The sequence below is a fragment of the Haemaphysalis longicornis genome, unplaced genomic scaffold, assembly GCF_048455015.1.
Source record: "Haemaphysalis longicornis isolate Haplotype H1 unplaced genomic scaffold, Haemaphysalis longicornis Haplotype H1 scaffold_1, whole genome shotgun sequence".
In the NCBI taxonomy this organism is placed as follows: Eukaryota; Metazoa; Arthropoda; class Arachnida; order Ixodida; family Ixodidae; genus Haemaphysalis; species Haemaphysalis longicornis.
This window is the reverse complement of record NW_027526203.1, coordinates 18669592-18915177: the sequence shown is the minus strand read 5'-3', so window position 1 is coordinate 18915177 and position 245586 is coordinate 18669592. Positions and strand designations below refer to the sequence as shown.

The 245586-nt window shown below is 48.0% G+C and overlaps 1 protein-coding gene across 1 annotated transcript; it reads left to right on the top strand.

The window, feature by feature from the left end:
• The first annotated feature begins 29551 nt into the window (after window positions 1–29551).
• On the top strand, window positions 29552–170681 carry LOC144175402 (peroxiredoxin-6-like). Its single transcript, XM_077704486.1, has 6 exons — window positions 29552–29637; window positions 38802–38958; window positions 134944–135087; window positions 137451–137524; window positions 149070–149142; window positions 170012–170681. Exons 1-6 carry the CDS (start codon window positions 29552–29554, stop codon window positions 170144–170146), a joined length of 669 nt encoding a protein of 222 aa, XP_077560612.1. The 3' UTR covers window positions 170147–170681.
• Window positions 170682–245586: the final 74905 nt, after the last annotated feature.

Sequence of the window (245586 nt, the reverse complement as noted above, 5' to 3'; positions counted from 1 at the left end):
GAAGCAAATTATTAACTTTCCTTTAGAGGTGACGCCTTGCGCGATTCATTTTATTTTACATCAATACTGCAGTGTAATGAACTTCCACGTATGATTGCATTAACTGTTTATAGTGACGATTTTCCGCGCGCTTTGTAGAATTATTTTGTTATTTTGTCTCATATTTAATGCTTAGTGTTATGTATATTCCTTCTCTAATGCATGCAAAGGCAAGCAGGCATCAAATAAATAAATAAATAAATAAATAAAACAATGAATAAATAAATGAATAAAAAAGAATAAATAAATAAATAAATAAATAAATAAATAAATAAATAAATAAATAAATAAAAACTTCCAGAGGCGCAAGTTCGCCTCCGACGGGTTGAGAACCCTACGTATTCAACCTTGAACAATAAAATAGCTATTGCCCAATTCGTTGCAGTATGCAAGGTTTCCTGTGTGCATGCTACCATTGCTATGTTATTGGTTTGAAACAAATTATGTAACTCTAACTTTACGCCTTTCCTTGCGTGAACACATAGGGATACAACTGCAGCCACCTGAAGCAGGGCGTCATTCGCAATGCGTCTAGAATTTTTTGAACGTAGTATGACATTAGAAGAAAATTAAGTTCTTTCGGACTATTAGGTCGTGTGGACGTATACTCATGAAAACAACATTAAAATAGATTGAAAATGAAAGTACCTGTTAGCTCCTTCTTAGGATCAGCACTGCGCAAGGTCATCAGAAAAGTTGATCGAGTAAAAAATGTCTTTGCAAGAAAAATGGGCAAAAACTGGACATACTTTTTGTGAAGGAGTTATGTTAAATGCTCCTGAGTGTTTTGTTGAGAGCCAAAACGCTTCGTAAAGGTATTCACGCCGGTTTTATATACATCAAAATTGGTCAAGCAACTGTTATAAAAATAGTTTATGTAGTCATAGTATGAAAGTGTTCCGGAATATTGCTTTAAAAGAAATTGGCTAAAAGCGGCGCAATATATCTGTCTGAATTTCAACCCACTAAAGTATACGCCCTCCGCCGCCGCCCCCCCCCCCCCCTTCTCTTTCCCCGTTTATTACAGGTAAGCCACCCCATAGAGGATATCAGGACCTGGACAATACATCTATTCAAGCTCTACAAAAAACTGAATATTTTCTGTGTTCGGCAATAAAGGAGGCACAGCAATTAAAGGAACGACAATTTGTGAGCACTGTTTAATAAATGAATTTTGCTGTCAACTGAGCCTGGTAATTAAGCAAGGCTGCGCTGAAAGCTTGACGGCTGGTGGTTGCGCGCGAGCTCACTTTGATGTGGCTGCATTGGACCCAAAATGCTGGGTTTGTGCTGCTTCTGCACTGCGCGAATGAGTCATCTGCTTGCTCGACATGCAGTGACCGGCCTCAGTACAGTTAACGTACTGTGGCTGAACTCCAATGCCCGTAGCACGGCCGTATTTCCGGTAGCTTTAGTCCGGCTGGAGTCCGACGACCGCATCTCGGCTGTCCTCCGGTGGCCGTACTTCGGCCGTACACGGGTGGCTTTGGAACGGCCGGAGCTCTACGGCTGCAATCTGGCCGTATGACTGTAAGCCGGTCGACTGGCCGACGGACACTGGCCGTTGGACAGCCATGGGAGTACGGCCGTATACGGCCAAAAGGCCCACATTTAGACATGGGCCGAGCATGGCTGCCGGAAAACAGCCGGACAGAAAATCACCGGCCAAAGTACACCGGCCTGTTTTAGGCAGAACAGTCCTGTGCTGCCTGGGAATACATAGGTGGTATTTGCAGCTCTGTTTTAATTTAAAACTACGCTCATCTTCCCGCGAGGGAACCCCGATGTGATCGACGCATCAGGGGGGAGCGTTTGCACTGACGCAGGTATTGGATTGCGTCAGTCCACTCGCTGAAGGGACTGTCGCTTCCATAACGTCTTCATCGGAAGATCTTGCATGGAGATATCGTCAAGCAAAGTCAAATCAAGTGCGAGAGCGAGCGCTGGATTGATCCGGCGCCGTGCGCTCCCCCGCTTATATTCCCGCTTTTGAAAGGAGAGGAGCGGGGGGGAGAGTGTGCACACATGCGCGCACCCGGAGCGGCGAAGCGCACACGCGCAGCTGTTGTTATGATAATGAGACGGAGTGAGAGTGCGCACGCATGCGCGCACCCAGAGCAGCGAAGTGCACACGCGCAACTGTTGTTATGATAATGAGACGAAGTGAGAGTGTTGCGCACAGCTGTCAGAGAGGAGAACGGAGGAGAGTTGCACATGTGCAGTGAGCGTGCGGACAACGCCACGGCAATGACAACGCCGATGGAGGGACATGCCCGCGAGTAAGAAATGCGTCGCATCTAAAAGCAGGACTCCTTGATTTTTGCAATATGAAACACCAAATACGCCTTGACAACGTATTGACCCAAGACACAAAAAGCGCTTGCAGCGCCCCCTTTTAGCGGCACTCTAACAATTGGGACAGTAGAAAAAGTGCTAGTAGATGGCACGCGAGGAGTCAAATGGGGCAAAAGTGAATTGACTTGGGCAAGCCTCCAACGTGCTTATCCTGGGAGGACCGAGACGGGTGGGTAACAGCCTGAGAGGTTGGCGGGAAAAAGGGGCGTTTACATTTGTGGGCTGCAGAGTATATGGTCTTTCGGCATTTGCAGTGAAGCTTGTAGATCGGCGACCAATATGTGTTTTTTGCGATTGGGGTTATTTTGGGGTTTACAGGTTCATTGCCCCTGTGATTTGTATCACTTTGGACGCAACTTCTCCGCTTAGGTGGGATTTTAGGGTTAAAATTGTCTTTACCTGGCGAGCGCATTAGAGGGACATTGTGTGCGAATACCTTCCGGGATTCAAAAAGGGCAGCGACTGTGCGTTTCATGCATCAGAAGTTTCAGTGGGGCAATGCTTACTCGTGGCACTACAGCTGGCCATTCTAGTGAAACGCGAAAATTGGTGGCGCTATTACCCGCAGAAACGCTTCCAGTGTAGGCGTGAAAACGCGTCCGACCCCCGTATTTGAGCGGGATGCCTAGTTCGTTGGCTGGATTTTGTCATCTACTACTATAGAACGACTGCGGGCTTCTACCGCCGGAGCTGGTGTCGGTTCTCAGACCAGCCCCTTAACGCTACCACCACATTCCCAGGCAGCACAGGACTGTTCGGCCTAAAACAGGCTGGTGCACTTTGGCCGGTGATTTTCTGTCCGGCCGTTTTCCGGCAGCCATGTTCAGCCGATGTCCAAATGTGGGCCTTTTGGCCGTATACGGCCGTACTCCCATGGCTGTCCAACGGCCAGTGTCCGTTGGCCAGTCGACCGGCTTACGGTCATACGGCCAGATTCCAGCCGTAGGGCTCCGGCCATTCCAAAGCAACCCGTGTACGGCCGAAGTACGGCCGCCGGAGGACAGCCGAGATGCGGTCGCCGGACTCCAGCCGGACTAAAACTACCGGAAATACGGCTGTGCTACGGGCATTGGAGTTCAGCCACAGTACGTTAACTGCACTGAGGCCGGTCACTGCATGTAGCGCAAGCAGATGACTCATTCGCGCAGTGCAGAAGCAGCACAAACCCAGCATTTTGGGTCCAATGCAGCCACATCAAAGTGAGCTCGCGCGCAACCACCAGTCGTCAAGCTTTCAGCGCAGCCTTGCTTAATTACCAGCCTCAGTTGACAGCAAAATTCATTTATTAAGCAGTGCTCACAAATTGTGGTTCCTTTAATTGCTGTGCCTCTTTTACTGCCGAACACAGAAAATATTCAGTTCTTTCTAGAGCTTAAATAGATGTATTGTCCAGGTCCTGATATCCTCTGTGGGGCGGCTTACCTGTAATGAACGGGGAAAGAGGAGGGGGGGGGGCGGCAGAGGGCACATACTTTAGTGGGTTGAATTTCAGAGAGATAAATTCCGCCGCTTTTAGCCAATTTCTTTCAGCGCAATATTCCGGAACACTTTCATGCTATGACTACATAAAATATTTTTATAACAGTTGCTTGACCAATTTTGATGTATATAAAACCGGCGTGAATGCCTTTAAGAAGCGTTTTGGTTCTCAACAAAACACTCAGGAAGATTAATTATAACTCCTTCACAAAAAAAGTATGTCCAGTTTTGCCCATTTTTCTTGCAAAGACATTTTCTACTCGATCAACTTTTCTGATGATCTTGCGCAGGGCTGATCCTAAAAAGGAGCGAACAGGTACTTTCATTTTCAATCTATTTCAATGTTGTTTTCATGAGTATACGTCCACACCACTTAATAGTCCAAAAGAACTTAATTTTCTTCTAATGTCACACTACGTTAAAAAATTCTAGACGCGTTGCGAATGACGCCCTGCTTCAGGTGGCTGCTGTTGTATCCCTCTGTGTTCACGCAAGGAAAGGCGTAAAATTAGAGTTACATATATTGTTTCAAACCAATAACATAGCAATGGTAGCATGCATGCAGGAAACCTTGCACACTGCAACCAATAGGGCAATAAATATTTTATTGGTCAAGGTTGAATGCCTAGGGTTCTCAACCTGTCGGAGGCAAACTTGCGCCTCTGGAAGTTTATTTATTTATTTATTTATTTATTTATTTATTTATTTATTTATTTATTTATTTATTTATTTATTTATTTGTTTGTTTATTTATTTATTCGTTTATTTATTTATTTTCATTCATTTATTTATTCATTGTTTTATTTATTTATTTATTTATTTGATGCCTGCTTGCCTTTGCACGCATTACAGAAGGGAGATACATAACACTAAGCATTAAATATGAGACAAAATAACAAAATAATTTTACAAAGCGCGCTGAAAATCGTCAATGTAAACAGTTATTCAATCATACGTGAAAGATAATTACACTGCAGTATTGATGTAAAATAAAATGAGTCGCGCAAGGCGTCACGTTTAAAGGAAAGTTAATAATTTGCTTTAAGCTAGCGGTCCCACTTTGCGATGTGTAGAACGGAGCTTGGACATACTTCTCCCCTTCTACTCCAGTTTTGGAATGATAGATATTACGAAAAAAGTTCAACCTGTGGTTTTGTCTGTGATCTTTCACGTCCTGCCATTTCAGTTTACTTTTACTTTCTCTCATGCTAAGTTGAGCGTGCCAATTACCTAATACGAATCCCACTGACATATTCTGTATGTTTCGGAGCGTATCAATCAGCTCTTTGGTGTAGGGATTTACGAAAACCCATGCGTACTCCAACATTGAGCGCACATGAGTAAAATACGGTTGTTCTTTTCAGTAGATGGAGGTTCACTGAAATTTTGTCTCAGAAAGCCAAAAATATATGCAGCCATAACTTTTATGGTGTGAGCCTGCCTATTTAACCTCTAACAACTCCCTAAATAAACTCCTAGGTATTTTATTCCTCGGCCGTTGTCACAGCAGCATAATTTACGGTGTACGTATTCAATTGGAATGAAGGTTTTGTTGTAAAGGTGCCGTTAACACACTGTTTAACATCCAAAAACTTTTTTGAATCAGCACACCAGGATGTTATTAAATTCGAATAAAGCTGCAGGTATACGGAATCACGTTCATTCGCTATAGTCCAGTAAACTACACAGTACTCTTGAACAAAGCTATAGGGCCAAGAGTAATAACAATGCGAAAACCGATTCATTCAGTTCATAGGATGAAATGTACTACGCAGAAGGTGATATGGAACACCATCATTTGCTGTTTTGCAGTCCAAGAATATACAGTCAACCACTTTAAAGGGGCACTGACACAAAAATTTTGCATCTTGTTTTTTTTGTTGCGATAAGTAGCTAGTGACCTACTTATAACCTGTAGAAACCTCATTTGCTTCAGCGTGCGACGGTTGTTTAATTAGAGGCATTTTCAATGCGGCCAGTCGCAGTTTCGGTTTCAGCGAGTGCCGCGAAACGATGGATTTTGTGGATTTTGTGTGAACAAAGCTGACCACGTGACCGTCGGAGGGATATCACAGAGCAGAGCCGCCATAGCACTGTCGAATCCGCATCGACGGCAGTTTCTGCGAATGCCCCCACGTACTGATCTCGTGAGGCGCTTAATTAAAAAGCGACCGTGGATGTGACGCAGGCGCTGCGAGTGCAAATGCTACCGCGGCTAAAGAACGACGCGCGACGCTCGAGACGGTGGGTGGCAAGGCGCGCGCTGGGAGCAGCCGGCCGGTCTGCCTACAGGTCCGCCTACAGATGTGTTCGGCTCAGCACTGCGGCGGATATTCGAGTGCCGCTCTCGTAATCGGTGCAGATGACAATTTTTAATGCAACCAGCCATCGCATCATTAACTCCTTTCTCATGTAAGCCACCATGGTTGGGACTTGGGGACAATTTCGTGCAGCGGTAACAAGCTATCACTCGAGGTACTTGCGCCGGCCTGGGCCACTTCGCGGCCGTGGCTGCCGCCTGCACAGCGACCGTGCGGCTAGATCAGTGAGCTTTTCGTGCCTCCGGCGCGTTTTCGCATCCAATGGTAATAAACAGTAATAGAAACAGAGTGCCTGGAATCGCTGTAGAACTTTGGTCGCGGCCAGCTGCCCGATTAGCTGACGAAATCACGGCGCCTCCGCCGCCAACGATCGTGTCGTTCGTTCTCGAGAGCAGAAGCTCCGCCCTCCGGCCCTCCGATTGGAGCGGCGAGCCAGGCGAGCCGGCAAAAAACGCCGGTAGTGCGGAAGCGGCAAACACAAACTCGTGACGTGTTGGATGTTGTTTATTTACAATTGCGCCTGCTCGGTTGCGTTTCGCACACTTCAAAATTGATTTTAAATATGTTCTAGGCTGTATTCGCCGCTGATATTTTGCAGATGATGTATATGTGTTCCCACCAATCTATCTCCGAAGTTATCTCGCCTTCAAAATTTTGTGTCAGTGCCCCTTTAAGCTTATCTATTGCAAGAGCCAAACCATGCGTGAACTGAACAATCAGCGTTGAGCAAGAAAATCCTGACAAAATCCGTGTTTGCTAGGATGCCGGCGATTATGTTTAACCAAATGAGTAATATCCCAAGAGTAGCAACGCTCACCTTCAAACATCGGAACTTAATTAACGGCTAGGCTTCGTCAGTGACAAGGCTCTGTTGTTATCGCAAATTTAAAATAATTTTTTTTCTAAATAGGCAGTCGTAAAATACCATGTAGTAACATAGTGCAGAGCATGAAGTTGATCCTACCAAGCACGAGCGAGTCTCTTCTACGTTTATCACCAACAACATAGTGCAACATTGCTTGTCGCAAATTAAGTGTAAGCAGAATAACTTGCACTTTTGCTCGCACTTGCCTTTCTTTGGTGGGGAGTCCTTGACATGGTGGCGGTTTAGCTCCTGCGTGGTGGCCGCTTGCTCGACGCCCTTGAAGGCCAGTTATTTTGGTGAACCATCTCCATCTCGGATCGGACATCTCTGCCGGGTCGATGTCTCCACTGCTCTCCATTTCTTGAGGGGGCGAATAGCCTCGAGCTGATGCGTAGACGAAGCCGGCGGCATAGCCGTGGTAGCGGCGATGAATGGCGAGGATTAGCTCACCCGTCGGTGTGGCACAGTCTTCATGTGGCAATAAATGACATTTCGGTGGCCTAAAAGGTTCCCGGCTAATGTCCAGTGAGTCCTGGCACCTTGCCCGTTCACCAAGAACACTCATTACTGTTTGACAAACGATGTTCGTTCATTTAAAACGTAGAAACACGGAGCGGATGAAAAACGCGTCCCCGTTGTTCGGCTCCCTAACGGCTTTTTCTCCCCCCAGGAAAAAACCGTTCGGTCTCCTTCCAAACACGTCTTTGCATGAATTCTCGGCGCCCAGGCACGTGCCGTTGTTCGGCTGTATGCCGTTTGCCGAAAAAATGACGTATAACAAGATACCATACGTAGGCCGGCCTCCTCTTGAACACCGGTTGCCAAATATTCTGTGGCCATTCGCTTGCCGTAATTCGGCCGAGGACAGCTAACCGAATCAAACGCGTATATTCTGGGGCCGTACATCGGCCGATATCCTTCATAACACTGGTTTCCCGAAGAAAACGAATAATCTACCGCCTGACGCGCGGTTCACCGTTGAAACAACGAATGCACGGCAGCCGCGCTCCGGCCGGTCTCCTTTCGAACACTAACTGCCGCAAGAATACGCATATTCTGTGGCCGGTCGCTTGCCGTGCTTCGGCCGATTACCGCTTCCCGAAGAAAAAACGGATGCCCTAAGGCCGTACTTCGGCCGTTCTCTTTCTCAACATCGGTAGCCGTAAGAGAACGGAATATCTGGCAGCCGGTTAGCTGCCGTTGTGCGTCCGGACACGGGCGGACGGAAAAATACCGAAGTGCTGGTTGCCGAATGTTGGCCGTTCAACGCATGATCAGTGGCTACCAGAACCTGGATGCTGGCCGGACATTCCAGAAAGCGGCCATAGACGGGCCGGTCTTGGGGCACACTTTCTGTGCCGTCTGGGTTAGTATTCCTGAAGACTGCAGGCAACGTATTTATTTAGGTGTTTTATTCCTGAAAGGTAGCTGCCTTCACCCAGTCACGCTAATAGTGTTTATCGTGCGCGTCTCCCCTTATATTCTTTAGAGTTCAAAAATTCTCAGGACGTCTATGATGAGTATTTACAGCTGTCTTTGCAAGAGGCCTTCCAGTTGTACCCTCTGCTGAAGCATTGCGCTACCGAGGTGGCGAGTTTGACTTTTGTACGGGGACAACGCTTTTCTGAAGAATACAAGTATCAAAAGCGCTATGTGTATGCGAATATTAGGCAAAATCCAAATACCCGCATGTAGTCAAAAATCAAGTTGTCTAGCATAAAATTAACAAAGCTCAGCATAGTTTCTAGACTTGGAGATTTTAGTTTGAAGTCCACTCATCCATCGATTACCGAACGCCGGTAGTTCAATAAGCAGATGTGTCTGCCCTTGTCCTGCAATAAAACCTTCACGGCTACTGCGGAGGAGAGTTGCCCATTTGGCTCTGCAACATTTCTGTGCCTGTGCACTTAACAAGTTCTTTGTTTTAGGTGCGTGGGTGGGAGAGGGGTTGAGGAAAGAGGTAAAAACAAAAAACCCCGTGAATAAACAAACAAGCGAAGTTGCTTGTGATCGTTACAGAAGCCATGGGTCGTTAGCCACAGGGATGAACAATTTGCGATGCACTCTACAAACTGTTCACGGAGTGAAATTGGGGTAGGGAATAGAGCATTAGAGACGTTGTGTGTTTGCTTCCGATTTGCCTCATCGACTGCAGCGCGCATCAGCCAGGACAGATCGACCATGTTGCTTCATAGTAGGGTAAAACAACCTAGTGCACTATTCCAAAAATGAACGAAGATACCCTGAAATTTTGATCAATGTCACCTTGCAAATGATTGTTCACCTTATGACGTATTTGTAGTTTCGCTGCTACATATCTGATGTGGGTCCATTCAATCCGTTTTTGCTACTTTTACTTGTTGTACCTATCGATTCTGCGTTTGATACAGCAACGTACTGATGTAGTTCAGTCTTGGAAGAGCAGTCATATCCTGCCGCGTTAATTTTATTCATTTAGTTGTTGCAAGTGCGTAGTGACTTGCATCCACAAGTCAACAAACATTTCGCTTTATCCAAACTCATTTCACAGGCTGTCCGGCGTTACGCATGTTGTTTTTAAACGGTGTCGAACGGACAGAAATATGTGCATCAAAGCCTCGTTACTGAAACCAAGTAATAAAAAAATTTTAAAGTTGTAACCTGCATGTGCGCTACATGCAACGCAACCCACTTATCTAAAGTGGGCTTCCAGTACACAGAAAAACAAACCCTGGTTTACGCGTGAGGTTAAGCTTGTACTCAAAAAGAAAGCCAGTATCTTTAATTAAAAGATAGGTCAGCAAAGGAACGAAGACATTTTCAGCAGCCTCGAAAAAATTACTAGCGAGATTAGGATGAAAACAAGGTGGGCCAAACAGAAATTGTATTCTCCCTTAATTAAGCGAAAACCTTAAACGCAGTCCTAAGGAAGTGTCGAAGTTGGAAAAGCAAAGTGGCAAGGAGGAAGAAACTGTTCTTTTGTGTTTTACGATCAAGGTTTCATAACTATGACGTCGGTAAAGCTAATCACTTCAACAAATATTTCCACTCAGTTTTTTCTGCACCCATGATTGGTATACCTATTACAGCATGTTCTCAGTGCCATCCGCCGGCAATTCCAGATATAAATGTAGCATATAATGAAGTATTAGAGCTTTTTGAAGCACTGAAACCTCATTCTGCCCCCGGTTCTGACGTGATACCTTGTTTAGTTTTGAAACACTGCGCAGCCATGGTGTCGAAATTTCTTGCCGTGATATTCAGATTATCTATGTTTTCACGCCAGTTGCTATTAAAATGTAAATCTGTTAACGTCGTACCTATTTATAACAACAGACCCCGTTAGCAGGCGCCCCAACTACCGACCCATACCGTTGATGAACGTGGGCTGCAAATCCTTCAGCATATTATCTACTTGAATATATTTCATCATTTGCATGTAAGTAATTTCTTTATGAACTGCCAACAACGTTTCAGAGCAGGGCGTTTATGCTCAACCCCATTAGTAGAAATCTGCCATGACATTGCTTCTTCATTTGATTCATGTACTCAAGTAGATTAAATATTTTTGGATTTCCGAAAGGCTTTTGATGTAGTGTCTCGCTCTCATTTGCTTCCTAAGTTATCTTATCTTAGTCTTCCTGAAAACGTGCTTGGGTGGGTGCACACGTCTTTTTTCTGATCTTTCTCTAAAGGTTCTTATTAGCGTCTTCGAATCCAAGCTCATTCCCTTCACATCAAGTGTCCCACAGGAGTAATTGGTCCCTGTTGTTATTAATTTTTCGGTAATGTTATTGGTTCAAACGTTTCATCTCAACTACGGCTATGCGCTGATTAGTGTGTATAATATAGGGACATCAACAATCCAAATGACGCTGCTAAATTACAGTCGTGCCTTAACGCCATTGTTAACTGGTGTGATAAGTGGAACATGCAACTAAACGTCTCTAAATGCAACCGCGTGCGTTTCGGCCGAAAACGCTTCGTACCGAAGCTACTGACTATATAACGTTGGTGAGAATTGAAATTTCATACCATGTAAATACATGGGCCTCACATTCTCTTCCAACCTGAGCTGGACCCAAACACACTCAAATTATTGCAGTGAAGCCTGGCCGTGTACTCAATTTTATTAGGAGAAATTTCAATCATGCGCCGCAGGATGTAAAGGAGACTTTTTATATAACTGATGTGCGCCCCATAATACAATATTCTGCTACACGGGATCCGGACCCCAAGGTACTCCTTAACCAACTAGAATAGATCAAAAGCCGTACTGCCCGCATTGTCACTGGTGTGTTCGGCAAGATTACCAGTATTTCTGCAATAAAAAGGAACTGTCATGGAACTGTTTACCAACCAGTGTTTTGGAATGGGCTTCCCCATTCCATTCCAATTCCATTTCGAGGAATTAGAACTTTTCTTGATTTCATTCTTTTTAATTCCTCGGAATCACAGAAGTTAGCTCATTCCCATTCCTGGAATTGACAGGAAGTTCAATTCCTTTCCTTTAATTCCTTAACGTAAAAACTACCTCAGGTGCTCTATCGAGTTGGAGAGGAACGCAACATGAATCTGATGTTATCATACGGGTAGAACACTGCAAAAGTATGCAAAATGTATCGCTTGTCACCGAAGTTTAGAGGTGGTAGCAGGTTGGTTACACATCTCGTGCAGAACTACCCAATGCAAAAAATTAGCGCCCCTTCCTAACGAAAGCAGAGAGAAGCACGAAAGTTAAAAGTGCGTCCAACTTTCTCTGACAGTGCGTCTAACCGATCGTCAAATCTTCAGACACCCAAACCGCAAGCGAACAACGAACCCAAGCAACGATTTTTCGTGCACTAAGTAAACGCAGCTACGAACGACCTAAATTCACACCGTTACGTGGTTTATGAGATAAGGGATTACTATTGTACTCCTTCATGATCGACGCATGTGTTGTCTTATTTAGAACCGTTCGTTTATGCGATTTTCAAGTTAGTATTTTGACACAATGCAAGCACAGTTTCTGAGCGAGAGCGAGAGGGAGACTAAATCTGTGGCCCCCGGTTTCACGCACGCGCCGTGTGTGCAGAGACCTTGTCAGAGCTTTTCGGTCGCGCAACCAGTCTAAAGGGTAATGAATTAAGTTTTCCGACCGAGTGCGATCTACCTCACTAAAAAAGCTGTAGCTTTAAAAAGGGGCAGTGTCACACTGCTCCTTTTTGCATAATAAGAACAGGGATCCGACTACTTATTATAGTATCCGCATGTTAGCATGTTTTAACGGTTTGCTCTTGCGGGACACGAGGTGAAGCAGCTATTACGTTTATGTCAGCTTTTTCCGTTTTCTTGCACAGACTCTGCCCTGCTATCTTGCTATGTGCATTGCGTGCCGTCATACCAGCGTAATTAGTATGCTGTGGATAACTGATTGATTGTAAGGTTTAACGCGCCGACGCAACGCAGGCGATGAGGCGCGCCGTAGTGGAGGGCTCCGTATTAATTTTGACCACCCGGGGATCTTTAACGTGCCTCGAAATCTCGTACACACGGGCGTTCTTGCTTTTCGACTCAAGTAGAAAAGCGGCCGCTGCGGCCGGGAATCGAACCCGCGACCTCGTACTCAACAGCGCAACGCTGCTGTGGATAACTCACTGTCATGTCGCGTGGAGATTGCTCACATGTACACGCTTTCAAAGTGCTTACTTGAATGATTTCAAGTGAGTTTACAGCCTTGAGCACTAATGCTACTGTACCAACGCGAGAGACGGGAGGGCACAGAACACCGTTATCAGTTCTTGCAATCACCGTACGAAAGTCGCGACCGCTTCCACGTTCACCCCCACTGCGCTTGTTTATTGTCCTTGAATTACCTCAGACCAATGCGCTCAAAACGGGACATTATTTATGACCCCCTCATTTAAAGGGAGCGAACCACACCGTGACGGGAGCCCTGTCAAAATACAGAAGACTAGTCAGGTAGTTTGTGTCCATGAAAGCGGAACCAATATGCACGAGGACCTGATCAAAATTTTGAAATGAGATCTTCCTACCTAAATAGTGGCGATGCTCCAACTTTCAAGCCGACGACTAAGGCTTCAGTAATCAGGTATGTTTGTATACCCCAGGCGTAAAGGGCACGTGCACAGAAGGACAACAACCAAACCATGAATACGTTTGGCACGACTGGAGGAGTGGGCCGCACATTGCTTTTGAAGCAAACCACGGTGTCGCACTCCTGAGAGCTGGCTAAGCACTCGCAAATAGGGGCGCTATTGGAGCCGCAACTATTGCAAACAAACGCCTTTTGGCAGCTGTGTGTTCTGCATTGCTTTACAGCACGAGGACGCGGGTTCGATTTTTGGCCGTGGTGGCCGCTTTTCTGCTGCAGGCGAAAAGCAAAAACGCACGCGTATGTACGAGATTTCGGAACACGTTGAAGATCCCCAGGTGGTCGAAATTAATCCGGAGACCTCCGCTACGGCGCGCCTCATCGCCTGCGTTGCGTCGGCGCGTTAAACATGACCATGAATGAATGAATGAATGAATCAATAAAAGCATTGTCTAAAAATATCTAGTGTAATGGTATATCCCAGCTGCCCACTACCAGAGCTTGGAGGTAGAAAGCTCAGTAACATATCCGAAGCCCGCTTCTTACGCTCACATTGGCTGGTACCGGGCACGGAAATTCATCACCCACAATTTTTTTCTGCCTTTATTTTGATTTGCTGGAGCCCCGGGGCCCCATTTCAACACACAGACAGACGGTCGACAATTTCGCCCGTATTCCCGCTACATGCCTACCAGGTCGGCTTGCAAGCTGCAATGCTACTCACTTCGCGCTGGGTACGGAGGGTGGAAGGAGAACGCCAAGCAGACTCGCTGTTTCATGTTTCATACGCGAACGCTTTGTATTGTTAGCTCCAGGATTCCGCAGCATCAGCTTGTGGTGAGAAACACCGCGGCTTGTGCTTCTGGATGCTATTCCCCGCCTAATGGCCTGGCAACAGTGCACCTGCCATTGAGACGCCGGTCTGCCATTGGCGCCACGAAGTATTGTAAACAGAAAGCTATGCCTCAAAAAGCCTTCCGAAGCTCGAAGAGCCGACCTAGCGGAGCCACCGGCCATGCGCGCTAGCGCTATAGTGCCTAAAATATACTTCTAGGCACTATACTTGCGCGACTCGCAAGTTCATTTTCAAACGCGCTGAAGCAGGCTGCGCGGATTCAGTTTCTTTAGATGCCGGGTATGCGTTCTCGTTTTCGTCGCCGCTGCTCCCTTTGAGATATACCAACGCAGTCGTCGCCACAGACTACTTAAGTAGCCAGAAGGCTCCAGTGATAGTAACACCGTCGTCTGAAAATCACCATTCCATTCCCATTCCATTCCGGGCGAAAGGAGCCTAATTCCATTCCCATTCCATTCCTCCAAGCGCTGTCCTCATTCCATTCCCATTCCATTCCGGCATCTCGAAAATGTGGAATGAATCCGGAGTCATTCCGATTCCGGAATGGTAACTCCGCAACACTGTAATACCAACTCGTCTTACAGTATGTCGCATGTTATTCCTCAATCAAATAGCCAACGATAAAGCCAGTATTAACCACCGCATTTAAAAAGGCCGCTTACTTTTCAAAAAGGACAGACAATAGCAAAAACAACATAGGAATTCATTGCCGCCCCTCGTTCTTTTAATAGTCTTTTTTCCCGCGAAAAAATGGCGATAGGAGTAGGCTGCCGTATAATGTCTTGTGTGCATTCGTGCCACATTACACACCGCTCTAACGCGTTACCTTTTAGCGACATGGAACGCAGTATTACTTGAATTGCTGTGAACGTGTTCCTGATTTTAAAGCTAAGCTTTACTGTTCCCACTCATGGCGTCTGTAACGCGAAAAAGCCCTGTAGGAAAGCCCACTTTCTGTGACGATGAGCGGAATGATCGTGGGTGAAGTGAAAGAAAAAAAAACCCTACAGTGGCCGCAATCGACCCTGGATCCCTAGCATTATGAAGTCGGCGCCTCCATTGCTGCACTTCGCCATGGTGGAAACTCGATTGATTGATTGTAGTGTTTAACGCGCCGACGCAACGCAGGCGATGAGGCGCGCCGTAGTGAGGGCTCCGGATTAATTTTGACCCCCTGGGGATCTGTAACGTGCGCCGAAATCTCGTACACACGGGCGTTTTTGCTTTTCGCCTCAATCAGAAAAGCGACTACCGCGGCCGGGAATCGAACCCGTGACCTCGTGCTCACCAGCGCAACGCCTTAGCCACTGAGCCACCGCGGCGGGTGGAAACTTACTCGAAACGTTGATGACAGCCAAAGAATCCGTCACGGGAAAGCCTCGTGTTCGACCATCGTCGTCGTTAGGCGAAGTGGTGCATGATTTTTTTTTTTTTTGGCTGTTGTAGCTTTTATGAGTACTTGGCACTGCTTCGTATTGCAATGTTTTTATGACCCGGCGACTGGTTTTATATAATGTCCCTATTTTTTTATCTTTCTCTTCGATACATTCTTTTTCTGTTGTTCATTTGTCTTCCTTATCGTTTGGTGTTGTACAATGCTCTTGACTGCACTGTTTTAAGAAATGTATGTGTCGATATTTTATACTTGTATATTTTTGCCTTAGCGCGAGATTGCTGCTTCCATTTTTGGACTGTACACGTTCTTCTATGTATCTCCTACAAAAATGCCCTCTGGGCGAATGAAGTAATCTGAACAAATGATAAAGAAATAAAAATGGTGCCTTTCAAAGATGACATGAATTGCTGAGACCAAATTTCTCGGGCCGTTCCTAATAATGTTTTTACGAGATAGCAAACCGTGAGTTAAACGGTTGCCTTGCGAGCTACAAGTGGGCCTATTGTCGCTCATGCGAACTGGTTCTACGGAATTCTAGGCAAGGCTAGACTCGCGTAGTGATACAACACCCACTAATTCTTCGAATGGCTTGTTTTTTGTTGCTTTGTTTTGGTTTTCGAGCAGGTTTCCATTCTCTGTGTCTTGGGTTTTAGCCCACCAGCGTTATTAGGCTCATTTTTCCATTTCCCCGTGCCTGCTAGCCATCCGCTTTCAGCCGTGCTCATCAAGCGTCCGCGGCAATACGTCACCGATGGTAACAGGAAACTACAACAGAGGCAGCCATATACGAGGGCTTGTTGGAATCTGGAATGCCGAGCAGGGGCAATTAGACTCTGAAAGGAGGACAACGATGCTACGGCGGAGGCAAAAATAAGATACGTGATCTGAGCAGGCACCGCACCTGCGCAGTGCAGTTAGTTGGTGAGCAGACACGATGGTACCTCGTGCCGCAACTTAGGCCACCACCAAAATGCCTCTCTGACGGCCGAAAACAAAACCAGCTATGGGGCCACGATACCAGTGACGCCGTACATACACAGACGCGCGTGCATGGAGGCACCTAAATGCTGTCGCGAACATTGTGTCACCTAGCCTACAAAGTTCGCCCAAGATTAACGCCAGCCTTTCAAAAACCAAGAAAATTCGATATTGTAACCAGGAACGAAATAAAATGTGTCCGAACCCGAATCATAACCGAATATATGCGGCGTCTAATTACGCGAAATTAAAATGTTTCGCGGTTGTGTCACCGCCACAAGTTCTGTCCGTGAAACGATGAATGGCGCCATGGGACAAATAAAAATAAACCCATAAAATTGGGCCAGCATGAAATCCCTGAAAGAATTCACGTACGTTTCCTCGACATGGCCCCGCAGAGAACAGGCGGAGCTCGTCTGACAATCGCCAAAAGTAAAGGAAATCTTTGAACCCTTTTGCCCAACCAGTAAACCGCCCGTACAGGGTAAGTGCAGGAATGACAGAAAATATGATTAAATTTGTGCAGGCAGTGATCATAGATAGAACAGATATCGTACAGCCTGCAGTACCACAAACTACTTACCCGCACTGACGACGGCCCTTAACCTTCCTAGTTTTGGAATCACCGCAACGGCTTTTATATTGTTCCTTATAACACCAGTGAAGAAATCGGAAGGTCTTTCTCCTAGCACAAATAGGGTGTCTGGGAAAAACAAAGTGGGGACCGGTCCTCCTAAAAATGAGTACATCTCCTGAAAAAAGAAGGCGGGACGCCCCATTGGATGCGTCACTGATCAAGCGAATTTCCATAAAAGCCGTCACCCTACTGAAAAACCTACATTCAACCTAGCCGTGGACAGGTGATAATTCATAATCACATTTCCAAATCCACGAAAACAACAGTATAGCCTGACGCCGGGACGTTGGAAACTACAAGGCAGCAATTTTCGCATTGGAGTACTGTGGACACTGTGATTGAATTGCCTTGATTGAATTGAATCGACACTGTGATTGAATTGCCTTCATGTGCACATGAATTAAATAATCTTCGCGATCCCTCTAGCGCTTGAGAAATATTTTCCAATCCACAATGAATAAAGTTCGCATATACATTCACACGTGGACACACGGGTCTGGAATGGACCGACGCAGCCGACCAAAATCCGCTCGAGCTCGCATTCCGTAGTCCCTGTTGACCACGACTAGTATTACTTAACCCTCGGAAAAATATAGAACACGTCTTCTCATCCTGCGCGTGCGAACACTATCATTCCCCGTGCGCCACGGGTATCTCATCGCTTAAGAATCGCAAACCCTGGTCAGGGTAAATCCAACACATCGATCCATAAATGCAGATGGGCGAAGTTTTTTTGTCAGGAAATGTCGGAGATGGACCTAAAACTATGCTACATGCGGCCAAACACCCACTCTCTACTGCAAAATCTGGTCATAGCGAAGGATATGCTCAAAGGGTGAACAATTCCAACATTACATATTCAACTTATATCGACACATGAAAAGCGACCCTGACCAGGTTGTCATTGCAAGCTCAGCGTGAGCTGATTATGGGGTCCTGCAATTCAGGCTTAACGCATCGGTTCTCCAGCTCTTTATCCCCTTCTCCCGAATTGTCAATAAATCTTACTACACAGACATTTCCCTTTCTCTCTCTCCTACTCTCTCGCTGTCTTGTTAATGAAAAACTCAAATTTCAGTCAGGTCAGCACAATAAACACGTTTAAACTTTGACACTGTCGCTTTTTCTCCCAAATTGACCGACATCCCACAGCCGCAACTTTTCAGCCATTATCTTAAATGACGCAATACTAGATGGCGTCTGAGTTTCCTGCGCCGCCGTGATTAAAACCCTTGCGGCTACCCTAGCTCTCGTCTTTGAAATTCACTACTTGTAAAGCAGAAATGTTAAATGCAACAACTCTGTTAGAAAACGTTTACTCGATGCCGTGGTAACGCATGGGCGCCACACATCTCAAGGCCTAAACGCAGATGTCATCTGCAACTTTTTTTCCTCGCTTGGTTTTTGTCATTTGATGTTAAAAAATGATATTTTTTCGAACCATGCCTCCTAATTTGTTTAATTATGTGTTTCGTTTCCAGCGCCTGGCTGCGCCCGGCTGTTCGAAGCGAAGCGCGTGTTTCCTTCCGTTTCATTTGTATGCCGCACAAGGTATCTTATTTGGTAGGGAGAATGTCTCCCCATGTCGTCATTAAGTAGATTGCTGTATGATCGCGAGGGTTTCTGATGTAATTTGATTGTTCTGGAAAGAATATCGATGGGATATGAATTCCCGCAGGAAAAATCCCGACGATCGCCTGTGCACGTCACTCGCTCGACTGCTGCTTCGAAGCTTGTGTATTCTGTTTAGGTTTCTTGCGGAGACTAAGTTCGCTCCTATAGACCTTGTTGACTGAATTAAAGTCGATTGTTTTTGGCTTCGTGACAATATTGTTTGCCTCGTAAGTCCTATAGCAGATGGCAAAGAAAAAATCATGAGAGCAACAATATCTAGCCGAGGGTACAAATCTCCCGTGTATTCAATACCCACGGGCTTCCTAAAGAACTTTGTGATTTCATTTTCGCCCGTTGCTTATGTATTGCATTTCCCTTTTCTACTTCGGTTCTCCAACTATGTGGCCGCAACTACTGCTGTATAGTTGCACCCCAATATATTGCCGTTAGAGGAAAAAATATGTCCTGTCCACAAATATGCCGAATATTACTTTGTAACAGCCGCCGAAACTATAGATTCGAGTGTATAGTCGCCGGGTGTATAGTTGCACTCCAATATATTGCCGTTAGAGGAAATAAGATGTCCTGTCCACAAATATGCCAAATATTACTTTGTAACACCCGCGAACTTGTGACTTTCAAGATTCTCGACACACGAGTGAGTCATGTCTTCACGACATTTCATCACGACATTTTTGCATAAACAAAAAACAACGCTCGCGAGTCGACGCGATTGTCTTAAACACCAGCAGACCACCACGATATTTTGGGGTAGCATCTTAGAGTAAACAAAGACCCAGGTAAACTATGCTTATCACGTATAATTCCCTCACTCTGCCGTTCTCGAGTTGTACTTTTTCTGCGCAGCTAGCAGACGAGACCGTCGCCTTGTTGCGTTGCGGGGCGGCAGACAAGGAGGGCAAAAGAGAGACAATTTACGCTACAATCGTATGTACGAGATGACGGTGTTTTCAGGGGCGTGCCCGCGCCGGCAATGCCGCCTTCCGAGCACCATGCCTGCTCCTCAGTCTGGCCGCTTATCGCAGTGTCAAAGCTGGAAACCATTCCAACAGTAGAATTATATGCTTAACGCCGGCTGAGAAGACACTCAAAGGCAAACCGCCAGCTTCATAACTGACTGCAACGGCCAACTCAAGGGGCCACTGACATGTGGATCTGCAATGGATACGCAACGCATCTGTTCAAAGGATCGGATATGCTCAATAAAGTCGCTAATCAGCCGTGAGTTTCCGGCGGCCGTGAGACTCTGAGTCTCTGAGTGGCTATCTGGAATGCGGGTGGGTAGATTTTCGTCGCAGCCACATCGTAATTGGGGAATCACACCAGAACTTCTGAAGGCATTGTTACCACTTTTGGCCAATCCCTTTGCGTGGGTATGAGACCAACCGGAAAATGATTCAGAAGTATGTGCTGAGAAACTACAAATCTGCGTCATGGAACGGCCACTGTTAGAGCTAACACAGAGTGTATGGCCGCGTAGGGCTCCTGAACGCGTAGAGCCGGATTCGCGCACATGCTCTGCGCGAATCCGTGCAATAGGCGGAGATAGCTGCGCGTCGTCTGCTATATGGTTCTTACCGCTATTTCGCACGCGCTATTGTGGGAAAGCACTGCAGCCATGATGATGATGATGATGATGGTTGGTGTTTAATGGCGCAACGCCGACGAGGGCAAAGAGTGCCAGAGAAGTCATTTAATGAAAAGAAGTGATTACCACAAAAGGTAGGTATAAAACGTGCAAACTATACATAGTAGATCAATAAAGATAATGATGATGGCTGGTGTATAGGGCCAGATTTGATTATGCGTGATAGGAAATGAGGTTTAAAAACTTGACATCTGACAAATACTTAAAAAGGCGTTTCACAGAAACCATGCCATCGTCACCCAGAAGCAACGATGGGTGTAGGGGAATATGTTGTCTGTAGAGTTCTCTGAAGTGTTTGTGTCGTGTTGTGTCAAGTCCCTTGCATTGTATGAGTATGTGGACTACGGATAGGCCCTCCCCACACCTGCTACACAGGGGTCTTGGAGATCCCGTGAGCAGGTGCGAGTGCGTTACATGCGTATGGCCTATCCGTAGCCTAGCTAAGGTAACTTCAATGTGCCTGTTGTGTGAGTCAGTAGTGTATTGTCCCAAGTGTGGTTTTATGACGTGTAGTTTGTTGTCTGTCTGTTCGCTCCAGTCTGCTTGCCAAGTTTTACGGAGTTGCTGTCTTATGTGTGGCCTGAGGTCTGTGTAAGGTAGTGTTGTTATATTTACTGTGTTTCGGAGTGCAGCATGGGCGGCCATTTCATCCGCCAGTTCATTTCCGCCGATGCCAGAGTGGCCTAGCACCCAACACACAGTCACCTGAAGGTTTGAAGAATACACCAGCATAATTGATTTGAAGACAAGGTTGACTACATGGTTTTGCGATGACTTTCCGGATGTTAATGCACGGACGACGCTCAGCGAATCTGTATAGATGATGGATTTAGGAATATTATGTTCAACTATGTGATTTACAGCCAGAAATATGCCATATGCTTCTGCCGAAAAAATACTTGTCTTTGCATTCATGGTTCTACCTCCTTCAAAATTGGGTCCATCAGCAGCACAAGACACCGCAGTGAACGTTTTGGAAGCATCACTGAAAAACTCTGCACCCCTGTATTTATCCTGCAGATACATGAAATGCTGCTGAATCGCAATTCTTGGTGCCCTGCTCTTATCAAGATGCGTAAAAGACAGGTCACAGAGCACAGGGCGCAGATTCCATGGTGGTATAAAATCAGTGATGGGTGTCTTGTGAATGTCTAAAAAGGGTACCTCATGCTCAGTGGCTTCGTCTCTTACTCTAAGTGAAAAAGGCAGAGAGATGGATGGACGATTTAAGAACAGTTGTTGTGAGGATGTGTTATTAATGGTGGAATTAAAATGGTGGTTAGTCAGGGCCATGATTTTCGAGGCATACAACAAATCCATGTAAATCCTCTGGTGATATAGGGACCATTTATCACACTCGGCGTAGAGGCTCTCGACTGGGCTAGTGCGAAAAGCACCACATGCAAGGCGAAGATCCAGATGCAGCACTGGGTCGAGCATTTTCAGTGCCGTTTTTGTGGCAGACCCATAAATGACGCTGCCATAGTCCAATCGGGACCCCACTAGGCTGGTAAAAATGCGTAAGAGGAGTTGCTTATCCGTTCCATAGGACTGATGTGACAAGATTTTAAGAACGTTGAGAGCCGTTAGACATTTATGTTTCAATTGCTTAATGTGAGGGATCAATGTAAGTTTTTCATCCAACACCACTCCTAAAAACTTGTGTTCCTTCCTCACAGGAAGCGAAACGCTATTAAGTGTAATGTCTGGGTCCGCATGGATCCCACGCTTCCTGGAGAAGACAACACAGGTGCTTTTTTCTGGATTAAGTTTAAACCCATTCTTTTCTGCCCAGCTGGCAAGTTTTTTGACAGCCAGCTGGACTTGACGCTCACAGATGGACATATTGCTTGATTTAAAAGATACCTGGACGTCATCTACATACATAGAACAAGAAATTTTACGTGGCAATGCCTTCCCAAGGGAGTTCATTTTAACTATGAAACGAGTGCAGCTTAAAACTGCACTTTGCGGAACGCCGTTTTCTTGTACATGAACCCTTGAGAGTGCGCTACCAACTCTCACACGAAAAGTTCTTTGGGACAGATAACTAACAAGAATGTTCATCATGTTCCCTGAGACACCAAATGACTTCAGGTCACTGAGGATCCCGTAGCGCCAGGCGGTGTCATATGCCTTCTCAAGGTCAAAAAACACCGTTGTGCAAAACTGTTTGTGAATGAAAGCGTCCTTTATGTATGTTTCAAGGGCGACAAGTTGGTCATTTGTAGATCGCCCCGCCCTGAAGCCTGCCTGGCAGCCCTCGAGAAGACCGTTGTACTCAAGAAAGTACACAAGTCTCCTGTTTATCATCTTCTCGAGGAGCTTGCACAGGCAGCTTGTAAGGGCGATGGGCCGATAGCTAGCGGGAGAGGAAGGGTCCTTCCCTTCCTTCAGGAAAGCCACTACTATGGCCTCCCTCCAAGAGCGAGGAATGTGCCCCGAAAGCCATATGTTATTGTATAGATGTAGAAGTGTTTCAAGGGTGTTTGAGTGTAGGTGTTGTATCATGGTGTATGTGATTTTGTCTGCACCTGGAGCTGAAGGCTTACATGTTGCCAGGGCTGACTTCAGCTCATGAATTGAAAAAAGAGAATTGTAAGAAGTGTGCGACTTGTTGCTATCACGCAGTGATTTCTTCTCCGCAGACGTTTTGTGCTTCATGAAAGTGTTTGTGTAGTGTGCTGAGCTGGACACGTGTTCAAAGTGTTGTGCAAGTGTGTTGGCCTGGTCTTCGAGTGTGTCCCCTGTTGTGCTAACCAGGGGCAGGCTGTGTGTCTGTTGTCTTTTCAGCTTGCGTATATGTGTCCAGACTTTGTGTGTGTCCGTGTATGAATTAATGGATGTCAAGAAGGTTCGCCAACTCTCTCGTTTTGCCTCACAGCGCACACGTTTTCCCATCGCCTTTGCCCTTTTGAACAAGAGGAGGTTTCCCGACGTGGGGTACCGACGAAGGATACCCCACGCCTTGTTCTGGGCCTCCCGCGCCCGCCTACAGTCATCATTCCACCACGGCCTCCGCTGGTTGCGCGGGACACCACAGGCGTGGGGAATGGACTTATCGGCGGCGTCGAGGATGTGCGCCGTGAGTAGTTGGCAAGCTTCTTCAACGTGTAGGTGTCTAATGGTTGTGTGGTGTAGTTTGGATGTCTCTGTAAATGTACTCCAGTTTGCTCTGGCTTCATTGAACCTGTTAAGGGAAGGTGAACTGTTCGGGCCTTTACCTATGTATGTTAATGTGGTTGGGAAGTGGTCACTACCATATGGGTTAGTGCCAACATCCCACTCAAGAGATGGAAAGAGAACTGCGGAACCAATAGCCAAGTCGAGGTGTGAATATGTGTTGTGTCCTATATTATGGTATGTAGGCTTGTTTTTATTGAATAGGCATGCTCCTGAGGATGTTAGAAATTTTTCTATAAGGCGACCTCGGGCATCTGGGCGCGAAGAGCCCCAGAGTACATTGTGTGCATTGAGGTCGCCTAAAAGGACAAATGGTGCAGGTAGCTGATCTACAAGGCCCTCGAAATCCGAGCTCGAGAGCTGGAAATCAGGGGGGATGTAAACGGAGCATAGTGTTATTAGCCTATTGAAGATTATTGTACGAATGGCAACAGCCTCAAGGACTGTCTGTAATTGGATAGTGTGACACGCCAGGGACTTTCGGGCAATGATGGCCACACCACCGGAAGATGTAGCACCACCGTCCCTGTCCTTCCTAATTACCAGGTAAATATTCAAAAAGTTTGTATGTTTGGAATTTAAATGTGTTTCTTGTATACACATGACACTTGGCTGATTGGAGTGCAGTATTTCGTACACATCGTCAAGATTTTTAAGGAGGCCTCTACAGTTTTATTGAATTATGTTTTCTCTTCCCATTATTTAGTGCGAGAGCTACTGGAGTGTGTATGTTTATGTGTCGTCTTTCGGGGCTGTGACTCTCGTCTTTTTGGGCTTGTCGGGAGGCTTTGGCGTCGGTACACGTTTCTTGCGGTGCACCGCAGACAAGAACGGTCCGACATCCGTTTCGTCGTCTGATGTCCTCGGAGTACCTGACTGATCAGGCCCCTTGGACCGCGCACACGTTTGGGCGCACTTTGACTGACCCACAACCACCGAGGGTTTAAGGAATGCCTCGGATGGCTCAGGGGGTGCGGTGGGGGTGGGAGCTGCCGCTGGTTCCTCCGTCTCCATCGCGTCTGCGCCCTCGCCTGTGGTTTGGGATGCTGGAGCGGAAGTGGAGGATGCAGCATCGCTCCCAGCAGAAGTGGTTGCCCCCACAGCCGCTGCTTGCTCAGCGAGTGCTGTGGAGGCGGGTTGGGCTGCCTGAGGCAACCCAGGGGGGGGGGGGGCGGGGGCGGGACCAAGTCCGACTCGCGGTACTGGGTCCCTGCCCAAACCAGACGCCGCTCCGCCCCCCGGCGAGCTGCGTCGGCGTACCTCCCCAGGGTGAAAGAGGCGACCCTCTTCCGCGCCTCTGGGTAGGTGATGTTCTCTGTCACTTTCACGTTGATTATTTACTTTTCGAGATGAAATTTCTTGCACTTCCTGGAGTAGGCCGCATGTGGGTCCCTGCAGTTTGCGCAAGTGAGGTTATCAGAGTTGCAATTGTCGGTGGGGTGGTCCTACGCTGCGCATTTCGCACAGGTTGTTTTGCCGCGGCAAGAGGTTGTGCTGTGCCCGAACCGCTGGCACTTCGAGCAGCGGCACGGGTTCGGTATGTACGGGCGAATAGAGCATCGGATGTAGCCTGCATTTATGTATTGCGGAAGTGTCGATCGGTCGAAGGTCAGGATAATGTGCTTGGTGGGGATAATCTTATCGTCCCTGCGCATCGTGATGCGGCGCACGGCTGTGACGCCCTGGTCTTTTAAACCTTCAAGAAGGTCGGAATCTGTTTCTGAAAAGAGATCAGACTCTGAAATGAAACCCTGGGAGCTGTTCAGGCTCCGGTGGGGCGTGATCCTGATGTCCAGGTCATGGATGCGAGTTTGGGCAAGAAGTGTGCGGGATTGTTTTTCAGTGTTGAGTTCGACAGGGATTTCTCCTGTCCTGAGCTTTTTGGCTTCATACTTTTCACCTAATGTGCTTTGCAGAAATTTCGAGACAAGGAATACCGACAGTGAAGCGACGTGTCTCGTTGGGTCAGCTGATTCGATCACAAGAAAACGAGAATAGTTATTCCCGTTTGTTGAAGAGACAGTTGCTGACAGAGGTGGGAATGAAACTTCGGTGCGGCCCCTTTTCGGGGGCCGATCACGTCTGGGGGGGTTTAGAAAATGCCATATATCATAGTATAGAAGCAGGGGACGGGGGTACTTTCTTCTTTGACTTTACCCTGATGGTCAAAGAGGTCCCGGAGCTCCCTGCCTGGTAAACAGACAGGGAACCCATCCGCCGGAGCTTGACCTGGGCTCCGACGGCCACCGTTCGTGGTTTCTAACCCTCCACCTATAAACACATCGCCACGGTTGGATCGAGCTTATGTTTGGGGGCTCGGGGTCCGCGGTATCGCCAGTACCGTCACCAAGATTGCTCAAGGTGCCCCGTGCGGGGAGCACTGCAGCCATGGCACGCTGTTGATGTATTGTAAGAATTCTTCTAATTGATCTTCTTTTGTAATTGATCTTCTAGTCACTCTGAAGCATGTATTTACCAAATCAACATTCTTTGTAGTGCGATTTTTTTGCAAGGATAAAAATTCTGAAAACGCCCTCTGTAACGAAAAGGACCCTCCCGAAGTCGAAGGCTTATTTAATATTTTCTGTGTGCACCAGTACGTGCTTTCATAACTTTGTTAGAATACGTCTTGTTAGAGTACCGTGGCTAGATTGTTTGTGTAATTATGCCGCACGTGTCCAAGTGGGAGGAACCGTTCCAGGCGAGGCGCAGCTATATCTCCGCCTCTGGCACTGACTGCGCATGGACAGCACGATTCTTGCGGCGCCGTTCGTAGCGTTTCGCCGCGCTTTCTTGTTACTTCGAACAGCGGCCACGCTTGTATGTGCACGACACGCACGCTAAGTAGCAGTAAACTATTGCCAGAGTAATCCAGAATTGTTTCAAATAAAAGCCTACAAAGACCTAAGCGCCCCTCGGATGCCTTAATCTCTGTGGCGTTGGCTTAGGGTCGAGGTTAATTAACTGCGTGCTGCCGCGCATGCCTGGATTGGATTCCCGTTAATACCACTGAGTACACTTGCAATCCCCATTGGTCATTCTCCTTGAGTGGCTATGAGACGCGTCCATAGAGAATTCAGATCTATATATACTGCGAAACTAAAAATCTACATGATGGCAATTTCGTGGTACCAGTATAATACACATGCAATGCAGGAGTAATGTACCGCACAGGGAAACGAGGGGGCTTTGGGATTCCAAGCCCCTAAGCGTGCTCTAGTGCACCTCGAAAGCTGTGTTTCGGGTGGCGTAGGTGTCGAGCAGTGCCTAACCGGCTTGTCTGTCAACGCCCGACCTTGGGTGCGCTTCCCAATACGGCATCTGTTCTCTTTTTCTGTTTAGTCGAAGGCGGGTGCAATTATGGGACCATACATTGGTCACAACTTCGGATTTCTGGCCTCATGAACCATGTATTGATTTCGGTTTAATGATAGTGCGAACGCCACAACTGTAAGAAGATATTCAGTTCTGTTCCTTTGCAGAACTGCCGCCGAGTTATGGTATTCGGATAGTGCCCCCCAGCAGTCGTAGTCATACGATTTATCAACCTATCTACGGGCTGTGACAACCGCCTGACACGAACGGTCTCCATTGCTGGACACGTACAAGCACAGTACATAAGCGTTCGTCTACGACATGCCAGGTTGACAAGTGGAACATGTCCATTATTGGAGCGCAGTGAGGCGCCAGGTACCAGTGACTGAACGTGTGAAGTCCACCGCGTCTGAACAGTTCCGGAGAGGAGGTTTCGTCGCCTAAAAATACACGGAAATAGACGGGGAAATAAGGCGCATGTGACCGGTTGGGGCGGATTTTTTGTTTTAAATAAGCTAAAGGAAAAATAAATGCATCGGATATTGGGTGTACTAGGGCAACCTCTGAGTCTTCTCATCCCCTTGCCACAGACGTATTGCAAGTGAGGCGTGGCAGAGCAATTCCTGTACGTACGAACGAATTTTCCCTGGATCTAGGAGCATACTGCAGTCTGCGCAAGAGGATAAATCATAGAGCCTTCAACATCATCCATTCGACAGTTTTTCAAGAGTCATGCAGACCAAATAGAGCTCCAATTTTGAAATAACATGCTTGAAAACTAACTCCAGTCTTTTCCACTCGCGACGACCCTTTTTTAACCACAATATAGATAGGACACTTAAACACTTTTCAATTGCACGCAGCAGGGCGATAGCAGCGATGTAATAGGCACATACAAAAACTTTTATTGTGTTAACAGCACATTAGCCCTCAAACAGTGCAATAAAACGAAAGTAGGGGCAAAACTACAATCGCATATTCAGGTTTCGTGGGTGCGTCAATGATACTGTTCTTTCTTCAAAAAAGAACACTAGCTATGTCTGCAGCAAGCATATGACGGAATGTACTTATTGTGGTTTTCCTAGAGATTCGATGACGCAAGTTTCGGTTTCGGCTAGCAGCGACAATATGCGTGGAGTCCGACATTGCACTCGGTCGTGCATTCTGCCTATCTCAAGACTAGGCAGAATACCGCGCTTGTGCCACGCTGTCGGCTGCTGAATGGGTCGGATAAGCTTTTAAGCCCCGAATAGCGTGAACAAGTATCATACGGCTTACAGCCAAATGACGAGCCGATAGAGGTGTACGCAGTGGCTGAACCCCCTCCTCGTCTTAGGGGACGCTGAACTGCGAGGCGTTTCGCCCGCACTTTCACAGCTTGCCTGGATATCGTCTCTGTGTCGTAAGAAGCACGTTCACACTAGCCGGGATACAGTCGGCTGATACATCACTGCGCCTGCAAGATGTTGGTGTCTGCGAGATGTCACATACCGCTGACGAGCGGTATATGCCAAGGCGGCGAAAACGCCCCACGCGTCAGTGTCTGCCTGCACGCAGCCTGCATGCCGCTGGTTCAGCCTGCGGAAAGTTGCAGGTATCGCAGAACTATAACGCATCTATATGGCGTCATTATACTTTTTCCGTATTTGTTCTTCTTCTTAATGGACTAGTCGTGGAGGCACCAGAGAGTCTTGGACATTTTCCCCATCTCGCCAATCCAAAATGTAATATGTTTAATATTAATATTAAATTTATGACTATATTTTGTGCCCCCCTCTAGCAACATGTGAATGTGGAAGCGAGTGCAGCGATTTGTTTCGTTTGATTGATCGGAACGTCATACGGCCCGCGACAAACGCATGGCTTTCGAGTGATACCATCAATACAGTACCAATATTTTCTTAACAATAAAAGACCGAGCATATTTTCTGTGGTAGACACTAATTTTTTTACAAGACAGCTCACCTCTAAAAACCTTCTGGGACGCTTAAGACATGTAAAGGTCCTAGTTTTAGTAACAAAACTAACCTTCTGTCGTAACATATCAAGCTAGACCCCTGATACACCCGTATTCTGAATCTATATAAATATAGTAGTGCACAGAAATAGTGTCCACGCTTCATTCACACTCTGAAGGCTGTTTAAAACCTTGTAGCGCGGACTTGGCGTGGACTGTAGAAGTGGAAGGCGAAAATCACCGCCTCTTATTGCGAGCTGAGACATTGTATAGCTTTAGATGTACTTTTAAGATCAGGCAGGACTGTGTAATCATGGTCTTTTTGGTTAATGACTGTCTAAAAATGGTGAGGTTTATGCATTATCTTTGTCTATGCCTTATTTTATTTTAAATATTTTGTACCCCTTCTCCCCTAACCAAACACTGCTCTTGCTCGTTGAAAAAAAAAGCCTCTTGTGCCCGCAAAGACAAACGTTTTGAATGCGTGATTATATTTTCAGGAGTTTCTTTTGCACACGCGATCTCGTTCAGTTGTGCTTGGAAGTGACCTCTCGCAACAACCGTCCGTTGTCGATCGGAAGAGTAAACACCGTCTAAATACAGCGGTTAGCGAGCCGGAACGTCTCCGTGGGCGGAGCGCCGAGGCTAGCGATTGGCCCATGCCTGGTGCACGAGAAGATCCCTCACTGCAACAAAAGAGTGAGCCCTCATTAGCTGGCATCATTTTCAGGCAAGGGCCAAGCATCGCCTATATAGCCGCTTGCAGGGTTCTCTGCCGGCACACGCTTGCTCCGCTGAAGGCCGCCTGAACATGGTAAACCTTGGGGACATGTTTCCCAATTTCACCGTTGAGACCACAATGGGTACATTGGTCCTGCACGATTTCTTCAATGACAGGTAAGTCCCGCTGTCAGACCTAGAATTTTGATTTCCCAGGTTCTGATTGACTTTATTCACAGCTTGCCTACTACATTCCTTTGTTTTTGTTTTCGTGAACCGGCCAACTTCGAAATATTTTTTCCGGAGCTTCAGCCCACTTTTAACTTCAAACCCGTGTAATTTGTTTCCTTGTTATGGTGCATAGTAAAGTCAAATATTCAACAACGTGTGCCACAAGGTTCGCAATTGAGTTGCATTTTTTTTGTCACAGCATTCACAGCATTCTGTCACAGCATTCTGTAAGGCATAGGAACTTTTACTTTCAAGACTTAATCCATCTACTCAGACGATGTCCTTTTCAGTTTAAAATAATGCACCCTCTCTTTGTGTAAAGGACCAACAGGCTTACGAGCTAACAAACTCCCATTATTTTATCCTGGAAGCACTGCCAGAACATGAGCTACAGCATAATGAGGTTCCCCGCCTCGAAAAAGCAGAACGCGAAATTTCAGGGTGTTCTGCGGCATGGGAAACATATTCCATTTCTTACATCAAACATGTGCGAACGGAAAGAATAAAGAACATAACATTCGGGAAGCCTTTATCCATCATAATTACGCTTGTACTTATTTCATCTTTTTAGCAGTTGAAAGCTATACTTCCTAGATCTTGTAACAGTTAAGGTAGGTTCCCCCGGGTGACCAAGATAGTACATGGTGCGTTTCAAAACGGCTCTGAAGTTGTTGGATCCAGTCCTGCATCCAGAACTTCAATCTACAGGTGGAGCTATCCGGAGGAGCCTTACATAGCGCTTGTATTTGTAATGCAATCACTGAGGCTTAGAAATGCAGCGCACCATCACAGCTTTGACTTATGCTGTCGAGGTAACATCAACGGCCGGCAATCTTTGTAACCACATCATCAAAAACACACCAGCCACTAAAATATTTTAAAATCAGCCTTCAATTTCTGCGCCGTTTTTTTACGAGGGCAAGCGCAATCTGAGTTACATCCGGTTTCCTGTAGCGACACTGACAGAGCTCCAATCACTCACCCCACTGTTCATAGATGCCCTTAAGCTCCTAAACGACGTCTACATCCATTGGTTTCATTCGTCGGAGATGGTCGAACCTATTCGCTCTCACAAATGGGGCGTACTGGTCTATCATGAGTACATCTTCTGGTTTAGGCATGTTCTACTTGCGCAAGTAAAACAAGGAATACTGTGTTACTCTGAGGTCGTAAAGTTACTTCTAGTGTAATTTTTGGTGCAAACCCGGAAGTTTCTTTCCAATAACCGCTTTGGTAATTCGGCCCTTAAAGCACTTCTGATCTACGCCGCTTAGACGTGGGGCAATGATAATTTCATAGTGGCGTCACCGTCTTCTCGCCGTCCGGAGTAAATGTCTCTGCAGTGCAAGAAACAAAACCTGAGCAATTCTCATTCTTTGCTAGATTATTATCTGCGTAGAGGCGATTAGCACTGCACTGATGGTGGTGGCTATGTACTGGGTGACGTAAACCCTACCTGACCACAGGAGGTAGCTACTGCTGTGCCTCCAGTGATCAACAAGGGGTTAAATTTTCTTATTTTCTCTGGCTGGTCTTGGTGGCGGGAAGTGTGAGAAGCCATCCCTTTTGCTTTGGACAACCTGACAGTGGTTGACGGCCTCGACGCAGATGACGTTGCTTCTGGCCTCCTGAGCTTCCTTTTTCAGTGGTATCGCAAGCTGGGTTCCGGGAACAGCTGAAAACTACCCCTTCAAAAATCACAGAAAGAAAGCATTACCAAGAAGATAACCACATAGAAATAAAGGTAAATGAAACTAGCGGGAGCACAGCAATACACAATACATTAAACATGGACAACCAGGTAGAAAGGGATGCAGAAGCGATTGACGTGTGTTTGGTCGCCACCCCTAAGGGAGTACTTTCTTTCAAATGATCTGGTCGTGGCACTGCAGTGACCAAATAAGAAACCTAGAATATGGCGAAAACCTGCCGAAGGTAGGAAGACACACACCCTACACGTATTATAACCACATGTGTCTATACATACATACTTGCATACATACATACATACATACATACATACATACATACATACATACATACATACATACACACACACATACATACATACATACATACATACATACATACATACATACATACATACACACATACATACATACATACATACATACATACATACATACATACATACATACATACATACATACATACATACATACATACATACATAATCCTTTCAGTAATCTGCCGAGAGTAGTCAAAATTTTAGTGCTTCCGTTTCAAAGTCATGACACGCAGTTTGATTCAAACCAGTAACTACTGAAATTTATATTTTACTCAGTAAAATTTCTTGTTGAGTTCTACATCGAGAGGCCACACAAGAGACTGGTTCAGACGTACCGCGAAGCTGGTGGGCCTGACAGGAATGGTAATTGAGATAAAAGAGCCGGCATTTCGAGTGATGTTCTCAGGCGAAGTAGCATAAACTTCCCGAGCCCTTCTTCCCAACACGCAGCTGTAGAAGTGACCCCACAGTTCCGTGATGTTCGCCTGGTTCGATGCGACAATTGCTTTTGACGTTTCACTGTGGATTACCCGGGTAAATCTGGTGAGGGCTAAACTGCTTGGAGTCTTGACAAAAGTGAACTACTTAAAAGGTCCTGAGCAGTACAGCAAAGTAAATATTGGACAATAGAGACAAGTGCAGTATGCTTTATGAAATCAAAGGCCCGGGAAGATTCTGTCATAGTGGTGCACAGCACTTTATAGTCTAAGCGTGGTGAAATAAAGTTTGACCTCTTCGTACGCGTGATAATCTGTGCGCCTTTGGTTCCCATGACAAGCAGCTCACGTGGAACATGGCACTGAACCGACGCACGAACGCAAGAAGCACGGCCTGGAGCGCGGGTGGGCGACCACATGAGGGGCACCGAATTACCTAGCTGTACACGGACGACGGTGCGCTTTCACTGAGCACTCTTCTTTATTTTTACGATTAAGCTTCTACATAGTCAGGTAACTCTCCCCTTATAGTTTATTTCCTCTATTATAAAAGTAGATAGCGTGAGGGTCAGCCCCTGGTGAGTGAGCGCCTACGGCATCGAGTGGTTGACCCCGACTATACGCCTTACTGACTATGACTGCGATCACCCCTTACCATTAGCGAATCTCTCCAGGACTGGTCAGTGTGAGTGGACACTTACACTCACCACTAATTACTACAGCCGCCATTCGCACTCGTGAATGCGCCATTTCTCCACATCATATATTCTTGCCACTTTAGAAAATATGATTAGTCTGCTTTGCCTCCTGCAATTAAAGCATAATGGGCGGAAAAAATTATGAGGCATACATTTGAACCAGCGAAGTATATTTCTTTCGCTTTTAGTTGGAGGTGTATCAGGGTATGCTGAAAAAGTAGAAGAACAAGGGCAGGGGGAAAGGGACTATGTCCATGGCACAACCGGCTCGCCTGTCATGCTGTTTGCTTGGACTTCGCGACACTTGCCAATTTGTTGCATCTAATTGAATCAATCCACGCCATATCCGCCAGTTACCCTGGTAGTATCACATGTGGGCGTAAGCATGGGCCTGACGAACATCCTTGTAAAGCACGAGACACATGGGCGACTGGTGCATGGTATTCGCATGGGACTGGTCGTTACGAGGGTCGCCACGACTAGCCGTACGCGTGAATTTGAGACAAATGCTCCAAAGTGCTCTTGAAATGCGTCGTCGGCGTCGCTCCACCAACTGTTTTTTCCCCATGGTTGCCTCCCTGTTTAGTCGTACTCCGGCGGATTTAGACATGTGCAAGAGAAATGCGAGCAGGAAAATGAAACATTTATCAACTTGAAGTAAAAATTAATAGCGCTATTACGTTATACATTGCGTTTATATGTTCAGTAAATCGATGTGGACATGGTTAGCACCGACGATTCAGCTCGTCCATGCTGTTCGTACCGCTGGCAACATGTGCCCACGGCGGAGAGTGCGCGGGTCGGCGGACACCGCGCGAGCGCGCACTGCACTATTAGCTTCAAAATAATTGGAACTGCCACTAGCGCCTCCTTGGGGATTTGAAAGAAACTGTCAGAGTGACGTCATTATGACGAAACCTTCGGGCTCTCACTGGCTGCGGCGGCACGATGATAGCACCGACAGTACCATTGCATATGGCTCGCCAGTCGTACGTCGTGAGCCTCCTCCGGCGAGCGTACGACGCCAAAGCCGGTCCTAGCGATTAGTTGTAACGATCAATCACATCCCAATCGCATGCCGTCGTCGTGCATGTGCCTCGCGCTTAATGGTTAATACCTTTACAAGGCTGCTCATCAAGCCATTTACCTAGATGCCGTTTGGTGAAGTTAGTCTCAAGAATTCTCTGCGTGGTTCCACTTCTACACAATTCCAACCGGCTTTCTGGTCTCCCGTGAAAGCTAGAAAAGAAAGTATGTTGCTGAGGGGACAAAACTTGAATAAAGCAATGCTTTTTCTCGCAAGTAGCACGTGTAATGTGTGTTGGAAAAGGGCTTCTCAATGCTGCTACCTGCATCAGCTCATTTGCAAGGCATGGTAATAAATGTCGGTGTTTTGTCTGTTTGTGAGGAGCGCTACGCAGACAAGAATACCGGATATCTCTATGGAATGATCCGACACCTTCAGTGCACCTTGGCGTGAAAACCGCTCGCCCGCATGTTTTGAAGAACGTTTAAAGCTGCACAATGAACAGCAGCAAGAACCTAGCAGCGACGAACATCTGTCATCGCATGCCGCTCACTCCATGAAGGCAAGGGTTTGTTCGTGGCATACAATGGCATTCAAGTAATTTTACTGCCTACCCTTCGTACTATTATCTTCTCGGGTGCACTTTTAAACCACTACAACTTAGAAGTCGAATTCAGGCTCTACGCCTGAAGCTGAACATGCCCACAAGGCTCGGATTACAAAATCAAACCTACCTTCACAAAAATATTCTTTTTGTCACCCGCATCAGAAAAACGGCTAGTGTGGCCTGAGGATGAACTCAAAATCTCCTGCTCAGGAGCATATAACATTTTTCACATAGCCATTGCACTGGGTCACTACTACCTTGTCATGCCCCTATTCGGTACTAACGGTGGCAGGGTGTTCCAACGAGTGATGGGAGAGGTGTGTCCGGTCGACATATTAAATTTTGAAAAAAATTTTATACCATTTGCGCCCAGGTGAAAACATAGCTGGAATAAGTTTAATGAAACAAATGTTTTGCCTAGCCGAAAAAATTACGAAAGCCGGGTCGGGTGCCACGTGCGTTGGACGAGTCGCGAGAATTTCGAAACTTTTACGGCTGTAAAACACGAACGATTCCAGCTGTTACCGCAGAAGGTTTTCTGGGGAGACTTGCATACTCTCTACTGAGTTCGCATACTTATTTTGTATTTCCCAGTGAACTTCTTTTAATTAAAAAATTAGGAAGTTTACACTTTTTTAAAAAATTCCAAAATGTCGGGCCCTGTTTCTTTGCACGTAGACAAGTTCGGGAGTTTAATGTCTTACCTAAGTGTTGTTTCTATCCTTGCCCATTCTTCCTTCCAATTTTACTTTATTCACAAAAAGTGGTTGCATTTCAGGTCAGTTGAACAATTTGGTCTACTTTAAAAGAAGATACAAAAAAAGGCCATCTTCGATTTTTTGCACAAATTGAAGCCAACGTTGTCCCCTATCACAGGCTTGAAACCACGTTGCCCTATTTTTGTGACTCTGTATTTACAAAGCACTATGACCTTGTAGCAGTATTGCGGGGCTGTACTATAGTGGTCTGTAGCAAACTTGTGATATACAATTTAACGCGAGCAATGGCCGGTGCAATTTATAAAATCATGAAATGAAAATGGAGGTAGCCATGCTTTCTTGAAATTAAGCTTTAATGAAGTACACACTCCCTGAATATTATGTAAAAGCAATGGGTCTGAAGTGGATTATTGGTGGCTTATTCTACTTGTGCGTAACCACACTAATACAAAACCGGCCTAAACCAGCCTTTTTAAGAAACCTGAACATAAAATGATTAAGAAAATAATTGCATTTGGTAAAAAACAACACTCGTGAGAACGGATAAAAAACTGCTGAATTAATCGAGGCATTTTCTTTGCCAGATCAAAAACTCACGCTCGCTTCATACTGCGGTCCTTGCACCCGATATACCACCGCGTTTTTACTTCAACCTTGAGTCTACAGCCACTTTAGGTTCTGTGTGGCCCCTTACGCCGGTGCAAGGGTTCTTAGCCCCGAAAAAGCCATGTAGTCTTAGCAGGTGACAGCGGTTTTATAGGCACGTTCCGCTGATCTTTGTCGTACAAGGCGCAGCGCCATTTTTCATATCCTTGAGGTTCAGGGCGCTATTTCTATTGTGAAAGATATCCTGGTCATCATGACCTTAGTTCATAGCATTCAATTTACGTAAGCGTCGCCGCCTTGACTGAGATACCAACAGCCATGAAAATCACGAATTGAAATAACGGGTACACACATACTGAAGCATCTTGGAAATACTATAAGAAAAGGCAAGATGAACGAACAGTTTAAGCGGTGGAAGTGACAATACATCAGCCGCTGATATTGTAGCCGACCAATCAGGTTGTAGGTAATGAAAAAGGCTAGGAGGAATTGATGCATTCATAACGGCTGCCCTTCTTTACGCCTTGTCTCAGCGACAGTCCCGTAGACAGTTGGAACAGCACGCTGCAGGCTATGGGTGATAACGGGTCCAGAAACACCTCTCCTTTTTCCGTGCCCTAGCGTCCACAACAGACAAGTTTATTCGAAAAGTTCTGCGCTCATAGCGTCCTCTCTCTGGTGCAAGGTGCCAATACGAGTCTCAGGCGTCAAATGCATGCTCAAGTTCATCGACCGTCGTGCCGAGGTCGGGGCTTCAGTTACGACCTCATGCGCTGCAATCAGACCCACTATGTTTTTTTTTATGAAAACATTTATAATGTCCTCTTTCTCTCGCCTGGCGAAAGAATTCCAACCACGTTGTTTCCATTTGGCGGTGGCTTAAAGGGGATATTTCTGAACTCTGAGCAAACTTCTCCAGCTTCTAAACAGCGAAGTTAGCAGGAGCAAACAATTCCTCGGATGCCGACATATCTAAACAATCAACACACAGTTCTCTGAAGTCACGTAACCTACTCTAGAACGAGAACACTACATTCGTACCTCAGTAGTGGCAGCTTCATTTAAAGACAGACTACTTCAACACGACCGTTCCTTTGAGAGGTGAAACAAAGCAGGTAGAACAGCGGTGCCCAACATTGTTGCTTTCCACCGGAAGATGTTTCCCAGGCGCTTCAAGCCGGACTTGAACATCATGAAATTGCGCAGACTCAACACAGACAAAAGAAGAAACCAGACAGATGAGAGCGGTTTCGTCTGTCTAATTTTTTACTTGTGTCCGTGTCAAGTCACAAGTTGTTCAAGAACTACTTCCCACTAGTCCAGCTTTCTATCTTATAAAGCTGGACTGCGTTATAACATAGTAGTCTCTTCCCAGGAATCTAGAGGTCATTAATCGACTTTTCCTGCTCGGCAACCCACAAAAAACCGTGAGAAGTGCATTAAAAGATGTATTCAGAAAATGTGAGTGCCCTAGCTTGATACATGCACTTAGAAGGCATTTCTAAAACGTATTAAAATGTATACTTTATTCACGGGTAATTTCAAGAAAGCGTAGTCACCTCCGTTTTACTGTCATGATTTGTTAGCTGCACCGGCCATTTCTCGCGTTACATTGGTGTCGCACGTTTGCTACAGACCACTCTAGTACATCCCCGCAATACTGATGCAAGGTCGTATTTAGTGCTTTGTAGCTACAAAATAACGAAAATACTACAACACGTTTTCAAGCCTGTCATCGAGAACAATCTTCGATTCAATTTGTGACACTTCAAAGAAATTCGAATATCGCCTTTTTTTGATGTCGGGTTTCAAAGCAGACCGAAATGCGAGACTTACCTTCAGTTCTGCGCATTTTTCATAATGAACGTCTTTCTCTACATAAACTAAATTTAGCATAAAGAATACAAAACGATGAAAAAAAACACTTAAAGAATGGCCCTCCCTTACTTGCCTAGATGCGGAGAAACAGGGCCGGACATTTTGGCAATTTTCGAAAAAAAAATGGGAAATTTGTAATTTTTATTTACAAAGAATGTTACTTGAAAATATAAATAAAGGTACCCAAACCTATTGGGTAGTATGGAAGTCTCCGCAGAAAAAACCCTGCGCCAACAGCTGCAATGGTTTTGTTTTGCAGCCGTAGCTTTGAATTCTGCGCTAGTCGTCCAACGCACCTACAAATTTTTTTCTGCAAGGAATTTTTTTTTTATTTTTTCAGAAAAATTCAGATGTTTTCCTCTAGTCACAAAGGGCGGCGTATAAAATTTCCGTCAAAAATAAGATATCGACGGGACACCGCTCTCCCATCTCTCGTCAAAGTGCTGAAAGTAAAATATGACAATATCAACTTGTACATTGAAGAATTATCACTAGAAGGAAACTCGTTTCAGGTCGTGGATGTTCCAGATCTCTTGGGAATCGGATATGGGCTCGTCAATATATGCGTGTCATGACTGGAAACCACGGCACTCAATGACTGCTGGGAAAGCGCAACTCCATCGCTGAACAGCATTTAGGTGGTCATGTCGGCTAATAGGTGCATCGCAGGGTCGGTTCAAAAAAGAGGCAACTACGTGATAGAAAAAACGACAGACCGGGCTGAGGCGCCCTTATCTAGTTGTAGTGTGCCTCTGTCCTGACCGCTATTTTATCCTGACGTAGACGCCTGGCACTTAAACCAATCCTGGCATTGCTAAATTATAGCGGGAAAACAAGGAGAATTAAAGAGCACTTGCACGTAAATGCTACAGTAACAAATCTAGGGTTATTGCTCTGACCTGCGCTGTGTGACCGCCTCCCGAAACTACTGTCACGGCAATTCCACTACACGAAAGTTTAACCCCCCCCCACCCCCGAAATAAATGCTCGTTGCGTGTACGGGGCCGCAATAAAACAAGCCCTAACTTATGCAACCACAGAGTTTTTCAGTACCTTGCACAAACGATTAAACTTCTCAAGGCGTACACCAAGTGGCATCTCTTTCGCAGCTGGGGTATCCTGTTCTCGCACCCGTCAGACTTCACGCCGGTGTGCACTACCGAGCTGGGCGCCATGGCCAAGATATTCCCCGACTTTGAGAAGAACAACATCAAGGTTATCGCTCTTTCGTGCAACTCGCTCGAGTCACACAAGCTGTGGATCAAGGTAAGAGTCCGTGGCTTCGATGCTGACCTTTCGTTGAGAATATTTGATTTTTTTAACTTCCCTTCTTTCAAAAGGGAAAGTTCGACAATTTTGCGGGTTTCGAGACATTACGTGAGTTCGATTACTGCAATGTTCTCAGGAAATGGTTCAGTAATCTATAGCATACCTTTGCGTTGGGGTTTAACAGATCTTTAATCAGTGAATTGTTTCGCAGCATTTGCGAGCTTTGAAATACCACAGTGAAAATCACTCAGACCGAGTACAAGAAGTCGTTGTGTGCGCCGCTCCGACCATTTACAAAGAGTTACTGAAGTGAATTCGTCAGTCTTACTTGCGGCTGCACTGGGCACCAAAACCACTTGATGCATCAGGCAGGTTTAGAATATGGGGAACCCAGTGTTGGGGGTACAGGTGTAAGTTTCCATAAAATTTTCAGGGGCATGAAAAAAGCAATTCTTTCTCGTGTTTTTTTCTCAGAAAATATGAAAATTGAAAAGAAGACGATTCTGCAAAGATCTTCAAAATATTCGACATACTTCTTACGGCGGAAGCTCTAGATGTCTCATCAAACGCGAACAGTAGCCGTAGTAGCTGGCGACTGCATTACTGAAACCAAATAAAGGGTGCTGTGAAAAAAAATAAGTAAATGAAATATACATAAAAACGTATTTGGTTTCGAATGGGATTTTAAGCCGCGTCGCCAAGAGCTGCAGCCAAGTGTGGTGACTACAGCGCTAACACTGTGGCGTGCCTGGATAGAACAATAACTATCCGGATGCGTGCCGCAAGAAAGGTGAACGAGACGGCACGGGAAACGCGATTCAGCCTTGAAGAAGTTTTCGATGATCACGTTCAAATCAATTAAATGACTAAAGTGTCCGATGAACTTATTCGTTTACACGGAAAAGAATATAATTGTTTCATGCTGTATCACAAAAGTCCCATCACAGCTTCCGCTCTCAAAATCTGCGCACGACTTCACGTCAAGTCATTGATTTCAGAAACCGTTTCCCTCACGGCCGATTGGTCGCATCACAACAAATTTCCCAGGAGCAATGTTTTTTTTAACGTTACCGTGGTTGAAAAAGAAAAGCTGTTTTCTTCCTAATGTCTTCTCTTTAATTTTCTACCACTGACATCTCTACCACGGGGCCCCCAGGAAGTGGGAGGAACGCAAACGCAACTCGCTCGCGCGTGACGAGTTTTCAATAAGTGTCCTCCCCAGCAACATGCAGCCTGGATTGGGTTGCTGTGATGCAGGGAACTTTAGGCTTAGCGTCCCGGCAGATATTTCATTGCTGCTTTCGCTAACATTACAGAAGCTGCACGCAGTTTTTCGCCACACTATTGTCTCCTTAATTCCTCGCATTTGTAATTTCGTTTTCGCCGTGCTTGCCATTTGGCGATCGGTGGCAAGATGTCTGCTGCGGCCTTTCTTGATTCTTGCGTGTCGGCAGCGCCATCTGTCGGCTGCTCGCAACACAGCGAGTGCACGGGCAGTGGCTAGGTCGCTCAGCACTGCCCGCGTCCGGTAAGGGTGGCGAAGCTGTAGGCATAGCCCTACGGAAGATTTGTTCGCCGTCTTGACAATCACCGCAGATAACAATCACTCGTGCAATTTTCACCACGCTATCAGCCACTTTGTCGCATGTGTAACCCCTTTTTTACCGATTAGTTTGATTCTGGCAAGCGGCGACAAGCGGTAGCTGCCGCGGTATGTGCCGGTTCGAGCCGCATCGTGAGCCAGGTTGGCAGGTACGGCCGCTGTGAGTGCGCAGTGCTTCCGCGTGCAGAAAACGCTTGATTATTTCGTACTTCATTTCTCTCTCGCGAATGACGAGAAAAATCTACAAGCTTAGCTGAGCCATCGTCGCGGCCCAATCAACGTGAAAACGAGCCGCCTCTTTCGCTTCAGCCGTAGTCACGTAGATCTCTCTGACTACGAGAAGGACGCTAGCAATGCAAGCCCCTTTGGGGCCAGTCCTGGGGCGCCCGCTATTTCTGCAAAATAGCAAGCGGATTCAATGCAAACCTAAAACCTCGAGGACGGCTAGACCTGCGAATGTGTGGTATTGCGCCCCAAGCTCGTTGGGGAACCCAGAACGATGGGGCTGCCTATTATTACCTGTCTATTATATCACTTTTTAACCGAAGTCTGGAGCCTTATGTTAGAGCACTAGGAAAGTCTTGAACCCTCTGTTGTTCGCGATCGCCTTACTAACTACCGCAATGAAGTCACACTATGTAGTTTGCACTGCTATTTCAGACTACCACAATGCTTGCCCATTTTATGGGCAATAGCTATAGCCCGTACGTTCACGCGCAGGTTGTACAGGTTAGTCATGCTAACCATTTAACTCCGGGCTTCCTTGTATGTCGTCATATTTTGGTTAATGGGTCTTATTCTATAGGATTATGGAACAGGATCCCGTTCAGACGGGGCCCCGTTCGTACGGGGGCCTGTTCAGACGGGGGCCAGTTCAGACGGGTATCCTGTAAAGAGAAGACCCCTTTTCAGCTGAACCTGTATGACTGACCCGTTAAAGACACGTATGAGTAGTCTCAACAACAGGTATACAGGTTTTGCTTGCCTTGCATTAGCACTGTATGACTGACCGGTTAAAAACCCGTTATAAGTTGTCTCATCAACAGGTAGACAGTTTTTATTGTCTTGCAGTCGACAGCAATCTTATTAATGTGCTCATGTTTTCAGGAATAACACTAGCCTGAGAGCAGTTTAATGTCATCGAGAAAGACAACATGCTTGTCCTTTGATTTTCCTCTAATGTGGACAACCATGGGAGGTAGAGTTAAGCTTTTTATAGTCTGTTAGTGCCATCATGTTCATTGAATCCATCATGACGAGGAGAAGAGGTCAACCATGCCTGAAGAAGAAAATATCGTATAGTTAGTGTCATCTTTAGGTTTCCATTACATACTACAATTGAATATCATTAATTTGAACTCGCCTAATTAAAACTTCCGGTTTATTCGAGCTGACGCTGCAGTCTCAATGAAGTTATGTGTATTTCAATGGCTGAAAACGTACGGTAATTCAAAATCGCAAGCATCTGCGACGATTCAAACATGCCGCGCTGTGAAAATGCCTCCAATCTGGTGACGATTTTCTATGTTGCTGGGGCATGGCCGGGCTAGACTCTCCTCCCTCACCTCCCAGGAGAGAGTCCCGTGTGGCCGTGACTTTTCCATTCCGGTGGCTCTTCCGTTTCCGTCTCCCGTAACCAATCAGCACGAACCAACCCATCAACCAATCCCGTTTTTACCCCTAGCTTTCTCGCCTGGCTGCGGAAAAAAAAGCATTTGCAGAAAAAAGCCACGGCAGCAGAGAGGCATCATTCTTTGTGCGTGTTTGTGCAGTGAGCTTTGTTCAGAGTGCGCACGTCACATTGTTACGTGGGCAAGCCGGGGCACATATTGCCCACCAAAGGACCTGACAACGAAGACGAAAATTCTGGACAAAGCTGACAGAGGTGTTCTCACCGAGATTGAGGTCACAAAGAAATACGACATAACAAAGACCACCCCATCAACTTGCTTAGAGAATAGGGAGTCTATCAGAGCTGGACATAAAAATCAGAAAGTCCAGCTATCCCAAAAGCGGATGTGGACATTAGTTTATCCCCAACTTGAAGACGCCCTTCTTATTTGGATAAAGCACGTTACTAGCCGTAACCTTCCACTGAGCGGGCTGATCATTTCAGCCAAAGCAAAGAGTTCACAAACAAGATGACCACCAAAGAATTCATGGCGCCAATCGGGTGGCTGTTGCATTTCAAGGAATACCACGGGCTGACTTCGAAGACGGTTTGTGGCGAGAAAGCGGACGTAGGCGCAGCCGCATTCGAATAGTGCCTTTCTGACAGACCGAAGGATCGCCTTGCTTCGGACCCGCTTGATGATGTCTTTTACGTCGATGAAACAATGCAGTATTACGAACTGCTCCCCAAAAGACAATCAATTTTCAAGGCAACTATTGCGCCGGCAGCAAGCAAAGTAAGGAGAGGCTCTCGGTGATGGTGTTCGCAAATGCGAAGGGCACGGATTGGTTGCCGGTAATCAGCAAATCGGCCAAGTCTCACTGTTTTAAAGGCTTCAAGACCTTGCGCGTAGATTACATTGCTAAGAAGAAGTCGTTCGTGAATGAATGAACACTTTTTGAGACTGGGTGCGTACTGTGGGAAAAACTTTTGGCACTACATGCTGGCACGTTCTCCTCTTCATCGACAACCGCACGGCTCACTGCAACGTCAAAAGGCCTATGTGTTATTCGGTTGGTTTTCCTACCAGAAAACAACAGCTGTGCTCGAGCCCATGGATATGGGCATCATTGAAAATTTGAAAAGTCTTTAGAGGCAGTATATCGTGGAATGTATGGTGTTGTGCCCTTGACAGTGAGAAAGCATATGCCGCCCACCTCCTCGGTGGTATACAAATCCTTGCCACCGCATGGTTCTCCATTAAGCCAGACGCCATCAGCAATTGCTTCCCGCGATGTGGTTTCAGCAAACCAGCGGCCAGTAGTGATGCAGATCATGCCAATGATCAAGCGGTGCAGACTTTCTAGGATGATAACTTTATGTCCGAAAAGGGCGGGAGTGTTCTTCCGCACTGCGTGGCCTTCCAGAGTAATGTGAATGTGGACGTAGGTGTACAAAACTGTGGTGTCGTCACGAACGCCGATATTAACAGGCTGCGTGCCCTCAATAGGGTATGTCTCAGGACACTTCTGATCTCAGTGTCGATGACTCTGACACCAGCGACGAAGTGCGCCTTCCCCCGTAGACTGCACCAAGTTTAACTGAAGTAGCATGGGCGCTGGACTTCCCCGCGCACTTCTCTTTCCAGCAAAATCCAAACGCTGGTTTGGAACTTGTTACGAAGCTTCAAGCGATGTTCATCGATTCACTGCGGGAAAAACGAGACGTGTGCAGACGCGCATAACCGTTTTGTTTCCTAGTGATGTGTATGTTGTTGTTTGGAACGAAAATACGCACGAATACACCTTGAAGTACTTCCCACTTGTGTGTTGGCGTATTTCACATGTGCCCCTGCAGGTAAGTTCTCAGTGCAATAAATTTAGTTAATTCAAACTTCTTTATATTAGAAAAACATTTTGGGTCCCTTCGTGTTCGATTTAATGAGATTTGACTGTATATACATTCATTCCGAAACACTGATACTGCTCCACTTACAGCTCAGTGCTTGCACTTTGGCGGATGTCATTGCCTCTTTGGTCACACTTCTGTAGCCTGATGTTTTGACAATGCAGAGGCAGGGCAGTGCCATCAGTCTCTGGCGCCATAGGTCGGTGCCCACCAAAGGCGCCATGCCCTTTTTTGAAAAACTGAGCCACGGAATTACACTCCAGGGGCCTCCACTCATTTGCTCGAAAGGACAGTCCAGTGCTGAAGTGTACCTGCGTACGAAAAGAACACGACTGCAGAAATTTACTGACTACCAAAGGACTAAGAACACAAAAGAAATACTCATGTACCATAAAGCAATGCACAAGAGTTATAAAACTTTGCATAGACACAATAGAATTTCAGCAATTGGTATATAGGAAACAACAGTTTTTTTTATTTTTTGCCAACCTATGGAATGGCAATTAAATGTTTTTTGAGAAGGCAGTAAAAATGAACTTGATCAGGGATGGCACGAAATAAGAGAAGAAGAAGAGAATATGGCACATGGCACCGACATAAGTGCGACATCAAGAAGTTTTTCTGCCCGGAACTTGAATGCCAGCAAAAAAATGCTACAAGTCTGTATGAACTTTGGGGACTGACTTAAAAAGGTCATGAAGAGATTTTGTAAGATTTATGTTGTATGGAATTCAAAATTGTGGACTTTTGACATGCAAACTATTGCTATTTTATAGCCACTTCATTCTACAGTATCCGCAATTAAGTAAAGAAATGTAGTTATTCTTTCCAGGGGTTTATTTTCTCAAGTCGTGAAACGATATCGTGTTAACAAGCCAGTCATAGATGTCTCATCAGCTCAAAATGTCGGCGTTGAGCAGGCTTTTCAGATTTATTGTGGTGAAGCAGCGTGCAAAAACCAGGACCGAACTATACTTCATCAGAGTGATTTCTTGGGCGAGTTGGTCATTCATCGTGTAAGTAAGCGCGAAATGAACAAGGACGAACGAAGTGAACGGCGCTCGAAGTGAGCGCCGTGTTTGGTTTACTTCGTTCGTCCTTGTTCATTTCGCGATTACTTACACACACAGGACAGAACGAAAAGGACAACAGCACGTGCGCTGACTATCAACTGAAATGTTTATTAAACATTGAAAAGGTATATAAGAGCGTGTGCGACCATACCAATCTTGACGTATATCTCACGTGTGTACAGAACAACCACCCATTCAACACCTGCCCAGATAGGCCACTTCGCAGTCCAGTAGCGATATTTGCGGGCACTAATATATTCTTCTGGATTCTTTTTCATATAAAAGCCTTCAGCTGTCTGTCCTGCTTTTTTCACGCTGTTTCACCACTATGAGTCTGTACCAACTGGCTCCGTTTTCAACACTTTTGAGGCTTTTCAGATACTGCCACAACATGGCGCCATGACAAAATTCGCACGCAGCTGACTGAGCAATGTCTGACCTCTGACACGACTGGCCAACATGGCCGAACTCCCAATACAAACCCTTCCATACCTGGGCAAGCTGCAGAATCACAAGTAACCACGCTGAACGTAAATTGAATATTTGTAAACTTTTTTCCTATTTTGTTCTAGCGTAACTGTCATCCTCATAGTCCACATTCTTACATCTAGCTCACGTAGCCCCTTATGTGAGTGAAGCGAACATGAACTTCCTGACCTGGTGATATAAATTACCGAGAGCTTAAAACTGGAACTCACTGCATGAAGAAGTATACTGAACAAACTTAAAGTACATAGTTTATTTAGTTGGAAGGTAAGATGAACCCATCTTTTATTAGCCAAGTGCAATATTATCAAACAAGAAACAGTGATACGGTACGTCAAAAAGCTTCACCTACATGCATTTGATTGTTTAGCTGGAACAAATAAAGTGAACAACGTTGCTTAGCTGAATATGCTTGCCCATGACTTACTCCAAAGCATTCAACAGTAAGCTACAGGTTATAAAAGCTGGACTGGAGTGCAGGGCTATAAATACAAACCAGTTTTTGTGCCATATTTTTCACATGCGCACGCTTTTTCTGCCGGTAGGTGAGTGACTGAGGTATCTGACTCCAAAAGAGCCTGGCATGCAAACAGCAAGTTTGAATCACAAGTACAGAAAGATTTTTTTGTTCGAGAGGCTCCGTGGCACTTGATACGAGAACGGTAACATACCGAAAAGGGTGCAACGAAAAAATGCAAGCTCGAGCGGGAAACTGCATGCAAACAGCCAGTAGGTCCGCGTGCTAATACAACTAAAGCGCAACTTCCAAAGCGCTGGCAACACTGGTTCCGTAGGTAGAAAACTGTTCATAATCAATACAGGCTGCGTCATTTTTTCAAAATGCGGCTTACAGCTTTGCGAAGCAATATATGCAAAGTGTTTAACTTCTGGATGCTCTTAACATGATGTCGCTGCTCGTTGCACCTTTGTGTTTGCTCGGAGGGTGCACGTTTTGTGTGTGTTTAGAGTATACCCCCTTGGTATTACCTATAGGTTGTTTGTGATGATGTGGATAGCAAAACTGGGCATCAAGGCAGGCTACAACCTCACACATGGCCAAAGTTAGGAATTTCCACAATTTTTATAATTCCTTGCAAGACAACAACTGCTCGCAGCTGACTTGCATGTCTGTTTAGTTTTGGGATGGAAAGAAATTGCAGCCACAGCCCCTTGACCCTGCACTGTAAGTCACAAAGTGTGACTCTTACAATTGAGGGTGCAAAAAAAGCGGAGGTCGCGATACCATAATTCAGTGCACTGCACGGGCCCGGGCTGGCCCGAAAGTCCGGGCCCGACCCGGTCCGCGGGCCTGGCCGGGCCACCCGAAGTCGATTTTCGGCGGGCCCAGGCCGGGATTGGGCTCAAAGGCGTGGGCCTGGTCCGGGCTCGGGCTCGACGCCCTGGGCCCGGGCTGGGCTCGGGCTTGAATTCATAGGCCCGGCCCCTAATAGGTCCGACGCGAAGTGTACACAAGAGACTTGAAATGGGTATTCTGAGTTTATTTTTACACGATTCATGATGTTAGTTCTACGAATTGTTTTAAAAAGGTGTTTAGCTAGGTGCGATAGTCACTATACTGTTTTTTAATGACATTTTAAGTACTACATAAAGATTTTAAATTTTCGTGTATAGCATACCAAAGACACGATTGCAAAGAATGCCCTAGCGGGGAAGGAATTAATTCAGACGACCTGGAGCTGCGTACCTATGTCAATGTACATGTGTGTTTTAGATGTCACCCCAATCGAAATACGGCTGCCCTGTCGGGAATCAAACTCACGTGCTAGACGAAAGAACACCGCTTAAAAACCACTGCAGGAAAAATATTTCAACGTACGTACATACTCGTCCATTCAAATGCGGAGCGAAAAATTTGAGCAATACCAGCTTGTGGCTGATATTGCCATACGTGATACGTGAGGTGTCCATGAGTCTGATCGTCAATGGTGATGGTGTCTCTCCGACTCTCTCGTGAAGGAATACAAGCTTTCACACCCATGCGGCGTGAACTGCAGACGGTGTAAGGTAAAGTACTTTTATACCTTTATTTTTTGCGTTTCAGTTCATGACGTGCTTGTACAGACTACATGCTCCGTCTGATTGCCCGCTACGAAGACACTGAACCAAATATTATAATCAATTTTTCTTCACCGTGTAATTAAAAGCGGGCCTGGTCACACACACGCGGGCTCTCCCTAGGCTCAAAAATAAATGACCGGGCCGGGCCAGGCCTGGACTTGCGACGACGGGCCCGGACTTGCGACGACGGGCCCGGGACGGGCCCGGGAGGCCTCGCTTATAAATGCCCGGGCCCGGGCCGGGCCCGGGCTAGGCGTTACGGGCCCGGGTCGGGTTCAGGCTTCACAAAGCGGGCTCGGGCAGGACTCGGTGCTTGAAATCAGGCTCGTGCAGTGCTGTACTATTCACACAAAAAATATTGCAAAATTATGTGTATTCTGGAAAAACAGTTTATTTTGGGCTAGTTACTCACATGTGAATCATTTAAAATCATGCAAGAAAAAACAAATTTTACAAGTGAATATTAATTTGATCGCTCATGAAAGAAGCCAGGAGAAAAAAATTCCAAGAACTGTATGTAAAACCAAAAAAGAAACAATATTTTAGAGCAATATCACCTCATGTAGCACACGAGCCTGACGTGGCCACAGCTCCAACTAGGTGCCGTCCCGCAGGCTCCGCTAAGTTACTGGCAGCCAGGCTGCAAATGTTGAGGCACAATGAGCACACATAAAAATCTTAACAAGTCCGGCAATTTAGCCACCTGTATCAAGGAAATGCACACGCTGTTAAAATACTGAAGTTTTTTTGAGTGACTGGTTTTCATGCAGATGAAAAGCATAAGTCCTGGCATTGTAACTGTTTTGGTCGCTCGAGGAGACCTCAGCTAAAGAAAATTACAATGAGTGGGGCTAAAAGGAAAGCACAAGAGACAATGGCAGAAAACTGAGGGGGCATAGTTGAGCAACATAACTACCTGTCAGGTGATGGGATATTCTTCGGTGAGAGGTAACAAATAGGCTGAGAAAAACACAGGAGCATGAACTGACAAGCTTGCATTGACTGGGCAAACCAAGCCATGAACACCTGTCCCCTTCTGTTGGGAGATTTTGTTGCATATTAGCATGACGCTTTTCACGACAAAGATTTAACAGCACACAGTAGAGTAGGAAAAGCTATTACGAGTATCACGAACGCGTGGTTAGGGGCCACTTTCCTCTGTCAGCATTCCCAGAATTTTAGTTCATTTTCCTTATCGATTAAACCAAAAGCAAAAACAAAGCACTATTATACTGTACAGCTAAACTCATTTTGTGCTGTAGTCAAATATTGTGGCTTCTCCAAGTGCACTGTGCTTCCTCACAACCAGGAGATAGCATCTACTTTACTTATCCTCAGGTGAATAATCTGAAAGGGTGTGATTACAGGCAATAAAATGTTTGTGCACTGCAGTGTAGGATGTTTAATAAAACAACTATACAGTATCGGCTATTACAGTCGAGAAAATTCTCAGCCGTATTGTATTACGGCAGATACCACAACAAACCCCATTTTCAGACCTTGTCAGACAAGCCAACACAAGCATGGCACCCTTAGGGGAAATGTATGCAGCTACGTGCATACTGTAGCGATATTTATAACCAGCTACTGCAATTGGATTCCGTTTGTGCATCTGTCTGGCATTAGGCAACCCTGTGATGCCTCTTTATGAATGTCACAGAGGAAGCTGTTCGAATTGCTTTTATTTTTTATTTTTACGCTGAAATATTTACTACTACTACTCAGTGCTCGAACATAGACAAATCTGGTGGTTGTTTTTTTTTTTCTTTTTCTAGGTGCGTGCTCTTAGAGGTGACCTAGCAGGCATCAAAAGCCATAAACGTGTGCACGTTTGTGCACAATTCCAGATTTGCATTTTTTTCAGACACATCTTTAAAAAACTACTTGTCTCTGGTTTTTCCCGTTTACGACGTTTTTGAGAATTTTGCCTCTGGTGCACAGAAGCTTTCAATTGACGGTGGAATCATGGCCTTAGAAACTCTCGCTAGAGTTCCAGTCACAGCTAAAAGGTCGGCGACTCAGTGGCTTTTACTGTGCACCATATAGAGAGTGCAATTGGCAGTTGACTCAATACAGCTCATTCAGAGGCCTTCACAACACCTGTGTAGCCTATCGTACTGCTGTTAGCACTTGCTTCAGTGATACTGCTTTAAAAAAGTACCTCTACGAAGAATCCTTCAACTTCAAGATGTGTTTGCTACTAAAGAGCAAGAGAACCAAGTGGCAGCAACCAGGCTTTCAGAAGATGTCTGCGTGATGTGACGTAAACAAAGGAGCTCCAAATTTTCCTGCAATATTTTGAGGAAGAGTTCAAGGACATATGTTTGTGATAACTTCAAGACTCCCTCCCAGTATTTATAAAGGAGCAATGTATGAACCAATGGCCCCTCAAGTCTAAAATAATTGAGGTCAAGGCTCTTCAAATAACCTTTGGTTGCAACAATCCCCACTTCCCTTTAAGACCAGCACAAGCTGCATAAGCAACTTTGTGTAACGCGAGGTATTTTTGACCATCACATGCATCAAATAAAATGTCTTTTGCGAGGCACATTGTGTCATACCTTTTACATCCATAAGATAGAATTGGCATCAAATTATCTTTTGGATGCATGTGAAGTAAGAATACCGGCACGTTAAAATCAGAGGCATTTTAGAAATCTGCAAATATGGTGACATATGGTGCAGTACATTGACAACAGAACATCGCATCTAAAACAGACAAACCAATGTAAAAAAACAGCACCAATTTTGAATAGCAGCTAGGTCGAGAAAAGTAGTATGCATTCACAAAAAAACAGTACAGCAAGTGGGGGCCCGCTATAAGAACACTGGGCTTTTGACCTTGCAGTGGCGCTATTTGTGTGGCAACGCCGACACCATTTGTGCGTTTGTATTCTGCCGCACGAACAGCGCATTTGCTGGGGTGAAACGTGGTTTGCGGCATGGTGTGGGTGATGTTTTTTCTACGTGATTCTTGGACTTCGGGAATTCCTTGTCATTAGTAGCCAGCATTTCTGTCACTTTGAAATTCCAGACTGCGCTGTTCCCTTTACAACCGCAGACCCGAAGCAAACCGCACAACGAAAGCAAGCGCATCGGTTTTTTTTTCTGTTTCGAAGTGAAGGCTTGAAGATGGTATGACTTCATGCGAGGAATTAAAAAAAAAACTATCCATGACGGGGCTAATCAGTACCGAATGTGTTGTGCCTGTTTTACTTCTGTTGGGGACAATGCATCCTTGAAGCTTTCACCTCCCACTTCGTCACAAGCTGGAAACATTATGTACTGCTTGTAATGGTCATTAATTAAATTAGCCGGTGAACGTTATGGATGAGATGAACCCGACTAGTCCCCCAGCTTCAACCTTGGCTACTTCGAGTGTTTTGAGGTGGCTGCGCGTACATTCAATTCCACTTGTCAGGTAATTGTATAATTGTGGACATCCAGTTTCTTTGTCGCGTTCGACTGTTCTCTAATAACCAAGCATGGTCAGTGATAACATACTAAACCTTGACGTCGGACTACATGGGTACACAGTTTGACTAACTCCAAAGGAGTACAGAGACGAAGATGTATGAACTGACAATTTATAGTGAGCGCTCTTCTTAGTCTCTTGTCTCTGTGCTGTTTTTGAAGTAGTCAAAGCGTTTCCATGATCTTGTTCGGCTTATAATTTCTGTGTTGTGCCACAGGTGTTATGCTGTGTTATGCCACAGGTGGAATCTGTGTAATTGATGGCGCATTTATTTTATCCCGTATATACTCCGCGATCCTTTCCACCCACGCCCTTTGTATAAGACTGTCACGCATTCAACATGTCAGAGCACCTCGCCACGTCAGACTCCTCGAAAAGCATGCAGTAGGCTTGGGTGGTAAGGTAAAACCATAGCCTTGTCTCACGCCACCACCCCAAAATATCGTCGGAGCCCTCAGTGGAGAAATTTTTTTCACTCGAGCCGTGGTTGTTTGTTGCAAAGCAAAAAATAAGGAAATCAGCACACGGGGATGACACCAAGCAGCACAAAGAGGATTGTGTTCCGCACCTGTCGAACCGTACAAATGGAGTTACCGCCACCGTGCAGGTACTGCCGCAATGCGGTAGTAGGTCTATTCCTCTACGGCAGACACAGTGGTCTCGCATGAGGAATGAAATGAGCTCAACGAATCAGGAGCATTGCGTTCCAGCTTCATTCCATCCCTTAGTGACAAGTACTGACTGCAGCCACACGCACACAACAGACTCTGCGACGAAAACATCAGCAATGCATTTAGCTGAACAACCCAGTCCCTGCCTTCTCTATCTGATAAATTAACTCTAAATAAACAAAGGACACACTGGCACACGCATACTAAAAAGTATGTGCATGTTTATCGTTATTTTATAGCCAGCATATTTTGCTTGAATAAGGCACTCTTCTACTGAAGGAACACAGACTTATTTCTATACCCATCGTATGGCTTTGAACCAAACGTCACTGCCTGTGCTTCAGACCAGCAGGAGTCCCGGCCAGACAGACTGCTCACATGCAGGATGGCCGTGCTCGATGGTGTCGTCCCACTGCCTGCCAAACCGCTTCCGCTCATTGACCAGCCAGACTCACTATTAGTGATCCTGAATAATCAGTGAGCGGAAGCGGTTTAACCGTTGGGTAAACATCAAGCACGCTGCTCTTATACAAGCTCCTGATATTAACTCTATAGCCATAAACGACGGCTGCCACTATGAGACGATTAGACGGCTACCGAATGGCCGCTTGCCGACCTTAAGGGAGCCATGAAGAGAAAATACAACTTTGTTTGATTTGAAAGAACTAGGATTCAATTTCTCACACAGTTCTATTAGAGCCACAAAAGATGTTTTTTTAAAGAAAAAAGCAAGAATTAATTAAAAACTTCCAAATTTTGCGCCACAGTGACGTGTAATGAGCAAAACTGACCTCATACGGGCGAACAATAAAACATATTTTCAGTGCGCTAAGTGCACGTTAGCATTCAACTGATGCGGTCAAATGGAACTAGAGACACCATTACAGACGCCCAGTCATGTGTCGTCGCGACAGGTCAGTTAGGCGGCTGCCAATCGCACAAACAAGGTTCCGTGACGTCATAGAAAAGTTGCGGGACATTGGCTAGGGGGTCGCGACTGCTTCACACGTTTTCTTTATATCTCCGTTATTAGTTTGAAGATTGTGATTATATTGGTATCATTGTTACCGGGACTAAGCAGTCTTTCTAATAAACCGAACTTGTATTTTGTCTTCATGGCTCCTTTAAGATCCTTCAAGTTATGGTCATATTTTGTTGCGGTACTCTTTGCACCACGTAAACAAGAAAACATGTGCTGAAACAGCTTGCATTCTCACAAACTACGCGTCTCTAACTTAAAACTGGCCGCATTTCAAATGAACAGCATCCTAGAAATTATGTACTTGCTCCCTTCAGGCTACCGCGAAATGAGACAATGCAATATGCTTCCCTTTCATTGTGTACGTTCCCCCTCGGTACCTCCTAGAGCAAAGTTTCACGTTGTACACACAACACAACAAGACGTTACTTAAACTGCGAGCAAAATAACGTCGAAGGAGTATCGCTGGCTAGCAACGCTGCGGCGCTAAGTGCGTACCTCGGCAAAGTTGGCGCGGCTAACTCAAACTCACTCACAATTTTTTTTTCGAATCACCACTCACTCAAACTCGGAATCAATGTTGAGCAGCACATCTACGCTCACTCAAACGCAAACTCACATTGAGCGCAAAACTCAGAACTCACTCGGACTCAAAACTTAAAATGTACTCAGAACTGAAAATGTACTCAAACTCAAAATGGACTCAAAACTCATATGTACTCAGAACTAAAAATGTACTAAAAATTCAATACGTACTCAAACTCAAAATGTACTCAAACTCAAAATGTACTCAGAACTCAAAATGGACTCAAACTGAAAATGTACTCAGAACTCAAAATGTACTCAGAACTCAAAATGTACTCAACACTCAATATGTACTCAGAACTCAAAATGGACTCAAACTTAAAATGTACTCAGAACTCAAAATGGACTCAAAACTCATATGAACACAGAACTCAAAATGTACTCAAAACTCAATATATACTCAAACTTTGGTCAACATGTACTCAAACTCAAAATGTACTCAAAACGCAAAATGGACTTAAACTCAAAATGTACTCAGAACTCACAATGGACTCAAAACTCAAAACGAATTCAGAACTCAACATGGGCTGAGAACTCAAAATGAATACAGAACTCAAATGGCCTCACAACTCTCTCGTGCTAAGAATTTACTGTGGCTCAGATGGACTCTGATTTCATTAGCATTCAGTGTTGTCAAATTCACGCGTAGTAAAAATATTACGGGTGCAAATTCATGAGCTCAAACTCTTGCATTCGGCACAACATGACACCGTAGCTCCTGTGAGGTCAGAAACAATTTTAGATGCAGATTTAATACAGCTATACCTGCTGCCCATGATGACTAGCGCTGTTTGCAAGCAATTGTACGTATATATTGGATACAAAACTCTTGATGCAGGCTTCGTGTTCGTGTTTATGACAGAGGCGCCCCAGACTCGTTGGTGTGCTGGGTCCCTGGTTCGAAACAAGCAACATTGGGCGAAGGGATGTGCGCTCACTGCTCCGTTCATTTATGTCGAAGCTGTTTAGGGTTACGGTTCCGTGCATTCTTGCTCTGCATCCTGAAAAACGCCTTGCGTCAAAGTGAACTGTCCCCGCGAATCTCTGAAGCGCGATGTGTTCATGGATATGCCTTTGCTTTTTTAATGCGCAGCATTCTTTGCCGAGTACCGCCCTCTCCCTACCCCCACCAGGATCGTGTAACGCCCTGCATTTACACAAAAATGCAGATATCACGGAAGTTCAATCTGTAATAATTAAAAAAGCGTAAATGTAGACAGGTGATCAAACTAAATGCTAAAAAACTAAAAAATAAGAAGAAAAATATCGAAAATGGCAAAACGTTTAACACAGGAGTCATGGATAGTCTCAGATTGGGTTAAAATTCAGAGACATGTGGCGCTAAAGAATGTGGGGTATCAAATTGAGGGTCTCGAGGAGGGAAATCACGTGGGGCAAACAGAAAAGTGCCTCGTGGTTTGCTGACGCACTTGTGTTAGTTTTTCTTAGCATTTGCTATGTGGGTTGAGCTCTCATAGCTCGGCTCAGCACCACGCTATCGTTGTAAGCAATTACCGCCACCGTACCCAGCCGTTAATTTCCAGCATGCACGCGTGTGCGTGTGCGAGTGTGAGTGCGTTTGCGAGTGCGTTTGCGTGCGTGTGCGTGCGTGTGTGCGCGCGTGTGCGTGTGCGTGTGCGTGCGTGCGTGCGCGCGTGTTCGTGCGTGCGTGTGTGTGTGTGTGCGTGCGTGTGCGTGTGTGTGCGTGTGTGCGTTTGCGCGTGCATGTGTGTGTGTGTGCGTGCGCGTGTGCGTGTGTGCGTGCGTGTGCGTGTGCGCGCGTGTGTGTGTGTGTGTGTGTGTGTGTGTGTGTGTGTGTGTGTGTGTGTGTGTGTGTGTGTGTGTGTGTGTGTGTGTGTGTGTACGTCAGTCATCTGTTCTTTCATTGTGTTTGATATGTAGTCGTTGGAGAACTGCAGAGCCCGGGTTAATTCTTTTCCTTTACATGATCATCATGTGCTAGTTTTGATATCTTGCGCTGATTTCTCATTGTAATAAAATCAGTTCGAACGCACACACAAACTGCGCTTGCTTATTTTTCTGAAATCTTTTCTTTCTGTCGCAATGTCTGTTTATGTCTTGGTGGCTCTGTCGCCTCTCTATTTTCTACACTCTAGCAAGGAGTTATTGTCTCACATGTAATTGGCCAATTCTGGATTCGAGGGCACGTTGGTACACTGTGGGAAGGAAATTACGGACACAAAACGCGGCCGCAAGGATTATTCATAAACAAATGTGAAAATCGCCTTTCTGATCAGCTGATTCCCCTGTTACCTATGGTCGTCCACAATTTCCACAACACGATATGTGTCGAGGGATTAGCTTGTTTGTTGGGACACGGGGAAAGGGGGGAAGTAACGTTTGATTGGCAGTTATTAGCAGAGAGTTTTTGTGTCTGGCGATTTAAGTTCAAGAGCTTGGCGTGGCTTTTATTTTTACCCCCTGCCATCCTCCCTCGATGATTCAGCAATTAGACGCCAATATTTTTATTACTATCTACCGAATTGATGGACATCTCTGGACAAGCCTTGGCATGTATATAGCGCAAATGCGCAAATGCTTTACGGGTTGGCAAGGGATTTCGGTTAAACCCGACCCAAAAATTAAAGAAAGATATCTTTTGCTATATCCTCATAGCTATAATCAGAAAGCATTTTTATATTTGTCTCACGTGATTCCCCTCGACGAGACCTTTAATTTGATACCCCACACACCCTAGCAGGATCATATGGAATTCATACCAGTTAAACTAACCATGACTCTCATGACTGTAACCAGGACGCATTATTTATATGTCTGACGTGATTCCCCAAACTGAAACCTTCAATTTGACACTCCACATAGTTTAGCGGCCTCACCTTGAATTTAACCTAATCTATGGCTAATAATTACTATCTCAGGATTAGAACCACGAAGCCTTTTTTTATTTGTACCGCGTGATTTCCCTCGTCAAGACCGTAAATTTGATACCCTACACGCCCTAGGGGTCACTTCGAATTTTAACCCAATATAAGACTCGCCATGAATATATTATGGTTATAACCAGGAAGAATTTTTGTATTTCTCACACGTGATTCCGCTCATCAATACCATTAATTTGATACCCATCACATCCTCGCGGAATCAATTTGAATGTTAAACCATTCAATGACTGACCATTACTATCTCAAGTTATAGGCATACCGCATTTTCGTCCCACGTGATTTTCCTCATCGGAACCGTCGATTTGATGCCCCGCACACCCAGTGATGTTGTGAATTTTAACCTAATTTATGACCCACCTTGAGTATGTCATGATAATAATCAGGAAGCACGTGATCACCCTCATCGAGACCTTTCATTTGATACGCCACACGCCCTAGCGCAATGAACTTAAATTTTAACCGAATCTATGACTAACCATGACTACGTCATTATTAGACCATAACTCATTTTGTCCCGAATGATTCCCCACATCGAGACCTTGAATTTCATTCCCCAGATGCCCTCGCAGCGTCATTTTGAATTTTACCCCAATCTATCACTCATTATGACTGCCTGATGACTACAATCAGGAAGCATTTTTTTATTTACCCCGCGTGATTCCGTTAATCGGGACCTTTCATTTGATACCTTACACGCCTTAGCGTCATCAGTTTGACATTCTGCCCAATCTAATCCGGTCATTATTCTGTTTAAAGAAGCGTCGCCCAGTCAATTCAGCTAATTCATTTGAAACAGCAGAAGGGACAGCCCCCGCCCCCTTTTCCCCCTGGCTCTCTCCTCTTCCTTTGTGACCCCTAGTATATCAAGCCGTTAACAGTAGCAGGCGAACAAGCAAGCGCCGCAGTGTGCTTTCCTACCACCCTTTCCCACCCTCTTAGTGGATCCATCAGGAGGAAAAGTTAAGACAACCCTTTTTCATGACCTCACCAGTCAATTAATACTCACGCGCCAGCCGCGAAAACTTGGTATACAGCAAGTGCTTAGTGTCATGATAATTCAACAAGAAAGAAAAAAAATCAGACACCCCCTCCCTCCCAACCGATCACGCGGATCGCGAATGGTGCCATACCCGCAGGTAACCTGAATTCTGAGCCCACAGCGACGCATGAAACTTAACAGCCAACCATAGCCGCCTGCTAGGCTACTCATATGTACTCAAACTCAAAATGGACTCAAAACTCATATGTACTCAGAACTCAAAATGTACTCAAATCTCAATATGTACTCAAACTCAAAATGTACTCAGAACTCAAAATGGACTCCAACTCAAAATGTACTCAGAACTGAAAATGGACTCAAACTCAAAATGTACTCAGAACTCAAAATAGACTCAAACTCAAAATGTACTCAGAACTCCAAATGGACTCAAACTCAAAATGTACTCAGAACTCCAAATGGACTCAAACTCAAAATGTACTCAGAACTCGAAATGACTCACAACTCAAAATGAACTCAAACTCAAAATGTACTCATAACTCAGAATGGACTCAGAATTCACTAGGTCTCAGGCGTACTCAATCGGACTCAAACTCAGCCGGGCTCGCTCGGCTTAAACTATCTCAAGCTCAAACTAACCATGCCACACTAGCCTCGCGCTCACTCAAACTCACGCGTGAGTTTGAGTCCAAATGAGTCTGAGTGAGTGGACTCATGAGTGAGTTCGCCGACCTCTGGCTAAGTGATCGAAGCAAGGAGCAACGACTGAATGCGTAGTCGAGCAAACACTGCATAAAATAAAAGGAAAAAGCGGCAGGTCGATCACTCCGGGACAGCATCAAGTAATTACTCAGTAAACCCCGCACGGGGCACCTTGAGTATTCATGGTGACGGTGAGCAGCGACACCGCGGACCCCGAGTTCCCAACATAAGCCGTGTCCAACCGTGGCGACGTGTTTAAAGGTGAAGGGTAGAAGCCGTAAACGTGGGCCGTCGGAGCCTTGGTCAAGCTCCGGCCGATGGGCTCCCTGTCTGTCTACCAGGCAGGGAGCTCCGGGACCTCTTTGACTACCAGGGTAAGGTCAAAGGAGAAAGTACCCCCGTCTCCCTGCTTTTTTCTATGCCATATGGATAATTCAAAACCCCCCGCCAAACTTGATCGGCCCCCGAAAAGGGGCCGCACCGAAGTTTCTTTTCCATCCCTACCAACCATCAACACTCCGAAACCTGACAACTATCCTCGGTTTTTGGTCCTTGAATCAGTAGATAAATCGAAACCCGTCTCCTCCCAGTCTGTATTCCTTGTCTCCAAGTTCCTTGAAGGAATCATTGGCAAATCTTTCGAGGCAAAAAAACTACGAACAGGCGAAGTACTAGTTGAAGTAAAAACTCAGCAGCAGTCCGCAATCCTCCTGAAACAAACCCGCATGGCAGATCTGGAGATCAAGGTCACACCCCACCGCAGCCTCAACAGCTTTCAGGGTGTGATCTCTGAGGCAGATCTCATTTCTGAAACCTATGCCGACCTTTTGGAAGGCTTAAGGGATCAGGGCGTCACGGCTGTAAAGCGCATATTCATACGCCGCGATGACAAACAAATAGCCACTAAACACATTATCCTGACTTTCGATAGATCCATCCTTCCAGAATCTATAAATGCCGGGTATATACATTGCAATGTCCGCCCGTACATCCCGAACCCACGGCGCTGTTTCAAGTGCCAACGGTTCGGGCATGGCACAAACTCTTGCCGTGGCCGACTTACCTGCGCTAAGTGCGGTCAGCATGACCATCCCTCAGAAAATTGTGAATCCGAAACCTTCAACTGTGCCAACTGCCAGGGATCCCATGCAGCGTACTCGCGAAAATGTGAAAAGTTTAAGCAGGAGAAACAGATAATTAATGTCAAGGTAACAGAGAACATCACCTTCCCAGAGGCGCGGAAGAGGTTCGCCTCTTTCCATCTGGGGAGGTACGCCGACGCAGCTCGCCGGGGGGCGGAGCGGCGTCTTGTTTCGGCGGGGACCCAGTACCGCGAGTCGGACTTGGTCCCGCCGCCGCCCCCCCCTGGGTTGCCTCAGGCAGCCCAACCCGCCTCCGCACCGCTCGCTGAGCCAGCAGCGGCTGTGGTCGCAACCACGTCTGGTGGAAGCGATGCTACATCCTCCACTTCCACTTCAGCGTCCCAAACCACAGGCGAGGGCGCAGAGGAGATGGACTTGGGGGAGCCAGCAGCAGCTCCCACCACCACCGCACCGCCTGCGCCATCCGAGGCGTTCCTGAATCCCTCGGTGGTTGCGGGCAAGGAAAAGCGCACCCCAAAGGGTTCGCGGTCCAAGGAGCCTGATCCCTCAGGCACTCCGAGGACATCCGAGGATGAAATGGACGTCGGTCCGTTCTTGTCTGCGGTGCACCGCAAGGAACGCGTCCCGACGCCAAAGCCTCCCGACAAGCCAAAAAAGACGAGAATCACAGCCCCGAAAGACGACACATAAACAACACAGTCCAGTAGCTCCGAACACTTCATAATGGGAAGAGAGAACATAGTACAATGGAACTGCAGAGGCCTCTTTAAAAATCTTGACGATGTAAATGAAATACTGCATGCTAATCAGCCAAGTGCAATGTGTGTTCAGGAAACACATTTGAATTCTAAACACACAAATTTCTTGAATAGTTACCTGGTATACAGAAAGGACAGGGATGGCTACACACACTCTTCTGGGGGTGTGGCCATAATCGCCTGGAAATCTTTAGCATGCCACCCTGTCACTTTGAACACCATCCTTGAGGCTGTAGCAATACGCTTAATAATATTTAATAGGTTGATAACTGTATGCTCCATATACATTCCTCCTGATGTTGCACTTTTAAGCTCTGACTTCGAGGCGCTGGTAGACCAGCTGCCCGAACCATACATCCTTACAGGCGACCTTAATGCTCACAACTCTCTTTGGGGCTCTTCCAGAACGGATGCCCGAGGTCGCCTGATAGAGAAATTCCTTACATCTTCTGGAGCATGCCTTTTCAACAGTAAACAGCCTACATAGCATAACATAGGACACAACACATACTCATGTCTTGACTTGGCGATTGGCTCAGCAGTTCTCTTTCCTCTCCTCGAGTGGGGTGTGGGCACTGACCCATACGGTAGTGACCACTTCCCCACCTCACTTACATACATAGGCAAAGGCCCATGCAGTCCATCTTCCCATAATAGGTTCAATGAAGCACGAGCTAACTGGAATACATTTACACAGACATCCAAACTACACCACACATCCATAGGACACCTACACGTCCAAGAAGCTACCCAACTGCTCACGGCGCACATCCTCGACGCCGCCGAAAAGTCCATTCCCCACGCCTCTGGTGCCCCGCGCAACCAGCGGAGGCCGTGGTGGAATGAGGACTGTAGGCGGGCGCGAGAGGCCCAGAACAAGGCGTGGGGTGTCCTTCGTCGGTACCCCACGTCGGGTAACCTCATTTTGTTCAAACGGGCCAAGGCGTTAGGAAAACGTGTGCGCCGTGAGGCAAAACGAGAGAGTTGGCGTTCCTTCATAACATCAATAAACTCATACAGACACACGGAAAGTATGGACAAGAATACGGAAACTCAAAGGACAACAAACACACAGCCTGCCTCTGGTCAGCACAACAGGGGACACACTCGAAGACCAGGCTGACACCCTCGCACAACACTTCCAACACGTGTCCAGTTCAGCACACTACACAAACACTTTCATGAAACACAAACAAACAGCCGAAAAGAAACCTATACTAGATAACAATAGGTCAACATCTTCTTATAACTCAGAGTTTTCACTGCATGAGCTGAGGGCTGCTTTGAGCACGTGTAAACCCTCAGCTCCAGGCCAAGACAACATCACATACACAATGATACAACACCTGCACGCAGACACTCTTCTAACACTCTTACACCTATATAACAAGATATGGCTTTCGGGGCACATTCCAAACTCTTGGAAGAAGGCTATAGTTGTTGCTTTTCTGAAAGAGGGAAAGGACCCGTCGTCCCCCTCAAGCTACCGTCCTATAGCCCTGACGAGCTGCCTGTGCAAGCTCTTCGAGAAGATGGTAAATCGCAGGCTCGTGTACTTCCTCGAGTACAACGGTCTTCTCGAGGGCTGCCAGGCAGGCTTTAGGGTGGGGCGATCGACGAACGATCAACTGGTTGCTCTTGATTCGTACATCACGGATGCCTTCGCGCATAAGCAGTACTGTTTAACTGTCTTTTTCGACCTCGAGAAGGCCTACGACACCGCTTGGCGCTACGGGATCCTCAGTGACCTGAAGTCATTCGGTGTCTCGGGTAACATGTTAAACACTCTTGTCAGTTACCTGTCAGAAAGAACGTTTCGAGTGAGAGTCGGTGGTGCACTCTCAAGGGTTCACGTGCAAGAAAATGCCGTGCCACAGGGTGGCGTGTTGAGCTGCACTATCTTCATAGTAAAAATGAACTCTCTTGGTAAGGCACTGCCACCCACAATCTCTTATTCCATGTATGTAGATGACGTCCAGATATCCTATAAATCATGTAATATGTCAGTCTGCGAACGTCAAGTGCAGCTTGGTGTCAAGAAACTTGCCAGCTGGGCAGACAACAATGGGTTTAAATTGAATCCTGCAAAAAGCTCCTGCGTTGTGTTCAACAGGAAGCGTGGGGTCCATCCGGACCCAGACATTACTCTTAATGGCGTGTCGCTTCCTGTGAACAAGGAGCACAAGTTCTTGGGTGTGGTGTTTGATCACAAACTCACATTCATTCCCCACATCAAGGAACTTAAAAATAAATGTCTCAAAACAATGAATATACTTAAGGTTCTCTCACACCAATCCTATGGTTCCGACAAAGAACTCTTGCTTCGCTTCTATACTGCTTTGGTTGGGTCTCGTTTGGACTATGGCAGTGTGGTATATGGGTCGGCGACTAAGACAGCCTTGCGAATTCTTGACCCAGTGCTACACTTGGGCCTTCGTCTTTCGTCGGGTGCTTTTCGCACTAGTCCTGCTGAGAGTCTTTATGTCGAATGTAATAAGTGGAGCCTTGAGAACCAACGAACATACATGGACTTGCTTTATGCTTTTAAAATTTCATCGCTGAATAATCATGCTTTTTATCCTGTCTTTAATGATACATCAACATCTCTGCTCTTTGTAAATCGCCCATCCGTTCCTCTGCCCTTCTCACTTAGAGTGAGAGAGCGAGCCTCAGATCTCAGTGCTTCGTTTTTAGACGTGTACAGGTCATCCTTTTCTAACAGTTTACCGCCTTGGCAAGTTCGCCCTGTGTCGTGCGACCTTTCTTTTATGAGACTTGATAAAAATCGTGTACCACGAGCTGCAATACTGCAGCACTTTCTGTCTTTGCAGTTTAAATACACATGTGCGGAATTTTATAGTGACGCTTCTAAAACCTCCCCTATGGTGTCGTGCGCTGCTCATGGTCCAAATTTTAATGCAGCCAGAACCATGAACGTGCACACAACAGTTTTTTCAGCAGAAGCGTATGGAATTTTACTGATTGTACGACACATTCTTGAAAATCAAATTCCCAATTCCATCATCTATACAGATTCTTTGAGTGTTGTTCGCGCACTGTCATCGCATACACCCCCCAAAAACCACATAGTTAATCTTGTATTTAACACTATCATGTCCGTGTATGCACAAAAGCATAAGCTGGTCCTCTGCTGGGTCCCAAGACATGCAGGGATCGCTGGGAATGAGTTGGCAGACGAGAGGGCCGCTGCTGCTGCACTCAGGAACACTGTAGACATTACAGCGATACCCTACACAGACCTCAAGCCACACATAAGACAACACCTGCGCAGAACATGGCAAACACACTGGGACGAGCAGACAGACAACAAACTACATTTAATAAAGCCACACTTGGGACGGTACACAGCTGACTCACACAACAGACACACGGAAGTCGCCTTGGGTAGGCTGCGGATAGGGCACACCCATGCGACGCACTCGTATCTGCTGACGGGATCTTCTAGACCCCAGTGCAGCAGGGGTATAGAAGCCCTATCCGTAGTGCACATTCTAATCACACGCAAGGCACTTCACACAACACGACACAAACACTTCAGAGAACTCTACAGACAACATATCCCACTACATCCATCATTGTTTCTAGGTGACGATGCCTGTGTTTCTGTGAAACGCGTGTTTGAGTATTTGTCAGATGTTAAGTTTTTAAATCTCATCTCCTATCACGCATAATCAAATCTGGCCCTATACACCAGTCATCACCATCATCTTTATTGATCTTAATATGTCCAGTTTACACGTTTTATACCTACCTTTTGTGGTAATCACTTCTTTTCATTAAATAACTTCTCTGGCGCTCTTTGCCCTCGTCGGCCTTGCGCCATTAAACACAAACCATCATCATCAATTACTCAGTAAAAATGGATACGTACTATTATGAGCAGTATGAAAGGGAACACAGGAACGCGTAGAAAACACCCTCAGACCCATCTGTGAGTGATACGCAGCGGCCGCCGTCGGAAACAAAGTGGAAAGGGGGACGCTGTTTTAACAACTGTCCGCATTCCCGCTGTGCAACTTATCGGCTGTACGACGATGCCACATTATCTGCGAAAGGACGTAGGCTGCTGCTTTGTATAAATGCCAGCTTCGTGGGGGTGCCAACAGTTAGTGGAAGAGCGCCGTCCTTTCCATCTTTGGTTTTCACAGCACCATCCGCGTATTACTCCGAGGCTGTTTCGAGGTTGTTTGCCACGCGTTCCTATGTACCCTTTTATATTCGTCATAATAGTACCTGAAAGTTTGAAAACAAGAAACCAACAAACTTTACCGCGGGCCGTTGCAACTACAAGCGCGGAAAGATAAAAATAAAGAGGGACAGCAAGACCCAGGGTTGCGAGGTGAGGCTGCAGCAGCCGCCGTCGTAGCTAACCGCAAGAGGTGACAAAACGGCTAACTGTTTATTACAACTATCCGTAAAAAACATGCAAATTTCGTACTAATAAATCATTGTCAAATTGTACAATTAACATTTTTACTCAAAGCTTTCAGGCTGAATTTTTCACGCTTTGTCCAGAGTACCACTGGACGTCATTATAACAGCAGCCTACAACGATGTCCGTCCGATTTCCTTATGTTGCGCAACGTCACGTCTGCGAGTTTTCCGCAACGTTTTTTTAGCTATAAAGAAGTCACGACTATTCCACCCTGAGAGTGTGGATGACCAGCGAATCTGTAAAGTCGTTGTCACTCATTTACGGTGAACACAACAGCAATTCAGGTTCGCTGCAAGATCGATTTGGCCAGATTGGTGTGGCATCGCAAGACAATTACCCTACGAAAATGCCATATATGGCCACGTCAGGAATTGACATATGTGGCCATATATGGGTGTGCCATATAGGGCCATATATGGCTTTATATGCCAAATTTATGACTTGGCCATATATGGGTGATGCCATATATAGATGTGTGCCATATATGGCCTTATATGCCCAATTCGTGACGTGGCCTTATATGGGTAAGCCATTTATGGTGGCCTAATATTATATATGGCTATATACGGATTGAGCTTATGACCACGTGGATGGCATATCTAATGAACTTCAGTTAACAGCAGCAATTATTGTGGCACCCCAAAATGCTGACAAACACTTCATCACATACCTTCCACATTTTATTAGAAAAACTGCTGCGCGTCCAGGCGACTTAAGGTGGCGGCAGGTTGCTTTGTTGTGGTGACGGGTCAGTGGCTGCATTCTTCTTGGCCACCTTGGCCGCCTTGGATGGAAGCACAAGTTTCTATCTGCATTTATTTAGATTTACCTCTTGTATTTAGCTGTGGCTTTCCTAAACCCTGCAAATGAAATAAAACAAATAGAATTATGGGTAGCGAATGTTTATGCTCTTTTTTCATTAATCCTGGATATAAATTCCGTAAAAATTACTGTCACCAACTCAAGAGGGCCTGAATCAATTTCTTCCCCTTGGAAATACTTTTATTCTGCCTTACACTCTTCACAACAGGATACAGAGCAAAATTGTTATTGATGATGCTGAATGGTAATTTGTTGCAATTTTGTCACTATAGTTCATGTTAAAACCGTCATGCAACTTTTATCAAATCAATTTTTCGTGTTTAAATCGAGAACTCCTAATTTGGACTATTCAGCATGAGGTTTAAAGAACTGCCCTTCAGCTAATCACTTCGTCAAATGTAACTGCAAATTGCAGCCCACAGAGCATTTTTTCTGCTTATGTAGATAAGAAAAAAGCAGCCCAAAATGGCATCAATTCCTGCATGGCGAGGTGTCTGCTGGATGGTTGGAATGTGCAAACACTTGGCTTTTAAACCCTTTCTGGAGAATGTAACCAGGCAAAAAAGCACCTCATTATTCCACCCCACGTAGTGCTAACACCGAAAACAACAAATAGAACTCATCAACAAATTCATCAACAAAATTCACCAGGAGAGCCTGCTCATGCAAGGGGCACATTTCTCGGGCAGATTTGACATGGCGGTAGTGCTACTAAGATTTCATTACCATGCATTTATAATCACGGAATTTTCTTTAAAGTATAAGTGAAAGCCCTGTGGATATTATTTCGTTATGATGTGTAAGCTATATTTAAATGCCCAGTGGAGTACAAATGAACGACGCTATAACGAGCGCTAATATAGCGAATTATCAGCTGTAGCGAACTTAATACGAACTTTGACTCGTCACGCTTCAATTCAGATGCACATTCTTTTTATAACAAAACTGAAACATTAAGCCCTGTGCTTTATCGGCTGTAATGAAGCAATATCTGGCTAGCACCGGGCTGAAAACTCGGAAGCTAGCATATAAAAGCAAAATAAACAATTTTTAAGATAACACATTATTTTGAAGAAACTTGAAAAAAACTCCCGATGTCCAAAACAGCACAAGTAGAAAATGCCCTTCCGTGCGAGGACACTGGCAAAAACTTCATCCTAATCCGAGCTGTGAAAAGCCACCAGATAAAGACCGCATCCTTCAAATAAATACGAACGCAAACCTGTTTTGCCAAACAAGCGATGCTCTTGTTTTTTCACGTTCTCAAGTTCCGCATTAAGACATTTACTTTCGCTGCCCGATTGAGTGATAAAAAAATGCGTTATCTTCCTTGACGTAACTAATGCAGCAGTCAGCCGCGCGATAAAGCGGTTTCAGGGAGAGCGCCCACTAAGCGCACAGACTGCGAGGGCACGTCAGCCTCCCAACAAAGCCCTGTGCATGCACTTGGAGGAGCGCGCTCCCGTGTTGATTGATTGTAGGGTTTAACGCGCCGACGCAACGCAGGCGATGAGGCGCGCCGTAGTGGAGGGCTCCGGAATAATTTTGACCACTTGGGGATCTTTAACGCGCGCCGAAATCTCGTACACATGGGCGTTTTTAATGCATTCCTTAGTCGAGCCATGTCAGGCGCCGTGCGGCGTCCACGCGCCTGCAGGTGTTATCTCTCCGCTCTCACCCCCTCTCCCATAGCAACAGCTGCGAGCGCGCGCGCTCCTCCTCTCCCTAGCTGGTGCGGGCGGATCAGCGGCGAGTGAATGGAGAGGAAGAGCGTGCTCGGGCGTGTGAGGGCGCGGTGAACTCCCGCGTGTGTGGGAGAGTGTAGGCGAAGGTAGGCGCGGTGCTTCGGTGCTTCTCCTCTCGACGCTCGCCCCATTGTCCCGTTCGCTCGGTCGCAAGTATATATAAATGGAATGTCTGCCGGCAACGGTACCTCGAGCAAGAAGTGTAATACAATCCAGTTCGAGAATTAAACCTCTCGCTGGAGTACATGCGCACCAAGTACTCTATGCTGTGTGCCTCAACCGCCTCCGAACTCTGCCCCACCACCATTCACCGCAGTTGCAGTGATCTAGTCTTTACCCGAAACTGTGACGCCCGCATGCTTCTCGAAGACCATTTGAGTACAACGACAACACAAACAGGTGTTAAATAAATGGTTACGCTACAAATCACCGTCTCCTCATTAAATATAAATTCCGCGCACTCTCGCGCAAAAGAAATGCATTCGCATTTCCTCACGATTCCCTTCGGGGAGGTGGGGTGAATTTTTCGCTTTTCGCCTCCATCAGGAAAGCGGCCGCCGCGGCCGGGAATCGAAGCGCTCCCGTGTTTACTGACACAAAGCATTCGACTGTACCTCCGCCGAACTAGTAGCCCGCACTAAGGTTCTGACAAATAGATGCAGCAAAAGGCGGTAAAACAGGGAAACACTGAGTGTCCAGGTTAACAGCTCTGAAGAAAACTAAGCGTCAACCCTTGCAACTTTTGGAAACGCAATTAGCTACAACCTCAACACGTATGTACGCGTACAACAAATTACCGAGAAGAAGCCCTAACGTTATTGCGATTTTCTTCAGCGGAAAAGGGGATGGAGAGGGTGAGCTGTAAACAGCGCTTCTATTAAAACAAGTAGGGTTGCCGCGGCAACTTTTCGAGAGAATTCAGAAGCGTAAAGCATCGCGTGATAGAACGCTTCATACGCGCCACCCAGTTTAAGGGAGTCTCGAACCAAACGCCGGTTCCACTGGTTCTAATGTGTTTATACCGATCGAGACTCGGACATCAGTTGTTTGGGTACACTTGTTGTACCCGCGATAGCGAAAGCCACTGGCTTGATCTGTATGCGTGGCTACACGGGTAATATCCACATCCGCGAAGTGAAGTTCGCATACCTATAGAAAAAATATTACCTCCAATAAGCAAAGCCTTCCGCTCTTGACATACAAAGTGCGGCTTGGGAGCCAGCTACACGTGCACGTGTATCCTCTTGAAATGAGAGCGCAATTCTACACCAAAATGAGAAACAAACTTACCCTGGAATTCTCGGTGGCTGTGAGGCATTCTCGCGGCATCGCGTGTATCCATGCATGCCTCAGTCTTTCTTCCCTCGGGAACTTGAACACGTGTACCTTCGTGTAGTCGCCGCGGCATCGTCGTACACAGCATTTGCACGGCATCTCCGCGTACTTCCTTTGACATCGCCAAAATTTGCAGACGCGGAGACACTCACAGAAACACGCAAAAAAGGAGCGACTCGACGGCGAAGAGACACACGTGGAAAAAGACACGCCGGGGAATGCCGAATGTGCGGGACCGTAGGGGCACCCTGCAGCCGGACGTGTGACTCCGAGAGGTCACAAAGGGGTGATCGCCTCCGCGGGGCGATCACTGAGGCGAAGGGCGAAGAACTAAGGCTTTCTCTCTTTCCAATCGTTGTACGTATACAAACCCACCGCGAGCTGTCGAAAGAGAAAATGAAAAACGTGCAAGGCTAGACAGCATAGCCGCTCCCCAAGCCGAAAGCTGAGGGGTGCCCCTTTGTTTATTTTGCCCGAGACGCCTTCCAAGAATGGTGGACCGGCCGCCGGCGTATGCTCAGATCGCTGCTAGGAAAAGGTTTATTTTCTTTCAAGATGCCATGCGCTGTAGGGCTGTTCGAATGATCTGAATCACGCGCCACGCACGTCTTGCTTTAGCGACCGCGACATTTGGTAGGCGCAGCAGGCGGCTCCGCTTCGGCACTGTGCTCTAGCTATCACTAACCTATCGAGTTGCGTCACTGTATAGCGTCCTCGATAAACATGCACCAGGGTTGCTCCCAAAACCGGCGGGGTGCACAGTGCCCCGCGACGGTGCGCACCGGCACGGGCCATTATAGGAGGACAAACTGAGTGGTTCTACCCAAATGCCATCTCGTTGGCTATGAAAGCAATTCATAAATGCTTTCACAATGGCAATAAAGTAGCGTAATATGACACAGCGCTCCTAAAAAGGGATGTTTATTGAGAGGCAATGATTGTATGGACAAAAAACCATATCTTTCTCAAACTGGAAAAAAAAATCACGATAGCAGAAGAGTTTTAGGCGAGAGTGTGATTTGTGAACATTCTCTTTGTCTACTGAATGTAATTTTAAACGTTCTCGCGAGAGCTCTCCGATTAATAAACAGGTTTCAAGCTTTCAAATGCCACCGCTACTTATTTTTTATACTGAAAATGTATTTTTTCTCTTAACTAATTAAGGCTGTTAACTGCGAAATGTTTTTCACAGCAAACATAACGAGCTATTGGACGATGCTGTACATAAATGCTGTGTTGAAAAAGAAAGAATAAAAACTGTTTGTTGTGCTGCTGTATATGACAAAAAAGAACGAAGGCAGCTGCATTAAATATAATTGCAGTTTTGAAAAATGCAAGGAAAGATCTCTGTATAGTGAAAAAAACTATCAGCATCCTACCTAGGCAAATAAAGAGAACGTGTGTTCGGGGAATTTATAATGAAAGGGAATTCATATTCCTGTGACTGGTAATCAAATATAGTATGTGCATATACAGGGTGTCCCAGCTATCATGTGCGAAGATTTAAAAAGAGAGCAATGGCGTAACTCGAAGAAAACGTAGTGCATAATGTTTGCAGTACTGTGAAAAAGGGGGCAGCATTGTTAGTTAATGAGAATTAACTAATTAATTGTAATTAATTATTTAACTCGAGAAGTACTGTCCTTATCACTGAAGTGTCAATGAGGCACTTGTAAGTACCCACGGGGGGCATCTAAATGCGGTATTTTCAGCGCGAAATTATTGCGTGCAAATTTATTCTGACTGATAAAGAAAACCCGCGAAATATGAAAAATACCAGGTGACGGCGCCTCTGCTCGCATTAGCGCGCATCATAAAGACCTCAAAGAGGCTGCCTCTAAGGTAGCCAGAATGAAATAAACAAAGAAAGGAAGAAGAAATATCCACCGAGTTTGTGCTTTATCTGCACGTGCCCCGCGAATCTCCCTGTTGCTGCTCCTTCCGTGCATGCCATTGTCAAGGTGATGCGCTGTCTCTACGGGTGGGTGACAGGCGAAGAATTTGCTTCAATCAGCTTATTCGGGGAGTCTGCTTTACAATGCGTGTGGAAGCGCTGTCACAGGGTCTTTTTGATATATCACGGGTTTTCTTTATCAGTCAGAATAAATTAGTACGCAATTAGTTCGTCGCTGAAAATACCGCAGTTAGACGCCCCTCGTTAGTACCTACAATTGCCTTATTGGCACTTCAGAGATTAGAACAGTAATTATCGAGCTAGATAATAATTACAATGAATTAGTTAAGCATCATTAACAAAAAAATACTCTCCGCTTCTCTACAGTACTGCAGATATTACGCACTAGGTTTTTTTCGAGTAACACCATTGCTCTTTTTTTAAATCTTGGTGCATGATAGCTGGAACACCCTGAATATTGTCTTGTCACTGTGTGAATCAATTGTATATATAAGTAAGGGGACGCATATTTGGCTGCATTTCGTGCAATACATAAATCTGATGGTGTCGTATAAGTGTTGTTCATGCCATATAAAGAAGCATCTAGCGCCATATATGGTGGAACAAGGCGCCATATATGAGTTAGTCGGGCCATATACGGCTGTACTTGGTGCCATTTATGGGTTAGGTGGGCTATATATGGCTGTAATTGGAGCCATATATGGCTTGGGCGCGCCATATATGGCTCTACGTGGGGCCATATAAGGCCATATTTGACGCCATATATGGGCTGACCACGCCATATATGGCCCTATTTGCCGCCATATATGGCAAGTTGTAGCCATATATGAACAAATATATCAATATATATGGCAGCATATAATTTATGCATGGGCCATATATGGCACTTTCGTAAGGGTTTAAACATCTCAAACATAAAACGCGTAACCACTCTCTTCCGGTCCCGTTGTTATCGCCGACTGCAACCATCCGATAACAACGGGACCATCCGAGTGCGACCATCCGAGGTAGGGCCATCCGATCTAAAGCCCAGGAGAACTCCTGGGCTTTAGAGGACTTCTACGCATTTCCGCAGGATTCTGATGCGAGGACTCCCACGCATTTCCGCAGGATTCTGATGCGACAGCAGCAATACCTGGGACTCCGTGCTTCCGCCACGCGCTCTGAAAGGACTTCATCTTACCGTTCCACACGATTGGCTTCGCGATCCGCCTTCGCTTTCAAATTGTTTGGATCCATCTACCACGTAATGCGCTCCGTTTCAATTTTAACATTTGAGCAAGCAGATGCTTATCGCCAACAGCAAAAAAAATTTGATGTCTACTGATAATCTGTCCAAAACTGTGTAAGCTAAATTGTGGCCTTAATCGGCTTTGTAGCTTCTGCTGGTTCTCACGATCATTTACTATTCTGGCAATAGTCGATTAGCAGCATGGGCAGTTTTCTTCGTGGTAAATGTAGCACCTTAATCCTCCAAAATAATCTTTGGACTAGCTTACTTAGGGTCATGTTTTGATATAGGTGTGTGGACATACTTTAGATTAAAAGGGTCGCATTTTACCATTCAAAGTAATTTATGACAAAAAAGTATCCTTTGTATGATTAATCTAAAGTTTTCATTACGTTTCCTTGCAATTAACTGGTAAAAGTTTTTTATGTTTGCTTGTAATTTATTGGTATAAAAATATTTAAATCTGCGACTGTTAATTTTTCATGTCAAAGTCAAATGTTTTAGTTATAATAATTTCCTCTAATTAGGTAAAATATTCGTTTATGGTTCTCTCTTCATTGGGGTACATCAGATTTCAGCCTTCAAATGCTAACTCTTTACGCCAAAAATCAAATTGGCATTGCATGCCCTTGTATTAGAATTTTAATGTGTAATGCACTTTTGGTAATAAGTTAGTAAGTCTTCTCTTTTTTAATTGTAACACTTAGGTATTGGAAGCCTGTGCAGAGGTAGTACATCATTGCCTGCTTTGATGCAAGCCAGTCGCTCTTAATCTCCCTTCTCTTTAGCTGCCCCAGAGTTTCACAATACGGCACCACTTGCAGTTGTGTTTTCCCGAAATGCAGTCCGACATAGAACAGAAGCGCCCAATGGCGGCCCTGTATGAGTTCAAACGGGTCTGCTCTGACCCCTGTATGGCCGCCTAGCTAGACCCGTTCGCGGTCGAACAGGTCTGGTTTGCACATGTATACGGGGCCAAATAGGGCCCGGTTAGTCCTGTATGATCGACAGACAGGGCATGTTTGATCTTGTATAATTCTCAAATGGGTCTGGTTTGAACCCGTTGAACCTGTACGGCCGTCAGATAGGTCCGGTACGAACCCGTTTGATGTTGAACAGTATTTTTCAATATGGGTGCCTGTCGCGTCCGCATTCTCCTTCTCTGTTGACACCCTTTTCTGGGCTAGGAAAGATGCCTCAGTTATCCCAGCCCCAACTTGTTTAACTTTTCACTCTGAATAACAATGATAACGTAAGGCTGCCAAACTGTGTACCAGATGGTGTGGAAGGAATGACACTTATATAGGCGCTTCCATTGGTAAATTGGTTGCATGAATTGAGAAAAAACGAACGTATCCTAAGTAGTGTAGATTTTAATTATATGTTAAAATAAACAACGTGCCGACGCACTTCAGTGTGCAGGAGGTCGCGGTAGGGGGTCTAAGTAATCTCTCACCGCAACTACGGCAGATATAACTCAGGTTAAGCGACACTTCTCAAAGCATGAACACTACTTTATTTTCTCAGTCTGTGACATCAATCACATATTTATTATGACAGGAATATGTGCCGATTTCACGTGCAGGGAATAAATATCATGATAATAAAAAGACAAACTAAAGATGTCTGCATGTCGTAAAGTATTTAGCACTAGGAGTGATCGTGGTCATGTTACATTCTGAAAAATACAAACACATATACCAGTGCAGTGAAACTAGTATTGTCACACTACAGCCACAATGCAGCCGTACGTAAGAGTAGCCGCATATTAATCACTGTACATGAAAAATGTTCCCTCAAGAACTTAAGTAGTATAGCCTAGCCAAACTAACAAATACAATCACTGAAATCTCCAACCTACAGAACCCCAGTGCTAACTCAAATGGCAGCCTGGAACAAAATACACGAAAAAAAGTAGCCGGAGTCCTACTTCCTTCCTGCATTGTACCAAGGAGCCATACGCCATCGAAGCACCCACGCTGGATTCGGGTATTCCCGACGTAAATTTAGACACTACGCCTTTTCAGTGTCACTGAAATCTATCAAAACAAAAAAGAAATGCATCGCTAAATTTCTTAAGTGGCGATTCGACTTTGTAATGTAGCGCCTTCTCGCAGTGCATCAGAAATTATATTTGGAACGCGGGTTTGGCGACGGCTCAGGGTATATCGTGCTGCACTTCCAGGTTTCGCCATGAGTTCATTCGCAAGGTACTTTTTTTAAACTACAAAGGAATACACGAGAACTGTTACTGGGTCATACTGTCAGCGGTGCCGATAGCCACGCTGCGAAACAATAGCATCAATTTCGGCAATGTCTGCATCAGGAGTGTAAGGGTTGCAGGCGCCAGCGACGCTGCAAAGTCGAAAGCGTGGGAAGCGGCGATTCCCTGAAGGGCGCCTGAAGGGCTTTCTGGCAGCCAGCCTGTCAACAGCAGGCGGCCTTTGGATCATGCCGCCTGCGGGGAGACGAATTGCCTTGAGCCTCAGCTGTGCTGTGGCGTTGTTTTGAGCGGCGAGTCGCAAAGCACAGTACGAGCGTGGGAAACCGCGTGTCGGATGCTCGATGAGCTTTTGCGTGGACGCGGTGGCGGTCGCTTCGGGGGCCGCCTGCGCGCGCGTTTAGCCAGAGGGACGGTTGTAAAACAAAGTGGCCCGACGCGCTTCTGATAACGGGGAGCAAGGGGCTGTCAACCGTGCTTTGTCGGCGGCCGATTGGGGCCGTGGTTGGGTCTTTGTTGGCCCGCGCGCACACTAAGGAGGTGCGAAGATGTTTCGTTGGGAATGCGACGCCGCGGGGTCCGCGCGCCCCATATGGTTTCTGCCGAGGATCGCCCGTCAATGGCGGGGAGCCTCGAGAGGCGCGCTGCGTGCGTTAAGAGAAACGGATACGGGTCACCCCGCGTTTGTTTTCTCGGTCCAGCTTTGGACAAGGCTTATACGCGTAAAGTGCGGGCGTGGGAACGGGCAGGGGAGGCGGCGTGCGTAGAAGCTTGCCCCGGGCGCTTGCACGTGTTTCCTCGGATGTTTGAGTGTTTGTTGTATTTGCGTGGTTCGCTTTTGATCTCTTCCTTGTTTTTCCTGGTGGGAGAGAGTGACCAGCGTTTGAGGGTTGCGGGGGGCGTTGCCTACCGTGGTTTAGGCCCGGATTTACTAATCCATCCTATCAGGTGCCCAGGAGATACCGATTGGCCTGTGTATCGGGGGTGGGGCCTAAGTAACCCATTAAAACCACAAGACGCGAGGTCTCGGGGTCGAATCCTCAAGGTTTTAATGTGCTATGCACGGCCGGCGTATTGCCGGGCTAGCCAGGTCAGGCTAGGGAGGATCTCACCACTTGGGTAGTTTTAGGCCAGGGTCCGTCACTGACGGGGGTGCCGCGTGCACAAAGTCTTAGCTGACCTAGAATCCCATTTTATTTCTTACTTTGTTAACTCTATCTTCAGTTTGTCAATATTCTATATATATCTTGTGTGTAAATATACAGTTTTGAAAACCCTCCATCAACCATCATCGTCGTGCCATCAAGTGCCGCCACCATCAGGCACCAGCGCAGATCATCATCTTCAACAACAACGAAAGAACCTAACATCATTTACTAGGAGTATCGATCTCGTATCACTAGCGAATAGCCTCCCCGCTCTCGATAAAATTCCAGCGCTACGCCGCGTTTACTCGGCGGCGCTATCACACTGCCGCGCTAATAACAAAGGCCGAAAGAGCGAGCGGGTACTTCTTAAAGTTCCCTCAACAGCAGCACGCGCCTCCTTCCTTCAATGGTTCTCAAGTGGGAAGCATTAGCATTTCAAGCGTATTTTGCCCTGGATGATGAGCTTGAAGAAAACGTATACACTTTAGGAAAGCCAAAAAGAATTCATTAATTATACTCCAAGTAACGTTCGGTGCTCAAATGTCGATTGCACGTCGCGCCAGAGCGCTTTCGCCGGAGGATCGGTTTTCAATTGCAAGCTGACTGCGCAGCGAGCATTCCGGAGGCCACGTGCTGTAAATAACGCGATGCAGGTGCGGTGCCGTATTACAATCGGTCAGGCGCATTGTAAACGCTTCCCCCGCACAGCTTTTTTTCGCGTGCAATCCAAAAATGAAAAAAAAAAATGACCATGCGAAACGCAACTGGTATTTCAGCTTTTTTGCCCACGTACAACAATGCGATACAAGCTGGTTTGTCCACGCGACGGATAAATTAGTTGAATGAATGAAACTTTATGAATGAATGATTGAAACGATACGGGTGGCTTGGTAGCCTAGTTGGGGAAGAGGGAAGAAGGGAAAGGGAGTGGGGTGGCCGTCAGAGTCGTCCGGTGAGGTCTGACGCTCGCAGGAACTCCCACAGGGAAAGGATCGTGCTCGCGGCGTCCAAGTGAGGGGGCGGGGTTGTCCATTCCTCCAATGAGGTAACGCCGGCGCAGTTAAATTTCGCCTCTCCATCTTCTTGGCGAACTGATGGAGGCGAAATAGGGATGTTCTTTTGATGCGCGAGCCGAGAGGACCATCTCGACTCGCTCCGATGACCGACGACCGATGCTTGGAGCGGGTGAGGGATGAGGACTGCCTTCCTTGCTGGATATTAGGTTTATTTACATTATTTACATGACTCCAAGTTTACATCACGTCAGAGTGACGGTTACATTGTCACTCTGACTGCAGCAGCCTGTTCGGCCGAGATCTATGCTGAGCTAGATCTGTCGACTGCGCCAGTTAAATTTCGCCTCTCCATCTTCTTGGCGAACTGATGGAGACGAAATATTGATGTTCTTTTGATGCGCGAGCCGAGAGGACGATCTCGACTCGCTCCGATGACCGACGACCGATGCTTGGAGCGGATGAGGGATGAGGACTGCCTTCCTTGCTAGATATTAGGTTTATTTACATTATTTACAAAACTCCAACTTTACATCAGGTCAGAGTGACGGTTACATTGTCACTCTGACCGCAGCAGCCTGGTCGGTCGAGAGGGGATCTAGTTTAGTATAGATCTCGGCCGAACAGGCTGCTGCGGTCAGAGTGACAATGTAACCGTCACTCTGACCTGATGTAAAGTTGGAGTTTTGTAAATAATGTAAATAAACCTAATATCTAGCAAGGAAGGCAGTCCTCATCCCTCACCCGCTCCAAGCATCGGTCGTCGGTCATCGGAGCGAGTCGAGATCGTCCTCTCGGCTCGCGCATCAAAAGAACATCATTATTTCGTCTCCATCAGTTCGCCAAGAAGATGGAGAGGCGAAATTTAACTGGCGCCCTTGTGCCTGTGCCTCAGCGGTGAAAGGCCCGGGCAGTCCCGCAGTAGGTGCCTTAACGTTGGAGAGGCACCGGTATTGCATGCTCAGCACGTTGCAGTGGCTGCCTGGTCACCCTCCTCGTTCTGATCGGTGATGTCCGCCTGTGGGTCACCGCCACGAGTTCTTTTGGATGCAGCGTGTGCTCGCCACTTTGCCAGAACATCTTCCGTAAGGGCAGCACCTGTCCTAGCCTTGTAGATTAGCACTTCCGCGCCGCGCGGAAGCCCTTTGGGAAGTGCGTGGGGATTGTGCGGCACCTTCGCCCTCAGTTCTCGTTTGGCTTGCACCTTTACCCGCTCGCGTTCCTCGTCCGGGTCAAAGAGCAGCGGAGCCTGAAGGACTACGTCAAGAGGGGACGAGCGGAAACGTACCAGCTCGCTCGCCGCGTCATGGGCGGCGCCCTTTCCGATGCTGCCCGCATGCCCTGAAACCCAGTCCACTCGCACCGTCACGCCGTAGAGCTCGCGAAGGGTTGCGCAAGCGACTTTAACGTTGTGCGCTAAGGTGCCTGCTCTAGGTGTCTTCGTCAGATGTTTGAGGGCGTCCAATGAGTCGGCAAAAACGGCGAAGGTTTGTCCTCGCACAGAAAATGGGCTGGTCCTTGCACATTCAGTCAACTTCTCTAGTGCATAAAGGATGGTGTCGGGCGCTTCGACGCACTAACTGGCGCGGGCCGTGGGACGAGCAGTGCACAAATGAAACGCACGTGTCGCGCGCCGCCTTGAAACGCCGTGCATTCCGAGGAAGGTCGCGCCTGCTCACAGCGGATGCCCTAATGGCCACCACATGGGGTTGGACCCCCACGAAGGACTCGCTTTTCCCTCTTCCCTGGCCCCCATCGGCAGGGCGGAGGGAGGTTGAAGACGGGAGACGCGGTCCAGGCGCAGGAGAGCTCGGTCTGTCGTCTTCGGACTGTTCCGCGAACTCCGGAACAGTACTCCGCGCGAGTACTGTTTTTTAATCGCCCGCTGGGCTGTAAATAAATGTACAGTTTTGTATCGGATCCCCTGAGTTTGTCGGTTGAGGATACCAGGGGTCAGATCCTCAGCGCTGCTGCGACTTGGAGGAGAAGCCCCGGGGAAAAGAACATCAACGAAGATAACTGGCGCAGTCGGCAGGATCTTCAACAGCGACGACTCAGCCTGCCGGCGGGCGAGACGGGCCCCTCGACGGACGGAGCACGCGGAGAAATTGCGGTCTGCTGTACGAGACCGGCAGGAGCAGCGAGCTCGCGACCAAGGAGGAGAAGCGGCTCGACCGGCGCTCAGCGAACATCTCAACGGAGACCGAGGCAATGACTGCGGCCTGCTGAGCGGCAGAGAAGCAGCTTGACCAGCGGTCAGTGGAGGCATCAGCAGCCCACTGAACGAGGAGCGGCAGGAGCAGCCAGCTGTCGGCAGGCGAGAAGTCGGCGGGCCATTGTTTGGTGGACACCTCGGCAGAAGGAGCCGCGCATAAATGGATACCCCATCTGCACCGGTGCGGCGTCTCTACAGGCACAGGGCTATGCAGGTCAGTGCCTCACTTGATGCTGTCTGCGGTTCACCATGACATCTAGCGGCTAACTAGGTGTAGCCGTGAGATAATGATGAGGATTAGTAAGCGTGCATGAACGTTGCAGGGACAGCAAGCATTGCAATGTCGTTCGCTGAGCAGAAGGCGCTATTGCAGGCGAAATTGAGAATCGCTGAGGCAGAGTTAGCAGCGGAACGTTCGAAGAGTGAACGTTTCAAGAGAGCTAACAAAGTTCCTGCCTTACCGATTGCTGAACGAGTAATGTTTAGCACTGATGGAGAGAGTGGACCGGGGTGCGCCCGTACGCCGAAAGATGTGCTGGGTGGAACCCATTCACTGGGCGTGCATGAGCGTCCTGTTTCGCGGGATTCGGCACGATCAGAATCTCGCGGGAAAGGCGAAGAGAGGATAGTGGCGCGCGTTCCTTCGCGGGCGCTCAGATTTCCTGCAACTGCGGAGCAGGATAGTGAAGCATCCCGCCTAGAAAACTTCACCGAAATGAAGATGGAGGTGAAGGAAGATGTTACGCGCGAGGCTGCATTGGGAAATGACAGGCAGTCAAAGGTGAATGAGAGTGTGCGCATGCCCGTGAAAAAGCTGATAGCCAGAGAAACAGCCTCAACTGCGTCGCGTGTTCGCGTTCATGTGGCCGATGGGCCCTTCTCTATTCCTTGCGTCACACAGCGGTGTGTGGTAGAGAACGGCGCTTCGTGCGCGAACGGTGATTCAGTGGCGGCCGAACGCAAGGGTTCGCACAGAAAGGAGCGGAAGAACTATGCAGTTCTCAGATCGGCCGTTCTGAAGGGGCTGGGGCTGGCTTCAGGTGAGCGTGTGCCCGTCGTCGCATCGTGCGGAGACGAGAACATTCTGGGAGCGTGGGCGAGCGGCCCGTTGCTTTGCAGAATGCAGCAGAACGGGAATTGCGCGAGGATGCAGTTGGTGTCACGCGCACTGCATCTTGTGTTTCTCGAGATACCCAGATGTCATGTCGCGAAAATGTGATTGCCATGGGAAACTCGAGTGAATTTACAGAGGGAAGTGTAAATAAGGGTACGGCTGCTTATATAATGCAGCCGCAAGCAGTTGCAGGTAAGACTGCAAGCATAGCTGAAGAGGCAGCCAATGTCAGCGTTAATGTGGCCACGAAGCAGCCCTCTGCTGCTTACGCTGACCAGCGGTGCGCAGTGGAGCACGGCGCTTGGAGCGCAGAAGCGGCCGAACCCGAGGGTTCGCCTAGAAAGCGGCGAAAGCGTCAGTCAGCTTCACCTCAGTACAGAGTGGCTTCAGCGCACGGTGACGAGCCAGCAGCGGTCCCTCCAGAGCGAGAAAGCTAGGAGGAGAAGGGTTCCTGTTACTGTTGTGCGACAGGGTGCGCCGCGTGGCAAGGGCGTTTTCGGACGACGACGGCCGGTGCGTACCGCTTTCTAAAGGCAGATCGCTCTGAATGAGCTAGATAAGGATTGTGCATATTTTGCCATGGTGAACTGCAGCCAGTGTCAAGAGGCACTGACCGTGCTGATTGACGTCGCCAATTGAAAGAACGATGGAGCACGCGCGAAAAGTGTGTGTGGTGTGTGTGTGTTTCGTGTGTGAAACATCCCTGAAGTTATGTTTCACAGTGGCGGTGGAGGTGCCGGGCGCTTCGACGCACCAACTGGCGCGGGCCGTGGGACGAGCAGTGCACAAATGAAACGCACGTGTCGCGCGCCGCCTTGAAACGCCGTGCATTCCGAGGAAGGTCGCGCCTGCTCACAGCGGATGCCCTAATGGCCACCACATGGGGTTGGACCCCCACGAAGGACTCGCTTTTCCCTCTTCCCTGGCCCCCATCGGCAGGGCGGAGGGAGGTTGAAGACGGGAGACGCGGTCCGGGCGCAGGAGAGCTGGGTCCGTCGTCTTCGGACTCCGCGCGAGTACTGTTTTTAATCGCCCGCCGGGCTGTAAATAACTGTACAGTTCTGGATCGGATCCGCTGAGTTTGTCGGTTGAGGATACCCGGGGTCAGATCCTCAGCGCTGCTGCGACTTGGAGGAGAAGCCCCGGGGAAAAGAACATCAACGAAGATAACTGATGGCCTGCAGTTCAAGTGACCTCACAGGTTGCTCTTGGCAGTATTGAAACGCCTGCGCGTCCCGCTGCTGTCCTCGGACTTCAGCGACCGCTCCCCGGAAGGTATCTGGATCCTAGGTGGCGTCCATGAAGATGGCGTTGTCCTGGAAGTCAACCCTCTCAGCAAGGGCGGTTGGTTGGGCTATGTGATCCTCTTGCGGGCGTCAGCGCGTGACTGGCTTCGTGACACGAACCTGGACGTTGTCCCAGGGAGCGATCGCGCGGAGAACTTCTATCTGTTCACCCAGCTGTTCCCCGTCCAGCTCTAGAAGGGACTGGCCCGCGCGCGTGTAGAGACGTCGGCGATCATGTCCTGCCTTGCATTTTGCGATGATGTCTCTGAGCGGCGGGATGCTATAGTAGCGGTGCAGCTACTCGACAAGGGCATGGCGGGGCAGGCCCGTTATCACCCGAAGGCATTCCCGGTGTAGTCTTTCCAGCTTGTCGTATTGCGAATTTGTCAGGTCAAAACACACAGCTCCGTAGCAAGCTTTTGACGTTAGTACTGCCATTGTGAGGGTACGAGCTGTGCGTGTGATGGCTCCTCCAGATTTGTGGGCTATGCTTCTTACAAGATGCAGAAGCTGTTTCCACTTAGGCTCTAGCTGCCGTAGCCACGTTGGCGCACCTCCGCTTTCGTGTAACGGGATTCCAAGAATCTTGATGTGCCGGTCAGGAGCTCTCTTGGGTGTCTGGCCGGCGAGGCAGAACTTGACCTTTTCGCTTTCAGCCGTGGAGCCACCCAGGAGAATATATTTTGTTTTTTTCCGGAGAAACTTCAATTCCCGTGCTGTTCAAGTAGTTGGATAAAGTACTGAGGGCGTCTTGCATAGCGTTGGCTGCGTCTTCTGTTGTTCTGAGAGGGTCACCGTGCTCCGTCCACAGCGTCACATCCTCGGCGTACATGGTGAGGCGCACACCATAAATTCGCCGCAGGCGTGTAGCCAGCCCTCGCATCACCAGGTTAAATAGCGTGGGCGAACGTCTGGCTCCCTGGGGTTTGGGAATGGGGCTTACCACGGAGTGCTTCCATTCAGCAGGAATTTCGCATGACAGACACACCTTGTTAATTTCTTCAAGTAGCTGCATTTTCCCGTGTTCGTTAACGTTGCGCAGCATCTGCAAGGTGATGCCATCCTTTCCTGGTGCGCTCTTGGCGTTGACGAATTCGAGAGCCATCACTAATTGCCTTGTTAAAGGCAACTCAATATTTTTGTCGGAAGTAGGTGCTGGGCGTTGATAAATTCTGGGGTCTGGTGGCACTGCTGGCTGTGGGAAGAGCGTCTCTGCTGCCTTTTTTTCTAAGTCGGACGCGGAGTCGCCGGTCGCCAGCCTGACGTTTTTGACGGTGTACCCAGTCTTGCGGTTGCCTGACATGGCCTTGTAAGTCTGCCAGAGCTTTCGACCGCCAGTCCGTTCATTGCAAGAGGCGCAGTGGTTGTGCCACCGTTCCAGAGAGAGCTTTTTGGCGTTCGTGCTTGTGTGGTCTTATTGCGCACCTTGACAAGGTTGACATGCCGTTTCCCCTGTCGATGTAAACGTGGTGCAGCCGGCTACGGGTGTCCCAAAGGCTGAGAAGGTGCTTGTAGGGTGTAGGAAGATGTTCATCCACATCAATCTCTCTAGTGGCTTCCCGAGCAGCTCTGCAAAGCTTCTGAAGAAACGGGACATTTTCTTCGTAAGCGTCAAAGCCGGAACGAATCGGTAGCTGCGGTCATCCGTTTTTTTCCGCCCTGTGGCTCGTACTTCAACTTCAATCCAGATCGGATAATGGTCGCTACCCATTCCGTAGGGACCGCACCTCCAGTCCTTTACAAGCCTGGCCGTTGTCTAAGTCAAATCTGGTATAGTGCCGCGCTGCCTGGAGTGAAGTGCATGACGAGTAGGGTAGTCTGGGTCCTTGGCCAAGGTACGCCCTGCCGCTTCAGCCTCTTCGTAAAGTCGGCGCCACCTCTGGGATTTCTTGTCGTATCCCCAACTCTTGTGTCGAGCGTTGAATTCTCCCCCGGCCAGAAATCTATCTTTGGGGTACCGATGTCGGAGTTCGCGTAGCCAAGCGACATTTGCAGTCTCTAACTTGCCCTTTCTGTAGCAGCTGCTTTCGGGACGTAGGTAGGCAGACAACAGGATGGTGTGGCGACCGCCAAGCTCACATCACACGGCAACCACCTCTTGTATTCTGTTGCAGTACTTCCCAGTGTCGAGTTTGACGTGCGGAACATCTCTACGTATGAAGATTGCCGCCTGTGCTTCGACTACCTCGTCAGGCTGCTGACCTTGCTTCTTCTTGTTTGTGTGTGCACAATAGTAGGTTGAAAATGCCCTCCGTATCCCTGGATGCATGGATTAGTACCTCTTGTCTCCTGTAGTAGAAGGGCCGCCGGTTGCCCTACGTGTCTGAAAAGGGCTCCAAGCTCGGCAGCGCAGGACTTGAGTGACCGGCAATTCCACTGCAGGACTTCTGGCGTCCGCGCAGTCGGTTTATTCTGGCTTATGATGGGCTGGCTGGCCATGCTGTAATAGCACGGCTGTCACTTGGGCCTGCAGTTTTTGAAGGATTTCTCTGAGTTGATTTATCTCCTCCTGCTGTGACTGGTGCATTTCCGTCCACTTCTGCGTAGCTTGATTTGTTTGAATAGCTTGTGTTTGTGCTTGCGCTTGCAATCGCATGGACTGTGCCCTTGTTTCTTGAAGGAATTGTGTGACCCACGGAGGACCTTCGTTTGATAGGGGAGGTGCTTGCTGTGACTGTTGCTCTTGTAGAGTAGTCGTCTGCTGAGCAGTAGTTATTGCAGTTGTACACTTGCCTGCTGCCTTCTGTTTTTGTTGCGCGTCTGGAGGAGTGGCTACAAGGGCTCTCTTGGGCGATGGGGACTGCCTCGACTTCGCCTTGTCAATGCGCGCCCTTTCCTCCTTCCATTATTTCAGTCGGTGCTGAAGAACCAGTTTTTGCTCCTTTCGCGAATAGAGCTGTTCCTGGAACCTTGTACGAGTCACGTCTATGGAGCGCTGAATTTCCGAAAGCTGTTTCTCGAGGCGCGCCAGAGTGTTCTCGAAATCCCTAGTGCTGACTTCTGTTTCATTGTCCAGTTGCTTCAGCTCACTCTCGATTTCTTCCTTGCAACGCGAAATGAAGCCAGATGATCCCGGCTTGCTGGCTGATAGTTGGACTCCGGAAGCTACTGTGGCGTATGACAATGCATCGGTTTGAGGCAGCGACTGATTGACACTGGGCTCTGAGAACTTGCTTTTTGCTAGACGTTGCGAGCGGCCGCCTTGCGGTTTTCGGTTGGCGCTTGTGCCGTTTAGTGAGTCGGTTTCCATGCTTGCAGACGGTGCGAAAACCTTTCGCCGTCGACTTTTGCTGCGTGACTGACTTTCCTGCGTCGCTTCCTTGACTTTCTTATTGAAAAGCCTACGCGCTGGGCAGTTTTTCTCGGTTCCCAGATGACCATCCTTCCCGCAGTTGGCGCAGTGTTTTTTGTCTTTGTCTGGAGGTTCCTCGTGGGAGGAGCCGCACTGCGAACACACTGCCTTCTGCTTTGGGCACACATCCTACTTGTGCCCTGGTCCGTGACAACAAAAACACGCCACGGATCGCGACTCGCACGGGCTCACTCATTTCAGAAAATCCCAGTATTTCACGTACCGGGGTGGATGACGCGACAAAAACGTGATCAACACCGCCCCTTTGTTTCCCATGGGACGGACTTGCAGCACCTGGACGGTCTCACAGTTCAAAGCTTCAACCAACGTCTCTGATGTTTTGCCTGGAGTGCAGTCGTATATGACGCCACGCGACATTCCATGACTTGGAACCTGGTGTACAGTGACGGGAAATGATAGGTTCGATGGAATGTCTAACGCACTTAGTCTAAGTACTGCCGGCGCCTGCTTCTTTTCGCAGGTATACACAGTAAGGGTGTTATACTCCTTGTTAAACGCAGAAGTTGGTGCTTCGCTAACTGCTGGTTGTGCGCAAGGGCACACATAGCCCGTCTAACTTCCTGAGGGTTGAGAGATGTGATACTACATCGCTCCTTGGGACGCATTGACAACACGAAAGTGCCGAGTTCGTTGCGCTCAGTGGCTCTTGCCGATTTTGCGGACATCCCGCTGCGCTGCAGCGCTGCTTTTCGTTTGGCGCGAGTAGTTGCGTGCTCCCAAAGTCCGTCCCCTTCAGCGCCATGTTCCGGGTCTCGGCTGCACCAGTCGGCCTGGAAACTTGCCGCTTTGCGTGATGTGGCTTCACCTGCGTCATCGGATTCCGTTCGCCGTCGCTTGCTGTCATTCTGCTGTCTGCGGTCAGTTCTAGTTCTCGTAGTTAGGTCGTCAGCGGCCGCTACAGATGGTTTGCGTCGCATGCGTAGCTCCCCTTCCGTCGTCAGTGCGCCGTCCAGCGCAATCTCCATGAGCTCCGCCGGCTCCGCTTCACCGGGTGGCACAGCGGGCGGGTATGACGTGAGTTTTCCTGATGAAATCGCAGGCGTAGAGTTGCCAGTTCCAGCGATAGATGGCGACGCCATCCCACCTCTGGCGGCCAAGCCCCCGCTGCTGTCGTTAGGGTTAGCCTTGGTTCGGTCACACTACAGGGAGGATTTTAGAGAAGCAAAGGTCTAGCTTTTCCTGTAGTGCCACAATACGCGTAGGGGCGGCGTCGTGAACTACCGAGGACGCCCGCTTGGTGGCGCTTTAAACAAGGCTTTGTAAACATGGCGGATGCTTTTTGCACAGGCCGCTTGAGCTCCTTAATAACATGGCTGCCCTCGCACCGCGGCCGCCGGCTCGCTGCTCCTGCTGGCTCCTGGCATTACTGGCTGGCACGCTGGCCGCGTATTTACTTGCGCCGCACTAGGGAAGTGATGTTACGCCAGGTGACCAGATGGCCTCGACTGGCACAGACCACAGTGAGCAGCAAGTGAGAACAAATCGTTTATTGACATCCGCAAGTTTACAGAGGCCAGGACATCGTTTCATTTCGATCGCTGCAATTGTGCGTCGCTTTCGTGACATTTTTTTTGTCATAACAACTCGTTCACTTGCGCTAAGATTTCGAAGGAAGGGCACGCATTGCTTCTAATATTCTGCTGCCCGTATCTTTTTTTTTCTTTTTCGACGTCGCAACAAGTTACGAAGGACACAGACGCTTGGAAATTCTCTCGGATTAAAGCGATAGTTATTGCGAACTGCATCGCTTACTGCGAACATATCTACATTTGAACGTAGCAATAGAACTAAAATCGGTGAGCGAGTGTTTGAGGCACGGCGTTTTTTAAAGCAAAGCTTTCTACCTCTACCCCCCAAGGGTTCTTTCGCGACCGTTGGTGTCACCAGAAAACTCCAGCGAACAAATAAAAGAATTTACTGGTACCGCCGGGAATCGAACCTGGAACTAATAGACTAACAAAGCGAGAGCCCGTTGTCTTACCGATTTAGCTACGAGCCCACGCGAAGACAGGGAAGACAGGTGGTGTACTCACCAAGTACATCTACGGGTTTACCCCCTGCGGTCTCGCTGAATGCCACGTGAAAGCGTCACGCGACCACTCACGCCCGTCTAGCGGCCCTGTGCGCACCTTGCTCATGTGCTAAGGGTTACAAAAATTAAAGGACATTCCCACCAATGCATGGCATTTCATTTCTAGTACGCCAATGTGCTAACGCCTGTGGCTTCAGTGTTCACGTAAAAAATCACAGCTCCTTGTCGTCCACCCTCACGCCAAATCAAGGAATACATTCAAATACTCCTTGATGGCCAGACCATCACTCCAAGCCCCAGCATCAAGATCCTGGGCCTACATCTCGAGGCTAACACCAAGAGTGACGTCTCCTTGCATCGCCTCAAAAACAGCATTAATCAAATCATACACATGATCAGGCGAATTGCCACCAAGAAGCGAGGCCTAAAGGAATCCGGTACCTTTCGATTAATTGAAGATTTTGTCCTCTCGAGAGTCACTTACGTCAACCCCATGTCTTCTTCTCGACAAGGAAGACATAGAGATGCTTTATATAATGATTAGAAAGGCGGTCGAGCAGGCCATTGGTCTTCTCATGAGTATGTCCACACAGAAGCTGCTTAGCACGGGACTCCACAACACGGTGGAAGAGCTGATAGAAGGCCATCTTTGAAAGCAGAAGATCCGACTCAGAACTGCGGTGGGTAACCGCATGCTTCACCAGATTGGCTGGGCAGCCCAGAATGTCACTCCGCTTGACGTACTCCCAGACTCTTGGCGACTAAAACTAAAGATACTCCCTTTGCTTAGAAATATGAACCCCTCACATGACGAGGGTCACCGAAAAGCACGGGCTCAAGCGCTAAACACCACCCTCGGTGGGGATCACGCAGTTATCTACACAGACGCCTGCAAATATCGAGGGCAGCAATACGCAATCATCGTGGCTACCTCCAGAACCAACCTCCTTGCGTGTACCTCGCTTAGGACCCAAGAAATGACGGCAGCGGAAGAGGCAGCCGTCACTTTGGCTCTCACTCAACCAGGGGTTCGGAGGGTAGTCACCGATTTACAGCAAACCTACTGGAATTACTAGTCGGGTTGGGTGTGCTGACCTGCACTGCGCGTGCTAAAAAACCACTCCCCAAACGGTTCCATTCAGTTCATCTGGACACCCCCTCACGCTTCAATGGAGGGCAACAAATACGCCCACCCAACAAGCCTGCGCTTTTACCGTAATCCCGTGCTATGGAGCTGCGCGAGGACAGTCACCCGCTTGTCACGTTCAGGGAGATAACCCAGCATTATCGCCTTCTGAGACAGACCGTACCTTCGCCTTACCCTGACCTTTCCAGAGAACAACAAACTACCCTACGACTCATACAATCCGGGCTCCTTCCCTCAGCCTACGCGTCTTCACTTAATGCATCCGAATCGCTACGACGCTGAATGTAAATTTTGCTCAGAAGTAGGAACACTCCGCCCCGTAATCGGGGTGTGCGACTTTAGCCCTGAGCACCATCCTCTCTTTCCGTCAACTACCCAACAAGAGCAATGGGAGATGCTGCTGTCTAGCCCTTTTCTACCTACCCAGCTTCAGCGGGTGGAAGGAACACAGGCCGCGCGGACTGCATATGGGCCCCACAGAAGAAGGTATCACTCCCCAGGGCTGCACTCTGGGCCGTTCAGAAATCTGAACAGAAGTATTTCTTCCTCCTCCCCCTCCTTCTCTGCCGCAAATCTCGTCGCCTCCGTCCGCGGCGTATAGACGGAGAAGTCAGATCGTCTAACACCGGGTTGGAGCTTACTTTAATTTTATAAAAAAGTTTCCACTCTTGTGCTACACCAATACAACTCAACCAAACACCGTTCATGCATCATGCATTGCTTTAACCTTACCAAGAATATGTCTTTGAAGTAATAAATGTTGTGGTTAAGTGCATTTCACTTCTCTCTGGTTTTACTATTCGTAGAGCGATGTGAGTGAATTAAAGTGACGTGGTAATCGTTATGGGCGCCGTTTACAGCTTTGCTTTCCAACCACATTCACGGGGTGGATTGTGGTTGGAAAGCAAACTCTTTTGGGGGGTGCGACAGGCCCCAAGCACGCGCTAAGCAGCATCACAAGTTGAAAGAAAAAGAAAAAAAAACACCTACGGCGTTAAAAATATTTATCTGACTTTCTTTACCAACACTGAAAATTTTAAAAGTACTCCGGTATGCTCTGTTGCGGGAAAATTGCTAAGTAGTTAATTGCTAACTAGTTTAATTAGAGTAATGCCTTTTGCATTCCCCATTATTATACCTGATGCTGGCATAAACAGTAGCTTTACTGTTTAACTGTAGTACGTACATAACGTTGGTATCAGCTGTTTATTACGCTCTAGGTTGGTTACGAATCATGCGCGGTAATTAATACTGATGAATGAGATATTTCACTTGCTGATGACATATAGAATGTAATTAAACACGCTCGGTCTAAATAATTTTATCTTCATATTCACACAGTAAAAATGCGACATAAAATTTAATTTCCATAAGCAAGAGAGGATAAATATGATTTCAGAACCCAGCTGCACAATAACGTATTACGCACCCTGTGTTGACTCGCACTTGCACGTCGAAGAGCCACATTGTTAGTTCCATTACCCTGATTAACACCGTTTGCTGCACGTTGAATTTCACCTCGTTAATCGTGTATTCTTTTTGTTCTCGTCGTCTTATTTTTTTGTACGCGTTGCAACGCTGACTATACTTCGGCCAAGAGCCCCCCCCCCCCCTCTCCCTTATGTAATGACCTTTCAGGTGTAAATAAACGAACTGAAATGTTGAATTTTGCCAATAATAATGTGGATGGCCTGATACTGTATTGACAGTAAAATTTTAAAAGCACTTTTTATGCTTCAGTGATTGAAAAATGTGAAAAAACCATGCACATCAGTAAGCAAGACTTACAAATATGATTTGACACTGCAATGCTTATACTGCACTGCACAGCTCGGTACACGACTTAAAGTTCTTAGTCTCTTTGTAGGTTGAACCAATAGTATCTATTTATTTATTATATTTATTTATTTATTATACCCTCAAGGCCCGAAGGCATTACAGAGGGGAGTGGGTAATACAGAAATACGGTGAGTGAAATTAGAGGCAATATAAAGCACAAAACATTTCCTAATTATACAATGCTATCTAGGTAACAAAGCAAATAAGTACAGTGAACAGTAATTAGAGGCAGGTAAGCACAAAAACATTCCTAGTATACAATGTTAGCTAAGGTGTTTTTGAACAATACCGGATTTTGTATACAGGCACTGGTATCGGGAAGGTGGTTCCAGTCTGTGGCTGTCCGGGGGAAAAATGACTGTGAGAAAGCGTTAGTCCGTGCATGGGGTATCCTGACTTTATTTGAGTGGTCTAAACGAGCAGAAATGTAATGAGGCGCTTCAACGAATTCACTGCGTAGTTGGGGGTGATAGAATATTTTATAGAAAAGACACAGACGAATAACTTTACGACGAGACGCTAGAGATGGTAGGTTAAGCCGCAATTTCATGTGTGTGACACTGGAGGTACGGTTATAATCGGATAGTATGTAACGGGCCGCGTTATTCTGAACTAATTCTACTTTTTGAGTCAGGTTAACTTGGCTTGAATCCCAGAGTGATGCCGCATATTCAAGCTTCGGCCGAACCAGCGTCTTGTAAAGTAGTAGTTTTAGTGAAGAAGGTGCTCTTGAAAAATTACGCCGAAGGTATCCTAATGCCCGGTTAGCGTTGTTGACGACATAATCCGTGTGAATGTTCCATGTAAGGTCAGCTGAAAGGTGAACACCTAGGTATTTGTAACATGACACATTTTCTAGAAGGGAGTTATTAATAGAGTACGAAGGTAGCTCTTGAGGAGTTCGGGACACACGCATGTACTTGCACTTGTTAGTGTTTAGCTCCATGCACCAGATTTTACACCAAGATGTTACAGCGTTTAGATCTGCTTGTAATGTTTTGACGTCGTTGTCAGAGATTATTTGTCGATAAATTACACAATCATCGGCGAACAAATTAATGTGGGAAGAAACGCGAGACGGTAAATCGTTAATATAAATTAGGAAAAGAAGAGGACCCAATACCGAGCCCTGGGGAACACCTGAGTGAACGCCGCTGCGCTCGGAGTCATAATTGTTAGCTGAAACGAACTGGGAGCGGTTAGCAAGGAAAACTTCTAGCCATATTAGTAGCTTGTCATCTAGGTTAAGCGAGCGCAGTTTATGTATGAGTAATTTGTGAGAAACTTTATCGAAAGCTTTAGAAAAGTCTAAAAAAATACAATCAGAAACGGAGTAGTTGTCGAGGCTGAGGTTAAGCTTATGTGTAAAGGATATTAGCTGTGTTTCACATGAATAGGTCTTTCGAAAGCCATGCTGCGATTTAGAGAAAAATGAATTTGACTCCAGGAATTTACTGAGATTCGAAAAGAGGATGTGCTCGAGGATTTTACATGGAATGCTGGTTAGTGAAATGGGCCTGTAATTGAGCGGGGAATGTTTGTTACCGGACTTATGTAGGGGGACCACCTTCCCGATTTTGAATTGAGCAGGAAGGGCACTTTCGTCGAGGGTTTGCTGGAAAATTTTTGTTAGTATAATTGAGGAGTAGGTACATGTGTTAATTAAAAATTTTGGACATATTTCGTCACAACACTATCTACTATCTTCCATTCCTTACAATTTACAACAAGACCTGCCTCCGCGCACAATTTTTGGGAATGACATCATGGTGCATTGATTGAATAGTTTTCACCAACTTGTGCAACAATTTGCAGTCGGTGGCTACATGACAAATTGTGCCCTTGAGGGAACTGGGATTTTCACACGCTTACTAACTGAGTGTAGCAGTGGCCTCTCTTGTTATATTCGATACAAAACGACCTTGCGAGGTATTCGCAGGCAACCCATCCAACTCGCTAAAGCAATCTGCCCTTGAGGTACAAAGCACCACACCTCCTCTTTCTTCACTTTTGCCACAAGCTTATCCCTGTTTCTAGATGACCCGGGCTACTACATCTCCAGACCTCCAAGACAAACTCTGACCCCTCACATTTCTTTGTGTACAAAGGTTTAAAGGCCACCTGCAAGGTCCACACAGCGCTATTAACAAAGGAGGCACCTACTCGATCACCAGAGCATAGAATCATAGTGTCTATCAGAAATGAGCTGCTCCAATAAAGTTTACTTCCTCTCAGCTTCTTGCACGAACTTGCTTTAGGCTGATAGCAGGAGCTGTACAGTTGGTTCTACACCAATTTTTTGTGCGAAGTGTTGTAAATGTGCAGAGAAAGTGAAGTACTCTTGAGCAGCAGTGAAAGGGATTGGAAGAAAGTAAACTAGAACCCGCATTTGCTTTCTTACATTTGCCAATGTGTACGCATCGTGATTTATTAATAAACGTTGAATTTCGGGGCTACAGTGAGCTTAGTGGCTAGCTACGTAACAATATCACATCGCACATTTTGATGCGTCTCAATATTTGCAGTATATCGAATACTCGCCCGAAGTCAAATATTTTTAGATACCGAATATCGTGCTCTTCAATTGAACAACTATTCCATTCATACTCATAAATATGCACATCACATGTATGAACGCATTGATATATGCTGACCTTCTTTTTAACATTTGGTGAAAATACCTGGCACTTCGTAAAATTTATCTACAGGCAACATAATACATTTGCTCGTGCTGAGAACTTGATCTGGTCGCCTATCGGTGTGTGCTTCTTTGTTCTTTGGTTGTATCCGCAAAAGACAAGGAATAAATGAAAAATGTAAATTAAATTAGAAGAACGAATAGTTAAGAGAATAATTAAACACAAATTCAGAGAAACAAATATAAGTGGAAGTTAAATATACATAAACACACCAGTCGGGCGCATGGCTGTCATATCAGGCAAGCACGAAGAGTTGAAACGGCCTGCCAGTCCTTGGTGCAGTTGTTGCGTGCGCCGACAATGTTGAAGGTTCAGCCAGAATGTCTAAATGAACACCGACCTCTGAAAAAAAAAATAACGCAGTATTTTTGAATTCACGCGTATTAACCATGACGCAAGCTTCAGCTGTCACAAGGCATGCTAATATAACCTAACTCGCATTACCACGTCTCAAAGAAGGCTAACTTTAGTTGTAGCACAGCGCTGTTGACTATATGCTCACTATAAGCAAAACTATGCTCACTATAAGCAAAAAGGCAACGGTTAGGTAAAGCTCGGGGGAATTACTATCTTTTGGTAGCCTCAAAAGTTCCATCCGAAATAATGCCACACCTTTTGAGGCAAATGCACCCACACCTTTTCGGCTTCTAGATAGTCACAAATGTTCGAGAAGGGCCAGGACAGTTGAGAGTACTAAGACAATATTCCAGCGGAAGTCATGCACAAATGAGGTATTGACGACGACAACGGTTTTGTTTGCACCGTCTTTCTAGCGGAGTGCATAACACTCACATTCTGTGGGAAGAATCAAATATTCTGGCCTCGACAGCTGTCTTCGGATGCAGAATTTCCCACATTTGTCACTCCACAAGCACTCAATTCCTGTGTTTTGCCAGTCCGCTCAACAACTGATGGACGCAAAAGCACATAACAGCAATAACAGTCACGAAAGCTGTGCTCCGCGCACATAGAAACGGTGGGCCATTGCAGCGGTTTCTATTGTGGTTGCGAATTGAGAAGCGAGGTGGTGCACCAGTCGGCTGTTCGTAAAAACTTGCGTACATTTTTGCTCAACGGATGCTTGATGCGTAACCAGTTAATAGTATTTTTAAACAAAACATTGTTAGCGAACTTTTTTTGCTTTCTGAGTCACGGAATGAATCTTTTGTATTCTCTACCAAAAGTAACCTGTCGGTTGCGCTGTCTAGTGGACTTGATGGTCGAAAACTGCGCTGTAGGTTGGTCACGTAGGGCGTCGATTTTTACGCCGCCTATAGGGAAACCAGGGAACGTCCAAGCTTGAGAGGCCTGGTTCGGTCATGTACGCTCGAAAGGAAAGTGGCGTAGGATGCCCAACGAGTGCGCAAAAAAGAGCGAAATTTTCCTCGCGTGTGCGGAAGGTCAGTTTCCAGGATTGTAGAAAGGCACAGCAATGTCCGAGGACGGCAACAATGAAGTAAGGCTTTACTCTGAAGCACGAAATAAACGTGATCTTTCGCTCTCGCGCGACATTGACACACAAGCCAAGAACTACACTAGACGGTTGCACCGGAATTACCAGCTCCGGGTTTGGCGCGCTAGCACTGGTCGGCGACTTTGGCTAGTTTCGGTTTCCGAAATTGTGGTGATCCTAGCGGCACGGTGCTGCGGCGTGGCCCTTCCCTTTCCCTCAGCGTTTCTTTCTTTCCACACCGTCAACGCTTCCTTGCCTCGTCACGCATGCGCAACAGCTAAACGGCGTCAATATTTTTTTTTTTCGTTCTCTCGGCGCGCACGGCGGGCCAGTTTGGTGCGTGCGTGAGCGAGCCGGCGTGCGAAGGGCGGGTTGCCTAAACGCCTCCACGGGCTGAAAGTTTCGCTGCATTATAAAATACATTCGAATGTATTCTAAATATGGGGTAGCGGAAGAAGGAGCGTTACCGCTCCTGCGCAGCTCTGTGGTGCAGCAACACAGGGCGGTAAATTTCGGCCAAGTTTCTCGCCTTCTCCAAAGACGACAGGTAAGCATTAGCTTTGTACAAGTTATAGTGAATTCCTTAAAAGCCGACCGATTGCACTCTTCTGTTTTCAAAATAATTCGCGCATGTAACGTGAAGTTAATGAGACATGTCACTCGTCTTGGAGTGGAAACTAATGTGCAAATGCAGAAGTAAACGGGTCTTTGGCACGCACACTCTTGCTCGCCAGATCAATTTGTGGTGGCATTGCCGTCTTTTGATTGCCTTAGTAACTTCTGGAATGTCGATTCAGTATACTTATCAAGGTATTTTTTGTTCTTTCGTGCAGCAGGTATGAGTCTGGATTTGGGCCCCAAGTCGACAACGGTTTGCGACTTCATTGGACGTTTCCTCCGGTGACTCTCCTCAATCCATCCAATGTCATCACGACGCACCTGCTCACAAAGAAGGCAAGCTCAACTGTACGCGGTTCTTGCCTTTCACGGCGTACCTACTACCACAGCGATTGGTGGCATGGAGGTGCTGCGCCCTAAGCATTTTTTTCCTCCGCCGTCTTGCTCCAAAACGTATACTTGCGGCGAAACTACTGCCAAGCGTTGCTTCAGTGCTCCGAAAAACCTGGCGTAACACCGCGGTGTTCAATGCAAGTCGATTTTCACATAAAGCAGTGGAAGGCCGAACCGAAATACATGCGTTGTCTGCAGCCGCCATTGCAAGCGTTTCGCTCATTAAAAAATAAAAACTAAAACCAAGTAGCATTGCCGGCTTTGCTGTTCAATCTAAATTGCGCGCCCGCGCCTTGTCATCTTATCGCGAGTGAGTTTGGTGTTCCATAGTTCTGAAGTTGAATGGTCATGCCGTATCGGACAGGATGAGATAAGAGGCGCTGCCCGAGCTAGAGGGCAGCTTGTAACAACCTGGCCGATATCTGTGGCTTACAATATAGGAAAGCTTCTATTTCTGGGTGTCTTCTCCCCCCGCCTTCCCTCCCACTCGCGGTAAGCAGACTGTTCATTCACGCGCCATTAAAAGAAAAGATGGGTGCGTTCGATTTATGTTCTGTGTTCTACGACGTGCACATGGTTGCGCATTGTTTTTGTGCGTAGATACAATCCAGCAATGAGTGTCTACAGTGCGGTCATTGTGTTGCAACAGTTTTTTATGGCTGCATTTTGTTGGTGTGAACACGATTTCTCCGAAGTGTATCCAGGTTAATGGGCTGTTCAACGCTTTCTTTCAGAGTTTGCGTTAACTCACCCGGAAGGCAGGGCTTGAAGCATACGTGCGCGTGCTTTCGTTTAACATATATGTTCCCAACTATTGTGTCTCTGAACTGAAATTAATTTTTTTAATGTCTAAGGAACATTCCTGTCTCGAGGTGAGCCCAAGAAATATGTATACACTGAGTGGAACTTTCAAGTTATTTTCTTCTCCCGCCGAGGTGTGCGCGAAAAAAAAAATCTGTGTAGGGACTAGAACTTTCGGAGTTCTTCTTTCGTAATCAAGTATTGTGTACCTAAATGTGTATTCATGGCTGTTACTTTTGCGCAACTTTAGACGGAGGCAGATACAAAAAGGACCTGTATCTGTCTCCGTCCAAAGTTGCGCAAAAGTTACAGCCATGAATTCAGAATACCAACTAGCCCACCTAACCATGTTATTGTAAATGTGTATGTAGCACGTTTTTTTTCCTATTGTACAATATTGTATGCCTAAATTTGCATATGTCATATTTTTGCTTAGTCTTATAGTGTGTACAAAAAATGTATGTGAAATATATGATTGTAGTATATGTGTTTTCATGACTTCGAATCAAAGACGTCCTCATATGAATTTTTAATAAACGCAAAGCAAACAGAATGTTTGTGTAACACTCCAATTAATATCGCCACAAAGACAACAATTAGACACCAAAAAACATACTATCACCTACATGTTTTCTTCGTTCAATTATTAAACACGTTACTTCACACATAACAAACGACGGGCAGCGGCTATTTGGAGACATCGCCGCCGCTCGTCCAACTTTCGCGCCTAGTGCCACTGCCGAGCGGCCCATGAGACAGCGACCGGCGGCAGGCGCGAAAGTTGGGCCAGCGTCGGTTTCAGGGGCTGGCCCGGGCTGGCTGCCGCGGGAAAAATGACGTCAGCAGCGTCCGGGACGTCACCAACCTCCTTTCTCCCCTCGCCACTCGTTGCCATGACGATAAATGCAACGTTTTTCAGACGCCACGTACTACTAGGGGAAAATTTGGCGCTGTTGTTGCGAATTACGCGGGACCACGGTGGATGCTAAAGAGGCCGCCCCGTGGCGCTAGTATCTTCTCACAGTTCATGAGACGCCGCCGTTATCTGTAATTCGTAATCACTGCGGTAGGGAAAGCCTTTGCCCCCCGAAGATAAGTGTTCGCTCGCCAGCCGCGACGCTATCAGTTGAACGATATCAGGTGCCCGAAATATCAACAAAAAATTCCAGCACAGTACATTCGCCTCCACAGTTCACCTCACTCTCGCTTACTTTGCTTCCCTAAAAGGCCGCCTTCCAGCTTTTAACCGCCCTTTCAAAAAAAATCGCGCCAATCCACCCCGTGAATGTGGTTGGAAAGCAAAGCTGTAAACGGCGCCCATAACGATTACCACGTCGCTTTAATTCACTCACATCGCTCTACGAATAGTAAATCCAGAGAGAAGTGAAATGCACTTAACCACAACATTTATTACTTCAAAGACATATTCTTGGTAAGGTTAAAGCAATGCATGATGCATGAACGGTGTTTGGTTAAGTTGTATTGGTGTAGCACAAGAGTGGAAACTTTGTTATAAAATTAAAGTAAGCTCCAACCCGGTGTTAGACGATCTGACTTCTCCGTCTATACGCCGCGGACGGAGGCGACGAGATTTGCGGCAGAGAAGGAGGGGGAGGAGGAAGAAATACTTCTGTTCAGATTTCTGAACGGCCCAGAGTGCAGCCCTGGGGAGTGATTCCTTCTTCTGTGGGGCCCATATGCAGTCCGCGCGGCCTGTGTTCCTTCCACCCGCTGAAGCTGGGTAGGTAGAAAAGGGCTAGACAGCAGCATCTCCCATTGCTCTTGTTGGGTAGTTGACGGAAAGAGAGGATGGTGCTCAGGGCTAAAGTCGCACACCCCGATTACGGGGCGGAGTGTTCCTACTTCTGAGCAAAATTTACATTCAGCGTCGTAGCGATTCGGATGCATTAAGTGAAGAGGCGTGGCTGTGGGAAGGAGCCCGGATTGTATGAGTCGTAGGGTAGTTTGTTGTTCTCTGGAAAGGTCAGGGTAAGGCGAAGGTACGGTCTGTCTCAGAAGGCGATAATGCTGGGTTATCTCCCTGAACGTGACAAGCGGGTGACTGTCCTCGTGCAGCTCCATAGCACGGGATTACGGTAAAAGCGCAGGCTTGTTGGGTGGGCGTATTTGTTGCCCTCCATTGAAGCGTGAGGGGGTGTCCAGATGAACTGAATGGAACCGTTTGGGGAGTGGTTTTTTAGCACGCGCAGTGCAGGTCAGCACACCCAACCCGACTAGTAATTCCAGTAGGTTTGCTGTAAATCGGTGACTACCCTCCGAACCCCTGGTTGAGTGAGAGCCAAAGTGACGGCTGCCTCTTCCGCTGCCGTCATTTCTTGGGTCCTAAGCGAGGTACACGCAAGGAGGTTGGTTCTGGAGGTAGCCACGATGATTGCGTATTGCTGCCCTCGATGATTGCGTATTGCTGCGTATTGAGCCCGTGCTTTTCGGTGACCCTCGTCATGTGAGGGGTTCATATTTCTAAGCAAAGGGAGCATCTTTAGTTTTAGTCGCCAAGAGTCTGGGAGTACGTCAAGCGGAGTGACATTCTGGGCTGCCCAGCCAATCTGGTGAAGCATGCGGTTACCCACCGCAGTTCTGAGTCGGACCTTCTGCTTTTAAAGATGGCCTTCTATAAGCTCTTCCACCGTGTTGTGGAGTCCCGTGCTAAGCAGCCTCTGTGGGGACATACTCATGAGAAGACCAATGGCCTGCTCGACCGCCTTTCTAATCATTATATAAAGCATCTCTACGTATTCCTTGTCGAGAAGAAGACATGGGGTTGACGTAAGTGACTCTCGAGAGGACAAAATCTTCAATTAATCGAAAGGTACCGGATTCCTTTAGGCCTCGCTTCTTGGTGGCAATTCGCCTGATCATGTGTATGATTTGATTAATGCGGTTTTTGAGGCGATTCAAGGAGACGTCACTCTTGGTGTTAGCCTCGAGATGTAGGCCCAGGATCTTGATGCTGGGGCTTGGAGTGATGGTCTGGCCATCAAGGAGTATTTGAATGTATTCCTTGATTTGGCGTGAGGGTGGACGACAAGGAGCTGTGATTTTTTACGTGAACACTGAAGCCACAGGCGTTAGCACATTGGTGTACTAGAAATGAAATGCCATGCATTGGTGTGAATGTCCTTTAATTTTTGTAACCCTTAGCACATGAGCAAGGTGCGCACAGGGCCGCTAGACAGGCGTGAGTGGTCGCGTGACGCTTTCACGTGGCATTCAGCGAGACCGCAGGGGGTAAACCCGTAGATGTACTTGGTGAGTACACCACCTGTCTTCCCTGTCTTGGCGTGGGCTCGTAGCTAAATCGGTAAGACAACGGGCTCTCGCTTTGTTAGTCTATTAGTTCCAGGTACGATTCCCGGCGGTGCCAGTAAATTTTTTTATTTGTTCGCTGGAGTTTTCTGGTGACACCAACGGTCGCGAAAGAACCCTTGGGGGGTAGAGGTAGAAAGCTTTGCTTTAAAAAGAAACTACGTTAGGCTTAAGCTAGTTCTGCACCGCGACAGCGACGCCAAAGAAGCCGATAGCGCGGTCGTAAAGTGAAACTTACTCGTGAATATTTGAATGGTACATACCTTGCAAAAAATTCCCCCGCATTTCCCCGAGGGGGAGAATGTGAAAGTGCGAATGCACGGTTGTCGGCCCGCTTGCGGCGCTTGCGCTCGGCCCCCGCAGCCCACCGCCTCGCCGCCTTGTCTTCCATCTCTTCCATCGGGTTTGTAGTATCACGTGTACACCACGCAGTTATCAAGCCGCTATAACGCCGCTGAGTCGCCAACGCACGCCGCTGACGACGTAGTTTGAATGCGTTAAAGATATAAGGCGCGTTACTCACACTGATATCAACGTGGCGTCCGTGGCTTAGTCGGTAGAGCGTCGCGCTGCGGCCGCAAAGTCCTCGGATCGAAACCTGGCGCCGGATGCTGTTTCTTTTTTAAATAAAGAGGAGCACTGCGGACGCCGCCGCCGCCGCCGCCGGCGGTGGATGGTTTGAGGTCGCTTATAAAGTGCAATGCACTTAAAAAGGTCCTGTGAAGCGTAAAATCCATACAACACCGGGGTTGCAGACGCAGTCTTTCTTACTCGAAAATACGGACGGATCGTAGACCGTAGATCGCATGGGCGATGCTTGGATTCGAAGTGGCAGGATGATAAGCGCGCGTGCGCGGCGCGATAAAGTGTCGTATTCCGCGCTGCGTGCGAGTGTCAGGGGGCGATGTGCGTACGCGGAGTGGTGAAGGGCAATAAAAATCCGAGAAGTTATCGAGACCTCTCACCAGCCGTAATGTGTGCGACACCTGCGTTAGAAACATTCGGATATTCCTCGTGAATGGACGTCTTTCCCCACACATATGGGATGTTGTTACGTAAATAGAACATTTTTAGTGGAACGGTACAGTTCCTGTTTCTTCGATGCAACTGCAAATTGGGTGTGATGTTGGCGAACAGTAAATGTTCTATTGCCGTTTCCACGTAAATTGATGGAATTTTCCAACAGTGTACCACAGAGCGCGCAGTTAAAGGGACACTGAAGTGATTTGTAAACATTCCGGGATTACGAGCGCAAATTGTAGTGCGAAGTCCCTAGGACCTGTTTCGACCACTCTGAGTGCGTTTACGCGAATATATTTAGTAGAAAAATCAATTCAAAAATGCTGTCCTTCTCTCTGCACCCTCGCCCATTTTCTATGGCGTTTTCGTGGGACGTCAGGAAGAGATGAGCTGGCTATTGGCTGCGCTACTGCACGGCTCGCCGACCATCCGATAGAGTCAGTTAGCCCAGCGTTTCGTCCGCCGGCCGACGACGGGTCGTCGCAATTCGTTCGCTCAGTTGAAACAAAGCCGGGACACGTTTGTGAATGGAGGAATGTACCTTTCTTTACTTTGTTAGTTTGTACGCTATATCTAGCTCCAAGTCAAGGTCACTTCACACAAGCGCTGCACAAGCGCACATGCGACGCTTCGCTGACTGGTACGCCAGTAGGAAAATATAAGGCCACTTGAAGGCGGGAGAAGAGTCAGCGAAGTCAATATAGGTACTAAGGAAATAAAATCAACTGATACTTTTGCCGTACAGTGCAAAACTAGGGTGCAGGAAGCACTTTTTTGCGCTGGGCGAACAAGCAGAGCGGTCAGCAGCATGACTACGCATCTGCGAACACTTTTCCGTCTAAGAAATGCAATTGATAGACGAGAGATATTGTGGAAACTCGGGGGATGCTTACTGCACGTGCGCAATACGACAAATAGTCACCTAAGCTACTTGAAATGCTAAAACTAAATAAAAGTGTAAACGTATTATACATTATATACGTAATATTTCCGATGTTAACAAAGCTCGCCCGTGGCCTGGCGAAAGCTTAAGCTTTCGACCGTGTATGTCATGAAATACTGTTTGAAATACTGCAGCATGTTAAGTTAGGGTCGATAATTAAAGACGGTGTTAAAATGGCCTACAGTAATTGTAATACTAGAATAATTGTTAATAAGGAATTAACAGATAGAATACACGTTCAGTCCTCAGTGAAGCAAGGGTGTCCACTGAGCCCGCTACTTCTTGCCCTTTATATAGAACCTTTGTGTGCAAAGATAATTCCAATACTAGCATACCTGGTTTTTGCCTGCAGGCATGCGAAGTAAAGCTCTTGGCATACGCTGACGAACTTGCTTTTTTCTGTTTAGACAAAGAAAGTGTGAGTAAGGCGCACGCATGACGCAACGCTTTTGTGATGTAACGGGTGGTCAATTAAACGTCAACAAAACTGTCGGGCTGTGGTATGGTGAATGGGAGGAGGGACCTGCTGTTTATGAAAACGTCCAGTGGTTCACAACGCCGTCGAAGTATTTGGGGGTACCATTGGATCGGTATCGCGAAAATACGGCGTACCGGGGCGATAGGGCGCATGAAATGTGTGCACAGACAGAAAAAGGGGGTGGTAAAAAATTGTTTATTTTTGCGCGTGCAACTGTATGCAACCTGTTTCTGGTGGCCAAGGTTTTGGTATACAATGCAGGTTTTATCGTGTTCCCGGATGAATGTGAAAAGTTCCATCGCCTGTTTGCAGTTTTTGTTTGGCAGTCGGTTTTCGAGAGAACAAGCCGCAGCGATTTGTTCCGCAGACTGGGTGATGGTGGTCTGGCGTTACCACACGTTTTTGTGAAACAGCTTGTGTCAAGGTTTTTCTTTTCAATGGACCAGACAGACCCTTTCCTTCGGACTTATTTGCAAATGTCACTAGCGACGGCCCTACCAAATTTTGTTGTTTCATCTACTGACTATGTAAGGCACAGTGGTAGCGGTTTTCTGCGGTAAGTAGTCGCATCTTTCCGTTTTGTCATGGCAAGGTTTTCGATGGAATACCTGTCCAATGTTTCCCGTAAGCGTCTTTCTAACTGAATCCCTGTTCCCCGAACCAATCTACCGATCCAGATACCAGGACAGCACCGGCCGCGACGTTTTAAAAAGGGTCAAAAAATGGCAGTGCGAGGGGCTGCAAAGACGTTTTTCTTTAAGCTCGACACAGACAACCTTCTGGTACTGACATGGGAAGAGCGAAGGGGGCTGTTTTTGCCGTGGGGTTCAGACTGCTTTTTGTGCAAATAAACCACAAATGTGGAGCACGTTTTCTGGATTGCTGGGACGCAGTCTTTTTCTGGGACGTCATTCAAATAACTATAAAAAAGTTTTGCCACTAACAGCCGAAGGTATTAGATCCCTTTCAGTAAACACAGACAGTATTCCACACGGCCTGCTCTTTCTTTTACGTTTGCACGCAATATGGCGTAGCAGAATGGACGTTTGTCACAATTCAGTTGACGCGTGGTCTATAAATAGTTATCTTGTTGAAGACGACTGTAGTCTTCAAAAAGTGGTGTATAATGATGATTGTAATCATGTAGTTTTGTGTTTGTTAATGAGCTTAGTGTAATGAAAGTGCAGCAACATGTCAGCGCCAGCTAAAAGTTTGGCGGAGGTTTACTGTCCTCAACCTGAAAGGTTGATTTTGTAATGTGTGTGTTGTTGACAAAATATGCAATAAAGAAGAAAAAATCGCCCGTGGCCGAGTGGTCTAGAGCGCCAGGTATGCTATTGCAAATGTTTTGAAAGTGACGGGTTCGAATCCCCGAGGGCACATTCCTTTTTTTTTTTTGTAAGTTGACTTTTTCGTTTTCCCCTGATGTTCTCTGTACTGAGTTCACCTTTTTTGGGCCGTAACGTTCACAGCTCCACGAACTAGTTCACAGAACGCGCGCTTGCTGACACTGGCGCGCTAGCGAGTTCTCGTTGCCGTACTGTTGCCATAAGCACCGACTGCTTGCGGGCACTGGGCACAGGCCAGAATCAACAGACCCTTGACCTGGTGCGAACACGCTTTTACGATACAGGCATGAGTGAGGCAAGCTCTAAATATGGGGGAAAAGCGCATGACATTTGAGCGTCTGCGGGGACGCGGAGGGCGTTCATCCACTGCGTAGGCATCGGCTAGTGATTGCTACGATTCCAAGCCATCCTCGGAGGATTATCTTATGCATTTTACAGCCGACAACATGGCAGAAGCCCGGTACGGGATTACTGAGATATCGAGAATGACCATCCAATGATGCCGTTGGATGTCAAGCATGTTGTTTTACAGAACCGAAACCAAAACTTGTTTGAATGCTAACCTTGGACATCGTCCAATCGCGGTGCGTCTCCTGCCTTCATCACAGCCTTTAGTTGGTGCGGCCGCCGCAAACCACGCATGGTAGTTTTTCTTCTTTCGCGCTTACCGACTTGTCAACCGGATCAATGACGACAAGTGTGCTAATTTGAGCCAGTTTACACAGTGCAAGCAAAAAAATTCCCCCGCATTTCCCCGAAGGGGAGTATGAGTAAGTGCGAAGCACGGGGTGATGCTATGAGGGGGAGTTTGTTGAAGTTTGGTGGCATTTTGCCCGTTAGTTACATTAACACCCCCTCGTGATCACGTTCGGCTTAACACGCCTCGTTTGTCCCTCTGCGGAAATCTTGGTGAATTAACGTGTATGTTCGAGAGATGTTCGAGAGGGAATGTAATCACGCACACACACACACACGCAAAGTAAAGTGAAACGACAGTATTTATTTCAGCATCCGCTGACGACGTAGTTTGAATGCGTTAAAGATATAAGGCGCGTTACTAACACTTATATCAGCGTCGCGTCCACAGAAAAGGAAACATTGGCTAGTGGACCTCCTGAATGAAAAAAAAATAGATGTGGCCTTTTTACAGGAAACCAAAATTGCCTCTCGAGAGGACGCTCAAAATTTTGTACGATTTTTCGGCCACCAGTTTTGGTGTTTTTACACCCTCACACCCACCCGAACGGGTGGCACCGCAATTCTAATCCGGAAACACGAATTCTTAACAGTAATCGAGTGCGAGCTGGCGAAGGACTGACGCTTTTGCTCCGTCGACATCCTGGTGGGAGGGGAGCTTACACGCTTTGTGTGCGTCTATGCGCCTAATGATACGCAGGCGCGGACCGACTTCTTCTCTTCTATTCGGGACATCCTAGTGGTTCCGGGCCGTGTTGTCCTAGCGGGTGACTTTAACTGCGTTGTAAACGCCAGCGACAGAGCAGGTGCTAAGGGTGTAGTGGATGCGTCGGCGCGGATTTTGAAAGCGGTCCTTGGAGAGGGCGACCTGGCCGACGTGGCCCTTCAGCGTGGGTGGTCAACCACCCGCTTCACTAGATGGCGAGGCACGTCACAGGCCCGCCTCGACCGTGTTTACTTGACGGGGGACGCGTTGCCATTAGTGATCGATTACGCCGTCACTCCTGTCGCGTTCTCGGACCATGGCTTGGTGACATGTACCATCCGAGCTAAGCGTGAAATCAGAAAAAAAGCCGGCAGCCGTTGGCTGATGAACTCCACGGTCCTCGAACACGCGTCCTTCGTCGATCGCGTAAGAGGTGAAATTGAAACAATGAGCACTGCGCCCATTGATGGAGCTGCGTGGGAGCGCTTCAAACAGCATGTCAAAGATGCAGCAATCACAGTCGGGCGACAGGAGGCGAGAGACAGAAGGGCGAAAGTAAATCGACTGGTGGAGTGCCTGCGCTCCCTCGTAGAAGCGGACGAGGAGAGGCCGGGGAATTCTCTGAAGACATCCGTAACGTGAAAGACGACATCCGCGCTGAGCTCGAAAAACGGTATTGGGGGGCTCTTGTGCGGAGCAGGGAGGAACGAGTGGAGTCCGAGGCACAGCCATCGAAGCTTTTCGGCGCCTTCGAACGAGCAAAGACCGCCACTAAAAGGATTCCCGAGGTGAACCACGCCGGTGGTCTTGCTAGTGGGAGCGAGGAGGTGGAGATGGCCTTCAGTGAATACTACGCAAGGCTGTTTTCCCCGCACGCTCATCTTGAGGCTCCTCCACCGGAAGTCACAGGCGCGCTGCCAGCGGTTGCAGGGGACATAAAGGCCACAATAAACGAACCCATATCGGTAGAAGAGGTCAAGCGCGCGATCAAGAAACTCTCAAAGAATAAGTCACCGGGGCCTGACGGCATAATCTCGGAATTCTATCAGGTGTTTCGTGAAGAGATCAGCCCGGTATTGGCGGCGGTCTTTGAAAACATCAAAAGCACAAAACTGCTACCACCCTCCATGCGGAGTAGTAACTTAATACTCATTCCCAAAAAAACCTACCATAACATGCCACCCAACGTGAAAGACTTCAGGCCTATCAGTCTTCTTTCCACCGACTATAAAATCCTAGCCCGCATCCTGGCCCAACGCCTCGAGACAGCCCTCAGTAGTGTTGTGGGTCCTCACCAGACATGCGGGTTTAAGGGACGCTCCATCAACACCAACCTGCACCGCATGCGGACCATCTGTGAGGTGGCGGAATCAGGCATTCACCCCTTAGCTGTCCTACAACTCGACCTTAAAAAGGCCTTCGACCAGGTTGACCACGCCTTCCTGTTCACGCTCCTCGGTCAATGTGGGGTAGGGGATACAATGGTCGAGTGGATAAAAATCTGCTACACCGCCATCACCACCAGCATCATCATAAACGGGGAGGTGGGGGCGCCCATCGACATCGGAAGGTCAGTCAGGCAGGGCTGTCCTATGTCCCCGATCCTTTTCGCATTGTATATTGAACCACTTTGCAGGATGGCAATAGCGTCCAAGTCAACCAAAGGCTTGGTTCTCGGCGACGAAGAGCTCAAGGTGTTGGCCTATGCGGACGATGTTGCGTTTGTGTGCTCCTCGAGAGTGCAGGCAGGGGAGGTCGTCGCACTGGCTGAGGCATTTTGTCGATTCTCGGGGGCCCAACTCAATCTTTTGAAGTCAGAGGGCGCATGGCTAGGGGAATGGCCCACCAAACCACAACAACTGTACGGAGTTCGATGGAGGGAGGCCATCACCCGCTACCTCGGGGTAAACCTAGAAAACCGCACAGCCACCGCCCCCAGGTGGCAGACGAAACTGGCAGCTGCTGGAAGGAACTTGGAACCCTGGAGAGCGCGACATATTGCCCTCTTCTCTAGGGCACATGTCTGCAACGCCGTGGTATACCCAGCCATCTTGTACGCGGCCCGAGTCTCGACCATTGACGCAGGCTCAGTGGCCAAGTTACATCGGTTGTTCGCCGTTTTTGTCTGGCGATCCACGTATGAGCCCATGCGCCGCACCAACGTTTTCTGGAACGCTGAAGCCGGGGGGCTTGGGCTCGTTAATGTAGAGCTTAAACTAACCGTGCAACGATTTTTGTACTTCCGAGATCACCGAGATGACTTTTTCCAAGCGGCAGTGCAAAATGTAGGCGCGTTGCACCTCGCCCCTTGGCTCGCAACAACAGCGGAGCTCCTACGTGGTGCCCGTGCAACAGGTTTTTACAGAGAAGTGGCGGGGGCGGTGGCCTTCTTACAGGAGCGCTCCTCGTGGGAATACCTCTGCTCAGTGAAACCAAGGAAGCTGTATTGTGATCTCGTAGAGCAGACCCTCCCACCGCCCATGTACCGCCTGCCACCCCTTGGTCGGCCGAAAAGTGACGTCCTGCGGCGAGTACGGAAGATCCCTATCCCGACCGGCTCGAAGGACTTTTTCTTCCGCTTTCACACGTGTATACTGCCTACAAAGGCAAGACAGGAGGAACGCGGTTTTTTTTTTGCCGGGAGGGGCCAACTGTCTGCTGTGCGGAGGGAGGGAAACGGCCGAGCACGTATTCATGGACTGTAACACGGCGTTCTACTTCTGGGATGAGCTGCAGTGCTCCTTCAACACGCGCTGGACAATCACTTAGACAAATCTTAAGTTCCTAGACGCGGCCTCGGAACGCCCGCTACTTCGCGACTGTGTCCACGTAATAGGGCTCCACTCGCTATGGAGGGCGAGAGTCGACGCCGTCGAATGTACTGAACGCCCCCGACCGGCATGGCGACACTTCGTCCAAAAGGCACAATGGGCAATTGCCGCCCTCGACGGGGATGAGGCAGACTCCGAGCTACGCGACGCACTGGATCAGGGAACGCGAGCACTCATGGATTTCAAGTCACAACAGCAGAGGAGGTGGGACGCAATTTGAGGGCTAGTCCCGGGGAACACTGGTGCCCAGTTATACCAAGAAATGGCTTTACCCAAGAGCTCTATTTTCTCCCTTCCCTCTATCCCGTTCACTTCAAACTTCGTGCAATGACACAGTAGCCCTGTTGGCAATCTCTCTTGCTCAAGTTTCACAAACGCTCTGTGACTTCGCGGGCAATACTCCCCGATTGGCTTACAGTTACTTGGCAAAGCATCCTGACCCTCTCTTCGCATGATAGCCGAATGCCTCACTTTTATGTTTATGTGAAGCCATGTTCTGATGTGCTCGGAAACCACTGTAATCACTGCATACGGCTCTGTATATATCTGTAAATAAAATGATTGTTACCAAAAAAAAAAGTCGTGTCCGTGGCTTAGTCGGTAGAGCGTCGCGCTGCGGCCGCAAAGTCCTCGGATCGAAACCTGGCGCCGGATGCTTTTTTTTTTTGTTTTTTATATAGTGTAGTGGCCTGGCTGGCGCGCCGAGAGAGGGTGTTGCGAGCTGGAGAGTAGTAAAGGGGCTTTAGGAGAGTAGGCGAGGGGGGAGAGGAGGCGCTATGCGAGCGCCCTCACGCGTCGGAAATCCGGCGCCGTTGCTAGGCACTCTAGCTAGCTCCGTTGCTAGGCTGCGGACGGAGGACGGCGGTGGAAGCAGGAGTAGGCCCGACTAAGAAGTGCTTCGCACTTAAAACGGGAGCTTGACAAAGTCACTTCCGTGTCCCTTTAAGGGAAATACAAAAAACAATTAAAAAAGTTGAAACACGTATCTTCCATTCGCATGGCAGTGCTCCTACAATTGCTTGCAATGATTCTTTTCACTAGTTGTAGCGCGGGGAAAGCATGATCCGCCTTTCAGTGTGGCGTTCCGCATGGCTGGGCCACTTCGATGTTCACCTAGAAAGCCGAAACACTTTTATTTTTTTAACTCCAGCTTAACGTTCCAGTCACAGTGCGCTGGAACACAAATATTCCGCAGCCCTGAATGACTCGCCCATACGCTCAGTATATGCACCATCCAACTACTCCATCGACTAAACTTTGCAATCGACGAGAATTACAATATCAGGAGTTCTTGCTTTTACAAACAAGTTTTTAAGTAGTCGAAGTGAAACAAAACAGCTGCGAAATTTGCATCATGTACCACTTGCGTAGATGTGTTTTATGGTAAAGTAGAGGTTACTTGCAATGTACTATGTAACGTGGAAATCGATAATTGACCAACAAGATAAAAAAATTACTGTGTAGTTACTACACAGTTTATTACATGTTTAATCCTATCAAAATTGGGCCAGAAAGGAAGAAAGATGGCCCACACTGACGCATACCGCTAGGGAACAACAGCAGCCGCTCAAAACGTCTCGAAAGAAGGAAATAATATTCTTTCATGCTGCTAGGAAACGCAGAACCACGAGGAAAGAGGATAGCTGCAGCTGCAGTATTCGGGGGCGTATAAGCATGCTGCTATGATTCAGCGCGTTCCGTCCGCGCGTGATAAAAGTTTGGTGTAGTGCGGTGAATATCTTGCGTGTTGCAGAAAAACCCGCCCTCCTCAAAGAAGTTGCGTTAAACCGGAGCGCCGTCTGCAGCGCGGATCTTCGTTGGCAATGATTCACGCCCCCCGGGCAGTTGCAAAATCCGGAACAAACTGGTTCTGGCGGCAGCGTGTTGTGACCCGACGTGGCGACCGGCCTCATCACGCTGAGATATCCTTTCCCGCCTCTGTCAGTCTCAACGTGCGCCTTTCAGAAGAGCGAGGGAGGAGGTTGAGATGTGTTTTTACTTGGATCGAACCATGCGAACCACTTTGGAAGGCTGAGAGCCGTTGATGCATCTGTGCATAAAGCCCGCACTTTCGGCGACCCGTGTGAGACCGATTCGGGGCGTTGCCCTGCTCGAGTCATTCTGTTAAAAGATCGCCAGCAAGGGTGCTGCTCCTGTGTCGTCGTTGTTCATCTCTCGCCACGCAGTTTTGACGTCGGCTGTTTGTCGTCAATACCAAGGCAGCTCTCCTGCTCGCACCCGCCGCGGTGGCTCAGTGGCTGAGGCGGTGCGCTGCTGAGGACAAGGTCGCGGGTTCGATTCCCGGCCGCGGAGGCCGCTTTTCTGATGGAGGCGAAAAGCAAAAACGCCCGTGTGTACGAGATTTCGGCGCACGTTAAAGATCCCCAGGTGGTCAAAATTAATCCGGAGCCCTCCACTACGGCGCGCCTCATCGCCTGCGTTGCGTCGGTGCGTTAAACCACTACAATCAAATCAATCAATCTCCTGCTCGCCGCTCGTTCACCGAGCTGCAACTATACGCCGTAGGCGACAAAGCAAGGTACGGGGACGCCTTCGCCAATGTAACAAAGCGCACCACTGACCTGGCACAGAGGCGCAGCAGCTACAATTTCGCGCATTGCGAAATTGGGAGGAGCACTCGGCGTTGTTCAGTTGTGCATAAATGCTATCGCATTCATAAATCCTAAAAAAATGCTTGGGTGTCCCAGGGTCTTTTTCTGTAGTTTGGCCTTTCTGTGTCTTTCTTATTAAACACGTAATTAAAGCAGCGATTAAAATTACATTTCAGAAGTATCACCAATTACTCACACGGAAGCTTCCCTATCGCAAATAATGCCCACCTGCGACCATAACATAACTGCTCAAAACTAAATTTCTGCGATGTAGTGACTAGGTTTGGAACTTAACTAAGCAAAGCTTCCCTTTTCCTCCTAAGCAGATCCCCAAAAGGAATGCTAGTTGGGACATCACACTAAAATTATGGAACCAGTTCGAGACCAGAGTTTTAGTATTGCAACAAATAAATTTGTTAATGGAAAAAACGAATTTACAGTCATGGACAAATGAAAAGCGAACACAAAAATATCATCTAGAACGCGCGAAATCGAAGACAATGAATAATGGATATTACATAATGTTGCAATTACGGTATATTTGTGAAGTCGCGTTTACAAACTTTTCTGCTGCCATGAAGTGTGCGACAACTCGACTGGCATGTGATGAAATTGCGCTGTTTCTGTGTTCCCGTTCATATTTGCCGGTTCGCCTTTCATTTCTCCGTGACAGTAAATGACTAACACTGGGGCCTCGATCTCCTCCCTGCGAGCATGAAACGCTGCTATTTCCCCTTCCCCCTCCAGCATCTACATACAAAGCGCAATTTGTTATAACTGCAAACAGGATGTTAGCATGTTCAACGCGCGCCGTGAGAACGAACGTTGTGACTGGGTTCTCTGCTTGTGAGACGACGGAAACACGCAGCTATCACACTGCATAACTAACCAAAAGCTGAAACTAAAAGCTGCCTTCAACCTTGCAGCTTACGTGCCAGTGCAGACATTCTTTTGTTTTCAGTTTGCTGATTCACTGCAATCGCTACTCGGTAGCGACTGCACGTTGACCTAGTTGTCGTCATTTCTACGCGCTGACAGAGTGGTGCAGGAAATATTCTTCTATTCAGGCAAAAATCTCCCTTCCCCAATAATAAAAAAGATGTCAAAATTATAGTTGCGAAGACCAGTGTAGTGCTTAGTTTATTATGAACGCAGATATTTATGTATTTAAAGAATTTCTCGCTCGATGCTCCTAGAGTAGGGAACGGAAGATAGTGAGACTCCGTTGACGCTGCTTTCGCTCCGCAGCCAACTTTGCTAAAACGCCAAGTTGAACCGCGGCTCGCCAAGTCCCTTTTCCGATGCGGCGGTTGCACGCCATCTGGACGGGCCCTTTACCCTACTCACCGTTTGGGGGAATGGTAAAATGGGGAGCTCAGCCAGGACGGCGCGCTGCCCACTTCCTTTCTTGGAAGGCATGAAAATAACGGCGACGAAATACGATGACGGTGGACCACAATGAAGTGACAGTGAGCAAATGCTGCTGCTAAAGCGAGCAAGCCTGACCACAGGACGGTTACAGCGCTAAGCTCGGAGGGCAATATGTTTAAGGACGTGCGAGAAACGGCGCGTGGCGGGATTCTTAAGCTGAAGCAAAGCGTGCGCATCGGGCCGACCACCGAGTTCGCGAGGGACAAATGCTTCGGCATTCTTAAAGATCGGCCAATGCATTTTCGATTATTTTGTTCTTTATGAAACACTAGTATTTGCATTTTACGCGGCCTATTAGGTGCGGTAGTCAAGGGTTACTATCGGACGGTAATCGGTCGAATACAGAGACCTCGCTAGCCATTATAGTTCCGGCAATGAAAAGATACCTGTGGTTCGTGCAAATCTGCATGCGGACGTGGTTTGTTTGAGAATTTCGTTATGGGATCACCAAGAAATTCTCAGCTCTGTAGTTTTATCTGTTTTTGTGCGACACAGCTGAACTTTGTAGCCCCTCAGGGTCGTCAACGTGCTTTTATTCCTGCGATTTGCTGTGTATCTGATTATGAAGAGCAATGCGATACTTTGGAGCTACGTCAATGTTCCAAATTAATCTTAAAGAGTTTTTGTTGTGAGGTCAGTTTTTAATAGTTTGTAAATTCTCGATAATGTAACTAGTGATAAAAAGTGGATATCTCGATATTTGCTAATATTTATCTGAAATTGTTCTACGCTGTCTCAAATAACGTCCGCTGGCACTAAAATAAAACTGCACGAAGGGTAGTATGTGTTACTGTAACAGCTTTAGTTTAGAATTTGATTAGGGTGCAAAGAAATCAAGTGTTCCGTTAAAGCTCAAATCATAACACTAAAAACAAACTCGAAGAAAACGTTTTACCGTTACAGTCCAGGACTGAACTTCATCCAAATCCGTATGTCACGCAAAGTGCGGTTTTATCAGCCCCAGTGAATGCCTAATTATAAGTACGGCTGTTGTTACGATTCAGCGTGCCGCTACCCTGTGCGCGCGTGCTGCGTGTAGTGCGGGGAAGCACCCTGAGCTGGGCGGTAGAGCCCGCCTTCCTCGAACATGTTACGGCAAGCCCGAGAGCGTGCCAGCCACGCGGACTTCTGCTGGCGGCCACTCAAGCCACGGCAGTTGCAAAATACAAAACAAATTGTTCTAGCGTGGACATGCAGAGACATGCATCTGTGAGCGGGCCGAGAGCTCCTGTCTCCTCTCTGACTCAACGTGTACCGTCGTCCACGAGACTGGGAAAGTGTGTTCGTGTGTGTCTGTACTGTGTTCGAGCCGTGTATAAAGTTGTTGGACCAATGACGCTTCGGGTTATAAATAGGCGTTCCCTCCGAGAGCGTTTTTAACAGCGAAGTTGTAGAGCAAATCGTGTGTGTATGGTGTCGGCAGTTGAAAATACCAAGAATGTTGTTGTGGTTGTTCTTGTTCCTGGCGATTTGGCTCATACCCACGTGGGGGATTGGCCAGGAATCGGGCGTGAGAAGGGCTAATGCGCCCGCTTAAAACACCGGAAACTAATTAACATCTCTATTTATACGCAGAAAGAGAAAAAATGGAATTGGATGAAAGTTATCGGTGGATTTTTGATTAGAACAACTGAGCTTTTTGGACCGGAAAAACAACATGCCAGAATCAACGCTAACAGGGCAGGCGCCTGGTCTCCGAAACGTATGCATGAATGGCTGCAGCCACCCCTCGGTGACAATATCCCAGTGATGTGGCCCCAAAAGATAGTATTACGGGCATGGAAATGGGCAGGCCAATTCGTCGTAATCGCGTGGCAAGATGACGTTGCCTCATCATTGAAAAACCGCGGCAATGCAATAGAAAGTGCCAAAAGTCTCCTGATCACCGCAGACAGCACATCGGGAGGAGGAGGCTAGACCAGCCCGGTGCATATAAAAGTTGAGTTGGGGGACTCGACATCTGAAGGTAGTCAATGTGACCTCGCATTGTCGAGATTCACAAAAACGGTATTCCAATTATGTTTTAAATGGACATAATCTTCAAAAATAGTGATGATTCCTTCCTGCACTCCTGCTAGGCGTTGGTAGGTACGAAACCTTGCTCCTGCTACAATGAAGGGAATAGGGCATAGGTCAACTGGAGGGCCATCTAAAGACGATCGCGCCAAGGAATCCGCCTGTTCATTAAGCTGTAACCCTTTGTGACCTGGAACCCAAATGAGTCAGATGTCCCGCAAATGGGAAGGCACAAGGAAGTTGAATGTACGAATAAGAGCGGAATTTTCGGGATGGAGACAGAGCAGAACAAACCGATAAGGAGTCAGTAATTACTGCTACGTTAAAGTGCTGCGGAGGTACGTCTTTTAAGGCCAGAACTATCGCTAAGAATTCGGCTTGAAATATTGGTGTGAAGTCAGGTAGACGCAGCGAGACTGACCAGTTAAGGTGTGGACTAAAAATTTCCACACCTGCTCGCTTTTCACGCTGGGATGCATCTGTTGCAACTATTGCATAATTCTTAAAGCTTGCCAAATTGTCGTGGAGTATTCCTGTTAAAAATCGCGAAGTAAGCATTTTAGCGTTGTTGGGGAAAATATTATGGAACGTTAAAGGCGCAGGAGGAACCTCACAGGGCATTGTCAGTACTGTGGGAATATTTATACTCAATGGTAAGAGTAACGTCTGGGCATAAACACACTGTGGTCGAATGTATCGAGACCACCAAGAGCTGAAAAAGAGTGCTGGCTGAGCAACCATCAATGAAAAATATCTGCTCTGTGGAAATTCAAAAATTCTCATAACCGTCAGTGCTGTTAGTAGCCGAAACCGAGACTCCAGGCGCGGAATGCTGGCCTCAAAATGCAAGATGTTATTGGCCACGCACCTTGGGAGGCCGAAGCACAATCTCAGTGCACGAATCGCGGAGCGCTCGTGCACGCGTGCGATCAGCGCACGTTCATCAAGTTAAGCATACCCACTTAGAGAAATTGTCCAATACCGGTCAAAAAAAAAAAAAGAAAACTGCAGCGTTCACCGCATGTCCGTCAGGCTAAGCATACCCACTTAGGGAGATTGGCCGATATTTTCCCCCAAAAAAAACTCCAGCGTTCACCGCGTGCCTCGAGCGCACGTTCGTGAAACCAAGCACACCTGCTTAGCGCACTGATTGGCAATCATTGGCGACAAAAAGAAAAAACTCCAGCTGTTGTAGAAGCATGCAACAAATTGTCGCCACATTTTGTTGAAAGTTCTGACGTTAAGAAAGCTGAATGTTCTCTTGATGTTTAGTTTGTACAGCAATGAACATGATTGCGCTTTTTATTCCAAGTTTCTTAGTTCCAATGCCTTTATTTGCAGTGTATCTTTTGTTCCCCTTTCTGTAATCACCCTGAAGTGAGAGTTGACAGCATAAAAAAAAATAAATAAATAAATAAATAAATAAATAAGCAGAAAAACGGGTCATCTCCACTAACGTAAAATCTAGGGAGGGGTAAGGAATACAGTGCATGAGTGAAGTCTCTCTCTTGCCACACGGCGCGTGCTGATATACGTGGCCCCAATTACAAAGACAGAGGAGAAGTGAAATTATAAACGGATAACTGCAAATTTTAAACTTAAATGGAGTACGGAGTGAAATAGGAGCAAGCAAGCAAGCGCGAATGAAGAAAAGGTCGCGGGTTCGATTCCCGGCCGCGGTGGCCGCTTTTCTGATGGAGGCGAAAAGCAAAAACGCCCGTGTGTTCGATATTTCAGCGCACGTTAAAGATCCCCAGGTGGTCAAAATTAATCCGGAGCCCTCCACTACAGCGCGCCTCATCGCCTGCGTTGCGTCGGCGCGTTAAACCCTACAATCAATCAATCAATGAAGAAAAATCTCGGGCCATCTCCACTAACGTGAAAACTGGGGAGGGGTGAGGCATGCATGGTATAAGTGTATTCTTGGTGCCTTGGCGTTTTTGCCAACGGAGATGAAACTCCTGGGGGTGGAGGTATACAGCTTTGCAGCAAAAGTGTCGTGTCTTTGAAGCACGAAGTGTTCTAACGCGAGGAGTAAACGAGTGTCCCGGTTTGTCAGCACCGAGACTACATGAGGCGATTATTACTGCGACGACGACAGGAGACGCCAACAGCCCCAGCCCCCAAGTGGCTTCGGCTGTAAAACAAGGGTCCCGGTGTGTTCATTTAGTACGTGTTCTTGTCCATGGAGATGAAACGGTCCAGCGCGAGACGTCTGAAAACAAGTGTCCCAGTGTTTTAGCCCCATGACCACGTGAGAATACGATGACGAACGAGAACAATGACATGAGACGCCGAAAGCCCGAGCCCCTACGGGGATTCGCCCCTAACAAACAAAGAAGCGAATATAACGAAAGCGTAAGAAAGGCCCCGTGTCCCAACACAGAGTACAAAACATGCAACGGTCTTCAGGAACCAGTCAAGCTGCCTAGATCAGCTTTTAGCCCTTAAGAACCGTCCACATTTTCTGGAAAAATAAAGATTGATTGATTGATTGATTGATTGATTGATTGATTGATTGATTGATTGATTGATTGATTGATTGATTGATTGATTGATTGATTGATTGATTGATTGATTGATTGAGTGTATATATGTTTGGGTTAGCGTGTGCTTCAAACAATCGAACCCCGCCGGTACGAGGAAAGTCAAGCGGACAAGAGCGCCGGCTACCCAACTGAGAGGGCTAACTGTAGATTGCAAATAAATTCTGCGCCTCTGCTGTGCTCGCGGTGTTCAGCGGCACTATGTCGTTGCGAAGTAAGTAATGTTACTTATCAATGTCGTCGAATATAGGATTTCTTGTTACACCAATAGCCTCTACTGTCGTCCAGCAAACGGAACCTTCGCAGGGGAATCTCCATTCAAAATAATATTTTAGTTTTAAATGCATGTGGGCGAGACAGGGGAATATACTCGAGGAGCGTATACCTGTACCACTTTTTTTCCCACATTACATTTCTATCCATATGCATATTATGGACAGGAATCACCAAATATGTGAGCTCTTCAGTGTGAGCAACGCGAACACAGACATGCACACACATACTCCCGCCCATAGAGTTTCTTACAATATAACTAGAGGGGAAACTGGCGCTGCGATCGTACGCCTCAATGGGCGTGATGGGTAGTTCTGGTAGAGTGTACTAGAAGTTTTAGAGTGGCCCGACCGGCGGCACGGAGCGGTGCTCCTTTCGCGCAGAAAATAGCGGCGGCGCTGTAGTCACCGACAACTGAAAGTGGCGGCTGGCCGCGCGCACGGCCGCGCGCCCGGCCGTATTGTCGGTCGGCGGCCTAGAAACGCTGCTGCTGTACGCGCGAAGCGCTTCAAGCTTGTTCTGAGGGAGGTCCGACTGCTTAAATATACTGTAGGTGCAGTGGAGTGTGGGTAGCGAAATGAGAAATAAAGGCTGCGGCGCATTTTTCGTTAATTGTGCGCTTTCCGATCGAAAACAACTAAAAACTTACGGTTTTATCGATCTTTCCGTGCAGTATTCGTAGCGGATTGTAAATTAAGTAATTGCAGAGACATTTTCGCTATGACAACTTCCCTAATAAAAATATTTAGCGTGAAATGGCCTAATATGAACGAGTTCATGTTTGCTTTATGATCCTACATGTCCTTGTTATGCTGCTAGATAGACATAATTTGTTCACACAAATGAAATGAAAAAATATGAGGCCTGGAATGATGGCTTTTCAGAAGATTTTGTTTTATTGTGGTGTAATTTGCGTGAGCTATTATTATAGCCGCGAGCAGTGGTCCACTTGTAAAAATTAAGGATCAGCGTGGTGTTAATGAATGCTGTCGCCTGACCCAGCAGAAAATGCGAAAGCAAGCGAAAAATTCTTTTAACTAAAGGGTTATCTTAGCTGTTAGCCCAGCTGTCCCCAAAACCTTGTTTTTTTGGCAACTATTTCCCCAACATTCTATTTTTCGTCCCACCTTTAACCTGGTTCAGTGATTGATTGATTGATTGATTGATTGATTGATTGATTGATTGATTGATTGATTGATTGATTGATTGATTGATTGATTGATTGATTGATTGTGGGGTTTAACGCACCGACGCTGCACAGGCGAGGAGCCGCTCTGTATAGGAGGGCTCCAGGTTAATTTTTTCGACCACCTGAAGATCTTTAACTTGTGCCGAAATCTCGAGCCCAAGGGGGTTCCGCTTTTCTCCTCCATCAGAAAAGCCGCCGCCGCAGCCGGGAATCGAAGCCGCGTCCTTGAGCTCAACAGCGTAACTTAGCTAAGAAAGGAGTCGAATCAAAGAAACAGAAAGAAACAGAAGTACGCGCTGTGCAAAACCGATCTCCCCGTTACCGGAATGCTGTCGGTCGCTTACATCGTTTTGAGATAGGTACTTGTGGACAACGCAGCTGATCATGCGGACGACAAGGAGCCTCCAGAAAGTGCCTACAACGGAAGAAACACCAAACATGCAACGCCTGCTTCACAACAAGATAGAAAGTAACGGTGGCGACCAACAACCGAGGTGATGCATTGAGCAGGTTGAGAACGCTTTTTTTTTTGGGATGAAGATGCGAACGCTTAGTTCTTGGTTCACTTAGTTATTTTTTTTGCAATATTAAAAATTGTTTTCCCCGTGAATTATTTTCCCTTTATTAGGAAAGCACCCATTTGCAGTGGAGCTAAGGAGCACCAGCTGTTATTTCAGTGACCTTGTCACAAATTTTTGGCATTCCACATATCTTAAAATTTTCAGACAATTTTACTAATTTGAGTTAACGGGAGCTGTATATAATGAGCGTATTCAGTATAAGCATTATTAAATGGGAAAGTATCGTTGGGTGGAAGGCGTCGATAATTTTAGGTTGGGTTGTACTAGTTTATTTAAACTTTTCACAAGCGGAATTACAACGTACGGCGTTTACTCTCTAAATTAGCTGCCCAAAGGCGTGGATTCAATTTCCTGCCACGGCAACCGCTTTTCTGATGGAAAAGAAAAGCTAGAAACGGCCGTGTGTTCAAGATTTCGGCGCGGGATAGAGATTCCCGCGTGGTCAAAATTAATCCTTAACCCTCCACAACGACGCCCCTCATCGCCTGTGTAGCGTCATCGCGTTAAACCTCATAATCAATCAATAAATCAGCTGCCCAGGCGCCAAAAACCGCAGCGAGCAGCGCAAATCTTGCTGCGCGCAGGCTAGGAGCTGAGGCCGGGAAGCGGCGGCTGTTCAGTGGTTGAGGACAGCAGCGCCGCCGCTATACCGGTTTATTTTCTGCGCGAAAGTCGACCTGGCGGAGCAATGGGAGAGGCCGCTGCTCGGGCCACTCTAAAACTTCTAGTACACTCTAGTTCTGGATTCGGATTGGCGCTCGATGGCTTGTGGAACTTGCTATGGATTGCAGGCAGTTTTGTTTTCGTTTTGGATTTACATGAACGCATTTGCCTATGCGGGGTGTTGGGAGGAGCGATCAAAAATACGTTTCTCCTTGAACTGCATGCCTCGGGTGCACTGACGCCGCCCTGAGTGAAATGTTTGATAACGAGAGTTGCGAATTCGGTGGGTTGTCGATTCATTGCCGCACAGCGAGCACGAAAACACAAATGACGGTGCTTTGTGCGGCGAAGTTGTCTGCGAATTAGGAGTTGCGGCGCTGCTCATTCCGCAGAGCAATGTATTGTAAAAGCTGACGACGGTTGCGAATCGATTGGAACAGCCACACCTTTCGTGTGAGCGCCGGCTCTTACGGTGTAGAACAGCAGCACCGGCGGCTGATAGGAACGCAGCTTGACGAATGTCACTATATAACTTCTCCAAAGGTGATCGGTTTCTTTTTTCTGATGAGCACAAAACTTTTCTTGCTATTACAAACCACCAGCGCCGAACCTTTTACAAGAAGTTTTTAAAGAAGTCCGCGTCCTGCTGTAGTTGGCAAAAAATGGCAAACCTGCTCCGCAAACCTCCTCGACTCCGCGTCTGCTTTTAAAGCAAAGCTTTCTACCTCTACCCCCCAAGGGTTCTTTCGCGACCGTTGGTGTCACCAGAAAACTCCAGCGAACAAATAAAACAATTTACCGGCACCGCCGGGAATCGAACCTGGAACTAATAGACTAACAAAGCGAGAGCCCGCTGTCTTACCGATTCAGCTACGAGCCCACGCGAACACGGGAAGATAAATAGTGTACTAACCAAGCACATCTACGGGTTTACCCCCTGCCTTCTCGCTGAATGCCACGTGAAAGCGTCACACGACCACTCACGCCCGTCTAGCGGCGCTGTGCGCACCTTGCTCATGTGCTAAGAGTTACAAAAATTAAAGGAAGCTCACACCAATCCATGGTATCTCATTTTTAGTACGCCAATGTGCTAAAGCCTGTGACCTCCAGTGTTCACGTAACAAATCACAGCTCCTTGTCGTCCGCCCTCACGCCAAATCAAGGAATACATTCAAATACTCCTTGACGACCAGGCCATCACTCCACACCCCAGCATCAAGATCCTGGGCCTACATTTCCAGGCCAACACCAAGAGTGACGTCTCCTTGCAGCGCCTCAAAAACAGCATTAATCTAATCATACACATGATCAGGCGAGTTGCCACCAAGAAGCGAGCCCTAAAAGAATCCGGTACCTTTCGATTAATTGAAGCTTTTGTCCTCTCGAGAGTTACTTACGACAAACCCCTATCTCCTTCTCGACGAGGAAGACATAGAGATGCTTTACATAATGATTACAAAGGCGGTTCAGCAGGCCATTGGTCTTCTAATGAGTGCGTCCACACTGAGGCTGCTTAGCGCGGGCTCCACAACACGGTGGAAGAGCTGATAAAAGGCCATCTTTCTAACCAGAAGGTCCGACTCAGAACTGCGGTGGGTAACCGCATGCTTCACCAGATTGGCTGGGCAGCCCAAAATGTCACTTTGCTTGACGTACTCCCAGACTCTTGGCGACTAAAACTAAAGATGCTTTCTTTGCTTAGAAATACGAACCCCTCACATGACAAAGGGTCAACGAAAAGCACGGGCTCAAGCGCTAAAAAGCACCCTCGGTGGGGCTCATGCAGTCATCTACACAGACGCCTCCAAACATCGAGGGCAGCAATACGCCATCATCGTGGCTACCTCCAGAACCAACCTCCTTGCGTGTACCTCGCTTAGGACCCAACAAATGACGGCAGCAGAAGAGGCAGCCATCACCTTGGCTCTTACTCAACCAGGGGTTCGGAGGGTAGTCACCGATTCCCAGCAAGCCTACTGGAATTACCAGTCGGGTTGGGTGTCCTGACCTGCACTGTGCGTGCTAAAAAACCACTCCCCAAACGGTTCCATTCAGCTCATCTGGACACCGCCTCACGCTTCAATGGAGGGCAACAAATACGCCCACCCAACAAGCCTGCGCTTTTACCTCCCGTGCTATGGAGCTGCACGAGGACAGTCACCCGCTTGTCACGTCCAGGGAGATAATCCAGCATTATCGCCTTCTGAGACAGACCGTACCTTCGCCTTACCCTGACCTTTCCCGAGAACAAACTACCCTACGGCTCATACAATCCGGGCTCCTTCCCACAGCCTACGCGTCTTCACGTAATGCATCCGAATCGCTACGATGCTGAATGTAAATTTTTCTCAGAAGTAGGAATACTCCGCCCCGTAATCGGGGTGTGCGACTTTAGCCCTGAGCACCCTCCTCTCTTTCCGTCAACTACCCAACAAGAGCAATGGGAGATGCTGCTGTCCAGGCCCTCTCTACCTACCCAGCTTCAGCGGGTGGACAGAACACAGGCCGCGCGGACTGCATATGGGCCCCACAGAAGAAGGAATCACTCCCCAAGGCTGCACTCTGGGCCCTTCAGAAATCTGAACAGAAGTATTTCTTCCTCCTCCTTCTCAGCCGCAAGTCTCGTCGCCTCCGTCCACGGCGCAGAGACGGAGAAGTCAGATCGTCTAACACCGGGTTAGAGCTTACTTTGATTTTATAAAAAAAAGTTTCCACTCTTGCTACACCAATACAACTCAATCAAACGCCGTTCATGCATCATGCATTGATTTAACCTTACCAACAATATCTCTTTGAAGTAATAAATGGTGTGGTTAAGTGCATTTCACTTCTCTCTGGTTTTACTATTTGTAAACCGATGTGAGTGATTTTAAGTGACGTCGCATGAGTAATCGTTATGGGTGCAGTTTACAGCTTTGCTTTCCAACCACATTCACGGGGTGGATTGGCCCGATTTTTTCTACTAATGGCAAGTTGATCGCCGGAAGAGACCGGACTCGTCGGGGATGGGCTGGTGAACATGTCGCAAAACAATCGGGAACATCGAGCTCATTTTGCTTCTGTCAACACCATATCCTAGAGTACCCGCGCAGCTTTGTACTACCCGGAAGTACTGCCTGGAAGCCGCTTGCGCAGCGCCCCCTGGGTAGCGCAGGAGGCCTATAGGAAATCAGGGGGAAGGGCGGATTCGCTTACCTCTCTTTATGTTGGCGCCGATGGCCCAAGGCCATAGTGTTCGGCCTTCAGGATGGCCAAAGAAACGTGCTCTAATTGTCTAACAGCGGAGGCACGCTCCGCCAGTGGGCGTCGCCGCACTCGTGTGCCCGTTTACGCGTGCAGAGTTGTACGGAAGGCGCTTGGGGAAAGCGCGCGACTTGGGCATGCGTCACGCTGTAGACGTCTGCGCTTGCACAGTGCATTGCGCAAGGATTCCGCCATGGCGAGGCCGAGTCGGATGCAGTCGTCACGAGATCGAGTGGGCCCGTTCATTTGCCGCCGTACAATGTACGCATGTGGGCGTGGGTGTTTCATTGTTCTCTGTTTTGTAGGTATGTATGTACGGCAAGTGTTTTAGGTGACTTTATACAGCGTATTTTGAATCAAACTATTAGTGCCAAAGCTATCTCGCCATTACGTCCTAGAGTACTTAAGTATGGTACACTGAATCACTACCATGTCTTTATTGCGGTTTCATTCGCCATTATATTAGTGAATTGGACATAATTACAAATCTACCGCGTTCAACTTATCCTGAAGTTGCTGTGAGACTGGAAATGTCTAAGAGGTTTGTGCGTGTGGGTGTGTGCGTGTATGTGTGTGTCTGTGTGTATGTGTGTGTGTGTGCGTGTGTGTGTGTGCGTGTACGGGCGAGTTATACTCAAGGTAACTCAAATTGTGCGAACAAATATATTTGAGTTAAGTTGAGTTTCGAGTATAGCAAAACTAAAACCAGAAACAACAAACACCAGCTGGCTCGAGTCTCGCTTGTCGAGTATGTACTATAGTTTTTCGACACTTGCCAAAATGCTGTATCTGCGTTCCATCTAATATTTGGTTCTGTCAATTTAAAATGGCTTTATGACGCGCATTACTGTATCGTTTGGCAGCTGTGAGCCGGTAACATCTACTGAACTTGGAATGTGGTTTATTTTTACTGCACTTATTATTTTCACTAACTCGCGTCACCTTAGTAAGATGCATTTCGCTTGGTTGCCTCTGGCATTTGGCAGCGAGGGGTGCATTTTTCAGTGTCTTCATGCTCCTGATTAGCCTCTCATCTCTTCCGCTGGACCCCTCCTTGATGCGAGGCGAATGCAGAAAGTTGTTTAGGCCCAGCTCTTATGCCCTTGGACTTGCTGGTGAGCGACGTCGTCGGCGAGCGAACAAGGCGTACGGGGAGCACAGAGAAGGATAAAGGGAGCGATCAAAGATTACCGCGAGTAACTAATGAATGTGTCAGTGAAGAGGGTAAAAGAAGTAAGGGAGCAATGTATAAAGGGGTAGGGAAGCGGAAGAGGAGAGTATGTCGAAAGAGTGAAGCTTTAGGACAGCGGTGTAGTGAAGAGCGTGATGGCGAAAGAGTACAGATTAACACAGAATGTCGAGCGAGACGTACTCCACAGCGGTGACCTGCAAAAGAATGGCGTCAGATCTGCCCGCGACGACTGCTGTGTAAAGCTCTCACATATCATGCACGCGCTGCCTCCCCTGATCTATCGATAACCGAGAAAGTCGCGCCCCACTTAATAGATTTGCTACATTCCGCGCAAACCAGAGCCTGTGCCAGTCACGCTGCTCACAGCGTGCTCTAGTAATCATAATATAATATAGTCTCAGCCAGATTTCTTACTCTCAACAGAGGGCGACGCAACAAGTTGCTTTGCTTCTAAACGAGCTTCCCGAACAGACGACCACGCGGTTAGCGCCACAATCCAGATGGGCGCGCCTCTGAAACTGAAGCAAAACCACAACGATGAGAGGACCGTTTCCCAAATTCCTTGCTTTGGTTCATTGCAAAATGAAAACAACTTAATTGCAGCAATTAAATTTCGCATTTTGGAGTATTGTTATCGTTGGTTAATTTTCCATCTGTACTAGTGAGAATATATGTTGGGTTTTGATCTTTTTATCTCCTCGGTGATTTCCGAAATCGGGACCCAATAGTAACACCGTTGCGCACCCTTCTGTCACGGCGATACGCTTGGATGTGCTTAGGGCTCCCTATGAATGTATTTTGTCTCCAAATGCCTTGCACTGCGTTTGCAGTGGCGCGTTAAAGTTTATTTTATACTGTAGCATCCTTCACGCCGACTGCCTTTCAACATGTCTGGCTTTAACGGGGAAAGTTTCTGGAAGTGGTAAACTTGCTTGATGAAATAAAGCGAGAAAACACTGGGATAACGAAGAAAGAATGCGACAAGGTTTAGTTCAATGAACTTGAGTTGCAAGTAGTGCCCCGTCCTGCCTGATTCTTTCGTCCCTGTTCCCGTATTTTCGGGCATTCTGGCTGTCACAATCCCGCCTCTCACCTCCTTTCACTCTAACGCATTGCCATGCAGCTGGTAAGCGGGAAAGGCGACGCGATGTGGCCGCGTGTGCGGATTCCGACTTGGGATGCCCCTCATTACTGCTGATCCCCTCTTCAGCCTATATATCTTCAGGCGACCCACACCGTGAGACGACCATGACCGTCAACTGAAACTTTATGAGACGCCATATAGAGCGACACCATACCCTTGTGAGGAAGTAAGCACAACCGAATTTGTTACAATAGTGCTAGTGCTGAGCCAGCTAAAGGCAACCAGTGTTTCCAGACGCCTACATCTAAGAAAGAAGCTGAAGTACAGTGTTTCTAAATACTCCCCCTGTAATGACCTTCGGATAATTCTAAAGTAGATTCTATGGCGTATAACAGCTGAATCGGCCTTCTGGGGATGGTTCCACTTGATAGGGCACCATAATTGTTCTACTTCGTCAATCCCGCCCGACCAGCACATCGTCCACCACTCCCGTTTCACGCAGCTCGTCTTGGTAGATGATGCTCATGAACTAACACAATAGTTCTTTACTTCAATGTACTGGATGTACTTGGCACGCCAAAATGCGAAGTCCGCTATGAATTTTGAACATGAATTTTGAACATGAACATGAATTGTGACCACCTGGGGATCTTTATCGTGCGGCGAAATCTCGTACAAACGGGCGTTTTTGCTTTTCGCCTTCATCAGAAAAGCGGCCGCCGTGCCCGGGAATTGAACCCGCGACCCTAGACCAGACCAACTGGAAGGTAAGCAAAACGCTTTCCCACAAGAATATAGGAGGGGGTCAGAGGTTCTGGTTCGTCCGAGTCCGCCTACACGTAGGTTAGTGGTCTTAAGTTTATGACGGCTCGGATTTCGGTCAAAACCGTAGTGAGCTCCTTGAAATTGCATAAGCTGTTGCGCAACCCCTTCTGGAGAGATGCATTTACGCACCGGGCCATCCTTTCCCGGAACCCCACCCCTCACCAGGAGGTGCTTTCGACGACGAATTTCCAGTGAATCTGATGACCCGGGAAATAGTTCTGGACCTCTTCTCCACGGACTGTTTCCCTCAGTCATTTCAAATCTTTCGAAGCTCGCTGGGTCGTTTTTGCGTTGTCCGAAAAGATGGTTCGACAAACTCCTCGTCTTGCTATGAACCTTTTGAATGTCAGCAGAAATCTGGAAGTAGTCATGTTACCAAATAGCTCCCAGTGCAAAACACGTGTAACCCCACACGTGAAAACCAGTATGGATGACGTCTTGTTCTTGCCTTGATTCTTTGTATTCAATGTTCCGGCGAAGTCAAGACCAGTCACTGCAAAACGGTGGGGGCTTGGGTCCTCTGTCACATGGTAAATGAGCTATTGGTTCTCTGGCAGTGAGGCAGTTAAAACGTTTGCACGTGAAGCATGTCTTCAATGCCTTTTTTACACTTTGTCTTCCTTGAACCGCGCAGTACTGTCCCCTTAGCTCCGTGAGCGTTTCAAGTGCGGCAGCTTGTAGAAGTCAGCGATGGGTGGCGCAGACCTCTAGCTCGGTGATATTACGGTCCGCAGGGAGAACGATCGGCGGCTTCGTGCTGTAGCAGAGGGCAAAGTGGTCAAGACGTGCTCCGAACCTAATATTCCGTCTTGGTCGCAGTAGACGTGCAGGTCACGCAGATGAGAGTTGCTTGCCAAACGGGTTGACCTTTGAATACATTGCAGCTCTTGGGGGAAGGCCTCGGGCTGCTCGTGCACTAGCACAAGCGTCCAAGCTCGCGCGGTCTCGTCTGTTGCTAGATGTCCCATGTGCTTCTTGTTTCGGTTTCTTGAGTCATGCGAGAAACCCTGCACCCACGCGACAACTCAAACAGGCTTAAAAAGGGAGCTGCACTGCTTCATTGGCAAGACCGTTTCTTCTACTGTTACGTTCGTTATCAGCGTGAACTGGTCTTATTTCTTTCTCTGTCTCTCTCACATCGGCATCTTCATGTCTTGGCAAGGATTTGGGTTGTTCAGCAAGTCATCTCTGTCAATTCCACAAGACTGTTTTCCTTGAGGGCCCTAGGGCTAACTCCTCTCGTCAACAAATCAGCTGAATTGGCTACTGCAGGGCAATGATTCCATGTATGCTCATCAGTTCGCTGTTGTATCTCCAGCACTCAATTAGCCACAAAGGGCTTCTAGAGTGGCGCTCACCCTCACCCCGTGTGTAATGTAACGTGGGAGTCTGCCCACATATGCAATCACGCTTCTGATAGGATCAAAGATTTGGACAAATATGCCTTCAAATATGCCTTCATTCACAAAGACAAATATGCCTTCATTCTGGCACCCACCAGCATTCCCATCAATTCGAGTCTTAGAAACGAACGCTTCTTGAATGGCGCTACACGTGACTTCTATAAGGCCTGAAGGATGAAGGGTTTTGTATGGCTATTTCGATCCAAGAAGTCCAGAGGGGATTTAAGCAGGAGGACAAGCAATTTTGGCCCTTGTTCAACACGAGTCCCAAGACGTGTGAGCAGCTGGCCGTGGGACATTCAGCTTGGCTGTCGGCACATTCTGTACCATCACTGTCTACAAGTGTCTTGAAATTCATGCTCCACGTTCGTGGCGTCATCCTCGCAAGATTCATGACTTGGAGTGCTTGACGATGGGAGTATTCTGCTTCTTGTTAAAGGAGCCATGAAGAGAAAATGCAAGTTGGTTTTATTCGAAAGATTTCGTGTTTTATAGTGCCCCCAGCGCTTGTCCGGATACAAACGGTGCTTTATTCACTGAGAAATTAAACAATTTCGGTTAAAATTTTGATTTTCCCGCTCAATCGTGCGTTTTCGTGGTCCCAAGTGACATCACGGGAACCGACCGCTCTGCAGCCTAGAGTACCTTCATTCACGCATCCGCCGTACAGGGTAGAGACACGTAACGCTGGCGCCGCCATGTTCGGTTGCTCGCTCGCCGCCGAAGCAAGTCATTGTGTCAAAACCGCGCTAAAATTTTCGCCGCAATGCGGTTTACTGAAGAAGTTTGAATCATATTGTCTGTTTCGCGTTGCTAGGTCTCGTGGGAAACGAAAAGAATAACGCGTTTAGCCCGTTGGCCCAATTGCGGCGGCACGGGACCGTTCAAAGGTTGTCTCCACCCTGTAGCGGCGTTGGTTTGTTCCAGTGTTTCTTTACGTTCCGTTACCTAGATGGCGCCACCATACCGTGGCACGCGTTTGGTTTGTTTTTGCCCGCATTTAAACCTGGCTTGTTTTTGTTCTGGGAGAAAATATTCGTTCCCTGAAACAGTGCTCGCTCGACAAATGGGGTCACGTAAGACACCGTTGCTTGCGTCAATCGGCCAGTGTCGTCTGAGACCATGGAGTCTGAGACCATAGAGATTCTGAGACAACCCCAAGCCCCATAGTGCTGTGCAGCTAAACCAAAGCATGCTGTTCGCAGTACGAATAGCAGAACGCATCAGTACTTCTATGTTTACATGTGCTTTCGTAACTTCCACCGTTTGTCCCATCATTCCTATTGCTTTGTAAAGAATGTGCCCTAAATTTAAGCGCAAATCGCTCGTTCGTCTAGTTTGTAAGCTCTACCTAATTTGCGTCTGCTTCTGCCAGCCTCCGCCAATCGCAGAGCTTAGCCCATGTGACATCACAGGTTCTGTTGCGGGAAATGAGCTGGTGGGTCGCATGACCATTCCCGTTTTTCCCAATTATGTAGCTTATTTGAGCGAAGTTTACGTTAAAAGTGGTGTCAGTATGATTCTAACGAGACAATCTTTTGAATGAACCAAACTTGTGTTTTCTCTTCATGGCTCCTTTAAGACTGCGTTCCAGTGATTATATCATCCACGTAGAAGCTTTCCGCATTCCTTTTTTTGTCTCGGGATGAACGTCCGCCTTTGACAAGTGATGACGTAAGTGGCAACGAGAATAAACGGGCTCCTTGTCGCTCCAAAAGACACCCTCGTCATTCTCCAGACCTCCATCAGTGGGTTTGGGGCATCCTTCGTTGGCATATGCTTATACCAAAAGAATCGCTGAGCATCGCGCTCCTCAGGGCACGCCAAAATCTGCCGGAACGCCTTTTCAGTGGTAGCCACGAGGACGACGGAATGAATCCTGAAGTTCAGCAGCACATTCAGGAGCTCCGGATTGAAGCTGGATCCTACCTCCAGACTCTCATTTAGGGATGTACACTCTGCATCACTGGATGAAGTATCAAACATGACTAATTTTTGTTGTAAGGGCATCAGGCTTGAAGTCTGTTCGAGGCGGCATGTAGTATATTCGGTGTTGGGGCTTGAGGTTAGTTTCTAAAGTAACTCGTTCCGGAAATCCTTGCTGAAGGTGCGGACATATCGCCTCATCGTACGTAATCATCATTCGTTCATCATTCACCAGCTTCTTAGTAAGGTTGACCAAACACTTCTTTGCTACAGCTTCATTGTCGGCTATTTGGACGTTCACCTGCTTTCAGGGCAGTCCTTCCTCGTACCGTCCGCTAACGACCTTGGTGGATGACGCAGATTTTTTGACAACATCGTTTTCTTCGTTTTGTTGGGCGAATGGCTCGGCAATGTCCGTACTCTCGAGCTCTCAATACGACCTGAGCACGGCGTAGAAGCTGTGCGTTTCTCCACACACCTGGGTCAGGAGAACCGCAGCAGTCGAACAGCAGGCCGTTGAGCTCCTCTTGGGAGGAATCGATCCCTGAAGTGTCCATCCAAACTCAGTATTGATTGCGACTAGAGCTCCCTGCAGTTTCTGCATGAAACCAGACAGGAGAGTCCAGTAATAGCTCCAATCAGAATGTAGATTTAAGTCCTCGTCAATTCGGCTTGGGGCATGGTGACATCCGCCAGTTCTCTTATCTTCGCCTTGGCTTCATGAACGGCAAGCTCTGGAAGAATCAAATTATCAGTGTTGATCTTTGGCATTTCTAGAGCTTCGACCGAATCCTCCCTTCGGTTGTATTGGCTCCTGAGCCAAATTCGCACTTGCTTGCGTTTTTCCTTGATGATGTTTACTGCCCCTGCAAAGGCGTATATCGATGCGTCTTCTTCACCAGGAACACGCAACTGCTGTTCGCGAGAAAATTCTTTGGTCACTGACTACCTCCATCAAACTGGAGAAGGGCTAGTCTGCTTTGCTAATGTCCTCCTGCCCAGACTTGAGCTGTTTGGACAAGCACTGACGGTGCCGTGTCGTTTTTCTTGCTCATTGCAGAGCGCAGCTCTATTTCTGTGTTGTTCCTTTTCGTCCGCCGACGGTCACACATTTTAGTCAAGTGCGATCTGCCAAAATTCTTGCAGTCGAGGCTTTTGTTGTTGCACTTCTTCGAAGTATAGCGCAGCGGAAGCATCTACTGGAATCACGGAGGGTACGCTTTCTTCCAGAGAAAGTGGTGCTAGACATTCCTTTATTGTGTAGTTCTTCGCAGCGCAGAATGCGCATGGATCAATGTGCCACGACCCAGACCCTATTCCGGGAAACAGGGAAGCCGCCGACGCTTCCGAACTTTTCGTCTTTTCATTTTCGGAACGAGGTTTCGTACTGGGATTTTTGTGTTCTTGTCGACCAACGTGCCATGCTTTTTTTGTACTTTCCACTTCGATTTTGAAGAAATCAAGCAAGCTCTCTATGCGCAAGCCGTTGTCTTCCTAGTCTGCGGAACGACACCTGTGATATTCGACGACAAGTTTGCTTGGCAAAATAGGCAGCAGCGAGGAGCTAAGCATCGCTCCGTAGCTTTCGGTCTTCAATTTGTTTATATAACGACACTTGTTGTAACCACATCTTTTATTAATATTTTACTAAATTTTACAGGAAAACACTGTCTTCTTGAAATTGAACAGTAATTATCATGCGCACGCCCCCTACGTTGTATACCGTCAGGGTACACTCCTCATACACCCGTGCGGGGTGAGAGCTCGTCAAGCTATCCACTGCAGTCTATTCTCTTGCCCCGTCATGTCTTGTAAAGAACATAAAACAAAATTCTATTCTATTCTATTTGACTCCAGGTACCCGCATACCTAAGATCTCACAAAAAGGGACAACACGCTTATCGACTGGATGTTCTTTCCATTAACAACACAAGGTACTACACCCACACTAGACACACTCTCGTAATGGCAGGAAGAGCTACACAGCAGTGTCGCAAAAGCCCACACAATCGTAAAATCAGACCCACATCTTCCGCCAATAAAACTCGCGCCTATCCAACCTAACCCATGGTAAGGACAGCCTCAAAAACAGACTGACCTTCCACAAACAAAGCCGATGCCTACGCAGAAAAAAGTAGTGGACGTTAATCTGGAGGTAGAAAATCTGGCTTCCAGGTTGGTATTTAAAAACAGGAATTCGGTATGTGATTCCCTAAATCACAATTTCGGCCTCAAAGGCCTTGATGATATCTGACGTCCTCTTTTCTATCTTACATAGACCAAATCTGCCCACTAACAAATTATGGTTCCTTTGATACACAACTACCCGGTAGCACGACAGGCCCTGACCATATATTTACAAAAGTACGTACCACAAGGGGAGGCTAACGCCCCTTTAGAGGCACCTGTTACAGAAGCCGAGGTCAAGGCGGCCATTTATAAACCAAGCACAAGATCGGCCTATGGCACTGACCACAGTACTAATAAGATTCCCCGACAGTTTCACGACGCATACATCTGTGGCATCACGGTCCTTTTTAATGAATGTTTGAGTCTGGGAAACCGCCCACCCCGATCATGTCAGACCAATCTCTATAATATTCTGCCTAGGGAAACTACTAGAGCATGCTGTTTTGACCTTTCCTGTTTAACCTCTTCATGAGGCATTGGCCGACCTTTAGGACATGGCCTACCTACATCAGTCCATTTATGCAGATGGCATCACCCGGAGGGTGGCTAGAGGCTCCGACGGCCAAATCAAGGAAGCACTGCAACGAGCAACCCCCACCGTTCAGGAGTATGCAGCCATGCGCCGCTGATCGTGTTCCCCCAAATGTCGGAGCTTGATGTTTACAAACCACGTCATAAAAACGAACCGATGTTGAAACTAACCACACAATATTGCCAGCATTCCCAAAGTTCAGTCGATCAAGGTCTTTGGCCTCCGCCTAATCTATAATGACAGGCATGCTGATACAATCAGGGAGATCGAGAAGAGGGTCTATCAAACCACCCGGCTCATCTCAAGGTTGTGACAAGGCACAAAACATCAAGTAGTCCAACCACTGATTAGTTATTGATTGAAGGTTTTAACGTGCCGACGAAGCGCAGGCGATGAGGTGCGCCGTAGTGGAGGGCTGCGGATTATTTTTAACCACCTGTGGATCTTTAACGTGCGCCGAAATCTCATACACACGAGCGTTCGTTTTCCCTTTTCGCCTCCATCAGAAAAGCGGCCGCCGCGGCCGGAAATCAAACCCGCGTCCTCGTGCTCAGCAGCACAACGCCTTAGTCACTTAGTTACCGCGGCGGGTAAGGAGTCCAACCATATCAAGATGGGGCACGCTTTCGTTATTCGACGTGTCACATATGCATTGCCTTTCCTTACCCTGCCGAAGTCGGGGTAAGAAAGGGTTAGTAGCCTCATACGTAGGGCACACAAGTGAGCGGTCGGTATACTTCAACAGCGCACACATCAACTACGAACCTACTGCATCTCGGGAGACACAATACAGTCAAACTTCGATATAACGAACACGGGTATATCGAATTATTGCCCATATCGAACAATTTCTATATCACGCGAAAAATGACATCCATTTTTAATTTTTTATTTCGAACTGGGACGGACATGAAATGGGTATATCGAACTCCACCACCCCAGACTGTCCAGACCGCTCGCGCTCTGTTGACAGGCGGCGAGCTATCCCGCAGTACCCTCGAGGATAGCGGTGGCGCGATGGGCGTTCCCGACTGCTGCGCATCGGTTGCACCGAAGCGTAATTGTACGGTGCAAAAGAAGAATGCGAGCTGGAAGAAACCTGGGGCCAGCTGGAGCGCTTTGTTGGTGCTGAGCCACGAAGCATGTGCATTGATGACCTTGTTGGCGGTGACGACAGCACCGGAACGACGGCGGAGTTGACGGATATGGAGATTCTAGCGCAGGTTATTACTAAGCGCACAAACTAAGACGCTGCCGAGGTTGTACCCGCGAGCGCTGATAGTGCCCCGCTCCCGACTTCGACCGAGGCTTTGGCGGTTTTGGCCCTACCGCACCGCTACTGCAGCGCTATAGAAGGCACCGGCCTGTCGCTTGTGGAACGTATGGACTTACGTTGAGAAAGTCGTGTATAACACGCCAGGCTACCCTGCTGCAGTACTTTAAGCCAAAAGAATAAATACTTTGAAGCACCACGTGAGTATTTACTGCACAATTCGTTAATTTATTGACTTTTACCAGTTTATGACGCGTTCTTTACGTGATTTTATATATCGAATTCTGCTTATATCGAACTATTTCGCGGGCACCGCGCTGTTCGATATATCGAGGATTCACTACCCTCTCCGAACTTATGGAAGCACAGTGAACTACAGCTAGAGCACAGCTAGAGGGACTCTCTCGCTGCTCTGCCGGTCGCATCTCTGCCCGACCTCGTAACATGACGCATTTTTCATATACAGAGCGGAAGTTTTGTGTCCGAACGTTGGGGCTGCAAGAACAGTAACAAACGTCAACCATGTTGTGGAAAGCGTGCATTAATAAATAAGCGCCGCAGCAAGGATAAAACTTTGCGTTCCCATGACACTGCTCTGAAACCGACCACAATACTTGTGAATGTATCAGCAAAATCGAGCCTGTTTACTTCCACGAGGAGACGGCTGCGGTTGTATTCCACATACATAGTGTACGCCAGCCGCTTAACTGGCGCATTTTTAATAGCGGTGTCGTTCCCGCGAATGCCGCACACAGTACGTCTCCTGACCTTTGTCTATGCTCCCAAGAATTCATGGTACGCTAAATGTTTGAAAATCCAGTTACCACGCATTATGTGAAAAAGCAATGCTTACTTGCGCTGCAATTGCATGATTTTAGGGCCGCATGCCACTTTTCAAGCTTGATTTTCACTGTACAAAGCAGCCTTTTTTCGGAAAAAGATAGTTTTCCGCCATTCCTAAAGCGCGTTTACATGAATGCGACATAGCGTATCGCATTGTTTCGTCGAATCGGGCGAATTCGACGCGTTTGCGTTTACATGTATGCGCATTGAAGACTATCGCCACCCTGTGTCATATCTGGGAGTGGTGGGGTCGCATTTCCGGCATTACCAGTTTCCGGTAGCCGACAAGTTGCTTGTGTTCGTTTTGGCGTCTGTTGCGGCTGAAGCGAAACCAGCGGGTCATTCCCCGGTCCACCCGATCAAATACGACGATCGCTGAGCTAAATGTGTAGATTCGGCGCGTCGGGAAACGGATACCGCAGGCAATCCTGGAGCGTTTACGTGTTCTCGGTAACGCTCCGCGCACACGCCGGCCGCAGGGGCTCGGCCAGCTTGTCGCCACTCTTCCAAATCAACCTGACCACGAAAAAGATATTCCACATGCGAGAAAGTAGATGCTAGTTGGGTGAAAAATTGATCTAGAGATTATCAGCAGTAGTTTTAAAAGCGGCCATTAGATACCTGCCGCGATGCTTAGCCTATGCTCAACGGCCGCGGAGGTTCGAGACCCGGCACCGCGGCGCGCGGTGCGGCGAGAGGCCGAAAGATGGCACTACCTGCGCCGAAGAATCAAGACAGGCCACGGCAGATGTCTTGTACACCGATCGCCCAAACGGCAGTTATCGCGGAAATAAAGTTCCACATACGAGAAGGGGGTGGTAATGTGGCGAAAAGTCGTGTCAAGGATCGTCATCCGCAGTTGTACACACAGCGGCGATCAAATAGCCGCCACGATGCTAAGCCTAAAATTCCCAACACCCGAGCCGAGCCGAGAAATGCGATGCGACTGCCGCTACATGGGTTCGGGAAGTCGCATTTGCATTCTCGATCTACCCTGGTCTAGCGCATTGGATGCGATGCGTCTTCCAAGCGAATTGTCCTACTTACATGCGATGCGATGCGGTATGGTAATGCGACAAATCCAATGCGATACGCTACTGTCGCATTGATGTAAACGCGCTTCTAGAGGGATCTGCACACAGCCGCACGCAGCCCTCTCGCATCATAACGGGGCGGCCACACTGCCGCGAAGGCCGCGGAGGCGGAATGTGCACTTTCAAGAGTCGACACCACCCTAAGCGGTGTCGTGCGCATCGGGGCTGAATGACTGCAGTACCCACCTCATTGAATCTCACCGGACTTGTCCCTGACGTTCTTTTTAAAGACGATAGTCTTTCTTGGGCTACTTAAACCCAGAAATTTTGGTCTGTCTGTATGTCTGTCTGCCTGTCTGTCTTTTTGACCGTCTGTCTGTCTGAAACTCGATTCAGCCACCCGGCAAAAGTGAAATGTTTGCTGTTCAATAGTCTTATATACTCACAGCCCAATGTAAACGTTTAAGCCAGGTTTATATGTTCATACTTGTGAACTTTGTTGAACAAGAACAAGACATTACGGAAATATAAGACAGTAAATTAGTACAGAGGGGATATATACAGTGTTCCTTTATTAAAAAATTCCTGGATGCTTGGTATTTCGATAGCAGATGATTTTCTACATCTACTGCAGCAAACCGCCGCCTCCTGACGGCATACAAGAAATCACGCGGAAACCGCAAAGAAAGGTTCCACTAGCTAGGTTTCACGTTCTGCTTGGAACGCACGTGGAGCATGGCAACGCGGTTCTATAAACCTTGAAGTCGGCCGCCTCGATTTACGCGCGTCTCCGCCGTACTGCAGCGCTGGCATCGAGGAACCCCGCCTGTAGCAGTGGAACGCGGTAAATTCAAATCGCCTTGAGAAACCCTTTAGTGTGTTTACCTTGGGATGAGCCCGACGGAAAGAAACAGCATGAGAGGTGAGCGGAAAAGCGTAGGGGAGCATTTCCTTGGCAAATGTCTGCAAAGACTATCGTCTTTTGACGAGATTTGCAACGAAAGGAGCAGATACGCAGCCAATTTTTTTTTTGGTTGAGACTAGTCGTTTCGCGAAACGTTGGGTATGACTTGAGAAACAGGGTCACGTAAGCGGCAGTGTAGCTTATGCCAGTTGGCACCAAAACCGGTGGCCCGTGTCGTGTCATGCAAGCCCAAAGCACCCGATGGTTAAGCAGCTCGGCCAGCACAGTGCCGTGCAGAGTTCTCCTAATTTTAGGTGTTCGTTTGCAACTTCTATTCCTGACTCTACCATATTTACTGCTATAAAAATAATTTTCGCTAAATTGAAGCACAAATAGCTCATTCTACTGGCATATAATCGCTGTTTAATTAGAGTTGAATTTTGTCGGTCTGAGCAAATCGCGACAAGCAGCCCATAATACGTCATAAGTTCGCTGCCGGAAAGTATCTGGTGAGTGGCATGCCTATGCTCGGTTTTCTTAATTACATAGCAAAATTTTACTGAAGTTTACGTTTTTTGCTTCTTTTTAAACCATATATCGTACAGTCACTCCTTTGGCGACATCATGACAGAGAACTTAAAGATGAGCACAATTATAAAATACAACTTCGGTGTCACGAAAACATTTTTGAAAGAGGGATGAGCAGTAAACACAGCCATTGTTAGTTTTCACAGCCAGATTTCATAAGCCCTCCTCCTCCCAAACTGCCACCAAGCGTTTTCTTATTCTCAAAATTTCAATGCATTTCGTGGTAAATGCCGAAACACTCCTACGAAGCTGTACTGTGATTCTTGCACCAGGCCACCGTATGGAACCTACACCGCCAGAAAAACAAAACATGATTCCTGATTGTACGGTGCACATGGGCCAGGACAATTCACTCTTTCGAGTAATGGTTCCAAACGGGCCGCCCCCACCTCCCGCACATCATTACACCACAACATTCTTTGGACACCCGCTTTGCACCCCGGGATACGAAGGAAATGTGCTCCCACGCGCAGGACATCATCGCGTTCAACGACCTGCGCATGACCGAGTTGCCATTCCCGATCATCTCGGACGAGAAGCGCGAACTGGCCGTGCAGCTGGGTATGCTGGACCCCATCGACAAGGACAGCGAGGGAATACCGCTCACCTGCAGGGCGGTGCGTAGCGGCCGTATACCTCCCACGTTCAGTGTCTGGCCGCCTAGTGGCTGCAACTGCCCGATAAAAAGGACAGTTACCATCGGTAGCTTGACGGCTCTACATGAGCAGTCAACAAGAGGTGCTGTCGTTGCCGACGTTACAGAATGGCGTCAGTAAACGAAGCTTTGCGTATGGTCCTAGGGTGTGCATACGAGACTTAAAGGGACACGGAAGTGAATTTGTCAAGCTCCTGTTTTTTGCTTGTACTGCGAGACTGGCTAAAATAAGCAGACTTTTCATCGTTTCTCCGGGTGATCAGGCGTTTCTTTTATTTTATAAAGCCTGGAAGAAAAATTATCCTGCGTTGTTTGGGGCTGCCACACCAACTAACAACAGTTACGTCAATAAAAGGTGCTACGTGATTGGACTATGTCCAGTGCTAGAATACAAAAAAGTTTCGGTTCTGTCAAACAACATGCTTGGCATCCGACGTTATCGTTGGATATGCATTATCGATATCTCAGTAATCGCCATACCGTACTTCTGCCATGTTGTCGGTGGTACAATGCGTCATATAAGCCTACCAACACGGCTTGGAATCGTGGCAAACCCTAGCCGAGGTGTACGCACCAAATGAACGGCCTCCGCGTCACCGCGCAGCTCATATGCGATGCGCTTTTCCCTCTCTTTGAAGCTTGCCCGGCTCATGCCTGTATCGTAAAAATCGTGCTCCCACCAGTCCAAGGGTCGACTGATTTGGGACTGTGTCCACTGCCGGCAGGCAGTCAGTGCATATAACAACAGCACGCCAAGTAGAACTCGCTAGCGAGGCAGTGTCAGTCTGCGCGCGTTCTGCGAACTCGCTCTTGGAGCAATGAACGTGACAGAGCAAAAACGGTGCATAGAGTATAGAAAACATTGGCCAAAAACGAAGAAATCAACTTAAAAAAACATGCATTTTCGGACATTCCAACTTGCGGCTTGAAAAATGACATAATAAGGCTTCAGAATCCTCGGCCATGAGCCAGTGCTGCCATGGTGGAAAATATAAAGCATGTATTGTATACCAAGTTTGTCTTTTTCTTTGGTTTTAGCGTTTAAAGCAGCTTAGATGACTATATCTTGTATCGAACATGTGCAGTAAGCGTCCCAATTCCCACAACATCTTATGTCTGGCGACTGCATTCCTTACCCAAAAAAAACGTTCGTAGATGAGTGGTCGTGCTGCTGACCGCTGTGCTTGTTCACCCAGTGTACAAAAGTGCTTTCTCAACCCTGGTTTTACGCTTTCTGGTAAACGTTTTGGTTTATTTTATTTCTTTAGTATTTATATTGACTTCGAAGACTATTCCCGCCTTTAATTGGCCTTAGATATTTCTACTAGCGTACCACTCAGCGAAGAGTCGCTTGTGTGGAGCTACTTGGATTTAAAGCTTCATACAGTCTACAAACTAACAAACTAAAAGCAGATTCTTCCAGGCGGAAATTTTATCGTGGCTTAGTTTCAATTGAGCGAACGAAGTGCGACGACCCTCTGGCAGCCGGCCGACTATACGCTGGGCCGACTGATTCTGTCGGGGGTTCGGCGAGCCGGCCAGTAGCGCAGTCAATCCAAGCCATCTTGTCGTCATGCAAAATCCTCGAAATCGGCAAGGAGGATGCAGACAGGAAGGCATCGTTATCGAATTGATTTTTCTATTGAATAAAGTCGCGTAAACGCAGCGAGTGTGGTCGTAACATGACCTAGACTCCAGACTACAATTCGTGCTAGTAATCCCGGAAGTTTTTACAAATCCCTTCAGTGTCCCTTTAATGGGGTACTTTCTGTCAGCGTTAACGAGCCTGGAGGGGCCGCAGGAAAATACTTCGAGAAGCATCTTCCTGCTATCATGCACGTATTGGGGTTTCTGGGGCCTGTGTAGACGTTTCGTCTGTGTTTGTGGCAGCAGTTATCGTAGTCTGGAAGGTCTTGCCTCGTCCGAAGAAAACGTCTGCTGCAAATACTGCACTTTGCTTGTCTGCTTATAGACAGGCACGATGCCGGTAAGACGGCACACCTGTTTAAGGCTTATTAAAAAAAATAAACCGAGTGAGAAGGTACACTTTCGCATTAATCAAATGAGGTCACTCTGAACTAGCCAAACAGTACATTTTCGAATGAATCAGGCAAAGCTCACACTAAGGCAACGTAATAGCTTTTTCTGTTTTTCTCGTGATCATTGTGCTTTCATTTCATGTCCAGAATCGGAAATTTCTCTTACGACCGCGAAATCTTAAAAGCAGCCGCCACACCCGTAGCGATCTTTTGTATGTTCCGTGAAACCCTCTAGTCTCTCATGCTGCTCTGCAGTCCGCCTTTATTAATTTCTTCTCTTTCAAAGGTGTTTATCATCGGACCTGACAAGAAATTGAAGCTCTCCATGCTGTACCCAGCGACCTCTGGACGGAACTTTCCGTAAGTCGTCCTGTTTTGAGGCTGACTAGGTTTGCTACGCCAAAAACACCTTCAAAATAAGACACCAAGAGTTAATGCTTACGTGCATTTTTGGAAGGTACTAGGGAAAACTGCTTGTGGTTGGCCGCTGTTCATTTCCTTCTACATTTGAGGCTCACCTGAATCCGGTGTGTAGCGCTTCATTTGTCGAGTCCGTCATTCTTCCTGCAAGCTCTTATCCCGAATGTTTGTTAAAATTCTGAATTTCCTCGTCCGTCAGTCATGCTTGATGATCGTGTCTCAGAATCCAGAAGAAAGGCTCATCAAAAAAATTACGCTCGGCAAAGATTCGCTGATTTCTAAAGGAATTCAAGTGAATTCCTGCCATTTTTTCGCGAACCCGGTGAAAAGCTAACAGGGTCCCACATCAGCCCAACTACCCATAAATGCAGTGCCAGCGGCAGTATAGTATCTGTTTTTTCTTGGCCGCTATACTCGCTATGCGCTGATGAATACCAACCAGCAATTTAAGCCTCTCGGCAGAGAAAGCACATTCGTGGGAACGTTGCTTTGACTAGCGTAGGCTGAATTTAAAATATATTGCCATTTTGGAAATGCGTTCTAGCAATCATAGTCCCTGTGCGTTTTGAACCAATTTTTTAAAAAACACTGTCTCTACAAACTCAATTGAAATGGCTGTGAAGTCAAAGGGTATTTGCTTTCGCAATTGAATTGAAATGCTCCGCTAATTGCACAGAATGCTCCGCTCCGCTAATTGTACCACTAAATGCTCCGCTAATTGTACCACAGAAGAAGACTCCAGATTATTTTCCACGACGTGAAGTTCTACCTATTTAAAACCTTTTCAATAAGATGAATGCGAGTCGCCGCCCTGTACCGGTAAAAGTACCGCTTTGTTACGCACTGTAGCAAACGACGCGCTTCGAATGCTTTTGCCAGCAGCATCGCTTGATACTATCCTGGGTGCCGCCTAGAACCAAGCTTTCTTGCTCGCACGGCATTCTCTGTCAGCGTAACCCCTATTTAGAGGCCTGACAAAACTACACAATGATGCTTCCACGCAAAGTGAATTCTTTGTTGTGCGGCCGTCTTTCCCTCGGGAACCTCGATTGGCAGGCGTCACACAATAGAAAGGGCGCATTTGGCATTCACGAAAACATCAGGCGCACAGTCCGAACTGGTTCTGCAGTACCCCACTACAGCCAGCTCCGTATACCAGTTTGAGAGGCGGCGTAACCTCAGAGTTACAGTTTGAACAGCAGACTTGATGGTCGAGCCTTTTTGTAAGGCTGCTGAAGCTATCGTGTCACGCAGGGGTGGGAATAGGTTCTCATAACCTCCGGCTGCCTGCCAGAAACCACAGAATCTAATAGAGGGCGCAGTGGTCTCGCAGGAGCGGGTTACTCGCCCTCCCGCAGGGAAAGGGACGGGGGAGCCTCCCGCCGCTAACGTACGTTTGGCTGCCAAGTACCTTCCCGCGAACCGTTAGAATTGCCCGGAATCGGCTCTGCGGCATCAGGCGAGTGCCCGCTGACGTTTGAGCCGGCACAAGAGAATTACAGCTCCTCTATTTTAGCAGTGTGACACAGGGTGTAACTGGGTTTAATATTTTAAATAAGTATTAAGAACTTTTTCATTCATCAGCATCAGCAGCAGCAGCATCATTTATTGTACCGTTAAGGGCCCCTTGCGAGGTATTACATCAGATGTAGGGGCAAAACAAAAATACAGACATAACAAGAATACAGAGAGTATTTCAGACAATGGAGACATGCATACATGTAAAGAAAGTAAAGATGTACATGCCTGTGAACTTTTTGCGTGGTGAAAGGTGTTTTCAAGTGTTTTTCTCGGTTTTAGCTGCGATTGACTATGCCATAATTTTCAGATTTAGAAGCCGAGTAAAAGTCCGGAAGAGAGAGAGAGAGAATCAACTTTACTGAGCTCGAAGATTCGATGGTGCGTGCAGGCACCAGACAGGGTGGTTCCTTATTCACGGGACCCATATTTCTCCAGCAACCCCTGGCCCCTGGCCGTCAGTGAGAGCTGAGTTGACAGGGCGGGGCTGGACAACAAGGTCTTCCATAGCTCGGGGGGTTCGGGATTGGGGGTGTTGGGGGGAAGAGGGGGGGAGTTCTTGAGGTCTTTGCACTCGACTATGATGTGTGCCAGAGTGCCTCTTTCCGTTTTGCAGAAAAGGCACAGTGTGGCCTGCACCGCCGGGTATATTCGGTGCAACAGAACGGGATGCGCTAGCGATCCCGCCAGCGTGCGCCGCAGGATCGTTTGCTGTTGCCTAGTTAACTTCGCGTGCGGTTCGGGAAGTTTGCACCTTGCGTTTCTGTACACCTCAGCAATGTCTTTAAAGCTCGTCACAGGATACGGTATCTCAGCCGGCTCCTCCTCGGCCCGGTTGGACAGTTCTCTGGCGTGGTAGTCGGCGAGGGTGTTGCCTTCCACCTTCGAGTGAGCCGGCACCCACACGAGCTCGATGGCTTGTCACGGAGGCTTGTGTTTGGAGATAATTGGTCGCGCCGCGGGAGAGATCACTCCCCTTCGGAAGCTTCCGTAGGCTGACTTCGAATCTGTGACCACGGTGTCCACGCTCTGTTGCACGTGTGGGAGTGCCATGGCTGCTTTTTCTACAACGGCTGAGTCTGCCGTCCTCAGCGAAGCACTGACGATCACCTTGTCGATGGACTTGGCTACCGCCGTTGTTCGGTCGACGTATTTTCTGAGCGAGGCGTCCGCAAAGAGTGCCCTAGGGTTCTCCTCCAGCTGTCAGAGGGCCAGGGCCTTAGCTCGCGCGGTCCGCCTCCCTTCGTCCTTCCCCGGTTGCATGTTCCTGGGTGGTGGCATGGTTTGAAGATCCTCTTTCCACTGCACGGAAAGGGCCACCTTGTTTGGCAGTGGTTCTATCTGCCATCATATTTTCCGTAGGACGACCCGCCCGTGTTCATTTTCGCTTAGCCGTACCCTTTGGTTGGACAGGTGAGCCTCGACCAGCTCCTCCATCGTGTTGTGGGTGCCCATGTCCAATAGTTTCTGCATGGGCAAGTAGATCGGCAGGCCCGTTGCCTGCTTGGTTGCTTTACGCGGCATCCTGTTCAGGTTGTCTCTGTTTGCCTTCATTAGCTGGAGGTACGGGGCAGAGTAGGTCACCCTCGACACGACGAACGCCCGCACTAGGCGCATTGCGTCGTCTTTCTTTAGTCCTCTGTTACGGTTAGAGACCCTTCGGATAATGCTTATATCTGTGCCGAGGTGTTCTTGATCTTCGTGATGGCCGCGTACGCTCATCCGTCGCTTTTCAGCAGCATATCCAGGATTCGCATCTGTTGCGTCGGTTTAATGGCCGTGTCGTCGATGGTAATGGTCACGCTCGGCAGCAGTTCCGTCTTGGGTCGTTCCGGCTGAACCATGAGTCGCTCCGACTTCTGGGGAGTGCAGCTCAGCCCGCAGGTATTCGCATATTCGTGTACGGTCGTTGCTTCCCTCTGCAAGGGTTCCTCCGCCCAGGCATCGGACCTGGCTCGGTTCGTCCACACCGTAATATCGTCGGCGTTCAGCGCGTTGTCCACGCCTTTGATTTGATTGAGTAGATTTGCTTGAGTAGATACGCCGTGGCGCGTTCCCCGTCGCCTTCTTGACGATGAGTTCTTGCAGTTGAATCAGGACGTCCAGGGTGCCCAGGTGTTGTCTGAACCCATACATGGGCTCGGGCATTTGGTTTGTTTCTTCCAGGTGTTTTCGAAGCCTGCGAAGGACCACACGTTCCATCACCTTCCCCACGCAGGACGGAATGGAGATGGACCGCATGTTGTCAATCGTCAGCGCTTTGCCGGGTTGCGGGATGAATCGAACATCGGCCTTTTCCCATTCTTTCGGCAGCCGCGAGCTCTGCCAGGTTTTGTTGATGTGCCCCTGGAGGCTGCGGGCCGCTGCTTCGCTCATGTTTCCAAGAACTTGTACGTGATCGCGTCCCTGCCGGGGGCGCTCTTTCTGTTGTTTTCGTTAATGGCCGACCAGAATTCCGTCATGGTGAAGGGTCTGTACAGCTCTTCGTTTTCGGGGCCTCTGTACCTCTCGGGCGTCGGGTACTGGCCTCGCTCCGTGCTGAGGTATTTTGCCTTCAGGTCTTCCATCGGCCTGCGGCCGTCCCCCTTGTACGTGTTGAGGACCTTTGTGAGGTTGCGGTTGGTTGCGGTCTTGCTGTTCAGCGGGTCGATTAGGTGCCTGAGTAAGCACCACGTCTTCCGTGCCGATAGCTTACCCTGCAAGCCATCGCAAGTTCTCAGCCAGTTCTCTCGGCATAGCTTGGCCGCGTACTCGGCGATCTATTTGTTAAGGACTGCGATACGTTTGACCAGCTTCTTGTTGTGTCGTTGGCGCTTCCACCTTCGCATTAGCGAGTGCCGGGCCGACCACATGGGAGCCAGCCTGGCACCCCCGATAGGTGCCTGCGGCTCCGTCGTCATTATTTCTTGCGTGAACTTCTTGAGGGCCTTTTTATGATCTCTTGCCCATTCGGCTTACGTTTTCATTCTGTCGGCTTCCTCACCGTTCTCCGAAGCCTCGTCTATTTCCCGCGTCTATTTTCGCATCTTGTCCCAGTCCGTTACGCGTGCCGTCCCAAGCATGGCGCTGTATTGGGGTCCCTTGATGGTAATGCCGATTACGCTGTAGTCGGAGCCCAGGTGCACGTCTTCGTTTCTCCAGGCCACGCCCAGTGCCCCGATATCCACGACAGTTCCGGAGTTGTGTGCCTGTTAGCACTGTTGCCCCTTCTGATGGACACCGCCGGCTCATTTAACAGGACCATCTCATGGTTTTCCATTGTGTTGGCTAGCGCTTTGCCCCTGTTCGATCGGTACTTATATCCCCACATTGTGTGAGGGGCGTTGAAGTCGCCGAGGATCAGGAGCAGGTTAACTGCCCCAGGCCATTCTACACTGCAAGATGCGCAAACATGCAACACGGGCCAGTTGATTCACCGATACGCCGACTCAACGCAGGCGATGAGGCGCGCCGTAGTGGAGGGCTCCCAATTAATTTTGACCGCCTGGAGATCTTTAACGTGCGCCGAAATCTCGCACACACGGGCGTTTCCGCTTTTCGCCTCCATCAGAAACGCGGCCGCCGCTGCCGGGAATCGAGCCCGCGTCCTTGGGCTCGTGTGACGTTCGTCATGTGACCTTCCTCAAAGGGGCGCCCCATGGAGGAAAGGGTGGCCCAGGGGTGTTGTGGGTGACCGTTATTTCATACTCCGTCGCTCCAACGCCCCTTCTCACTTCTGTCACGTGACCATTAAATTCGCGACGTCAGAACCAAAAGTCACGTGAGATTCACCCGAAACAAAACGAAGGATATGGGTGTTTGCGCCGTCTGCGCTACGCTAGCTTCGGAATTTATTTGACGCCCCATTTTTTCCCCCCTAACGTCGATGCTATCAGCGTGTCACGTTGGCATGGCCGGTTACTTAAACAAAGTAAGTGCAGCGTCAATCTGCGAACGCTCGGCATCGCGTGTGCTCTACGGAGTCACCCCACAAGTGGAGTCGTCGTGCTGAACCCTCGTCCGTGAAATGGCTACCGATCCATCTACTGAAGAATCGAGGACGAAGTCTGCCACCACTAGTTCTACACTCCCTATCCTCAACGTCATGTTGCCATAAGCAAAAACATGCAACAATGTGCCAGAGATACCACACGAACAAATGCCCTGCTGTGATGTGGCGAATACAGTGAGGAGAAGATGATGGTGTGCATCGGGGCGTAGAGCTCGACGTACTACCATAGCAAGATGGAGAGTGGGGCGAGTTGGCATTGCGACATGGTTTAGAAACAAGGTGATAATACAAGAACACACAGATCACAACACAGGAACACCGCACAACGATCATCAGACAAGATAATACAAGAACACAAGGATCCTCGCTCGTGCTGTCTGGTTCGTTTCTTTGCGTTCAAAGTCTAGTGCTTTTCTTTTCATTGTGTTCAAGATTCTCTTCGTAGATAGTACACACAGTAATAACACCACACAAAGTTCACCACAGAAAGAACACAGAGAGCAGCGCTCGCCCTGTCGGGTTCTTTTCTTTATGTTCTTGTATTACCGCGCTGTTTCTAAACCATGTACAGTAGGCCAAATCTTTAACTAGCGTTCTGGAGCGGCGACTTTTCATGCGTCAGTGGCGTATGACGGGAGCCAAGTTCCAAACTGGTCGAGTGGCAAACAGGTTGAAGCCATCTTACAAACAGGCCCATCGACTGCTAGGCGGTTCTTTCCTAAGAGCGTCACAAGACTGAAAAATCGCCGCTTGCGCACGCTAGTTAAAGTTTTGGCCGACTGCACTACCAATTAAGCTTGTCATTGCAATGATGGTCAATGCAATGATTGCAATGAGGTTTTGTCTAGTGCAAGGTGTGTTGTGGCATATCTACCGATCACTCTTTGCTATGTCGCTTCATTTACGTCGGCGTATACCATGGCTAAGGGCGATGCTCGCACGAGCAGCGATTGTTGCAGGCAACCGTTGCAAGCAATGCGCGGTTGCGCTAGTCAGTTACTATCGCTTTGGCGTTAGGTTAGCTGCCGAGGTTTTCTTTCTCAACGTAGCTGCTACTCGCGTAATATTGCACGATAAAAACCGCGGTAATCGCAGGGCCGTGATTGAACGTAATTATTTGTGTGTGGTATGTACGACTGGTGCACGCAATTCGCATGCGACTGATCGTTACGATTGATCGTTAGAACCTGTTTTGGCGTCGTTCGCTAGTCGGAGGAGGCTCACGACGTGCGACTGGCAAGCCAGATGCAGTCGTGCCATCGTTGCGATCGTCGTGAGGCCACAGCCAATGAGAGCCCGCTGAGCCCCAACCGCCCGCAACCCATGGAGGAAAAAAATCTTGAATGCCGGAACCACCTTTCGGTGCTCGGATTATTTCAGGTGTTGGGAACTTCAGGCTCAGCGTCCTGGCGGATATTTGTTCGCCGCTATCTGTGAAACTTCGAATCACAATCCGTAACACAACTTTTTACCACACCATCAACCCCTTTATCGAATGAGGAACTTTATTTCAGCTATAACTCCCGTTTGAGCGATCTGTGACCAAGACATCTGCGTAGCCTGTTTCGATGCTTCCGCGAAGGTATCGCCATCTCTCGGCCGCTCGGCGCACCGCGCGCCGCGGCGACAGGTCAGCGTAGGCTTGCATCGCGGCAGATATCTGATCGCTGCTTTTAAAATAAAACCTGACAACAATCCCTAGCACAATTTTTCACCACACTAACTAGGTTCCTACTGTCTCGCATGTGGAACTTCTTTTTAGCGACCAGATTGATTCAGAAGAGCAGCGACAAGAGGTTGCTACCGTGATCTGCGCCGGTTCGAGCCGCTGAGTGTGCCTAGGTGGCAGGCGCGGCCGGCGTGTGCGCGGACTCTTTCCGAAGGTAGAAAACTCTTCACGATTGCCTGCTTTGTTAATTTCTTGCGAACGACGCGCGGAATCTATAAATTCAGCTCAGCGATCCTCGTAGTTGACCATGGAGCAAAAACAGTGGGCGGAGCGACGCCGACGACGCATCGCATGCGCGCGTCGGGCCATGTGTCTCAAATTCACGCGTACGACTAGTCGTGGCGACAGTAGTAAAGATTACTCGCATGCGATTCGCATGCACCAATCGTCCATGTGTCTCGCGCTTAGAGGGCCTCCGTTCTTGCTTATTGCATACGCACAACGATTGAAATTGTTTTATGAAACTGTCAAGTTCAACCTTTCAACTCCCGAAAGATTACACACCCAAAAACCTATTTACATAGTTACCTCAAATTGGAAATTTCATGTCAGTACTCCTTTAAAGAGCCGTTATTCTTCACGACGGGCGAGAAAGCTAAGGACAAGGCAGCTTTAGACACAAATGCCTTCGTAACACCACTCTTAACTCACCAACCACAAAAAAAACACTAAACACAAAGACTTTGTTTTAGGTCCCTATAAAATGGTTATTACCTTGTTCATAATTTTTTGTAATGAAAACTGAAACAGGTCCGATCGGTGCCAGAGAAAGGTACCCAGGGTTTGTTTTCATTCATGTCGTGTGCAGTTAGGATGCAGTAGTTTTTAGTGGTATTATACAAAAGCAGGGGTAGCAATGTGGAGTGAAATGTGCGATTGTTAGCGTATGATTGTTGTGATTTATTGAGTACAGGAATCATCACCGCAGCTGCAACACCTTACGAAACAAAAAACTGAGGCAGTGCTGTTCCCTAACTCACCGTGCTTGTGACGTCAGCTCGTGAAATGAGACCAACATTAGTAAAACGTTCCTGGAAGAAACGGTGAAGATAAACTGTCTGCAATTCTTTTTCCCTCGATATTAACCTTTTTCGGCAAGAAATTGATTGCAATAAAGTTTTTGCCCCAACAGCCTTCTATCGCTTTAACTTTTTGTGTGGATCATGCCGCTAACCCTTTCCCCAACAGATGTTAACTTTGGATGGCTGATGTTAGCCTCAACTGTACCTTATGTCCCAATTTTAAAGTGGAGTTGTGCAGACCTTTAGAGGGCGCTTTTAAGACGGAATGAGTGCGAACGAAACGAAAAACAAGGAAGGAACATAAGAACGGACGCTGGTCTAAAAGCTCATGTCAGCCATGTTGGAAAAATTACGTAGCTATAGCTTTAGCCATAACAAACATTCTGGCTCCCGCTTGCATGACAAGATGCTCCCGCTGCGGTACAACTAACCTGCAGTTGATATTAGAAAGTGTTCAGTATTTCAGTATCTTTCAGCAGGCTATGCTACCAAAAAAGATACTCTGGAACCTACCAGCTGCAGCGAGTTCGTAAATCGTTTCATTAAACCTTCCCGAGGAAAAAGAGCTAGCACGGTGCCAAATGTGAAGACTATGCAAGGTTTTTCATGTGACAAAAGTTTAGTTTCATCTGTACGCATCAAGTTGACTGAATTCCTGAACCATGCTGGGTCTCTACAGTGAAATTTTACCATGGATTGTCCACGGGAATTCTGAACATCCTGTACGCAACAGGAACACATGCGGGACATAAATCCATATTGGGTCTTGGGGAGTTCCTGGCCAGTCCAGGTCTAATAATCGAAAAACCACGCTGGTCTCGCATAACGACGTCAGTTGAGCACTTTCTGGCTTCAAGTTTTTTCGCGTCCCTCATCCCTCTTTTTCTCTTCCCCCACAGGTTGCTTTTTAGCTTAATAAAAAGGAGAAAAAAAGGCGTTGACAAGATAGTGAGCAAAGGGGTAGAAATGAAAGCAAAGAAAAGGACATTGAGGAGTAATGATAGCGGAAACGGGTGGAGTATACGCCGTGCATGCAGCTGTCACTCACACAGGTCAACAATCATTATCCTACCTTTACGGCACACACTGCCATGTACGGTATTGGTCCCACAGTGGATGATCAGCACCCTCCTCAGCCATAGGTCGGCCGGTCGAGACTGCAAGTGTGCGATACAAGCTTCCTCGTCCCAGAAACTGTGCACGGCAGATTGATCAGGAAAATAGAGGACAGAGTTTTGTGAGCTAAGGAGTGCAACAGGTCCCGAAGGCAGTTACTTCGCCGAAGCTACGCCGTCTGTATAATCATTGCCTACCGCGTGAGCGAAAAATGGCCAAACAGCCACTACCCCGCTGCTCTCTTCTACCTTTTCCCGCTCCGTAGCCTCCCTGCGTGTTTTAATGTTCGTTGGCCAGCGCCGCTTCTCGGAAATTATGTAAAATAGTTGACAGTTTGTTTAGCGTGCCCTACGAGGCGCTCGAACGCCTTCTTGTATTTTACCATGCCTCTGTCCTGATCTGCGGCTGTTTAAACCGCCTTTGCCAGAAACACAAAATCACTTGTGCCGCCGCAGGCTTACGCCGGCTTTGCGCGCTCACCTACTTGGATCATGGGCCCCAAAAGTTTCTTAGTGGGGCAGACCCCGTCTGTTCCTCCGCATTTTGGCCTTGTTTTGCCCACGCTGCTCGCACTCCGCATCCGTACGCACTTTTAAAATTGAGGACTGTACTGTAGAAGCGCCCGGACAGTGTGGCTGGACCTCAGCTGCTTACCTTTTTGTTTTATATAATCTTCTGAAATTCAGAAGCACGTGATATTTTTGGAAAGTAATAGTAGAAGTGAGCACCTGAACAGAAAGTGTGTAAGTAATTTTTTTATTCCCTAAATCCTCGAGGGAAAAAAAAATGTCAGTAAAATATATCTGTACCATCAGAAAATATTGTTTTAGGGGCGAAGCTCCTCTTGCTCGGGCCCGGTCCCGGCCGTCCACGGCACATTAATGATGATTGTGGCAGGATCCCCCTAAGGATTGGCCAACCAAAGATTGGCCGAAGAGGACAAAACGTTCAACGCGTTTGTTGCTACCCGACATGGAGGAGAGGAAGAAGAGGTTGTTCGTCACCTGCGACCTCACGACACGTACCGGGGATACGCGACACAAGACGCTTTGCAGAAGGCGATGGCCAAGGTGGCTGAAATGTCACACAGCGAATTCGCCAACTTATCCATGGAGATTCTCGTCGTCCCGAACAACCCCACATAATCACCACAAACATCGACGTCATCGACAGGCTTGTCAACGGAGCGGTGGAAAGCTTGGGGTGTCGAGTCTTTATATGATGTGTGGGCGAATGTTTCATGGTTTTACCGATAAGCATTTTAGCTTCGCCCCTCTCATCATCATTCACTTCGTGGAGATGGCGGGATTTTTTTCTGTTCGCTGTTTGTCTACGCGACAATTAATGTTCTTAGACTATTTGAGTCCCCCCTTCATCAGTTATCGTTCGAAAGAAATGCAGCAAGTATGAAGCGAGGGACTCGTTGAACGAGATCCCGAGTGCGCTGTAGAAGTAGATCCCCGTCGCGGCTAAGATGTGAAAGAAACGTCTCTTGAAACCCTACAGGCAAGCTGACAGACACACGTTGTAGAAGTGCGTGCAGCATTGGACACTCGCGAGCAGTGACGTAAGGCGGGATATCTGCCGGTGCACGCCACATAGCGAATAAGTGTCTGAACTAAGTGTCTCTACCATTCCCATTGAAAAGCGCGCGACGCGTTAAGCAATGTTTATACAGGCGGCGTTGGCCGAAGCGACCGTAGCGCAAAAGAGCACGGTTTCGATTTTTTTCGTGGGAATCTTTCGGGTCACTTGACTTTTGGTCCTGAAGTAATGACTCACGTTACAAATGAGAGAGGAGGCTTGGGAACTATGGGGTGTGAAATGCAGCTCCTCCGCGGCCCAGCCGCTCTTCGTTTTCCCTCGCCTTCTGAAAGTGAACAAATGGGGCGGTAGTAGAGGACGCCCGGGTTCGTATAAAAGTATTATCCTTGGCGCACACACAAAAAAAAGGCACGGGCAGATGCAGCGAGGGGCAAGCGCTGCTTGTCTGAATCTCTATGCATCTTTTTTTGTCCGCAAAGGAACGTAGTTACGGAATACCACCCAACCTGATCCCAAAGGATTTTTAGCGCATTTAAATGTTCGTCGTTTTTTTTTTTTTTGCAGAGAACTATTTCGAGCTGTGGCTTCCTTGAAACTTACACAAGAAAAAAAGGTCGCCACACCAGCCAACTGGATGGTAAGAAATATAAGACATCCTCACCACTACCACCACCACCACCACCACCACCACCATCATCATCATCATCATCATCATCATCATCCTATTTACTATGCAACGTTAGGGTTTTCTAACTTTGAAGTCTCAAACATTGGCTGTCCTCATCGAAAGGTGTGCTGTATTGTGTGCCCGTGCTTTTGAGAAACTTCGTTTTTTCACTCAAACGGTAGGCCAACTAATGCGTAATGCGTAAAAAACGACACGTGGGTTCTCATTCAGAAGAAAGGGTGCAGATGACTGCGAAATTGCGAACATCCTGAATATTGGTCTTTTCCTCCAGAAAAATACTAATCTCAGCTCAATGCAATTTTCGTGGCGCCAAATTTTGAACACTGCACCGTTGCTTGCCCGAGCGCCGTATACGACCAGTATGGCGGATTGGAAAGTGTCTAAAGAACATTGGGATTAAGCTGTTGCTAAAAATAAAAACACAAAATAGCTATAAATACGGCGCTGTACACGTTAAAACTGATTACAACCATAAAGTTTTGTAACGGCGTAATTTGGTAGAATGCTTGCCGCTACGGTAGCATGCTTTCGCAGGGAAAAAGTCGAGGCGTTGAAGAGGTTTTAGAGTTGACTGATTTAATTTATGGTACCATTGATGACATTTAGCACATAAGAATCAGAACGAATACACTTGTTACATAAATGAGAAAAACAGTCACTAGATTAAGAGTACTTAGCGGGACATGCTGACTGGATCTAGATCTCCCGGCGGGAGGGCACGACGACGGGCGGCAGAGTTTCTGAAGTGAGTCCTGGTGCAGGTCGCCCGCCTCCCTCAATAGCCCGGGAAGCCGCGTTATATACGCTGCAAGCGGTCCGGTGGGGGACGTATTGGGGGAAAAAGTGCATCCTGGAGCGTGCGGACGCAATGGAACAAGGCTTTCTGCAGACAATCGGGGAGACGCCTCTTAGCTCCAATCAGCCATGTTCCCGCAAAAGTGAAAAGGAAAAATCAAACACAGAAGACACAAAACTCGAAGGCGCCCGTTTCTGGCAAAAGAATTACTGTGAAGAATAAAGTAAAGGTATACAAACTCGAAAGGGAAAAAGACAGGCGGTCGTTTGAACGAGAACGAGGGTCCTGAGCACAGAGCGGCCCGTGTAGACGCACTGGGGGGTCGGAGACGCCACTGCGGCGGGCGCGGTAACCTTACCCTCGCAACAGCCGTGTCCCCGGTCGCTCAGCGCGTAGACACACTCGCCGGTCCGTTTCTCGAAAAAAGGGGGCCAGGGCCTAGTCGCGTCCGAAGCGCTTTCACACAAAACACTTGGGAGGAAGAGCCTCAGCGGCGGGAACAGAACTCAAAACCAACCGACAACACGAACAGACCTCTGCTTCGCGACAGTATTGTTAAGAATAGTTTATTATTATTACTTTTTTTCTTCCTCAAAATTATTCACGGCATAGTGTCTTGTGAGCTGCTACAACATGTCCCTGCCTTCACGTGCCTGCACTGACGTGCCTCAAAAGTTGACCAGGAAACATGATACCTTTTGCAATCCTAAATGTCTGCGTATCTTGTGCTCTATGTTCCGACTGCAATGTAAATACAATCGCTACTCGGTTTACCTGGATATATTAATCCATTGTCATACTATGTTTCGGAAACATCTGTGATTTAGTATTGGTGTAACTGTCGACTTTACTTATTAACGCGATAGCGTTATTCGGCTCATTTTTCGATTCCGCCGTGGCTCCTAGCCGTCCGCTATCAGCAGTGTTCATCAGGCGTCAACGGAAATACGTCACCGCTGCCACTCGGAAGCTACGACTGAGGCAGCAAGATTCGAGGGCTCCGCCGAACCTTTATTGCGCCGCTACGGCAGCATAAGCTTGCAAAGGAGGACAATGATACAACGACGGATACGAAAGAAAAGACACGCGTTTTCACCAAGTGCCGCGCCTGCGCGGTTAAGTTTGTTCCGTGCCCAGTCGGTGTAACTTGCTCGGCAGACATGGTCTGCAACCGTGCGCACCACTTAGGTCATCACACCAAAGCGGATTTCCACCGAAAATCAAAAATATCAATTTCCGGTAAATCATGCAGCGAGGCTACTCGTGCGCTACGAGGCAAGTCGGAGTGGAAGCCTCCGAAATAATTTTGTCCACTTTATGATCTTTAATGTGCACCGAAAGCTCGACACACTGGCGTTTTTGGTTTCTGCTTCCATCAGAAAAACGACTACCGCGGCCGGAAATTGAACCAGCGGCCTTGGGCTCAGCAGGGCAACGCTTTACCCATTGAGCCACCACCCTGTGTTTTCCACCGGGACTTACGCCGGCACCAACATTGGATGACCTAACATAAACAGGGGACAAAGGATTTACGCCGGTCTCTCAGAAATCAAGGAAGGCGTAGATTATACGCCCAAAATAGCTCAAATAAAGCATACTATATAACGTATAATTATATCGGTTTGGAAAATACTTTTCAATATTATTGCTGTTATGTCTCCGCTGAAAGCTCGATTTGGTAAACGAAACATGGCGACACGCGGCCGAGTTAAAAATTAATTTTAAAATAAGTACGAATATCCTCCCAGAGAACAGCAACGTAAGAATGCTCGGCGGGGTTCTAGAGTAGCGGGTAGTTCCCAACTAACAATCGCCAAAAATAGAAAATATTTAACCAAATATCTATTGCACACAAGCAAAACGTCCAACCAAGAAACAGCAAGAAAAAAAGAAACGAAACGATAAGTCTCATGCAACCACTGATCATGACCAGAATATTGAAGACCCTGCCGTACCACAAATTTACCCGCAGCAAAAAAAGTGAAACACTATTATTCGGACAGCATATAAGGGAGTTCTCACCCTCGCAATTTTAACCGTGAGATGAAGTTAGGGTGGGGGTAGCAGAATAAGCATGCATAGACGGGTCTAGAAGAAGGGGACGGCCATTTACTCGATATAGAAGGATGAAATAACATTATTTGGAGCAAAGAATGAACTACGGAAGCGCAGGACAATATCGGGTGAAAGTCAACGAGATAGGCCTTCACGCCCCGTCTTCCTAAATAGGATGTTCGTGGTAGTGATGATGAATAGGTCTTCAACTTGTGTCTTCCTGCCGCATTTCAAGAACTCGTAGAAACAATACACTCCCCTAGCCCCAACAAAGTGGATGTAAAACCAATATCGGGAGGGGCCATCATATTCCTTTGACAAGAAACAGGCGCCCCCAAGCAGAAAAGAAAACACAGACACCCTCATACCTTTGAAAGAAAGAACTGCACGCCATGATAGACATGGCACCGATCCAGCGACCCCTCACACAAACTCTTCTCTACCAAAAAATATTGATACAATCCCACACAAGAACGGGCGGTATAGCAGGCTTAAGTTAATTCGAGGAAAGTTTCAATATCATGAGAACACAGTATACATCGACTCCGGGATGTACGAAAGGAGGAGGCAGCGGTTGTCGAAGTTGACCACTCTGGCAATCGCATGACCCCCAACATACAACAAAAAGTGGAAGTTGGAGGCATCCTCCTGGTAATCCGAATAGCTGAAGTATCAAAAAAGCATAACATCATTATAGATTCACAAAGGACATTATGAAGTTTTGTGGAGGCGGAATACCAAGCTCTTCAGTAAGATATTCCCATCCATAATGCAGAAATTTAACACTGTTACCTGGACAGCCGGATCCAATGGCCTGAAAGAAAACGATGCACTATTCAAGGGGCACATGAAAACACATGCTGCTTGTGACCTCGACTACCAGACTGCCCTCTTCAAAAAAACGTTAAGAACGAATCCTCATCCTATGCCTAGTAACACAATCTTTCCCCTGGCAACAACGAGATCTCAATAACGAAGAATCACAAACTATGTGGACAAAAAACAACAGTTATCTGAAAATACATGTGCATTAAGGTGTTCGGTGGGAACATCGCACATTAAATTAAAACACTGCTAAAATAGGGGACACACCGACCCTCTTGCGTGCAACCAAGCCATGTCTCAGGGTATACCAACTTCCCAGGTCACTTTTCCTGTGGCACGAAGCGACTATTTCACACTTCCCCGTGCGTAACACATTGTTTTCAAAGCGCAGCGCTGTATACTACGTTGGCGTGATATCACGGTCTCGCGCTATCACTCAATCGCCAGCCCGGTCTTGGTGCCTACACGGCCTGTGTCAGTTTTCTCCGTAGGCGCGAGAGATCGTCTCGATCGTAGCCGTCGTCTTGCGCACGCATCCATGATTGGCGTGCACAGTGCAGCGCGGAACGCGAGTCGCAATTGCCCGCAACGGCGCCGAAATCGGTGCCCGCATTTTATCATGCATGTTCTGCCAACTTCATAATTGTCCATAACGAACCCACGGCAGAGACAAAAAAAAACAAATATGTTGCAGAGACATCAATGTTTGCATATTAAGATGCAAGGCGCGATAGCTATAGGCAGTATGCAGAGAAATGTTTAGCGGGCGATTTCTCCGCCTGGCAACACTGAAAAACACCATGTCGGGGGCCACCGTGCAAGCGCATGCGCTTTTTGCCCGCATCTCGAAGAAAAAAAAAACACTAGCGTACATCGTCTGCTGCGTTCAAGCCCGATTATTGTTAGTGGCGTCAAGACATATAATATTAATCGCACTCACATCAAGTGGTGGCGCTCTACCTACCCTCGAGCACTTCTAATCCACGGAGGATGAAACCGCGATTGCGAACGTGGCGTAAGTCTGACGCTCCACTTGGCTGCCGCCGCGGATGTCGGTGTAAGTGCACCCGCACCGCGTCCACGACTTTATGTTTGGGAAGTGCCCTCTAATACGTGGTTTAGAACAAAAAACGAATAACTTTGGAGAAATGGTTCACGCGTACACCGATTTAGCGCTGGCTGTCTCGTGCGTTAAATGTTTCACACTTAGCAAAACAACTCACGTCTGACATTAGACCAAGGCGGCTGGCAATCAGCTGATCTGCGGCGGCTACTTCATACGCGTGTGGCGATAGGTAGATCGCACTGTGCTGCACTCAACAGCTGTTGGCGTCGAGATATTACTTTGCGTTCAGTGGGCAACAGTTTGGAAATGATGAAGTTCCTGCTGTCACGCGGACCACTTCGCTCACGTTCAAACCTTTGTGCCAGGACCCACTCGCACTCGCTCGTAGGTGTGCGCGGAGGCTGGGGTTGAATTGCAGATAAGGTTGTCACACTCATGAGCGTAATCGTGACTTTTCGCGTAACCAACACTATAGCGGTATAACTGACTATCAAATCACTCGCACATGCCATGCACGGAAACACAACGTCACGTCGCGGCCCGCGGCCTGCCTGGCCGCCATGAAGGTTTGGAGGGGAAGAGGGGTGCCTGATCTGGGGCCGTGCGCACAACATCACTTGGCAACAGACGCTTGGCTACAGATATGGCGGTGCACTCGCAGGGTTGCCTGCATGCATTCCATGCCATTGAATACCGGCTAGTGAACAGCTGCTGCGTTTCCGGTGTATGATTCACGACCACGAAATCTTATCGAAAAGAGAAAGAGAAGGGTTTTTAATCGCCGTGTCTCAGAACAGACAAAGGCTCTCTGCACTTGTGTGGCTTATAATGTGAGCATGTCAGGTTGCAAATGCGAGGTGTTGATCAGTTTGAGCGAGAAGGAGGCAGTGTCATCGTACTGTAACAACGTAATTGGTCTAATACCTGCCCCTACGCTAGCATGATGATCGCAGTGAAGAAGTCGAGACGTCTAAGAAAGGTTTAAGGTTAACTTGTTCACTTTACTGGTAACGTTGATGACATTTAGCATATACGGACTTGCAAGAATACACTTATTACATCAAAAAAGAACAAAAGATTCAAGAGAATCAGAGTACTTAACGTGACATGGCTGACTGGATCGCGGTCTCCCGGCGAGAGGGCCCGACAACGGGTGGCAGAGTTTCTGGAGTGAGTCCCGGTGCAGGCCGCCCACTGCCGTTCGCTACCGTGAACCCGGCGGAGAGGGTGTAAGGTCCACTTATGAGATTAGCGGCCAGGCGCCCGGGCTGCGCGTGGGAACCCGCCACTCTGTCTGGGGGCCCAGCACGGTGGACTCTACGCTGCAGCCGTCGCTAATTCGTCACGGCGCGAACGGGAGACGGATGGTCTGGCCTACCGCATACCACAGGGTTAATCCCCCATTGAGAAAGCAGAAGGCGCCGCCGGATTCCGGGAACGCGTTGACGCGCGTAGGTGGTGGGATTACCGGCGTCGGGACGAGCGCCGCGCGAGTCTACATTGTCAGCGCGCCCTGGTCAGCATGACGCACTGTCGCAGTCCATCGCTTTCACCCCGCGGGGTCGCACGTACCTGCTCGTCTGCGAGCGTGCCGTTGACCCGAAGATGGCGGCGCCTCATTGAATATTCCGTGGCGTGCTGAGTGACAGCGTTCTACGTGAATTTGGGCACTCCCATACGCGTGTACGAACGCTACAGGGGCGTTCCCGAGAGAGGGTGATCTCGAGGTTTTATAAGGCCGAACTTGACCGTTTGAAATTGTTCTTGTGTGAGCGCCGAGCTGGGCAGTTCCCGGCGGGACGAGGAGTCTTGACCGTTAAGCTGGGTGGGATTTGTGAGCCCCCTAGTCGAGGTTAAGATCGTGTCGGGGGTTTAGGGTGCGGCGCCGTACCGGGCAACTAGACGGATCTTGCGGCGAGGCAGAGTCTCGGCCGTCGTTTGTGGAGCTGTTTGTGTACGCTCCGAGAATAGGAGAGTTATACGAAGCTGAGGAGCTCGAGTGATTTGGGCGCACTCGGAGCTAGCATCTAGCTGAAGTTTGCAATTTTTCCTTTATTACTCATGTACCCAGTTTTTCCTACTGTAAGTAGCTGTATATAAACCCTTCGTTTCACTTAATCAACCCCAACGCCTCCAGTTCGTCAATTCGACCGCCGTCTACAAGAACTTCAACACCATCGCCCTGCCAGCCTCCTGCCAAATCAACTGGAGCCCGGGCGAATGGGTTCCTGATCGACACCGGACTTCGGGGAAACCATCTTTACTGACGCAGTCGACAGGATGTGGCAGAAGAAATCACCAGGCCACAACCAGGGGCAGCAAGCGGACGCAAGCCCCCCTTCATCGGCGGCACCCGAGCTCCGCGCGGAGTGGAGCGGCCGTGCCAACCAGCGCACGGGGCCAACGACGCGGCAGCCGACCACCGGAGGTGCGGGCGAGTGGGATTTCTTGCGCTTCGTTGTGGCGGTGTAGGCTGAGTCTGGGGTTGCATGGTAGTCACGCGGAGCATGCAGACGAACATGGCAGAAGGAGACGGAAATGGTGAGACAGACAATGCGCCACCTCAAGGAGGCTCGGCAGCAGTAGGATCTCCCCAAGTGGAATCCGAGGCGATAATCCTTAAACGAAATGAATTGGAGTTTCAAGAGCGAACAAGAAAAGCAGAGCGCGAAGCGGAGGAGCGGGAGAGAAAAGCAGCGCACGAATTCGAAGAACCAAAGAGAAAGGCAGCGCACGAAGTGGAGGAGCGAGAGAGAAGAGAAGCGCGAGAATTTAAGAAGCGCGTGCAAAAGCTGAAGCTCGAATCTGAAGAGCGGTTGCGAAAGTATGAGTTGGATCTGGGGCGGAGAAGGCGGACGCCCTTGCGCTCGGACACCTGCGAGAAGAAACAATGGGGCACAGACCCAGCGAGTCGTATAGCGACCGCGAAGGTGAATGGTTCCGCCCAGTGTTCAGAAGTTGAACATTGCGATGAGAAAGTAAGCAGCCGTGACTCCCTACACGATGCTAGCGTTCCCGCCGGTTTCGAACGCGTGGAGACGGACATTGGGATGAGGAGCGACGACGTAAGCGCGTCCGGTAATACCTTAGAGCGGTGTGACGAAGCGATGCTCGAACATGACGACCAGCCTCGTGGGCGAAATTTCGGGAGGGGAGCTGCAGCGCATGAGACAGAACCCTTCGAACAGGCCCAGTTATGTACTGACAGCAAAGTTGAATTGGGGCAGCCCGTTTTTCAATTTGAAGCTGCGCGAGAACGAGATAAGCGGCCGTGGCTGCGCACGGGAAGCGAGAAGCTCAGCCGGGAACAACTGCATGGAAAGAGAAGCGAGCACGCGGAGCATCCCAGCGAGCGCGTCCGGTATGGGAGCAGAGTCCAGGGGTAGCCTCGTTGTCGCGGGTGTAGAGCCGCCAGCTGCTTTTGCACCGGACACTACGCTAATGCATGCTGAACTTGCTGGCACGGGCAGTACCCAAATTCTAATCGGTGGACCGGAGGAGACTGGAGTCGCGCAGGAAAGTCTTGGGGCCCGCCACGCTCCCAATTGCGCTCGAAAGTTGCACGAGAAAGCCACCTCCGTGTCGGGCGTTCAGGACGTCGCCCAGAAGAGAAAGGAGAGTGAAGACGAGAAAGCATGTGACGAGACGGAGCGAAAAAGAGACGGAGATGACGATCAGGCTGAGGAAAAGCAGGAGTTAAAGGCGGATAAGGGAGCTGAGAAGGTAGACTGGGTCGAACATGTAGAAAATGGAAGAGGAAGTGAGAGAGAACGCGAGAAGACGGATGATGAGGAGCTCAGAACGTTTGAAGAGGGTAGGAACGATACGGAGACGTCGCGTGGGTTTGGTAGTCTTGATGGTGAGAGTGTAACCGAGGAGGCCGATGGAGAACACGAAAACGCATGCGTGGAAACTGCGAAACCAAGAGTGAGAGCTCCTGAGGAGGTGGCGAAGGAGAGGGAAAAACCATGTGAGGAGGCAGCTACAGTTGAAACAGAGGAACGAGACGCAATCGGCGATGTCGCGAAACCGGTGTCTGAGATAGAGCTTCGTAGCTTTAGTGTTCGTTGCGGCCATTACCGAGATTTAGTCGGGAGCTGCGCTAGAAGGGTTGACGCACGGTGTCCCATGACCTGGCCGTGTGTGACAGGCCCGAGCTCTGAGTTGTGGCAGGATGAGTGCGTGCTGGGACGGCTGAAAAGCTGTCTTGGTCAGGCCGCTGCTCAGAATGCACCTAGCGTGCAGGAGCGGTTTTTGGTAATAACAGATGTTTGTGAGGTTGTTGATGTGGGGCACTCTATACGTAAAGGAAAGAATGACCCCGTGAAGGTCGTCGCGTTCGCGGGCCGACATTCCGCTCCAGCATCAAGCCTGCGCTCACGCTGCCAGCACGCAGCATTGCCTTACGTTGGGGCATTGGAGAGGCATGGCCACTTGGCCTATGGTACAGGAAGCGAAGTCGCATTTTGCGATACCACTCCGTGTTCCCCGAAGTTGTTTTCGCCTCATGGGGCTAAATTGTCGAGACTTGCGTTGCCATTGCAACACTACGCGGTCTGGATCATCTGCAGAGGGGGGCTGGAAATACGCGGATGCTCTCTCCTGATTTCAGATTGTTGCTTGGGGAGGCTAGTATTGAATTGCCTCCCAGCCTTAACACCGCCACGACGGACGTGAACGTTCCCGTTCACCCGTCGTTTTCGTTGGCGGTGTGTGTGTGTGCCGCGGTTCTGCGCGACGAGTTGCCTTGAGTGCTCGATCCGTGCACCGAATTAATCGATCCGCGCACCGAACTGAACTTTCTGTGCTCCGCAAGTGAGCGAAAGCACAGCCGAACATTCTTGAAGGAACGTTATCAGGCTACGCCGTCAAGGAGGACATTCGCGTGCGCGCGCAAAGTGACAATGCAAACTTTCTTAACATTTCATTTTTGTTGACTGCAAAATTGCCCGTGTTCTTTGCCAGTCCTTATTCCTTTTGTTCTTGTTGTCGAGTCCCGGAATGTGTGTGCGTGTTTGCAGTGATAGCGCGCATCAGTGTTATAGGTTGAGCTGTCTCGTTGTTCGTGGCGTTTACGGGCTCCGGAGACACTACCCAATTTCTTTTTACTCGCACTAATGTTTTTAGCTTTTTTTGTGTGTGGTTTCCAGTTTGCTAGAGTATTCCGTCCCTGTTGACGGCTAGTGAATAGGTTGTGTTTGTAGTTTAGGCAAGAGACATTTCAGATCATCTGCAGAAATGGAAAGGGGCTAATTTGTGGTTATACCTAGCCCCTTACACGTGTTTTTTTTTGTTTGTTCGTTTATTCCGCTGTTATTGCAGAAGGAGAGATGAAACGAGTGGACCTTTTAAATTCTTTTAGGATTGACTGAACCAAGAGGTCCAGTAACCGTCTTAAACGGGGGAGTTGTAAGGTCCACTTATGAGATTAGCGGCCAGGCGCTCGGGCTGCGCGTGGGAACCCGCCACTCTGTCTGGGAGCCCAGCACGGCGGAGGTGGTAGGATTACCGGCGTCGGGACGAGCGCCGCGCGAGTCTCCATTGTCAGCGCGCCCTCGTCAGCATGACGCACTGTCGCCGTCCTTCGCTTTCACCACGGGGAGTCGCACGTACCTGCTCGTCTGAGAGCGTGCCGTTGACCTGAAGATGGCGGCGCCTCAATGAATATTCCGTGGCGTGCTGACTGACAGCTGTCTACGTGAATTTGGGCACTCCCATACGCGTGTACGAAGGAGAGAGGGTGATCTCGAGGTTTTATAAGGCCGAACGTGGCCGTTTGAAATTGTTTTTGTCTGAGCGCCGAGCTGGGTAGTTCCCGGCGGGACAAGGAGTCTCGACCGTTAAAGCTAGGTTGGGATTTGTGAGCCCCCTAGTCGAGGTTAAGATCGCGTCGGAGGTTTAGGGTGCAGTGCCGTACCGGGCAACTAGACGGATCTTGCGGCGAGACAGAGTGTCGGCCGTCGTTTCTCGAGCGGTTGGTGTACGCTCCGAGAATAGGAGAGTTAGACGAAGCTGAGGAGCTCGAGTGATTTGGGCGCACTGGGAGCTAGTGAAGTTTGCAGTTTTTCCTTTATTACTCATGTACCCAGTTTTTCCTACTGTAAATAGCTGTATATAAACCCTTCGTTTCACTTAATCAACCCCAACGCCTCGAGTTCGTCAGTTCGACCGCCGTCTCCAAGAACTTCAACTCCATCGCCCGGCCAGCCTCCTGCCAAATCAACCGGAGCCCGGGCGATTGGGTTCGTGATCGACACCGGACTTCGGGGTTGTTCTCTGAACTACACCGAAAGGTTGTGGTTCTGAAAGGTTGTCTGAACTACACCGAGGACCCGGAGTCCGAAAGCGACCAGCGCACACGCCATGGTGGGTATGGACCGCCGCGGCAGCGCCGAAACCCAAGCTGGGCAGATGCTCTCCCTTAACAGCCGCGTCTTGCGGTCGGTCAGCGCGCACGCCGCATGCCTTTCTTAGAAAAAACAGCTCTTGGCGACTGAAGAAGGATGCTACAAAATAAAAAAAGCAAACTGAACGAGGCTACGCTACAGTGATGTTTAGGGGGGGCTGAACAATATTCTGTATTTGTCTTTTACCCTGTGGTCATGAGCCTGATTGACTTTCATTCTGTGACTTCAACATTAGCTATGCTTTGTCCTTTTCTTTTTATTCACTTTTTAATTGACTCGTTCACTTCAGTCAGGCATGCCTCATGATTAGGCATTACTTGTGTGTAAATAGGCGCTTGTAAGTGCGTGTGTTTGTGTGTGTTTATGTCGAAATGCGTAGTTTTCTTCGGGTGTAACCACTACTATTACCCTCATTTTTTTTGCGAGATACGTACATCATGTTTCGTGTGTTGTTGTTTCCATGCGCCAGCACAAAGGACCACCCGGCTGTCCCTGGGCTCGCAAATAATGATAATAATAATAATAATAATAATAATAATAATAATAATAATAATAATAATAATAATAATAATAATAATAATAATATTATTGATTTATTGATTGATTGAATAATTGATTGATTGTAGGGTTTAACGCGCCGACGCAACGCAGGCGATGAGGCGCGCCGTAGTGGAGGGCTCCGGATTAATTTTGACCACCTGGGGATCTTTAACGTGCGCCGAAATCTCGTACACACGGGCGTTTTTGCTTTTCGCCTCCATCAGAAAAGCGGCCGCCGCGGCCGGGAATCGAACCCGCGACCTCGTGCTCAGCAGCGCAACGCCTTAGCCACTGAGCCACCGCGGCGGGTAATAATAATAATATTATTATTAATAATAATAATCAATCAATCAATCATGTTTGTTTACGTGCACAGGAACAGCCAGAGGCCTGAGTGCTGGGGCACGGATAGTTACATGAAAACAAAATGCAAGAAACATATTGCAAGAAACAAACAAGCGACAAGACACACACAAATTGAAGTAGCGAAAATTACAGAAATAAAGCACAGGCGGAGCCTGGGTACCGGTAAAAAAGAAAAAAGAAGATGCCTTTGTGGCTCAGCTTATTGTAATGAATACACAACAAGCAGAGAACAAAGTTTGACAGTAAGACGACAAAGACAATGAGAAGAGTATAGAGACAAATGATAAGACAAGCATGATAAGTAAACAGTTTCAAAAACAGGCAACTATATTGGTTAAACACAACCGCAGAGAAACCAAATTTCAGCAATAAAAAAAAGAAAAACGAACGACAGAGATATCATAGATGTTTAACATGCTGTGTTCAACAGCGCAGTACGGTAAATTGTAAAGGAGCTTTGAAAGATGTCAAGGCGTTCAGATAAGCGGTTGTAGCAATTCTGTATTCTGCGCACAGGGGAATGATTGGAGTTGCGCGCAGCGGTCAAGAAAGGGCGATGCGACCTGGTGGGCCTCTGTGGAACACTAAACTCTAAACAGTGAAGCAGGTCCGCGCAAGAAAGGTCACCATGAACAATTTTGTGAAGAAATGTAAGGTCTGCACGCATACGTCTGTAGGTCAACGAAGGGATGGAAGTAACTATGGGTAAGTCCGAATCAGGATGAAAACTGTGATTGTGATGACGGTGCTTAAATATGGATAAAAACGTCTGCACACGTTCTATTAATTCACTACTAGATTTGGAGATGCCGTTCCAGGCAACAGAAGCATATTCTAACTGGGGGATACATATTGCATTGTATAGCATTAGAAATGGATCTGGAGAAGAGAATTCCTTTGTAATCCGACACACATTTCCTAGACTTCGGAGCGCTCGGCGGGTGATGAGCCTAATATGAGAAGAAAAACAGAGGGTACTGTCGAAAAGAACCCCGAGGTCCCTAATCTCCTCAACCCTTTGCCAAGGAGCTCCCTCTATACTGTAGGAAAACAGTAGACGATGGGTTTTCCGGCTGTACGTGACAACCTTTGTTTTAGCTGGATTTAAAATTAGACAGTTTTTGCTGCACCAGACCGATAATTCCGACACATCCCTCTGTAAGGCACAGCAGTCCTGAAAACTGCTAATGTGCCTAAATAGTTTGACATCATCAGCATAGAAAAGAAATGAAGATTTTGTTAACACTGTTGACACATCATTGATAAAGATAGAAAACAATAGTGGACCCAGCACAGAACCCTGAGGTACACCACTCGTTGCAGTGTAAACACTAGACCTTTTGAAGTTTACATCTACGTAAAAGGACCGGTCACGGAGATAGTTGGACAACAAGGCAACAAGGCTTGCATCAACACCGGACATAGTAAGCTTGTTAATTAATAATTTATGGTTCACTACATCAAACGCCTTACTGAGGTCAAAATAGATAACGTCCAACTGGCCGTTTTCACAAACTGCAGCCGAAGCCTGAGTCATGAAGCTTGCAAGATTTGTAACCGTCGATCGACCCGACAAAAAGCTGTGCTGATTTGGTATCAGAACGTTCTTGACGCAGGCAGCAAGACCGTTGTGCAGAGCTGACTCAAAGAGTTTTGAGGCGACACAAAGGAGTGAGATTGGGCGATAGTTGGTAACGGCTGACTTATCACCAGACTTAAATATTGGGAAAATTCGAGCAATCTTCCATGCACGAGGAAATTTGCCGAAAAGTAAACAGTTATTATAAATGGAAGTTAAGACAGGCACAAAAATGTTGCCGTAAGCCTTCATGAGGGCTGCTGGAATTCCGTCTGCACCACAGGAAAATGACGGTTTCATCCGTTTAAGGCTATCATTGACAAGTTTTTCATCGAACATAAGTGTACTAAAATTAGACATATTATTAAATGATAGGCGTTCGTCGTGACCATCTGGCAGTTGAAAGACAGAATGAAAGTACTGAGCAAAGCTCATGGCGACATCCTCAACCTGTTCCCCATCGGAATTAAGCAGGCTAATGTGTTCTTTAGACGCCTTAGAACGGCCGCGTACATACCTTCAGAAGTCAGCCGGTTTCTGAGACGCAGAAGCCTCTAACGACTCTATATAGAGCTGGTGGTCACGCCGGTAGAGGCTTTTACAAAGTGAGCGATACCGACTAAACTCCGCTTTCCACTTGTCAAGCCCAGAACGCTTGGCCTTTTTGTGGGCGCTGTCCTTAAGTTTAAGCGAACTTCGAAGTTCTTTGGAGAACCAATGGGGAAATTTGGAATGAACAGGCTTATAACAAGGGATGTACTTTTCCATGCCACTCCTGACAATTTCGGTAAAACGTCGCACCTGTTCGTCAACATCATTTACATCAAAAACACTAGACCATTCAGCAGATGAATAAAATTGATCGAGCCCAACATAATCTCCACGCTTGAAAGCATATCGCGGGACTGCACAATCGTCAACACCACCATAGCAATGCTGGGCAGCGACAGAGACAGAGACAATAAGAGGGGGGTGAAACTTGTCGGGGTGTACAAGAGCTATTTCGGAGGCACACACTTGTACGTTTTTCAAGTTCGAGAAGCACACATCTAGGACATTACCACAGAAGTTTTCTATGTGGCAGAACTGCTGCAAGGAGGTGAATGATTGAAAATCTAAAAACATGGTGCATTTCTGCCCTGCATAATGGTTTTTATGCTGAAATGAAAAACTGTTCCAGTGAATACCTGGGGTGTTGAAGTCCCCAAGTACAATTAGCTGATGTTTGGAGTGTGAATTGGAAACATTTTCAATAGATGTGAGCTTTAGATTATATTCAGCAGGTAAAATTCCTGGGGTTATATCGAATGCACCGATGAGCAGCTTCTCGCCCATCTTGAGGCCTACCTCAAGCCAGACTGATTGAATAATTGAAGCCAGACTTGAAGCCAGCCTGAATAATAATATTAATAATCTTTATTAATCACCAAAGAAAAGCTACAGCGAAAAGGGCCCATCTAAGCCAATAGCGGCTTGTGTGATGTGGCCCTTCATCGTGAGGAAGACATGTGTTTTCTTTATAAATATACAATATTCAACATTGAAACAGAAAGTAATTAGTAAAATTGGATGCATTTACAGGAAATCGGAGTAAAGTAGCAGCACACTCCTTACGGAGTAGTAAAACATCAGAAAACAAGAAATATCAGAATTACTTATTTACATGCGACTCTTGAAGTAGAAATAATAAACACTTCAGCCTTGCAAAGAGAAAGTGATGAGAAAATAGAACTTACATTCACAGTGAATAGAATAATAATAATAATAATAATTTTTATATTAATATTGTTATTATTATTATTGTTGTTGTTGTTGTTGTTGTTGTTGTTGCTGTTGTTGTTGTTGCTGCCGCTGCTGCTGCTGCTGCTGCTGCTGCTGCTGCTGCTGCTGCTGTTCTTGTTGCTCTTATTATCATTTGAACCTCGTTGTCATTCTCCCTGTCAGAGGATGTGCTATATTATTTCCCTGTTGCGTAGGGCGCAAGTGTTTTTTGTGCAAGAACAGTTGGGCGGTTATTCTTCTCCTTGCATGATATGTTGTCGATGATCTTTAATTTTGTCCACGCGTTGTTGTGACAATCCGCAGGAAGGTGATTGCATACATGACCAGATGAAGGGCAGTGTAGTGCGGCTGCACGCGGACTGCTTTGACATGCGTCGACAAAGCAAATCGGCGCCTTAATTGATTGTACGGGTTACCAAGCCGACGAAACGCAGGCGATAAAGCATGCCGTAGGGGAGGGCTCCGGGTTAATTTTAACCACCAAGGGACCATTACGTGCGCCGTCCATCAAATTCGGCGCCTTCCGTATCGGATGTTTGTAAAGCAATGACTTTACACAGCATTTTGCTTGGAATAGCAAGGCATCTCCGCCACGAAACTTTCACTTGCAGGTGTCACACTGTTTTATTGAAGCGCTTGATGTCAGATTGTACACCTGTCCGGAAACAAATCGGCCAACAATACGTCCATTGTCCACTAGACTCTCTCACAAACAGTGAAAAGTTCTTCGTCTTTCATTTTTGACATCCTGCCACCCAAGCCAGTCGAAAAAAAGTCTTTTTGCCTCCTCTCTAACGGCAGGGGACACTTTCTGAAGATAACCTCATGGTTAACGGGTAATTTAACACCTGCTGACAGGCAGTAGCTTTACTCCCGATTACTTTAAACCCGTTAAAGCAATTTTAGAGTGCAGTAATTTAGATTGGGAAGGGTAGCAAGCGACCACGGGTTACACTTCTGTACAAGACGGCTTTTCCAAACACACGAATGGAGTTTCGTCTTTGCTCCTACGGCTAGTTCCTGGGAGCACGTATAGCTACCTGCTCCTTGCTATCGACAAATGTTGCTCTATGAAATCTGGGGGGTCCGTGCTCAGTCATCCGGCTCGCACGAATAGGCATGGAATTCTCGCGTACCGATGTCAACAACAATGACGCAATCAATACCGACGACTTGGCCGAAATGTCTTCACGAAGGGGTTTGCTACGCAGGCCATCGGTGCACAATCTGTGAAGAACGGGAAGCTGCTTTCTACCTCCGCTTCTAGTAGGCGTAGCGCCATCTGGTCGAGCTGCTACGTGGTGTCTGTTCCGGCCATCATTATGCATTGGAGAACAAGAGATCCGCGCCCTCTAATGGGGTTACCCCAAGCGCCCTTCTTTGTGGTGACAGCTTGTCCCTCCATGCGGCCCTGCCAGCTTCTTGATCTCCCTGTAGCCTCTGTAAAAACATAAAAGGGGAGAGGGTAGAACCACATGTACATTTTGATCTATCACTGCAGTTCACGTGTTATCGCCAGATAAAAACGCAATTTATTTGCTGATTAACAGCGCAGAAGGGCAGCTGACACACGCATCTTTGTTAAAAAAATCTCGAACGCTTCAACCATTTTCCGTGTCAGTTGATTCTTACTTCTATAAATTATGTAGCATTCTCTAGCAACCACAATGATTACAATGTGACCTAGATTTCCGTTATCTATTTTTCCATGTTATTTTGATGCTCGGGCAATCCGCCATTGATACATATTCCTGGTCGTCCTGTACACTTTTTATTGCACTTGTTTAACGGGATTGAATAAACCATTCCATCCGAGTAAGACACAAATGGCGTGCCATGTTTGGTGCTACAGTTACCAGACTTGACGTGGCCCGCCTTCATTTTGTTGCAAAGCTGACAGCTTCTTAGGAGCCGAGAAAAACACGTTTACATTAACGCGTTTTTCAATCTTCTGCAGATAATGCGAAAACGTGTGAATATGGCTCCTATTGAAGCAAAATGGCAGCACCTCCTCTCCCTGGATGATGGCGAGGGTACGGAGTACGGGGACTCGAAATGACATCCAAGTTGCCCCCCGAGTGACATCCGATTTGCCCCCCGACCGTCAATTCAATTTGAGCCGTGAGTTGCACCTTGATTATTCCCTAAATTAAACTGCAACTCACGGCTCGAATCAATTTTCGCTTGATGATGGTGTGCGCATGGATGGCCGCGGACGGACATTAGGAGGTCCTAAGGTACTCCGCACCGCTACAGGCGAGGGAGTTTGACTCTTGGGTACTAATTCACGGTCGTCGCCCAATGGGTAAGACCACTGACACTAACTCTGTCGGGTCTATCAGACACAGGGTCGAATCCTGCAGGTGCCTGTGTGATTTTTTGCGATTGTAAATGCTATGCGGACGGACGTTGTGCGGTCCTAAGGTACTCTACACCTCGGAGTTCCAATGGGTAATAAGGAGGTCAATTCGTGAGGTAAATAATATTCGTTGTACTACCTACATCATGGTCATCTCTTGTAATTGGTCAAAACGGTCTAACAGGGCACGCGAAAACTGTCTTACTGCCTCCGAGTTCCTACGTTTGGCTCCCATTAAACAGCTACCATAGCCTTCCTCAGTGTAGTGGAAACGCCTGTCGTAACTTGCTGTAGTTCTAATGTCATAACTTGCTGTAGTTAATTTATTCTCCGTTTTTCCTAATCAGTATTCTTCGTGCTGCTACCATCCCTTGTACTGCCAATTCATTTTCTATCTGCGCGTCAGAGAAGTGAAATAGGTCGGGCTCGGAGACCACGCCTTTGGAGAAGTTTAGTGATCGGTGCGTTGTCACTGTCATATTCGTGTCTTCTATTTTTGCAATTGCCCCTTATTTTTGCACTTTGTTCTCTTGTGCGCCTTTTACCAGTACATCACCATTCTGGAGAATCCTGGCGTTGTAGTTCTTCCCCACTAGCTGACTGAATGTCTTGGCTATCGCAAAGGGAGATTTCGTCTGCATAAGTTCTTCGACTCCTTGAATAACCAAGAATCGTGTGAAGTTGTCACTGTTTCTTTGCGGGATGTACTTAGCCGTCACTTCTGTCCGGGTCCTTTTCAGGGACCGATCAAGAGGTGTTTTGCTTTTTGCCATGTGGTTTGCTGCTTTTTCGGTAGCCAGACTGGCCGGCCACGACGGAGCCCAACCACCGGAGCGTGTTGGTATTCAAGCTAGCCATACGGGGCCACTACATCTTCATGTAAAATAGTCTAGGTAGGCTATTTTCCACAAAGTTAACCCTTCCTGCCTGTGGGTAAGAGGAAAAAAACAGGACAGGCATGGAAAGATGACAGGACAGAAACAGAGAGAGAGTGGAGGAGGTAGGAAAAGGCGACAGGCTGCTTTCCGCAGGGCGGGTCAATCCTGGGGTGCCGTCTGCCGGAAGAGGGGCCAAAGTGGCGTGTTGCCGCCGCGAGGGGGCCGTAAAGGTCCAAAAAAACACTGGGTTTAGCTCAGCCACCAGGATGTCCTTTTCCCTGGACATGGCTAAGCCACGCACAGCCGGGGCGTGGGTGGGTCCAACCCACATGGGCTCTGGCTCCGCGCTGTCGCCACTACCGTCACCTTGAATAGACAAGGTGCTCCTGCGGGGATTTGAAAAAAAACAAGAGATTTCACCTGGCTCTCGTGGATTGTGTGGCACTTCCCATTTGGCATGCGCGACACAAGTGCTCATAGCTGTGCTGGACCTGCCACAGTAATAGGGGCCCCACTCTTAAAATCAGTTTCAGGTGAGTTTTTATCGAGGTAACGTACCGCTGTCATTCGAACTCATGTCCCGCTGTCGCTCAAACTCCGGTATCGTTAATGCTCAACCCGCCGCCCGTCTTTCCTAAGGACACTTCGGATACCCGCACAGTTGCCGGAGCCGGCGAATTCTTGTAGGTCCTGTAGGGCGGTCAGTGTAGCAGCAGGTCTTCTGAAGAACGACTTTACGGGCCGTGCTGGTAGGTCTCGCATCCTCCGGCCGCACTTTCATCTTACTGGCTTCTTTCACCAACCATGTCACAGACCAAAGCTATGTGAGGTCGTTGTTGGAGAATTAGACTTTAAAATGGTGCGCTCCAGTCACAGCAACCGCTTTCATTTTGACTAAAACTCAAAGTTGATACCTGCGAACTGCGTCAAACAAACGATGTCTTACCAAGAAAGTAAGCGTTCGTTCACTTAACGCTTCAGCCTAAAACATTTTTGTTCCAGGCAAGTGCCGGCACGTCTATGCGCAAGAGTTCACGCCCCTGCAAAAATTACATAACCGTGTGTATTATCTCATGACATGCCGATGGCGGCACACTTCAAGGCATTCGGATGGCTTACTTTCATGATATATACCGGGCATAAACATGTGAGTGCCCGAACGGTGGTCTTAAACTGCCTTCTTACAGTGTAAGGAGGCGTTTGGGCCCGCATAAACTGAGCCGTTGTTTATTTACTGAACTCCCCTTCTTCGCTCGGCTCCTTTCACCTTCACCAGCTGCCTCTGGACACTCGCCGAAAGTGACTTAGTACTGAGTTAAAGACAAGCTCTCCAACATTACGACAACAAATACACTATCTGTAATTTTTCGAAAGAATTCATGATGTCCTACCTGTTAATTAAATTGGCCACTTCTTTTTTATAAGCCTTCTTTTTCAGCAAGAGATGTTATGCTCCGGTTATCAGAAAAGAAATATCCATCGGAATGAGCGCGTAAAGATTAAAATGATGCCGCAACTTGCCTGGATCGAGGCATACCATCAAGTGACACAAAGCAATCGTTTCTGATGAAGACAGTGTTCGCAGTGGCGCGTTTATTCAGTTCATCAAAACAGGAAAGAAAAGAAGCGGAAGCGGTGGTATAACTTGAGGTCTGTGTGCGGTTGCGTGGTATCGTCAAAAAGAACTTACCCACCTTGGTGTTTGGCCTTAATTTGACCGTTCACGCATTCAGTCACTACATTCAGCGATTCATTGGAATTTGGGCCATGGTTTAATTCCTGAAGTTCGGAATTAGTTATAACAACAGGATGCTGTACACCTGATTTGTCCTTGTTAGAAAAGACGTGCTTGATTTTCATTGTACAATTTTTTTGTTTCAAGGTAACACAGTTGTCGCAACTCTAATGGTCTTTCAGATTAATTTATTCTAATTGCAATGGACGTCCGGGGCGGAAGAGAAGGTGGTGCAACTGCCCCCACTTGAAGCTTGGACCCTTTTCAGTTTCGTGTACCTTCAGTGGTTGCTCCCCCTTGAACCCCCTTTCCGGGGGCCCTTTCTATGGACGTATGCCTCCGCCTTTGCAAAAAGGTCTGCGGATGCCATAATTGCTGTACCGTATCCCTCCGCTCCCCTCCCCCGTTTCCTTCTTTGTACACCTTGCAGCCAGGTGAACCGTGCATGGTAATACCATCGGTGAAGGACGAAGAGATACCGCTGCTCTTCCCCAAAGGCGTCACTTCCTACAACGTGCCCTCAGGCAGGAAGTACATCCGGGTCACACCACAGCCGGACCAGTGACACGTCTTCGGTTCTCCTTCCATCGATGCCTAGCTACTTAGTGGCCGCTGCTTCACACCTTAGAATTGAAAATCGACGTGTAAAATGCAGCGCCCTTACCCGTGATCCCCTAAGCACCACTGCACCGGCCAAAGAAGCTTTATGTACATATGCTTCCGAGAGTCCTGTGCACGCGGAAAAACAGTAATGTTTCACTGGACTAACAACATTATCCTTGCACAGGTACTTCCTAGATAACTCCTAAGAGCTGCACAAGAGTACACAAGTTCATTTTTCACTGGTTTGATTCTTGCGCGGCTTAATTTCTGTCGTCACCACTACGTCCCCTCTCTCACACCCTTCTTGATTTATCCTATATTCTCTAATCTGCAGGATGTCTTCGCGGGTAATTATCTATCCGATGTTGTGAGCTTTTTTGGCTACCCATATAACAGCGAGATAACGCGCACCCACCTGCCTTGCAGCGCTCATTCTCCAGAAAGCGCCTCACAACCAGCCACAATTTTTACCTGGGCTGTTCAATAAACGTCTCTCTCGCCCTCGAGCTGTATTGCTTTCGATGTTTATTTTGCGCTTTATTCCCATGATTTAAAGCAAGCAATGAACGTGAAAAATCGGGATCAACGTCAACTACATTCCGATTTTCTCAGGACGCGAAATGAAGCCCTGCGCAGACAAACCACGCAGGTGGGGATTTTTTTAAGTGCTCGACATTGATCCAGAGTTGACTGAGGTTGATTTGGTGCAACATTAGCATCGGAGTCTTGCTACGGCCGACTGTTTTTGCCAGAAATAATAGAGTGACAGTTGCTGTTACAGTACGTATGATCGCTTTTTTTTAGGTAGTATGTAATTAGCTGTTGCACTCCACGCTATCCCTTTAGTAGCAGCTTGCCAGGGGCCGCGTAAAAATAGCTATAAACATTGCTTGCAGGCAACGCCAGTTATCGATTGATGCCGGAATACCCACTTTTCCCGACCCCCTTCACGAAAATACATGTACGAAGTATAACGAAAAATATAGACGTGTTACTGCTACTGTATGTTATATTAAAAGCTGCAGTTTCACTATAGGTGCACTGGATAGACTGAGCCATTATATTCCGAGCATAGTTAAATGACGCATTGTTGCTCACGCATTCCATATAGAAAACGTTTCTGTAGCTTTGTATAGTCGACTACGAGACGCGCAAATTTAACCTACCTTTTTCCGTTAAAATAGAGGGGTGCGGGCTATAATTAACAAAATTGTCTTGGAGACTTGCATAATATACTTTGAGCTACGTGGGATACTATATATTGTCACGGTACAGGAAAATCTCCGCGCCGCCATGGCCCAACACCAAATGACGACAAGGAAGAAGCACGGTGCGGGGCGCCGCCAGCCCGGGCTTCGTTATGGCTGCATGTAAATGGTTTTTCGCTTCATGTAAATATATTACATCAAAAGCACGTGTCTCGTGTCACTGCCGTCACGTTACATTTGGTGGAGTGTGCGGGATCTTCATCCCCATGCTGGCCCAAGCATCGCATCGCATCGGCGTGAACTCAGCCGCCAAGGATAACAAAACTGCCCCTGGAAACCGCAGCACAGACGAGCCCAGAACACGACTCCACATTTTCTCCAATTTCTTTCGGTCAAAAAAATCTGTCAGGGATACTAAATGGCTTACCACTATTTCACCTTTCCTTTCTTCGGATATCATGACTGCCAACCCTTATTTCTGTGTTAATTCAACGAGCCCGCATTTCCCATTCTGATTCTCTATACGCATAGCGAGGGTATCGGTTCTAGTAGTCTTGGTGCCATAGGTAGCTTAAGAGAGTTCAACGCTGGCCGACCTGTCTCGACATGTGTTAGAATGCTCGATTCATGTCCCGGACAATAAAAAGAAGGTCCCCTTGACCTCGAGTAGTCCTAGAGGCGCTGGCTACGACCCCCAAGCTCAGGAAACAAAATGCCTTAACATAAATACCCGAGAAAGTGGAGGAGGAACAACCCCACTGGTAGCATAGTGGTCATCGCATCAGACGCGTATTCTGGAGGTAGTGGGTTCGTATCCCAGCAGGCGGGCATTTTTTTCTCCACTTTCTGTCTTGGGCGCGTCGACAGAATGCCAAAACGTCCTCAATGTATTACGTATATGACTCGCCGGGTTGTTGAATGCGGTCTTGCAATTACTTTTTGGCCGCTTCTGAACATCTGGAGGCAGTCCCGAAAATACGACGCAGTTCAGCTGTAAAGCGATCCCAGTCCGTCAAATCTGCTTTGTTGTTGTAAAACCAAGTTTCTGCCACCTGGGTCAGAGACCACGACACGTTCTGGAGCTTGAAGGAGTCCTCCCATCGATTGAAGGCACTCACACGGTTGCAGCTGTCACGCCAGTATTCTACGTCGTCTCCGGTGAGTCCAGTGAAAAAGGGGGGGTCACGCTGCAGGCATGGGACAGTCCAGCAAGAGGTTTGAGTGCTAGCCGTCGTCGCATTAGCCGTAGTCATTGTGGCAAGTCGCCGACCCGAACTTAGCTCCAGGAAAGTGCCGGAAGAGGTGGAGGTACGAGAGATCGATGTTGGCAACCTCCACCACTTGAGAGACGTCGACCAGGGGTCCTGGTGAAGCGTTTATTGCAAGGCAACGGTGCAACCGGCTTTGGTGTGAGTCCAGCCAAGATGGAGCCCGAAACGAACGCGCCCGTCAGCGAGATAATGATGGTAATGGGAGTGTGGAAAATTATCATCGCCATGCTTCTTCGATGCTGATGGGTAGCTCGCACTCAGAGCTCGCTCTCGTGGCACGAGGCTGGCTCCTCGCGGAATCGAACGACGAAGACACCACTGGGTGCCACGAAAATCCTCTGCTTCTGTTTCGAGAGCTTCATTTTGAGACTCCCGCCACGCCTTGGCTCAACATTTTTGGTGCCGACGACCCGGGACCCACAGCGGGACCTGCCGAGAGCACTGAGGCAGCGGAGCCATCATGGAAAAGCTCAAATTCAAGAGGACATCGAGGCGGGCGCAGAACACAAGGATCAACGAGGCAAGTGCCGCCATGGCCGATCCTTGCGTTACGGCCGACCAGCTAGCGTCGCTTTACGAGAGGATCAAGGCTAATAACGACTAGCTAAATAAGATCAACGAAGAGCTCGAAGCTCATATTCAGGATCAGGAGGCATTTGAGTCTGAATATGCGAGCGTGATCGAGTATCAAGATAACGCGACACGCGTCCTCGCTGAGCTAAAAAGCAAGAGCAACCACCTCTCCCAGGCAGCTGCACCTATGACAGGACCCGTAGCGAACGTCATGCCCCCAGTCGCTGCTACGACTTCGGAGCGAACCGGGCCAAGCTTACCGAAACTCACCATCACTCCTTTCTATGGGGACCTGTGCCGATGGAATGAATTTTGGGAGCAATCCGACCAAATGATAAACAAGAATAGCGGCCTTTCAGTTTGCGAGAAATTCCACTACCTACAACTCTTTCTGAAAGGAGATGCTGCTTCGGCAATCGGAGGGCTACCTACGACGGAGGCTTGCTACCAGGATGCTCTTGCAATGCTGAAGAAGCGTTTCGGCGATCGCACGCGACTCGAGCAAGAGTATTTCGCCAGGTTCCGAATGATCAACCCGATCAGGTCCTCAAGTGACACAAGTGGCCTTCGCAAGCTCAACGACCAGGTTTTGGTCAACATGCGTGGCCTCGAAACCCTAGGCGTGAAACGGTCCTCCTTTTCGTCGATGCTCTCAGACATCCTGTAGCGAGCCCTTCCGCACGATATCGTGCTCCAGTACCACAGCACGCGCACTGCTGAAACACCTACACCGCAAGCGGATGCACCTGAGGATTTGCCGACAGACCTAGACCGTCTTCTGAAGTTCCTCAGCACCGAGCTGGAGAACCTTGAAAAGAGTGATTTCAGGGGTCAGAGACGGCAAGACACCAGGCCTGAATATGAGGCAGAGAAAAGCATCCGCCCTAGAGACTCTAAGCCCACGTCGTATGTTCTCTCCAGCACTTCGGTGACGTCCGGTGAGGGGTGCACATTCTACAAGTCATAAGGTCACATTACGGAGTCTTGTCCTGCGGACATACCTTCGGAAAAGAAGAAGCAAATTTTGTCGAAGGAGATGCGATGCTATCGCTGCACGCTGAAAGGACACCGAGCACGTGACTGTCGCCGGAAGATTACCTGCAATACGTGCGCCGGTAGACATGCATCAAGCTTCTGTGGCCCAAGAAAGAACAACGCACGGGATTCTCGTTCTGCAGGAAGTCCGAACCCACGCACGACGGTCTGCGCATCAGTAGGAAAGAAGTCAGGAGTTGATACAAGAGGATGCGTTCTCCTCCAAACTGTCCGAGCCTGGGCAGTGAGTGACAACGCCTGCCGCTACGTCCGAGGCATATTCGACGGTGGCAGCCAGCGGACATTCGTGACCGAAGAACTTTGCAAACACCTCAAGATGAAATGCGTCGGATTCATCAATATTGCTCTGAACACGTTCGCCAACGCCAAAAGTCAACCGGCCGCGAGGCGTCGTATCGTCGAGCTTCGACTGAAAACCCAATTTTCCGACACAGAAGTTGTCCTCAGCGCCATAGAAATACCCTACATGTGCCAGGACATCGAGGGCTCGACGATGGATTCGTCCTTCGTTCGGGCTTGCAAAACATCGGCAAAGGACATTGCTAATGAGCTGCTTCACACTGACGTCATCACTCGCGGTAGCATAAGCTTCCTCATTGGATCGTACCAGATGTGGAATATAATGTCGGGCGAATTGGTGAGGTCCCAAGAAAACCAGGCTATAATTGCTATAAACACTAAACTTGGATGGACGTTTCAAGGCAGCAGCACCGAGTTGACAGCGACAGCAACTACTTTGCGCTCCATGGTTTGCGTTCTGAAGGCCGACGTAACTCAATGCGACGATATCATTCGATCGTTTTGGGAAGTCGAAAGCAATGGGATCTTGGACCAAACGAGCAGTGGTACCTCAAAGAGCTCAGCGTTAGAGCACTTCGAGAACAACGGCTCCTTCCGACATGGACGATACCAAGTGGAGCTACCATGGAAAACTACCGTCGAGGTTTCGAACAAGGACATGCAATCCAGAATTTTCGTGACAGAAATCAACTATGTCTCGGGGGCAGGGGTTACCGGTGCTTCAAGCATAAGCGAGCTGAACCCTTCCTTAGATGCGGGCGGTATCCTTCGTGTCGGGGGACGCTTAGCCCATTTGAAAGCAGTGAAAATGCAGATCCCAATCATATTGCCTGCAAATCACCCATTTTCGTCTCTGCTGGCAGCTAGAGCCCACACTCAAGTTCTACATGGCGGCGTGAGAGACATGATGACACAACAACGAGAGAAATACTGGATTTGCCGAGCAAGATCCTTGGTGAAGCGAGTGGTCAACGGCTGCCATCTGTGCAAGCGGTTCCGAGTCAGGCCCGGACATGCTCCGACTGCCCCCCTTTCGAATGATTGCCTATCGTCTACAAACGCGTTTGAGGTTGTAGGAGTGGACTTCGCTGGGCCTCTCTACGTACGATCGCCAAGCGGCGATTCCAAGTGCTACATCGCTCTTTTTATGTGCGCCACATCAAGAGCGCTCCACTTGGAGTTAGTCTCTTCGATCACAGCAGAGGACTTCTTGCTCGGCTTTCGGAGATTCGTGGCCCGAGGGGCTTACCCAGGGTCATGTACTCAGACAACGCCCCAACTTTCAAGAAAGCCTCGGTGGGCGTAAAACGAGTCTGCCGACTCCTCTCCGATCAAGACGTCGCTGAGCATTTAAGCAATGCTGGCATCAGGTGGAAGTTCATCGTACCTAATGCCCCGTGGTGGGGTGGTTGGTGGGAGCGGCTGATTAGGGCGGTTAAGCAAGCACTCAGAAAGGTACTGGGGAGAGCCAAGCTTGGGTTTGAAGAACTGGCTACCGTCCTCACCGAAGTAGAGGCCGTTGTGAACTCCAGGACTCTTACTTTCGTGGATCCGGACATAGAGGAGCCATGTGTTCTCACTCCTGCGGATCTCCTCATTGGTCGCAGACTTACGCATGTGCCTACCAAGAGTGACTCGGGAAACGATACAACCACCTGTTTGCGCACTGATGCCGTGCGGCGGCATCGGTATCGAGAACGTTTGACAGAACACTTCTGGGCTAGGTGGAGGAAAGAATACCTGTTGCAGCTTCGGTCTGCACACTTCACAACGAAGAAAGCGGCCACTAAAGTCAAAGTAGGAGACGTGGTGTTAGTGTACCAAGAAAAAACACCGCGCCAAATGTGGAAACTGGCGCGGAGGTTCAGGAGGTCTACAAAAGCACCGATAGTATCATCCGTTCTTGCAAGATAAAGCTGTAGATGGGCTTGTGACAACCAGACCCATACAAAGACTTTACCCTCTTGAAATTCGCGCCTAGCCATTTTCTCGCGGCCCGGAATGTGCGGAAATTATCCTCGCCATGCTTCTCCGATGCTGATGGATAGCTTGCGCTCAGAGCTCGCTCTCGTGGCACGAGGCTGGCTCCTCGTGGAATCGAACGACGAAGACACCACTGGGTGCCACGAAAATAAACCCTCTACTTCTGTTTGAAGAGATTCATTTTTCGACTACACCGCCACACCTTGGCTCAACAGGGAGTGTTTCTGTATGGTGCAGGTGGTGAGATTGACCACTGCAGGACACGATATCCGATAAGACTGAGAGAAGGTGCTCACACTATATATATATATGCATCTATATTGTGGTCTTGCTATCTACGGCGTGCCAAGGAATGAGGTACACTGCGGTTGCGTGACGGAACTCCACCTCACATCCTCACATCCAATTTACATCCTCCACCTCACCGTCGCCCGTCCGGGCATACACACGCACACACCAGCAAAACCCCCAGCGTCCCGAGTCCGAGTCCCGCCAGCCTCCCCTTCTCCACACACCGCTGACCGCTGATGATGATGATTATTATTATTATTATGGGGCTTCTTCCTTTGGAACGGGCGGACATGAAATGACCTAGCCTAATGCATACATCAAGCGTACCAGCACTCAAAATAGAACACAAAATAGAACACAGAACACAACATAAAACAAGGTACATAAGGAGAGTAAAGGAACAGCATAGATAAAATGTCCTATGCGCATAGTGATACATATATATATATATACATACCTACACACATGCAAGTGTTACATACCCGTATACAAACGCACACTTCTCAATAACTATTAAATCCAAAACCACAAAAGTCGAAGGGCGCACGAGCAGCCAGTACGCTGTAGCCACCCATCACTCAACACGACTGCATGACAGTCAACGGCACAACACGCACACTCTCGAAGGTAGTCTCGCTGGCGGGTCTCCTTGAACCAGCGCAGTCAATGGCACACCACTCACAATCCCGACGCCATGTCAGTCACGCCGGCGGGTCTCCTTAAACCACCGCTGGAGCCTTTCCTTTGTCACCTGCAGCGCAGCGTTGCGACCGGCGGCGGCACCTGCAGCGACGAACCCCAGCGCCTCTGGCAGACTCACGCCATCTGGGTGCTTCGGCTGCAGCGAGTCACATAGGAGCACGATGTGTTCAATTGACTCCTCTGCTTCACCACACACTCTGCACCTCGCGGCTTGAACGTCAGGGGATGACTCGTAGAGGCGCCGATAAGTTAATGTCCGCAGCGCGCCCGCTCGGGCCTCGAAGAGCAACCCGCCGTCCGTGCTGTCGTGGAACATAGCCTCCCTGCATATCGCCGTCTTGTTGTCGCGGTACAACTGCAGGGTGCTTTTTTCGCCCATAGCCAGTCTCCATTCGGCGGTCTCTGACTCCAGTACCCGCTTCTGAACTGCCCTGGCATGTTGCTGTTCAGCGGGTTCCTGGGTAGGACGCTCGAAGAAGCCGAATTCTTGGAGCGGCTCGAAGAAGCCGCTCGAAGAAGTGGTGGTACCGGTACACACGGCGAGACCAGCGTGTGTCCTCCATGCGCCGAAGTCGTTCCTCGTAGGCGATCTTGCTTCGGGCTTCCCGGACCTCGAACGACGACCAGCCCCTATCGCCTTGAATGGCCTCTTTAGCCACGCAGCCATGGCAACCCAGCGCCACGCGTCCCACTTCGCTTTGGCAACGTTCCAGCCATGCGCGAGTTGTGTGAGGCAAGCAGACCACTGCGTTGGCAAACGTAAGGCACGGCACATGGACGGCTTTCCACAGCTCGCGCACCATCATGTACCGGCTGCATCCCCATAAACAGCGCTTGCGCAGGATGCGACACGCTCGCTGCGCCCACTGCTGCACGTGGGCTGCATGTGCCGAGTACCGATCCTGTCCCGCGCTGAAGGTAACGCCAAGGTACCGGTACGACTCTTCTTGAGGCACTAGGTCTCCACTGGGGAGTGTGACATGGACGCCACCGTCGGGGCCAGAGAAGCGGAGGACGGCCGACTTCTTCGCATTGAAGCATAGGCCTAGCTCTGCGAGCTGCGCCTCCGCCACAGTGACCAGCCCCTGCAAAGTAGCGGCGTCATCAGCCAGGAGAACCAGGGCGTCCGCAAACACTAATCCCGGCAGTGTCCACGTCTCCGGCAATTCTTCCGCAGTGAACCGCAGTGTGAAGCCCAGATTCGAAGCCAGAATGGCGTACTCTATCTTGGCTGCGTATAGCATAAATAAGATGGGAGATAGAGGGCACCCTTGCTTCAGGCCCCTGCGGACAGGAACTGGGTCCGTCACCCTCCCTCCAAAGAAAGCCACCACGGTGTTGCCTTCGTACAGGCGGTGCAGCAGCTCAACCCACACAGGCGCCATGCCGATGTCCGCCAAGTGCCGCAGCAGGCCATCGTGTGGTATATTGTCGTATGCTTTGGAGACGTCCAAAAAACATGCCACTAGGCCACGATCCTGCTTCCGACCAATGTCCACACACTGAGTCAGCACGTATATGTTGTCCTCGAGGCGCCTACGGGGGCGAAGACCATTCTGGAGCTCTGTAAGGTGCCCGCTTGCTTCTGCCCATGCCGACACCCAGCCTTTCACTACCTTAGCGAACACCCTGTACAGGACGCTGGTCACAGTGAGTGGTCTGTGGTCCTTCAGTAGGCTGGGGTTGCCGCCGTTCTTGAGCAGTAGACACACTCTTCCTCTCCGCCAGTCCTCTGGGATGTTGTCGCCGTAGATGATGCCCGTGAAGATTATGGCGAGGTGCTCCCGAGCTATTGTGCCCAGCTGTTTGATGAGTCCCGCCGGGATGCCATCGAGCCCCTGTGCCGTGTGTGCTCCGAGTAGGGAAATGACACGGTCGAGGGCCCGGCGAGTCACCTCCCACTCATGGTCCGTCTCGCAACCGTCCCCGCTGGCTTCAATGATAGGCCTCCGTCTTCTCGCGCCCTCCGCTAGTGGATCCTGGGAAGAATTGTAGATGCCTCGGATGTGCTCAGTGAGGTGCCGCTCGACGTCGGCAATGACCTCCCCTGTAGTCTCCTCCCTAATTGTAGGTTCTGGAGCCCTGCGGTCTAGAGACCCCACATATTTCCAAAACCTACGTGCTCCTTCCCGGCCAGTCGTCGTGAGGTCCTGCAGCTGTCGGTGGTCATGTTCCGCTATTTTTTGCTGTACCACTTTCTGCACATGTCGCTTCTGGAGCAGTTAATTCTAGGCTTGCTGACGCTTCTCAGCGCTGCCAGCTTTTACAGCTTGACGATGAAGCCGGTTAGCATTCCGTCGCTTGTCAAGAGCTGTTTTTACTTCTCTGTCCCACCAGCTTTTCCGCGGATAGCCACGGCGTGCATTGGCGCGGACTTCATGAGTGTTCATGATGCCTCTTAGGGCAGAAACATACTCTTCGTACGTTGCCCGCTCATTGTGTATGTCAATCTGTTCGAAGCGCTCGGCAATTGCAGCGAATGCTGTGACCGGAACGTATCTGTGTGCTGGCCGATGGTTCATCGTGGGTCTCCGGAACACTGATGAAGAGAAGCATATTTTGACTCTGTTGTGGTCACTGCCCACACTGTGGTCACCGCTTTCATCAATATGCCCCTTGGTGATATGGGTAGCCAACTTTCCAGATACGAGTACGTAATCGATGCAAGACCGGCTGTTACGCATGCACCATGTGAAGTCACCCTCGCAGTCAACGCGCATGTTGGCAATCTCCAGCGAGAACTCTTGCGCCAGCTTGAGCACGAGGTCCCCGTTGAAGTCTTGATACCCATCAATGGACTGGAGGTGTCCGTTGAAATCACCCATGACTACCACTTCACTGTCCGTTGACCAACGCTTTCTATCCTCGGTCACGCACCGCATGACTGCCTGGTTCCCATCATGCTGGCCGCGGGTGACAGACAGATATATGATTCTCCGTGTCCACCAGCGCCATCTCTCGGGCTCCGGTGTCCCCAGGTCTCACGGCCGGTGGGCGCTCGACCGGCGGTGACTGGAGAGGGTCGCGGCGAAGGGACCGAAGAGCTCCGCGCAACACCCTCCAGTCCAGAAGGCATCGCACCAAGGCGCCCCCCCCATCTTTCCTCCCCTCAAACACGAGGCACAAGTGCATCAGGAAGGATTGTTCTCGGAGTCTCATTGCACATGGAACCGCTGGTCCGCGTCTGAGGCCACCCTGTGGGCCGCGGGTGGGCCAGGAACTGCCAAGGTGCGGCAGCGTCCCGCTCGGTCGCCATCGCCACCATGTAGTCATCCGCAAGAGTGCATTCTCGGGTGCCCGGCGCAGGATTCCACGGAACGGCCAGGCTCCTCTCGACAGCGCCCTGGTGTCCCGGATCTCCGCTGCTCGGCGCCGGAACCAGAGGCGCCGCAATGAGCCCGGGGCAAACCCGGTTAACGGGCGTTCGTAGAGCCTCGAAGGCCCCGAAAAAGCTGTAGGCTCTGCACCCGCCAGAACCTTCACGCCAGGGTTACAGCTCCGCAAGGAGCTCAGCAGGCCTCCAATCCATGAACAGAACTCCACCGTCGACAAGGAGGCGAGCCGCAGCCGCCTCACATCTCCGCAGGGCACCAGGACCCCAGGACCATGGCAACAGCTCCCGGGTCGAACAAGGAAGGCCCTCTTCTCGACAGGCCCAGGCCGGACTCGCAACGCCCAGGCACGAACGTATCGCGTCTCACCACCAGGCTCGTCACGCGAAGCCCCGGGTCGCACCGGGAGGGTCCGCTGTCGGCAGGCCCAGGCTGGCACCGTAGCGGCCAGGGTCAAAACCACCCCTCCACCACCACACAGGTGGAGCGACGAAACTTGAAGCGGTGACTGTGCTGAGCTGCGGGTTGCTCCATGGTAAAACCACGTTAGACTCAGACCCGTGGGGGGTAGACACTACCGCACCCTCGGGTCGTAGTGATGGGTGCCAACCCTATCGCCGGCCGTTCTGTCATTAGAAGCTGGACTCCCACCTTCTGGTTCCGCTACCACCCGTTCGTCATCGCCAGTGCAAACGTGATAGGCCTTGAGATCGGTAACGTGCACAGGCCCCACCAGCTCGTCGCTTTCAAGCGACTGCATCTCATACGTGAGCATAGTTGTCTGCGCCGTAATTCTGTATGGCCCTTGCCATTTGTGTGCGAGCGCTGCGATGAAACCGCGCGCAGCGTTGCTGAGTGGGTGTGTTCTCCTTAGCACTAGGTCACCGATGTTGTACACAAGGTGACGACGGCCTTTGTTATACTGCTCCGCTTGCTCCATGCGCGCCACGTCGAGGTTCTCTCGGGCCGTGCGTTGCGCTGCCCAAAGGCGTTCCCGGAGCCTAGCCGCGTACTGCAACAGAGAAGGGGCGTTTCCCGCCGCCGCGTACAGCAGTGCATTTTCCAGTGGGAAAGCGATCTCTTTACTGAAGTTTCGGTAACCTGGTGTCAAACCCGTTGACCTATTTACGGTACTCCTAGTCGCGGAAGCAAGCTCAGGCAAACGCGCGGCCCAGTCCTTATGCTCCTTGGTTGTGGCAACCAGCATGCACTTCAGGTTCCGGTTCACCCTTTCAGTGATGTTGCTCTGAGCATGATAAGGACTCGTTCTCCTGTGCCGAATGTGCAGCGCTCGACAACAGTCCGAAACGACTTTTCTTGTGAAATGCGAAGCATTGTCAGTGACCATGTCGGAGGGGAAGACGAAATGAGTGAATGTCTTCAACGGCTTCTCTACGATCCGCTCCGACGCTAGCTTTCTAAGGGAAAACAACTCCACCCACGCAGAAAACTGGTTCGTTATAACCAGAATGAACTGGTTTCCTCGCGCGGATCTTGGGAGGGCTCCCTTTACGTCCCACGCTATAATCTGCCACGGGTAGCTGCTTTCCACCGGCTTCATGAAACCCACAGCCTTCCCAGCACGCGGCTTCGCCACCTGATAAAGAGGGCAAGCTTGGGAATAGCTCAACACGTTTCTCATCATGCCTGGCCAGGTCGCGACACGGCATCACTTGTCGTAAGTCTTACTGCCATTGCCATGTCCTGCTAGCGCTGAGTCATGAAAGTACCCCATGAACCGTTTCCGCAACTTCCTTAGGACCACGACTCGATAGGGAATGAAACCGCGTCTTCGTCGTCCAGTTCGCTCAGCAGATACACGTCAAACCCCTCAGCGTTACCGGTGCAAGCTACGCCGCTCGCTAGCCTTTTCAGCACCCGCTGGCGCAGACCATCTGCTTTCTGGGCCTCAATGAGCTCTTCCTTACTTACTACCTCCCCCCGCGGCAGATGCCTTTCTGCTCTCGGGGGGCGAGAAATCGCCGCTGAGAGATGCCGCTTCTGTTTCTCTTTGCGGCCGGCCTCGACTCCTCCGTACGGCCATTTCCTTCCCCTCTCGGGGCGGCCCGCGCCGCCGATGCAACCGCACAACTCGGCGCGGGCGCTTCCGCCGCGCGTGCACCCGTCTCCAGCGGCGCACGCGACAAAGCATCGGCTACCTTGTTGGTGCAGCCTCGGCGGTACTCGATTGTGTACGCGTAACGTTGCAACGTCAGCGCCCACCTCGCGAGCCTGCCTGCATGGTTTTTAAGCCCCTTCAGCCACGTCAGTGCGTGGGTATCCGTCTGCACAATGAAAACCGCTCCATCTAGGTACATGTCGAATTTAGACAATGAGAACATGATAGCCAAGCACTTCTTTTCGGTTACAGAGTAATTCCGTTCCGCCGGTGTGAGCGTGCGGCTCGCAAAAGCGAGTGGCCGCAGCTCGCTCTCGTGTTCCTGCAACAAAACAGCTCCCACACCGTATTCACTAGCGTCTGTCTGCAAAACAAAGGCAAAACAAAGGGCGGGAAAGCGCAAACTAGCAGCGTCCGCTATTGCGCAAGCCGAAGAAACGAAGGAATCCTCTTGTTCCTTTTCCCGGACCCACTTTACGTTCTTACGCAGCAGCTTGTAAAGAGGCCCTGCGAGCTCTGTACAGTGTGGTATGAATTGCCTGTAGAAAGCAACCATTCCCAAAAACCTTCGTTCACGACAAAACCCAACAGATCGACCTGAGATGATGCCAGCTGCACTTTCCTTGGGTTGATCATCAGACCGGCCCTTCTCATGCGTTCAAAAACGGAACTCAAGTGAACGAGGTGCTCCTCAAAAGTCTCAGAATAGATCACCACATTATCAAGGTAGGCCATCGCATAGTGGTACCTCGCGTCCCCCAAGACGATGTCCATCAACCGCATGAACGAACTTGGAGCGCCAAACGGGAGTCGAATAAATTGGAAGAGCCCGTGGTGGCAGGTGAATGCGGGCTTTTCAATGTCAGCTTCGGACACTTGAATCTACAGATACCCTCTGCAAGGGTCCTGCACAGTGAAGTAGTGAGCATTGCCCAGATGATCTATCACCGACTGAATGCTCGGGAAATGGTATGCATCTCTCTCGGTCAGTGCGTTCAGCTTTCTGTGGTCTACGCACAGCCAAACTGAAGCGTCTTTTTTCAGTGCCAAGACATAGGGGATGTCCAGCGGCTTCGTGAGGGTCTCACTGCGCCTGTCTGGATCATTTCACCTAGTGCGCAGTCAAGGAGCTTCCTCTTATGGGCACTTATCGGCCTCGGATTGAACCGGAATGGCCGGACATCACCCGTGCTATCTCGCGCGCTAGCACGGCTCTTGGTAAAGCAATCCGAAAAGGGGAGCAATGTTTCCGCCAACATTCGACACTGATCGTCGCATCCTGCAAAAGATGCGACAATCGCCTCCATCTTGGCACTCATCTTTCCTGACGCCTCCCTCTGGCCCTCCGCGGCACAGTGGAGATTGGTCGCCTGCTGCGGTCGTAAACCGGGGGTCGGCGTGTTCGCGAAAGGAAAAAACTGGGTTAGCGGCCCGTACTGGTAGCCGTTCCTCGCCATGTCGAGCACAATGCCCTCCCTTGAAAGAAAGTCTCTCCCCAGTATCACCGAGGTAGACAAGCCAGGCAAGTAAACAAAACCCTACCTGCGCTTCTTGCCGTCCAAAGTGAGCGTAAGTCTAATGGCTCCCTCTGCTTTCGCTGACCCTGTTGCTAAGCTCAAGGGTGTCCCAGCGGACCTGACCCGGATTCTTCTTCTCCGGCAGGCTTCGGAGACTTTGTCCCCGAATAGAGAAACCGTCGAGCCTGTGTACACCAGTGCAAAAAGTTCTTGACCGACTAATTGCACTCGCATGAGTGAGGCAGACGAAGAGGGGTCTCCATGCGCCCTGGATGCGGAGGGGGCCAGTTGCCCGTCGGCGCCAGCATCGGGGTGCTCTGGACGCTCCCTCGCACCCCTTTGCCTGGGCCCCCCTTCTTGCTTCCCGCCGGTAACGACGAGCTACCGCCCTTCACCGCCGCTGGCGATCCGAGTTTCTCTGCGTACTAAGCGTGGTCGCGCTTGTGACAAAACCAGCACAAACGGGCCGTTTCGTCCGGCTGCCCCCTTCCAACCCCTGGGTTGTTTCCTTCCGAGAAGTTTGGGGGGTCGCTATTCGCTCCTCCTTGTCCTCGAAAGCCGGCGTTTTGCCGAGGCGCCGATCGGCGGTCCTCCAGCCCCGAACGGCGCCTTTACTCGTATGAGTACGGGTCTAGCGCCCTCAGAGTGGCGGAGCTGTCCGCTGTCGTCTGTTGCCTCACAGCCATTGTTTCAGCCTCATGGGCGCTAGGCACCGGCGCTCCTGACCAAGCGCAACGCGGTTCGAGCGATTCTCCAGGCCTCGGCGGCAGCCTGTAGTGCCGCTGAACTATGCGCGCTTCCTGCGCGAGGGCCTCGAGGTTAGGAAAACTCCGGCCCCGCAAGTGCGGTATGAAACGCGGGTGGCATTGCCTACACACCCGTGCTACTTTGTCTGCGTCGGCTGCCGCTGAGTCGGCCCGTGCGTAGAACTCCTGCATCGCCCGCACGTACTCCAGGAGGCTGTCCTCGGGGTGCTGGGTGTGAAGAGCGAGCTCGTGCTTCATGCGATGTTCGTAATCGGGCGGCAGGAACTCCGCGCGGAAGCGGTCCTTAAAATTTCCCATCGACGTGAACACCGGCTGGCAGCGCCTCCCCCGCGTAGCGGTTCCCAGCAGTGCCACGGGCAGGACTTGCCTCAGCACCTTCCCCTCCGATGCGCCCAGCGCCGTTTGGTAGGAATCGAGTTGTTGGAGGAACTCGTACACTGATTTCGCGTCAAGGTTGCCGGAGTATGAGGGGACCTCAACGTTAAGGCGCGACCGCGAACCTGACGCAATTGGGGCCGCGGCGGCGGCCACCGGTGCCGAACCGAGCGTTCGGGTAATCTCCGCGAACAATGCAGTCATCTGCCTCATCATTGAGACGAGATCTGCGGGCTGCAACTGCTCAGCAGCCTCCCGCGCAACGGCGTCCGCCGCCGCGTCTCCCGCCGAGCCTACAGGCTCTCCTTCTGTCCTGTCTTACTCCTTGGGGTCGGGGCCATCGCGAGCTATGTAGAAGAATCAGCTCTATCGACAATGCCAAACCCTACACACGCCGGCACAAAACACTCCGCGCTGGGTACCTACGCAACACGGCAAACAAACCACATTCAGAAATCTACAATGAGAACAGAGGCATCCAAACAATATATGACTAAAAAACTCAAGTAAATACACATCAAAAGACGAAAAAGCTGCAGTAGACCCACATCAGAATACACGAGCGACTTCTTCTCAAAGGCTGCATACCTTCCTACAATACGCTACGCATATACAGGGTGTTTCACCGAACACTTCCAAAAATTCTTAAAAATACGCTCTTCGAGAAAAAAAAAAACTCCCAAGCATTTCCCCGAGGGTAAACATGGGTAAGTGCGAATGCACGGGGTGATGCTATGAGGGGGAGTAAAGTTAAAATCCGTTGGCATTCGCCCGTGAGCGCGCGCGAGCCGACCCACGGAGGTCTGGTAGTTTATCGCTGCATATATAGGGGGTACGCCGCGCCGAGCGCGCCGAGCCAGGTGGCTGAGAGAGGAGGCGAGCGCTAGGGGAGAGGGACAGCGGCGCACGGCAGCTGCAGCCGAGCGAGGGGGAGAGGAGAGAGTGTGACGTCATGGTGGAGAGAGAGGCGCGCGGCAGCTGCTGGGGAGAGGAGGCGCGCTGTGACGTCATACCATAACGTCACGGCGTGAGGAGCGGTGCGGGGAGCGGCGCGCACCCGCGCAGCCACGGCGAGGAGGCGGAGCGAGCGCGGTCACGTGGTGAAGTGACGTCACCGAGCCGTTGCTACCGACGCTCCTCTCCGCTCCACGCCGTTGCTAGGGAGAGGAGGACTGCGGACGCCGCCGCCGCCGGCGGTGGAAGGGTTGGGGTCGCTTATAAAGTGCATTCGCACTTAAAAGAAACCCTCTTCAGAAGGAGATTGCTAGCTGCGGCGGACGCCAGATAGTATCAAGGGTGTGCACATTAGTTAGGTGGGTAATTAAACTCTACTAATGAACTTCTTAATTAGCGGAGTTTGGTGGTTGTTGTCAATGGTGATTTTGTAGCCCCAGAGAAGGCGATTTCATATCAGTTTTTAAAACGAAAAAGTCGCTGTTTAAAGCCCTGTAGCGTGAGGAAACCTGCCGTTGTTTTCCGCTCAAAAACGATACTCGGCGCTGAAGAAGCGCTGGAAGTCTTGAGTGAACGCAACGTCGGCTGGTGACGTGTTTCAATGAATGTGGCGGCCAATTCGAAATGTAAGTGCAATTTTCCATAGCTAGGAAGCCTCAGCAAGCAGCCACAGCCGCGAAAGCCCTCCTCGCCCAGCAAACAAACCTTTCCTTTGTCTGATGCGCTTTCTAACACGCAGCGATTATAAACGAACACCAAAAAAAATCGCGCCAATCCACCCCGTGAATGTGGTTGGAAAGCAAAGCTGTAAACGGCGCCCATAACGATTACCACGTCACTTTAATTCACTCACATCGCTCTACGAATAGTAAAACCAGAGAGAAGTGAAATGCACTTAACCACAACATTTATTACTTCAAAGACATATTCTTGGTAAGGTTAAAGCAATGCATGATGCATGAACGGTGTTTGGTTGAGTTGTATTGGTGTAGCACAAGAGTGGAAACTTTTTTATATAATTAAAGTAAGCTCCAACCCGGTGTTAGACGATCTGACTTCTCCGTCTATACGCCGCGGACGGAGGCGACGAGATTTGCGGCAGAGAAGGAGGGGGAGGAGGAAGAAATACTTCTGTTCAGATTTCTGAACGGCCCAGAGTGCAGCCCTGGGGAGTGATACCTTCTTCTGTGGGGCCCATATGCAGTCCGCGCGGCCTCTGTTCCTTCCACCCGCTGAAGCTGGGTAGGTAGAAAAGGGCTAGACAGCAGCATCTCCCATTGCTCTTGTTGGGTAGTTGACGGAAAGAGAGGATGGTGCTCAGGGCTAAAGTCGCACACCCCGATTACGGGGCGGAGTGTTCCTACTTCTGAGCAAAATTTACATTCAGCGTCGTAGCGATTCGGGAAGGAGCCCGGATTGAATGAGTCGTAGGGTAGTTTGTTGTTCTCTGGAAAGGTCAGGGTAAGGCGAAGGTACGGTCTGTCTCAGAAGGCGATAATGCTGGGTTATCTCCCTGAACGTGACAAGCGGGTGACTGTCCTCGCGCAGCTCCATAGCACGGGATTACGGTAAAAGCGCAGGCTTGTTGGGTGGGCGTATTTGTTGCCCTCCATTGAAGCGTGAGGGGGTGTCCAGATGAACTGAATGGAACCGTTTGGGGAGTGGTTTTTTAGCACGCGCATTGCAGGTCAGCACACCCAACCCGACTAGTAATTCCAGTAGGTTTGCTGTAAATCGGTGACTACCCTCCGAACCCCTGGTTGAGTGAGAGCCAAAGTGACGGCTGCCTCTTCCGCTGCCGTCATTTATTGGGTCCTAAGCGAGGTACACGCAAGGAGGTTGGTTCTGGAGGTAGCCACGATGATTGCGTATTGCTGCCCTCGATATTTGCAGGCGTCTGTGTAGATAACTGCGTGATCCCCACCGAGGGTGGTGTTTAGCGCTTGAGCCCGTGCTTTTCGGTGACCCTCGTCATGTGAGGGGTTCATATTTCTAAGCAAACGGAGTATCTTTAGTTTTAGTCGCCAAGAGTCTGGGAGTACGTCAAGCGGAGTGACATTCTGGGCTGCCCAGCCAATCTGGTGAAGCATGCGGTTACCCACCGCAGTTCTGAGTCGGATCTTCTGCTTTCAAAGATGGCCTTCTATCAGCTCTTCCACCGTGTTGTGGAGTCCCGTGCTAAGCAGCCTCTGTGTGGACATACTCATGAGAAGACCAATGGCCTGCTCGACCGCCTTTCTAATCATTATATAAAGCATCTCTATGTCTTCCTTGTCGAGAAGAAGACATGGGGTTGACGTAAGTGACTCTCGAGAGGACAAAATCTTCAATTAATCGAAAGGTACCGGATTCCTTTAGGCCTCGCTTCTTGGTGGCAATTCGCCTGATCATGTGTATGATTTGATTAATGCTGTTTTTGAGGCGATGCAAGGAGACGTCACTCTTGGTGTTAGCCTCGAGATGTAGGCCCAGGATCTTGATGCTGGGGCTTGGAGTGATGGTCTGGCCATCAAGGAGTATTTGAATGTATTCCTTGATTTGGCGTGAGGGTGGACGACAAGGAGCTGTGATTTTTTACGTGAACACTGAAGCCACAGGCGTTAGCACATTGGCGTACTAGAAATGAAATGCCATGCATTGGTGTGAATGTCCTTTAATTTTTGTAACCCTTAGCACATGAGCAAGGTGCGCACAGGGCCGCTAGACGGGCGTGAGTGGTCGCGTGACGCTTTCACGTGGCATTCAGCGAGACCGCAGGGGGTAAACCCGTAGATGTACTTGGTGAGTACACCACCTGTCTTCCCTGTCTTCGCGTGGGCTCGTAGCTAAATCGGTAAGACAACGGGCTCTCGCTTTGTTAGTCTATTAGTTCCAGGTTCGATTCCCGGTGGTGCCAGTAAATTCTTTTATTTGTTCGCTGGAGTTTTCTGGTGACACCAACGGTCGCGAAAGAACCCTTGGGTGGTAGAGGTAGAAACTTTGCTTTAATAAACCTAACGAAAAAAAAGGAACGGATGGTGACGTTTCAAATCTTGCACGTCTGGTAGCCGCGTCAGATGTGATTGAGACAATAAAAAAAGAAACGCAAAACTGTCGCAAACGCCCACTAGGACTCCCGAAACGGGCGACCGTGTTGTGGGCAATGGCTAGCCTCTTTCTTGCGCCTACCAAAGAAACAAAAGATAACGCTAGCCGTGGTATAAGGTGAGCGTTGATCATTGAAAAAATACAAGAGGCGATGGAGTTGATATCAGCTGATTCCCTAGTGTGTGGAATCACCAGAGCCTTTTTGAATTGGGCGACACAGTCACTGCAACACGTCATCAACGGATGTTGCGTTTGCACTAGACTTCTGGCGCACCATGTGCGCTGCGTTTCGGTTTCATGGGGGAAAAAACTTGATTTTTGCGGGCTGCAGGGCTCTACAGAGTGCATTTTTCTTTGCTTTAAAAACTGGTCCGTTATCGTCGTCTCCGTGGCTACAAACTCGCCATTGGCAATAATCGCCAAACTTCGCTAATTAAAAACGTTTATAGAGAGTTTTAGTTAATTAACTATGTAATTCACATTTTTCTCATAACTGCCGACGTCCGCCGAACCTGATAGCTTGTTCCTTAAGAGAATTCCTATTTTTCTTGAGAAGCCTACCTTCAGGAATTTTTGAAAGTTCACTGAAACACCCTGTATACCCACAATGCAATGTAGTCACTTAAGCCGTTACACAAACACAGAACGAAGAACTAAAAAAAAACTTCAGGCTTCCACAGCTATCGTAAAAACTAAACTAAGAAACCAAAACACCGCCATCAAAGTAATTTACCAAACATGCATCTATACGGCGGAAGATCCGGGTAGCCTAGCGCCCAAAATGGTGCTTCCTTCTCGGAACAAAGGAATGCCGCCTCAAACCGCAGTCTTCCCCTTCGTGGCCGTCGAAGAGAGCAAATGTCCACTGGTGGGCTTGAAATCGGGCCCTACGTTGGGTGCCAGATGTGGGCCTGCTCTCTACGGCGTGCCAAGGAATGAGGCGCACTGCGGTTGCGTGAAAGAACTCTTTACTTACATCCTCCACCTTTGAGGAGAGCGATGCACAGCGTCGTAGCGTTGCTTTCGATCCTGTTAGCTCGCTTCAGTGCGCATGCGGGCAAGTTGGCGGCAGTGTTCAACGCGAGCAACAAATTGTTTGGGAGACTTCGCAGGAGGTGACACGGGAGCGGCGAAGAAGCAGGTATCCAGAGTGTGCGAAGTGTGACGGCCGTATACAAGGTACTATGGGGAGTATCCGGTTGCGGTCTGAATTGCGGTATTATAAGCATAGGTAACAGGAGGTAAGATGGCGTCCCAGTTGCGATGATCAGGTTGAATATACATAGAGATCATATCAGAGAGAGTTCGATGGAAGCGTTCTGTGAGGCCGTTTGTTTGGGGATGATAGCTGGACGTCATCTTGTGACAGGTGTTCGAAGCTCGAAGCAAGTCGGCGAGAATTTGAGACAGAAATGTCTTGCCTCGATCGCTTAGCAAAACGCGGGGCGCTCCATGGCGTAGCAACATGTTGTTTAAGAAGAAGTGAGCGATCTCGGTGGCGCTAGCTGAAGGAAGTGGAGCGGCTTCGGCGTAGCGAGTCAGGTGATCCACGGCCGTAACTGTCCAGCGATGACCGGCCGCTGTCGGGGGCAACGGACCGTAAAGGTCAATACCGAATACTTCAAACGGGCTTGCTGGACACGGAAGGGGCGGGAGTAGACCGGCAGGGGGTGGCATGGAGCGTTTCCGGTGCTGACAAGGCGCACAAGAGGCGACGTATTTGGCGACACTCGTAGAAATACCTGGCCAAAAGAAGCGCCCTCGGACACGGTCGTAGGTCTTCTGGAATCCGAGGTGGGCTGCAGTCGGGTCATCGTGCACCGCTTCCAAAATGCATGGACGGAGGGAGCGGGGCACAACCAGAACCCATCTAGCTCCATCGATGTGGTGGTTGATGCGGTACAGTGCGCCATCCAGAAGCTGGAACTGGCGCAGGTGACGACGTAGGCGGCTATTCGGTGCTCGTGTGGAGCCGGAGAGCCGATCGATTATTGTCCGACAATAACTGTCTGCGTGTTGAAGGGCAACCAAGTCGGGGGTATTGTTGATGGCAATATCGAAGGGTGCGATGGACAATGGTGGCACATTAGAATGTCCGGCAACGTCATCTGAAGACTGCACCAGCGGACACCGGGAAAGCGCGTCCGCGTCGAGATGCTTGCGACCAGACTTATAGATCACCGTGAAGTCATACTCTTGCAAGCGGAGAATCCAGCGCCCAAGTCGTCCTGACAGATTTTTCAAAGAAGACAGCCAACACAGGGCATGGTGATCTGTAACGACCGTGAAATGTCGGCCGTAAAGGTATGGACGGAATTTTTGTACAGACCACACAACAGCCAGACATTCTTGCTCTGTGATGGGGTAATTTTTTTCTGCGGACGTCAGAGAGCGGCTTGCGTAGGCAACCACTCGTTCACGCGAGTGAGCATCGCGCTGTAGCAGGACGGTGCCAATTCCATGCCCGCTAGCATCAGTATGGAGAAGGACTGGCTGCGTGTCATCGAAATGGCAAAGTACAGGCCCGGAAGTAAGTGCTTGCTTTAGGTTTTGAAAAGCCTTCGCGCAGTCGTCACTCCAGACAAAGGGGTTACCGGAATGCAGCAGCTGATTGAGGGGCGAGGCCAGGGTGACGAAATTGCGAACGAAACGGTGGAAATATGATGCCAAACCAAAGAAACTGCGAAGGGATTTTTGCACTTAAGGTCGAGGGCAATTGGCCACACCGGAAATTTTGTCTGGGTCGGGCCGTATACCATCTTTGCTGACAATGTGACCTTAATGGATTTGCTAGTGAAGTGGCACTTCTTGGTGTTCAGAGTCAGGCCGGCTTTGGCCAGATTAGTCAGAACTTCGTCGAGACGCCGGAGATGTTCAGGAAAATTCGACGAGAAAATAACAATGTCATCCAGGTAACACAAGCACGTCTTCCATTTAAGGCCACGAAGGACTGTGTCTATCATGCGCTGAAACGTGGCTGGAGCCTTGCATAAACCAAACGGCATTACGTTAAACTCGTATAAGCCGTCTGGAGTAGCAAACGCTGTCTTTTCCTTGTCAGCCTCGTGCATGGGTATCTGCCAATAACCAGATCGCAGGTCTAAGCTGGAGAAAAATTCCGCCCCCTGTAGACATTCGAGCACGTCATCTATACGCGGCATGGGATAAACATCCTTCTTAGTGATCTTATTCAAGGCTCGACAGTCCACGCAAAACCGCACGGAACCATCCTTCTTGCGGAACAAAACCACGGGGGAAGACCACGGGCTGGAAGACGGCCGAATGATGTTTCGTTCCAGCATGTCCGCTACATTTTACTCGATGACTTTTCGTTCGGACGATGACCCATGGTATGGGCGACGGCGGACGATGTGGGTGCCATCCGTCTCGATCCGATGCGCTGTCACAGACGTCTGCCCCAGCTTGCTAGAAAGGCAGTCAAATGCGTCCCTGTGTTTTTCCAGGAGCTGAAGTAGCTGGTTTGTTTCGCTTTCTGTGAGATCTTTGCTGACGGTAGCATTAACGGTTCAAATATTTGTCTCAGATTTTGCAGGCGTCGGGACGGAAGAGACGGAGCACAGGGGAACTAATGACAGCGTATCGTCAGACATAACAGAAGCGATAGTAGCGCCCGCGGGGAGCAATATGGATTCGGAAGTGTTGTTTGTAGCTAGAAGCTTTACTGATCCATGTGCGAAGCGGACGAGGCATGTCGGGATGACGACACCTTTGGGCAGAAAACGTGGAGAGGGAACTATAAGCACGTCTCCGTCACTGATTCCGTTTGAGCAGACAGAAAACAGCGTCTCACGGCGGGGATTTAAAACACAATCTGCACTCGCTGTACTTCAAAATCTGCGGTACTTCAGAAATGCCGCTGAGCTGCTTTGTATTAGTGAGTTGAATTTCAGGGTGATCACATGAAATTACGGCGGATGCGGATGAGAGAAAATCCCAACCAAAAATAAGATGATGAGCACAGGGGGACAACACCGCACACTGAACATGATGCCGAAGAGAACCAACAGCAATCCGCACTGTGCATTGTCCGGATGGCTTAATAACGCTGCTATTTGCTCTATGTAAGAAAGGTCCAGTTGTAGAGTGTTCGTACCTTGCGTAGACGAGCACACAATTCCGCACTTATCACTGAAACGCTCACACCAGTGTCAATAAGGGCAGCGACGCAAACACCTTCAACCAAAACAGACAGCAAGTTCGACGGACGCTCTGGAGGACTTGTAAGCTTCGCAGGAGATGCAGTTTTCCCTCCAAAAACTGCATTAACTAGTTTTCCTGGCGGTGGTCGGCGATGTAAGACGCAGGACGAAGAGGGGAAACTGAACGGCGACCTGGTGAATGCGAGCGGGGTCGTGGCGCACGGGAGCTGCGAGGAACGTCGTCAATCTGAGGCGGAGACGGGGAGCGGCGTGGAGGCGACGGGTACGCACGCCGTCGGTAGCCGTAGTAGTTCGGGGGTACGCTCTCACGCTCATAGGCAGCATAGCCACGTCGTTCATCCCGTTGGCGGCGTCGGCAAAAGCGGGAGATGTGACCTCGAATGCCGCAATAGTAGCACACGGGCCGGTTGGAGAAGGCATCCTGACTTGGTGGAAAGTAGGGCTTTTGGCTCGGCGCGTGGGGCACGGCCGCAACATAGCCAGATGAAGGGTGGGTCATGATTGGGGACAACGGCAGAGGTGTCCGGCCAGCGACATCCGAGTAGGACGGTGTTGATGGGGCAACTGGATGGACAGGCGGCACTAGCACAGGCATAGCCGCAAGCTCCTCTTTAACCATCTCGCGAAGGCCAGGAGTCGTAGCGGCTTGGCGAACACCATGCGCAAAATGAGAGATGTTGCCGTACACTTCTTCGCGAACTTTAGCTCGAATCATCGCACGAAGGTCTTCGTTCCCAAGATGAGGGGTAGATGCCGTGTCCCGTGGAGGCGGATCCATTGAAGTTCGTCGATACGCTGACAGGTGGATGTTACGTCTGCTACGGTGGAAAGGTTCTGCAGGACAAGTGCGTTGAAAGCGAACTCGCCAACCCTTTGAGAATGTGGCGAACACGGTCAGACTCCGGCATATCTTTGTCGACGTGGCGACACAGCGCTCGAACATCCTCGATGTGTGAGGTGTATGTCTCATTAGCTTGCTGCACGTGAACCTCCAGTTTCCTCCTCGCGTTGTCACTACGCGCTATAGGGGAGCCAAAAATCTTTTGCACCTCCGTGGTGAAGCCAGTCCAGTCGGTAAATTCATGTTTATGGTTTAAATACCACGTCTCAGCAATCTTCTTCAGAGAGAAGCCAACGTTTAACAATTTGAGGCGATCATCCCACCTATTGAACTGGCTAACGCATGGGTATCTGTCCAGCCACTCCTCCACGTCTTCGCCCCGAAGACCAGCGAACTCGGGCGAGTCGCGCTGGGGAGTTGTGACGATGCATTGCGGTGTCTTGCGACATGGACATTGGTCTTGAGGGCAAGGGGCGACCGGAACAGAGCTCCAGGGGTGTCGAAGGAGAGGTACAGCTCGGGATGGACTTGCAACTCCACCACTTGTGAGGCCGTAGATAGAAGGTGACGGTACCGTTGCTTTCGCAGCTGCTTTATTCGGAGGGGTCAGGCGGGGAAGCACCAAGATTGCGACTCAGCGTTCCTACTGATGATGATTCGCCGAAGACGAGGTTGTGCCGGTGATGATGAGTATGTACAGCAGATGATACGGTAGCTGCAAGCTACTGGTGATGATGATAAATACCGATGGGGACAAATATCTCCTAGCAGGCAGCAAGACACACACTGAGCTCACAATATATATATATATATATATATATATATATATATATATATATATATATATATATATATATATATATATATATATATATATATATATATATATATATATATATCGAGAGAAAGATAAACTCACGAAGCGCGCAGAAATAGTATAAGTAAAGAGTCGGATACACAGGAAGAACAATAACAAACAAGGTTTACTTAGGTAGCGGACGGGACTTGCCTTCATCAGAGTACAGTTACATGATTTTACTGTCGCAAACATTTGGAACACATTTCTTATATAGCTTTGCAGAAAACTGTGAGAAGGAGCGGAAAATGTTTCGGAATTGGAGAGTATGCGTACAGTCGGGCTACGCCTATGTTACAACAACAACAAACCCCAAAAAAAGGGGGGGGGGGAGCGAGCGAGAGAAACGGGTCGTGTTAACAAAGCAGCGTTCAAGGTTGCACCATTACGGGTCAACATATGCCGCGTGGGCTGCAAGTTCAGACGATGCGGGAAACTGGACAACCGCGGTTTCAAAAGAAAGGGAAGAGTATACAGTAAGGTATTCAGTGGCTGGGGAGACTGGTTGGGGCGGAAGCGAAGATGCGTGTGCCCCCCGCGGATGAAGAGAGTAGATACGGGGCACAAAAGAGCATTTCACAGAAGCTAGCAACTGAACAGGAAATAGGTAGGGTCACAAAAGGTTAAACATGAATAGATCACAAAGAGTTAAGCATTCTTAAGTGGTGGTGGGAACGAGGCCTCCTTCCCCAGGTGGGAATAATGAACATAGTTATAAAAATTATGAAGCCGCCAATTTTAATCGAGGGATAAGCACGTTAGTTTTCCGTAACTTTGATTAATCCCAAGTGTGGCTGACCCAAACTTATAAATGAGATAAGATTCCCGAACCCCGCGGTCGTGGTGCGTTTTGATGGCGGATTCTGAAATTGTTGCTTTAAGATGTTCAAATGCATGACCGGGACCGTTCACATGTCTTGACAGGGGCAAATAAGGACAACGTTGTGCATGAGAGTGGTGATTATTGAATCGTATTCGGAAGGGCGTTTCAGTTTGGCCGATATATTGCTGCCTACAAACAGTGCACTCTAGAAGGTATACGACATTAGCAGAGTGGCAGTTGAAGTTGCCCTTTATATTTACGTAGTAGTCTGAAGCCGTGCTGGTGGCATGCTGTGTGGTGGTCATGTGAGCGCATACTTTACATCGGGGTTTATTGCAGGGCATGCAGCCAGTAGTTGCCGGTGGGTTGATAGGAGAGTTAGTAAGAAAGTCGCCTAAATTCTTATTACGAGGGTAGAGAACGCGTGGTGGTGCGGGAAATATGCTTTTTAAGCGTTCACTTGAATTAGAAAATTGTGATGTTTTCTCAGTACGGCTGACACTCTTGGAGCAGAGGCTGAGTGGGTTAGAACTAAGTTTGTTTGCGGGTAAATGTTCGGGGTTTTTTTATTAGAGATTTCTTTACGGTTTAATTGGTTGGCTCGCACAATAGCGTCGTCGATAACTTGTTCCGCGTATTTCTTATTCAGGAGGGCGGTTTTGAGTTCTCGACAGTTTAAGTCAAAGTCGGCTTGGTTCGTGCAAATTTTCCTAAAACGGTGGGCTTGGCTGTACGTTATTGCTGTATTACAGTGTCTGACATGGCTACTTTGGAAGTGCAAATACTGCCGCGTGTCTGTCGGTTTTCTATACAGTTTAGTTTGAAGCCGACCTTGGGAAGTAGTAACGGTCACGTCCAGAAAGTTTACACTGTGTTCCGAATAGGAATGAGAAATCGAAATAGTAGGATGGGCTAGGTTAAACGCCTCAATGAAGGTGAGGAGCTCCGCGTCACCATGCTGCCAGGTGAGCCATAAAGATATTGGCGTATATAGTTAGGTCCGATTCGAGTTCCCATTGACGTTCCGCTGACTTGCACGTAATGAACTCGTCAAAATCAAAATTGTTAAGTTCAAGAATAAGGCTAAGGAAAGTTGGGAGAGTAGAAGAATCTATAGGTTTGTCGCACGATGACTTCATACGCAAGCGATACAGCGGTCATGCCATTTTCATGGGGGATGTTAGTATACAGGGCCGCAACATCGAGGGTGACTAAGAGGCCGATATCAGGAATTTCAATTTTTGAGATGTCTGAGAGAAAGTCATTGGTATCCTTAATGAAGGAGGGAAAGCTGGGCGGAATGCCGCAAATGAGATTATCGAGATAGCGCGAGAGGTTTTTGGTAACAGTGCCAATGCCAGAAACAATGGGGCGCCCTGGGTTGTTTACCTTGTGAATTTTAGGCAGAAAGAATTTACCGGCTACTGGGCTTAAAAGGATCAAGGAACAAGCCGTGGTTTCATTTATTGTTTTATTTTTAACAAGCTCAGCTAGTTTATCTTTGACGATTTGCTTATAGTCTTGAGTGGGATCATTGGGTAGTGCTTTGTAGAACGTCGATACCGATAGTTGCTTATTGGCCTCGTTAACATAGTCGGTTTTGTCAGGGATTACGATGGCGCCTCCGTTATCGGCAGGTTTAATAATTTTGTTGGGACAGCTTGCGAGTTCCTCTAGGGCTTTCTTTTCGTTGGTAGTCATGTTATGGCGGAAAGAAATTGGTGTTTGGTAGGCTTTTTGCAGATGGCGTTGGACAGCTTTGATGTACATGTCGAGGCAACTATCACGCTGTGTGGGAGGGGTCCAGTGCTTATAGCTAGGTAGGGGGCTGCGGGCTTCTTCCGTCGCAGGGTTATCGCAGAAGTATTTTCGTAGCCTCATGTTTCTAGAGAAGTTATCTAAGTCCTTAAAAAGTTGAAATTCATCAAAAGCACTAGTGGCCGGGCAAAAGTTTAGGCCCTTTGACAATATGTTCATCTGAACTGGGGAGATGGTTATACTTGAAAGGTTCATTACATTCCCGGTAAGATTTTCTTTTGTGACTGCAGACGAGGGAAAATTTGGTACCGGTGTTTAACTGAACTTGTTGGGGTGGAGTAGTCTAAGCATTGTTTACAGTCGTAGGTACATTATCGGTTGTATTGTCAGAGTGGGGGAAGTTACTAGTGCTGGAGCTTGTTAGATTCTTACGCGTGAGGCCAGTGTTAGAAATCTCATCTCAGTATAATTTGGGGGCTTTTGTACGGGATATGGCTTATGCCTTCTTGGATTCGTTCTTGCTTAAAAGGTTCATATCTCTTTTGCTTAGTTCCTGACTGAGTTCCCTCATTTCCTTACTATATTTTTCTGCGAAAGCCTAGCGAGGGTCTCGGTTCTGGCAGCCTTGATGCCTAGGTAGCATAAGAGGGCTTCCCGCCAGTTACCCGCTCATGACAGGCTGTAGACGTTCGAGTCACGCCCCTGGGGTTGAAAAGAGGGTCCCCTTCTCCCCGTGTAGTCACAGTGGCGCTGGCTACCACCCTCACGCGTCTGATACACTTCTAGTAAATATAAATAGCCCAGAAAGTGAAGGACAACACAGTCGCCCAGATAGTCGAATTGGTAAGGCATTCGAGATCAAATCGAAAGGCGTTCGTTCGGTCCGCACTCTGGGCGCGTGTTTTTCTTTCTTTCTTTCTTTCTTTCTTCCGTATATCTGAAAAATGTTAACGTCATTAACCACAGTAAAAAAACAGCCTAACCACACCCCTATGCCTCCTTTGACGTTCTAGACTGCCAACCTATCCTTCTGTATATATATATATATATATATATTTATATATATATATATATATATATATATATATTTATATATATATATATATATATATATATATATATATATATATATATATATATATATATATATATATATATATATATATATATAAAATAAGGGTTGGCAGTCAGGAAAACCTCGGAAAGCAAAGGGGAGGTTGTGGTGGGTCATAGAAACAGTTGAAGAATTTTTTGAGTCGAAAAGAAAGTGGTGAAAAAATGCCCGCCGGGTGGGATCCGAACCCACGACCTCCAGAATACCGGTCTGGTGCGATATCGCACCAGACCGGTGCGATATTGCACCAGATTTTGTATATTTAAAAAAATGTTAACGTCATTAACCGTAGTAAAAAAAAGAGCCTAACAACACCCCTATGCCTCCTTTGGCGTTTTAGACTGCCGACCTATCTTTTTATATTTCTTCAGCGAGCTCCTAAGTTCCTATATATATATATATATATATATATATATATATATATATATATATATATATATATATATATATATATATATATATATATATATATATATATATATATATATATATATATATATATATATATATATATATATGTGGGGACCCTTGTTTCCCTACGCCTCACCTGCACATGTTTTCGTGAGCTGGTCGCCACCATTTTGGGCAGCCGGCGCGTCACGTAGGTGGTGTCCTCTCTGTGACCCCGCGCGACGCGCCGAACCGGCTCGCCGCGAACGTGTGCGCGAGGGCGCGAGGGAAGGAGGAACAGTTTGTCACCTTCCTTTGCGCCACCCTCTCTCCGACCTGGGGAAGGCCTCCTCTCCCCTCCGAGCTGACCTGCGGGACGAACGAGCGCTCCACCGAGAGTCGACTGGGCGATTTGGTCGGAGTCGGTTGGCCAGGCAATGCCCCGATGACGGTGAACCCAGTTGAATACACGGACTCTGCCGAGAGATTCTGCCCTAATCGGTCGCCACGGGATGCCTCCTCCCGATGGCGTGCAGGGTAAAACGCCCCAACGCACTAGCGCCTTTCATTGCCCTTACGATCGCTGGTCGAAAGTTTGCGGTGTTGTTGGACAGCAGAGCGTCTGCTACGCTGTTCGGCGATGATGTCGTCGCTCATTTGCATCGGTGAGCTATTCGATTGCGAGCTTGCGACATCACTTTCCACCTAGCGAGCGGGAAAGCCAACTCAGGCGGCTCGGCGAGGTTGGTGGTCCGATGAGAGAAACGAGTGCGACGCCACAGATTCGTACATCTCCCGGGCCTGTCAGTGCCTGTAATTCTCGGCCGTGATTTTCCGGCTCGTGCAGGCATTGTGATTGACATTGCGAACGGAGGGTGTAGGCAAGGCGTTCATGCAGCCCTACTAGCGTTTGTAAAGCTGGCCGAGGTATCCGAAGCGCGCTCCGCTCCGAATATCTCGCGCGCGCGCGGCAAAAAAGCAACGCTGCCGGAGACGCTTTGCACTCCGCAGGCTGCGCCAGCGGGCAGGGAAGCCATGTCTCCCACCCGCGCAGCCGCCGTGGCGACGGTAGCTCGACCAGCGCGCCTTGAGCTTCCGAGAGCTCGCGCGGGCGCTCGCCGCATATCGCTACGCCCCAGGCACCCTCCCATCGCGCAGCGCAACGAAGGGAGCTCCGAAGGGACGGCCGCCACCCCGCGCCGAATCCCGGGCAACCCCCCCTTACCGCCCATGCCGGCAGTAGCACCTGCCTACAATTCCGGTACGGCGTTCAGCAGCGAAGAGTTCCTTAAGGGTGAGCAGAACTATCTGTTTTGTAAATAGCCTGCATATTATATGGATATATTGTTTTTTGTTGTTTTTGTTGGGCTCAGTGAAGAGCCGTGCTCTGAGATGGAGCGAGGTGGCGCGGCCACCGGGTGTCCGGTAACCGCTGGTATTGCTGTCGGCGCCTAGTTGTAAATATTTGTGAACCCGAATCATTGACAGGCCAGGAAGAGCCGAAAGTCTCAGGAGGGGGCGGCGCAGCCGCCGAGGCGTCCGCTAACAGCTGGAATTGCTGTCGGCGCCGAGCGCAAAGCAGTTCGTATTGCTGCAGGCGCGTATATTTGTTTGTTTGATTGTTTAGCTTTGTTCGTTTTTTGGTAGTTCCTTTTTTTGTAGGCTACGTTTCTGCTCAACCTAAGGGGAACTTCTACTGATATACATCCCATCGAAGGAGGCCTCTGACCCCTTTAAGGTGGTTATCCCGCGCAGTCTGCGAAGAGCGATTTTTGAGCTCTTTATGCGACTCGCGGGCGGCCTATCACGCGTGGGGCCTAAGGCTTACATTATAAGTTTTTGCCACTCCGTGATTTGGCTTGATAACCTCGAATGTAGTGTGTGATACCGAGGCGGCCTCCTGCCCTGAGCACACGAAATTCCGGGTTATCGAACCGCTGCACCAGTGTTGGGGTTCTTTTTTGGCCCTACCCTGACCCGAGCACCCTGTTTTGCTTTCCCACTCGGAGAGCAGCAGCAGGGAAGGTGGGCGTTGTTTTGCTGTTACTCCCAACTTGTTTCTGCAGCACATCCCCCCTGGCGTTTGTCCCCGGTCTGGTCATGCCGCTCGCAGCCACACCACACGCGACCGGTTCCAGCAGCCGCTGGTGCAGCCCAGGCCCCGTCCTCAGGCCGCAGCCCGCTTGACACGGTTCAGCGACGATCGAGATGCGGCCTCCTGAGCAGACACACTTGGTGCCTCTCCGAGGCACCTGCCACGGGCGCTTCACTGGCAGCACACGAGCACTCCAAAAGCTGCTCTTCTGGGCTGGTCCCTGGCGGGCCCGGCCTGCACGCTGTAGGGGACACGACCCCGTGTCGACTGGCTCTTCTTGTGCCCTCACGTCCATGGCGGCCGCCTCTGCGGCGGACGCTAGTGGCCTTGCCGGACGAACGACTGGCTTTAGAGGCCCTTCCTGTCTGAGGAGACATCGGCCCGCCTGCTGCCTCGCCCTGCGGTTTACACCTGCCGCTCTCACCTGCTGTTTACATCTGCTGCCTTGGCCTGCTATTCCTGGGCTGCCCTACCTTCGGTGAGTACAAAGACGCGCTGGACTGAAGGTGTGTCGTTGACTGTGCGTTTGGTGTGGTGCTGCTACGAGATGGGAGAACTGTTACGGACTTTGACCTTTGTTGACCGGGGACGAGTGTTGTTAACTTTGGGGATGTGTTGTACTTTTGCTCGGCAGCGGTTGTCCATGCGGTGCAGGCTCGGTCTTGAGGTGGGGGGATTGTTGGGACCCTTGTTTCCCTACGCCTCGCCTGCACATGTTTTCGTGAGCTGGTAGCCACCATTTTGGGCAGCCGGCGCGTCACGTAGGTCGTGTCCTCTTCGTGACCCCGCGCGATGCGCCGAACCGGCTCGCCGCGAACGTGTGCGCGAGGGCGCGAGGGAAGGAGGACCAGTTTGCCACCTTCCTTTGCGCCACCCTCTCCCCGACCTGGGGAAGACCTCCTCTCCCCTCCTAGCTGACCTGCGGGACGAACGAGCGCTCCGCCGAGAGTCGACTGGGTGATTTGGTCGGAGTCGGTTGGCTCGGCAGTGCCTACGCCGAATGCCCCGACGACGGTGAACCCAATTGAATCCACGGACTCTGCCGAGAGATTCTGCCCTGATCGGTCACCACGGGATGCCTCCGCTGCTCCCGCGGCCGTGATGACAGATATCGAGGTCTGAGCCCAGCGGCTTGAGCGAGCGACAGGAGCCACTGTCTCCCCTCGAGCGACAGTCGTACTGTCAATAAAGCCTCACTTTGGATTGCCGGAGCCTGTCTACCGCATGTGAATACCCGAACCCATGCGTGAGTCTTCGGATTCCGCAGGGCTAGTGTACGGCGCGTAACGTTCTCTAGCCGGGGTCCCCTGCTATCCCGTACGTTAACCCACAATATATATATATATATATATATATATATATATATATATATATATATATATATATATATATAATATATATATGTGTGTGTGTGTGTGTGTGTATTCAATTTTGTTACGGGTCATTACCATTGTCATCATGAAAGCACCCTTGTCATCAAAGTTATCGTCCCCGCTAAGGGCAGCTGCCATGCGTCGTTCTTCCACTATATCCTTGGTGTCGTTAAACCCGGGAGGATGACCGCACGTGACGAAGGAGACCACCGACGTCCCCTCCGGCTTGAGGTTCTTATAACCCCGCTCCTTTGACTGCTGTTTACACTGGTGAGCCCCGCCCTCAGCCGGAGGTCGGCATCGCTGGCACACAGGCCAGTGACGACCGACAGTAAGTGTCGAATGGATAAGCTGCGCCGGCAGCAACGCATCCTTCGCGTCGCTACTGCGAGACTGCTCAAGCCAGTGAATGAGCTTCTGGAAGCCCCCCCTCCATCTTCGCATGATTTGTAAGAGGCCATCGTCCTCCTTGCAAGCAAATATACCGCACTGTACGAGATCGAAAGGGGAATCGTAGAACTGCTTGAACATGACAAACTGGACCATGACTACTTCGACGCGTTGGCGTGCCGAGGAGATATATGCCGTACCCTCATGTGGCTGCGCGACGATTTGAAGGTCCCAAATTCGTCTGGCATGACCGTCGCACCAGCGGCACGTTCGTCCAGCCAAGTTTCTTTCGAGATTTGACCATTATGTCCAATGGCGTTCGCACGGCAACCCGTAGACGCGACCCCTCTCACGTCCACTTACATACATCTACTTTGCAAGTTGTCCCACCAACGCTGCAGGTTAGCACAGTTAAGGATGCACCGCCTGAACTGCAGAGGCTTGGGGACCATTTTCAGGCGACGTACCATAACCACATGGTCTTGTCCGACATGCAGCGGCCACAGTCTACGACGTTCACGACCATCACGCGAGGAAAACCTAGCGAGAACCCATTCTGCCATTCCCCGTACATCGCGACGTCGGAAATCTCTACTGCTAACAACAGGAGGCCAAAAGCTAGTCCGCAGAAGAACTGCTCCAGGACGGAAGTGCAAAAACCGGTTCAGTCCAACGCGACGTGTGACGAGCGGAAGCTTTTTGTGCACTTGCGAGGACGGGAAAACACGATACAGAGCAATACCGTGAGCATTTTGTCTATTAGTGCCCCTGAAGTATCCTTCAAGGAACAAGCCATCATAACAGGCGAAGCTTCACTTTTGCGAAATGACGTACATTCGAGTGTTCGAAGAAACGATAAGCGTGGGGAACATGATAAAGCGCCTGTCGCCGTCAAAGAAGCTTCAGCGACAGCAACCCGAGCCGAGGACAGAAAACGTGAAATCAAGGATGTGAAAGAAAAGGTCGAACGCCAACCGTCTGTGTTCGAATTCATCTTTGTTCCCGACTTCATGAAGGATGAATCCTTACTGGACCTTCTTGGAAGCCAGCTAGCTGTGTTCGTAGAAGTTATCCAAGAGTGTGCACCTAAACTGGAATATGAGTCCTTCCATGTTCCTGAAGATGGAAACTCTGAACCATCCTTGATGCCCCTTTCTCGTCGCAGCGAGCAGCCACTGAGGCCTGGTCCGAAAGCAGCCGAGCCATATGCTGACTTCGTTCCCATCAGGAAAATGTGCTCGCCAGAATCAAAACTGCTAAAATGCAAGCGCGAGACAGGCACACGACCGATGAGAACCCACCGACCTACTTGATGCATGACAGTTGCAGGTACAATGAACGGTTAAGACTTTCACGGCAAAAGCTTCAGCAAAATACCTACTTGACTGAACGACTGGAGACGTCGCAGAGGGCTTGGAGCCCAGTTTGGATGTCAGCTGCTGTACCTTTGTGGAGTTTGGCTGTCGCGAAAGCTGCGAGACGGTGGATGCACCGCTGGAAACAAAAAATTATAGTGTTTGCGGGTACCTTCACCAGGATTGACATTATGGACCGGAAAACAAATTGTTAGGATGGTGGACTGATTTTTCGGCACCCGTACAGCGTTTGTACTTGTGACCGGATGCTGGAGTGTGTTGAATCTCCCGACGGTTATGACTCAGCCATTACCATTGTCATCATGAAAGCACCCCTGTCATTAAAGTTATCGTCCCCGCTAAGGGAAGCCATGGCCCCGGTCTGCCATGCGTCGTTGTTCCGCTACACACACACACACACACACAGACGCACACGCACACACAGACATATATATATATATATATACATACATACATGCATACATACATACATACATACATACATACATACATACATACATACATACATACATACATACATACACGGTAGCGGTTCTTAATGTTGCCGAAAGCCCCCTCCAGGAGAAAATGATACCTTTCCGCCTCTCACCCTGTCGCTTGTACCAGGCTGGGTTCGATCCAGGCACCTCGTATTTACGCCCGACTTCAAGTCTTATGGAGGCCTCTCTCGGCTCCAATCCATGTTGTTCCAAGCATACGTATACTCAGGTGTATGTAGGGTCTCGTTTCAAGCGGTCAGGCATACGTATAAGAAAATTGTTTATATTATAACCAAAATCACCCACTGTATTAGTAGTGGTACTGTTAGCCCGTTCGTAATAACCTTCAAGTGTGCTTCAATGTGCTTAAGCTGGTATTGCCAAATACATACTCTACCCCACCCTTCATGATTACGTGATACAGAGTTTTCTCTACCCACAATTTTTCTGGCCATGCGGTCTGTCGTGTTCCCTACCCTGCCCATATTATCGCACTGTTCGCATTTTAGAGAAATATCATGCTCCCTGTTGAAAAGATTAGGGCTATACCAAAAAATTGATTTGGGTCTTCCCGACGGTGAACGTGAGGCCTCTAGAAAGATAGTGGCGCCACGAACATCGATAGTTTCTGTATCCGCCCTCCTGTTTGTTTCAAATTGCAGCATACCGTTGCTGCGTGACCAAAGATATGGTTTCAGCGGAGCTCTTTATTCAGTCGGTTCTATTGTGCGGTGCACCTGGAACCATTAGAGGAAAAAAATGTGTCCTCTAGAGGAAAAAAATGTGCTGAAAGTGGTAGGGTAAGGCTTGGTGAACGTTCGGAACAGAAAGTACGGTTGCGAAAACAAGACGAACTCGAGATGAGGATGAGACGGTTTTTATCAAGAACGTGGCATTGCGCCTTCGCACATGTTCATGAAAACGTGCCTTGCGGTTCGGGAAAACGGCGGAGACAACGCAAGTAATAGAGATATCGTTGAAAAAAAAGAGACGGTCACGGACAAAAATTAATGGCACAGTTGAAAGTGTATGGACTAAAATCAGGTGATACATGCTTACGTGCGAAGACAGGGAGGGTGATCGGGGAATGTGAGGACTCATTATATTGCGCCCATAATAACCTTGGTTTCTTGAGTTTAGGAAAGGTGAGAAGAGGGCTTGAGGACTCCTAGCCACTGGACTACGCCGGGGGGCGGGAAGAGGAAGATACGCCCTCTCCCCTAGCGCCCCCCCCCCCCCCCCGAAGGTTTCGAGCACGTTGAAGAAGGGGAAGAAAGTATGAACGGGGTCCCTAACTCTGCCTATAATCGATAAGCCACTACCGATAATTATTAGTGCGAAAGCCTTGCATGTCTTCTCAAACACAAAATTCAACGAAAAAAGTGACCGTCGTCGTCGTTGACACGAATGGTACTCAACTCGAACTGCGCAGTGGCGAGACGTGGTGGTCCTGTGACGCTGTTACTCGGCCGTGTCCTTCCTACAAGGCAGCAGTCTTAAGTGCCTCTGGGCAAATTTAAATGCGACATTGTCTCTCGGGTTACCTTAACAGGAAAAATTTTGGCCTGCCTGCCTGTAACTTGATTCAGCTGCTCGGACCAACGTTAAAGGAATTCTTGAAAAATAGTATGCATAACCTCGAAACATTTCCGAACCAGTTAATTTCATGGCTTACGTACTGCTCAACATTGTTCAACAAAGAGAAAACGCTCGGGAAATTTCAGGCCAAATTAAATACATAACTGATACAAATAATGTTATTTTGATCAAAAATTTTGATCAAAAGGCGCCCAGTAACTGTCTGAAACTTTCCTGCCGCGGTGGCTCAGTGGCTAAGGCGTTGCGCTGCTGAGCACAAGGTCGCGGGTTCGATTCCCGGCCGCGGCGGCCGCTTTTCTGATGGAGGCGAAAAGCAAAAACGCCCGTGTGTACGAGATTTCGGCGCACGATAAAGATCCCCAGGTGGTCAAAATTAATCCGGAGCCCTCCACTACGGCGCGCCTCATCGCCTGCGTTGCGTCGGCGCGTTAAACCCTACAATCAATCAATCAAATCAAGTATTGGCGCGATTTTTGTCGTAGCAAATAAAAACTCCTTAAAGCAATGCTTTAAGCAAAATTAAAAAGAAGAGCACGTGCTCAATCTTTAGGCGGCACCCCAAACTAACTAGTAACAAAATCTCCGAACAGATGGCGCGCGAAAGGGGCGAAACCGGGTAAATCGAACTGAATTGAATTAGGCAAACTTCCATTACGTTTATCGTGGGAGGAGTGGGACGGGAGAGGAATAGCGCGAGAGGTGGGCGGGGAAGAGCAGAGGGGCGGCAACGTGGCAGGGGTGGAAGAAGACTATCCTCTTTCGATGAAATTTGCAGTGATGAGAGCAGATACGAAGCCAATTTCTTTCTCTTTGCCGTGAGGTACCCCCTACCTTAGTGGCACTGATGTCGGCTCTACCAGACACAATCAGCCATTTCACAATTGCCACGAATAAAAGAAACAACCCGATGAGGGGTCACCTAGAGAGTGCCCACACTCTTAAAATAAAGGTCCTTGCACTTACTAACAGAACACTTAATTACCAGTTATTTGCCACAGTACCCACTACTTACATAGCCCTTCTTCTAACTTGGCCATGCGTAACCTAGTGAAGAGATACCCGTGACAATCAATCAATCAATCAATCAATCAATCAATCAATCAATCAATCAATCAATCAATCAAAAAAACTTTTATTTCGCCTTCTTTTCACAAAAGAGTGCTCGGACTAGAACAGAAAGCTCCAGTGCTGCAGCTTGACGAGGTCCTTTCCCCTCGTCTTGGCAACGGTTGCAGTGTTTGACAAAATGTGCCTTCGATATACAGCGTATGGATTCTTTCATACATGCATAAGGTACAGTAATATTAAAACAAACATGTAGCAGATATGGACTCTTTCATACATACACAGGGTACAGTAATATTACAACAAACGTGTAACAGGTATGGACTCTTTCATACATACATAAGGTACAGTAATAATACAACAAACGTGTAGCCGATACTACCGCACGAATACTATCTCATTCACACTGCAGCTAACACAGCCATGGCAAGGAACACGCCGTAATGAGCATAAGAGTATTGCACTATACATGTACCTTGCTGCATCGATACAATCTCTTGCACACTGAGGGCACAATCACCAGCACATAAATTTTGCATAATGTGCACCAATATTTAAGAAAATATCAACCAGAGAAAATTGGTCCATTGAAATTGTACGATGTTACATATGCCACAGCCCGACTCACAGGTATATAGACATTAAACGGAGAAACTCAAGCCAGCGACTAATACGCAGAAGATTACTTCTTCCAGTTTGAGGCGAGGCCTCCCTTTCTAATCATATGCGATTTCGATTGTTTCCTTTAGACACTACTCGAATATGGGCCATTTCTATGTAGTTTATTTATTGATCACGGTACACGATACTGCAATCTTGAAAATCCGTAGTTAGTACGCGAGAAAGGTTGTGACCATATGTTTATCTCCGCAAATTATACGGTACTAGAGTTGGCTTCTTAAGGTTACTTAGTCCTGTGAACACTTTGTTGTTATATTGAAAAAATTGTTTGCATTGAAGGATGAGGTTAGTTTTATACAAGTGCTGAATTGGCACTACATTAAAGCTTCCGAAAAGCTTGTAGGTATGCGCATCAGATGGTACGTAGCAATTTTTCATATAGCTCTTTTCTGCAGTACAAGTAACGTAACTTGTGCGTGTTGGTTCGTAATGTTGTTCCCCATACAAGGGGAAAATAAATTAAGTGAGAGGGAACTATTGCATCTTAAATTAAAAGCGTAATCTTGGGCGGTATCTCACACTGTATTTCTCACATATCTAATAATGTGAATCACTGACCGTGTATACCCCGACATAGACACATTCAACACGCACATATCTCACCTATGCCTGTGCTGCACGATAACTTTTAATTGACAGTTGGGCTTTCACGCACAAATGCGCCCTATGCATTTACAATAGGGTACTCGATAGGCAATTGGTTCATCGGCCTTCGGAAGGCCTTTGGAACGGCCGTTTAGCACAGGCATTATGCAAGAAATAAATCGACCAACCAAATCAACAGGGTGATAACGATAATTTATTATAAACCACATATCAGCGCACAGCGACTAGTGATAGCAGCGCTGCCCTAGGAACCGAAAAAACTATATCAATTTCCAAGTACTCTGGGAAGCCAACATTTTGCACAACATATGAAGCACGAGTAGATTGAGTTTAACTTATTTACATTAGAAGTACATCTGCTGTTCTCGCTTTTATAGCCAGCAGCAGAAAGTCCTCTGATAGAGTCAGCGGGCTTGTCACAAAAATCAATTTTTTACCAGTATTTCACAATTATGCATTTGTGTGAGCATATACAAGTCGACATGCGAATTTGCAAAAGGTTTTTAATCATGACCTGGTGTGGGAGAAGTCCTGTAGTTACTATGTTCAATACAAATGTAGTTTTATTACTACCAGTGAATGTTAGTATCAAAGAAGTGTTAGTATCAAAGAAGTTAGTATTCCATAATTAGTGGCAGGACTGACGTACTGTTCTGGGGGCAATAATGTTCGTATAATGTTAGTAAATACAACCCGTTACTACTGTTTTACTGGCATTTTTGTAAGAGTGCATGGCAGCCGTAATATTAATAATTTGTTTGCTTGTTGAGGCCTTTGTTCTTTGTTCGGTTTTTAAGCCTTTTTTATCATTTTAATCTCACCCCCCCCCCCTCCGCCAACTAAAAAAAAGAACTAAATTCTGCGTAGTACACTGAGAAACTAACCACCCGGCTGATAAATAACCCAACTGCCGGGCTGCCAACTAATCCGGGACGCGGAAGGCAGGAGATGCGATTGCTAGTTTTCCAGCTGGATCTTTGACAGGGCACACACCAGCACTGCGGAGCGTCGTACGTAGGTAGAGCAGAAAGGACAAAGCATTTAAAAGAAGCAGCGTCGAAATAAGGAACTAGCGCGAAATAAAGGAAGAAAAAATAAACAAAGCCTACCACGGCATTCCAGAGTATATATGGTGGCAGGTAGTGACACGATGCGTTTCTGAGGGAGGACTGTAGCATGGACATCTTTTATAACACTATCACCGGCGCAACGAAGATAACAAAGAAATTGTGGAGGTAAGCTGTGCTCAACAAAAAACCCATAAAGCGTGGAGGAAGTTGAAAAAAATACCTGGTGCTATGGAGAGGCATAGGCATAGATGCACAGAGGTAGAGATTGCCGAGGCATAGATGCACGGTGGACTTCTAAGGTTAGTACGGGCCTCCGTTTCCTCTTTAATTTTAAAAGAATGCAAGCTGTCGTTCATATTGGCGGACACATCATAATTTTAATTAAAGTTCAGCACGATAAATGATCTTGTAAGGAAGTTGTTTCTGTTGTGCAGCTCCTTGTTGGAGTCAAGATGGCATATTTTCAAGATTTTCTTATTATACACGCGGTATCTTTGTTGACATAGTCCGCTATGTATTTATTTTAAATTATCAGAGAGAGATTAGATTGAGGTAGCGCAGTGGAGGTAGAGAGCCTCGAGGGGACTATACACGTTGAGAATGTAATGATTTGATTCATCTGGGCGTGTAGAGAGGATTTCGACAAAGGCGAAGCAGTGTCGATAAGCTCGGCAGTGTTGGGTCTGGTGAACGGGATGACCGGGTGTTTGCAAGTCGGGTGTTGATACGGCTGGTAGCCACACAAACAAATTGGCGATGCATCGACCTCTTGAAGAGCTATGACGTCCTGGTGGCGCAGTTTGTGATGTGGGTAAATGAAATGGGCTTGTTAAAAAATAACTGACAGTTGTGTGGTTTTTTTATTCGTTTACATGAGGGCCAAGAGGTACCACTCTGTAGGCTTCGCATTGAGGGGACATATTAGGTTTCTTAACGTGAGGCGGCTTTTGGTCGTGGTCGGAGGCATCTGTTCGCTGATTGATTGCGGTGAGTAGAGCGCTGTGAGTGGTGGTAGATTGTTTTTCGAGAGCAATACTACGGGCGGTGAGGGCTTCTCATATGCGAAGAATAGATTGGATGGTAGTGTTGAGTGTTAGAGGGATTGTAACCATGACTTCCTCTATTTTTTGGTCAATCCGGATGGCGGCACTGGAAGTCTTGAGCTGTTGGCGCTTGATGTCTCTCGATGAGGTGATGCTGTTGGCACTGAATTTGGAACAGGCGTTCGAAGCCGTTAATGGGAGCTATGCGGGCAGCCTGTGGTTTTTGGAGGTTGGCGGTTGCTTGAGAGAACACACTTTACACTGGGGTAAGCAGTTGTGGGCGGGCGACGGAACAGGTGTCCCACAGGCGATGCATTTTGCTTCGTTGGGGTGTGGGCAAACGTCTTGTTGGCGACCAATTTCACCTAAAATCCAGGAGAACAGCTCACTTCGGCGATATGGTCAACATCGAGTAAGCAAACAGTCCACCTTGACGCAGAATTGTAGCTGGGGTCCCTGAAAAGTCAGAAGGGCGGACCTCGTGCGTCCCAGAATTCGAGCGTGGAGAAGTTGCGGGCAGTTCGTGGACAGTAGAGACACGGCCGCTGGATGAGAGCGGCCGTGGTAGAGATGTGATATTATCGTTGGTGAAGTCAGCATACAAACCCTGGATTAAGCAATGAATGATGCCAGGGGGAGGCTTGTGGTAGGGTGAAAGTTGTTGTTTCTCGTTAAGGAGATCGAGCTAGTAAATTGTGCAAAGAACGAGCTCATGGTCCACATGAAGAAAGATTATAGTTTTTGTATGGGTTAGCACGTCAGTGCGTGGGTCAATATAGGAAAAGCGATGTCACGTTCCAGGCGCATCATTAAAGAGAGCGAGCCACGTAATTAACGCATCATCATCGTCTCATTTACGATAGACAGAGGGAACAAACTTTATTGCCTCCAGAACCTAGGTCAAGGCCGTGATTTCTGTCTTGAATTCACCGGGTTCACGTAGTGCTCGAGAATGTTCGTGCGGATCCAGTTGCCATGTTTATAGCGAGCTTCGTGGACAGCCTATATGTTTACTGTCAGCAATGAATACAGCCAGAGCTACAAGAAAGCGATGAGGCTAGGGATGGGGCAAGAGGTGGTCGGGTGCATTCAATAATTTTGTTGGTGCTACCCGAAGTGGGTAGCTACCGCACTTGAGCGTAAGCTGAGAAGCTCAGGTCCTCTTTGACCAGCTGAGCATCAAACTAGCCATTTTTTTGTAGCTATACCCTTGATCATGGCAGTAGCTTAACCTTCCAAAGGACAGACGTCTGTGAAGCTCATCAGTAAGCCAGCGTGTCAGCTTACTCTTTCAGAACCGCGCATGTAAAAGCAAAACCGACAAACGCTGGTTGAGTATCACTACAGGCTTGCGCGACAACGTCGTCAGCGAGAATCTTCCCTTCCTCTCTCGCTATTTTTCGTCTGGCTCTCTGTGCCCAATTCATACAGGTATGGAGTGCTGCCTGCCACGGAAGTAACCATCATCCAGGATACCTCAGGGGCTACTCTAGGAAGGTCCAACCACAATAAGAAGACTCTTAGGGACACAAACAGCACTCCCTCACTAGAGAAGGATCTGGCTACCCTGGTGTAATTGTTGGCCGAGTCCTCCCTTGACTAACCAACTCAACTTTCGGCCCTAAGTCCCCAGCAGCTGTAGACCAACTGTCCACGGTGACGGTTAGAAAAGCGATACGGCAGAGGGTGCTAAGAATCTCAGGGTCCGGACAGGCCACCATTGGATCTTGACCGTAGCAATGTTTAACGCGCGCCTTCTGTCTAGTGAGCAAAGCTTAGCTGTGGAACTAGTGGAGCTCTCTGACATTACAGTGGGATATTACAGGGTTAACCGAGGTGAGAAGGACCGGAGAAGGCTTTATGGAGCTCAGTAGCGCTTATATTCTGTGCTGAAGTTTGGCCCAAGAGAACAACGAACACGGGGTGTGATTTTCAATCCACAGAGAAATAGAAGAAAACGTGGAGGAGCTTTTCAGCTTAAGCAAGAGAGTCGCGGCCGTTGTGATCAAGCTAAACAAGCGATACAGGTTTAACCACTACATGCCTACGCGCCAACAACCAGCTATGATGAGGAAAGCCGTAGCTATCTTTAGCGAGGACGTCGAATCAGCAATAGAGAAGGCAACAAGGCAGTTCACAATTGTGATGGGAGACTTTAACGCACAGGTCAGTAAGACGAAGATGGAAGGAAGGTAAATAGGAACCTTCGGTATAGACAATCGAAAGAGTCGAGGAGATACACTGGTGGGATTTTTCGAGAGAAATAGCCTGATGTTAACAAACATATCCTTCTACAAACGTAAGAATAAGAAATGGACATGGAAAAGTCCCGATGATAAACCAAAAACGAAATTGACTTCATTTTAAGTGACAACCCGGGTATCGTGCAAGACGTAGAGATGCTATGCAGAATTCGGAGCAGCGATCCGATGATGGTTAGATGCTAGTTAACGGCTGACTCTCAGAAGATAAAGAACGAAACTCGTGAAAACTAAAAAACACCGCATGGAATCAGTCAAAGCCAGATAGCAGGAGTTTAAAATAACTTCGAAACAAATTCTCGCTCTTAACGAAGAGAACGAGGTCAGTGTAGACCGGCTAATTGACAACCTAACATGGGCACTCAGTGGCCAGCAGCAGCTGTGGGAGAAGCTTGCGTGTAGAGAACAAACTGGAAAATAACTAAGAAAACGAAGAAACTAATTGCCAAACATAAGGACATGAAAGTGTCAAGTGCGGACGATCGGGTTGAATTGTCGGGGCTGTCAAACTGATTAATAGAAATAAGATAAAAGACGCTCGTGCTTATAATAAGGCAGTGATCGAGGAAACGCTGCGAGTAGGGGGTAGCTTGAAAGCGACTAAGAGAAAGCTACCCAAAGCCAATGACAGGATGCACGCATTGATAGATGAGAAGGGAAGCATTACGCACAACATGGACGAGATAATTATGGTAGCACAAGGATTCTATACCAGGCTGTATGCCAGCGGCATTAGACCAGATTAAACTGCTGAGAATACAAGCTGAACTTGCGATGTCCCATGAGTAACAGAAGAGGAAGCTAAAACACTCTCAAAGGCATGAAAATAGGAAAATCTGCAGATGACGATGGCATAACCATAGATGTTTTGAAGGAGGGAGGAGATATTGCACTGGAAAAGCTTGCTGTGCTATTTTTGGAATGCTTTAAGATTCAAAAAGTGTCCATATAGCCTGGAAAAACGCCAACATTATTCTTATCCTTAAGACGGGAGATCCCAAGGACCTCAAGTTGTAGTTAGCCGTATAGGAGACAGCCTGGATTCTCATCAACCCAGAGTGCAGGTTGTGTTTAGGAAAAGGTACTCAACCATGGATCACATCCTTGTCACCAACCATTTGACAAAAAAATCCGCAGAGTTCACAAAACCCCTAGACATGGCATTTATTGATCGCGAGGAAGCCTTTGATTTCATATTCACCGCTGCCATTTTAGAAGCCCTTTTAAGACCAGAGAATACAGGAGACCTACATGAGACTTCTAGAAGACATATATAAGGGATGCGCTGGCGCGATGACCCTCAACAAGGAAAGCGATAAATTTCAGATTCGAAAGGGGGCAAGACGGAGATACCATCGCCCTAAACCTAATCACAGCATATCTGGAGGGAGTATTGAGAAAGCTAGACGTGAAAAACGTCGGATTAAGGAAAAACGGGGAATACTTGAGCCATTTTAGGATTGCTGACAACATAGTTGCGCTGAGTGAAAATACAGAACACATGCAAGCAATGCTTGAGGAACTGCAATAAGAAAGCACGACCGTGGGGCTAAGAAAAATATCATTCTAAAGGAACGAGCAAAAATTACGCCCGCCTCCACTCGCGGGAACCCTGGTGTGATGCGACGCTGAAGGGGGTTCCGTTGGGTGTTTCCGTTGGGTCGATTAGTTGAATAGACCTTTACGGAAAGTTGCGTGCGCCCCCAAACGGCGGCCGCAAAGCAGCCTGGGAACTGTGAGTGCTGCAGCAGGGGACGCTCTCTCCGGCCATCAACAGATCGAGGTCGTGACGACACAGCCAAAAGTCACGTGATAAAGACATTTTCGTCACTTCCTGGGCCGTGGACCTTTTTTTGTTGTTTTTACTTTTATCACAAAGGCACTGCGCATCAACAGCACCGAGAAGCTGTGCACTGCGGTAAGGTGTTTTTTTTATCACTGTTGCGCAAGTGCGCCCTTCTGCAGCGGTGGGTTCGCTTTGGCGTTTTGTTTGGTGCCCGAGTTCCTGTCAAGATAGCCGCTGTGGACAGTGCTTACACGAATTGTCAAGTGTTGCGTCGAGCTGTTGGTTGATGAACACGTCGCGTATCTGCTGCGTGTTGCTTATGTTGCCTGTTCGGCAGTCACTGACTCCACCATAACTCCGTTGCAGTACCAGTACCAGGCCCATAAAAAGTTTGGACGACCGATATCGTACTGCACCAAAACAAAAAAAAAAAGTGTCGCGGCAGGGCGGTGAACTCGAGCATTCGTGTGTGATAGATTCTTCAGACCTTGGGTACAGTCTTTGCCAGTAACGTTGCGAGAGGGGCGGGGCGAAGGGGGGGTTGTGGGTTCGAACCTCCTTCGAAAGTTTTCCGGGCAGCGCTTAAGCGAGAATTCGTGTTCCCTTGGGCAAAACTCCTGCCTTCCGATAGCCCATAACCCCTTCTGAAAAAAAATTATGGCTACGGCCCTGGTCTTTGCTGATGCTTGCTTGCGACTGCGTGCTTTAATTTTTATTGGTCTAAACGAACAGGCACGTGCGGAAGCGAGCCAATCTTTGCTTTCCACAGCACGAAGTCCTAGCTAGACTAGGTGCAGTGAGGTGCCAAAGACATTGTGGACACTGCGGACGAACGAAAAATGTTTTAATGTTGGCTTAATGCTTTTCAGCACTTGGTTGATTATGAGTGCTTCATTTTAAACCACTCTCTTCCGTTAAGATTGCTGTACTAGCATTCATGCCTAGCACTTGAACTGAATGTCTGCATTGGCGAGAAGGAGAGGGTATGACCAAGCAATTTACCACACGCGAGTGCTGAGTGGGTCACGTCTTACATATCTGTCGTTGCAGCTATGTAGTTTTTTTCTGTTGTGTCCAACCAATGCACCCAAATAGCCAGTACATGAATTGTGTTTGGCGTCTACATCCTACAAAAGATTCCTCCATTCATGCATCGTATGTCATAAAATTATTCCGTTAAATGCACACTCTACGGTGGCGGAGCTGCCCAAAAGCAGAGCAAACCGTTAGAAAGTTCACCTGGTGCCTTGCAAATTTCATATGATTGATCGATTTTAGGGTTTAACGCGCCGACGCAGCGCAGGCGATGAGGCGCGCTGTAGTGGAGGGCTCCGGATTATTTTGACCACCTGGGAATCTGTAACGTGGGCCGAAATCTCGTACCCACGGACGTTTTTGCTTTTCGTCTCCATCAGAAAAGCGGCCGCCGCGGTCGGGAATCGAACCCGCGACCTCGTGCTGAGCAGCGTAACTCCTTCGCCACTGAGCCACCGCGGCGGGTGCGAATTTCATCTACACCACTTGTGCGCATACTCATTCCTGAAAAGGGGGAATTATATCATAGCCATCAAGTTCTTTCCAAAGAGGGTGTAGCTGCGAATTGCACTAGAACTTGCACTTTTCTTGAGCATGGTGTGGCATTGGACGACGCTTATGCCTGAGGCTGTTCTCGCCTTTCGCAAAGATTGAAATTGCTTCATGAATGTTCAAACCTCTTAAAAGGAAGTTTGGACAAACAGGAGAAAGGAGCTGTAAAAATATGAGCTCTACAATAACAACCGACGAGAAAGGAAAGCAGCTGGTGTATTTGTCGTCCGTTCTTTTCGTGCGCTGTTCGTGTAGCGCTCATATTTTTTATTTATTTTGTCAATATCATAGACCAACTCAACCAAAAACGCGTTTTGAAGAGAATGGTGCTTTAGGAGGGCACTTTAACTTGAAAATATTTGTTTCTATTAAAAGCTATTGCAATAAAACAGATTCAAAAGCAGAATTTCATATTCTCGCACCGCTGGTGTGGCTGGTCTCTACAAAAACTCCTATAAGAAATAAAACTAGGAGGGTTGCAGGCTTTTAGTTCAGGCATTTTGTTCCTACTTAAGACCGCATTTGTTTAGTGGTAGCAAATATGATTTCATTTCATACCGAGTGCCTATAGCATGGCAGAAAAAAATGAAGCAGCAGCAGCAACTCGGACAAGCTGTTTTGATACCACAGAAGTGGCAGGCTTCATCCATCTTGCACAAGAACTGAACCGATGGCTGTTTAATAAGTGGATGCCCTCCCCTGGTTTACTTGGCCTCCTTTGCATTCTGGCTGCCTGTTTGTGGAATTTATCTATGCGTATTTTAATTCCTGTGTGGTGGTAGTGTTGTTCCTCACACAACAATATTTTAGTAATGATGTGCACTGTCTGACCTTTTGAATAAGGCAGCGTCTGGAACCCCGCGCGGGGCACGAGATCTAGCCCCCTCGCAACGGCTCCTGCCCCGCGTGACGTCATAAATACGTCATAGTGACGTCATACTAACAGCAATTGCTATTATATGATTATATTGCGTAGTAGAATACAAAAAACCCATTTTTTTACATTTTAATAAAACATTAGGAAGCCACTCATATGTTAGAAGTTTTATAAAATAATTTTTTTTGTTCGTTCTTGCGGAAGCCGCCGATGCTGCCGCTGCTGGCGGTATGGCGTATCCGAAAGTGCCGAAAGCCCTGAATGCCTGAATTTCTTGGGCGTAGATGAAGCAGAGTTGATAGAGTTAGAAGCACTATCAGAATGTGCGAGAACGTTGCCGTATGCGGGGACCAAGCCAGCCTTTCCACACGGTAGCGAAATCCGCTCTCGAGTAATGCTGACCTGTGACCGCCTGCTGTATGCCGATGGTACCCGTGGTACCTGCGTTAGATCTACGACATCGCGCAGCCGATTGGCCCCGTTCGAAAAACCCACGTCCCACGCAAGAAAAGACACCGTCCGAGCGTGATTATGTGAGCCTGCTGCGGCATGTCCGCGCGGCGGCATCTGCTATCAACAGTTCGCACCACGGCAAGTTCAGAATGCCTAAATGGGTGGCCTCAAATCGCGGTGTGTTTTCAAAATGACAGCAGCGCGGAACTTACAGTGCTCAGGACGTAGGCTAGACGCGGCCACTGATATTTGACTGGTCGCACGTGCGCATTACAAGTGCAAACCACGGATAGCTAGAAAAGGTAATCATTGGTGTTCCCACACATGTACCGCGTACAACCCAGCACAGTAGATTCCCCTTTAAGGAGATTAGCAAAAAAGACCCGAAAATCGGCAGTTTGTCGCGTTTTTTGTATATATTTTCGAGTGGATTGAATTGTGGCTTAAAATTGTTTACCCGAAATACGTTTTGTGCGCGGAAAAGTCTGGTGATCATGAGCTTCTTGCATCATAAATGCATGGTATTCAGCGCTTGAAAAGATTTTTCAGAAGAAATTATTGCAGCTGTAGTGGTGAGCCATTTCACTACAGTAAAATGTGACAAATACACCTGCGATACAACGGATGTGGAAGAGTGAGAACATTGGCAGTCTCGTATCCCGTGGCCTAAATTGTGGCTGGGTGTTTCCATCATGCATTCAGCTCCTCACATTGACACACACATGATGCTACGACAAATCAGAAACTGGGTACTCCAAAAGGTACACTAGCTATGCGCTTCATGCCATAGCTGCTGCATTGGCATAACCTTCACGTCTCTGTATATGTGGCTATGTTGGCCAGATTTTACCGATTCTCCTCATGCAAAGGGACTTAATTCAGGACACCCAGCCGATAGGGTCAGAGAAGAAGCTGTACAGACGGTAACAGGAAGGGTATACACTTGGCCGACCATCATGTCTCCAGCATATGAAAACCCATGGGTTCTACGCAGGCTCAATAGTCAACGTCAAAGAGAATCTGAAGATGTGCCTGGAACGTGAAAACCTCAGCGGATGGTTTGTGTCCATGGGTATGAGCAGCGAGCACACTGCAAATGTAATTGATAGGCAAAGGTCAAGGCTGTAATGGTGCGAGTTTAACCAAAAGAAATGGTGAAAAACATCCCAATTTCAAACTGCAGTGATGCAATATGGGCACGAGTGACGTCATATGGACGTGCACTGTAAATGCAGTTATCTGCGTGTTAACTTTACGTTAGCACTCAAGTGATACGATCAAACGGAATGGAGGCCCCACTGAAATTGCCCAGTTATGCTTGTTTTGCGGTGGGTTAGGTTGGTGGCGGTCAATTGCACAAACAAGATTCTGTGATGTCATAGAGAAATAGCTGGAAAGTGTGTATGGAACTTCCACTGCTCTGCACATTTTCTGTACTATCTTATTTGTTTGAAGTTTACAATACAATTGATGTCATTCGTTTTTTCTGCAAAGAAGTCTTTTTCATGAACGAACCTTGTATTTTTTCTTCGTAGCCTCTGTAACAGCCTGCCTACTGTGCCCCTAAACAGTGGTCGCTAAACAAATGCCCACTTGCCAGCCAGCTGCAGGGGCTTGTAACAATTTACTAGGATTTCTCATGGCCAACATAAATTCCAAGGAATCCACAGTGGTACACTCCAGGGCAGTGCAAGTCTCAAAAGAAGTTTGACAGCAGGACTGGACACTAACACAACTAACAGGCTTCATAGGTGGAAACCAGAAGCCCACCCACACAATGCCATGCAATAAGCCAATGCAGTGAGTCTCTTAATTTTTATGCGAGGCATTCAACGTGTGGGTCGACTAGAGAGGTTAGCTGGCCAGTTTGGGCACATAATACTCACTTTTGTGATTTCAGACAGCTCTCAAAGGCCTGCCTATCTAGATGTCTTTGTTTTTTTCGCAAAAAAAGGTCAAGCTTACAGTTGGGGATCTTGAAAACATTGTTTAGCTTCTCCAGCAATTGTGCGAGCCTGAGGTAACCCTGCCTATAGGTGGTCCTCATGTTTGCTAGCTCCCTCAGCAAGCACATGAGTGCAGTGACTGAGAAAGATGGTGGCCAAAGGGTGGTGGTTCCTGAACAAACAGCCCTTGGTCATCAAAACAGCAGAAAAGAGCGCTGACGACTCTGAGTCCTCGGCTGGGGTGTCAAAATACCTTCTGGCCTACGTGTACAGTGCATTCACAAACTTTTCTATAAAAATTCTTGCGATTACACACACTCCCTCCATGGAAGGGGTTTGTTTCCGGCAAGGTGGTTGAGTTGAAATTTGTGATTAGTAACAACATCAACTCGCCATTCGTCCCTTTCATTTAGCATGCTTCCGAGCTTCACTTCAAAAACCCTACTTTTTCTAATTTACGTATAAATGGATTGATTATGGAATATTCTCTTATTTACCTCTGCTCAAATAAAACTGTGTTATACCTTAAACGCTGCTGTGTCCTTGCAGGCGTAACATTCTTCAATGGTGTTGTGTGGGGCACATTAAGCTCAGTACTAATAAACTTAAAACCAGGGCAAGTGAAGTTTCCCCTATTGTTTCAGAGTATCCAAACTATTTATAAATTTTTGTAAGCATTCTAACTGTTTACCAATACTTTGGGGGTAACTCAACTCAGCTCACCCTTTTTTGCCATACTTTTATTATTGTTGTGCTCTACAAACACATTCCCAGCTGGAACATGCCTGCTGAATTTAGGGCCCAAACCGTTCTTTTGCTACTTCACACGATTGCAGCTGTATGAAACATTGCTTCTGTGTAGTTTTAGCCTATGATTTCCAACAGGTCACTTAACTACTGTCGAAACCATATTAAAACATTAATTGCTATTTATAACAAACAGTATTCTAACATTTTACATAAAACATTTGGTTGTTACCTCACTTGACGTTTTTGCTACACAGCCAGCCTGGTTCATATTTATCTAGGTATGAAGGACATGTACACAACAAATGCCTTACTGCAATACATTCACATGCCCGTCTTAGAGCAAATCAGCAGTGACAGAAGCCACACGTTTTGGCTTTCCAGCAGCGCTTTGGTGTCAACAAAAAAGGAATCTTTCTTGGCTTCTCTGCAGAGCTTTGCACTCAAGCAAAAAGATCACTTGGTTGTTTTGCTTTCCTGCAGGACTGTAGTATAGTGCTAGAAGGCATCACTTGCTTATTTGGCATTTTTTCTGTATATTGTGTCAAGAAACCCTTGCGTTTTGTTTGGAAAAGGAACTTCATACCACAGACTGTGCAGAGAAAGTAGAGCTACTCACTGACTTTTTTCACAGCCACGGAATTTCGGTAGAATCATTTGTCATTGACAAACACCATGTTTGCTTTCTGTCTGAAGGTGTGAATCTGGGAGAGTTGGTTTATATTTTGGGGGAAAATACAGCGACAATAACAGTACTGATGTACAAGGAAAGGTGCTGTGATGAACAGTGTCCATGTGTTCGCAGCTTTTTTGTCCAGTTTCTTTCCTGTGTTTTTTCATGAAGACTTGCTACAGTGCCTGATCAAGCCTGTTTTTGTCTAACAAAAATGTCAACAGCGAAGCACTTATCAATGCTCACATGCTGCCCATTGACACCAAAGCAGAAGTACGTTCACTGGAGTCATTTTATTGTTGAAGCCTTCCAGGATACATACAGCTTTCAGCTGTACTGCAATATTCACAAACACCAATAAAGACATTCACGTCCACATAGGTGTCCTCGGCTCCAGTTCCTGCACAAGGTATTAAGTACTCTCGGGAGAGGATAATGCCAAGCTGTACAAGAACCATTCCCTCGTAGATGTGCTCCATAACCTGTTTTTTAGGCTTGTTAGCTTAAAAAATAGTTTCAGTGCCCTGTTTTTTTTTTCAAGCTAATCACCACCACCAGAGAATGTGCTTTCTATGTAGTCAAGAGTTCGACGAAAGTTCATCTGGTCAGGTATCATGACGAGGACAAAATGCGGTCACTGACCAAGTCAAGGTGAAAAACACAAGAGACATTTCAGAACCCGTACAAGTTCCTTGATCACACTCTAGTGATCAAGGAACCCGTAAAGTGTGATCAAGGAGCCCGTACGGCTCTGCTGGGTATGCATCGTTGCAAACAAAATATGGGACACTGCATTATGGCCCTTACGACTAAGCATAGTCACTTAAGCAATTAGCTGAAACAGTTTTTTACACAGCACAGAGTTAAAAAGCAAAAGAACATGAAATATCTCCTTGCAATTAGAAACTTTTACTGTTCACCCCCCTCCCCCAAACACAGAGCAGACAATTACCAGCTGTCAACACAAGTATTAACGTCAAGTTGAATTCCACAGGGTGCTCCGGATGGGTACATTGATGTCACAGTCAATCAGAATTCGTGAATCCTCTGTAAGCCTTCGAGAGAAGCTCTTACCATTACTGGCCATCCAACTGAGTGGGCATGAAAGTATTGTTGTTGGTTATGTTGACTTCCAAGCCAAACACGAGTAAACTAGCGTACCAAAATACATAATCAGAACCCCGATTTCATGCAGGTGCTGTCGTGTGTGCAGAGATCTTATCAGAGCTTTTCAGTCAACCAAACAGATGCAGGATGAAGTTTGTTGACTAACCAGGTTGAAGAAGGCAGAATGCAGTAAGGCAAAGGTTAGGGAAATAAAATCCATGCGGTAATTTTGAACGAAGTTATGAGACGCTGCCAGACGATCAGCTGGTGAGGAGGGAGGGCTATCCTATCTATCCCTTGCTACCTCTTTACTAAAATTGAACAGATAACAACCTTTCATTAAACTTGCTAGCTGGCAGTTCCACGTACCCTATGTAGAAAATTTCAAGGTAGACAAAACGTTGTTTCCTGTGCATTCAATAATGGCTGCCTACAGATTGCTTAGAATTCGCAGCTCATTTGAAGTCTTGCATATCACGAAAGCACAATACTATTATTCGAAGCAACAAATTCGAAAAACATAGATGAACAACAAGAGCCACTTGTTTACCTTGAGCACACCAAACTTGAAAGCACTATTTAACACAAGTGTCAAGCTTGGCACAAACGGCGATCTTATCGGCTTGACTTCTCCCAAACTTCCACATTTGGGGCTTGAGCCTCCTTGCACAGGAAGCCAGCCAGTGAGCGGCTGGTTTCAGCGATAGCTGAGTACCTATGCTGCCCATGGACGGGCGGCTGCTGGGCTCTCCCATTTACCAGGCCACCCACGAAAGTGGAGCTGCGCTCCCTGCATGCAGCGTGCACGGATCGTTTCGCGGGGTAGTAACGTTTCTTGCAGTGCCCCGCGAGAAAAATTGCAGAACAGGCTACATGCGAGGACGGATTGCGTTCGACGATGCCCTGCGCTACCTGACGATACTTGATTCGTGCACACTGACGCCGCTGACACTGCGTTGCTCGCGTTATCACGTCATTAAAGTCAGCTACCTCGTTAGCCACGGCGCCAAGCGCTGGAAAACTGATCCGCACGTAACACGTTTCCCGCCAGAATCAAAATACAAGGCTTGGAATGCAAGTAGCGATCGGAACAAGTAGACAACGAATGCAGGAGCATAAAGCCGATGGCACGCGAACTGCAAGACAATATGAAGCTAGCAACATATTTAACGGCAACAAAAGGAGCACGGAAAAAAGCGGGGCGAAGCAGCTTGCCAAAACAGCACAAAATAGGATGCGTTAGGCTTACCAAGACTAGCAGCAGCAAGTTCACGAAAAATACTCAATAAATAACCGCAAACAATCCTCCCAACAAGAAAAAAGCGCCGCGAGGCAGCCGCTGTGCAAGGCGATAAGGACGTAACGTTGCGCAGGCTTGCGGTTAGAGCCAAGGCCAGAATCCCACATGGAGCAACACATCGAAGAGCTCTGGCCGTCAATGCTTTTAAATGTGCAAAAAAAAAATAGTGACGTCACAGGAAGTCACGTGACTAGTTTAGTTTGACGTCACTTCTGCGGGGCAGGAGCCACCGCGAGGGGGCTAGATCTCGTACCCCGCGCGGGGCACGAGACTTACCCTTTGAATAAAGCCAAGGTGTAGGTTGCATACATAGTAGGGCTGGGCTTTGGTTAAAAGTTTTAATCCGATTAACTGGCTAGCTTAAACTTAATTAATCAATTAATTGGTAGCATTGGTTTTAAAAGAAAAATGACCAAAAATAATATTTTAATGATATCCATACAATAATAATAATAACAATAAAATGCTTCTCCGCCCTATCAGTTTTAATCGCTGTCATCTCTGAGCATACTTGCATTGTTTTCTGTTGTAACGTCAGGTGGGTTATTTGAACACAAATACCCGCCGCGGTGGCTCAGTGGCTAAGGCGTTGCGCTGCTGAGCACGAGGTCGCGGGTTCGATTCCCGGCCGCGGCGGCCGCTTTTCTGATGGAGGCGAAAAGTAAAAACGCCCGTGTGTACGAGATTTTGGCGCACGATAAAGATCCCCAGGTGGTCAAAATTAATCCGGAGCCCTCCACTACGGCGCGCCTCATCGCCTGCGTTGCGTCGGCGCGTTAAACCCCCACAATCAATCAATCAAATCAAATCAATTTGAACACAAATATGGTCCTCAACATGCACACAGTTTCAATGCGGCACTCCTGTTTCGGTTTGCTCACATGACTTCAACCGATTAAAAAATTAATCGCAACTAAAGCATATATCGGAAAGTTGGTCGATCAATCGCCCACCCTTAATAAGCAGTCTATTCAAAAGCACCACATAACATTCAACGAGCCGCAATTTGTGCCTTTCGTAATTTGCACTGGGAACAAAAATTAAAATTTGCCACAATATGCTGCAAACACCTCAAACACAGGAATGTAAAAGGGATTACCAGCACTTTCCTTTCAGTGGGTGTGTTGATAATAGCTGAATTGTTCTTGAACCACCTTCACCAGTTATAAGGGGACAGTGCATTCCTATTAGGTGAAGCAAAATTCACTAAATAAAGATATTTACTTGCTTTAAGGGCACTGCATGCAGTTTTTGTTTCTCTTCTAATAAAGCCTTTGCACTTTATTGAGTATAGAAGCCACACCTCTTTGCATGATAGTTTTGATATAGATACAGTGATGTTACCTAAATTTGTGCTTGTGATGTCGGCTCAGAAAAAACTTCACTGAAACAAACATTAAAGCCAATTTGTTCCGAGGCCCTGTTGCACCCAACACTGACTTTTTTTTTCAGAATATTCGATTGCAATATAAAGTTGTGCCCAAACAGCCTCGTATCTTTTCCAATTTCTTTTGTGCATTATACTACTCACTTTTTCTCTATAGATGTTAACTCTGGATGGCTAGTTGGTATCACTTGAAGCTTGCAGGTGAAGCCATGCAGACTTTTAGTGCGTAGTGTTCTGGATCTCTCATGTAACTGATCGATGTGAACTTTTGGGCGACTTCACACGTGTAAAGTGCAAAATTTGGATGAGATTCAAAGAAGGATGACATGAACAAGTGCTATTTCCAACTAGGATTTATTGGTAAGATACATTCGCATATATACAGTAGAGCACTGCACGGGCCGGGCTCAGGCTCGACGCCACGGGCCAGGCTCGGGCTTGAATTCATAGGCCCGGCCGTTAATAGTTCCGACATGAAGTGTAGAAAAGAGCTAAAATTAAATATTCTAAATATACTTTTACGCGCCTCTTGATGTTAGTTGTACACATTGTTTTAAAAACGTGCTTTGCTAGGGCTGATAGTCACTATACTCTACCTTTAATTACATTTCATGTACTGCATCAAGATTTTATATTTTGGTGTATAGCATATCAAAGATACGATTACAAGGAATGCCCTAGCGGGGAAGGAATTAATTAAGCCACCCTGTAGCTGTTCACCTATGTCTATGTACGTGTGTTTTAGATGTCGAACCAATGTAAATGCCGCTGCCGTGGCTGGAAATCAAACTCGCGTGCTAGAGAAGCACCACCGCTTAACAACCACTCCATAGAAAATATTTCAACGCACGCACATACTCGTGGATTCAAATGAAGACCAAGAAATTTCATTAATACCAACTTCTGACCGAAACAACCACATGAAGTTGCCAAGAGTCTGGTCATCAAAGGTGATGGTGCGTCTCGTGTAAGAATACGAGCTATTATTACGCCCATGTGGCGTGAACTGCAGACAGTGTGAGCTAAACTACGTGTACTTTTAAAATCTTATTTTTTGCGTTACAATTCAGGGCGTGCTTGTTTGTACAGACTGGATTCTCTGTCTGATTTCCCGCTATGCAGACACTCGACCAAATATAATAAACAAATTTTCTTCAACATCTAAGACCAGGCCTGGTCCAACACACGCGGGCCCTCCCTAGGCACACACACGCACACACACACACAAAAAAAGACCGTGCCCGGGCTGGGCAAGGGCTTGAGATGACGGGGCCAGGCCTGGAATTGAGACGATGGGCCCGGGCCGGGCCTGGGCTTGAAACGGGGCCCGGGCTAGCCTCACTTATGAATGCCCAGGCCCGGGCTCGGCGTTACGGTCCCGGGCTTCACAAAGCGGGCTCGGGTCGGGCTCGGGCCTTAAAACCAGGCCCGTGCAGTGCTCTAATATACAGGCAAAATTTTGACACGAGGCATAGGAGGATGACAGGAACAAGTGCAACAAAGTATTACTGCTAAAGTACAATCCTGTACATAGAAAAACCATGTGCACATCAGTAAAAAAGCAAATTCCAGCACACAAAACAGTCATGCACAGGCACATAACATTGGTGACACAGCTCATGCCCTGATATACAAAATATAACGAAATCGACACATTAGGCAAAATTCCCATTTTTTTCCTGGAGTCCCTGTAAAGTTTATTCAACAAATAAGCACAAAATACAGGAATTGAAATTTAATCAACTGTTGATTGTGCCTATAAGGGCTTATTTTTAGATTCGTGCCTATATTGGCTTTTTGTTGCCCTAAAAATGCCTTTTTAGGCTTGCCGAGTCCATTTTACGTAACGTGTTACCCCAAAACATACCACCTGAGTCCACTCTTTAGAACCTATACCTGCTATCAATGTCCACAGACATTATGAAAATTTATGACTTAGTGACTCATGTATGTGCATTTCAGTGGACAGAGTATTACATGTGTCCAGGTCGAAAAAGTGTGAGGGCCACTCCAACTAGATGCCTTTGGAGAGAAACTTCCTCTCGGAAACAGTGGAAAGAAGGGAGCAGATGCATCGGCAACTTTGGGGGCAGAGATTTTTGAGTCTTAAGAAAGCAGAAGGACCTGAAGGCAGTAATTTGGCAAAGAGTCTGGTATGGCAAGGGGAAAATGTGGTTGGCAAAGTGGTTAGAAACATTCAGGCTGTGTCTTTGCAATCACCGGATGGAAATATTGAATAGTGACCACGAATATGCTGGAAGACTCGAAGCATCTTCGAAGCATCTTCCTGTCCAGTGATTTACTGCGCTGATTGAGCTAGCGTACACGTGTGTTCCTGCGTTGATCATTTTTGACAGCACAATGCACAGTTGAGAGTTCAAAGGCAATTGGAGTGACAATAGCATGAGTGCAGGTGACTATTGACATCTCGATGGGGAAGGCTCGCATAAATGACTCGTCCTTCTCTCGTGCTTCTATGGGCAACCCAAAGTGGGTCGCAGAAATAGTATTCATGGGTGTAAAACGCCATGGGAAAAGGTGTTTGGTCATGGAAGGCTTTCCATAAAAATAAGAGTACAGTGCTATGACCACTCACAGCTGGATGAACTTCGCTTTGCTCTCATTTATAAAGTTTTTGACGATGCTGAGCTGGGTGTATTCCTGCACTAAGGAAACAGAGAGACAATAAAATACCATGACACAACGCAAGGTACTAACTGCTATACGATCACGGCAGTCCTGGAGGACTTGACGCCACTGGCCACAATACCTCGCAGCTGCCAGACATAGCCAACACATCAGAACCATGGACCACCCTATCATTAACGGTTTCTAAACCCGATCCCCAACCACACAACAGGCGGAAATTTGCAAAAAAACACCAGAAACGGTCTTCCCACCCTAATACACTCAGCATCTACACTGACGCATCTAAAACAGAATCCAGCTCAACTTCGGCGTGGCATATACTGGCATTTAACTTCAATAGCGGTCATTCCCTGCCACCAGATACCACCATTAAAGGGGCAGAACTAGAAAGTATCATCCTCTCACTTCGTCACATTGTTCATAACATATCATCTTTTTCCATGTACAAACTCATACACATTCACATAGATAGTCGGGAAGCTTTCCTGGAATGTCGCCATCAGCTATCATACAGCCTACGAGTTAAGAAGATCCAAGAACTCAAGAGCATCCTTCATCAACAGAACATCGACGTCACCATCACGTGGGTGCCCGGCCATGCCGGAATCCCCGGAAATGAGGCAGCCCATTTGGCAGCACGTGCATTGTTCACAACCGTGCCCCAAGCCAGCTGGACGCCTTCGGACTGCGATTATGACCCTGACGAGCACCGGACCGCCATCAAACAACAACAGAAAGACTTTCTCACTTTCCTGGTCAACCACACTCTCATTCCCAAGTCGTATTCTCGCTCTCAACAAGTCCGCCTCAGACAGCTAATGACAGTTACCAACCTTTCCCCTGCAAAACGACAACAGTTTTTTCATTCGTCACCTAATCAAGGCATGTGTATCCCCTGTGAAATTCCGGACACCACTGAACACATTCGGACATGCCCTCAATTTCAAACTGAAAGACAGGTTCTCCTAGACACCCTTCCCACTAACTTACGACCGAATTCGTTAAATGATCCCCTGCGTCCATCCTATCTACCTAATTTAGCGAAGGCAGTGTGGGACACTCTCCTGCATTTCATATCCCGAACCACTATTTTTCCCTTGCTATTTCCCACCCATACCCGTCGTGAACCTTAACTTATCGCTACCCCTAGGGAGGTCTGATGCACTAGCAAGAGACCCCTGGGTGTTTTTTCTACATTTCAATAAACGTTGAAAAAAAAATACCACGACACTGCAAATGGCTTATTTGTTAATATTCTCGTCCTGTACCGTCATTAGGTGCAATTAGGCCAGGTAGGGCAGTTACAGCTATAAGAAAGGCTGATCACCACTGGCTGCCTGCGAGGTGCGGTTATCAAACTTTACATGCCTTCAGCTTCCCACTGATTTACGATTTAAAGTTTGCTCTTTTCACCAGTTAGGCAATGTTAAATAGTATGTGAGGCACTTGTATTTGGAAGCCCGCATCATACAGCTGCCTGCGAAAATTGCTGCCCGTGCAAGCATCGCACTCAGCCACCAAGAGCGCAGACATGAAGGGCGATAGCAAGCTAAGTGCAATGGCTTGGCTAATCTCGCCTTTACCATAAAACAAATTGTCCGTTAGTGGGACTGACCTCTTCAGCTTTCATTAAAGGTTTCCTCTCTCTCTCTGTCACCGTGGAATTCGTAGATATACCGGAACACAGTGAACTCGACCACGTCTCATTTGCGCATTTACCTGTCGCCGAAATAACAAGCCGAATGTGGTACGTCCAGCTTAGCACCCCAATGCACACAATCATTTCCCCATCACTGAATTCGCTGCATCACAGCACGGCATATCCTCAGGCATATCCTCGCTTGGTGAACTCTTTTGCTGCATGTTGTTGCTGACGGCAACGTGACTTGTATACTTGTAGGATATGGGTGCACACAACTAGTGGTGTCACACTTCGTCCTAGATTCTTCAGGGAAAAGATCGGTGTCGTCGTGTTGTCGCCGTTTCACCTGCGAGGGCTCAAGGTGACGGCTTCATTCGTGAGCTGGCTCAAAGAAGCAGAACACGACGCTGAGGGAGACTTCGACGATACACTTCAACATATCACGCGGGTATCATCTACGTTGAAAGAAACCAACTCGGGCACAGAACAAATTCCCAGGGGCAAAATGACGCAATAACAATAATAAAAAAACAAACGAACGGCGAAGCGACCGTAGCGCGCATGCTTTGGCTGAAGCCTTGGGTGAAACTAAAGGAAGTGACGGCTACGTTGACAGAAACTCTATCATCAAACAAACGCCAAAACGAACCTACCGCTGCAGTTGGGCGTACTTGCGCAATAGTGATAAAAAACACCTTACCGCAGTGCATAGCTTTTTGATGCTACGCGATAAAAGTAAAAACAACAAAAAGCCCACGGCTCAGGAAGTGACGAAAATGTCTTTATCACGTGACTTTTGGCTGTGAAGTCACGACCTCGATCTGTTGATGGCCGGTCAGAGCGTCCCCCGCAGCAGCCGCCGCCGCTGCCGCCCGGGCCGCTCTTCGTGTAGCTCTACCGCGCCAGGCCGTGCCGTGCGCGGTAGCGCCTGTGGAGGCGGCATTTATTGACTGTGCAGCTTCGGCGTTTAACATTGCAGAAGACCTGCTATCCTGGACAGCTGTTTTGATGACTGGCTTCTTTTTCAAACTTCAGCATTCTTACAGCAGCCCGCATTTCTTCAACAAACTTCTGCATTTTGGGGAGTTGCAGTGTGTATCCCATCGGTTTATGCTACACTATGTCCGTATTTGTTTCAAGTACTGTTGCCTAAGAGGTGGCAAGTCGTATTGTGCAATCCTGGCCTCTTTTGCCGTTTTCGGCTGCGTGTAAATATGAAAATAAAAATGATTATTTCAGTCGAAAAGAAGACGAGGCAGCTAGTATGGTATCATTACAATAAAAGACACGTACATTTTTATTCCGTTAGAAAATCTAACCAATACCGACTAAAAGGTAAAACTGTTCAGAGGGCGCTAATACAAAACACGCATAGTTGACATTTTGCTTATACTTATCGACTGAAAAGTGGTTCATGTGTGAAGTTCAGGTAGCAAGAAATTTTCCATATCTGGTTGGGCTCGTAAGCCATCACATTTGGTAAAACTTAGCACAGTATTCTCAACTTCTTCACTTCTCGAATAACTCGCTCAACGTGTCTCCTCAGGTTGGCGATCTGCCGTGTGCATGTTACCTCCGCTACTGTCAGTTGACGCCGACCATTTACCCTGGGGGGTCTGTTCAATTTAACGCCAAGTTCACGGAGCTCATCTTCGATCAAGAATCCTGGGTCAGCCATGACGAGTTGTCTCCTTTGTTTTCACACAGGAAGTACACCACACCTTAAAAGTTGGCAATAATAACTCCACGATGCGCGACAGAAAACAAATAGTCGAAATGCTGAACTCACAACAGCAGAAACCCCGTCCCTCCAATGCCGCAGGAATCGGGCTGCAGGCAGTCGCTGGAGAAACCGCGCCGTTGGCTGGAGCGACAGTATTGTTTTATCGCCCTGTTACGCCATTTGTGCTAAAATTCATTACAAAACGGGCGTTGATTACTCTGAGCTGACAGGAGTATCTCGACTGTGCTGCATATCACTAGTTCGTCTTGGATGCATGCAGCGGGACGGGCGCTAGGAGGGCAGGGTTTCGTTCACTTCACGGCAGCTAAGAAACAAAACATATAAAAAGCATAATTTACGTATAATCCTGGGCTTACCTGTCTTTACCGGAGGACACCTCTCCGAAAAGACCCGGTGTGGAAAAATGGTCGCATACGGTCCATGTAACATTTGCGTCTGCTCGCGTTGAAATGGGCCCCACATATCCTGTGATGCTCGGACGGCTCCCACAAAGCGAATCGGCCCTCACGACCCTGGCGGAAACTTGTGCAATGAAACATGCCGGTCTCGTAGCGTATTGTTGTGCCAACCGAGCACCCAGCCCGTTTGTCCGCTCCTGCAGCTTCCTTGGTGCCATATCGTCAGTATCGCGTAAACTACAAACGCTAAGGCAGGTCGTAAATGAGTAGCTTTACACGCGCGGAAATGCATCACGAATAACGTGTGCACACGATATGGGCTTCTTCGTTTTCCCACTCGCCTCCCCGCGGGCTGCCGGAAGCAAGAGCTTGTTATTTGTATTTTTCTCGGGGAGCTCAAGTGTCACATTTGTTTTCTATTTCCTCGTGTTAAGGAATTCCTCTTTTTCCGCGGACAGCCAGAAGCGCGAAGACGCTTTTCAACTGGCAGCAGCTGCTTCCACTCTGCACGCTAGCAGACGACGTTGCAGGCAGACGACAAAAGGTTCTCATGCGGTGCAGGCAGTTTCAGAAGGATGCGGAGTTTGGTTTAAAGATTATTTAATTAACACGCAACATAACTTTGCAACCACAGCATTTCACTCTACTTAAACTTTGTCCTTTGACGGGCTCGCTCCGCGCACGCGGCGCGCGGCGCGACCACCGCGTCGCCGCTGGCACCGCGCGCGCACGCAGTTCCCATGACGCCTTGCGCGGGCCCGCCAGGGGAAGGAGCGGCGATGCAGTTTCTGGAAAGGTCTATGGCCTGAAACGCGTAGAGAACGTGAATTGCGTTTCAATCACATGGTTGGGTTCCACACGAGGGGATGCGGGCGTAATTTTGAGCATAATGAGAGACGTTGTTGTTCTCGTTTAGACGGAGGCTTTATTACACACAAGAACGATAGCTTTATGGTCCGTGAAATGCTCCGTCAGAGGTTCGCGTAGCACGGGCGCGATCAAGTCCTTGCGATCAGCAAACACCAAGTCTATACACGACCCACGGACGGTGGTGGGTTACGGAGTGTCCGAGACCAAGTGGAACAGCGCGCAGCGCCGCCCACCCGCCCGCAAGGGGAGAGTGCGCTGCGCCACGCGCCCGCACATGTTGGGCGAGAGTGTTCGCTATCACAGAGAGGAGAGGGGGTGAGCGGGGGAGAGACGCAGCTGTGCGGACGCGGACAACGACGACGCAAGAAGGACAGTGCCGCCGGCAAGAGATGCTCCTCTCAGCTTATAAAAGGGGAACAGCGCAAACTCAGACAAGACACAAGAAGAAGGAGGTGACAAACACGAGCGCTGACTTACAACTGAGGTTTATTCCTTGGCTTTTCACATATATATGCCAATAGTCGAAAGCACAAGAAAAACCGAAAATTTCACGATAGAAGGAGATACGAAGCCGCTCGTCACGCTTCACCGACGCCATGTGCCACAAACACTAGCTGTACTATTGAGGGACAGACAATTAATCTCTTTCTGTGAGAGGGACAAGGAAGGAAAGGGGCTTTATTGTGTTGAAGGAAAGCCTGTTTAAGAAAAAAGCTGAACAAGCTATTTTATCAGCTTTCACTTTCAGAAATAATATTTCCCTGAAAATAGTAACAGCAGAGGCCAAAAAATTGTGTAAAAGGTTAAAGCTCGACGGCCTAGAAAAATCTATTGGAAAAAGCAGTCGTATGAGCCTGGGAATTTTTTTCAGTGCAAAAACACATAAAGTAGATATCCCTCTAAGGGTAATTGTATCCTTGTATCCGAGAACGGTACTTGGCAAAAGTGCATTGCGTTGTTTTTGCAGAAGCATTTGAACCTCTTAAGAGTCGAAGACCCGTTCCTTGTGTGGAATTCGGATGAAGTCATTGAGTCTTTAAAGAAATGTAATGACAAAAGCTATATGGCATGCTCTTTCGATGTAAAAGATTTATATTACTCTTTGCCACATCGTGAACTGTTGCTTTGTGTTGAGGAATGCATTGACAAGTACGGTTCCGTCGCGTTTCAAAATAGTACAGGTGTGTCAGTACAAAGATTTTTAGATTTGTTGATGGTGTACCTAAACTCAACTTTCACAACTTGGGACGGTAAGCTTTATATTCAGTCTAACGGAATCTGTATCGGATCCTGCATCGCACCAATTTTAAGTGACCTCTTTTTAGCGTACCTCGACTGCAATTTGCATGACCAATTGAAGATTCCACAAGTAAGCAAAATCTTTCGTTACGTCGACGACTTTTTAGTAGTTTTTAACACCGACGAAGCAGGTCTTGAATCGTTGATGTTCCAGGTGTTAGATCATTTCCGTCTTTGTTTTAAACTTTTGGTTTTAACTTTTGAAATTTTCCGTTGACAGAACTATCCGGTTTTTAGATCTTAAGCTTCATTTTTCGCACAATCACATCTGCTGAGCGTACGAACCACGAGCCAGCAAACCGCTTCTACCTTTTGACTCATCCCATTCTAAACTCGTGAAAAGGTCTATCGTAACAATGTGTTTTAAAAATGTCGTTAATAAGTCCTGTTTCCACTCGATACAAGAAAGCTTTTGTAAGCAGGTTGATCGGCTTCTGATAGCGAGGTACCCACAGCAGCTATTGGCCTCAATAGCAGAATCAATGATGCAGAGGTTAAAAAGAGAGGGACGAGAGAGTGAAGCAGATGTAGAAACTAACAAACGTGACAAACTTACTGTTATTCCTTACATGCACCGGATAGCGCACAATTTGAAAAAGATAGGGAAAAGAGCTAGCGTAAATGTTGTGTTTTCCGCTCCCAACAAGCTTTCCTCCATGTGTTCTAGAGTAAACAAAATCAAAAGAACAGTGCAGTCTTGCTCCGTAAAGCACGAAAACCGGTTTGTTGAAGGTGTTAAAGGCGTCGTCTATTCCGTTCCGCTGTCTTGTGGGAAAACGTACGTAGGCCAAACTGGACGATGCCTAAATGAAAGATTAAAAGAACATAACTATAACGTACATACGGCGATTAGTGGCCACTTAGGTGTCCACTGTCGGGATTGTCGCGACTGCGCCCCAATATTTCAAAAAACGCAGGTCATTTCACGACACAAAGATAAAATAACAAGAGAAATAATTGAAGCCGCAGAAATATTGCGCAGAAAAGATAAATGTGTTAGCGTTCCTTCCTTGTCCCTCTCGCAGAAAGAGATTAATTGTCTGTCCCTCAATAGTACAGCTAGTGTCTGTGGCACATGGCGTCGGTGAAGCGTGACGACCGGCTTTGTATCTCCTTCTATCGTGAAATTTTCGGTTTTTCTTGTGCTTTTGACTATTGGCATATATATGTGAAAAGCCAAGGAATAAACCTCAGTTGTAAGTCAGCGCTCGTGTTTGTCACCTCCTTCTTCTTGTGTCTTGTCTGAGTTTGCGCTGTTCCCCTTTTATAATCATGCACCAACTCGCCCAAGCCTTAACCCTTGCTCCTGTCAGCGTCGCATCTAATAAGCGTGCCAAGAACGCCTTCTTGAGCTTAGGAAACGGAACGGTAGAAGAAGCAACAGGATATAGCAACCTGGGCTTGACGGTCTGTGGTAACCCCGACCACGAGAAAAAAATCAGGCGAAGAATAGATATTTATCCTTAATCACAGCGCGAAAAACGGGACCGACCGAGGAATAGCCACAGGACACGCGCTGACTCTCAAATGACATTATTTAAAACCTGCCACAAACATTTATACCAAAGGCAGAGAATGCCTCACGTGTCAAATTAGCACACAAAAACAAACAAATCGGATGAAAGAAAAAAAAGACAAAAAAGAACATGACCTATATATCAGTAAGCACCACTGATGGGTGGCTCACGCACTTTCTGCCCCTCTTGCTAATGTGATAGGCTTCAACTACCTCTCCGTGTAACTGCTTCGGGTGCTTGGTAACAATATCAGTTTCCTCAAACACTGGGTGGCAGCCACACGTGTGGCAGTGTGAGGGCAAAGGCGGTCGCGGACGTTTGTCGAAGGAGAGCGCATGCTTTCGCAATCTAACATTAGCACACCTACCAGTCTGCCTTATGTATGACGCGCCACACGAAAGAGAGACTTGGTACACCACGCCGGTTTGGCAGTCCACATACTTGTGGTCACGGTTTCTGGCACACCCTGATTTCGCTGCCTTTCCTGCCGACGAAGCCTTTCTTTGTATGGCAGCTCACAGTTCCTCCAATTTAAGTGTGGCGGAAAAAACACCGTGACACCATACCGACTGGCAACATTCTTCAAACCGTGTGACGTACAGTGCACATATGGAATCATGGCCAGTTTACTTCCATCCGGTTTTTCTCTATCCTTATCGGGGTCCCCACGAGATTTGACATGCCGGATCAAGTTGTTACCACACCTCAAGAGTGCTGCCCCAAGGTAACCAACCGCCTCTAGCCTCTATAACTGACCTTCGAAGTTCCCATTCACAGTATGGTGGCAGAAGTGGGCTAAGGGTGTGCGCAACACAGAAAAACACACTCCATTCTTCACTAATTTACAATTTCCTGAGCCAAAACTTAGAGGGGGTTTCTCAGAGCGAGGCAAGTACATCCAACAGACGTGTCCTACCTCAAATGTTAATGGAGGTCCAGGAACTGCAGCCCTTGGTGATGTGGAAGCTCGACAGTAAACTACCACTCGAAGCCACTTTCACGGAGCACTTTCGAAAGATCAAAGGCCATGCGCAGTAAATCATCATAGTTCACAAAGGCAAGATAATCATCCACATATCTAGAGATGTTACTTGCCATACCACACATGTTTCGCTAAATGGCAGGGTCCACCCTGCTAAGAAAAATATCGCCCAGTACAGGTGCAACACACAATCCAATACAAACGCCGGATCTTTGCAGAAACAGTGACCCTCCCCAGTCTACCAAAGTAGACTGCAGGTAAAACGTGAGAAGTTCCAGAAAGGACTCTACAGAAATGCCACAGTGGCTCATGACGACCTGTTCATCATTGCCTTCGACAATGCACAAAGGAAGGCGATTCCATTCCCTACTAGTCTTGGGCAAGAGAGTGATAGAAATGCTGGGTGTTGCAAATGTCAATTCCAACTTTGTGGCTGTGGTCGATGCGATCAGATCGATATTGGGGTGTAGTGATAAACTGGCCATGCAGAACATGGTGATGATACAATTTGCGAAAAAGAGTTAGTGGGGAAATTTGACAGCGTGCCGACGGGGATTGGAGGGCAAGGTTCGATTTCATGGCAGTAATACTGGCTGTTCGATCATTGTTGGACAGAATAAACCTGTGTTCAAACAAGTTCTAGGGCATTTTTAAGTTTATCCTGACTTTGGTCCCATACTCGAATGTATTAGTATTCCATTTTCGAATGTATTAGTGTTTTATGGGGCGTTAGTTTAAGTTGCGATGACGCCGTATAAAAAGTACGAGGTAAGTAACCTAACACGCGGTTCGCGTTGCTAATTACATATTTGGTGTGAAGGCTCCAGGTTAAGTTAGTAGTAATGTGCATGCCAAGGTATTTATAAGATGTAATTGATTTTAATTGGACACTTTTAAGATAAAAGGTGGTGAGTCAGTCTTGGTGCGGGAAATACGCATTACTTTACATTCCTTAATGTTCAGTTTCATTGACCAGGCCTTGGACCAGTTAGTAACAGCATTGAGGTCAGACTGTAATATGGTGGTGTCATTTTCACTAATTGTTTCACGAAAAATAACACAATAATCTGCAAACAGAAGAACATTCGAATTTAAAAGAGTAGCCAAGTCGTTGATATAAATAAGGAACAATAGCGGCCCAAGAACCGATCCCTGTGGAATACCTGAGCCAACCTGACTACAACCCGAACAGCACTGATCAGCAACAAACTGAGAACGATCCAAATTTAAGCCTTGGAGTTTATGAAGCAGCAACCTATGTGAAACCATGCCAAACGCTTTTAAAAATCTAAGAAGATGCAGTCGGCATGAGATGATCGATATAAGATTTGGTGCAGTTTGTGAGTAAAACATACTAGTTGGGTTTCACACGAGCATGACTTGCGGAACCCATGTTGAGCTGCGGAAAAAAATGAGTTATTCTCGGGTAAGTTAACCTAGTTCTGTAGATGATGTGTTCTAATATTTTGAAACAGTTACTCGTGAGAGAAATAAGGGCGATAATTTAAAGGAGAGTTTTTGCTACCTGATTTAAAGAGTGGAATCACCTTCCCTATTTTTCATTGTTTAGGAAGCGTAGCGGTGTCCAAAGACTGTTGGAATATTATTGGTAATACAACTGAAAAATATGCACTAGTGTTTTTGAGAAATTTAGTGTTAATACGATCAAACCCAGGAGATGACGAGTTATTTAACCCGTCAATAAGCTTAGCGACACCAGATACATCTATTCGTACTGGAGGCGTAGATGCATAATTCAATGTGTGTTGGGGGAATTTCCTTTGAATTTTGAATTTGAATTTGAATTTGAATTTGAATTTATTTCATTTTGTGTTACAACAAGAATGTATACATTAGAAGATTTCAGAAGGAGGTCCCAGAGTCAGAGACCGAAGAGGGGACCTCCTGTTATTCATTAAACAGGCGGAAACACTCGTTATAAGCACGAATATATCAATCAACGAAACCCAAAATAATATCAGCAAGATCAATTACGGTATATATACAAGAACATCATAAGCAAGAAACGTATTTGAAAGGCATGAAAAAAAAAACTATCACCAAGATAACAAACGGTACATATATGAAAGAACGTAATAAGCAAGAAACGTAGTGGCAATGCACGAAAAAAAAAAGAAACAAAACTAATATCAGCAGCAGCGTATAGGCAAGAACATCATAAGCACAAAGCATATTAGTGATGCCAGGAATAAAGAAACAAAACTAAACATGGTACAACCAAGTTACATTATTCAGGTTGGGATAAGAACACCCGCAAATTATTTTTAAATGTACACACGGTACGGCATGTTTTAATAGAGAGCGGCAGCGTATTCCAAAAGTGTATAGCCGAAAAATTAGTTGAAAACTTTCCGTAGTTCGTTGTTACTTTTGGCAATAAATAGTTCATATTTAAAGAAAATCGAGTGGAGTTACAACGAGGAAATTGGTCAGTACTAATTAACTGAAGGGGGAGGTTTCCATTAATGAAATTATAAACTAATAGGCCATAGTAATATTTAACAAGTTCTGAAACCGACAAGATATTATGAGCAGGAAGCAAGGAAACGGCGTTCGATTGGAAGTGGCTAAAGGTTATAATTCGAATAGCTTGATTTTGAATATGTTGCAGTGAAGATAAATGACTTTTGTATGTATTTCCCCAAGATGATATGCCATATGCTATGTGACTGTGTAAGAATGCGTAGTAAAGTGAGATAAGGATTCGTTCACTAAAAATGGAACGAACTTTAAAGAGCACTCTAATACCGTAAGCTGTTTTTCTTGCTATTGATGAGATATGGTTGTTGAATTTCAAGTTCTTGTCAATATCTACGCCAAGAAATGTCACACTGTCACATGGAAAGAGTAGACCAGAATCAAGGTTAATGCAAGGACGTCCAGGAACGGTCCTTTGATGTGACGTGAAGATCATGAAGTTTGATTTGGCAGCATTAATGCTCAACAAGTTATTTTTACACCAGGTCACTAAATTAGATGCATCTGTATTAAGTTTATCTACTAATGAACCAAGGCACTTATCTGATGTAAAAATTGTTGTGTCATCAGCGTAAAGTATGCTGTTAGAATAATTGAGACAAAGAGGAAGATCATTAATGTAAATTAGAAACAATAATGGGCCAAGAATTGACCCCTGCGGGACACCAATATTTGTTATCTTAGTCCGAGAGTAACAAGATGACACACATACGACTTGTTCTCTATTAAGCAGGTAACTTTGAATTAAATTGAGGGTAGGGCCGGTTATACCAATAGAGTTAAGTTTGCTAAACAATATCGTATGGTTAATAGAATCAAACGCCTTTGAAAAATCAATAAACAATGCACCGAAAAATTCCCCCGTATCTACTGCCGCTTTGATTTTATCGGTTAAGGAAATTAGGGCGAGGTCCGTTGAGTAACCAGCCCTGAAGCCAAACTGATACGGCGACAAGATATCAAATTTTTTTAAGTACTTCATTATTCGTTCAACTAAGAGCTTTTCTATTATTTTACTAAAAAATGACAAAATGGCAATTGGGCGATAGTTAGAGGCATGGCACTTATCCCCTTTCTTGAAAACAGGAACTAGTTTCGCTTTTTTCAAAGCGGACGGAAATAGGCCTGTTTTGAAGATAAGGTTAACGATGTATGAAAAAACACCCGAAACATATTGTGCGATAAGTTTGATATGGCAAGAGTGGAAGTTGTCAAGGCCGGGACCAGTGTTCTTCAGGGTGCGTATGACAGCACAAACTTCCTCGGGCGTTCTAGGAAAAAGAAAAAAAACTGTGGGGGAGGCGGGGGTTATTGGACTGGAAGATTTCATCAGAATGAGCTTGCTTGAGGGCGAAAGCATCCGCAAAAACGTTTGCTATGTGCTGTGGATCATTGCAACTGACGTTCTCAGTATTAACCATGGTTACTGGAGCGTTAGAGTGATTTCGGCCCAAGAAGGTATTTATAATTTGCCATTGCCTTTTAACGTTGCTTCCAGCACGGTCGATTGCATTTTCAAAGTACTTCCTTTCGGCTTCCTTAAGTAGTGCTCTTAAGACGTTGCAGTACAGTTTGTAACGTTTTTTAAGTCTTAAGTTATACGGTTGTTTTTTTGTCTTTTTATACATGTTTTCTTTCTTCCGCATGGATCTAAGAAGACCGTTTGTCATCCAGTCGTTCCGAGGACCAGATAACCTATCTTGGCGCGCAGTGATGGTTGCTGACTGTAGTGCACGACCAATATTTTCAGAAAAAGTATTAAATGCATCATCAGAGTTCTGTCGGGAAGTTACTGCCGCCCAATTCGAATTACGGATGAGTTCAACGAAAATAGATACATCTACCTTGCTCTTTGTTAACTGCATGTTATCTATATTGACAGAGGAATTGATTCGGACAAAAACAGGGTAATGATCAGTTATGGAAACTTCGAGTACGCCAGCACTGGGGGGAGTTATCAAGTTCGATAATGCGTGGTCTATGAGCGTACCCTGTCCGTTATGAAGAATCAGAGGAACAATTGCTGATAAATGTTACAATGAGTAGTGCCGCACCGAGAGATTGTTGGGGACGAGTTTGTCAGAAGAATCATGCAAGGCAATAGTGTCATGAGGGGGAGGGTTAATGGTCCGCCAAAATTTTTTTACGTTTGAAGCAAGAATCGATGGAAGGACGTTAGATAGAAAATTTTCTTTCGCTGTTGTATAGCTGCAAGATATTATTCAGTTGCAGTCTTGTACGCATTCCAACACAACCTGGAAGGTGAACGATTAGCTGCGCAATAGAGACGTTTCTTCTTGTTCGATAACCGTTTGATATGAATGTTATACCAGGGTGCGTAGAACGCGTGGTAATGACTCGTTTTGGAATATATTTTTCGATGAGTTCATGCACTTTGTTTTCGAATGCTTCCCAGTTGGATTGTAGTTAGTTATTGTCGAAGTTGCTCAAAAGACATCTGTTAATGCATCAAGTTCATTACTTGTTGCGTTAAAGTTCGCTCTGTTGTAGTCGAAAACAGTTTTGCACTTCTTGGAGCGTTCGGGCATGGCATTTTTTAAACGAAAGCTAAGGAGTAGATGATCACTAATTCCATGGAAGCAAGTTACAGCAGAGGTGAGATCAGGGGTAGTTGTTAGAATACGTCTAGTGTGTTTGATGCTTTAGGTGATTGTCTGGTTGGCTCGGAAACACCCTGGGTGAATGAAAAGGTGGAACACATGCCAGAATCCTTGCGACTCGGTTGAAAACGGAGATAACGTGGCAGTATTATTATTCCATGGTATATTAGGGTAGTTGATATCGCCAAAAAGTATGACGGGTGACGTAGGCAACCGGGTAGTAATCTCATAAAGGACGTCATGCGGTTCATTTACAAAATAGGTGGAAGAGGACCGGGTTCTATAGCACACGCCAAAAATGAATTGGCGATGGCCAACTGTTCCCCAGGCCCAGATGATTTCAAGATCACTGCTAACTAATATGCTCGATGAAGGAATTTTGTTAGAAATTGCCAGAAGTGCGCCAGCACCTCTAGAGGTAGTGCGGTCGTATCGATGTATGTTAAAATGTGACGCTTCTTCAAAGATTTCAGAGTTTGTATATCCGGAGGCAACCAAGTTCCCGTGAGTGCGATAATATGCGCAGAACAAGTATGTATTGCAAATGACAAAGAATCACATTTGTTGACGACACTGCGTGCATTGGTGAATATGACAGATAGTTGTGCAAGCGGACGCGTCCACTGCCCCTCTCGCATTCCTAGGCGACATCGTTTGTAGTGGCGGGGACGTTATCATCTGCCTCAGGGTGTTCACTGGCCTTAATTTTCTCTACGCTATCCATGTTAGCTTGTAGGCGTAGCGTTTCTTATTTACAATGAGCTTGTTGTAGCTGATTAGGAAGGCAGGGGAACCGGGTTGGCCTTTTCCGAATTCGGTTAGTTTTTTAGGGCAATACGAGTAGCCGGAGAGAAGTTTTCGGATATTGTTAAATTCTTTCGTTTTAACAGCTTACGCGCCGAAAAAACCTCCTCCTTAGTTTTAAAGTTCAAAAATTTAGCAACAACCGGGCGGCATTTGTTTGGTGATAACGTGCCTTACGATGCGCGCGTTCAATTGAGCCTGCGGGAAATAAGTTAATGGTTTAGCTCAACACCTCAGTTAATTTATCTTCCGTTTGTTGCCAAGTTTTGTTAGCATCAGGCAAGCCATCAAAATTATTTTATTTCTGCGTGAACGATCGTCAAGTTCGTCAATACGTGAATGCAAGAAATCGTTCTGCACAGCCAGTGATAGAGCAGTCGACAGTACCTGTGTAATTTGTGCCCCGAGGTCATCTATTCTACTTGATTTCTTTCCTAGGGCGTCAAGCCTGCTTTAAATGTCGGATACCATGGCTTCAATGCTTTTTTGTCCTGATTTGATGCCTTTTATGTCGGCTTCTAGATCAATTTGAAGTTTTGAACCCAGAATTGAACGTGTGTGAACGTCTTTTAGCAACCGAAGGAGAGCCCCCATTTGCTCGCTTGGGTTTTCCGGTAAAGATTCTAGATCAAGAAGTGCGTCTGCTCTAGTGGTAGTCCCAGAGTTAGATTCAATATCGCCGCAACATAGTAACAGCAAAGCCATTGAAAAACACTCAGACAAGGTTTCCCTTAAGACTTGTGGGCATGGGAACAGCGATAAGCAACGCTCGTCGCTTTTTTTCGCATTCAGGGGCAAGTAAGTACACACCTGCATGGTGAAATTTTGACGATTAGGAGTGGTGACGAAGGCGCTGCTCCCATGCCCACTGAAGGGAACGCTGGCGGGGTGGCTGCTTATATCAGAAGATGGTGCGGTTATCCACTGCGCTGTTCGGCGGAAGTCGAGTTGAGACATTGCCAACCAATCGGGGTCGACTACGCAGCAGGTCTGCGCGCTTGATATTTCTTCTGGTAGTTAAAACGAAGTGGCCGTTACCGGCGGGGTGGCGAAGAAGCTTGCGCAGCCACTGACCACACCCGCTAACCATGGCACGAGGAGCGTTTGAACGACCTGCATGGTGAAAGTTTGACGATTAGGAGCGGTGCCGAAGGCGCTGTTCCCATGCCCACTCTGCCCCATGCCCAGTTCACGGATAACGACAAATAAGTCATGTTCCTTTTAAAGCAAAGCTTTATACCTCTGCCCCTCAAGGGTTATTTCGCGACCGTTAGTGTCAACAGAAAATAAAAAAATATATTGGCACCGCCAGGAATCGAACCTGTAACTAATAGCGCAACAAAGTGAGAGCCCGTGGTGTTACCGATTTAGCGTCGAGGCCACGCTTCGACTGCGAAGACAGGTGGTGGACTCACCAAGCACATCTACGGGTTTACCTTCTGCATTCTCGCTGAATGCCACGTGATAGAGTCACGCACTCTCAAGCGCCGCGCGCTGTGCGCTCCGTCCACGGCACGTCTAGCGGCCCTGTGCGCGCCTTGGGCGTGTGCTAGGAGTTGCGAAAATGAAAGGAAGCTCACATCAACGAATGGCATCTTACTTCTAGTACGCAAATGTGCTAAAGCCTGTGGCCTCCAGTGTTCGCGTAAAAAATCACATCCTATCGTCCGCCCTCACGCCAAGCGACTCATCAAGGAACATATTCAAATACTCCTTGATAGCCAGGCCATCACTCCAAGCCCCAGCATCAAGATCCTGGGCCTACATTTCCAGGCCAACACCAAGAGTGACGTATCCTTTCAGCGCCTCAAACACAGCATCAATCAAATCATACACACGATCAGGCGAGTTGCAACCAAGAAGCGAGGCCTCAAGGAATCCGATACTTTTCGATTAAATCAAGCTTTTGCCCTCTCGAAAATCATTTACGTCAAACCCCTCTCTTCTTCTCGGGAAGAAGGACATGAAGATGCTTTATATAATGATTAGAAAGGTGGTTGAGCAGCGCCATTGGTCTTCCCCTGAGTGCGTCCACAGAGAGCCTGCTTAACATGGGGCTCCACAACACGGTGGAAGAGCTCATAGAGGGCCATCATTCTAAGCAGAAGCTTCGAATGAGCAGAACTGCGGTGGGTCGCCGCATCCTTCACCAGATTGGCTGGGCAGCACAGAATGTCACTACACTTGATGTACTCCCGCACTATTGGCGACAGGAACTAAGATGCTCCCTTTGCTTAGAAATATGAACACCTCACACGACGAGGATCGCCGACAGGAACGGGCCCAAGCGTTCAACACCACCCTCGGTGGGGAACATGCAGTTATCTACACTGACACCTCCCAACATTGAGGACAGTAGTACGCCATCATCGTGGGTACCTCTAGAACCAACCACCTTGCTTGTGCCTTACTCAAGACTCAAGACACGATGGCAGCAGAAGAGGCAGCCATCGCCTTTGCTCTCACTCAACCAGAGGTTCGGAAGGTAGTAACCGATTCCCAACAAGCCTACCAGAATTACCAGTCGGGTTGGGTGTCCCGACGTGCACTGCGTGTGCTAAAATACCACTCCCCAAACGGTTCCATTCAGCTCATCTGGACACCCGCTCAGTGGCGGTCCCAAGGGGGGGGGGCGAAGGGGGCGGTCGCCCCCCCCCCCACCCAAAACCAATCTCTGGGACGGCTACTGCACCCGCTCACGGTTCCATGGGGGGCAACGCATACGCCCACCAACAAGCCTGCGCTTTTACCCACCGTGCTATGTAGCTGCACGCGCAGAGTCACCAGCTTGTCTCGTTTAGGGACATAACATAGCATTATCGCCGTCAGAGACAGACCCAACCTTATCCTTACCCTGACCGTTCCAGAAAAAAATAAACTACCCTACGGCCCATACAATCCGGCTCCTTCCCACATCCGACGCGTCTTTACTTAATGCACCTGTATTGCTACGACGCTGAATGTAAATATTGCTCAGA

What these genes read in the sequence shown, in the direction of transcription:
- LOC144175402 (XM_077704486.1), top strand. Translation starts at nt 29,552, where the DNA reads ATGGTAAACCTTGGGGACATGTTTCCCAATTTCACCGTTGAGACCACA. An exon ending in TACCGCTCACCTGCAGGGCG is followed by an intron (nt 135,088 to 137,450) that starts GTGCGTAGCGGC and finishes TCTCTTTCAAAG; the next exon opens with GTGTTTATCATCGGACCTGA. An exon ending in CCACACCAGCCAACTGGATG is followed by an intron (nt 149,143 to 170,011) that starts GTAAGAAATATA and finishes TACACCTTGCAG; the next exon opens with CCAGGTGAACCGTGCATGGT.